Source organism: Salvelinus alpinus, chromosome 10, assembly GCF_045679555.1.
Source record: "Salvelinus alpinus chromosome 10, SLU_Salpinus.1, whole genome shotgun sequence".
In the NCBI taxonomy this organism is placed as follows: domain Eukaryota; kingdom Metazoa; phylum Chordata; class Actinopteri; order Salmoniformes; family Salmonidae; genus Salvelinus; species Salvelinus alpinus.
In genome coordinates this window covers 20,829,037-21,117,394 of record NC_092095.1, presented here as the reverse complement: position 1 = coordinate 21,117,394, position 288,358 = coordinate 20,829,037, and the positions used below count along the sequence as shown (strand labels likewise).

General features: G+C 43.7%; 10 protein-coding genes, 3 long non-coding RNA genes and 1 pseudogene across 30 annotated transcripts in view; 9 read left to right on the top strand and 5 right to left on the bottom strand.

The window, feature by feature from the left end:
• The first annotated feature begins 2,375 nt into the window (after positions 1 to 2,375).
• On the top strand, positions 2,376 to 24,546 carry LOC139531683 (protein phosphatase 1 regulatory subunit 16A-like). Of its 4 annotated transcripts, XM_071328360.1 has the most exons (13): positions 2,376 to 2,806; positions 13,497 to 13,564; positions 14,102 to 14,171; positions 14,369 to 15,453; positions 16,397 to 16,467; positions 17,195 to 17,340; positions 17,936 to 18,039; positions 18,248 to 18,372; positions 18,710 to 18,835; positions 19,149 to 19,224; positions 19,417 to 19,546; positions 19,680 to 19,842; positions 19,984 to 24,546. In XM_071328360.1, exons 4-13 carry the CDS (start codon positions 15,207 to 15,209, stop codon positions 20,467 to 20,469), a joined length of 1,674 nt encoding a protein of 557 aa, XP_071184461.1. In that variant the 5' UTR covers positions 2,376 to 2,806; positions 13,497 to 13,564; positions 14,102 to 14,171; positions 14,369 to 15,206; the 3' UTR covers positions 20,470 to 24,546. The 4 variants fall into 4 exon arrangements, with proteins under 4 accessions (XP_071184461.1, XP_071184460.1, XP_071184459.1 ...); XM_071328359.1 differs by lacking the exon at positions 13,497 to 13,564; XM_071328358.1 differs by having other exon boundaries at positions 13,497 to 14,171.
• A 621-nt stretch (positions 24,547 to 25,167) lies between these two features.
• LOC139531685 (interferon regulatory factor 8-like) lies at positions 25,168 to 62,884 on the bottom strand. Of its 7 annotated transcripts, none has more exons than XM_071328370.1 (10): positions 62,740 to 62,884; positions 61,856 to 61,914; positions 61,542 to 61,664; positions 61,216 to 61,396; positions 60,685 to 60,827; positions 60,478 to 60,562; positions 60,290 to 60,343; positions 59,785 to 60,174; positions 59,571 to 59,674; positions 25,168 to 25,635 (listed from the first exon to the last, which is right to left on the bottom strand). In XM_071328370.1, exons 2-10 carry the CDS (start codon positions 61,910 to 61,912, stop codon positions 25,615 to 25,617), a joined length of 1,158 nt encoding a protein of 385 aa, XP_071184471.1. In that variant the 5' UTR covers positions 61,913 to 61,914; positions 62,740 to 62,884; the 3' UTR covers positions 25,168 to 25,614. The 7 variants fall into 7 exon arrangements, with proteins under 7 accessions (XP_071184471.1, XP_071184473.1, XP_071184469.1 ...); XM_071328368.1 differs by lacking the exon at positions 25,168 to 25,635 and adding an exon at positions 46,167 to 46,454; XM_071328371.1 differs by lacking the exon at positions 25,168 to 25,635 and adding an exon at positions 55,389 to 55,409.
• LOC139531684 (alanine aminotransferase 2-like) lies at positions 35,984 to 53,981 on the top strand. 3 transcript variants are annotated; one of them, XM_071328364.1, is made up of 12 exons: positions 35,984 to 36,360; positions 37,106 to 37,295; positions 50,807 to 50,896; positions 51,005 to 51,113; positions 51,210 to 51,343; positions 51,470 to 51,713; positions 51,817 to 51,896; positions 52,013 to 52,149; positions 52,324 to 52,498; positions 52,645 to 52,800; positions 52,945 to 53,057; positions 53,143 to 53,981. In XM_071328364.1, the coding sequence occupies exons 2-12, from the start codon at positions 37,158 to 37,160 to the stop codon at positions 53,231 to 53,233; spliced, it is 1,467 nt and encodes a 488-aa protein (XP_071184465.1). In that variant the 5' UTR covers positions 35,984 to 36,360; positions 37,106 to 37,157; the 3' UTR covers positions 53,234 to 53,981. The 3 variants fall into 3 exon arrangements, with proteins under 3 accessions (XP_071184465.1, XP_071184464.1, XP_071184466.1); XM_071328363.1 differs by lacking the exon at positions 35,984 to 36,360 and adding an exon at positions 36,566 to 36,674; XM_071328365.1 differs by lacking the exon at positions 35,984 to 36,360 and adding an exon at positions 36,710 to 36,769.
• LOC139531687 (ER membrane protein complex subunit 9-like) lies at positions 54,254 to 57,444 on the top strand. The gene is made up of 6 exons (XM_071328374.1): positions 54,254 to 54,508; positions 54,923 to 55,119; positions 55,298 to 55,374; positions 55,643 to 55,712; positions 55,841 to 55,935; positions 56,866 to 57,444. Exons 2-6 carry the CDS (start codon positions 54,925 to 54,927, stop codon positions 57,044 to 57,046), a joined length of 618 nt encoding a protein of 205 aa, XP_071184475.1. The 5' UTR covers positions 54,254 to 54,508; positions 54,923 to 54,924; the 3' UTR covers positions 57,047 to 57,444.
• A 7,151-nt stretch (positions 62,885 to 70,035) lies between the features above and the next one.
• On the bottom strand, positions 70,036 to 87,138 carry LOC139531682 (E3 ubiquitin-protein ligase RNF31-like). The gene is made up of 24 exons (XM_071328357.1): positions 86,944 to 87,138; positions 83,162 to 83,369; positions 82,895 to 83,041; positions 82,351 to 82,506; positions 82,172 to 82,240; positions 81,919 to 82,063; positions 81,413 to 81,550; positions 81,122 to 81,281; positions 80,850 to 80,995; positions 80,393 to 80,625; positions 80,017 to 80,265; positions 79,579 to 79,926; positions 79,211 to 79,396; positions 78,889 to 79,095; positions 78,561 to 78,734; positions 74,465 to 74,563; positions 74,271 to 74,360; positions 73,977 to 74,091; positions 73,648 to 73,760; positions 73,203 to 73,316; positions 72,966 to 73,014; positions 71,049 to 71,145; positions 70,677 to 70,842; positions 70,036 to 70,541 (listed from the first exon to the last, which is right to left on the bottom strand). Exons 2-24 carry the CDS (start codon positions 83,360 to 83,362, stop codon positions 70,494 to 70,496), a joined length of 3,450 nt encoding a protein of 1,149 aa, XP_071184458.1. The 5' UTR covers positions 83,363 to 83,369; positions 86,944 to 87,138; the 3' UTR covers positions 70,036 to 70,493.
• Positions 87,139 to 101,362: 14,224 nt separating this feature from the next.
• LOC139531720 (uncharacterized) lies at positions 101,363 to 103,956 on the bottom strand. The gene is made up of 2 exons (XR_011666420.1): positions 103,844 to 103,956; positions 101,363 to 101,926 (listed from the first exon to the last, which is right to left on the bottom strand). It is a non-coding gene; the product is annotated as an uncharacterized lncRNA (long non-coding RNA).
• Positions 103,957 to 104,257: 301 nt separating this feature from the next.
• LOC139531713 (carboxypeptidase A6-like) lies at positions 104,258 to 156,413 on the top strand. Its single transcript, XM_071328420.1, has 11 exons — positions 104,258 to 104,386; positions 129,979 to 130,054; positions 142,165 to 142,289; positions 143,616 to 143,730; positions 144,661 to 144,762; positions 144,937 to 145,041; positions 150,385 to 150,495; positions 150,716 to 150,806; positions 153,517 to 153,719; positions 153,824 to 153,908; positions 154,094 to 156,413. Exons 1-11 carry the CDS (start codon positions 104,271 to 104,273, stop codon positions 154,321 to 154,323), a joined length of 1,359 nt encoding a protein of 452 aa, XP_071184521.1. The 5' UTR covers positions 104,258 to 104,270; the 3' UTR covers positions 154,324 to 156,413.
• A 2,254-nt stretch (positions 156,414 to 158,667) lies between these two features.
• LOC139531719 (uncharacterized) lies at positions 158,668 to 161,436 on the bottom strand. Its single transcript, XR_011666419.1, has 2 exons — positions 161,297 to 161,436; positions 158,668 to 159,800 (listed from the first exon to the last, which is right to left on the bottom strand). It is a non-coding gene; the product is annotated as an uncharacterized lncRNA (long non-coding RNA).
• An 82-nt stretch (positions 161,437 to 161,518) lies between these two features.
• On the top strand, positions 161,519 to 247,241 carry LOC139531709 (brefeldin A-inhibited guanine nucleotide-exchange protein 1-like). Of its 5 annotated transcripts, none has more exons than XM_071328414.1 (39): positions 161,519 to 161,651; positions 194,360 to 194,390; positions 198,449 to 198,602; positions 198,826 to 198,972; positions 199,935 to 200,114; positions 200,789 to 200,842; positions 202,988 to 203,393; positions 209,046 to 209,162; positions 209,540 to 209,775; positions 210,326 to 210,459; positions 217,583 to 217,817; positions 218,592 to 218,691; positions 218,793 to 218,932; positions 219,039 to 219,147; positions 221,588 to 221,789; positions 222,825 to 222,936; positions 223,781 to 223,986; positions 224,354 to 224,438; positions 224,635 to 224,800; positions 226,519 to 226,799; positions 226,985 to 227,143; positions 227,452 to 227,596; positions 227,760 to 227,850; positions 227,986 to 228,026; positions 228,156 to 228,325; positions 229,136 to 229,287; positions 230,224 to 230,396; positions 232,301 to 232,461; positions 233,063 to 233,193; positions 233,297 to 233,426; positions 233,630 to 233,765; positions 234,156 to 234,294; positions 234,596 to 234,668; positions 234,804 to 234,957; positions 235,166 to 235,305; positions 235,598 to 235,769; positions 239,068 to 239,206; positions 243,665 to 243,782; positions 243,924 to 247,241. In XM_071328414.1, the coding sequence occupies exons 1-39, from the start codon at positions 161,528 to 161,530 to the stop codon at positions 244,134 to 244,136; spliced, it is 5,856 nt and encodes a 1,951-aa protein (XP_071184515.1). In that variant the 5' UTR covers positions 161,519 to 161,527; the 3' UTR covers positions 244,137 to 247,241. The 5 variants fall into 5 exon arrangements, with proteins under 5 accessions (XP_071184515.1, XP_071184514.1, XP_071184513.1 ...); XM_071328413.1 differs by having other exon boundaries at positions 209,507 to 209,775; positions 227,763 to 227,850; XM_071328412.1 differs by having other exon boundaries at positions 209,507 to 209,775.
• Positions 247,242 to 257,227: 9,986 nt separating this feature from the next.
• On the top strand, positions 257,228 to 261,843 carry LOC139531714 (COP9 signalosome complex subunit 5-like). The gene is made up of 8 exons (XM_071328421.1): positions 257,228 to 257,566; positions 257,797 to 258,031; positions 258,204 to 258,332; positions 258,790 to 258,855; positions 259,239 to 259,324; positions 259,599 to 259,710; positions 260,631 to 260,779; positions 261,564 to 261,843. The coding sequence occupies exons 1-8, from the start codon at positions 257,430 to 257,432 to the stop codon at positions 261,652 to 261,654; spliced, it is 1,005 nt and encodes a 334-aa protein (XP_071184522.1). The 5' UTR covers positions 257,228 to 257,429; the 3' UTR covers positions 261,655 to 261,843.
• Positions 261,844 to 266,370: 4,527 nt separating this feature from the next.
• Positions 266,371 to 278,536, top strand: LOC139532907 (protein phosphatase 1 regulatory subunit 42-like; annotated as a pseudogene).
• A 3,598-nt stretch (positions 278,537 to 282,134) lies between these two features.
• On the top strand, positions 282,135 to 283,962 carry LOC139531716 (transcription factor 24). Its single transcript, XM_071328426.1, has 2 exons — positions 282,135 to 282,578; positions 283,033 to 283,962. The coding sequence occupies exons 1-2, from the start codon at positions 282,135 to 282,137 to the stop codon at positions 283,138 to 283,140; spliced, it is 552 nt and encodes a 183-aa protein (XP_071184527.1). The 3' UTR covers positions 283,141 to 283,962.
• mcmdc2 (minichromosome maintenance domain containing 2) overlaps positions 282,348 to 288,358 on the bottom strand; it is a 16,047-nt gene continuing 10,036 nt past the window's right edge. Inside the window, exon 14 of the mRNA XM_071328427.1 lies at positions 282,348 to 282,484. The gene's annotated coding sequence lies outside the window, so the exon portion shown is untranslated. The remainder of the gene's footprint in view (positions 282,485 to 288,358) is intronic.
• The window catches only part of LOC139531718 (uncharacterized), a 3,565-nt gene continuing 2,224 nt past the window's right edge, over positions 287,018 to 288,358 (top strand). The window contains exon 1 of one of the 3 annotated variants that reach the window (XR_011666416.1): positions 287,018 to 287,155. This is a non-coding gene — a long non-coding RNA (uncharacterized lncRNA). The remainder of the gene's footprint in view (positions 287,156 to 288,358) is intronic. The other 2 variants (XR_011666417.1, XR_011666418.1) reach the window with 2 other exon arrangements.

The window sequence follows — 288,358 nt, the reverse complement described above, 5'->3', positions numbered from 1 at the left end:
TGGATGCAACTCAGAATTCTTTGTCCTCCAAACACGACGAGTTGAGTTTTTACCAAAAAGTTATATTTTGGTTTCATCTGACCATATGACATTCTCCCAATCTTCTTCTGGATCATCCAAATGCTCTCTAGCAAACTTCAGACGGGCCTGGACATGTACTGGCTTAAGCAGGGGGACACGTCTGGCACTGCAGGATTTGAGTCCCTGGCAGCGTAGTGTGTTACTGATGGTAGGCTTTGTTACTTTGGTCCCAGCTCTCTGCAGGTCATTCACTAGGTCCCCCCGTGTGGTTCTGGGATTTTTGCTCACCGTTCTTGTGATCATTTTGACCCCACGGGGTGAGATCTTGCGTGGAGCCCCAGATCGAGGGAGATTATCAGTGGTCTTGTATGTCTTCCATTTCCTAATAATTGCTCCCACAGTTGATTTCTTCAAACCAAGCTGCTTACCTATTGCAGATTCAGTCTTCCCAGCCTGGTGCAGGTCTACAATTTTGTTTCTGGTGTCCTTTGACAGCTCTTTGGTCTTGGCCATAGTGGAGTTTGGAGTGTGACTGTTTGAGGTTGTGGACAGGTGTCTTTTATACTGATAACAAGTTCAAACAGATGCCATTAATACAGGTAACGAGTGGAGGACAGAGGATCCTCTTAAAGAAGAAGTTACAGGTTTGTGAGAGCCAGAAATCTTGCTTGTTTGTAGGTGACCAAATACTTATTTTCCACCATCATTTGCAAATAAATTCATAAAAAATCCTACAATGTGATTTTCTGGATTTTTTTTCTCTCATTTTGTCTGTCATAGTTGAAGTGTACCTATGATGAAAATTACAGGCCTCTCATCTTTTTAAGTGGGAGAACTTGCACAATTGGTGGCTGACTAAATCCTTTTTGCCCCACTGTAAGTATCAAAAGAAAGTAAAAGTATAAATCATTTCACATTACTTATATCAAGCAAACCAGATGGCTCAATTTTCTTGGTTTTAACATTTATGGATAGCCAGGGGCACACTCCAACACTCATACCTAATTTACAAACGAAGCATTTGTGTTTAGTGAGTCCACCAGAACAGAGGCAGTAGGGATGACCAGGGATGTTCTCTTGATAAGTGTGTGATTTGGACAATTTTCCAGTACTCTTAAGCATATAAAATGTAACGAGTACTTTTGGGTGTCAGGGAAAGTGTATGGATTAAAAGTACATTATTTTATTTAGAAATGTTAGTGAAGTAAAAGTTGTCAAATATAAATAGTAAAGTACAGATACCCAAAAAAACTACTTAAGTAGTACTTTAAAGTATTTTTACTTAAGTATTTTACACCTCTGCTGGTGACCATCTTTATGGCAGTAATTGAAACTTAAAAATCGAATTAAATGTCAATTTCAATAGTGTACCAGCTAAATTGCAGTAGTCTTAAGGGATAGGTCCATTCTATTCATTATTTTTCTGTTATTGAAATGACACCCACCCTGTATTTAAGAGAATACTGTGTCTCAACCAATGATTTATATATAATGGTTTATATACATCATTGTTCTCAACCGATGATGGGCACAACACAAACACTTCAGACATTGTAAAATAGGGTCTAAGCTACAACATCTGAAAATGACCAAAATCAGAGTTCACACTTTTTTTGATAATTGACGTTGAAGATTAAATTACAATGTTGTGTTTTTCAACACTATTTCTAAGATTTCAAATGTTATTAAACTCAACCGTTAATCTTCCTCAGTGATTAAGACATGGATGTGTCGTGGTTGCCTGACGACAAAAGGAATTATTCTGCTGCTCCACAGTGCATTCAGAAAGTCTTCAGACCCCTTGACTTTTTCCCCATTTTGTTTTGTTCCAGCCTTATTCTAAAATTGATTAAATAGTTTTTCCCCCTCATCAATCTACACACAAACCTGTTTTTGCTTTGTCATTACGTGGAATTGTGTGTAGATTGATGAGGAAAATGTTTTATTTAATCCATTTTAGAATAAGGCTGTAACATAACAAAATGTGGAGAAAGTCAAGGGGTCTGAATACTTTCCGAATGCACTGTATGTTCGCTACATACTTCATTGAGGAGTAGAAACGAACGTCCCTGGGCGTAGCGTTTGGCCGGCGCAAGGAGTTTGAGTAGTCAGGCAAGTCTCATGGTAGTGTGGGGTATGCAAAATGGGTCGACTTTGAGCACCTCTTTCTCCTGAATGTTTTGGCATTCAGTTCCAAAAAGTAACTTTCTGACCTCTACCATGACCAAACATGTTTGGAAGGTTTTGTTCAAATCTAAAGGGGTGCGGTCAGAAAGTGATTGAATTCATACGACCCTTCAACAATTTATTATTTTGGTAGGCTATATTTTTACAGTGTATGTCATTGGGGGAAATGTTCTGCCCTTGATGACGAGTCCATATTTTTTTGTAAACATACATTTAGATGTACATTATATGGAGCATACGCAGATGCTCCAGGTGGGCTGCAGTATTTTTTATTTTGAATGAATTTTAGCGGACAAGGTCAGAAAATGTGAGACTAAGTTTATGTAGGATTTTGTTGTCAAACTGTTTGGTGAGAGTCATTATACATTACAGTTATGCCCCATAGTAAACATTGCACTCGGTTTACAGCATTTACATTTCTAGAGTTTGCTCTGAGCAATGTTTCCCTCTAGTGGGCACCTTTCGATGACAGCGCAGCGGTTGTTATGGACAAGCATTTCCCGGGAGGGTTGGGGACAGAAAACAGCTGATCGGGTTCAGTCGGGCTGAGAACACGGATACGAGTTCGTGCTGCTGTCAGACTGAATTAACTTCACAGGTAAGCAACAAGTCTTGTTTTTAATCTCCAATACATTTGAAGGTTGACATTTGAGTTACCCAAAGCAAACTTTTACCGGGACTGAATGAGGACGGATAAGTGAGCTGTGTTAACTAACGTTAGCAGGCTAGCGTGGATGCTACCTGACTGGGTTGCTAATTAATTGGCATTACAAAATGTTAATGACTAACAGTTTGCTGTCACAGATAGAGCGGGCATGTTGGAGGTTAGAAGGTTATGATAAGCGATATTAGAAAAATAGTTGTTTATGGTCACAACTTATTCAGCAGCTAGCTACAGAGTTATGTGACCGGAATATAATATAGTCTATTTTTGACTGAATTACTCGCATTCAGTGAAACCAGGCAGCCAGCATCCTAGCTAGTTAGCCTGTGTTACCTGGCTGCAGAGTGCTAGTAATCTACTAACATCTACCCAGTGAAGCAGAATTTGCTTACTATTCAAGGCTTTTAATGTATTGGTCTGTCATCAGACATATCGGTTGAGAACAGGTGGGTGGGTGGCATTTCAATCATAGAAACTTAATTAATAGAATGGACCTATCCCTTAAGACCACTGCAATTTAGCATTTCCTGTTATTTTTGGTGGACAACTTTTTAGATGATTGTAGACCTGTTGTTAACATGTTCAATTCATTAAACAGTTTACTTGCAATTTTAATAGCTCATGATTCAGTGCCTACTCAGTGTTATGAATCAATATGGTGCAGAACTGTTGTTTTGCTCGCTAGGTACTAGGTAAAGAAGCCTAGATAGATGCATACATGTAATGCCTTACTTTCGAATAGAAATGTTCGTCTTTATTCTAAGTTTAGCCACTTATGAGCTGTGTGGTGGAATTTGTCCATGCATTCTTCTGCAAGTCTGACTTTATGAGTTGTATGTTAGTGTTTTTTTGTGTGTCCAGGACCAACAGGATAGCAACCATAGAGTTTATGTTATAAAAATGCCACTGCCTTAAGATGCAAAGTGCCTTTCTCATTCATATGGTGGCAGTCCCTTCACTAAGGTCCGTGTTCCATTTATTTGTTTACTTCCATTTTATTTGTTTTCATTAAGAATCTTTCTAGGAAAGAGAGGAAGCAAGCAGGTCACATTTCTTATTGTGCTTAGAGATATCTAAAAGTTACAACTACGGCTGGCACAATTAATCGTATAACAGACAATTATGGACAAGACAAAAAAATGGTCTTAATACATATTAATTTTAGGAGAAGGGGGGGTGGATCAACATTATATTCAAGTAGATATAATTTACCCAATAGCAGTTTTACATTTTTACATGAAGTTGGTCAAGTTCGTAGTCATTTTACGAGCAGAACAGCTTAATTTAAAAAAGTTCCAAGCAGTCAAAACCATTCGTTTTTAGACCGCGGTGTTGTATTAATTAGGTTTCTCGTAGCTATTTGTCAGAGATGCATTACAAGCAACAACAAAAAGATGTCAACAAAAATAACAATTATGACAATAACCTTGGCCATTTGCATGACAATTAATCATTACCCCAAATTCCACAATCGTCACAGCCCTAGTTACAACTAGTACATGTACTTGAGTAGCACGCACACAATGCTGCTGCACTCACAACTGTATGCTATCTCAGATTCTGGAGATCTGAGAACACAATATCCTAGGCCACATTGTGACATGGCACACACACTGGCCTATGTAAACTTCTGCTCTTGCTCAGTGGCTGACTCTTTTGAACGAGTCAGCCACTCTTTTGAAAGAAGGTAAGGTTCTTAAGGTATTTTATCTGAGCAGCACAGTTTTCATACAGAACGGAAAGAGACTCCTACTTAATCAAGTCTTATCCAACTATTGAATAAACAACACTAGCTCCTATTTTCTCTGCCTTAATCAATATAGGCCTAACCATTGGGAACAATGTCCATTCTTCAAAGGAGCCAGATAGTATAGCCTTTACTAACCTGGCTGTCATTGAACCATCTCTAACTATTATATAGCCTAATGATCTCTCTCTCTTCCTCAGCTTTGTCTTTTTAATTGCACATTAAACCAATTGCACATTGAAGCTGGGGATGGGAAAAAAAGCCTTTAGGAATATTGACAGGAGATTACACCACTGGGCAGTGGTTCAAGTGGCAGGATCATTCCATAACACCAACCATTGATTCAGCATTGTTAGCCTACATGAAAGCCACAAGACATAGACACAGTGTACATGGGGTTGGTTCTTGCCTGGCTACCCAAACTCTTTTCTCTGGCAAAACGCTACGCCCAAATGCTACGCCATGCCCAATGATTCTGGATGAACCTCCCTGATGATTTCTAGAATGGAAAATTGGTCCCAGAAACCGATGGGTTGGGTCAGAGCCAGAACACACGTGGGTATAGCAGGGTTTTGAGAATTCTTCATTGGCTTTGATACTCTGATTGGTTAAAGATGTTCCAATCGCTGATGGCTTTGTTTTGTACAACACCCCTCATTTTGACTTCACCACTAATGACTTCAATGATGTCAGTCTCAGTGAAGTATTTGAGAACGCTAGAGCAGCGGAATAATTCAGTTTGAGTTGTCAGGCAAGGTTGGTTCTTTCTGTCCTCTGATGGAACAGAAATACGATTTAGGCCTAAATCTAGCCTACAGGTATGGTCAACTAGGCCTATATCATTCTGACTGTAGCACTACCAACTTAGGCTATGTTTCTTTATTTAATCTTATCGCCTATAACGCTGCTTTAATCAGATCTCAAACATATTTTGACATTGACTTTGTCTCACCAAATACTTAGGCCTATTGGTTATTAAGTAATCCCTTTGTTTGACCTATAACAGTCCTTTTGAAAACCTTACTCTGTAGGCCTTAAACTGTAACTCATTTATGCACAAATGTGTTTTATGATTTGTAGGCAAATTAAGTCATTTGCTTTTTCACTTGGGGACTAAACCAGACCAAACACATATGAATGTGTGAGTATTCATAGTGAGGGCCAGTCACTGAGTGATTTGTTCCACAGAACCACCGGCCCTCCCTGCCCACGCTGAGTCAATGACTCATTGATGGTGGCTCTCCTGTAAACAGTTTCAAGCATTTACCGACCAAACTCAAAGTACACCGATGATACATGAAGAACGCAGGTGACCAAACTAGGCTGCCCAGAAGCCTATAACCTGGGTCGTTCCACCTCAAAAATCACAAGAAAGAGGATTTCGACACCCACCATCTCAGATTGTTATGAAATAGTTTCTGTTAGAGACCAATAAGATTAGCATTCCCGCAACATTATTTTGTTGAAATATAATTTGATATCTGAGAAATGCGTCATTGCATTTTGGTACATCAGAAGTACATTCATTTCCAATGGAGTGCTGCGTTTGCCTTGAAGCATTGCGTTGCAGAGGCAGTTGCAGTACGTTCTGTGTGGTGCATGCCCAACCTGATAAATAAAATTCCTATCCAGCTTTTAATATACCGAATAAAAATATAAACACAACATGCAACAATTTAAAAGATTTTACTGAGTTACACTTCATAGAAGGAAATAAGTCAATTGAAATAAATAAATTAGGCCCTAATCTATGGATTTCGCATGACTGGGCAGGGGCGCAGCTATGGATGGTCCTGGGAGGGCATAGGCCGGACCCACTGGGGAGCCAGGTCCAGACAGTCAGAATGAGTTTTTACCCACAAAAGGGCTTTATTACAGACACACACACACACACACACACACACCATGTGGTATGCGGTTGTGAGGCCAGTTTGATGTACTGCCAAATTCTCTAAAAGGACGTTGTAGGTGGCTTATGGTAGAGAAATTAACATTAAATTCTCTGACATCTGCTCTGTCGGACATTCTTGCAGTCAGCATGCCAATTGCACACTTCCTCAACTTGAGACATCTGTGGCATTGTGTTGTTTGACATGCACATTTTAGAGTGGCATTTTTGTTAGTGGCATTTTTTACATGTTGCATTTATATATTTTTCCCTGTATACTGGGTATGGCTAGGGTGACGTTGTGAAAAGTTCAGTAGGCTTACCCAGTGGTATGCCCATAAAAAAATTATGATAAACTGTAATCTGATTGCTGCCAGAGTACAGTTTGTTTTACTATCTATTGAAATATGCCCAGTTGCCTAAATGAACTGAGATCGAGGAGAGAGCGTCCCTCCCAGTCTACCAGTAAATGATCCCTGATTTAATCTTCCCTCCTCTATCGACTGTATTAATAGCCACTCAGCCATCACACACACTAAACTTTAAAACCAAGGTGCTTTTTTCTGCCAACTTCAGCATCCCGCCAACTTTTTGCAGACTTTTCTTTATATATGAAAGGTATTTATGGTTGACAAAGCCTCTACTTTTATTTCCACCAACCAACCTAGTCATGATTGTGGTAAAGTTCGGCTTAGTAGTAACTGTAACCGAGAGGCAGCATATATACACACGGCGAGCTAGGGTACTCCCGTTACTCCTATGTTAAATTGCCTACTTTACTCATAACCCGACGGCTGTATGTATATGTGTGTGTGTATATACACACACACACTACCGTTCAAAAGTTTGGGGTCACTTAGAAATGTCCTTGTTTTTGAAAGAAAAGCACATTTTTTGGTCCATTAAAACAACATCAAATTGATCAGAAATACAGTGTAGACATTGTTATTGTTGTAAATGGATATTGTAGCTGGAAATGGCAGATTTTTTTGTGTGGAATATCTACATAGGTGTACAGAAGCCCATTGTCAGCAACCATCACTCCTGTGTTCTAATGGCACGTTGTGTTAGCTAATCCAAGTTTATAATTTTAAAAGGCAAATTGATCATTAGAAAACCCTTTTGCAATTTATGTTAGCACAGGTGAAAACTGTTGTTCTGATTTTAAAGAAGCAATAAAACTTGCCTTTTAGACTAGTTGAGTATCTGGAGCATCAGCGTTTGTGGGTTCGATTACAGGCTCCAAATGGCCAGAAACAAAGAACTTTCTTCTGAAACTCGTCAGTCTATTCTTGTTCTGAGAAATTAAGGCTAATCCATGTGAGAAATTTCCAAGAAACGGAAGATCTTGTACAACGCTGTGTACTACTCCCTTCACAGAACAGAGCCAACTAGCTCTAACCAGAATAGAAAGAGTGGGAGGCCACGGTGCACAACTGAACAAGTGGACAAGTACATTAGAGTGTCTAGTTTGAGAAACAGACGCCTCACAAGTCCTCAAAAGGCAGCTTCATTAAATAGTACCTGCAAAACACCAGTCTCAACGTCAACAGTGAAGAGGCGACTCCGGGATCCTGGCCTTCTAGGCAGAGTTCCTCTGTCCAGCTTTTTTGGTTTCTGTTTCAAAATATCAATTTTTTATATTACAGCAGTTCCACATGTTCCTGTGACGCAAGTTGTGTGGGGGAAAATATCATTTGTATTTTAGACTCAGCTAGAAAATGGTATATCATACACTACAGTTGAGGAACAATGGGAAAGTAATTCTGTTTTGAATGTTGATAAACTTGTATCCCCACTTTTGAGAAAATGGTCCTTGAATATTTTTGGGACACCTACTGGAGAGCTCTTCTTTGTCTACACCCATTCAGAATCGTTCACATCCTCTTAAGCCTTAGCCCCACCCATCTCTTTAAGGGTTCATATGTGAGGCCATGTTGTAAACACACGCTATATCAAATAAAATCTAAGTTTATTTGTCACATGCACAGGATACAGAAGGTGTTAATGGTACAGTGAAGTGGTTACTTGCATAGTAGCAATGTCAAAAACGGAAAGTGTCCAGATAAAAATATTTTATACATATTTTATTTATTAGATGATGCTTAGCCGACGCACTTATCTAAATTGATGAGTCATGTGAAGGAAATGCTATAACCACCCCCAAACCACATCTAGCTAAGTGGATGGGGTCACTACATGTTCACGATATACAATAGATGGCCGTAATCACCGCCAGACACACCTGGCTAACTTGATGGGTCATGTAATCATCTGGCTAAGTAGAGTCTTTTGTTCAGACGTAGCTAGCTAGCTAAACAATGAACCGACATAATCCCACCTCATACTACTACCAATACAAACATTGTCATAGCTGTAGTATGAATCTGCAGGTAGCTAAAGCTAACAAACTAGGTTCAATGTTAGCTAGCTAGCATTAGGCTATAACTAGCAATGCAAATGGATTTCTGATTCAAATAATATTACTACACAGATCATACACAAAGGGTTAGCTAGCGAGCCAGTATACTTTAACTTGTAATAAAAATTACTTTCTGACTAAATTAGAAACTTATATCTGAAAATGTAGCTGGACTCTTACCCGTATACATGGATGAACGCTTCACGGCAGACTGGAACCATTTAACTCCGTTTTGTTTGTAGCTACATGTTGTTTGGCCAGCGTTGTGCCAAGTCACTCCAGTTCACAGTGACAGTGGCGTGTGCAGAAAGTAGACCATCACATTGTCCAACTGATCTGTCAATAGTGCCTGCTAAATTCATGGCAACAATGTTGTTGAGAAAAGTAGCAAAACTTTTGTAGTTCTCGGTGGCTAACGTTATATATATATTTTTTTAAATGGTGTGGTAGGCCTCCCGAGTGGCGCAGTGGTCTAAGCCGGCCGCGACCGGGAGGCCCAAGGGGCGGCGCACAATTGGCCCAGCGTTGTCAGGTTAGGGAGGGTTTGGCTGGCAGGGATATCCTTGTCTCATCGTGCACTAGCGACTCCTGTGGCGGGCCGGGCTCAGTGCACGCTGACACGGTCGCCAGGTGTACGGTGTTTCCTCCGACACATTGGTGCGGCTGGCTTCCGGGTTGGATGGGCATTGTGTCAAGAAGCAGCGCGGCTTGGTTGGGTTGTGTTTCGGAGGACGCATGGCTCTCGACCTTCACCTCTCCCCAGTCCGTACGGGAGTTGCAGTGATGAGACAAAACTGTAACAACTACCAATTGGATACCACAAAATTGGGGAGAAAAAGGGGTGAAAAATAAAAAAAAATGTTTTTTTAAATGGTGCGGTAGAAAGGACTGTCAACACATACTGAACAGCTCACGTTATAGACAGAAGTTCGCTACATGGCAGACCAATCCAAACTCATCTCCCGGCATGTCCAGCCCATACATTATCTCAGCCAATCATGGCTAGCGGGAAGATTCCTGCCTTTTTCCGTGGTTAAACCAACTAGGCTCGTAATGTATCTATTTTAATCTTATTTATGGATGGAGTAGAAGTTTGTTATTAAGGCACAAGAACGTTCACATGTTCCAGAAGGCATATCTATCCAATTGTGTTTCTTTACATTGTTTGTAACTTATTTTGTATATAATGTTGCTGTCTCTTATATCCGAAAATAACTTCTGGACATCAGGACTACAATTACTCACATAATAAATATTTACGTTCAAATGCCTCTCCTGTGAAGTAGTGGACGTGCAACATACACCTAGTTTCCTGGCACGAGTCACATGTAGACTGCACAGACCAGTAACTTAATTAAACTCAAAATATGCTATTCTTTTGAAAATACATTTAGTTAATCTTATGTTTCATCGGAGCTGCCTAAACAAATGCATAATGGATTTCTGTGATGGTGTATTTTCAATAGAGTTATTAAAGTAAGCGTCAACCCATATCTGCCTACGACCACTCCCACTCCTAAACTTACCGGCATGTGCACGGGAGATATAAAAGACTTCTCCCGGAAAGAATGTTGTAAAAATGGAACTTTATGAATTAGCTTCTTAAGATTTTTTTTTTTCTTCTAATATATATATATATATTTTAAAATGTACATGAAACAGCGTGAAGTCTCTGATTTGCAGGTAGTCATTTCTGTGGAAGACTGTTAGGGTAAGGTTGACTTGTGAATTATCTTTGGCAAGACCCAAGCTGTGAAGTGTCAGTCAAAATAAGATGACTCAAGAAATCTGACATTATTTTTGACGTTTTTACAAAAGAGATTTTACATCTAACAAAGATGTTTGGTGCAGTATTTGTCAATGAAAAAATGTGCATGAAAACGAGTCGTCTCTCGTTGAATAACAACAAAGAATCCCTACTGTCGACGAAGGGGCGTCGACTTCAGCTCCGAACTTCGGCTTGCCTCCAGAAACCCTCACCGAAGTCCAAAACAAAAACGTCACAAAATGTTGTCATAATATATGCATGAACTCTACCGAACTGTTTCGTCTGGGAAGCATGTGGATGCCTTTACAGGGTAGAGAGGTTCTCTGAGTTGAGGAGGTACAGTGGCTGTTATTGTGCTAAACCTCGCTGTGGGCCACTGTGCCAGTCTGTGCTGGGCTAAAGTACACATTCTGTTCCAGACTTACTCGCTGTTCGACTGACTGGCTGTGACTTGGTGTGCTTTATGTTTCGCATTTCAACTGCAACAGACAGGCAAGGATGTCCTTCCGGCCTAAAACTCACTCTGTAACTCGCTCTATAAAGGATATCTTCCATCCGGCTCAACCTCAGTGTGTGTACACAAAGGGTCATAAGTTGATCCATAGGCGCCTACATGTTTCCTGACCCCAGGCAGAGCCCTGAGTTCATATCAATGTTAGGTTATGTAATTCAGCTATCACTTTCAAAATGACCTTTGAGACACCAGGCACAGTATTTTCACAGAAATATGAGCATGATCTCTTTTTATTGTTATCATCAGTTGAGATCTAGGCCTATTCTCCTGGCTATTCAGGGTGAAAGGAGACCCTTTGTGTAGGTTTCATTGCCATTGTTCAAGTGTGACTTAAATAGCCTAGGTTTCATGGTCACTAACGGTCTTAAGATATAGTGGTGGTGTTTATCTCCTTGGTGATTGACAGCATTACTGGGAGGACTGTCAGCCAAAAACAATGAGATTAGGCAGGAAGCGGAAGTTAGAGGTTTTGTGATTAAGCCATCTTTACGTACAAAGATGTAGCCTACTGCTACGACATCACATATCACTTCTGTCACACTCACACAGACCAGGCTGAACACACTGCAACTGAACAGGCTCACGACTTTCAGCAGTACAGAGACGCAGAAAGATGAGTGATGACACACAAAGACATGCATAGAAAGCTATGTCCCTGAGTCCCATGGAGTTGTGTGTTCCAAGTGAGGTCGGCCAATGATCTGTGATTCAGAGAACAAACGCATACAGACCAGTAGTTCTCTGTGTGTCTTCATCACTTCATCCCTTTTGTTACATTCTGATGAAAGAAGTACATTAAAATACAGGCCTAGCTATTGGCTACAACTGGTGGTGTTGAATAAGACTGTTTTGTCACATGCTGATTTGTGCTCTTTTTTATTTTAAGCGTTATGATTTACCTGAAGTGTTTAGTTCTTCTGTGCTGATCCTAAAGGGATTGAGGGGATCTTCTTCCCAAATCTCCTTAAAGCTGGAATCCTTAATGCTGAAATTGTCACGTCCATTTGTGGTATTACAACAACAAAGAAGTTACTGAAAACAACACTTTTTTCATTGCACTCTTGATAGAAGAGCACCATTTTAAAAAATGTATTTAATTTTTTTTTTTTTTTTTTTTTTTACCATAATGCGTGACGCTCCTCAGATCGGCAGCAAAAACAAGTGGTGGGGCGGCGCCTACGGCAGATTCCATCTTTAAAGATGGAGTCTGGGATCTTAAGCACAACAAATTCGTAACATATTGTACAAATTGGATTCGTAACATATCATACAAAATGGATGACGTAGTACACAATTGGATGATGTGGTACACAAAAAACGAGTACCCATTTTGGCTCGTGAGCACCACTTTCAACACTACTGGCTAAAATTATACAAAGTTCTAGAGCATCACTTTAAGAGTCTGTAAATAATGATTCTCTTTCTGTGTTTACTGTAGTGGAAACTGGGCACCATCCCTCCGGTTTCTTATTGTGCACTGATTACAAGCTGTTCCGTGGAGTGTGGACACACTAGACAGCGACAGCCTGTGTCAGCAGCAGGTGTCTGTCTGTTTATGGCTGCTTGGTGTCTCTGTAGCTAGGTCTTGTTTAGGAACAAAGTTCAGTTCTCTGTGATTGGGGATCTAGCAAGGTGTGGCCCTGGCCTCTATATTGCAGTAGGGCCTCATATTTTAATAGGAATACCGGTATACTCTGTGCCACTTTGTTAGTGTGTGTAGGATAAACATTCTGATTTGAATCCAAGGAAATCCTTACATTGTGGTCTGGGCACTGACAAAGGAAAGGTCATCCTAAATATAGTTTGAAGCCATAGTGACATAAGTGTCCCTAAAGCAGGTCTATTCATTCAAGACTTGGGAATGACAATTATGGAAAGATTATGCTGTAGGCCAGTTGTTTTCCAACTTTTTCAGTGGGGACCACTTTTTTTTTTTTTACCAGAATTTCTGGGTACCCCCCCAGACATTTACATTGTACATTTAGATTTTTACATCAACAAATAAACTTAAATTCCAAATTAAAAGAAATCAATACATTTTTCAAATTATCTTTCTCAATAACGATTGTATATTGTCTCATTAATTTGTTTTAAATGTTGGCGACCCCACTGCAGTTCGTCGCGACCCCGACGTTGATTACCACTGCTGTAGGCTGCAGTAAGGTCACAACACAGTTGTCTCTGTAGTTTCACCATAGGTATACTTGAATGTAGCCAAAAATGCCATGTGTTTGTGATGCCATCTTTCCTGTCCATGTTACAAGATATTTTATGTCTTTTCCCAGTCCCAGACCTGGTCCCCTCTGTTAGGCCTCTGTGACTGGAGTGGTCTCTGTCTGCGCTGGGCCTGCCCGTAAGCAACTGCTCCCTCTATATCCCTGAGTGCGTCTAGTTGACCTTCCTCTCAGCGACTCACAGGCCAGGCTAAATAATGGATGAAGTGCCTGGAAAGAGCGGTTGGTGTGAGATGTTACTTACCTGGATAAATGGAAAGGGAGGGACAGAGGGCTTGGTGACAGCCATGAGGGCTACTGCTAGCCTAGCACTTAGCACCCAAACCATTGTCTAGTTACTAGTACTACAGCCTGACTAATTAACACCCTACAGCATCCCTTCCTGATCCATTCTCTTACACTAACCAACCACAGAGTGTGCTGTGCTGAAGTTGAGGGGGCATACGCAGGGCAGGCAGGGTGTCAATCATTAATGAAAGGCGTCCCATCTCCGGTTTCCCTGGGATAGAGGAGTGGGAGTGAAGAGTGGAGGATAGGGAGCGTACAGCTTCCAGAGAACAGGCTTAGGAGGGCAGATTGTGTACATTACTGTAACAGGGCTCTCTCTCTGTCTCTCTCTTAATATCACACTCACACACACTCTCTCCCTCTGTCAGGTAGCCTGGCGGGTAAGAGTTTTGGGCCACTAACCGAAAGGTTGCTGGATCGAATCCCCAAGCTGACAAGGTAAAAATCTGTCGTTCTGCCCCTGAGCAAGGCAGTTAACCCACTGTTCCACCCGATGACGTGGATGTTGATTATGGCAGCCCCCCCACACCTCTCTGATTCAGAGGGGTTGGGTTAAATGCGGAAGACAAATTTTCAGTTGAATGCATTCAGTTGTACAACTGACTAGGTATCCCCCTTTCTCTTTCTGTTTGCAGGTGTCAGGGGAGGGAGTAGAATGTTCTGTATTCTAAGAAGCACAATGGATTCTTGAGACGCTTTGATGCCTGACTCTTCCTGGTTCTTGAAGCACCACCTGCAGTGGCCTATTAAGGGACTAGAAGTGATCCAATCCCCATGCATCCCCCACCTCTGACCAACCCCTGCCCTTACATTCTCTCATACTACTGCACTCTAAAAACAAGCTCTATGCAGTATTAGTCCAAATCTCTGTTTATATTTTATTCTCACATTGAACAATGTGACCTGGTTCCTCTTAGCTGCTGAGTTTGTACTCTAAGTAACCACCTCACTTCAAGGTTTGCACCACAGCTCTCAGTATGGACTCCCACCTGGGGACTTCTGTGTTGGGTCCACTTCCCAGAGAGTGTAGGCCTAACCATCAATGGTTGCATTGCTGGCACTAACGGGGGCAGAGGCGAAGTAGTGTCACTGTTTTGGTCCCCCTCCCTCCAACCCAGAGGAATACAGGAAGGAACACAGGATTTAAGGACAGATCGTGGTTCAAAGTAATCTGGATGGATCTGTTCCAGCAGTAGATGTTCCATAAAGATCTAGAGTAAGAACCAGTTGGTTCTCAGGTCTTGAATTTCCATACATAGTCTTTAAAGCATATAGACCCATGGAAGAGAGATTGATTCTCTGTTACTCACACAAAGAATACCGACTTGGACCTTTACACCTTGGAGATGTCTGCCACCTGACCTTCCAGCAGCTTTGATTATTTTTGCGTTCACTTTCAACTGATAAACCCAGAACCAGATCAGAACAGTGAAACGGGAGGTGTAGGAAGTCTGAGGTGGGCGGTGGTGTGTCATGGCGGAGCACGGCGAGCTGCTCGGTGAGATGGCCACGGTTGGGCGTCTGAGTGCCACGGAGCGCCTGAAACACGCCCAGAAGCGGCGTGCCCAGCAGCTGAAGGGCTGGGCCCAAATGGACAAGGATACGGCCCGTAGCAAGGCTGGACAGAAAGTGGACAAGAACAAGGGGTGCACGCGCAGGGTGGTCTTCCCCAACAACATCACCCTGCTGGAGGCTGCAGCCCGCAATGACCTGGAGGAAGGTGAGTCAGTCAGCACACCACTATGGGCTGGTTTCCCAGACACAGATAAAGACTAGTCCTGGAATAAAAAACATGCTCAATGGAGAATCACTATTAAAAGAGGGTTTTAGACCTGGACTAAGCTTAGGCTAATCCATGTCTGGGAAACCAGCCATAGAAGTTGTCCCACTTTATAAACTGGGTGGGTCCAGCCCGGAATGCTGATTGGATGAAAGCCGTGGTATGTCAGACCGTATTCCACGGGTATGACAAAACATGTGTTTTTACTGCTCTAATTACATTGGTAACCAGTTTATAATAGCAATAAGGCACCTCGGGGGTTTGTGCTATATGGCCAATATACCACGGCTAAGGTCTGTGTCCAGGCACTCTGCGTTGCGTCGTGATTAAGAACAGCCTTTAGCTGTGGTATATTGGCCATAGAGCACACCTCCTAGGGCCTTAAATAACCCTCACTGTTGTTATGGTTGCTGTTCTTCCAAGTAGCCTAGCATTAATTACACAGTACAACTACTCTATAAACACAAGGGCAATTCCACAATAACAGTGATGCTGAGACTTTGATTTTTCACTTTAAAATGTATGTTAAACAAAAACCAATGATTGTTAACAGACTGTTTGTGCTGTCGTTCTGTTACCTAACTTTGGATCGGCACTGTTCCTCAAGTAAATGTGTTTTTGTAAAATGTTCAATGGAAATTGTTAAAAGTTGTACTTGTGTACATGCATATTTTTTGTGAGACGCGTCATACTTCTAAACTTATCAGACCAGGCATTTGGTTTCAATGGTGCTATTGTTTCCACACATGATTATGGCTAATTATAGTGGTCACTCGTAACTAACTTTTGCCTGCATTACAAGAGCAGAGGCTATCTGAAGTTAGGATTCGTAGCATATCTTAGTGAGTAACGGCCACGCTGTTGTGATTGTGTTTCTCTGCAGTGAGGGAGCTGCTGAACGGTGGAGTCAGTCCAGATCTGTACAACGAGGACGGACTCACTGCCCTGCACCAGGTGCAAACTCACACACACACTCAAATGTACTCTTAAACACAGACACACACACACACACACACACACACACACACACACACACACACACACACACACACACACACACACACACACACACACACACACACACCAGGTACAGACAGTTGTGACCACCCACACCAACAGGTCAGCCTGTGTGTGCATTGTTTTGTGTTGTCAGCTCTCAGAACTGTAAGTACTGTCTGTTGTGTCTATCTGTCTGTTTGGTCTAACTAACATCACAGTTTATGTAAACACTGTAGAGCGTTTTCACATTGCTTCTAGGGCTAGACATGTAACTGCTGCTCTGGACCAAGGCTCTTGCTTACATTCCTAGACCATTGGGGAGGATAAGTTTAGTTATGCTTCCCTTCGTAGCACTGCTGTGTTGTTTGGAAAGGTCTACGAACACCACCAAGAAACAACACTGCTCTCTTTATAAGTCAAAATGACACAGACCCTACATATACACGTTAACACACACTGTAAACACATGGGTGTCACTAGAGAGCACAATGTTCTCTTTATAAGTACTAGCTATAATTATTTCTTCCCTTTGAAAAAAGTGAATGTGTTTTACTTAGTAAACGACTGGAGGCCTGGGCCTATGCAAATTCAGTTGACACTGCAGTGAACACTGCACTGATGGTAGAACACTGTAGGTGAGCATGTATTCATTGGTTTGTCTGTCTGTCTGCTCCCCCTGCAGTGCTGCATTGATGACTTTGTGGAGCTGGTACAGTGTCTGTTGGACGCCGGGGCCAGTGTGAACGCCTGTGACAGTGAGCTGTGGACGCCGCTCCACGCTGCTGCCACCTGTGGACACACAGCCCTGGTGCAGCTCCTGGTGCAGTCGTGAGTCACATTTAGAAACACTTAAACGTGACACACTCTCTCGCTGTACTGCTGGTCACAGAAATGTACACACAGTTACAATGTACTACTTTACTTAGACTTGGAAAAATAAGTTTGAGTAACTAAGTATGAGTTTGGACACGGCCCTCTAGTTGAACTTCCCCAAAATCTATTCTTAGCCTTTCTTCATAGACACTATCGTATCATATAAACATATGGTTACAATTCCAGGACATCCTTATCATTTACTACAGTAAATGACCACTGTGTGTCAGTGAATATACTGTACTGCAGCTACATGTGATGGTGATGCATGTGCCACTGGTGTAATGAGTCCCTGTCTCCTGATGTAACGTTGTCCTTGTCTGGTGTAATGAGTCCCTGTCTCCTGATGTAACGTTGTCCTTGTCTGGTGTAATGAGTCCCTGTCTCCTGATGTAACGTTGTCCTTGTCTGGTGTAATGAGTCCCTGTCTCCTGATGTAACGTTGTCCTTGTCTGGTGTAATGAGTCCCTGTCTCCTGATGTAACGTTGTCCTTGTCTGGTGTAATGAGTCCCTGTCTCCTGATGTAACGTTCTCCTTGTCTGTGTCCAGTGGTGCAGAGCTGCTGGCGGTCAACGCTGATGGCAACATGCCCTATGACCTTTGTGAGGACGAGGCCACGCTGGAGCTGCTAGAGATGGTCATGGCAGAGCAGGGTCAGAACCCAACTCGACATCCTCCTTCTCCACAACCTTCTCCTCTATTTGCATTCCCAACTACTTCCAATCATTCTCATGCCATGACTACAGCCTTGAGCCTTCATCCTTAGCTACCTAGCCCTTCTCTTCCCAGTTGCGATCCCCACCATGACCCTTACTAAAAATCAGTCCTAGTCAAATGGTCTTGTGTTGACTTCCTGTGCAGGTATAACCCAGGACCGTATAAACCAGTGTCGTGGGGCTAAGGAGATGGAGATGCTGACGGACCTTCGAGCGCTGGTCCAGAGTGGTGCGGACCTGAACGCTCAGGATGACAACGGGGCCACACTGGTGAGACACTGTAATCTGTTTAAATTTATTAATTTTTTTCCCCCCTCTAATCAGGCGCTGATTTTAGACCTGGGACAACAGGTGGGTGCAATTAATTATCAGATAAAACCAGAAGTACTCTGGACCTTGTAGGGTAGGATTTTGAATACCCCCCCTGTAAACCTTAAAATACACCTGAAAACACACTTGGCTGGGAATAACTGTTCAAATACATTACTTACAAACAGCACTAAGGTTTGAACTTCTAGTCTCATATTATAATCCATAGATTCACCTCACCACTGGTATAAAAGGTTAACCATGTAACAATCTGTCCTCTGTCTCACTTCACATCCAGCTGCACTTAGCGGCGGCTAACGGCTACCTGTTGGTAGGGGAGCTGTTGTTGGAGCACCAGGCCAAAGTGGAGGAGAAGGACACAGACGGCTGGACACCACTCCATGCCGCCTCCTGCTGGGGACAGGTCGGTATTGCCGCACTCAGAACAGTTTAGAATGAAGCTACGTCCCCCTTTCTCAACTGTCATGCTATGGGTGGTAGGTAGCCTAGCGGTTAAGAGCATTGGGCCAGTAACCGAAAGGTCGCTGGTTTGAATCCCTGAGCTGACTAGGTGAAAAATCTGTTGATGTGCCCTTGAGCAAGGCACTTAACGTTAATTGCTCCTGTTCAGGATAAGAGCGTCCGCTAAATGACTAAAATGTAAAATATGCCATGCTATGCTAAATGGCTGTATTGCCTGAAAAACCTGAACATGCTGGTGTGTCTTGTTTCCCCAGGTCCAGATGGTGGAGCTGCTGGTGGCTCATGGGGCCAGTCTCAACACCAAGTCCGTCTTGGAAGAGACGCCGCTGGGTAAGAACACAACTATCAACCCCCTCAGAGACTGTGTAGACGTGAAGGGCAATGACAGAAAAGGATTGGACAGTATAGATTACCTTACTGTTGTCTTGGTAGATAATTGTTGTCCAGACACAGCATAAACGTGTTTCAGAGGGACTGAAATCCTGAATGGGATGACATGTCCTGACTCTGTTGTGTTGTCAGATGTGTGTGCGGACGAGGAGGTGAGAGCCAAGCTGATGGAGCTGAAGCACAAACACGACGCCATCATGAAGAGTCGGGACCGACACAAGGGCACCTTGCAGAGACGAGCCTCCAGCACTGGCAGCAGAGGGTGAGGGGGGGGACAAGAGAGAGGATTAGTTCAAGGCTTGAGGGGAGAGGATAATGGTTTTGTTTAGACACAGGTAAAACCCTCAGCTTGTAGCTGTATCTACAGTATCTCTCTCTGTCGTCCGTCTGAGCAGTAAGGTGGTGCGGCGTGTGAGCATCAATGAGCGTTCCAGCCTGTACCGGCGGGAGCACCACAAGGAGGCCATGGTGTGGCAGGAGAGAGGCCGACAAGCCGAGCCGCAGGACGACGACGAGGACAGACAGACCGACAACGAGCTCCACCAGCATGTTGCCATGGTGAGTGGTACTGTATTACTCCTGTCATAGCAACCACACCAGGACAAACTGCTACCATGTTCAGTTAACACTGAGAATAGATATGGTTCAGAGTTGATAGGTGAATGTGTCATATTAACTCTCTTGCGCTGGCTCTCTCAGGCTGCAGGTGCCATGTTGAGGGGGGAGGATGACGAGGGAGGGGAGAGGAAGTTCAATCTGGGGAACGGTGGGATGCCCCTGGCCCTGTCAGCGTCAGTCCCAGGGGAGCAGTGGAGCGGAGGCCGGATGGACCGCAGCTCCTCTTACCAGCTGAGCCCTGCATCGGGGATTGGGGAGGCAGGGGACAGCATGACCCGGGAGAAATCCCACCAGACACTAGCGGACCTGAAACGCCAGCGGGCCGCAGCCAAGCTCAACAAGTACCCAGCCCCACCCCCCCCAGAGGAGATGCCCCCTTCTCCCGCCCTTCTGCAGGAGGTGACCCCGTCCGGAGCCGCCCAGGAGACACCCAGCACAGAGGAGGTGCCCTCCCCCGGCACTGTGTACTTCACCCCAGCCAGCGGAGACCCGCCCCTGCTCAAACTACAAGCCCCAGAGGAGGACACCTCCAACAACACTAAGGAGCCCTGCTGTGGACTCATGTAGGGACAAACACTTCCAAGCACCCACTGCCTGACTGGAAATTAAAGTGGGCGATGTGTAGCAATCAAAAATGATTTCAAAACAAAACGCTACGGTGACGACCGGATATACTTTTAAGGATTCATTGCAGTTGGATTTATTCTAAGTTTATTATTTGGTTCCGTTAAGCGCCTACTTCCATCAATTACATGCCATTGAATGTTTGGTCTACTCTCCATTTTGGTCAATGTAGTTATACATTCCATCTTCTTGCACAGATTTATTTTTAGCCCTCCTTCCTGAAATGTCTAAAACAAGATTTATCTAATGGAGGGAATGTAAAACATTTTCCAATATATGAGCACTTAACGTTCCTCTGTTGATAAGGGTGTGGCCAGAGCCATAGATTTACATACATGGATATTGCTCTGCGTATGTCTATATGGACCGCGTATAGAGAGACCTTATGTGCCCACCTGGTGGCTTCTAAGAGAACTACAGATTCCAGTATTACTCCTTCAATAGCTCGGAGTACTTTCTTTTGTTTAATCCCTTTTTTCCATGATTGTTTGGGGCAGTTCAATCAAAAGAGAGAGTTTTCTCATATCAAGCATATTATATATGAACTGGCCATCTGACTTAAGTGAATAAGATTTGCTCATTTAAAGCAGAAAGGGGCTAGAGAAGCATGAATGAACCAAAGCTGATTATTTTACTTTACTTTTTCAAGCTGATAATCGGACCAATGAATGATCCTTTTCTACTCATGATTGACTGAGCATGATTTGAGATGTGCACTGTAAATGGATTTAAGAGAAGGATAGATTAGGATCGAGAGTGATTGTTACAAAAGGGTACATAACAATGGCATTTGTTGGTGTTATTTGTTTTTCATACACACTCACACCAGTCTGTCTGTTGACAGGGTACCGAAGTGGGAGTGTTTGTAGATGATGGTTTCTCTTTCTTGTTGGTTTGAATTTGCATCAAATTTACACACATGTAGACAAGTGCTATTTCCCTGCCTTTCTACTGATCAGCATTCAGCAGTATCTCAAAATTATTGTTTTTTGTTTGTAAATCAACCTACTGTTCCAGTGCACTAAGAATTACATTTTCTGCAGTGCAATTTGTAAAGAAGGGTTTCGTTTTCTAAATGATTGTAAGAGATTATCTAATATTCAAATTAATATAAGTTGTGTTTTTGTCATGGTGTTTGTCCCCCCTCAGGATAAAATGACTTCTTATAGGCATTCTATTTAAACTATTTCTATGCTGTGAATAGGGATGTACACAGTGTACAAAACATTAGGAACATGTGCTCTTTCCATGACATGGACTGACCAGGTGAATCCAGGTAAAGGCTATGATCCATTATTGATGTCACTTGTTAAATCCACTTCAGTCAGTGTATATGAAGGGGAGGAGACCGGTAAAATAAGGATTTTTAAGCCTTGAGACATGGCTTGTGTATGTGTGCTATTCAGAGGGTGAATGGGCAAGACAATATTTAAGTGCCTTTGAACGGGGTATGGTAGTAAGTGCCAGACGCACCGGTTAGAGTGTGTCAAGAACTGCAACGCTGCTGGGTTTCACGTTCAACAGTTTCCCTTGTGTATCAAGAATGGTCCACCACCCAAAGGACACAATTGTGGAACGCATTGGCGTCAACATGGACCAGCATTCCTGTGGAATGCTTTTGACACCCTGTAGAGTCCATGCCCTGACAAATTGAGGCTGTTCTGAGGGCAAAGGGGGGGTGCACCTCAATATTACAAAGGTGTTCCTAATGTCTTGTACACTCTGTGGATATGAATGACATTTCATTTTTGTGTCAACACAATTTGGCAACCCATCCCTTACAGGATTATTTCACACACAAACTACAATGATTGACAGTGATAGTTCTTCCGGTGTTCCGTACAGTGTGCACCTCATAAGGAATGAAAAATAAATCAAAACATAAATAGTAGATACGGTTATCCAATCAATAATAACCCTAGGGCAGTAAAAAATGAAATATAATACTGAAAAATGTATTCTATTTTTGTGTATGGAGTAGATAGACCTCAACCATTCCTTTACAACAAACCATTCCTGCCTAGAAACCAGGATCTTCTACATTGCTGCCTTAATGAAATGAAGGGGGCATCAGAACAACTGACAGACCATCTTGGTTAGCCTTGTCAATGTGATGGTTTGTCAACAGTAAGTGCCTTCTGTAGGGTTGATTGGCTAAGTGTAAATACTTTGCATTGCTTGCACAAAGTTCCACATAGACCGTGTGGAATTCTGATTGATGTGAAGTATGGGACTAAATGCCTTTGACTCTCCTAAATGTACTATTGAAATGTCTCCTTCCATAATGGAACTCAGTTCTCAATTACACATTTCCATTTGTTTGTTTTAATGTAGAACATGATTTGTACGGTTGTTGCCTGTTTAAAAAGTTTCATGTTTTCACAGATTTTTGTATAAACTTTTTTTTGGGGGGGGGGTGCGACATGGGCTTAGAGTACATATTTGGACATGTAATTTATTTGTATATATTGGGAGTAAGATGGACAGTCGTGCTTGCTCGCCTAATAGATACACTATATATACATAAGTATGTGAACACCTCTTCAAATTAGTGCATTCAACTATTTCAGCCACACCTGTTGCTGACAGGTGTATGAAGTTGAGCATACAGCCATGCAATCTCCATGGACAAACATTGGTAGTAGAATGGCCTTACTGAAGAGCTCAGTGACTTTCAACGTGGCACCGTCATAGGATGCCACCTTTCCAACTAGTCAGTTTGTCAAATTTCTGCCCTGCTAGAGCTGCCCCATTCAACTGTAAGTGCTGTTATTGTGAAGTGGAAACATCATTTAGAAACAACGGCTCAGCGGTACCAGAAGTGGTAGGCCACACAAGCTCACAGAATTGAACCACTGAAGTGCGTAGTGCAAACAAATCGTCTGTCCTTGGTTGCAATACTCACTACCGAGTTCCAACCTGCCTCTGGAAGCCATGTCAGCACAAGAACTGTTTGTCTGGTTCTTCAACAAATGGGTTTCCATGGCTGAGCAGCTGCATGATCACCATGTGCAATGCTAAGTGTCGGCTGGAGTGGTGTAAAGCATACCGGCATTGGACTCTGGAGCAGTGGTGAATCTCGCTTTACCATCTGGCAATCCTACGGACAAATCTGGGGTTTGGCAGATGCCAGGAGAACGCTACTTGCCCCAATGCATAGTGCCAACTGTAAAGTTTGATAGAGGAGGAATAATGGTCTGGGGCTGTTTTTCATGGTTCGGGGTAGGTCCCTTAGTTCTAGTGAAGGGAAATCTTAAAGATATATGCCGGCGTGCACAAAGCGAGGTCCATACAGAAATGGTTTGTCGAGATCGTTGTGGAAGAACTTGTCTGGCCTGCACAGAGCCCTGACCTCAACCCCATCGAACACCTTTGGGATGAATTGGAACGCCGACTGCGAGCCAGGCCAAATTGCCCAACCTCAGTGCCCGACCTCACAAAGGCTCTTGTGGCTGAATGGAAGAAAATCCCCGCAGCAATGTTCCATCTAGTGGGAAGCCTTTCCAGAAGAGTGGAGGCTGTTAGAGCAGCAAAGGGGGGACCAACTCCATAATAATGCCCATGATTTTGGAATGAGATGTTTGACGAGCAGGTGTCCACATACTTTTGGTGATGTAGTGTGTGTATATGTAGCGTCCTTCATCTGCTACATAACTACTTCAAGCCAGCAGGGGGACACTGAGGGAAGAAAACCATGCTGCTCAACATTCACACCAGTTTCCTTCTCTCTATTGTACATGAAAGTACCTGCACTGAGTATATGAATGGTTGAAATATTGAAGGTTCCTGGAGTTCATTGTCTTTCCTGTCCAGCTGATGAAGATGAACCATAAAAGGGGGACCCTCTTGTTTCTGTGGGATGGGGAATGTGGAAGGACTCCATGCTGTACACACTCAGACTGATCAAGGACCTACAGTAGCTTACCTGTCAATGTATTTCTGATACCTTCATTTTGATCACCTTACAACAAGTCTAGAGCCTTTGTAAATATTTTACAATAAATATATTGTCAAACTTGAGTGTGTGCTTTTCCTTGTATTTTATGTGCTTTCAGGTTTATAGTACATATGGATACAGTAAAAATTACCTTAAAATCATTACCCCTTAGTGGTGGAATTGTACAGTGACTTGGCACAGAAGATCTTCCATTCTTTACACCACCTAGGTGTAATTCTGACGTGAGCTCTCGTAGCTTTACACACCACACGCACACACACTGTACTGATTGTGTCAGTGTAAATAAGAATTTGTTCTTAACTGACTTGCCTAGTTAAATAAAGGTTAAACATTTAAAAAAAAATTTTTTTACAGCCCAGTCATTTGGCAATGGCATCCTAGTGCCCAGCACATGCCTCTCAGACATCCAGGCAATACCAGTTTCTCCCCTCACCTTTGTTTATGTATTGTCTCTGTGTTGTGAAGACATGGGTGGTGTGAGGCTGCGGGGCAAAATTCTACCATATGCTGAAGGACAGATGTACCCTGTAGTGCTGACCCCTAGTAATTGACACATTGCCTGCCCTTCAGTCTACCCCTGCCTCAACTACCCTCCCCCTCTCTCTTTCAGTTTATGTGCTGACTGTGGCTTTGACAACACTTGTCCTCAAGCTTGTGTGAGAGAAACCCAGTAATGCAAACAGTAAGGGTATATGACAACCAAGGCCTTTGAGCTTTATGCAAATCAGAATATTAGAGGTCTGCAGATGTGCTTTTTGGTATAAGAGGCCTTTATGGAGATTAGGATTTGTAGTACTGACATAGTTTGATGACAGACTGGATGTCGTATGACCAACTGTGCACTGTGTGGTACATGAACGTCGATGGGGCTGGGGGAATCACATGGTTGAGTGCCCACCATGTGAGGAGGGATCAAATGTCTTTTCCAAGCACCCACATATTCTGTCTCCTTGGGCTGTATGTAGTAGAGAACCTGTTGGACTGTATATTCTTAGCACTATATGTTCTCTCGCAGGTGCTTGTAAGGGCACAGATGACAGACCGGTAGGATTCCAGTTGAGGTAGTTTAATGACTCTGATTCACATAGAGCAGGAACGGCACAGCACAGTGTATGGCTTGACACTTGTGTTTACCAAGAGTGTGTGTGGTTCTGAAAAGGGGGAAATTAAATACAATAGTAAATGGCAGGTATAAGCTTAATACAACCCACAATTACATGAACTATAAATAATATGGCTACGATAGGTTATCTGCTGCACAGGGCAATACAACATGGCTGTGACTTCACTAATGAATGATCAGAGGAGTGCAACTACACAGCAGTACTGAGCAGCACCGTCATCCTCACACAACTGCATGAACTTGAATGTTTATAGCTACATCCACAAGGCTTATTGCTAACGAAATGCCCACATAATCTATGCAGTATACATCCATAAGGCTTATTGCTAACAAAATGCCCACATAATCTATGCAGTATACATCCATACAACCACAGGGCATATAAGACTAGACACTGGTGGACATTATACTATACAATGAAATGCCTGAAATTAGATGACAGAAACAGGGTTAGCAAGCTTACAGGTAAACACGCTAATTAGCACAACAAAGGAGTGCGTTCCACATGAATAATTAGAAATATTAACTCACAGGAGATGGCTGGAACTTATCACTTGGCTTGTGTACTTTCTCTAGTGTTACGAGAGGTCCCGGGTTCAAATCCCGGATGAGCCCCCATTATGTTACGCACGCCTCTATGAAGAGGAAACGCAACACCCTGCTACAACTCAACTCCCCGTGAAGTGAAAGAGGTATGGACTGTAGGTGCGAGAAAGGACAACAAAAGGCAGAATTGACCGTTTACTAGGACTTTATTCCTTTACACGGTAATATGGGGAAAGGGGGCTGGACGGAACCAAAGCAAAGAAAGTAAATATCAAAGCTTCCCCTCTCCCATCTAACTTAACACCAGCTGGTGCCCTAACCAAAATACAGGGGGTGGTCCACCCAGGTCTTACCTAGTGTGCCTAGACAGTGAATATACTATGGGTATACGTATGCCCACGGGCCTCTTGCCTAAGCACTCCCTAGCCTTCCCCCCCCTGGGAACAAATGAAACAGGAGAACAAACAATATCTCAACCAAACTAAGAAACAAAGGACATCAAATAAGCTCTATCTGAGCAACAATCTCACACGGAACATACCAACTGCTCCCAGCAACAACTAACACAGTACATACCAACGACCAACATGCTATAACCCTCAGCCATCAACCTCCTCTCTCAGCAAGGATCTATATAACATTCAATCTCTCCAGCAATGATCTCAGCCAGCAATGATCTCAGCCTACAATGATCTCAGCCTACAATGATCTCAGCCTACAATGATCGCTCTCTTCTGAACAGAACACTGGCTTTTATATAGTTTCAGAAGGCATTGGAAATTAGAGACAGCTGCGTCTTGACGAGGGGGCGGGGTCAGCTCTCCAATCATCAATTGGAGTCGACCAATCAGCTGCTTGGGCAGAATTCAGGAAGCCATCTCCTGAAACACATACTCAAATACACAAGCTACAACACAGAAACTGGGGAACGTAACATCTAGTTACTTCCTTCTCCTCAATTAGAGATCGCCCAGCATGCTCTGCTCCACATCACCGGTGGGCGGAGCTACAGCTCTCCTATGATGAACTAATATTTTCTCTCAATAGTCTTTCATATAGCCACCCCAAATTGCGACTTCAATTTGGTTCTGAGAAAGGCTAAGGGTTCTTGAGCGGGGTTACGGCAGGAGTACTGTTGTTGTCTTCTCTGTCCGGGAGAGCTGAGAGGACTACCAACCGGGCAACAGGACAAGTATATGTTCTGTCCTTGATCTTGACCTCGGCAGACCTCACATGACCATCTGCGCTTGAGTGAACTTTAAGGACATGTCCGATTGGCCAGAGGGCTCTCAGAAGCTGTGGTCTACCAACATTACCACCATATCCCTTTTGAGGTCGTCAGGGATGGCATGCCACTTCTGGCGGGCTTGCAGGCTGAGTAGGTAGTGCCTGATGTAGCTGGACCAGAAGTGATCCGTCAGGATCTGGCAGTGTCTCCATCGATGTCTGCTGAGGAGCTCAGTCTCTGGGTACACCACTTGTGGCAGGGATCCGTCTGGCCGCCCCATCAACAGGAGCTTAGGGGTCACGGGGTCCAGGTCTGCCATAATGGAGGACACATAGCCCAAGGGCTTCGATTTCAGGATACCCTACACTTCAATGAGGACAGTTTGTTCCCTGGTCAGAGAACAGCTCAGCCGGTGTCCCTCGGCAGGCGATGACTCTTCTAAGGGCCATCAGAAAGGAGTCGGCATCGATGTTGGTCAGGAGGTCCAAGTATACACCCATCATATACACCCCTCGTGGTGAGACCAGTTAAGGGCCCGAAGTAGTCCATGCCCGTGGAGTGGAAGGCTGGCTTAAAGAGGCGCAGGCGTGCAGCTGGCAGGTCAGCCATCTTGGGGACAGCAGGTCTGGATTTACATCTACGGCATTCTTTGCAGGTGTGCTGGAATCGACGGATGGCTTCCCACCCGCAGAAGACCCAACGGGTGTGGCGGATCTCTGCAAACACCCTCTCAGGGCCTGGATGGCACAGATGGCTGTCGTGATCTTGGATAAGGAGTCTAGTGGATGGATGACCAGGATTGAGGACGATGAGATGAACTGTAGAATGTTCTAGATCTTCGGCACAACCTAGTCTACCACTAGACTAGCTCGGATGAGCTCTCTGGACTTGTCAAGCTCAGGTGACAAACTAAGTAGGCGACTGCTGGACGGGACAGGCTTACCAGCTTTCAGGAGACGGAGCTCATCTGGTAAACTCTCTCGCTCTCTTGAAGATGACGGTGTCCGCTTTCTGGTAGTCTTCAGCAGTAGGGCCACCACCCTGTCTTGGCTGTTGAAGTTACCGAGTCAATGTGCAGGGGTACAGGTTAGTCGAGGTAATATGTGCAGTACCAGTCAAAAGTTTGGACACACCTACTTCTTTATTTTTACTATTTTCTACATTGTGAAATAATAGTGAAGACAGGAAATATGACTATGAAATAGCACGTGGAATCATATAGTAACCAAAAAAATTGTTAAAGAAATCAAAATAGATTTTAGATTTTAGATTCTTCAATGCAGCCACCGTTTGCCTTGATGACAACTTTGCACACTCTTGGCATTCTCTCAACCAGCTTCACCTGGATTGCTTTTCCAACAGTCTTGAAGGAGTTCCCACATATGCTGAGCACTTGTTGGCTGCTTTTCCTACACTCTGTGATCCAACTCATCCCAAAACATCTCAATTGGGTTGAGGTCGGGTGATTGTGGAGGCCAGGTCATCTGATGCAGCACTCTATCACTCTCCTTCTTGGTTAAATAGCCCTTACAAAGTCTGGCGGTGTGTTGGGTCATTGTCCTGTTGAAAAACAAATTATAGTCCCACTCAGCTTAAACCAGATGGGATGGCGTATCGCTGCAGAATGCTGTGGTAGCCATGTTGGTTTAGTGTGCCTTGAATTCCAAATACATCACGACAGTGTCACCAGCAAAGCCCCCCCAAACCATCACACCTCCTCCTCCATGCTTCACAGTGGGAACCACACATGTGGAGATCATCCGTTCACCTACTTTGCGTCTCACAAAGACACGGCGGTTAAAACCAAAAATCTCTAATTTGGACTCATCAGACCAAGGACAGATTTCCACCAGTCTAATGTCCATTGCTCGTGTTTCTTGGCCCAGGCAAGTCTCTTCTTCTTATTGGTGTCCTTTGGTAGTGGTTTCTTTGCAGCAATTTGACCATGAAGGCCAGATTCCAGATTCTCTCCTCTGAACAGTTGATGTTGAGATGTGTCTGTTACTTGAACTCTGTGAAGCATTTATTTGGGCTGCAATTTCTGAGGCTGGTAGCTCTAATGAACTTATCATCTGCAGCAGAGGTAACTCTGGGTCTTCCTTTTCTGTGGCGGTCCTCATGAGAGCCAGTTTCATCGTAGCGCCTGATGGTTTTTGCGACTGCACTTGAAGAAACTTTAAAAGTTCTTGAAATTTTCCGCATTGACTGACCTTCATGTCTTAAAGTAATGATGGACTGTTTTTTCTCTGTTCTTGCCATAATATGGACTTGGTCTTTTACCAAATAGGGCCATCTTCTGTATACCACCCATCGGAAGGACAAAATGTCAGCATCGGGTAAACTCAAGGGGGGTGGTGTGTGTCTTTGTTAACAACAGCTGGTGCACAATATCTAATATGAAGGAAGTCTCAAGGTTCTGCTCGCCTGAGTTAGAATACCTCATGATAAGCTGTAGATCATACTATTTATTTCTATTTACCACCACAAATTGATACTGGCACTAAAACCGCACTCAACAATCTGTATAGGGCCATAAGCAAACAAGAAAATGCACATCCAGAGGCAGTGCTCCTAGTGGCCGGTGATTTTAATGCAGGAAAACTGAAATCAGTTTGACCTAATTTCTACCGGCATGTCACCTGTGCAACTAGAGGTGAAAAAACTCTAGATCACCTCCACACACAGAGACGCATACAAAGCTCTCCTTTACCCTCCATTTGGGTAAGGATGCTAAGCTACAGGACTGTTTCACTAGCACAGACTGGAATATGCTCCAGGACTCATCCAATGGCATTGAGGAGTTTACCAAATCAGTCACCGGCTTCATTAACAAGTGCATCGACAACGTCATCCCCACAGTGACCGTGCGTACATATCCAAACCAGAAGCCATGGATTACAGGCAACATCCGCACTGAGCTAAAGGTTAGAGCTGCCACTTTCAAGGAGTGAGACGCTTATACGAAATCCCACTATGCCCACCGACGAACCATCAAACATGCAAAGTGTCAATACAGGACTAAGATCGAATCATACTGCACCAGCGCTGATGCTAGTCAAATGTGACAGGGCTTGCAAACTATAACGGATTACAAAGGGAAACCTAGCCGCGAGCTGCCCAGTGTTGCAAGCCTACCAGATGTGCTAAATGCCTTCTATGCTCGCTTCGAGGCAAGCAACATTGAACCATGCGTGAGAGCACCAGCTGTTCCGGACGACTGTGTGATCACGCTCTCCATATCCGATGTGAGTAAGACCTTTAAACAGTTTAACATTAACAAGGCCGCAGAGCCAGACAGATTACCAAGAAGCGTACTCAGAGCATGCGATGACCAGCTGGCAAGTGTCTTCACTGACATTTTCAACCTCTCCCTGACCCAGTCTGTTACACCTACATCTTTCAAGCAGACCACCATAGTCCCTGTGCCCATGAACACCAAGGGAACCGCTCTTAATGAAATCACCCCGTAGCACTCACATCTGTAGCCATGAAATGCTTTGAAAGGCTGGTCATGGCTCACATCAATACCATCATCCCAGACACCCTGGACCCACTGCAATTCACATACTGCCCAAACAGATCTACAGATGATGCAATCTCTATTGCACTCCACACTGACCTTTCCCACTTGGACAAAAGGAACACCTACAGTACATGAGAATGTTGTTCACTGACTACAGCTCAGAGTTCAACACCATAGTGCCCTCTAAATTCATCACTAAGCTAAGGATCCTGAGACTGAAAACCTCCCTCTGCAACTGGATCCTGGACTTCCTGACAGGACACCCCTAGATTGTGAGAGTAGGCAGCAGCACATCCGCCATGCTGATCCTCAACATGGGGGCCCCTCAGGGGTGTGTGCTTAGTCCCCTCCTGCACTCCATGTTCACCCATGACTGCTTGGCCAAGCACGACTCCAACACCATCATTAAATTTGCCGAGACACGATGGTGGTGGGCCTGATCACTGACGACGATGAGACAACCTATAAGGAGGAGGTCAGAGACCTGGCAGTGTGGTGCCAGGACAACAACCTCTCTCTCAATGTCAGCAAGACAAATGAGCTGATCATGGACTACAGGAAACGGAGGGCCCAGCCCGCCCCCATTCACATCGACAGAGCTGTAGTGGAGTGGGTCGAGAGCTTTAAGTTCTTCGGTTTCCACATCACTAAGGATCTATCATGGTCCAAACACACCAACACAGTCATGAAGAGGGCATGACAACGCCTCTTCCCCCTCAGGAGACAGAAAAGATTTTACATGGGCCCTCAGATACTCAAAAAGTTCTACAACTGCACCATTGAGAGCATATTGACTGGCTGCATCACCGCTTGCTATGGAAACTGCTTGGCATCCGACCGCAAGGTGCTACAGAGGGTAGTGCGGACGGCCCAGTACATCGTTGGAGCCGAGCTCCTTGCCATCCAGGACCTCTATACTAGTCGTGTCAGAGGAAGGCCCTAAAAATTGTCAAGGACTAGCCACCCAAGTCATAGACTGTTCTCTCTGCCACCGCACGGCAAGCAGTACCGATGCACCAAGTCTGGAACCAACAGGACCCTGAACAGCTTCTACCCCCAAGCAAGAAAACTGCTATATAGGTAGTTAACTAGCACACCAAATATCTACCCGGACCCTATGCATTAACCCTTTTGCACTAACTCTTTTTGACTCATCACATACGCTGCTACTGTCTACTCTCTGTCACTTTATTCCTAGTTATATGTACATATCTACCTCAATTACCTCGTACCCCTGCACATCGACTCGGTATTTGTACCACTTGTATATAGGCAAGTTATCGTTACTCATTGTGTATTTATTACTATGTGTTTTACTTTTCTATTATTTCTCTATTTTCTTTCTCTGCATTCTTGGGAAGGGCCCATAAGTAAGCGTTTCAATGTTAAATCAAATCAAATATATTTGTCACATACACATGGTTAGCAGATGTTAATGCGAGTGTAGCGAAATGCTTGTGCTTCTAGTTCTGACCATGCAGTAATATCTAACAAGTAATATAACCTAACAATTTCACAACAACTACCTTATTCACACAAGTGTAAAGGAATGAATACGAATATGTACATAAAAATATATGAATGAGTGATGCCCAAACGGCATAGGCGAGATGCAGTAGATGGTATAGAGTACAGTATGTACATATGAGATGAGTAATGTAGGGTATGAAAACATATAAAGTGGTATTGTTTAAAGTGGCTAGTGGTACATTACATCAAGATGCAGTAGATGGTATAGAGTACAGTATATACATATGAGATGAGTAATGTAGGGCATTATATAAAGTGGCTAGTGATAAATTGATTACATCAATTTTCCCATTATTAAAGTGGCTACAGTTGAGTCAGTATGTTGGCAGCAGCCACTCAATGTTAGTGATGTCTGTTTAACAGTCTGATGGCCTTGAGATAGAAGCTGTTTTTCAGTCTCTCGGTCCCCGCTTTGATGCACCTGTACTGATCTCGCCTTCTGGATGATAGCGGGGTGAACAGGCAGTGGCTCGGGTGGTTGTTGTCCTTGATGATCTTTTTGGCCTTCCTGTGACATCGGGTGGTGTAGGTGTACTGGAGAGCAGGTAGTTTGCACCCGGTGATGCGTTGTGCAGACCTCACTACCCTCTGGAGAGCCTTACGGTTATGGGCGGAGCAGTTGCCGTACCAGGCGATGATACAGCCCGACAGGATGCTCTCGATTGTGCATCTGTAAAAGTTTGTGAGTGTTTTTGGTGACAAGCCGAATTTCTTCAGCCTCCAGAGGTTGAAGAGGCGCTGCTGCGCCTTCTTCACTACGCTGTCTGTGTGGGTGGACCATTTCAGTTTGTCCGTGATGTGTATGCCGAGGAACTTAAAACTTTCCACCCTCTCCAATACTGTCCCGTCAATGTAGATAGGGGGCTGCTCCCTATCTTAGTTAGTGTCACACCCTGATCTGTTTCACCTGTCTTTGTGATTATCTCCACCCCACTCCAGGTGTCGCCCATCTTCCCCATTATCCTGTGTATTTATACCTGTGTTTTCTGTCTGTCTGTGCCAGTTCGTCTTGTTTGTTCAAGTCAACCAGTGTTCTGTGGCTCAGCTCCTGCTTGCCTGTCCTGACCACTCTGCCTGGCACTAAGCCTGCCTGCTGACCGGTACCTCTGCCCCCCTCTGGATTACCAATCTCTGCCTTACCCTGAGCCTGCCTGCCCTCCGGTACTGTTGCCCCACCTCGGGTTTTCTGACCCCTGCCTGCCTTGACCTGTCTATTGCCTGCCCCTGTTTGGAACATTAAACTATTGTTTATTCGACATGGTCTGCATCTGGGTCTTCCCTTCATACCTGATAGTTAGTCCACACCTTGATTTGATTTTCTCTCCTATGTCCTGGGTGTCAGGATAAAGCTAACCTAATGTAGCAGGTGTAAAAGAAATGCCTGACCGGGGTCGCCACATCCAGTTTACAGGGGAAAAGTAAGCTAGGTTGAAAATACTGTATCCCTGAGAACCGGATGTTTCTGGATTCTTCCAATGGGGTACACCAGAGACAAAACGGCCTCACAGACACACAGGGATATACAGAGAGAACCATTGTGCTTCCACTGACTAGTGCAGGGGGGGGCAAACTTTTTGGCTCGAGTGCTACATCGTGATTTTGACATACTTTCGATCTAGTTTTAGACGTTTAAGTGTGGCCTGAAGTGTTTTTTAACTCCCCTCCCGCAGGCTGGATTGAATGCATGCCTAAAAGTGCTGCATGCCTAAAAGTACCCGCGTGCTGGATCATACTTTGTGTAACCGATGTGAAATGGCTAGCTAGTTAATGGTGGTGCGCGCTAATAGCGTTTCAATCGGTGACTTCACTTGCTCTGAGACCTTGAAGTAGTTCTGCAAGGGCCACGGCTTTTGTGGCGCGATGGGTAACGATGCTTCGAGAGTGGCTGTTGTTGACGTGTGCAGAGGGTCCCTGGTTCGAGCCCAAGTAGGGGCGAGGAGAGGGACGGAAGCTATACAGTTACATTGATGCTGGTGACCCGGATCACTGGTTGCTGCGGAAAAGAGGTCAAAAGGGGGGTGAGTGTAACCGATGTGAAATGGCTAGCTAGTTAGCGGTGGTGCGCGCTAATACCATTTCAATCGGTGACGTCACTTGCTCTGAGACCTTGAAGTAGTTGTTCCCCTTGCTCTGCAAGGGCCGTGGCTTTTGTGGAGCGATGGGTAACGATGCTTCGAGGGTGGTTGTTGTTGATGTGTGCAGAGGGTCCCTGGTTCAAGCCCAGGTAGGGGTGAGGAGAGGGACGGAAGCAATACTGTTACATTTGCCCATCGCTGGATTAGTGGCTACATCCACAGAGAGGATACAGTTCTCTAGTGAGTACTGAGTCATTTCACTGTAGGAGTGACTGTGAGGGTCTCATACGGAAGACATGGACTAGACTGGACCGTCACAAAGGTTAAGCAAAATAGTGAGTTTATGTCCAGCTCTATATGAAGGGATGACCTCCAACCGCCTACAGTGTGCTGTCATTTCAGTAGGTCAGACCAGAGCACTTTTAGGCGTGCAGAGAATGTTGTCTGATTTCAACTAACAAACACATGTAACGCAGTGCAACAGGTCTGAGCCTGTATCAACTTGCTATAAAGGATATGTCTGATACCAGAGTACCAGTGAAATAATCTATGTAAAAATTCTGTAACATAGTTACCCTGGAATAGTACCTATGCAATGTAACATTTCACAGGGCATTCTTTTTTAGAAGGACTGTTTAAAACAAACTGGTTTGACGATCAGTCAAAAATGTCCAGGGGAACATTGTATTGCTGACATATGTGACATGGATAATTGCAAACATGTGCATTGGAGTAATTTAGGACATGGGAGGAGTTATTTAGGTTAGGATGTTGACATTCAAGGGAATGGTTTGATAATGACATGTGTGCAGGGGGGTGTGTGAGAGTGTTGTTGTGGTAGCAACCTCTGGAGTTGGGCCATGACCTCAGGGTAGGGGGTGCAGCATGTGCACATTTGGTCAGGCAGTAAGAGTAACACTACACCCCTCGGTGGGAAGAGGAGGGCTGGAGAGGCCCAGTTAAGAGCACACAGTGCTGTGCCAGTGCCACAGACTAATTTGTAGCCCATTCAGGTTCTGTGCAATTCCAGAAAGCAATGTAAAGAGCTCAGGCAAAAATGTCTTTCAACACTCCATGGCAATAATATTAATCCTTCAATGAAATGGTTATTGTTTTTAAACTTTGACCATTGAAAACCTAAATGGAGATAATTATAGATAATAATAAAACAACAAATATTTTGGGTCACAAGTGTTCTTTAAATCCACCCCAGCTATCTCTTCAATGTCTAGGCTGGCCTATTTAAGTACTTAAACTACACTCTTAGAAAAAAAGGGTTCCAAAGGGTTCTTCTGCTGTCCTCATTGGGTTCCATGTAGAGCACGGCCCATATTTTGTTTTGTTTTGTGCACGGCCCATATGTTATAGCTGTCTAGCGCCGCCTGCATATTCGATGACGAGGTAGGCAACCATTGGTTGATGCATCCAATTTAGCCACCGAGAAAAAATTATAACGCTGATAATAATTGTCATCATTCATTCGCTGTACTGCAGCCTCTTAGTGCCATTGAGAATACAGTGAGCGCAACCGTTACTGTCATGCTTGCATCATTACTACAGAGAAAACGGATTGTTTCTAGCCCAAACCCTTCAAAATCTATGACACATATTAACGGCGCAAAGTTTTTTTTCTTCTAATCTCACATAGGCAGGACAACATTTTACATTCACGAACCATGTCACAGGCCGTTCTAAAACTACTCGCAAGCCGCTAACCTTAACCTAGTTCAGTCGTGTTACAGCATTAGCTAGCTATCTAACAACCTGAAAGTTATCATATGTGTGGGAACTTTACAAGTAGTAGGCCAACATTTGGTGTCACCGAAATAAATGAAAAGTGAGCTTATTCAGGTGATGTGCTTTTAAAGTTGCTAGGATCAATATCTCAATATTTAAAAAAATATAATTTTCTGGTGCTACTAAACCTGCATAAATGTATTTGTGCTCCAAAATTGATCAAGTTAAGAGAACATGATGTACAAAAAAAATGACAATGACTGGCCTGGGGGGTTTAGATACCAGAAGTCTAAAGGAGGCGTGACAACCTTATAAAACCATCGACTGTTATTTGTAAGAGAGGTTGTCACTTTAGCCGAATAGAGAAAGAGCTGGAACTGACAGGCACTATCTAGTGACCGCTTAAACGCGCGTTTTGGGTGGTTCTGGTAAGCTCTGATAACAAAACAGTTTTATATTCAGCTTAAGTCATTGAACGAAAGAAAGCAAGACAAGTAGGGAAACAATTATTTCACGCTGGATGGTTGGTGGGCTTTTTGCCTTCGCATTGTGCACGTGTCTTCTGCAACAGTAGGCCTAATGTTGTCTTTGGCTAGTACCTACATTTACATTTACATTTACATTTAAGTCATTTAGCAGACGCTCTTATCCAGAGCGACTTACAAATTGGAAAGTTCATACATATTCATCCATATTCATCCTGGTCCCCCGTGGGGAATGAACCCACAACCCTGGCGTTGCAAGCGCCATGCTCTACCAACTGAGCCTACTGTACATCCTGGTGTGGTGCTGCTGTGCATTGGTTGTTTCACACTTCAAACTTATCAACCACTCTTCCTTGTTTCTCTAAATTCCACAGACCATTTCGTGGACTGTCAGCGGAACATTGTTGTGAGCTCCAGAAACCGAACATGACTGAAAATGGACTTGGGCACCGGGAGAGGGTGCTTAACGTGGACACTATGAACCCGAATGTAAAGCGGATTGAGTATGCTGTCCGTGGTCCAATTGTGCAACGTGCAGTGCAGATTGAAAAAGAGCTCAAAGAGGTACATTTTCATGTCTACTATTGGATAGAGGTTTGCAATAATCGGTCCTGCTGCTGCTTTCACAAACAAAGCTTTTGAGGAAGGGGCTGACTTTTTCCTTGAGAGAGAGTACCAGGTGACATGGAGCAAATTACCAGATGTGTTCGGTCAATGGGAAGTTGCCCATTAAACTAGTGTAGCAGGCGTAAAAACATACCAATTAGCCATAAGAAGGTGATGAAAAGTGGAATCCCTCCCACTAACTTACTGTAGGGTTAGCAAAGTGCCTCACTTCAACCTGGTCTCAGAGCATTACGTATTCTGTACTTAAACTGAAACACACACTTAGTATTATATGTAACGTTTCGTATGGTATGTATTCATTTGTGGATGTCCATCATTCATTTCGTATGATATTGTACGAATTGCAATTAGTAACATATGTTAGATTTGCAACTCATACATATGTTACGAATTTGCAAAATGTACTATATAGGGAAAGGGGGATACCTAGTCAGTTGTACAACTGAATGCCTTCAACTGAAATGTGTCTTCCGCATTTAGCCCAACCCATCTGAATCAGAGGTGCGGGGGGGCGACTTAATTGACATCCATGTCTTCGGCGCCCGTGGAACAGTGGTTTAACTGCTTTGCTCAAGGGCAGAATGACAGATTTTTACCTTATCAGCTTGGGGATTCGATCCAGCAACCTTTCGGTTACTGGCCCAACGCTCTAACCACTAGGCTGGTAGCCAGGTTACAGTGGCTAGCTGACTAACGTTAGCTAGCTAGCCAGAATTAACATATCATACGTTTTGCAAATTCATAACATACTGAATGTTTTGTAATAGGTGTGTGTGTGTCACGAATGGAATGTCTCCGATGTACGTAAAGAATAATACAACATGCTTTGAGCCCAGGTTGAACTAAGATGTTTATCTATTTGAATGGCTAAAATATTCAGTGTTCAGGCCAGGGAGATATTAGGCTATTCTAATTTTTTACTTTGTCAGAATTACATGGCCAGTATTTAATAGAGGACAATTCTAGCCAGTTTTGAGCGCTTGAGAGACTGTTTTAGAACCGGAGAATGCAGCATTGGTTTTGGTTTTATCTACTGCACACCTGTATCAACTGCATGTCGGCCATTTGCGGTTATAGCCTACACGTGGTCCAGGTGGAAAGTTATTTTTGGACATGACAATAATACCTGCTAATAGTTAACTCATGTTCCAAGATGGCGCAGCAGTAAGACGTGTTAGTTTTCCTCCCATGTAAATATTGTCTTTTTCGAGTTTTTTTTTTTGTATAAATTTCATACATACAATCTTTTTTTTCATTTTCAAATTAAATATACTTTCCTACAACCCGCCTCACCCAATGTGGTATGGAGCTGCTATTTCTTTAGACCTTATAACTGGAACCTCCATCAGAAGCTAACCCAGCTAATTAACTACTTACTTACTATTTAGTCATTGTTAGCCACTGCTAGTGGTCTTTACCTTTTTAGCTCGGACTTCAGCAGCTTTAGCCCGGATAATACCTGCCAGTCTGCACAGCGCGATATCAGCCCTGAGCTTATCGGACTGCTTTTTTCCCCCACTACATCACCGGATTCCTGCTGCAAGCTCTGGACCATTACACCAGATCTTCGCAGCTAGCTAGTTGCTACCGAGTGGCTATTGTGGCTAATGCCCTTGTCCAGAAGCATGCACCAGTTATCCTCGAGCTAGGCTTGAGCAAGGCCCATCTCCCGGCTAGCAAACGAAGTACACCAACTACAATACCTCTCTTGCTAATTGGCCTGGACCCTTTGTCGACACGGAGCCCCGCCGATCCATCACGACTGGTTTGCTGACGTAATTCGGCCGATGTGCTCTCAACCGGCCTCTGTGTTGTGGATATTGGTGATGGTCCAACTGCTATCCCCCGGCCCGCTAGCTTCCTGAACGCCGGGTCTCCCACTCGCCTAGCATAGTAATCGATTACCGAACGGCTCCCTGTTTCATCTATTGCTGCTCATTGGACCCTATGATCACTCAGTTACACAGCTGATGCCTGCTGGACCATTTACCCTTTGTTGTCTTAGCTCTCCCAATCAACACCTGTGATTGCTTTATACCTTTCTCTAATGTCAATATGCCTTGTATACTGTTGTTTAGGGCAGCTCTCATTGTTTTATTTTACTGCTGAGCCCCTAGTCCTGCTCAACATGCCTCAGATAGCCCCCTTGTCCCACCCCCCACACATGCGGAGACCGCACCTAACTTAACTGGCGCCTCCAGAGATGCAACCTCTCATCGTCACTCAATGCCTAGGTTTACCCCCACTGTACTCGCACCCTACCATACCCTTGTCTGTACACTATGCCCTGAATCTATCCTACCACGCCCAGAAATCTGCTCCTTTTATTCTCTGTTCCCAAAGCACTAGACGACCAGTTCTTATAGCTTTTAGCCGTACCCTCATCCTACTCCTCTGTTCCTCTGGTGATGTAGAGGTTAACTTCTTGACGCACGGATCCCTTTAGCGGGATCATTTTCATCAACAACCACTGAATTGTAGAGCGCCAAATTCAAAAAACATTGCTAAAAATATTTATATTCATGAAATCACAAGTGCAATATAGCAAAACACAGTTTAGCTTGTTGTTAATCCACCTGTCGTGTCAGATTTTGAAAATATGCTTTACAGCGAAAGCAATCCAAGCGTTTGTGTGAGTTTATCGATCACTAGACAAAACATTACAAACACCTAGCAGCAATGTAGATTGGTCACGAAAGTCGAAAAGCAATAAAATGAATCGCTTACCTTTGATCTTCGGATGTTTGCACTCACGAGACTCCCAGTTAAACAATAAATGTTCCTTTTGTTCGATAAAGATTATTTTTTTATCAAAAAACCTCCATTTGTTTGGCGCGTTATGTTCAGTATTCCACAGCCTTAGGCAGGTCATCAAGGGTTGACAAATTCCAAATAGTATCCGTGAAGTTCGTAGAAAATGTCAAATGTTTTTAATAACCAATCCTCAGGTTGTTTTTAACATAAATAATCGATAATATTTCAACCGGACGGTAAACTATTCAATAAAAGAGATAAAGAAAATGTAGAGCTACAACTTTCGCGCGCATGAACTAATGGAAGGACATTCTGCTATCCACTGACGCGATTTGATAAATCTCACTCATTTTTCAGAATAAAAGCCTGAGGAAGCCATAGGAAAAGGAATCTGGTTGATATCCCTTTTAAATGGACGAAAGGCAGGCAATGGAACAGTGATTTTTCAAAATAACAGTCAATTCCGGGTTTATTTATTTTCATGAAATCACAAGTGATATACAGTAATCCCTCGTTTATCGCGGGGGTTACGTTCCGAAAATGACCCGCGATAAGTGAAATCCGCGAAATAGAAAACTTTTTTTTTTTTTACAATTAGCAACTATTACATGTATACAAATACAGTGACTCACGTGTAGGCCGTTTCGTCAACATTATGGGTTTAGGAGATGTTCGAAATTACAAGATAATTTGGCCAACTTAATGTAAATTTGCCAAGCTGTTTTATGTACGTACACATAACTGCACGAGACGACAAAATGATAGCACAATTCGTAGCATGTTTTGATACAAGAAGCGGGAGTGAGTTTTTAGCGAATCAGAATGCAGAGCACAATGCACCAAAAAAAAAAAAAAAATGCATTATGAAAATCCGCGAAATAGCGAATCCGCGATAAGTGAACCGCGAAGTGGCGAGGGATCACTGTATACCAAAACACAGCTTAGCTTGTTGTTAATCCACCTATCGTGTCAGATTTTGAAAATATGTCATACTATCCATGTCTATGCCCAAACAGTTCGAGCTTCTACTTTTAAAGATCCATCTCTCCAGAAATAAGTCCCACACTGTTGCCGCTTGTTATAGACCCCCTCAGCTCCAAGCTGTGCCCTGGACACCATATGTGAATTGATTGCTCCCCATCTATCGTCAGAGTTCGTACTGCTAGGTGACCTAAATTGGGATATGCTTAACACCCCGGCCGTCCTAAATCTAAGATAGACACCCTCAATCTCACACAAATTATCAAGGAACCTACCAGGTACAACCCCAAATCCGTAAACATGGGCACCCTCATAGATATCATCCTGACCAACTTTCCCTCTAAATACAGCTCTGCTGTTTTCAACCAGGATCTCAGCGATTACTGCCTCATGGCCTGCGTCCGTTATGGTTCCGCGGTCAAACGACCACCCTTCATCACTGTCAAATGCTCCCTAAAACACTAATGCGAGCAGGCCTTTCTAATCGACCTGGCCCGGGTATCCTGGAAGGATGTTGACCTCATCCCATCAGTAGAGGATGCCTGGTTGTTCTTTAAAAGTGCTTTCCTCACCATCTTAAATAAGCATGCCCCTTTCAATTAAAAAAAAACTAAGAACAGATATAGCCCTTGGTTCACTCCAGACTTGACTGCCCTTGACCAGCACAAACACCCTGTGGCGTACTGCACTAGCTTCGAGTAGTCCCCACGATAGTCAACTTTTCAGGGAAGGGAAGTCAGGAACTAATACACACAGTCAGTTAGGAAAGCAAAGGCTAGCTTTTTCAAACAGAAATGTGCATCCTGCAGCACTAATTCCAAAAAGTTTCGGGACACTAAAGTCCATGGCGAATAAGAGTACCTCCTCCCAGCTGCCCACTGCACTGAGACTAGGAAACACTGTCACCACTGATAAATCCACGATAATCGAATTTAAATAAGCATTTCTCAACAGCCAACAGCTCTCCACCCCCCCCCCCCCCCCCCCCCCGCAGCAACTGGTCCAAGCCCCCTCCCGCTTCTCCTTCACCCAAATCCAGACAGCTTATGTTCAAAATCTGGATCCCTACAAATCAGCTGGGCTAGACAATCTGGATCCTCACTTCCTAAAATCATCCGCCGCCATTGTTGCAACCCCTATTACAAGTCTGTTCAACCTCTTTCGTATCGTCTCAGATTCCTAAAGATTTGAAAGCGGTTGCGGTCATCCCCCCTCTTCAAAGGGGGAGACACTCTAGACCCAAACTGTTACAGACCTATATCCATCCTGCCCTGCCTTTCTAAAGTCTTCGAAAGCCAAGTGAACAAACAGATCACCGACTATTTCGAATCCCACCGTACCTTCTCCGCTATGCAGTCTGGTTTCTGAGCTGGTCACAGGTGCACCTCAGCCACGCTCAAGGTCCTAAACGATATCATAACCGCCATCGATAAAATACAGTATTGTGTCGACCTGGCCAAGGCCTTCGACTCTGTCGATCACTGTATTCTTAGCGGCAGATTCAACAGCATTGGTTTCTCTGACTGCCTCGCCTTGTTCACTAACTACTTCTCAGAGTTCAGTGTGTCAAATCGGAGGGCCTGTTGTCCGGACCTCTGGCAGTCTCTATGGGGGTGCTACAGGGTTCAATTCTCAGGCCGACTCTTTTCTCTGTATATATCAATGATGTCGCTCTTGCTGAGGGTGATTCTTTGATCTACCTCTACGCAGACGACACCATTCTGTATACATCTGGCCCTTATTTGGAGACTGTGTTAATACCTTGGTGTCTACCTTGGTGACTGTAAACTCTCCTTCCAGACTCACATTAGCATCTCCAATCCCAAGTTAAATCTATAATCGCCTTCCTATTTCGCAACAAAGCCTCCTTCACTCATGCTGCCAAACATACCCTCGTAAAACTGACTTTCCTACTGATCCTTGACTTCAGCGACGTCATTTACAAAATAGCCTCCAACACTCTACTCAGAAAATTGGATGCAGTCTATCACAGTGCCATCTGTTGTCACCAAAGCCCCATATACTACTCACCATTGTGACCTGTGGGCTCTCATTGGCTGGTACTTGCTACATATTCGTCGCCAAACCCACTGGCTCCAGGTCATTTAAGTCTTTGCTAGGTAAAGCTCCACCTTCTCAGCTCACTGGTCACCATAGCAACACCCACCAGTAGCACGCGCTCCAGCAGGTATATTTCACTGGTCATCCCCAAAGCCAACACCTACTTTTGCCGCTTTTCCTTCCAGTTCTCTGCTGCCAATGACTGGAACAAATTGCAAAAATCACTGAAGTTGGAGACTTATATCTCCCTCACTAACTTTAAGTGTCAGCTGTCAGAGCAGCTTACCGATCGCTGCAGCTGTACACAGCCCATCTGTAAATAGCCCATCCAACCAACCAACTACCTACCTCATCTCCGTTTTTGTTTTTCTGCTCTTTTGCACACCAGTATTTCTACTTGCACATATATCACTCCATTGTAAATTGCAATTACTTTGCCACTATTGGCCTATTTATTGCCTTACCGCCTTAATTAATTTGCACACACTGTATACAGATTTTTCTATTGTGTTATTGACTGTACGTTTGTTTATCCCATGTGTAACTCTGTTTTTGTTGTACTGCTTTGCTTTATCTTGGCCAGGTCGCAGTTGTAAATGAGAACTTGTTTTCAACTTGCCTACCTGGTTAAATAAAGGTAAAATAAAAAAACTAGTGAGTTAACCATCCTAACTACAGAATATGTATTGAATTGGCTATCTAGTTACTCTGTTGTAGGCTATATTGTTATTTTAACTGCTGCGCAATGTCTCTCGCTCCTCTGGCAACGGCCCACTGGCAAAAACGCAGGTGACGCACACACCGTTACTTTTACAGGATGTTTATTGCTGACCAAAAATAAGCTATAACTGGGCAAATAACTCAGTGTAGTTCTGCGTAATTAACCTTCTCTAATATTATGTTTGGTTCCATATCATACTAATTTGAGTTGCACAGATTTACGTTTACAATGTTACGTCTAGTCTGAGACCAGGCTGCACACTTACACAACCCTGCATGCTAAATAAGTTGTGACACAGGCAATGTCAGACTCTCAGTCAACCTATTTACTATTTTTAAAAATTAAGCGTTGCGTGCACAGACACCGTCAAATAGTGTAGCGCTGCATAATGATGGTGAGCTCTGGGCGGCAGGTAGCCTAGCGGTTAAGAACGTTGGGCCAGTAACCAGAAGGTATTTCATTGCTGGTTTGAATCCCCGAGCTGAATAGGTGAAAAATGTCTGTGTCCTCCAGCAAGGCACTTAACCCTACTTGCTCCTCCTGTAAGTTGCTCTGGGTAAGTGTGTCTGCTAAATGACTCAAATGTAAAAATTTGAGATTGGTGACGCTGATCTATGATAAGTGCTATTCTTTCCTTAGGAGAAAATACAAACACGAGGCAAAGGATTAGTCTTTGCGAGGGGCTGTGATGTTCTCCTGGGCTGCACTGAAACTAATGCTCACTTGCTCTTTTGGAGACGCTGCATTGTTCTCTCGAGGCAGTAGTCTCCTAAAGGATTTCTACAACTAGTGGCGTCACATACGAATACAATGCAATCAACTGAAAGGAGTGGAGATGTCACTCCCTCTTATGGCTTGAGGTGGTGATAAGAACCAAATGTTTCAGAGTAGACATTGGATTGGTTTAGAGTAGATATTGGGTACGTTCGACATCCCTGCCTTTGAATTGGCTCTCTCCGTTGGGCTGGTCTGAATCTGTGTAGAGCAGAGTCATAGATCCTATTAAGTTACTTAGACTGAACAAAAATATAAACTTACCATGTGTTGGTTTCATGAGCTGAAATAAAATAACCCAGAATTTTTCCATACGCACAAAAAGCTTTTGAAAGTTGTTTACATCCGTTAGTGAACATTTTTCCTTTGCCAAGATACTCCATCCCACCTGACAGGTGTGGCATATCAATAAGATGATTAAACAGCATGATCATTACATTACCTTGTGCTGGGGACAATAAAAAGCCACTCTAAGTTGTCACACAATGCCATATATCTCAAGTTTTTCATATCTCAAGATCGGCTGAGACCACCCACCCGGGCAGCTGATGAAACTGAGGGGTATTTCTGTCTGTAATAAAGCTCATTTGTGGGGAAACACAAATTCTGATTGGCTGGGCCTGTCTCCCCAGTGGGTAGGCCCGGATCCCAAGTTGGTGGTCCTATGCCCTCCCAGGCATACCCATGGCTGCGCCCCTGCCAAGTCATGTGAAATCCATAGATTAGGGTGTAATTTCAATTGACCGATTTCCTTAATATGAACTAACTCAGTAAAATTGTTAATTGTTGCATGTTGTTTTTTAAATATATATTTTCAGTGTATTGTCACTCCTAATTCTATGAGCAAAGTTCACTGGGTTTTGTGCCACGTCTTAACAGCTGAATACTGTCGAGCAGGTTCCCCTTGTGACATCACCCCAGTGCTTCTTTCTAAGGAGTGTCATAGGGTGCTCAGGTTAGCCAGAAAGTACAGTAGGTCTGAAGTTGAACACAACTGCACCTGTTTTCTCTCCCTCCAGCCATAAAGTATGTGTAATGAGCTTGATAAGCTACAGTTGGCTCATGCCATTGGCTAGTCCGCTGAGATAACAATTGTCACTGGCCAGTGCCCTGACAGAAAGTAACTCAGCACAACAGATGGGACAAAGATCAGTATGGTTTGAAGTGGAATGGCACAATTAGACAATTTCAATTGAAGGCAAGTATGTATTATGTAATGTTTTGTGTGGACTCAATACTTCAGACTGGTCAGTCATTTACACCTAGGCTGCATACAAAGACCGGCATACAATAAATGGGTTGGTACTATAGCCTACTTTTCCAGAAGGGGAAAAAAGATAACTGAGCATAAAACAATTACATTGAACTCATTAGGTAAATAGTGTAAAGAACATGAGGAAAAACTGCTCTTTCTGTGACAGACTGACCAGGTGAAAACTATGATCCCTTATTGATATCACAAATCCACTTCAATCAGTGTAGATGAAGGAGAGGAGACAGTTTAAAGAAGGATGTTTAAGCCTTGAGACATGGATTGTGTATGTGCCATTCAGAGGGTGAATGGGCAAGACAGAAGATTTACATGCCTTTGAACGGGGTATGTTCGCAGGTGCCAGGTGCACCGGTTTGAGTGTAGCTGCTGGGTTTTTCAGTTTCCTGTGTGTGTCAAGAATGGTTCACCACTCAAAGGACATCCAGCCAACTTGACACAACCGTGGGAACCATTGGAGTCCACATGGGCCAGCATCAATGTGAAATGCTTCCGACACCTTGTTGAGTCCATGCCCCAATGAATTGAGGTTGTTCTGAGGACAAAAGGGGGTGCAACTCAATATTAGGATGTTGTTCCTAATGTTTATACACTCAGTGTATAATTTGGCCAGTTTAGTTTTGGGGCTAGCTCTGCCTGTGTGTTTGGTTGGCACCCTGAAGGGTCTTTTCATGATGATCAATGAGGGAGTGCAAAGTGATAGAGACACTGGGGTTTCTATGGCGACCTACCTCCATTGCCAGGCTTTTCTGCGAAGTACTGAAATTAACATTTTGTCAAATGCCCTTATCCAGAATGTCTTGCAGCAAGTAAAAATGTCTGAAAGGAGTGTCACTTTTTGATAAATTATCCTACAACTTGAAATGTAATGCATTTCACTGATGAAGCTACAGTGAATGGAGTTGCTCTGGTCTCACTTAGCCTGTCCAAAGCCCTGCTGGCAGTGCCTCGTGGTGATCTGAGCTGGCAGGGTGGTGGGTTTTAGGTGGGACAACGACTAGCAGTTCTCACACCGTGAACAGCAAACTCATTGTTGCACCCAAACGAATAATGAGAACAAGAAAGGAATAGTCGTGTGCCCCTTTCTGGACCTCACGAACTCACAGAGATGAGCGTAGGCCTGTCAGTAAAACACACTAAATGCAAATATTGACTTATGACAAACCTTATAGGGTACATGGACAGGCAGTTGCTTGCCCTGGTCTGAAACTAAATTAACAGGGCATGCTAACAAGATATGTCCAGGGCTAATTACATTTCTCGTTGCATAATCCAATGAAAACAACTTCACTATAATTTTTTGTTGTTGTCTATAGCAGGCAGACTGTGGAAGCAGAGAAGAGTAAATCACATCATGGACAGCACACTTGTTGAGTCATGAGGTTTACAGTATTTAAATACATGTTGCTCATTCTCAACTGCCCTGATTTTTAAAAACAGATCAGATGAATGAAAACATCAACGCTGGAGCTCAAACTGACTCAAATGAGTCTGGGCACCAGTCTTCAAAAAAAAAATGTAGTTAACGTCCCACTTCTGAGTGGAATGTGATGGCTGAACAGACGGCAATCAGGCTAGATTTAAACAGGCTTCTGTGTGAATAATAAGTGCCATTTGATTACCCTTATACAACACTTACAAAACTTGCCGTGTCCAAAATCACATTGGCTAGCGTAAATGACACTGGCTGAAGCAGCGACCACAAATGTAACTTATTCTGATTTAATTATGGGAATAACAGGAGTGTTACGACTCTAAGACGGCAGTGAAACTAGGGGCCGTATCCACAAAGCTTTTGAAAGTGATTTCACATGATAGGCCTTGCCTAAATACTTATAACTAGGCTAGTAAATAAGCACGTCTTTCTATCGATTGTTATTTCAAGTTATCCCTTTTGGAGGATAAATTCATCATGCCTAGAAGTTTGGCAATTGAAGGCATCAAAGGCTTATGTTAACTTAGAATACATTGTAATGAGACTTTTCAAATGTTGTATGCAATATTATCGGCAAGTGACTTGATGCCCACAGTGCCAAAGCAATTTAGTTGTGAAACGGGAGTGACGAGTGTGTTGACATAACGGTAATTGTCCATTACGCTTTTAATAACATCAGAATTTATAAAAAATGCATGCCTACATATTGGCCAATAATTAAGAGTAGGCAAAGTGATTTAATGTCAGGCAAATTATATCTCACGTTTACCATCTCAATATTTGATTGTACGGTCACATTCACTCCCACTGGGCACACAACGGTTGAATCAAGGATTCCACGTAATTTCAATAAAATGACTTTGACTTGACGTCGTGACTCGGTTGTCTGAAGCGTGCTATAACGTTCACCGGCGTTGTCCATGCCTTATCATGATTAGTTGTTCCCCGTAATTTGCAACCATGCAATGAGCGTCATTGTATTTCCTTTGCGATACCTGTTGTGTTTTACTAGCTGAGAAACTTTTGTGTTGATTTTACTCCTGGCTCAGTTTTTTTTCTGGGCAGTGTCTCTTTAACAGGATTCCTACACCTTTTCTGACATGCTTTGTGGATACGGGCCCAGACCTGTATGGTAATTACACTGAACAAAAATATAAACGCACAGGTAAAGTGTTGGTCTCAGGTTTCATGAGCTGAAATGTTCTATATTCACAAAAGGCATACATTTTGTTTACATCCCTGTTAGTGAGCATTTCTCCTTTGCCAAGATAATCCATCCACCTGACAGGCGTGGCATATCAAGAAGCTGATTAAACAGCATGATCATTACACAACTGTACCTTCTGATCGGGACAAAAGGCCACTTTAAAATGTGCGGTTTTGTCACAACACAATGCCACAGATGTCTCACATTTTGAGGGAGCATGTAATTGACATGTTGACTGCAGGAATGTCCACCAGAGCTGTTGCCAGAGATTTTAATGGTCATTTCCTTACCATAAGCCACCTCCGTCATTTTAGAGAATTTGTCAGAACGTCCAACCGGCCTCACAACCACAGACCACATGTAACCACGTCACCCGTGGCTGTACCCCTGCCCAGTCATTTGAAATCTGTAGATTAGGGCCTAATGAATTTATTTAAATTGACTGATGTCCTTATGAACTGTAACTCAGTAAAATCGTTAAGTGTTTTATATTTTTGTTCATTTATAGAATGAGGTGAATCAGTTGGTTAAGATAATGGAAATGACTCAAGTAAACCGATTCCATGCTGACTGTCAGCCAGGCCTAGTCTAAACGGAACCAGTAGTGGTCTTTTTCCTTCTTTGATTGGCAAAAGTCATGAGACGCCCCCTAATATTGACCAATAGGAGGACATCGGGGAGGTCTCTTGTAGTTTTAGATTTCAGTTAGGGGGACAGAGTGGCTATTTAGCTACAGCAAGTAGAGTAGTGTCATCTTTAGATCGCTGAACAGAAGACGCAGCACTCAGACATACAGTAAATGCAGGATAGACATCACATAGGCTGTCTTTAATATTCTGTCCTGTAGTGTGTAGCCTAGATGACACCTCAGGGACTACAAAAGTTAAATGAAAGTTAAACTCCACTAATCGAGTTGCTGCACAGTAAAAACATGGGTGGCTTATTCAGGGGCTTATCACATTATGCTGTTCAATGACTACTAGGTCTACTGCATCTACACAAAATAACATGTCAATGTCATGTTACACACTGTTTCCACAATCTGGGGCTTGTCCCTGTTTTCTTGGAAAATCAAGCTGTTGTATTGCAAATTTCCATCAGTATCACGAGTTTGAATTAAATTATGATTATGAGAACTGGAGGGAAATGGAGTGCCCTTGAGCAGGGACAGCATGAGAAGGAGAGAAAAGAGCGGGAAAGAAAGGCATTGGCACGGCAGCCTTATTGTTGACCCAGATCATTCCCCTCTTCCCCAGTCCTCCACACAGTGTGAGTATCACAGCTGTCCTGGCCCTCTTTGATAGCCTGTTGGCTTCTGGAATGATACAAAGTCCAATGGTTGAAATAAGCAGGGATTTTAAACCAAGTTTAGAGTTGTCATCTTAGTTGGCACAAGTTTTGCTGTTTGAGGTTGTTGTGCACTAAATCTGACTTTGTTGTACAGTGCATTCGGAAACTATTCAGACCCCTTGACACCCCCCCCAAAAAAATTACGTTACAGCCCTTAATCTATTTTAGGATAATTGTTCCCCCTGATTGGAGTGCTGCAGAGATTGTTGTCCTTCTGGAAGATTATCCCATCTCAGCAGAGGAACTCTGGAGCTCTGTCAGAGTGACCATTGGGTTCTTGGTCACCTCCCTGAACAAGGCCCTTCTCCCCCCGATTGCTCAGTATGGCCAGCTGTATGAATAGTCTTAGTGGTTCCAAAATTCTTCCATTTAAGAATGGAGGCCACTGGGTTCTTGGACCTTCAATGCTGCAAAAATGTTTTGGTATCCTTTCCCAGATCTGTGCCTCTACACAATCCTGTCTGAGCTCTATGGACAATTCCTTTGACCTCTTGGTTTTTGCACTGTCAACTGTGGGACCTTTATCTAGACAGGTGTCTGCCTTTCCAAATCAAGTCCAATCAATTGAATTTACCGCAGGTGGACTCTAATCAAGTTGTAGAAACATCTCAAGGATCATCAATGGAAACAGGATGCACCTGAGATACATTTCAAGTCTCATAGCAAAAGGGTCTGAATACTTATTTACATAAGGTATTTCTGTTTTATTTTTAATACTTTTGCAAAAAGTAAACCCGTTTTCCTTCTGTCGTGGGTAGATTGATGCAAAAAAACTAACAATTTAATCAATTTTAGAATAAGGCTGTAATGTGGAAAAAGTCAAGGGGTCTGAATACTTTTTGAATGCACTGTGGATAACCATATCTGTGTAATAACTGTAACTCTTTATCTGCAGGGAGTTAAGAAGCCCTTCACTGAGGTCATTAAAGCCAACATTGGTGATGCACATGCCATGGGCCAGAAACCAATCACATTTTTCAGACAGGTCTGTTAATTGTTGTTCTAAACCTGTGGTACATTTTTATATCCAAGTGTCCCATTATTACAGATGACTATTTACAAAATATGACTTGATCTGCTTTGTTCCTGTCAGGTTATAGCGCTGTGCGTGTACCCGGATCTCTTAGAAGATGAAAAGTTTCCAGAGGACGCTAAAAACCGAGCACGGCGCATCCTTCAGGCCTGTGGAGGGGGTAGTTTAGGTGAAACACCACTAGTTCTACTGTAGGCAGGCAGTGTGTACATGCTGAATGACAAACATTGTATAAATATCCATTGAACTTGTATTTTTACTCCAGGTGCATACAGTGCTAGTTCAGGCATTGAGGTCATACGACAAGATGTTGCTAAATACATTGAGAAGCGGGACGGTGGAATTCCCAGTAACCCTGACAACATCTACCTCTCTACTGGGGCCAGTGATGCCATAGCGGTAAGAATGATGATGACAAACTTACTTTATTTTAATTTCCGGTCAATGGCAATTGGATCTACAGTACATGACTCTCCCCTTTCAGTCCTTTCTACCTCCCTCACATCTCCTCCCTCTGTCTTGTAGACCATGCTGAAGTTGTTGACGTCAGGCGAGGGGAAGACCCGTACAGGGGTGATGATCTCCATCCCTCAGTACCCCCTCTACTCTGCTGCTCTTGCTGAGCTGGCGGCTGTCCAGATCAGCTACTACCTGGATGAGGACAAGTGCTGGAGCCTGGACGTCAATGAGCTGAGGAGGGCTGTGAAGGCAGCCAGGGAGCACTGTAACCCCCGCGCCCTCTGTATTATCAACCCTGGCAACCCCACAGGTATGTGGAAAAGTTTCCGTTCCAAAACATTAGTGATATGTGAGTCCTTTTTCATTTATACCCAATCTCTGTTCTGATTAGTGGACTCCCTTCACTGTGATAGGTCAAGTCCAGAGCAGGCAGTGCATTGAAGATGTGATCCGATTCGCTGCTGAGGAGCACCTTTTCCTGATGGCTGATGAGGTAATTGTATTATTATTAAATCTCTTGTTTCTGGTTTGACCTTTCTCCCCCTTCTCTAAGGTGTTTATTCTAGACTAGTTGCTCAATATGTATGACTCCCTCCCTCTTCCTGCTAGGTTTACCAGGATAATGTGTACATGGAGGGTTGCCAGTTCCACTCCTTTAAGAAGGTTCTGTTTGAGATGGGATCTGAGTACTCCAGTGTTGTGGAGCTGGCCTCCTTCCATTCCACCTCCAAATGCTACATGGGAGAGTAAGTCTTTAGCTACACACCCACACATTCTCAGATGGTGACTGACTGCACTACTTGGCTCTTTTAGAAAAAACTACCCTTTTGATACGTTGGCTGTGAATGAAGTGTTCTCCAATTTTCTGCAAGGAATAAGTTAATGTACCATGTTGATGTTTGTCACTGACTGTCCTGCAGGTGTGGTTTCAGGGGAGGGTACATGGAGGTGATTAACATGGACCCTGAGGTAAAGTTGCAGCTGACTAAGCTGGTGTCTGTGCGGCTGTGCCCCTCCATCCCTGGGCAGGCCCTGCTGGACCTGGTAGTCAACCACCCCCAGCCTGACGAACCTTCCTACGCCACCTTCATCAAGGTCAGCATACACATGATGTGGATGTTCAGTTAGGATTAATGTTGCATTAAGCTTATTACAGTGTAACAAGTGCTGTTCAGTTTTTAAAATTTATTTGTATGTACTTTGTGTCACAACTTGTTGGTATTAACCTGACCTGTTTACAGGAGCGTACTGCCAACCTGCATATCCTGTCTGAGAAGGCCAAGATGACAGAGCAGGTCCTCAACACGGTCCCAGGGATCCACTGTAACCCTGTCCAGGGAGCCATGTACACTTTCCCCCGCCTCACACTGCCAGAAAAAGCCATCAACGCGGCCAAGGTCTCTCTTCCTCGCTCTCTACCCCCCCTCTTTATTTTAATTTAAATTCTCTGCCTGTTTCTGATGCTCTTTTCAGTTGTTTTGATTCTTCCAATGTTGTTCAACCCATATGCTCACTACACCTCTGTGTCGCTGTGTGTGTAGGAAAAGGAACAGGCTCCAGACATGTTCTACTGTATGAAACTGCTGGAGGAGACGGGCATCTGTCTGGTCCCAGGGAGTGGCTTCGGACAGAGGGATGGAACCTACCACTTCAGGTTAGACCTGTTCACTGCAATGTCAACGCCAGTGTTTAGTGATGGTTTAAGTTACGATGATAACACTGAATTTTTCTTTCTGTAGGATGACTATCTTGCCTGCAACTGAAAAGCTGAAGATCGTTTTAGAAAAGATCAGGGAGTTTCATAAGCGGTTCACAGAGGAGTTCTCATAACCCCAAACTCCTCCCCCATCTAGACCAGTCTGTCACAGAAACCCACCCATCCTCCTCAGAAAATGGATTGAATAGCCAACAAAGGGTGCCAGTGAGTTACCAAGTGCCGTTGTGTGGCTGGAACAGTCACCACAACACACCTCGTGTTGGAATATCTCCCCTCTAATGCTCAAGAGTTGACATTGCAAGGGAAGCACTGTTGAAAAACAGAACTACTTAACATGGTGCCTGCGATTTCTGTTTTAGCTAATTGTTTTTAATTGTGTCAGACAGCATCTGCACAGCGGCTGGTGGCACCTTAATTGGAGAGAACAGGCTCATAGTAATGGCTGGAACAGAATGTATGGAATGGTATCAAACACATGGTTTCCATTATTATGAGCTGTTCTCCCCTCACCAGCCTCCTTTGCAATGTGTGTGTATTTATGTGATATCTGTTTTCAGTCATCAGCTCATGACTTAACTTTTTTTATTCTACACTTAAGTGTTTACTTGTCCTTCCAAGTATTTTACAGGTCATACAGCAACACTGGTCCAAACTAGTCCGAATATCAGTAAATGGTTGGTAGAGGTGTGCTTCTATTGCACCACAGGAGTGCAATGGATATTGCGTTGAAAAGTGTGCTGGGTTGAAAAGAGTACTGTGTCCAATGAACAGTCTGACTGTAGCTACAGTATTTTTTTTTTGTGACTAATGTTGATTGTATCTAGAATTGTATAAATAAAATAAATGTATTTGTGTACTCCATTAGTATTGGAAGTTGAAAGACAGATAGTCTCTCTTTGTAGAAGTAAACTCAGTTGACAATCTACCGCATTCTCTGGCAATATTTATGTTAATGTCACTGACTATAGGAGCTCAAAAGACGGCACAAACAGATCTGGCTATACTACATATCATATTTTGTAAATGTGTCAAAAAAAACATGAATGCATGATTGGGTTACAAGGTATGTCAAACTCTGTCCACCAGGAGGAGACACCGTCACTACTTGAAGAACGGATCTACTTCCAAATGATTGGCAAACTGAGACGCCAATAGAACTTTAGACAGTCGCTATTACCAACCCAAATGCAGATGTACTGTTGGTAGGCGGGCACGGAACAGGAAATGGTCTTAATGAATGATGCAGTTTTAGCTCCACAGTGCAAACGTTTGTAAATGATCAATATTCAGTTATATGTATTAATATGCACTATTAGATGAGTTTCAAACCGGACGTTTGTTTTACTGGACTTCTGAAATTTCATCCCAGCAAATAATATCCATTGACGGTAAGCCTAGCCTGCTACTAACTGTTAGCTAGCTAACGTAACGTTAACTCGTGATGAACGAATATATATCCTATCAAATAATTGTTTCTTCAATATCTACACTATATACTTTCCCAGTTCTATTTTAATAAAAGGATAGTAACTACTGTTGGCCATAACTAGCTACGTAGGCAGGCCCTTCGACCATAGATGTTTGCAAACCAGCTGGCTACCATTTCAGCTAGCTACTATAGCTAGAGCTGTTACACCTATTTATTACCATCTCAGCTTTCATTACTTCTGCCATCAAAATGCTCAAATCCAGCCAACAATAGTGTTTTATTGTAGCTATTCCATGTCACTGTAACAACGTATTCATCACTAAATGCAGTTCGCTGCATTTTCTCTGATCTGTGCACCCTTTTCTGTCCACAGCAATGGGGGAGGTTGAGCTGTCCTGTCTGGCCTATGTGAAGATGTACCTGCACGGCTGTTTGTTTCCACGGTGTAGTGTCAATGGGCTGCTGTTGTCGTCCAGTCCAGCAGGTGGTGCTGTGTGTGTGACAGACTGTGTGCCCCTGCTCCACTCTCACTTACCTTTGGCTCTCATCACCCAGCTGGGTCTCACACAGGTAACCATTTAATAACCTGAGTGGTCTTTACTGTCAAACGTGTCTAAAATGACCAATACAGTTAGCCTAACTACTCATTCTTACCTGGCACCCATCCTTACCTTGTGCATGTACATTGTGGTTGTCTTTTGACTTCATGTATTTGTTATGCTGTAATGTATCATACCTTTTGCTTCAGGTGGATGTATGGTGTGCACAGACACAGCAGAGGATTGTAGGATACTACCAAGCCAACGCCTGTGTGTCAGACAACAGGTGTGTCCCATAGTGGTCCAGCATCACCATCACCTCTGTAGATGTTAATTTCTCTATTAGGTAGTTTAAGTGGCTGATAGCCTGCTTATCACATGCATATGCTGTCATTGTGAAATAAGAATTTGTTCTTAACTGACTTGCTTAGTTAAATAAAGGTTAAATAAAAATATCACCTGTGTTAAACTAACCATTACCACCTGTGTTAAACTAACCATTACCACCTGTGTTAAACACTAACCATTCTTTCTCTCTCTCCTTCGCTGGGCAGCCCTACGCCATGTGCATTGAAGATTGCAGACAAGATTGCCGAGCAGTGTAACAATGCAGTTTTGTTAATGGTAAGCATCCACTGGAGTTTTGTCTAAATTCCTGTGTGTGTGTGTGTGTACATGGTCACAATGCAGATTTTTGGTAAGTCTTTATGCTGTGTGCCATCTACTTATCTCTGATCTATGTGGTGTTTCAGATTGATGGTGGAAAGATGTCTCCTGACTACAGGGTGCCTCCCATAGTGATGTATGAGCGGAAAGACACCCGCTGGACCCTCAAAGACAAACATACGTAAGAGCTGGACATCTCTGCTATCCTTCTTTCAAGATACTGTAGTTAACTACATTTAGCTTTTCTGTTGATAGCACACCTTTTATCAACTGCATTTGACTACATCCATGCTCACTCCGATACAATGTAACTAAATTCCAATAGTCAGTAGCTAGGTTTCCATCTAATTGGTGACAGATTTTCATGTGAATATTCTAAAATCTGCATAAAAACAATGTGCATTTTCCAACCAGAGATGTTTCCATCAAATTGACTCGTTGCAGATAAAAGGCTGTGTGATGACCTAGTGCACATAAAAACAACTTGTGGTTAAATTCCCATATACCGAAATAAAAAGTACAAGTTAAATGGATTTTCATCACATTTCCAACTCTTCTGATGGTTTTGTCACAAAATGTTGCGTTTATATAATGAATGTGCCCACTCTGTCTTGGCACGTGTGCTCTAGCCAACATGAGATTATTAAGGACAAAAGAGAGATTATCTTTGTCAAATGGCAGCCAAGCATGTCACCAGAATAAGACCCTCAATATTTATTGGAAAGGAGCATAAAGCTCATCACTGTGCACTTTCACCACCTTGTGAAGTATATTATAACTTATTTCATCTGTTGCCTAAAATTGCTTACTTTCCCAAGTCGTAGTGGGAGGACAACATAACATATCGCATGACTCCAAGTTTACTTCGATATGGTTATCAATGTGCATAAAAGCGTTTGTCATTTACACAATTTTAGACAAAAAGATCCCACCTTGTTTTGTCAACATTTGGAAAGTGTACTGCCAAATGTAATGTTTCCATCAAGCCTGTCGTGACATTTTTCATCTGTCATGTACTTTACGTGCATAAAAAGGTTGGATGGAAACATGGTTAGTGTTAGTACCTGAAGAGGGAAGTACGGGTTAATTTAAAGCTACCTTTTTCTTCCAGGATAATGCTGCGGCAGTGGGAGGAGACTCGGGAAATAGCCAATCAGCTGCTGGACTCTGGAGATCACTCATTATTAGTGGATTTTGACAGCCATTTGGACGACATAACTAGGGACTGGACAAATCAGAAACTCAATGCCAAAATAGCAGAGCTTGCCTCACCAGCCAATGGTAATGTCTGAAATAAGTTTGCGGATTAATTTGTTACTTTGAAAAAGTTAGAATTATTTATGTCTTAAACCTACTGATACTACAAATTTTAAGAATATTTTTATTAACATCTAACAGTCAAATAAGCGCACATCATCCACGATAATATGAAATACATTTAATGCGGTCAGACAGAACATTGAATAAAAGACGAGCATAAATAACTAATATTTACAGTTTGACAGATCTGTGCAGTCTTCCGGTCTCTCAGTCAGTGTGCCTTGTCAAACCCAGTAGCCATGTTGTTAACCCACTTACAACTGACAAAGCTGTGCTCATAGTTCACTGACTGCTAATGGCATCACATTATGTGCATCCTGTCCCACTGCTTTCAGTGTGTAACCTTTTATTAAACTACTTCTACAAACTATTTCAAGTGTTCATGTGCTATGTTCATATAAATATCAGTTCACATTCATTTCTACAATATTAACAGATTAAAAAGTCTGACAAGGCTGGCCATCACCTTGTGCACTTAAAGGCTTAAGTAGACCAGATATATATATATATATATATATATATAAAACATACTTGATTTGTGCAATAGAGCAAGATTGAACAACAGATTGCCAGTTCAAAGGTGCAGAAAACAACCTTTCAGACATGGTCCCTAGAACAGTCTCCACACACCATAACCCTAGAACAGTCTCCACACACCATAACCCTAGAACAGTCTCCACACACCATAACCCTAGAACAGTCTCCATAACCCTCGAACAGTCTCCACACCTGCTTTATATGGTGGCTTGTGTAATTTACTAATTGGGTAAACCTGTAAAGTGACCTGCCATGCAAAACTGAGCCGATCTCAATTAACTTCTTACGGTTGGGACTAGTAGTAAATGCTGGGTTATGGAGAGAAGATGAACAAATACAAAACAAACTCACTTGCTCTTGAATACATACTTGCAAACACATTTATGAGTCCAATGTCTCTAGTGAAGGAGCCTGCTTCAAAGTCTAGGAATATTAATGTTCTCTATAGAAATGTGCTTAACAAGCGTTACCACTTTCAGAAACAGAAATGGAAGACAAGTTCGTTTCCCGCCTCATAACGGTTGGCATGGTGATGATCAAATCACTGACCTTCAGCCTACTATGGCTTCAGAGCCTGTCAGTGTTTCTCTCATATGCTACATAAAACAACTTGGTCAACAGGTACACTATGTAAGCAACATGAGGACACGGAGAGGTGTCTGACGCAGTACCAGTCAGCATTCAAAGACGGCAACAAGGAGTAGAAGTATCTGACTCCATATACAAGTGAGTTTGGAACATCAGTATAACATCACAAGTTGGTAAAGAGCAATACTGAGGGCTAAATCAAAGTGATGTCTTCCACTCCATGTAGTGCTATTCAGACAAGTATTTAGTGCATCATGTGTATGCCTTAGTATCAGATCAGACAGTGCTTCATTTAAAAAAAGAATAGTCAATTATACAAAGCCAGCAGCATACCACCCTGCATACCACTGCTGGCTTGCTTCTGAAGCTAAGCAGGGTTGGTCCTGGTCAGTCCCTGGATGGGAGACCAGATGCTGCTGGAAGTGGTGTTGGAGGGCCAGTAGGAGGCACTCTTTCCTCTGGTCTAAAAAAATATCCCAATGCCCCAGGGCAGTGATTGGGGACACTGCCCTGTGTAGGGTGCTGTCTTTCGGATGGGACGTTAAACGGGTGTCCTGACTGATGTCATTAAAGATCCCATGGCACTTATTGTAAAAGTAGGGATGTTAACTCTGGTGTCCTGGCTAAATTCCCAATCTGGCCCTCAAACCATCATGGTCACCTAATAATCCCCAGTTTACGATTGGCTCATTCACCCCCCCTCTCCCCAGGTCGTTGCTGTAAATGAGAACGTGTTCTCAGTCAACTTACCTGGTAAAATAACGGATAAATAAAAAATTGTAAAACAAGATGTCCTGTGATTGGATGCTAAAGGCCACTGTTACATGCTATCCCGCCCCCATTTGAAGTTTATTTTTTTTAATGTTTAGGGTTTACGGTAGGGACGTCCCAAGGATCTCGGATAGCAATGAACCTGATACCAGGTTGATGGTGACCTCTCCTGATTCGCTGGTTATGGTCATTGACTCCCGGAAGTCTTCAGCTACCTTGACCTGCTGCTGAGCCCAGGGTAGGGTTATCTGGAGGAGAGGGGATGGCTGGTTCAATCCCTCTTTATTTCACAGTGAAAAATAAGGCGTAGCGATCCTGTACTTCCATAAACCTTAGGGATCTATTCAATCTGTAAAGCTGTTAACAGATTCTCCGATTTTATATATTTTAAAGGTAATTTCAGATTAGCGAAGACTGCATTCGTCGGCTCAAAGTGGGAATATTGCCTTTAAATTTCAATCACGCTGTAAAGCTGAACTTCTGCGATGCGGATTGAATAGACTCTAGTATTAACATTAATTTGCTACACCTTTTTGTTTACATTTGAACAGGTTTAACAGTTATTTTATGAGTAGGTGGGAACGGCTTGGTCAGCTGTACCTGTGTGATGATGAGTTTGCTGGATGGGTCCTCTTTGTCACTGAAACACAAGGTGAAGCCACACTGAGGAGGGTCTCCCCCGTAGCTGCAGAAGTGGTCCAGCTCTAAGGAAACAGAGTCAGTAAATACACTGACTGCTGAAATACTCAAATCCATTAAGGGGACAAAAAAGAAGTGGGGTGATCGAGAGAGTGAACAGCCCCATGTCACTCACCCATTCTGAAAGCCTCTCTATCGAAGAGCCGCACGGGCTCCACAGCATGGTTCATCTTGTGGGGGCCCGCCGTGGCTGAATGTGGCCCTGTCCAGAACACCTGGCCCTGGCAGTAGCGCTTAGCATAGACCCCTGTTCTTGTGGAGGTCAGGATCACCCCTTTCTCCATAAGGGGCAGCAGGGTGGAGAGGGCCTGGAACTGGGGCCCGATGCCGGAGGTCAAGGTGGAGGGGGGGTCGGGCAGAGGGATGCGGGGGAACCCAGCCACCATCAGGGTGGGGGGAACAGGCGAGGAGGGCAGATAGGCGATCCGGACATCGCTGCCCATGACCCCACGTTTAAGCACCTCCTCTCCCATGTACTTCACTAAGACATGGAAAGAGTCCTGGGCTGGGGGAGAGAATGAGATTGAATGAGAGACAGAGAGACATTTTCACAGTGTATGTGATGAAAAACAGATCTGATATACTCTGTCTAGCATTTACAGCAGCATCAGTAGCATTACCTCCAGGGGGAGGGACGGTCTCGATCGTGAAGTTCACCTGGATCTCATTGACTGCTAGAGGAATACAACAGAATGTCAAGAGCATGTCAATCAACCACATGCTATTGGAACTCCCCAGAATGAAGAGACTGTGGCTGAGAGATCCAACATCAACTAACAGAGATTCAGTGTCTGACAGACATACTTACTCCCAGCACTCTTCACCATGACCGAGGGCTGATCAACCTGGTCTAGCTGGATTGTAAGAACACTTTCCTCAATCTCCTGAACAGACTGATAAATAGAAACATCAAACATGTCGGTGAGAGAGACTGACATAACTAATAGAGATGCATCCAAAAGTTTTAACTTGTTTCCATTGGATTGTTATTTTCTCCTCAAAATGCCAGACCTACCATGGTGATTGGTAGGGAGGTGGTAACTTCTTTCATCTGTTTGACCTTCACCACCTCTTCCTCTGCCTCGATGTCTGAATCGCGGCTCCTTCTCTTCCTCCCCCCTGCTCTGGCTTGGAACTTCATGTCAACACTCCCCAATGCTGTGAAGAGAAAAGGGACCATAGGTCACGAATTTGTTTACTGCACTTAAACCTGCTTTGAAGTTGTCTCCATAGCTACAAACTATATGGAGTTATTGTTGTGCTAATTTGCACTGTTGACTCTGGTATGACTATGTCCCTTTGGACTGACTGAGGGAGTATTGAAGTTCGCAAATATTCAAAATACCAATCTTCTCAACCTTGATGAAACTTAAAGACTGTATGCGGCTACACCCAGTTTCTATTCCCAGATCGTAGGTATGATGATGTGGTTATAGATGTCTACACAAGACCAAAGGATCAAAAGGAAATTGCTGGAACATCTTAGCAGAGGGGTAGAAATAAACATAGTAGTATAACAAACTAACAGCGTGTGTGCTTGTCTCACCTTGTTCGTTGATGGGTACGAGGCGGTAGACTTTGTATGGTTCGGAGATTTCCAGCTGTGACCTCTCGGGTTCCTCTCTGAACTCCGGGCTCTTATTGAGAGCAACTCGCAGCCGCGTCTTCCAGGAGGCAGGGTCCGCATGACCCCCCTCAGACAACTTCCCCTTAAACACTGCCCACGCCTGTCGAGGAGTAGAAAGAGAAAGCATTTAGACGCAGGAAGTAATATCTACTACTGTGTTTTTAATAGATAATACATGACGAGCCTACTGTAAAATGAATAGTCAATGAACTAGTACTCGTAAAGTTGTTAGTGTCAGGACGGACCTTGAAGATGGCACCATCCACTTCGCTGCGGAAGTCTTGTTTCCCGGCGTGTTTCCATGGTATACGGAACATGGTCTTGTCGTCGTCGTCCCATATCAGGCCAGGGTACTTCCCACTGCTGACCTGCACCAATACATTCAACAGGGTGTGGTGAGTGTTGCTTGGGAAAGACTCGACCCATTTCCCAGACAGTACATTGACTCTACCTATCACTATGACATACCAGCTGAAACACTCACTGTAACACTCACTGCAATCAGCTGTTACAATGAACACACATTTGACTATTGAGCCCATCCTCCACAAACACTCACCTGTTCTACCATCCAAGCGCGTAGTTTGCGCGTGGAGCGAATTTTCCCAGATGCCATAGCTGTGAAGACGAGGTATAACTTTATTTGAATCTAGTTTGGCAATACACATTTTTGTGTCTGATTAAAAACGACACACTATACCAACTATACCACTATATCAACCAAACATAATACGTGAAGAGTGTGTTAGCTGGGATGAGTGTGGTAGTGCATAAATAACAAAAGTTATTTTCAGCTGTTTGAAGATGGTGTACAAAACCGAAAGTAAAAAGATGCAAAAGCTAGCCGTAAGCATAGAAGTAGCGCACAAATAACGGATATACAGCTTATCAGACTTGCTTTCAATGAAAATGACATATCCATAACTCACATTTCTATATGAATTTGGTCGGGTCGCTCACATTGTTACTTACTGGACTTTTAAATGATTTATTATTGGTGAATAAATATTCTGCCAAAGCTGGTTTGACTGTGATTATACTTGAAGACGATACTATATATTTCATTGTATATTCATGACAAACCATGAAATAACTACAGCAGACGCTCTTATCCAGAGCGACTTACAGTAGTGAGTGCATACATTTTTTTTTTCGTACGGGTGCCCCGTGGGAATCGAACCCACAACTCGGGCGTTGCAAGCGCTATGCTCGACCAACTGAGCCACAAACGACCTAATCATTTTGATCATGATCATGATCATAAAGTAATTACTTTTTTATTCTGCATCGGTTGGTATGAAATATATTAAACTATTAGTCTCCATCTAAAAATAGCGAACTAAATAAATCAAGAGATTGCACATGAAGTGAAACAACATCTTTTCCACAGATTTAGAATGATTGTCATGAATGTATTTTATTGGGTGATCTGGTTTCGCTTACCTTAGGTTGCGTTTTCTCCGTTTCCTAACTACAGCTGAGCGCACCCCCGCATAGCACTTTGACTGGAAATCCAGAAGTTGTTTACTAGCCTCGCACAGAGCAGAGGGAGACGTCCCCTTTCCCAGAAATCACGTGACTTTACAGAACTAATTTAGGTACTGTTGTGACGCCAGGAGGCAACATATCGCTTAAAATATGGCCTATGCCCAGGCAGAGCCTCCCACAATTAACACCAGACTGCATAAAAAAACACAAAAGACACACCCCTCAGCCCTCAAATTAAGTGGACACTTCAAATCAAATTTTATTGGTCTCATACACATGGTCAGCAGATGTTAATGTGAGTGTAGCAATGCTTGTGCTTCTAGTTCCGACAGTGCAGTAATCTAACAATTCCACAACTACCTAATACACACAAATCTAAAGGGATGGAATAAGAATATGTACATATAAATATGGATGTGCGATGACCGAGCGGCTTGGGCAAGATGCAATAGATGGTATAAAATACAGTAATATAAACTCAGCAAAAAAAGAAACGTCCTCTCACGCGTTTATTTTCAGCAAACTTAACATGTGTATAAACATACAAGATTCAGCAACTGAGACATAAACTGAACAGGTTCCACAGACATGTGATTAACAGAAATGGAATAATGTGTCCCTGAACAAGGGGGGGGTTCAAAATCAAAAGTAACAGTAACTCCTCCTCATGGACTGTACCAGATTTGCCAGTTCTTGCTGTGAGATGTCACCCCACTCTTCCACCAAGGCACCTGCAAGTTCCCGGACATTTCTGGGGGGGAATGGCCCTAGCCCTCACCCTCCGATCCAACAGGTCCCAGACGTGCTCAATGGGATTGAGATCCAGGCTCTTCGCTGGCCATGGCAGAACACTGACATTCCTGTCTTGCAGGAAATCACGCACAGAACGAGCAGTATGTCTGGTGGCATTGTCATGGTGGAGGGTCATGTCAGGATGAGCCTGCAGGAAGGGTACCACATGAGGGAGGAGGATGTTTTCCCTGTAACGCACAGCGTTAAGATTGCCTGCAATGACAACAAGCTCAGTCCGATGATGCTGTGACACAACACCCCAGACCATGACGGACCCTCCACCTTCAAATCAATCCCACTCCAGAGTACCTGCCTCGGTGTAACGCTCATTTCTTCGATGATAAACGCGAATCCGACCATCACCCCTGGTGAGACAAAACCGCGACTCATCAGTGAAGAGCACTTTTTGCCAGTCCTGTCTGGTCCAGCGACGGTGGGTTTGTGCCCATAGTCGACGTTGTTGCCGGTGACGTCTGGTGAGGACCTGCCTTACAACAGGCCTACAAGCCCTAAGTCCAGCCTCTCAGCCTATTGCGGACAGTCTGAGCACTGATGGAGGGATTGTGCGTTCCTGGGGTAACTCGGGCAGTTGTTGCCATTTTGTACCTGTCCCGCAGGTGTGATTTTCGGATGTACCGATCCTGTGCAGGTGTTACACGTGGTCTGCCACTGCGAGGACAATCAGCTGTCCGTCCTGTCTCCCTGCAGCGCTGTCTTAGGCGTCTCACAGTACGGACATTGCAATTTATTGCCCTGGCTACATCTGCAGTCCTCATGCCTCCTTGCAGAATGCCTAAGGCACGTTCACGCAGATGAGCAGAATGGGCTGCCATCAGTCAGGATGTGGCCCAGAGGTGCTCCATCATGCTGGAAAAGGCATTGTTCGTCACCAAACTGTTCCTGGATGGTTGGGAGAAGTTGCTCTCGGAGGATGTGTTGGTACAATTCTTTATTCATGGCTGTGTTCTTAGGCAAAATTGTGAGTGAGCCCACTCCCTTGGCTGAGAAGCAACCCCACACATGAATGGTCTCAGGATGCTTTACTGTTGGCATGACACAGGACTGATGGTAGCGCTCACCTTGTCTTCTCCGGACAAGCTTTTTTCCGGATGCCCCAAACAATCGGAAAGGGGATTCATCAGAGAAAATGAATTTACCCCAGTCCTCAGCAGTCCAATCCCTGTACCTTTTTCAGAATATTAGTCTCTCCCTGATGTTTTTCCTGGAGAGAAGTGGCTTCTTTGCTGCCCTTCTTGACACCAGGCTATCCTCCAAAAGTCTTCGCCTCACTGTGCGTGCAGATGCACGCAAGCTCTGTACTGGTGGTGCCACGATCCTGCAGCTGAATCAACTTTAGGAGACAGTCCTGGTGCTTGCTTGACTTTCTTGGGCGCCCTGAAGCTTTCTTCACAACAATTGATCCGCTCTCCTTGAAGTTCTTGATGATGCGATAAATGGTTGATTTAGGTGCAATCTTACTGGCAGCAATATCCTTGCCTGTGAAGCCCTTTTTGTGCAAAGCAATGATGACGGCACATGTTTCGTTCCAGGTAACCATGGTTGACAGCTCCTTTTTGAAGCTTCCAGTCTGTTATTCGAACTCAATCAGCATGACAGAGTGATCTCCAGCCTTGTCCTCGTCAACACTCACACCTGTGTTAACGAGAGAATCACTGACATGTCAGCTGGTCCTTTTGTGGCAGGGCTGAAATGCAGTGGAAATGTTTTTGGGGGATTCAGTTCATTTGCATGGCAAAGAGGGACTTTGCAATTAATTGTAATTCATTTGACCACTCTTCATAACATTCTGGAGTATATGCAAATTGCCATCATACAAACTGAGGCAGCAGACTTTGTGAAAATGTATATTTGTGTCATTCTCAACTTTAGGCCACGACTGTAGGCAGCAGCCTCTGTGTTAGTGATGGCGGTTTAACAGTCTGATGGCCTTGCGATAGAAGCTGTTTTTCAGTCTGGAGAGCCTTGCGGTTGTGGGCGGTGCAGTTGCTGTACCAGGCGGTGATACAGCCCGACAGGATGCTCTCAATTGTGCTTCTGTAAAAGTTTGAAGGTTTTAGGTGACAAGCCAAATTTATTCAGCTTCCTGAGGTTGAAGAGGCGCTGTTGCGCCTTCACCACACTGTCTGTGTGGGTGGACCATTTCAGTTTGTTCGTGATGTGTATACCGAGGAACTTAACCTCCACTGCTGTCCCGTCGATGTAGATAGGGGGGTGCTCACTCTGCTGTTTCCTGAAGTCCACGATCATCTCCTTTGTTTTGTTGATGTTGAGTGAGAGGTTGTTTTCCTGACGCCACACTCCGAGTGCACTCACCTCCTCCCTGTAGGCTGTCTCGTCATTGTTGGTAATCAAGCCCACTACTGTTGTGTCATCTGCAAACTTGATGATTGAGTTGGAGGCGTGCAAGGCCAAGCAGTCATGAGTGAACAGGGAGTACAGGAGGGGGCTGAGCACGCACCCTTGTGGGTCCCCAGTGTTAAGGATCAGCGAAGTGGAGATGTTGTTTCCTACCTTCATCACCTGGGGGCAGCCCGTCAAAGTCCAGGACACAATTGCACAGAGCGGGGTTGAGCTTGGAAGGTACTATGGTGTTGAATGCAGAGCTGTAGTCAATGAACAGCATTCTTACATAGGTATTCCTCTTGTCCAGATGGGTTAGGGCAGTGTGGTTGCCATTGCATCGTCTGTGGACCTATTGGGGAGGTAAGCAAATTGGAGTGGGTCTAGGGTGTCAGGTAGGGTGGAGGTGATATGGTCCTTGACTAGTCTCTCAAAGCACTTCATGATGACGGAAGTGAGTGCTACGGGGCGGTAGTCATTTAGCTCAGTTACCTTAGCTTTCTTGGGAACAGGAACAATGGTGGCCCTCTTGAAGCATGTGGGAACAGCAGACGGGGATAAGGATTGCTTGAATATGTCCGTAAACACACCAGCCAGCTGGTCTGCGCATGCTCTGAGGACGCGGCTGGGAATGCCATCTGGTCCTGCAGCCTTGCGAGGGTTAACACGTTTAAATGTTTTACTCACGTCGGCTGCAGTGAAGGAGAACCCGCAGGTTTTGTTAGCGGGCCGTGTCAGTGGCACTGTATTGGCCTCAAAGCGAGCAAAAAAGTTATTTAGTCTGTCTGGGAGCAAGACATCCTGGTCCGCCACGGGGCTGGTTTTCTTTTTGTAATCCGTGATTGACTGTAGACCCTGCCACATACCTCTTGTGTCTGAGCTGTTGAATTGCGACTCTACTTTGTCTCTATACTGGCACTTAGCTTGTTTGATTGCCTTGCGGAGGGAATAGCTACACTGTTTGTATTCGGTCATGTTTCCGGTCACCTTGCCCTGGTTAAAAGCAGTGGTTCGCACTTTCAGTTTCGCGCGAATGCTGCCATCAATCCATGGTTTCTGGTTTGGGAATGTTTTAATCGTTGCTGTGGGTATAACGTCGCAGATGCACTTTCTAATGAACTCGCTCACCGAATCAGCGTATTCGTCAATGTTGTTGTTGGACGCAATGCGGAACATATCCCAATGCACGTGATCGAAGCAGTCTTGAAGCGTGGAGTCCGATTGGTCGGACCAGCGTTGAACAGACCTGAGCGCGGGAGCTTCTTGTTTTAGTTTCTGTTTGTAGGCTGGAAGCAACAAAATGGAGTCGTGGTCAGCTTTTCCGAAAGGAGGGCGGGGGAGGGCCTTATTGTCAGCGATTGGGTGCAGAGATGTAGCGGAGTGAGGCGCAGGACACAGGATTTTGAGCAACACAACGGAGTTTACTCAAAAAAGTCAAGCAAAATTCCAAATAGGAACATACATACACACAAGCACATACAACAACCACTAAAGACACCAACAATCACGGACAGAACAGAAATGCATGCCAGAGAGTTAAATAAGGAACATGATGTGGGAATTGAAACCAGGTGTGTGTAATACAGACAAAACAAAACTGAAACATGGATCGGTGGTGACTAGAAAGCCGGTGACGTCGACCGCCGAACACCACCCGAACAAGGAGAAGGGCCGACTTCGGCGGAAGTCGTGACACTTATATGCGTCGCGGAAGTTAGAATAACAATGATCCAGGGTTTTACCAGCCCTGGTAGCACAATCGATATGCTGATAGAATTTAGGGAGTTTTGTTTTCAGATTAGCCTTGTTAAAATCCCCGGCTACAATGAATGCAGCCTCAGGATGTGTGGTTTCCAGTTTACATAGAGTCAGAAAGTTCGTTCAGGGCCATCGATGTGTCTGCTTGGGGGGGAATATATACGGCTGTGATTATAATCGAAGAGAATTCCCTTGGTAGATAATGCGGTCGACATTTGATTGAGGAATTCTAAATCTGGTGAACAGAATGACTTGAGTTCCTGTATGTTGTTATGATCACACCACGTCTCGTTAATCATAAGACATACTCCGGTATGTCTTCTTACCAGAAAGATGCTTGTTTCTGTCGGCGCGATGCGTGAAGAAACCAGCTGGCTGCACCGACTCCGTTAGCGTCTCTCGAGTGAGCCATGTTTCCGTGAAGCAAAGAACGTTAGTCTCTGATGTCTCTCTGGAATGATACCCTTGCTCGGATTCCATCAACCTTGTTAAGAGACTGGACATTGGCGAGTAGTATGCTAGGGAGTGGAGCGCGATGTGCCCGTCTCCGGAGCCTGACCAGAAGACCACTTCGTTTGCCCCTTTTACGGCGTCGTTGTTTAGAGTCGCCGGCTGGGATCCGATCCATTGTACTGGGTGGAAGGCAAAACACAGGATCCGCTTCGGGAGAGTCATATTTCTGGTCGTAATGATGGTAATGATGGTGAGTTGACGTTGCTCTTATATTCAGTAGTTCCTCCCGACTGTATGTAATGAAACCTAAGATTACCTGGGGTACCAATGTAAGAAATAACACGTAAAAAAACAAAATACTGCATAGTTTCCTAGGAACGCGAAGCGAGGCGGCCATCTTTGTCGGCGCCGGAAGTTATTAGACCTTAAATGGATAAGTAAGAATAAGACCGGAAGAATAAGACCTTAAATGTGATCGGAAAACATCCAACAGGAAAGTGTGATTATTGCCAGGAAACAGAGACCGTGGAGCATGTGTGGGCAGTATCAGAGGGAAAGAGAGAGGCTGAGATCTAGTATGAGGGAGAAGGGGATACAGGAAATTAGTTTAAGGAGTATATATTGAGTAGAAGTTCATTCGATAGTCTCATATTTCATTATTTTATAATTTTTTCCTTACTGCAACTCCCGTACGGACTCGGGAGAGGCGACGGTCGAGAGCCATGTGTCCTCCGAAACACGACCCTGACAAGCCGCTCTGCTTCTAGCCGAACCAATGTGTCGGAGGAAACACCTTACAACTGGCGACCGCAGTCAGCGTGTCCCAGCACCCGGCCCACCACAAGGAGTTGCTAGAGCGCGATGGGACAAGGACATCCCGGCCAGCCAAACCCTCACGACGCTGGATCAATTGTGCGCCGGCTGCAACACAGCCTGGGATTGAACCCGGGTCTGTAGTGACGCTTCTAGCACTGCGATGCAGTGCCTTAGACCGCTGCGTCACTCGTTATCTTTTTTAGAGCAACGGAGCCGGCAGGTAGGATTTAGTTTCTCCCTGTCGCTGGCCCACACTCCAGTACAGCAGGTGGCGGTAATGCACCATAACGTTGAATGCCAACTACCGATAAACCCCACCAAAGAAGATGACGTATCATGACACATGATGAGTTGACACTTGCAGGGCAAAGGGTGAGGGAAGAATGGATTCATTTTAAATGGACCGCCCTTGCCCGGAAATCCGCCACTCGTTCGTCCCACGGATTTCTGTCATCATGGAACCACCGGTAGCAGTTGTGTGTGCTGTATATGCGCTACAGTCCATTATGATTGCATTTCATATCTTGGCTATATCTTGGCTAGAAGACAACGCATCCGCAGACATCGAATACTAGCCATCCGACGATATCAGGTTAACTGAAAAGTATAATATATAAGTGTGATGTCAGGGTAAGTTAACGTTTCCAAAAGCTAACCAAACAAAAGCATCACAACTTTTACCAGACGTGTTAGTGCCGTCATGTGCATTAGTAGCACAATTTCTAACTTATTTACAATTTGTTTTTACTTACACTTATTTTGACTACTCTCATATTGATGTTAGTTTTAAGTTTTGGCTGACTTTTCTTAGCTGATGTTCAATCATCACACATTTAATTATGGGGTGTTTCAGGCCGCGAAGTGAACAGAATTGCACACTCGATCACAAACGAGGGCTGAGGGTCTTACATTGTCAACTTCCCTTGCTTGGCTAATTGTTTGGACTGACGGCAAACATGGCCGCGGGGCTTCCCCCAAGGGCAATAGGCGAAGGTAAGTGGACTGTACGTGTTTGGAACGCACACCCAGAGACAGCAATTGAGAATAGAAAAATGAGACCTGTCATAAAAGTAATTTTCAAATCAATAAAATACTTTATTGCATGAGTAGCCTATTTATTACATGGTATACCCTGCATTTACACAATATCTCACAATATAGACTGTCATGTTTAAGTTGACAAACACCTTCTGGTTATTTCTTAAGTTGTTTAGTGACATATTGAAAAAATATTTTAAAACTTTAATAAAAAATAAACAAGAAAGACAGTTGTTGATTAGCCTGTCTTGTCAATCTGTCTTTGCAACTGTATCCTTAGAGAGGAATTTTGATACTAGTAACTATAGATGTAACATGTAAAGAACAAAACATGTTAAACTTCAATGAGATGTAATATAACAGGTTGGTTGGTTGGTTGGTAATGCTATGTGGTGGGAGGTTTGAAACCTGACTCCTTCACGTGATCCTGTTTGCAAATAGGATACCTGTACTTGCCCTAGAATGATTTAAAATATTTTATTAACCAGTCTTCATCTCATCCGAGGAACATTTTCTCCAAGTGGAACTTCCATCAGTTTCTGTAAAGAAAGAGTTGTATACACTTTCACACACTCTGAACCACAACAAAAACACGACATCAAAATGAACATTGAAACTATTTAGTGCAAACTTCCAGCGAGGCCACAAGCCTAACTGAGTGATGGACGACTGACCTTCAGCAGTCGATCCTGGTACACCCGGTCGTCCTCCCCCTCCCCTTGTTGCTCTTCCACCTGGTACCTCCTGCAGGCAACTGTCACCTCTTGTTGGTCATAGATAAGAGCGGGGTCCAGGGTGTGTCCGTTAATGAGACTAACCAGGTACTCTCTGTAGTGTTTACTGCAATGGCCACACAGAGACATAGTGAGAACAATGGCCACAAACGGAGACAAAGCAAGAACAGCTTAACAGCCAACAAAGGTTGTTTAAAAGTGAATATCATGAACTTCTCATGGCATGTCTACAATACAATTAAACCCACAGGATATGTGTGTGGTAGTGCACAAATAACAAACAATTAGATAGTTTGTGTGTGTGTGACTCACTCGCAGAGTCCAGCTTCTTCTGGCTGAGTTTGGACTCCACAGGGTGAGTCAATCTGCTGACCTCCCTCATCCTTCTGCTCCATCACTCCACATGCGTCTGAGTCACACAGAAAGATAAAATGAAAGTATGGGCAGAAAGAGAAAAAAAAGACTAAAGTTCTCACATACAGCGCATTTTGAAAGTATTCAGAACCCTTGACTTTTTCCACATTTTGTTACGTTACAGCCTCATTCTAAAATTGATTTTATAAACAAATGTACTCATTAATCTGCACACAATACCCCATAATAAAGCGAAAACAACATTTTAAGAATTTTTGCACATTTATAAAAAATAAAAAAACAAACTGCCCAACACAACGGTGCCTCAGTGCTAACAGTGTACAGTGCCTTTGGAAAGTATTCAGACCCCTACACCTTTTCCAAATAAATGTATTCTACAAATGATTACATAAATAAAACCCCTCAGCAATCTACACATAATAAATACCCCATAATGACAAAGCAAAAACATTTTTGCAAAAACAGAAAAACCTTATTTAGATAAGTATTCAGACTCTTTGCTATGAGACTCAAAAATGAGCTCAGGTGAATCCTGTTTCCATCGATCATCCTTGAGATGTTTCTACAACTTGATTGGAGTCCAACTGTGGTAAATTCAATTGATTGGACATGACTTAGAAAAGCACACATCTGTCTATATAAGGTCCCACAGTTGACAGTGCACATCAGAGCAAAAACCAAGCCATGAGGTCGAAGGAATTGTACGTAAAGCTCCGAGAACAGGATTGTGTCAAGTCACAGATCTGGGGGGTACCAAAACATTTCTGCAGCATTGAAGGTCCCCAAGAATACAATGGCCTCCATCAATCTTAAATGGAAGAAGTTTTGAACCACCAAGACTCTTCCCAGAGCTGGCCGTCCGGCCAAACTGAGCAATCGGGGGAGAAGGGCCTTGGTCGGGGAGATGACCAAGAACCTGATGGTCACTCTGACAGAGCTCTAGAGTTCCTCTGTGGAGAGGGGAGAACCATCCAGAAGGACAACAATCTCTGCAGCACTCCACCAATCAGGCCTTTATGGTAGAGGGCCAGATGGAAGCCACTCCTCTGTAAAAGGCACATGACAGCCTGGTTGGAGTTTGCCAGAAGGTCTGATGAAACCAACATTGAACTGTTTGGCCTGAATGCCAAGCGTCAAATCTGGAAGAAACCCGGCACCATCCCTACGGTGAAGCATGGTGGTGGCAGTATCATGCTGTGGGGATGTTTTTCAGTGGCAGGGACTGGGAGACCAGTCAGGATCAAGAGAAAGATGTATGGAGTACAGATGTTTCCTTGATAAAAACCTGCTCCAGAGTGCTCAGGTCCTTAGACTGGGGCAAAGGTTTACCTTCCAACAGGACAACAACCCTAAGCACACAGCCAAGACAACGCAGGAGTGGCTTCGGGACAAGTCTTTGAATGTCCTTGAGTGGCCCAGCCAGAGGCCGGACTTGAACCAGATCTAACATCTCTGGAGAGGCCTGAAAATAGCTGTGCAGCGACGCTCCCCATCCAACCTGACAGAGCTTGAGAGGATCTGCAGAGAAGAATGGGAGAAACTCCCCAAATACAAGTGTGCCAAGCTTGTAGCATCATACTCAAGACTTGAGGCTGAAATCGCTGCCAAAGGTGCTTCAACAAAGTACTGAGTAAAGGTTCTGAATACTTATGTAAATGTGATATTTTTTTTATTTTTAATGAATTTGCAACAAAAAAAAGTGCTTTGTCATTATGGGGCATTGTGTGTAGATTGAGTGAAAAAAACTATAATACATTTTAGAATAAGGCTGTAATGTAACAAAATGTGGAAAAGGTCAAGGGGTCTGAATACTTTCTGAATGCACTGTGAGGATAAACAAGAGGTCACTCTCACCAGTCTGTGTACCATTAGGGGGGTCTGTGTTGAACACAACAGCATTCCTCTGTGGACAAAATACAAACACCACCTCAGAAACACAACATTGAAATGACAGCCCTGTAACGTTCCCAGAACATTTCCCATGTAACGTTCCCAGAACATTCAGTCTGTTACGTTACCCGAACATTCCCTTTGTAACGTTCCCCAAACATTTCCCCTGTAACGTTCCCAGAACATTCCTTGTCTCTGTACCTGCAGCAGGGCCTGTAGTCTGACAGGCTCCCAGTCCCTGAGGTAGAAGAGACAGTCTCGTGGGTGATGAGCATGGAGACCTGTGATTTTACACTGGATTGTCTTACACGCCGTCTGACGGGAAGGGAGGGAGAGGAAGGGAAAGGGGTGAAAAAGGGAAAGAGAGAAAGGAAACAGACATGAGGATAGATGATGAGAAAGCCCTGGCAGAAAGAGAGATCATTCCCTCTTACTGAATCCATTTAGTAAGACATTCTGTACTAGATCAGTGGTTCCTAACCAGGGGGTACTTGAGAATATTCATGAGACCATAGGCCTACTGGTAAAATGCACATGAGGGGGTACTTCAAGGGTACTCCGGGCAGAGCAAAATTCAGTTGGTGGTACAGTAACCAAAAAAGGATGGGAACCACTGTCCTAGATAATATCCCTGTGTGTGACTTACAGTGTGGAAGGGATTGTTGCAGCCGCTGCAGAACTGGTATCTGCATTGGGAGCAGCTGAAGTGCATGCAGCCCCCTTTGGTCAAGGCATACTGGAACCTGCAGTGAGGACAGGCTATGGAGAGATGAGAAGAAGGGCCACGTCCTGGTGTTATAATAATGATGATGGTGGTGAGATGGCATTGTGTGATCTAGGATCAGGTCCTGTCTGTCCATATAATCTTATTCATTGTGATCTAAAAGGGAAATCTGATCCTAGATCAGCACCTACTCTAAAACTCTTTGTGAATATGGGCCAATAACTGCAGGTTGTTTAGGCTGACTGACTCACTGATGCCGTTGTCCCGCAGGAACCCGGCCAGCCCCTGTCTCTGGTAGTCAGGGTCATTCTCTCTCTTCCACAACTGGAACTGCTCACAGGATACATCCTGGTGCTGAGCTTCCCACTGACAGAGAGGGGGAGGGGGGCGAGAGAGCGTGAGAGAGATGGGGAGAGAGTGAGGGAGAAGGATAAAGAAAGATGGAGAGAGAGACAGGCATCATTATTTAGGTCCCACATACATGTAGCTATGAAATGACACAATAGATGGCAGGCAAGGCAACAACATGTATCTTTTGTACTTACAGGCTTTTTGCATTGGTTGCAAAAGCTCTTCATACACGTGGGACAGGTGACTTTGAACTGGTTTCCATCATAGATAAACCCAAAGGTGCACTGAGGAAGAAAGAGGAGGGAGGAGAAGAGAAGAGAGGGGTGGGTGAAAAGTTCAGTAGAGAAGTAACTTTATAAGCAATGGAGCTGGTTAGAAACCCACTCACGTGACAACACCACAGGAACATGGGGTCCTTCATCAGAGCATGCTCCATCAGCTTCTTGTGGAAGAGCTCGTACACCTCACGATCCAGACAGTCTCGCAGCTAAACACACAACATCAATAACTATGTAATAACCATATAATAGCACAAGCTTCAGCAACACAAGATCTCCCCATTTTCATCTGCCTATATCCCTAATAGGGTTGCAAAATTCCAGAAATCTCAAACAGGGAATTTTTGAAAAGTTTTTGAATTTTTTGAAAATCATATTATTTTTGTCTTAAATTGATACTTTGGGATTTTGGCAATGAGGCCATTTATCTACTTCCCCAGAGTCAGATGAACTTGTGGATACCACTTTTATGTCTCTGTGTCCAGTATAAAGGAAGAAGAAGACGTTTCAAGAGCCAATGCCAACTAGCATTAGCACAATGGCTGGAAGTCTATAGATATATACAGTTGAAGTGGGAAGTTTACATACACTTAGGTTGGAGTCATTAAAACTAATTTTTCAACCACTCCACAAATGTCTTGTTAACAAACTATAGTTTTGGCAAGTTGGTTAGGACATCTACTTTGTCATTTTTCCAACAATTATTTACAGACAGATTATTTCACTTATAATTCACTGTATCACAATTCCAGTTGGTCACAAGTTTACATACAGCAAGTTGACTGTGCCTTTAAACAGCTTGGAAAATTCCAGAAAAGTATGCCATGGCTAGCTTCTGATAGGCTAATTGACAACATTTGAGTCAATTGGAGGTGTACCTGTGGATGTATTTCAAGGCCTACCTTCAAACTCAGTGCCTCTTTGCTTGACATCATTGGAAAATTAAAAGAAATCAGCGAAGACCTCACAAAGAAAATTGTAGACCCCCACAAGTCTGGTTCATCCTTGGGAGCAATTTCCAAACGCCTGAAGGTACCACGTTCATCTGTACAAACAATAGTACGCAAGTATAAACACCATGGGACCAGGCTGCCGTCATACGGCTCAGGAAGGAGACGCGTCTCCTAGAGATGAACGTACTTTGGTTTGAAATGTGCAAATCAATCCCAGAACAAAGGCAAAGGACCTTGTGAAGATGCTGGAGGAAATGGGTACAAAAGTATCTATATCCACAGTAAAACGAGTCCTATATCGACATAACCTGAAAGGCCGCTCAGCAAGGAAGACGCCACTGCTCCAAAACCACCATAAAAAAGCCAGACTATGGTTCGCAACTGCACATGGGGACAAAGATTGTACTTTTTGGAGAAATGTCCTCTGGTCTGATGAAACAAAAATAGAACTGTTTGGCCATAATGACCATTATGTTTGGAGGAAAAAGGGGGAGGCTTGCAAGCCGAAGAACACCATCCCAACCTTGAAGCACGGGAGTGGCAGCATCATGTTGTGAGGCTGCTTTGCTGCAGGAGGGACTGGTGCACTTCACAAAATAGATGGCATCATGAGGTAGGAAAATTGCGTGGATATATTGAAGCATCATCTCAAGACATCAGTCAGGAAGTTAAAGCTTGGTCGCAAATGGGTCTTCCAAATGGACAATGACCCCAAGCATACTTCCAAAGTTGTGGCAAAATGGCTTAAGGACAACAAGTCAAGGTATTGGAGTGGCCATCACAAAGCCCTGACCTCAGTTCCATAGAACATTTGTGGGCAGAACTGAAAAAGCGTGTGCGAGCAAGGAGGCCTACAAACCAGACTCAGTTACACCAGCTCTGTCAGGAGGAATGGCCAAACATTCACCCAACTTATTGTGGGAAGTTTGTGGAAGGCTACCTGAAACGTTTGACCCAAATTAAACAATTTAAAGTCAATGCTACCAAATACTAATTGAGTGTATGTAAACTTCTGACCCACTGGGAATGTGATGAAAGAAATAAAAGCTGAAATAAATCTTTCTCTCTACTATTATTCTGACATTTCACATTCTTAAAATAAAGTGGTGATCCTAACTCACCTAAAACAGGGATTCGTTACCAGGATTAAATGTCAGGAATTGTGAAAAACTGAGTTTAAATGTATTTGGCTAAGGTGTATGTAAACTTCAGACTTCAACTGTACTAGCATGCTTGCAGATTCCCATAGACTTCCAGTCACAGTGCTAACACTAGTTAGCATTGTCTCGCGAAACTGCCTCCAACTTCGTTCATACTGGACACTGAGACATACAAATGGTATCCACAAATTCATCTGACTATGTGGAAGTAGATAAAGGGCATCAAGTATCCCTTTAATATGTTGCTCTCTAGTACTGTTTTTTTGCTAGCTAGGGCCACCTACTTTAGGTGCTGCCTGTCTTCCCAAATGCCTACTTGGTGTGTGAACTGCTCACTGCTCATAACTTGCAGATGATTGTTGACACATCAACCAGGATGAAGGGGCAGGGCAATTTGTGACTGTTGTTTTGGTAATCAGTCAGCGGTTTGTAGTTTTGGCAATTATGTGTTTTCTATCCCAGTTTGCCCCTCTCCCTGTAGGCTTTACAGACTCTCCCCATCCCTTGGCTGCAACCATTCTAATTTAGTGTACCCTGCGCGCACAACCCATGTGGAATTCCTGGTTTCCGGCAGCGTTTGGAACTGCTGATCTGCGGTAAAGATCACCAAGTTAATCTCAGCCTATGCTGCCCTTCAGTCCCTAGACTTTTTGGCCCTGATGGAGACATCACCACAGAGAACACTGTTACTTCCGCTGCTCTCTCTTCATCTGACTACGTTTTCTCTCATAGCCTGACAGAATCTGGTCATTGCGGTGGTGGCACAGGGCTACGCATTCATCCTAAATGGAGATTTTCTCTTTTCTCCCTCTCTCACCTGTCCATCTCCTTATTTGAATTATATGCTGTCACTGTCACTTGTCCACTCAAGCTTAACATTATTGTCATCTACTGTATCACCCACCAGGTGCCCTTAGAGAGTTCCTCAATGAGCTTGACACCTTGATAAACTAATTTCCTGAAGATGGCTCACCGTTCTTGGTACTGGGTGACTTCAACCTCCCGACGTCTGCCTTCAATTAATTTCTTTCCCTTTCTTACCTTACCTTTTGACCTCACCCTTTCTCAATCCCCAACCCCTCATGAGGCAGGCAATACGCTTGACCTCACCTTTACTAGAGGCTGTTTGCCGACTAATCTCACGGCAGTCTTCCTCTCTGCATGCCTAGCAAATATCTCAGCTTCGATGTCGGCCCACTACCTCAATCTCAACCTCGACAAAATGGAGCTGCTCTTCCTCCCGGGGAAGGCCTGCCTGCTCCAAGGCCTCTCCATCACGGTTGACAACTCCACAGTGTCCCCCTTCCGGAGTGCAAAAAACCTTGGCTTGACCCTGGACAACACCCTGTCGTTCTCTGCAAACATCAAAGCAGTGACTCGCTCCTGCAGGTTCATGCTCTACAACATCTGTAGAGTACGACCCTACTCACACAGGAAGCAGTGCAGGTCCTAATCCAGGCACTTTCATCTCTCGTCTGGACTACTGCAACTCGGTGGCTGGTGCCATTAGGCCCCTGCAATTTATCCAGAATGATGCAGCCCGCTTTCTGTTCACCCCGCTCCTCCGCACACGCCACTGGCTTCCAATCAAAGCTCGAGTCCACTACAATACCATGGTGCTTACCTATGGAACAGCAAGAGGAACTGTCCCTCCCTACCTTCAGGCTCTGCTCAAACCCTACACCCCAACCCGAGTACTCCGCTCAGCCCAGTCCAAGCTCTTCTCTCTCCTGGCACCCCAATGGTAGAAACAGCTTCCCCATGAATCTAGGACAGCAGAGTACCTGCCCATCTTCATAAAACATCTGAAAACCTACCTCTCAAAGAGTATCTTAAATAATCCCACAGCACCACTCTCCCCCAACAAAAAACAAAACAACTCACACTCACACTTAACTTTTCCCCCTACTAGCTCTGACTTTGCTGATAGCTACTTTGAGGGAAAATGTGCTTACTATGCCTGTGCTGTGGTTGTCCCACCTAGCTATCTTAAGATGAATGCACTACTATAATTAGACTGTCTGCTAAAAGTCAAATGTAGAAAATAACCTTCCTCCCTTATATCTCTAAATCTTTCTTTCTCTAGTATGTACCTGGATATCCAGGGTAGAGAAGTAGCTGTCCAGGTGCTCGGGGTCGTTGATGTCTGGTCCTGCACACACGGGACACACCATGTCTCTGATGTGTTTGTCTCTTACGGCGATGGTGAAGTGCTGCGTGAAACACTCGTGGCACACCGAGCACTGACACGAGGTCAGGGACTGCATCTGTGAGAGGTACAGAGAATTCATACAGGATAAAAAGGAACAATTTAAAGTCCATAGGACTATTGACTGACAAGGCAATACAGATACAGGGAGGAGGTAATAAGAGCTCATCATCCACCCCAAGGCAAAGACAGACCGAGCCCTAGCAGGCCACCTTGCTGTGGGGGAAGATGCTGAGGCAGCAGGGGCACTCGTTGTTGAGGAGGCGGCGGAGGAACTCCCTGTCCTGGGACTCTCTGACGGCCTGGATGACGTCCTCCAGGGAGTACTGGGCATCAGGCTCCTGGAGTAGAGACAGGGCCAGCTCACAGCGCCCCCAGCTGGGCAGCTCGTACAACGCCAGCAGGCGCCTGCACATCCGCTGAGGTAACACAATGTAGGTTCATGGTGATTAACAATCAGGTTATTTGTTTTGTGTGTGTGGTCTTGAAAAATGTAGTTCATTGAGTTCTGCTGGCTCTCGTGTACACACACACCTGTTTGTCGGGGCTCTTGGCATCGATAGGGGCCTCTGGCTGGTCGCTCCAGATGCGCTGGTGGAAGGGCTCCAGGAGGGGCCGCTGCAGCACGGACAGAGCCCCCTGCACCTCTCCTCCACTCAGACGCAGAGCCTCCTCACACTGGGACGCCTCCCGGAAACCCAGAGAACGCAGCTCGCGCATCTACACACACCAGAGACAGACGCAGTCGGACTGGATACCGCAGTGGATGTACTTTGCATATAGGCTTAAACAGACTAACTCAGTCAACTCTAAGATCTTGGTTACTTGAGTTGATATCAAAAGTATTTAGTCATATCTGTCTAGAGTGACTATTTGGGTCAGGTGACATGTCTGGTTCTCACCTTGACCTGTCTGTCTCTGAGCAGCTGACGGACTGCTCTCTCAGTGTCGCCTCCTGCTGCCAGCCATGCCTGCTTGGCCTCAACCCTGGACAGCCGCACCCCCTCACCCAGCAGCACACTGGGACTCTGCTGCTCTGTCGAACCTCCATCCCGCTCGGTGGTATCCTGCGGCCCAGAAACCTCTGCTTTGTAGTTCTGCAAAGCAGCTGAAGCCGCCATGGCACAGATCTCATCCAGGAGGTGGGGCAGCTCTGATTTCAGCCAATCACAGGGGTTGACGTTGCTTCCCCCGGAAACGCAAAGGGCTGCGTAGACCTCCTCTGGGCCCACTCCATTTTTCTCTCCCTCCTGAGGAAGAACATTAGGTTAAAAGTTAGAAAACATAGTAGCAGTTAATCTGGTTTTAATTCACATTGTGTCCATTTGTACTCCACCTACTCGTAATTGATGGACAAGTTTCAGCCCTTCATCCCTCATCAGGTTCTGTCTCTTGATGTGGATGTTCACCCTGGGAGGGATCTGGGGACGGAGTTGGGGCGTAGAAGAAGGTGAGGCTAAGTCTTTGATTGGAGACTGCAGGGGGAGGGACTTGAGGCTGGTGACCGCAGGATCTTTACACGGCAAGTTGCACATTTCACAAACCACTACAGGCTGAGCGTTCACATAGGTGCAGAACTGACACATCCACTAAAGACCGAGAGAGACAGCATGGGAGGGGGGGAGTGAAAGATTAAAACAGAAAAGATACGCTGGAATGATTGTCTCACAGAGCATTCCAATTGTAGAGAGTATTTAAACCACTGGGGGGTCAAACCTCTGTTTCGTTATCTGACGTGGGTCCTGGCGTGGAGAGTACCGGAGTACTGAGGAGTACTGGAGTACTGAGGAGTACTGGAGTACTGGGGAGTACTGGAGTACTGAGGAGCACTGGAGTACTGGGGAGTACTGGCGTGATAGAGGGACGGGTGGCCAGACGGGGGCGCTCACACACCTCACACAGTATACTGCTGCCCTGGTTCACGACAGTACAGCTCTTACACTGCCACTCTACGAGAGAGGTCAGATAGACTAGATAAACAGATAACCTGGTATTGATCTAGCTCAGTTTCTAGCTATGTCTGTATAATTACATTACTGATGTATTATCAATGCTATAGAGGCACAGATGACGTGAACACCTCAAACAGGATAGGATAGGTGACTGACATGTTGTTTTAATGAACGTCACATGAAAACTATTCATCAGTCGACCCGTGTATATGGAATGTGACCTGCGCTGGATGGCGGTTGCCCCGGGTCCTCCTGAACTATAAGGGAAGCGAGGGCAAGTCGGGGTCGTTCACAGGTCACACAGAGCACGGCCTTCACCTCGTTGACTGTAGTGCACTGAGCACACTCCCACAAGGAAAGAGAGTGGCTGAAAAAGAGAAGAAATGCGAGTGAGAGGAAGAAGTGATTTGGTGTGAGTGAGTGAGTGAGTGAGTGAGTGAGTGAGTGAGTGTGCGCGTGTGGAGTAAAATATTGACCCTTCCTAATTTCTAACCTTAAAGCTCTTTTTGGTTTGGCATGGGAAACCACTGTCCTGTTGTGACCCCCGCGGTCAGGGTGAGAATGGTACAGTCTGTCACACTCCAGACACAGCCTCTGAGAACAGGTGGAGCAATGGGCAGAGACTTGGGACACACCACAGAGGATACAGGTCTCTACGGGGGGGGGTTTAAAAAGATGATCAGTGTTACTTTACATATTGATTGGATGGAATATTCAAAGAAATCGAGGTTAAAAAGTTACATTTGAGCTGAAATGATGGTCAAAGCTATGACCCATATCTTACCCTGTATTCTATCTCTCCTGTGATTGGCTCTGGACGGGTGGAGGTGGTAGAGGAGGTCACATGACTGACAGAAAGGAAGAGAACCACAGGCCGGGCAGAGGAGAGCGGGAGTGGCACCGCACAAATCACACATCCCATCTTTGAGAGAGAGAGAGAGAGAGAGAGAGGGGGAGAGAGAGAGAGGGGGGGGGGGGGAGGGAGAGAGAGAGAGAGAGAGAGAGAGAGAGAGAGAGAGAGAGAGAGAGAGAGAGAGAGAGAGAGAGAGAGAGAGAGAGAGAGAGAGAGAGAGAGAGAGAGAGAGAGAGAGAGAGAGAGAGAGAGAGAGAGAGAGAGAGAGAGAGAGAGAGAGAGAGAGAGAGAGAGAGAGAGAGAGAGAAAATATAAGGGGTTTGTCATCTGCTGACAGTACAACACATTGGCCAGATTACATAAATGCTGGCGGGCAGAAAGCAGGCAGGTGGCAAGGTGACAGGTAGACTGGTACAGGGAATGGCTGCTTGTCTCACCAGTAGGAGTGGTGGGGACATGACTTAGTCCAGGACTGGTAGCATGTTTGGGTGGAGGAGATAGCGGCTGAAGGTCTTTCCCCCTGTCCCCGCGCTCCTCTCCTGGTGGAATGACCACCGCATCAGACATCAGCTCTGGTTCATCCTGAGGAGAGTAAAATAGCCATTAGTCAGCATAACAACACTAAAACCAGAAAGAGGTAGAGGTAGAAACAGACGAACCGATGAACCACCAACTGTACGTTACACAGACCTGGGTTATCTTCTGTAGATTAGGGGATGGGATGATATTGCTGTACATTTCTGGGTGAGCATGTGTACCCTGACAGGCAAAAAACAACACATTACCTCATAACAGAGCAAACATGGAAACATGTCTTTGTGGTCATATTCAAATTGAGAATTACACAAATGTAAACATAGATTTCTCACCTTGATGAGCATGTCCATTTCCATGCGCAGGATCATGACCTCAATGGTCACCGCAGCAACCTTCTCAACGTCTGGATGTGTGACATCATCAGGGAAGCTGAGCCCGTCTGGCTGCTGATTGGTGTAACCGTAAAGAAATAGGACTGACTTGCCACCCTGTAGAAAAGAAAGCAGCCCATTGACTCAAATGAGTGAAAAAGTCAACTCAAATGCTTTAAATATCAGTAGGTCTATGACCTACTAAGGCACTCTAAACATCTCTTATTGATCCACTCCCTTTTTCAACCATCTGACAATTCATAGTGAAATCAATGGATGAGATGACCTTCAGACTCTGTGATCTGTACTACGCATAAGGAAGTCAATCATTATACTGTAAGAATAGGGCTTGAGGTTCCTGACAGGGTGCTTCTACACCTGCATGGCCTGTTTGGGGTTTTAGGCTGGGTTTCTGTACAGCACTTTGAGATAACAGCTGATGTAAGAAGGGCTATATAAATACATTTGATTTGATTTGTTTAGAGAGGCCTGTCTGTCTCTTCACCTTGATTTCGTCCACGGTAGTCCTGAAAACTGGGTTGTTGTGTTTGACGCTCCGCCAGTACCTGGGCCTGCTGGGGCTGGTCAGGTTACAGCCATACTTCTCCAGGATACTCAAGGCTTTAAACAGCCGACCCAAAGACTCTAGGACCTGGGAAGGGAGGGGAGCAGGAGGGCAGACAGGGAGAAAGAAAGCATAGCTATGTGAAGACGGTAAGGAGGCACATAATGTGAAACAAGGGATACAGTTGAATGTCAAAACATGCCTCACCTCTTGCCTTCTGTGCCCTGTGATGTTCTCTGTCACCATGGTCTGCGCTGTGATGTGGTGAAACTTGTCAGACAGGGACAGGGGGATGTTGGCCATGAACTGGACATCATCCTTTACCACCTGGGCAGAGCCTGAGGAGGATAGGAGGGACTCCGCTCTCCTCCGCACCTCCTCAAATGGGACAGACTGGGTACTCATCATTCAGACTCTGGGGGAGAGAGATGGAGATAAATAATGACAGTATGGTAAACTCTGGCTGATATACAGCACATTCGGAAAGTATTCAGACCCCTTGACTTTTTCTACATTTTGTTACATTACAGCCGTATTCTAAAATGGATTAAACAATAAATGTTCCTCATCAATCTACACACAATACCCCATAATGACAAAGCAAAAACTGTTTTTTATAAATGTTTGCAAATTTATACAAATTAAAAACAGAAATACCTTATTTACATAAGTATTCAGACTCGTTGTTATGAGACTCGAAATTGAGTTCAGGTGCATCCTTTTTCCATTGATCATCCTTGAGATGTTTCCACAACACGATTGGAGTCCACCTGTGATTCAATCGATTGGACATGATTTGAAAAAAGCACACACCTGTCTATATAAAGTTCCACAGTTGACAGCGCAGTCAGAGCAAAAACCAAGCCATGAGGTTGAAGGAATTGTCCATAGAGCTCCGAGACAGGATAGTGTTGAGGCACAGATCTGGGGAAGGGTACCAAAAAAATTCTGCAGCATTGAAGGTCCCCAAGAACACAGTGGCCTCCATCATTCTTAAATGGAAAAAGTTTGGAACCACCAAGACTCTTCCTAGAGCTGGCCGCCCAGCCAAACTGAGCAATCAGGGGAGAAGGGCCTTGGTCAGGGAAGTGACCAATAACCTGATGGTCACTCTGACAGAGCTCTACAGTTCCTCTGTGGAGCTGGGAGAACCTTCCGGAAGGACAACCATCTCTGCAGCACTCCACTAATCAGGCCTTTATGGTAGAGTGGCCAGACGGAAGCCACTCTTCAGTAAAAGGCACATGACAGCCCGCTTGGAGTTTGCCAAAAGGCACCCAAAGACTCTCAGACCATGAGAAACAAGATTCTCTGGTCTGATGAAACCAAGGTTGAACTCTTAGGCCAGAATGCCAAGGGTCACGTCTGGAGGAAACCTGGCACCATCCCTACGGTGAAGCATGGTGGTGGCAGCATCATGCTGTGGGGATGTTTTTCAGCGGCAGGGACTGGGAGACTCGTCAGGAACGAGGGAAAGATGAACGGAGCAAAGTACAGAGATATCCTTGATGAAAACCTGCTCCAGAGCGCTCAGGACCTCAGACAGGGGAATAGGTTCACCTTCCAACAGGACAACAACCCTAAGCACAAGGCCAAGACCACGTAGGAGTGGCTTCGGGACAAGTCTCTGAATGTCCTTGAGTGAACCCGATCTAACATCTCTGGAGAGACCTGAAAATAGCTGTGCAACGACTCCCCATACAACCTGACAGAGCTTGAGGGGATGAAACTCCCCAAATACAGGTTTGCCAGGCATGTAGCGTCATACCCAAGAAGACTCAAGGCTGAAATCGCTGCCAAATGTGCTTCGACAAAGTACTGAATAAAGGTTCTGAATACTTATATAAATCTCCGCAGCCGATGTGAGTAAGACCTTTAAACAGGTCAACATTCACAAGACCGTAGGGTCAGACGGATTACCAGGACGTGTACTCCGAGCATGCTCTGACCAACTGGCAAGTGTCTTCACTGACATTTTCAACCTCTCCCTGTCTGAGTCTGTAATACCAACATGTTTCAAGCAGACCACCATAGTCCCTGTGCCCAAGAACACTAAGGTAACCTGCCTAAATGACTACTGACCCGTAGCACTAACGTCTGTAGCCGTGAAGTACTTTGAAAGGCTAGTCATGGCTCACATCAACACCATTATCCAAGAAACCCTAGACCCACTCCAATGTACATACCGCCCCAACAGATCCACAGATGATGCAATCTCTATTGCATTCCACACTGCCCTTTCACACCTGGACAAAAGGAACACCTATGTGAGAATGCTATTCATTGACTACAGCTCAGCGTTCAATGCCATAGAGGCCTCAAAGCTCATCACTAAGCTAAGGACCCCTGGGACTAAACACCTCCCTATGCAACTGGATCTTGGACTTCCTGACGGATCGCCCCCAGATGGTAAGGGTAGGTAACAACACATCTGCCACGCTGATCCTCAACACGGGGGCTCCTCAGGGGTGCGTGCTCAGTCGCCTCCTGTACCCCCTGTTCACTCATGACTGCAGGACCAGGCACGACTCCAACACCATCAATAAGTTTACCGATGACACAACAGTGGTAGGCCTGATCACTGACAACGATGAGACAGTCTATAGGGAGGAGGTCAGAGACCTGACCGTGTGGTGCAAGAACAACAACCTCTCCCTCAACATGATCAAGATAAAGGAGATGATTGTGGACTACAGGAAAAGGAGGACCGAGCACACCCACATTCTCATCGACGGGGCTGTAGTGGAGCAGGTTGAGAGCTTCAAGTTCCTTGGCATCCACATCACCAACAAACTAAAATGGTCCGTGAACGACAAAACCTATTCCCCCTCAGGAGACTGAAAATATTTAGCATGGGTCCTCAGATCCTCAAAAGGTTCTACAGCTGCACCATCGAGAGCATCCTGACGGGTTGCATCACTGCCTGGTATGGCAACTGCTCGGCCTTCGAGCGCAAGGCACTACGGAGGGTAGTGCGTACCAGTGCATCACTGGGGTCAAGCTTTCTGCCATCCAGGACCTCTATACCAGGCGGTGTCAGAGGAAGGCCCTAAAAATTGTCAAAGACTCCAGCCACCATAGTCATAGGCTGTTCTCTCTGCTACCGCACGGCAAGCGGTACCGAAGTGCCAAGTCTAGATCCAAGAGGCTTCTAAACAGCTTCTACCCCCAAGCCATAAGATTTCTGAACATCTAATCAAATGGCTACCCAGACTATTTGCAATGCCCCCCCCTTTACACTGCTGCGAATCTCTGTTATTATCTATGCATAGTCACTTTAATAACTCTACCTACATGTACATATTACCTGAATTACCTCGACTAACCGGTGCCCCTGCACAATGACTCTGTACCGGTACCCCCTGTATATAGCCTCGCTATTGTTATTTTACAGCTGCTCTTTAATTATTTGTGACTTTTATTTCTTATTTTTTGTAGGTATTGTTCTTAACTGCATTGTTGGTAAGTATTTGGCGCATGTGACAAATACATTTGGATTTGATTATCAATTTATTTTTTTACATTTGCAAAAATGTCAAAACTTTTTTTTGCTTTCATTATGGGGTATTGTGTGTAGATTGATGAGGGGGGAAACTATTTAATCCATTTTAGGCTGTAGTGTAACAAAATGTGGAAAAAGTCAAAGGGTCTGAATACTTTCCGAATGCACTGTAGGTAGGCCTAGTTCTGTCTTCAATGTAGCTGGCTTGCTAGCTGAGTGTACTGTCTATGTAGCTAACGTTACTCTCTCTACTGTGAATATTGAAGTATATTGAAGTTAGCTATTGTTATCTCAAAATGACACAGTGACACCAGATAGCTGTAAACTTTACAGTTAGTAACGTTACATGTACTGAAATTGAAGTGGAAAATTTAGTTGGCTGGCAAGTGTTTTTCTGACTATGCGTCAGCTAACTTATTACTAGATGACTGGCTAGCAAGTTGAAATCGAAAGTATATAATGACAGCCAGATCAGTGCTGGCCTTACTTTTGTCTTCAAGGTTTCCAGATGTATTTTATGATCCAGGTCCTTATGAATCCAATAGACTTAAATATCAAGGCAAAATGTAGCTACATTTCCAGAGTCACGTCGGTCTTCTGAACCATTTCTTCAAAAGCATAAAGTCAAAACAACAGTAAATTAGAAATGTAGTTGACGCGGAAGTTATCGAGAGGGGCGGCACTGAAGGAGACAAAATCTTTGGGGGTGGTATGTAAGTTAAAACTCGAGGTACACTACCCTCTAGTGGTCATATATATAATATCAGTTACTGTAATACAATGACTTGAGTTCACAACATTGTTATTACATTGATTTATAACAATCACTCAATCAATCATGTTTTGGATACTTTTCTTGACGACAGTCAAATTTACAACTGAAGTCCACAAACTGCCGTTCAAGTATTCTTCTTGGAGCTGAACACAAAACACTATCTTCGTGTTTTGCTCTCCAGGCTGTATCACAACCTGCAGTGATTGGGAGTCCCATAGGGCGGCACACAATTGGCCCAGCGTCATCCAGGTTTGGCCGGTGTGGGCCGTCGTTGTAAATATGAATTTGTTCTTAACTGACTTCAAATCGTTCAAATCATTACATTACTTTTCATGGTTGTACTGCTTTCAATAATTATCTTAAAGACCAGTTCAACTCTTCTGTGTGTAAGCTTTTATTCATTAACATATATGCAGTGCTTGAGTACTGGAACCACATATTGTTCTACTGCTTGAGCTCCTGTTCCTCTTATAGAATATTAGCTCAAAAGTATTGTGGAGCTACTGCGCCTAAATGTAAACACTACCGGCACCCAAAATGAGTACTGGAACCAATTTCAGTCCAAGTCAAGCACGGTCTATATCAGGGCTCTCCAACCCTGTTCCTGGAGAGCGACCCTCCTGTAGGTTTTCACTCCAACCCCAGTTGTAAATAACCTAATTTATCTTATCAACCAACCCTGGTCTATATGCCCAATTTACAATGTCCAAAGATTATACTATCTTTGTTCTACCACCAAAGGAAGCAACTGCTATTTTAGTAAATGTAGTGCCTTCTCATCATGACATGGCAAGAATGGCAAGATAGGGTAGTGATCAGTATCAGGGCTTGAACAACAAAAGGACTCTACACCCTTTTCTTCAGGTGAGGGCCTGTATGTGAGAAGGCATATGATTCTCAATTTGACTATATTCACTGATATCTAACCCAGGCATGTACTAACATATTAGGGTCTGAAGAGCATCCACAGGGCACTGGTGACAGATTGAGATTATACGAATGCCAATGCAGGTCAATTGCAGAATCCAGGCAGTTCATTGCCCATGACTTTGCACTCTAGTTAGCATCTAGAGTATTAATCATGTATTGGTGCTGCTGGTGACTTGCTATTGCCAGAAAGTGCCATTAGTGGCACTGAAGATGTGATGCCCCTTATACCATTCACACTCAATACATTTTGGGCCAAGCACAACAGAACTCCATCACGCATCACTTAGATTGGCCTCGGATCTGTAACCTGATACCCATTTATCAGACTAATCACACCTTCAGATCAGGACAAACATGTGGGTTGTTAAAGGAATTACCCACAGTAACATACAGAAGTTCTCTGAGAGGACTCTAAAAGGTTGAGGATATGTAATACTTTAGAAACATCAAATTAATAAAGACTGACAGAAAAAGCAAAACTCAAGATTTCAATTATATCAAAGTACCTTTGAAAGGATAGCAACACCACATTTCCGTCTCAGAGGGTGCTACAGCTTTTTAACATACACTACCATTCAAATGTTTGGGGTCACTTAGAAATGTCCCTGTTTTTGAAAGAAAAGCAAATTTTTTGTCCATTAAAATAACATAAAATTGATCATAAATACAGTGTAGACATTGTTAATGTTGTAAATGACTATTGTAGCTGGAAACTGCAGATTTTTTATGGAATATCTACATAGGCTTACAAAGGCCCATTATCAGCAACCATCACTCCTGTGTTCCAATGGCACGTTGTGTTAGCTAATCTAGTTAGTTTTTCATTTAAAAAAAAGTAGATTAGCCTCAAGTCCTCAACAGGCAACTTCATTAAATAGTATCCACAAAACACCAGTCTCAACGTCAACAGTGAAGAGACGACTCCAGGATGCTGGCCTTCTAGGCAGAGTTACAAAGAAAAAGCCATTTCTCAGACTGGCCAATGTCTCAGACTGGCCAAAATAAAAGATTAAGATGGGTAAAAGAACACAGACACCGGACAGAGGAACTCTGCCTAGAAGGCCAGCATCCCGGAGTCGCCTCTACACTGTTGACGTTGAGACTGGTGTTTTGCGGGTACTATTTGATGAAGCTGCCAGTTGAGGACTTGTGAGGCGTCTGTTTCTCAAACTAGACAATCTAATGTACTTGTCCTCTTGCTCAGTTGTGCACCGGGCCTCCCACTCCTCTTTGTATTCTGGTTAGGGCCAGTTTGTGCTGTTCTGTGAAGCGAGTAGTACACAGTGTTGTACGATATCTTCAGTTTCTTGGCAATTTCTCACATGGAATAGCCTTAATTTCTCAGAACAAGAATAGACTGATGAGTTTCAGGAGAAAGTGCTTTGTTTCTGGCCATTTGGAGCCTGTAATCGAACCCACAAATGCTGAAGCTCCAGATACTCAACTAGTCTAAAGAAGGCCAGTTGTAATGCTTCTTTAATCAGCAAAACAGTTTTCAGCTGTGCTAACATAATTGCAAAAGGGTTTTCTAATGATCAATTAGCCTTTTAAAATGATAATCTTGAATTAGCTAACACAAAGTGCTATTGGAACACAGGAGTGATGGTTGCTGATAATGGGCCTCTGTATGCCTATGTATATATTCCATAAAAAAACTGCCGCTTCAAGCTACAATAGTAATTTACAACATTAACAATGTCTACACTGTATTTCTGATCAATTTGATGTTATTTTAATGGACAAAAAATGTGCTTTTCTTTAAAAAACAAAGACATTTCTAAGTGACCCCAAACTTTTCAGCGGTAGTGTACATTGGAAATACAAAATTGTTTTGTGACCCACCTACACCTGCAGTGTAATACAATATCTGTGGTAAGTTCCAATCCTGTTGTTGTGGAAAATTAGATCCAAAGATTAAGAGACTATTTAATGATATAATAGAAACATCTTTAATACAAGCAGCTGCATGGGAGATCCACCTCTGATTTCACAGGGAAGAACTCAGAGTAAATGTTACATGTCTCTTATATAGTGGGAGGTAATAATACAATCATATTGTTACACAACAGTTATTTTATACAAGCAACAGTTCCAGAACACAATGGCCTTGTGTTAGGGCACAGACATAACATGAGTCTATGCAAGGCATAACGTCACAGTCCAACACAGAACATATCACGTGAGAAGTTACATCAGCTCACCCCAAATTCTGTCACCACAATTCCCCCTTTGATGCCATGAAAACCATAGGCATCACCATACATTATATATCTGAGCTGTTGTCAGACTGAATTGAAAACATTCTGGTTTCTGGGAAATTTGCATTTTACCCAGAAAGGGGTGGTCTGAATGGAACTCCTAAAAGGTAATTTAATCATAACAATCTGGGGAAATAGGGATGGGGATGGGGACATTTCGATGGCAGAAGGCACTATCATCTCCAATAGGGCAAAATGGATCCCCAATAAAGGGCGAACCAGTGGCGAGATCTGTCAGGTCATAAAAGTGTACTTCTGATGGGGAGGAGATACTGCTGTTTCACACAATCTCCTCACCAAGGCCATCAGGCATGAGAACAGGCAGAATGAGAATGATAGCGCAAGGACTCCAACCACGGCTAGGAAACCTTGCAACACGAGAGATCCAATGTTTCCCAGGCTAGTTTTCACCCATGCAAATAGATCCCAACCCCACTTGTTATCTCGCTTGTTTACAGTAGCTACCACCTGTCTGATAGTGGTAACAGACTCAGCAACCCCAATGGTGGAATCTGAAATGTAAGTACAACATTTAGCAACCCCCCCCCCCCCCCTCCCTATTCGCTAGGAGAATATCCAAAGCCAATCTAGTTTGCAGTGGTGTAAAGTATATAGGTAAAAATACTTTAAAGTACTACTTAAATCGTTTTTGGGGGTATATGTACTTTAATTTACTATTCATATTTTTGACTACTTTTACCTTTACTTCACTACATTCTGAAAGAAAATTATGTACTTTTTACTCATTTTCCCTGACACCCAAAAGTACTTGTTACATTTTGAATGCTTAGCAGGACAGGAAAATGGTCTAATTCACACACATCAAGAGAACATCCCTGGTTGTCCCTACTGCCTCTGATCTGGCGGACTCAGTAAGCACATGCTTCATTTCTAAATTATGTCTGAGAGTTGGAGTGTGCCCCTGGCTATCCATAAATAACTAAAAACTAGAAAATGTGGTTGTGTGCTTTGCTTAATATAAGGAATTCAAAATGATTTATATTTTTCATTTTACTTTTGATACTTATTAAGTACATTTTAGCAATTACATGCTTTTAGACCTTTACTCAATTAGTATTTTACTGGGTGACTTTCCCTTTTACTTGAGTCATTTTCTATTAACATATCTTTACTTTTACTCAAGTATGACAATTGGGTACTTTTCCCACCACTGCTAGTTTGTAAGACCATGGTACGTGTAGCTACGAGTTCAGCAGTTAATGCTTCTAAAGCAGTGGCAGTAGCATTCCCCATTCTTTCTACTTCATTGGCTAGTTCTTGAATGGAATCAAGCACACTGTGTTTGGTGTTGTGTGGTATAGCTACCATTGCAGGATGAATCATTCTCAGAATGGTGGTAGGAGTTCGGAACATGTTGTTCTTGACAACATCACACCAACCCTGGGCGAGCTAACCTCAACCACATCTATTTTTGTATTCATCATCCCAATGTCAGCGTAGACAGACCTCTTCCCTCACACATCCCACTCACTAACCTCATATTAAGTTTCTAAATCACACACAATACGAGACCGTGGGACTGTGGTTGTGGGTAACAGCCATGAAAAGCAACCGTGAGGTACCTTTGAGTTCAGCATCTGACACTTTTTTAAACTATCTTCAGTCTTTTATGCTGCCCTTTCATATTTTTAGCACCAGTAACAGACACACTGGTTTCTATTAACAGATGTCTTCTTCACAGAGAGCTTTAATTGTGTGTGTGCAGATGGAAGGCTGTGGATGGCAGATGTTCATTTTCTGTCAAATGCAGCTCTGTCATCTTTCCCCATAGGCTGTGGTGTTATGTAGGCCTATCCCCTACATCTCTATATCCAGGATCAGGGTGGGACCTCTTCGCTAACCACAGAGTGAATCTCTGGATCTAGTCTAGTGTGTTTCCCATCAACGCTGATGTCCCTAATGTCTAGAGAATATTCAGCCGCTTAGCTAGGCCAACTGTGGTAGGACACCGCTCGGGCCTAGTGGATGTTTCCCGGCCCTGTCATCTTTCCCATTCAGAATGGCCAGTGCTACCTGGAACTTGCCTGCCAAGGAAGTCATCTCCATCTGCTTCTCCTCCTCCATCCTGTAGTGAAGTAGACGGAGAACAGCAAGAAGAGTGTTCCAATCAGCGCTGGTACCATGTCAGTAGTCGTGGAAACCGAAAGCAGCGGCATGCTGCTAAGCGGATGGGAGTGACTGCAAGAGGTTTGGAGCAGATTGACATAAGGAACAGCTTCGCTGCACTGGTGCCTGATCTACCTGCGCTTTCATTGCTGGGACTGCCTGTGTCTGTGATGGCGATGCTAACTCCAACTATGCTTCGTCGTCGAGTTTCGGCTCCTTTCCCTCTCTCTGGGCGTACGCTATCCTGCTTCTCGTGGACCTGTGGAAGGTTCAACAAATTGTGTGAGGGGTAAGAATGGGTAGATTTCTCTATTCCCTTCTCCGGCCATTGTATTGGACAGTTCAATGGTGAGAAATGTCTCAGTCCCTGGAGCAATTTTTTTTTGTGCTATCCAGGAGCATGAGTACAGGACATCAATAAGCTGCTCCCAAACATTTGAAACGTTTTAAACCAGCATCAGGAAATTGAGTTTATCATAGTTAATGTGGTATTCAATGACATTACGTGGGGCAGCTCAGAACAGCTGAAGATAGATTTTAAAGAACTGACTGGGTCACTACTCGACACCAACAAACGCCCTATAATATCTGGCCCTCTGCCCTCCCTACATCGTGGCATTGAATGGTTCAGCAGACTTTTAGCCCTCCATAACTGGCTACGAGACTATTGCAGCTCTTTGAGTGTAACATTTATTGACAATGTTGATACTTTCTGGAAATAAAGCTAGTATTATAAGGAGGATGGGATCCACAACATTATAAGTCTGTGTTTTTTCCCCACCTGGACAAAAGGAAAACCTATGTGAGAATGCTGTTCATTGACTACAGCTCAGCGTTCAACACCATAGTACCCACAAAGCTAAGGACCCTGGGACTAAACGGCTCCCTCTGCAACTGGATCCTGGACTTCTCGACGGGCCACCCCAGCTGGTAAGGGTAGGCAACAACACATCTGCCACGCTGATCCTCATCACTGGGGCCCCTCAGGGGTGCGTGCTCAGTCTCCTCCTGTACTCCTTGTTCACCCACGACTGTGTGGCCAAGCACGACTCCAACACCATGATTAAGTTTGCTGACGAAACAACAGTGGTAGGCCTGACCACCGACAACGATGAAACAGCCAATAGGGAGGAGGTCAGAGACCTGGCAGTGTGGTGCCAGGACAACAACCTCTCCCACAATGTGAGCAAGACAAAGGAGCTGATCGTGGACTATAGGAAAAGGAGGGCCGAACAGGACCCAATTAACATCAACGGGGCTGAAGTGGAGCGGGTCGAGAGTTTCAAGTTCCTTGGTGTCCTCATCACCAACGCACTATCATGGTCCAAACACACCAAGACAGTTGTGAAGAGGGCACGACAACACCTTTACCCCCCCAGGAGACTGAAAAGATTTGGCATGGGTCCCCAGATCCTCAAAAAGTCCTACAGCTGCACCATCGACAGCATCCTAACCGGTTGCAACACCGCCTGGTATGGCAACTGCTCGGCATCTGACCGTAAGGCGCTACAGAACGTAGTGCATACGGCACAGTACATCACTAGGGCCAAGCTTCCTGACATCCAGGACCTATATACTAGACGGTGTCAGAGGAAGGCCCCAAAATTTGTCAAAGACTCCACTCACCCAAGTCATAGACTGTTCTCTTTGCTACCACACAGCAAGCGGTACCGGAGGGCCAGGTCTAGGACCAAAAGGCTCCCCCCTTTGTTTTTACACTGCTGCTACTCGCTGTTCATTATCTATGCATAGTCACTTTACAAATTACCTTGATTAATCTGTACCCCTACACATTGACACGGTACCGGTACCCCCTGTATATACCCTGGTTATTGTTATGTCATTTTCTTGTGTCTGTTTTTTAAATTTGTATTTTTTTTTTTTACCTTAGTTTATTTAGTAAATGTTTTCTTAACTCTATTTCTTGAACTGCATTGTTGGTTAAAAGCTTGTAAGAATAACATTTGATTTGATTTGAGACAATGATTTGAGACAATGACTGACCCAAGCTCAGCTCATTTAATCCCTACCATTGTGTCGCTGAGTTGTCATAATGCTTCAGCAAATGTACATTATCCCAGGGGCGCTGGAAGACACAATGTAAGTAACCTACTTTCTGTCCCTCTTACTGCCCTGAATGCCTCTGCTGATCCTACAGCTATTGAATGCAGTAATCATGTGCCTATGAACCAGAGTTACAGTGCCTTCTGAGAGTATTCAGACCCCTTGACTTTTTCCACATTTTGTTAGGTTACAGCCTTATTCTAAAATAGTTTTTTTCCCTCATCAATCTACACAAAATACCCCATAATGACAAAGCAAAAACATTTTTTTTGAAAATGTTGCTAATTTATTACAAATAAAAAACAGAAACATCACATTTACATAAGTACTCAGACCCCTTACTCAGTACTTTGTTGAAGTACCTTTGGCAGCAATTACAGCCTTGAGTCTTTTTGGGTAGAACACTACAAGCTTGGCACACCTGTATTTGGGGAGTTTCTCCCATTCTTCTCTGCAGATCACCTCAAGCTATGTCAGGTTGGGTGGGGAGCATTGCTGCACATCTATTTTCAGGTCTCTCCAGAGATATTAGATTGGGTTCAAGTCTGGCCTCTGGCTGAGGCCACTCAAGGATATTCAGAGACTTGTCCCGAAGCCATTCCTGCGTTGTCTTGGCTGTGTGCTTAAGGTCGTTGTCCTGTTGGAAGGTAAACCTTCGCTCTGGAGCAGGTTTTCATCAAGGATCTCTCTGTATTTTGCGCCGTTCATCTTTGATCCTGACTAGTCTCCCAGTCCCTGCCACTGAAAGATACCCACACAGCATGATGCAGCCACCACCATGCTTCACCGTAGGGATGGTGCCAGGTTTCCTCCAGACGTGACGCTTGGCATTCAGGCCAAAGAGTTCAATCTTGGTTTCATCAGACCAGAGAATCTTGTTTCTCATGGTCTGAGAGTCTTTAGGTGCCTTTTGGCAAACCCCGAGTGGGCTGTCATGTGCCTTTTACTGAGGAGTGCCTTCCGTTTGGCCACTACCATAAAGGCCTGATTGGTGGAGTGCTGCAGAGATGGTTGTCCTTTTGGAAGGTTCTCCCATCTCCACAGAGGAACTCTGGAGCTCAGAGTGACCATCGAGTTCTCCCTGACCAAGGCCCTTCTCCCCCGATTGCTCTGTTTGGCCGGGCAGCCAAATCTAGGAAGAGTCTTGGTGGTTCCAAACTTCTTCCATTTAAGAGTGATGGAAGCCACTGTGTTCTTGGGGACCTTCAATGCTGCAGACCTTTTTTGTTACCCTTCCACAGATCTGTGCCTCGACACAATCATGTCTCAGAGCTCAGCGGACAATTCCTTCGAACTCATGGCTTAGTTTTTGCTCTGACATGCACTGTCAACTGTGGGACCTTATATAGACAGGTGTGTGCCTTTCCAAATCATGTCCAATCAATTGAATTTACCACAGGTGGACTCCAATCAACTTGTAGAAACATCTCAAGGATGATCGATGGAAACAGGATGAACCTGAGCTCCATCTCAAGTCAGTCAACCTACCAGGGTAGTTACAAACAGCACAGGAATGAAATCATCAACATGTATTGATCACAGCTTTACTAATGCTGCAGAAATGTCCTTGATAGCAGTATCCAAATCCATTGGATGTAGTGATCACAATATAGTAGCCATATCTAGGAAAACTAAAGTTCCAAATGCTGGGCCTAATATAGAGGTCATACAATAGGTTTTGTAGTGATTCCTATGTAAATAATATTTATTGGTCTGTGGTGTGTAATGAGAAACAACCAGACGCTGCACTTGACACATTTATGAAATTGCTTATCCCAGGTACTAATAAGCATGCACCCATTAAGAAAATGACTGTTAAAATGGTTAAATCCCCATGGATTGATGAGGGGTGGCAGGTAATCTAGTGGTTAGAGCATTGGATTTGTAACCGAAAGGTTGCAAGATCAAATCCCTGAGCTGACAAGGTAAAAATATGTTGTTCTGCCCCTGAGCAAGGTAGTTAACGCACTATTCCTAGGCCGTCATTGAAAATAATCATTTGTTCTTAACTGACTTGCCTAGTAAAATGAAAAATTGTATGGTTAAAAGGAATGAGGTAAAATAAATGACAGATAAGTCTGGCTGCACAAGCAATTGGCAAACATACTACAAATTGAGAAATCATGTGACTAAATTGAATAAAAAGAAGAAACAAATACAAATTATATAAAGAAGCATAGTAAAAAGTTTGGTCACCTTAAATGAAATCTTGACCAAAAGGCAAACTCTGCTCTATCATTCATTGAATCAAAAAAATTGTGTTTCACCAGATACAATGCTATTTTACAGTAAACAAATTGACAACAGACTATCAGCATGCTTATAGGAAAGGACATTCAACAAGCACAGCACTTACACAAATGACTGATAATTGGCTGAGAGAAATTGATGACAAAAATATTATGGGGGATGTTTTGTTAGACTTCAGTGTGGCTTTTGACATTATAGATCAAAGTCTGCTGCTGGAAAAACATATGTGTTATGGCTTTACACCCCCTGTTACATTGTGGATAAAGAGTTACCTGTCTAACAGAACACAGAGGGTGTTCTTTAATGGAAGCCTATCCAAAATAATTCAGGTAGAATCAGCAATTCCCCAGGGCAGCTGTCTAGGCCCCTTACTTTTTAAAATCTTTACGAACAACACGCCACTGGCGTTGAGTAAAGCCAGCGTGTCTAAGTATGCGGATGACTCAACACTTCACGTCAGCTACTACAGCAACTGAAATGAATGCAACACTTAACAAAGAGCTGCAGTTAGTTTCAGAATGGGTGGCAAGGAATAAGTTAGTCCTAAATATAAAATAAAACTAAAAGCATTGTATTTGGGACAAATCATTCACTAAACTCTAAACCTCAACTAAATCTTGTCATGAGTAATGTGGAAATTGAGCAAACTGAGATTACTAAACTGCTTGGAGTAACCCTGGATTGTAAACTGTCATGGTCAAAACATATTGATACAACAGTAGCCAAGATGGGGAGGAGTCTGTCCATAATAAAGCTCAGCTCTGCCTTCTTAACAGCACTATCAACAAGGCAGGTCCTACAGGCCCTAGTGTTATTGCACCTGGCGTGCTGTTCAGTCGTGTAGTTAGGTGCCAGAAAGAGGGATTTAGGAAAATTGCAATTGGCTCAGAACAGGGCAGCATGGCTGGCCCTCAGATGTACACAGAGAGCCAACATTAATAATATGCATGTCAATCTCTCCTGGCTCAAAGTGGAGGAAAGATTGACTTCATCACTACTTGTATGTGTGAGAGGTATGTTGAATGCCCCAAGCTGTCTGTTTGAACTACTGGCACACAGCTCAGACACCCATGCATACCCCACAAGACATGCCACCAGAGGTCTCTTCACAGTCCCCAAGTCCAGAACAGACTATGGGAGGCGCACAGTACTACATAGAGCCATGGCTACATGCAACTCTATTCCACATCAAGTACCTCATGCAAGCAGTAAAATTATATTTAAAACACAGATAAAAATACACCTTATGGAACAATGGGGACTGTGAAGCAACACAAACATAGGCACAGACACATGCATATAAACACACGATAACATACGCACTATACACACATACACATGAATTTTGTGTTGTACAGTTGATATGTGGTAGTGGAGTAGGGGCCTGAGGGCACACACTTAATGTGTTGTGAAATCTGTTGTGAATGTTTTGTAATGTTCTTAAAATTGTATAACCGCCTTAATTTTTCTAGACCCCAGGAAGAGTAGCTGCAGATTTCGCAGCAACTAGTGGGGATCCATAATAAATCCCTTTGAAACCCAGAGTAATGACATTGCTGAATTTATATTAGATTGCGTTGCATTTAGGAGTGACTTGCTTCTAGGGCTCCCGAGATGCACAGCGGTCAAAGGCACTGCATCTCAGTGCAAGAGGCATCACTACAGTCCCTGGTTTGAATCCAGGCTGTATCACATCTGGTTGTGATTGGGAGTCCCATAGGGTGGTGCACAATTGGCCAGCGTCGTCCGGGTTTGGCCGGGGTAGGCCGTAATTTTAAATAAGAATTTGTTCTTAACTGACTTGACTAGTTAAATAAAGGTTAAATAAAACAAAGAACTCCTCCTTCAATAATGACCGTGACAGATTTTTTTCTGGCCCCCCCTCTAGATCCACAATCCCTGCTCTCACACACACACACACACACACACACACACACACACACACACACACACACCAAACCCTCCCCCTAAAAGGTCAAAGGTTGTAGATGTGCACTCACAGTCCAGCTCAGATGTCATCTCTGACCTAGCAGAGCAACAGGGGGGTTGGACATAAAGAACTGCAGTCACCCCCAGAGCATGGCAGAGTCAGTTTGACCAGATGTTCCCTACAGAGCATAGCAGAGTCAGTCTGACCAGAGGCCCCCTACAGCGCATGCCCACAGCCCCAGGCCAACAGAGACTTATCAAAGAACTCATTCACACCCTCGCTTCCACTCACAACATACTGTTTGCCTGAGAGAGAAAACACAAATTTACTGGCCCCCAGTGCCAGCAGTGACATTTTTAACCATACCAGATAGTATAGACTCGGGCTCTGTGAGAGCCAGAGTGAATGGGTGAATGGGTCCTCCACCTATCCCACAAACCACAGGTAGAGCTAAACTGTATGCCGGAACACTATGTTCCTATGTTTCAAAAGTCACAGCTCAGTTTTATTGCCAGTCTGCTTAGTCCACCAAGCAATGCAGTCTTCATATACGCAACATATTTTAGTCCTCCCACAAACCCAGCACATGACATATACACACTAATATGTAACGCAGGAGTTTATTGAATATGCTACTGTACAGTATGTGTGGCTGTCAAGGTACTCAAAAAACCTTCGGTGGGGGTTTTATGTTATTTTAAAAATGGCTATGGGTATGTCAACGATCCTCTGCATTGACCATATTGGTCTAATAAATGGGCCTGTGAAATTCACCAATGGAGGACGATTTCACTTATGTGTTTTTGATGGACGTCAGTATAATAAACATCAATCTGCCTTTTATATCTGTCCAAACGAACCATTTGACATTTAGATTCAGTGCTTTTGGCAGGATAAAATTATAGCTGTTTCACATGAACGTGCTTTTTCTCTCTGAATGTGGCAGACAGATTTTGTTCAAATAGACCGCTGGCAGATTGACTATTAAATGCAGATGAAATGCAGAGAGCGCTTCACATTGGTGTCAGATGGACTGACTTTCCAATTATGAATGATTGTATGAAAAACAATTACATTTCACAACAAACACACCATTGATCATGTCACGATCGTCTTGATAAGAGAGAGTGGACCAAGGCGCAGCGTGATATGAATACATCTTCTTTTTATTAGACGAAGACGTAACACGAAACAAACACTATACAAACTAACAAAACAACAAACGACCGTGAAGCTACAAACGCAAGTGCACACACAAACTACTTACGTTCAACATAGACATAGACAATTACCCACAAACACATGATGCCCATGGCTGCCTTAAATATGGCTCCCAATCAGAGACAATAAACCACAGCTGTCTCTAATTGAGAACCAATCTAGGCAGCCATCGACATACAAACACCTAGACAAGACATTTCCCCATTAAACCTACAAACCCCTAGACAACCCAAAACACATACTTCCCCATGTCACACCCTGACCTAACTAAAATAATAATGAAAACAAAGATAACTAAGGCCAGGGTGTGACAGATCACATGATAATTGGTTCCAGTTTGGGACCCTGAATACTTGAAGATGGCAGGGGCATCATCTCCAAACGGTCTCTTGTGGGATCACTTTTTTTCCAGCTGTGTAGTGGAAATAGATTTCAGTTGTATCCAAATATAATTTAGAGATACCGTAGGAGAATTTACTAGTACACTAAAATGTATATATACAGACACCAACTTCTGCCACCCATGCACTCACAAAATAATTATTACAGTAGGAAAATGCCTCTGGTAGAGAGCCCATACAGATGTGGGATCTTAATTTGAGCCAGTTTGCTACACCAGGAAAATAATCCTGCAACAGAAAATGTGAATTATTATGTGGACTGTATTTTTTTTTTAAGGATTGATATATTTTTCGTAAGGGAGAATCGAAGTGTGACATTTCAAAATAGAAATTAAAAACTTCAGAAGCCTTCTTAAACCTCAAATACACAAGTTTTTAATTTCTTGAATTGCAGGAAAAATTATCCCGCAACAGAGAGATCAATTTAAGATTATACATCTGTACATGTTCTACTACATGCACAAAGGTTCTCTCCTGCTCTCTCATTCAGCTCACTGTCTGGGCGGGAACCATTCCTGTCTGTGTCTGTTTTGGAGGAATAATGTGTTGTACGGGTGTAAAACAGGTGGCGCAGTGTTTACATAGGAGGGAAGCATGTGAAATATGTGCTGCTGCCATGCAATCACAAAGGGAAAAGCCTGGCAGTTGATTTAGACGTTTAATCACAGCGCTGGGTGATAAGTAGAGGATCAAACGAAGGCACGCCAAGCCTGGAATAACTGGGAGAGCCACCTAGCCTACACAGCGATACACACAGTGATAGATTACTGGTGGAAACAGGCCAAAGGAGTAGCAGCAGGTTGGGATGGATGCCCCAGTCATCAGGTCAGACAGAACTTTATCAATATACTGTACCTTCACTGGGTTGTCTGGAGATTTGATGGGTAGCTGTGAATTTGTGGTAGAATTGAATGCACAAGTATCTAAACCCAGCAAAAAAAGAAATGTCCTCTCACTGTCAACTGCATTTATTTTCAGCAAACTTAACATGTGTAAATATTTGTATGAACATAACAAGATTCAACAACTGAGACATAAACTGAACAAGTTCCACAAACATGTGATTAACAGAAATTGAATAATGTGTCCCTGAACAAAGGGGGGGTCAAAATCAAAAGTAACAGTCAGTATCTGGTGTGGCCATCAGCTGCATTAAGTACGGCAGTGCATCTCCTCCTCATGGACTGCACCAGATTTGCCAGCTCTTGCTGAGATGTTACCCCACTCTTCCACCAAGGCACCTGCAAGTTCCCGGACATTTCTGGTGGGAATGGCCCTAGCCCTCACCCTCCGATCCAACAGGTCCCAGACGTGCTCAATGGGATTGAGATCCGAGCTCTTCGCTGGCCATGGCAGAACACTGACATTCCTGTCTTGCAGGAAATCACACACAGAACGAGCAGTGTGGCTGGGGGCATTGTCATGCTGGAGGGTCATGTCAGGATGAGCCTGCAGGAAGGGTACCACATGAGGGAGGAGGATGTCTTCCCTGTAACGCACAGCATTGAGATTGCCTGCAATGACAACAAATCAAATCAAATGTATTTATAAAGCCCTTCTTACATCAGCTGATGTCACAAAGTGCTGTACAGAAACCCAGCCTAAAACCCCAAACAGCAAGCAATGCAGGTGTAGAAGCACGGTGGCTAGGAAAAACTCCCTAGAAAGGCCAGAACCTAGGAAGAAACCTAGAGAGGAAGCAGGCTATGAGGGGTGGCCAGTCCTCTTCTGGCTGTGCCGGGTGGAGATTATAACAAAACATGGCCAAGATGTTCAAATGTTCATAGATGAACAGCAGGGTCAAATAATAATAATCACAGGGGTTGTCAAGGGTAACAACACCTGCACGGGATCGGTACATCCTAACATCACACCTGCGGGACAGGTACAGGATTGCAACAACAACTGCCCGAGTTACACCAGGAACGCACAATCCCTCCAACAAGCTCAGTCCGATGATGCTGTGACACACCACCCCAGACCATGACGGACCCTCCACCTCCAAATTTTACCCGCTCCAGAGTACAGACCTCGGTGTAACGCTCATTCCTTCGACGATAAACGCGAATCGACCATCACCCCTGGTGAGAAAAAATCGCGACTCGTCAGTGAAGAGCACTTTTTGCCCGTCCTGTCTGGTCCAGCGACGGTGGGTTTGTGCCCATAGGCGACGTTGTTGCCGGTGATGTCTGGTGAGGATCTGCCTTACAACAGGACTACAAGCCCTCAGTCCAGCCTCTCTCAGCCTATTGCGGACAGTCTGAGCACTGATGGACGGATTGTGCGATCCTGGTGTAACTCGGGCAGTTATTGTTGCCATCCTGTACCTGTCCCGCAGGTGTGATGTTCGGATGTACCGATCCTGTGCAGGTGTTGTTACATGTGGTCTGCCACTGCGAGGACGATCAGGTGTCCATCCTGTCTCCCTGTAGCGCTGTCTTAGGCGTCTCACAGTACGGACAGTGCAATTTATTGCCCTGGCCACATCTGCAGTCCTCATGCCTCCTTGCAGCATGCCTAAAGCATGTTCACGCAAATGAGCAGGGACCCTGGGCATCTTTCTTTTGGTGTTTTTCAGTAGAAAGGCCTCTTTAGTGTCCTAAGTTTTCATAACTGTGACCTTAATTGCCTACCGTGTGTAAGCTGTTAGTGTATTAACAACCGTTCCACAAGTGCATGTTCATTAATTGATTATGGTTCATTGAACAAGCATGGGAAACAGTGTTTAAACCCTTCACCACTGAAGATCTGTGAAGTTATATGGATTTGTACGAATTATCTTTGAAAGACAGGGTCCTGAAAAAGGGATGTTTCTTTTTTTGCTGAGTTTAGTATTTCTAGATCTATCAGAGAGTTTGGGGAGACTGCATCTGTTCTCGTCCCTGTTATCTCTACTGTCTGACTTCGATTACCCATAGTCTGTGGCACACTGACTGATTGATTGACTGATTAAATGACACACACCTCTATTGAACTCAGGGCTGGGGACAATTCCATTATTCCATTCCAGTCTGTAATTGAAACCCCACAGATCTGTATGTGGTTCATCTGATAAATCTTCTGGAGTCTAAATGAGGGTCTATTTCAGTGTGCAGCAGCTCAACAAACACTGAGCATACAGAGTGTATTCGTTTTTATTTTCCAAAAATGTTTGTTTTACAGAGTATAGAGAGGACAGATGGAGATTATCTCCTTGAGTGTGCGTTATAAACAAGCAAAAGGATATACGTGCTGTCAAAATAGTTGCATACTAAAACTGATGAACAATTTATATCTAAAATGTAGGCTACAGTCTGTTCTCTAAAGTTTATCCAAAGTCCTCAATAATATTTTTTTGTTAGAGTTAGTTATTCTATGCCAGTCACTCTATTATGCAAGAGGCATATGGTCCTGTTCACGGTGTAAGTAAACGATGCTATTGATTTAAATACCTCGCTTCGGTATTAATTCGCGGTAATCCGGTGCGAGCCCATCGTCTCCCCATATCCAAACGGGACAGGGATCCTGTTACCAACCTCTCTGACACACACCAGGTCACGTGACACAGATCCTGCACATTTAAAAAAGAACGGGATTTATAATTCCCACCAGGGCTTCAAAGAGGTGGATAAATTGCTCCCTGTTGCCAGTTAACCGACTTTCGCACCTCCGCGGCACTTCTGTGCAATTGACAGCGCGCAGAACGCACCAACGACCCATGAGACTCCATCAGCAAACCTGATGACGAGCGGCCCATCCTTATTTTTAACCCTCAGTTTCTATTCTTATACTGTACGAAGTTGATCGAAGCCTGCAGAGAAATCATCTTCGAGGGCGAGAAGTGGGGCTGTCCTCTGTCGTTATTAATATTCGCTCAGGATGGCAGTGGACTTCAGATGCGCAGTTCACGGCTCAGTCTTTTGGGGCTGTGTGATTATCCTCAGTAACGTGCTATGTCCCATTGATGCGTACCTCTATAACAACCGCTATGCAGGGTAAGTGAAGATTCTCATTCATTCCTTGTGACTGTGTTAGTAAATTGAGTCCTAAGAGCTCTCATTCATGTTGAAGACTTGAAGTTGAACCCCTATGAAGTAAAATAGAAGGATGAAAACATACAAGGAATGATCTGTATCTTAAGTACTGTAGGCCTCCTGGAACCAAACTATCTCACTATCAAAATGGTTTATCACTTCCTCTCATCTCCTGTTGAAAAGAGATGGATTGTTCAAAGCAACTGTATGACCAACATGTTTTTTCTCTCATATTGCCTGCTGGAGAACTATTCCCTGCTGGAGACATAACATATTGTGTCTACTTAGTTGTGTGTTCAAGACATATGGGACTAAAACAATTTCTGTGAAAAGATGCCCCAACTGAGAGTTGATAGCAGACAGATAAGGCGAACTGGGACATTGAGAAACAGTAATATTTTGGGACAGAGATCCTCAGCAGAGAACCTGGCTGTGTTGATGTCCTGTCAGGGGGCATGTGGCACACAAAGGGACACTTTGGGGCAGGTTTTGGGCACCCCTGGGGCACCTTGGGTCAGGGAAAAAAGGGACCGTTTTGGGGTACACTCAGTCGGTTTGAGTGCTCTGCTATAGGCATGATTTTGGGGAACTTTTAGTGTAATTTTTGGGGCACAGTGGGACCACATCCTGCACTCCCCTGTCTTCCGCACCCCCAACCCCCCTCTCTCCCCTGCACCCTGGACCTGTTCCAAAGCCCCTGTGCTTCACCCAATCCCCAGCTGCTGAGCACAGACGATCCCCACTTTAACAAGGTAGGAAAGCCAGGGCAAGAAAACAACAGTCCCAACATGGACAAGCTCTGTTCTGTTCAGAATACTTTATGGTGGGCATTGTCCCACTTAGTTCAGATTACACAATGAGCCTTTACGCTAAATGACTAAATGTTCTCTATTGTTGTTAAATCTTTGTGATTACTTGAGTTTAGTTTTGGTAATTATCATAGCTCTTTTGTTGGTGGAGCATGATCTAATACAATACACTTGTCAGATTTCCATATTGTGTGCAGAAGTACTATGTGGCACTATTCCATTCAACAATTGGACACAAAGAGTTGGGTGTATTGAATGTAGGCTTACAGAGTGGAGCGATAACAGAATTTCTCTCAGTATCCAAAAGACTACAGAGAAGTGCCCTCTCTCTGAGTGACCAGGGCTCAGTTAAAAACTTCCTGTGTTAGAGATAGCTGAGTGAACCGTGAGATTGACAGCTTAAAAGAACGCTTTAACTTAGAAAGACAAGTTGCCGGCACTCAACAGGCTTTGAAGACACACTGAGAAGGCAGTGCCAGCGTTTTGACAGAGAATCTATAATCCATGGGGATCGCTATGACAAAGAAAGGATGGGTCAATTTGTGTGATGGTAAAAAAAACTTTTCTGGAGAAGAACTAGACTGCAGCCTTGGTGGATTGTTTTGAATTCTATGGGGTGCACTTTGTCATATGATGCCATTGTAGCTCTAAGAAGTCTAAGAAGTCATTATTTAAAATGCAATTAATAATGTTTTAAAGGGAAACAAAAGAGGAAGTCACTATCTATTGTTTCAGAAACAGAATGCATGAGTTTAGAAAAACTGAAATTAAATAATGTATTTGAAGTTGCATGATTTACACAGTTTCCAAGTTCGGGATGGAAAGTAATTTGCCCTCGATAAAGGGCCTTTAAGTCCTTGCTCTAACATGAGAGGCATTGAGACTGCCTGTTGCCTTGGGGCCAGGCTGTTGGTGGCATTTATTGTGGTCGCTGGAGTGGGGTGTGATGCCCCTTTGTTCCCTCTCTCTCTCCCTCTCTCATATCCCTATAAGCGGCCCGGGGCCACCTTTGTTTAGGGGGGGGACACAACATCCCATGTCACAGTGTGAAAGACGGGGTTGAAAAGGGAAAACGTGATAGGGAAAGGGATAAATAGCGAGGGGGAGAGAGAGTGCTATCGGGAGTGAGATGAAGAAATAGAGAGATGGTGCCATGGAGTGAGAGAAAGGGAGTGATGGAGTACATAGAGAAAGGAAAATAAAATGTTAGAGAGCAATATAAAAAGAGACAGAGGTGGTGTTACTTTTTTATCGCTTTGGTGCAATTCTATGTGGTAGAACTGTTAGTACAAAGTTCAAAAACAGAAAATCAAAAAGGCAGTTGTTTCAAAACTAAGCACATTTTCAATTGACAAAGTACAACACACAAAATCATACAGTCACTTTTTCCACCAAACTTAATCAGTGTTTCATCTAGAAATACTTGTTTCACATTGCAATACATGTTCATAGAGTATAGCGTCATTGCCTTTCACAATGCAATGCTCACATTACCTTTGATATGATTCTCTTCTTTATGAATAGACATTTTACAATTACTTAATCCGACTGCTCTTAATTGATGATCATTTAAACATTTGGTAAACCTATAGATTTAACATGTAAACTGATTTGTCTACAACTGATTTTGAGAACTACATAATGAACATGTACGGTACAAGTCAAACGTTTTGACACACCTACTCTTTATTTTTACTATTTTCTACATTATAGAATAATAGTGAAGACATAAAACTATGAAATAACACATACGGAATCATGTAGTAACCAAAAAAGTGTTAAACAAATCAAAATCTATTTTATATTTGAGATTCTTCAAAGTAGCCACCCTTTGCCTTGATGACTGCTTTGCACATTCTTGGCATTCTCTCAATCAGCTTCATGAGGTAGTCACCTGGAATGCATTTCAATTAACCTCTCTTGGGTACGTGAGACGTTAGCGTCCCACCTCTTCAACAGCCAGTGAAACTGCTGGGCGCCAAATTCAAATACTCATTATAAAAATTCAGAAAACAAAACATATTTTACATAGGTTTAAAGATTAACTTCTTGTGAATCCAACCACTGTGTCAGATTTTAAAAATGCTTTACGGCGAAAGCATACCTTACGATTATTTGAGAACATAGCCCAGCAGACAAATCATTACAAACAGTAACCAGCCAAGTAGAACAGTTACACAAGTCAGAAACAGAGGTAAAATTAATCCCTTACCTTTGATGATCTTCATATGGTTACACAACTGAAAATCCATCGTGGAAGCCAGCCAGGGGCTAATTCAGAAGCTAGCCTGAAAGCTAACCAGTAGCTACTCCGATAGCTAGCCAGAAGCTAATCTGTAGCTGCCCCGAAATTAGCCGGTTTGCTGGCTAGCGTTGGTTTTCAGCTGCCCTCGTGTTGTGGTCATCAGCTATTCCTCTAGCTCGATAATCTACCGGCACTTTTGTGCAACGCGACTCGGACCGGAGCATTCCGGGACTTTTCTTCTCTCTCAGTTTCCCCGGATTCCAGCCGCAGGCTCTGGTCACTTGCACCTTGACTTCGCAGCTAGCTAGCTGCAAACCGTGTGACGATTGGCTTACGTCGACCCCGGAGCATACTCAAATCATCCTGGAGCTAGCCAGCTGAGGAGTTCCATCACCATCCGGACACGTTTCTTTTGTTGCTGCTGCAGATACGGAACCCCACCGGGCCTTCACGTCTGACTGCCGACGTTATCTGCCCGAGGGATTTATCCAACTGGCACCTCCGTCCCGACGTTACCTGAACGCTCACCTGAGGCCCGCTAATCGTTAGCTGTCTTATCGGCTGCTACCTGAATAAGCATACCGGACAACTATTATTTATTTTTATTTTTATTTTTTATTTATTTTTTTTCTCCTTGGGTCACTATATCTATTCTGCCAATTTGGATTGATCCCCTCTTCCACACGGAACCCCACTACACGGAACCCCACTAACTTACCGACGGAAACGCACGAGGTATCTACAAACAGACCTCCATCCCATGCTGCTACCGAGAGCCACATACCCGGCCAGCTGTCTGGATCGCCACGACCCCAACCAACCTCTACTCACTGGACCCTTACCCCAACCAACCTCTACTCACTGGACCCCCCGATTAAGCATGCCTCTCCTTAATGTAAATATGCCTTGTCCATTGCTGTTCTGGTTAATGTTTATTGGCTTATTTCACTGTAGAGATTCTAGCCCTGTTCACTATACCATATCCAACCTCTCAGTTCCACCACCCACATATGCGATGACATCACCTGGTTTCAATGATGTTTCTAGAGACAATATCTCTCTCATCATCACTCAATACCTAGGTCTACCTCCACTGTATTCACATCCTACCATACCTTTGTCTGTACATTATTCCTTTAAACTATTTTATCGCCCCCAGAAACCTCCTCTTACTCTCTGCTCCAGTAGCTCTAGGCGACCAATTCTCATAGCTTTTAGCCGTACCCTTATCCTACTCCTCCTCTGTTCCTCTGGTGATGTAGAGGTGAATCCAGGCCCTGCAGTACCTGGCTCCACTCCTATTCCCCAGGCGCTCTCTTTTGATGACTTCTGTAACCGTAATAGCCTTGGCTTCATGCATGTTAACATTAGAAGCCTCCTCCCTAAGTTTGTTTTGTTCACTGCTTTAGCACACTCTGCCAACCCGGATGTTTTAGCCGTGTCTGAATCCTGGCTTAGAAAGACCACCAAAAACTCAGATATTTTCATCCCCAATTACAAGATTTTCAGACAAGATAGAACGGCCAAAGGGGGCGGTGTTGCAATCTACTGCAAAGACTGCCTGCAGAGTTCTGTCTTACTATCCAGGTCTGTTCCCAAACAATTTGAACTTCTACTTTTAAAAATCCACCTCTCTAAAAACAAGTCTCTCACCGTTGCCGCCTGCTATAGACCACCCTCTGCCCCCAGCTGTGCTCTGGACACTATATGTGAACTGATTGCCCCCCATCTATCTTCAGAGTTCGTGCTGCTAGGCGACCTAAATTTGAACATGCTCAAAACCCCAGCCACCCTACAATCTAAGCTTGATGCCCTCAATCTCACACAAATTATCAATGAACCTACCAGGTACCACCCCAATTCCGTAAACTCGGGTACCCTCATAGATATCATCCTAACAAACTTGCCCTCCAAATACACCTCTGCTGTTTTCAACCAAGATCTCAGCGATCACTGCCTCATTGCCTGTATCCGTAATGGGTCAGCGGTCAAACGACCTCCACTCATCACTGTCAAACGCTCCCTGAAACACTTCAGCGAGCAGGCCTTTCTAATCGACCTGGCCGGGGTATCCTGGAAGGATATCGATCTCATCCCGTCAGTAGAGGATGCCTGGTCATTTTTTAAAAATGCCTTCCTCACCATCTTGAATAAGCATGCCCCATTCAAGAAATTTAGAACCAGGAACAGATATAGCCCTTGGTTCTCTCCTGACCTGACTGCCCTTAACCAACAGAAAAACATCCTATGGCGTTCTGCATTAGCATCGAACAGCCCCCGTGATATGCAACTTTTCAGGGAAGCCAGAAACCAATATACACAGGCAGTTAGAACAGCCAAGGCTAGCTTTTTCAAGCAGAAATTTGCTTCCTGCAACACAAATTCAAAAAAGTTCTGGGACACCGTAAAGTCCATGGAGAATAAGAACACCTCCTCCCAGCTTCCAACCGCTCTGAAGATAGGAAACACTGTCACCACCGACAAATCCACTATAATTGAGAATTTCAATAAGCATTTTTTCACGGCTGGCCATGCTTTCCATCTGGCTGCCCCTACCCCGGACAACAGCACTGCCCTCCCCTCTGCTACTCGCCCAAGCTTCCCCCATTTCTCTTTCTCCCAAATACAGTCAGCTGATGTCCTAAATGAGCTGCAAAATCTGGACCCTTACAAATCAGCCGGGCTAGATAATCTGGACCCTTTCTTTCTAAAACTATCTGCTGAAATTGTTGCCACCCCTATTACTAGCCTCTTCAACCTCTCTTTCGTGTCGTCCGAGATCCCCAAAGATTGGAAAGCAGCTGCGGTTATCCCCCTCTTCAAAGGGGGGGACACCCTTGACCCTAACTGCTACAGACCTATATCTATCCTACCCTGCCTTTCTAAGGTCTTCGAAAGCCAAGTCAACAAACAGATTACCGACCATTTCGAATCCCACCACACCTTCTCCGCTATGTAATCTGGTTTCAGAGCTGGTCATGGGTGCACCTCAGCCATGCTCAAGGTCATAAACGACATCGTAACCGCCATCGATAGGAAACAATACTGTGCAGCCGTATTCATTGACCTGGCCAAGGCTTTTGACTCTGTCAATCACCACATCCTCATTGGCAGACTCGACAGCCTTGGTTTCTCTAATGATTGCCTCGCCTGGTTCACCAACTACTTCTCTGATCGAGTTCAGTGTGTCAAATCGGAGGGTCTGTTGTCCGGGCCTCTGGCAGTCTCTATGGGGGTGCCACAGGGTTCAATTCTTGGACCGACTCTCTTCTCTGTATACATCAATGATGTCGCTCTTGCTGCTGGTGATTCTCTGATCCACCTCTACGCAGACGACACTATTCTGTATACTTCTGGCCCTTCTTTTGACACTGTGTTAACAACTCTCCAGGCGAGCTTCAATGCCATACAACTCTCCTTCCGTGGCCTCCAACTGCTCTTAAATACAAGTAAAACCAAATGCATGCTCTTCAACCGATCGCTGCCTGCCCCTGCCCGCCTGTCCAACATCACTACTTTGGACGGTTCTGACTTAGAATATGTGGACAACTACAAATACCTAGGTGTCTGGTTAGACTGTAAACTCTCCTTCCAGACTCACATCAAACATCTCCAATCCAAAGTCAAATCTAGAATTGGCTTCCTATTCCGCAACAAAGCATCCTTTACTCATGCTGCCAAACATACCCTTGTAAAACTGACCATCCTACCAATCCTCGACTTCGGTGATGTCATTTACAAAATAGCCTCCAAAACCCTACTCAATAAATTGGATGCAGTCTATCACAGTGCCATCCGTTTTGTCACCAAAGCCCCATATACTACCCACCACTGCGACCTGTACACTCTCGTTGGCTGGCCCTCGCTTCATACTCGTCGCCAAACCCACTGGTTCCAGGTCATCTACAAGACCCTGCTAGGTAAAGTCCCCCCTTATCTCTGCTCGCTGGTCACCATAGCAGCACCTATCTGTAGCACGCGCTCCAGCAGGTATATCTCTCTAGTCACCCCCAAAACCAATTCTTCCTTTGGACGCCTCTCCTTCCAGTTCTCTGCTGCCAATGACTGGAACGAACTACAAAAATCTCTGAAATTGGAAACACCTATCTCCCTCACTAGCTTTAAGCACCAGCTGTCAGAGCAGCTCATAGATTACTGCACCTGTACATAACCCATCTACAATTTAGCCCAAACAACTACCTCTTTACCTACTGTATTTATTTTATTAATTTATTTTGCTCCTTTGCACCCCATTATTTTCTGTCTCTACTTTGCACTTTCTTCCGCTGCAAACCAACCATTCCAGGGTTTTTTTTTAGTTTTATTTTACTTGCTGTGTTGTATTCGGTTCACCTCCATGGCCTTTTATATTTTTATTTATTTATTTTATTTATTTATACATATATTTGTTTGCCTTCACCTCCCTTATCTCACCTCACTTGCTCACATTGTATATAGACTTATTTTTTTTTTCACTGTATTATTGACTATATGTTTGTTTTACTCCATGTGTAACTATGTGTTGTTGTATGTGTCGAACTGCTTTGCTTTATCTTGGCCAGGTCGCAATTGTAAATGAGAACGTGTTCTCAATTTGCCTACCTGGTTAAATAAAGGTTAAATAAATAAATAAAATAAATAAATGGTTGCACTCAGCAGACATTCATTTACTCAATAAATGTTCCTTTTGTTCGATAAAGTCTCTTTATATCCAAAAACCTCCGTTTTGTTTGCGCGTTTTCTTCAGTAATCCACAGGCTCAAACGCAGTCAAAACAGGAAGACAAAAAAAATCCAAATTGTATCCGTAAAGTTCATAGAAACATGTCAAACGATGTTTATATTCAATCCTCAGTTTTTTTTTTGCCTAAATAATCCATAACATTTCAACCGAACAATAACGTTGTCAATTTAAAAGGTAAACAAGAAAGGCACTCTCTCGGTCTTGCGCATGAAAAAGCTCTGTGACACATTAGGGTCCACTCATTCAGACTGCTCTTACTTCCTAATTTTTCAGAATACAAGCCTGAAACAATTTCTAAAGACTGTTGACATCTAGTGGAAGGCATAGAAACTGCAATTTGAGTCCTAAGTCAATGGATACTGTAATGGCATTGAATAGAAAACTACAAAACCAAAAAAGAAACTACTTCCGGAATGGATTTTTCTCAGGTTTTCGCCTGCCAAATCAGTTCTGTTATACTCACAGACACTATTTTAACAGTTTTGGAAACTTTAGAGTGTTTTCTATCCAAATCTACCAGTTATATGCATATCATATCTTCTGGGCCCGAGAAGCAGGCAGTTTAATTTGGGCATGCATTTCATCCAAAATTCCGAATGCTGCCCCCTACCCTAGAGAAGTTAACAGGTGTGCCTTGTTAAAAGTTAATTTGGGGGATTTCTTTCCTTCTTAATGCGTTTGAGCCAATCAGTTGTGTTGTGTCAAGGTAGGGTTGGTATACAGAAGATAGCCCGATTTGGTAAAAGACCAAGTCCAGATTATGGCAAGAACAGCTCAAAAAAGCACAGAGAAACAACAGTCCGTCAATACTTTAAGACATGAAAGTCAGTCAATGCAGAAAAATGTAAGAACTTTGAAAGTTGATGAAACTGGCTCTCATGAGGACCGCCACAGGAAAGGAAGATCCAGAGTTACCTCTGCTGCAGAGGACAAGTTTATTAGAGTTACCAGCCTCAGAAATTGCAGCCCAAATAAATGCTTCACAGAGTTCAAGTAACAGACACATCTCAATGTCTCAGACACATCTCAACCCAACTACCTCATCCCCATATTATTACCTACCCTCTTGCTCTTTTGCACCCCAGTCTCTCTACTTGCACATCATCATCTGCACATCTATCACTCCATTATTAATGGTAAATTGTAATTATTTCGCCTCTATGGCCTATTTATTGCCTACCTCCCTACTCTTCTACATTTGCACACACTGTAAATAGATTTTTCAATTTTTATTTTCTATTGTGTTATTGACTGTACGTTTGTTTATGTGTAACTCTGTGTTGTTTTTGTCGCACTGCTTTGCTTTATCTTGGCCAGATCACAGTTGTAAATGAGAACTTGTTCTCAACTGGCCTACCTGGTTAAATAAAGGTGAAATAAAAAATACAAAAATAAAACAACTGTTCAGAGGAGACTGCGTGAATCAGGCCTTTATGGTTGAATTGCTGCAAAGAAACCACTACTAAAGGACACCAATAATAAGAAGAGACTTGCTTGGGCCAAGAAATACGAGCAATGGACATTAGACCGGTGGAAATCTGTCCTTTGATCTGATGAGTCCAAATTTGAGATTTTTGGTTCCAAACGCCCTGTCTTTGTGAGACACAGAGTAGGTGAACGGATGATCTCCGCATGTGTGGTTCCCATCGTGAAGCATGGAGGAGGAAGTGTGATGGTGTGGCGGTGCTTTGCTGGTGACACTGTCAATGATTTACTTAACCAGTATGGCTACCACAGCATTTTGCAGCGATACGTCATCACATCTGGTTTGCACTTAGTGGGACTATCATTTGTTTTTCAACAGGACAATGACCCAACACACCTCCAGGCTGTGTAAGGGCTATTTGACCAAGAATGAGAGTGATGGAGTGCTGCATGAGATGGCCTGGCCTCCCCAATCACCTGACCTCAACCCAATTGAGATGGTTTGGGATGAGTTAGACTGCGGGGTGAAGGAAAAGCAGCCAACAAGTGCTCATTTGTGGGAACTCCTTCAAGACTGTTGGAAAAGCATTCCAGGTGAAGCAGGTTGAGAGAATTCCAAGAGTGTGCAAAGCTGTTATCAAGGCAAAGGGTGACTACTTTGAATAATCTAAAATATAAAACATATTTTGATTTGTTTAACACTTTTTTGGTTACTACATGACTCCATATGAGTTTTTTGTTTTTTTCATAGTTTTGATGTCTTCACTATTATTCTACAATGTAGAAAATAGTACAAATAAAGAAAAACCCTTGAATGAGTAGGTGTGTCCAAACCTTTGACTGGTACCGTATGTCTGCAAAGTACAAAACATAAAATGCATGATATACACTGAGTATACAAAACATTAAGAACAGCTTTCCATGACATAGACTGACCAGGTGAATCCAGGTGATAGCTATGATCTCTAATTGATGTCACTTGTTAAATCCACTTCAATCAGTGTAGATGAAGGGGAGGAGACAGGTTAAAAAGGATTGGACCCTTATTTAAATTTTAGCCTAAAATGACATACCCAAATCTAACTACCTATAGCTCAGGACCTAAAGCAAGGATATGCATATTCATGATACCATTTGAAAGGAAACACTTTGACATTTGTGCAAATGTGAAATTAATGTTGGAGAATATAACACATTAGATCTGGTAAAAGATAATACAAAGAAAACGTTGTTTCAACATCATTTATCAATGTATTGTGACCGGGAATCTATGTGGAAAATACATTGGATTTGAAAAAAGTTGGCAACGTAAAGTGTTCTTTTGAGGGTGAAATTTCAACCACAGGATTATGTCATCGTGGTAACCAATTTACAACATAGGCGAACTTGTATAAAATATGTTGAATTTGTACATTTGAAACTGTACCTCCTACTGGAGAATTAATCTACTGGTATAAATTTGGTTGCCCATCCATAGTTTTTACCAAGCCCAGCTTAGATATTGTTACTGACTACTACCAATGTGCTATCGTAAGAATGGTTATTGAGAGAGCTATTTATAACTAAATATTTTCAAGGTTGCTATTGAAGTCACTCCAAAGGGCATGTTTAACAGAGCAAATGAAATGTAACGTCTGGCCTTCTAGGCAGAGTTGCAAAGAAAAAGCCATATATCAGACTGGTCAATAAAAATAAAAGATTAAGATTGGCAAAAGAACAGACACCGGACAGAGGAACTCTGCCTAGAAGGCCAGCATCCAGGAGTAGCCTCTTCACTGTTGACGTTGAGACTGGTGTTTTGCGGGTACTATTTAATGAAGCTGCCAGTTGAGGACCTGTGAGGCATCTGTTTTTCAAACTAGAAACTAATGTACTTGTCCTCTTGCTCAGTTGTGCACCGGGGCCTCCCACTCCTCATTGTATTCTGGTTAGAGCCAGTTTGCGCTGTTCTGTGAAGGGAGTAGTACACAGCGTTGTACGATATCTTCAGTTTCTTGGCAATTTCTCACATGGAATAGCCTTCATTTCTCAGAACAAGAATAGACTGACGAGTTTCAGGAGAAAGTTCTTTGTTTCTGGCCATTTTGAGCCTGTAATCTAACCCACAAATGCTGATGCTCCAGATACTCAACTAGTGTAAAGAAGGCCAGTTTTATTGCTTCTTTAAATCAGAAAAACAGTTTTCACCTGTCCTAACATAATTGCAAAAGGGTTTTCTAATGATCAATTAGCCTTTTAAAATGATAATCTTGAATTAGCTAACACAAAGTGCTATTGGAACACAGTAGTGATGGTTGCTGATAATGGGCCTCTGTAAGCCTATGTAGATATTCCATTAAAAAATCTGCCGTTTCCAACTACCATAGTAATTTACAACATTAACAATGTCTACACTGTATTTCTGATCAATTTGATGTTATATTATTTTAATGGACAAACTCTAAACCCCCAATTTTTGAACGGTAGTGTATATATTTTCATTCATATACATATATACACGCATATACATACATATACATGTCTTTAAAAAATATATATTTTCCATGATTAGTTTCTAACCCTACCACCTCTCCCCTAATTGGAGTAAGCTAGTGAACAACAACGCTTAGGCCTCTACTTTCAGCTTGTACATACTATATACATTTTATGGACACAGTTTATTGTACAATAATTCTATTTTGTTTGTTTTTTCTCCTGTCCTTCCTCTAACCTCGACCTCTCCCATCTATTTCTGATTTGATTTCTATTTTCCATATCTTTCAAACTGTGGTCTTTCACAAAAGTTCGTAACCCATATATGTTTTACGGATAAAGTATGTTTTACATTAGTTGTCTTGTTATTATTTGTTGTTATTAGTCCCAACCTTCAGCTCCATTCAACACCTCCCATCTACAGTTGAAGTCAGAAGTTTACATACACCTTACCCAAATACATTTAAACTCGGTTTTTCACAATTCCTGCCATTTGATCCTAGTTATAGGTCAGTTAGGAACACCACTTTATTTTAAGAATGTAAAATGTCAGAATAATAGTAGAGAGAATTATTTATTTCAGCTTTTATTTCTTTCATCATATTCCTAGTGGGTCAGAAGTTTACATACTCTCAATTAGTATTTGGTAGCATTGCCTTTAAATTGTTTAACTTGGGTCAAACGTTTCAGGTAGCCTTCCACAAGCTTCCCACAATAAATTGGGTGAATTTTGGCCCATTCCACCAGAGCTGGTGTAACTGAGTGTGGTTTGTAGGACTCCTTGCTCCCACACGCTTTTTCAGTTCTTCCCACAAATTTTCTATAGGATTGAGGTCAGGGCTTTGTGATGTCCACTCCAATACCTTGACTTTGTTGTCCTTAAGCCATTTTGCCACAATTTTGGAAGTATGCTTGGGATCATTGTCCATTTAGAAGACCCATTTGCGATCAAGCTTTAACTTTCTGACTGATGTCTTGAGATGTTGCTTCAATATATCCACATCATTTTACCTCCTTATGATGCCATCTATTTTGTGAAGTGCACCAGTCCCTCCTGCAGCAAAGCACCCCCACAACATGATGCTGCCACCCCCGTGCTTCACGTTTGGGATGGTGTTCTTCGGCTTGCAAGCCTCCCCCTTTTTCCTCCAAACATAATGATGGTCATTATGGCCAAACAGTTCTATTTTTGTTTCATCAGACCAGAGGACATTTCTCCAAAAAATATGATCTTTGTCCCCATGTGCAGTTGCAAACCGTAGTCTGGCTTTTTATGGCGGTTTTGGAGCAGTGGCTTCTTCCTTGCTGAGCGGCCTTTCAGGTTCTGTGGATATAGGACTCGTTTTACTGTGGATATAGATACTTTTGTACCTGTTTCCTCCAGCATCTTCACAAGGTCCTTTGCTGTTGTTCTGGGAGTGATTTGCACTTATTTGCGCCAAAGTATGTTCATCTCTAGGAGACGCGTTTCGTTCCTGATTGGTATGACGGCTGCATGGTCCCATGGTGTTTATACTTGCTGTCAAGGGGTGCGTAACTGGTGGCATGGAAGTCAAACGCAGTAGAGCAGAACTTGGTAAATGGCCGGAGCGGTTTAATGCACATAACTCCCGGCTTACAAAAAAACACATGGGCACAAAATCTGTCTCGCACCAGTCACAAAAGGCACTAGTACTTACAATGAACAATTCCCGACAAGGACATGGTGGAAACAGAGGGAACATATACAACATGTAATTAGGGAATTGAAACCAGGTGAGTGTGACAATCAGACAAAACAAATGGAACATGAAAAATGGATCGGCGATGGCTAGAAGACCGGTGATGTCGACCGCCGAACATCGCCCGATCAAGGAGAGGAACCGACTTCGGTAGAAGTCGTGACACTTGCGTACTATTGTCTGTACAGATGAACGTGGTACCTTAAACCTGAAATAAATCATTCTCTCTACTACTCTGATATTTCACATTCTTAAAATAAAGTGGTGATCCTAACTGACCTAAGACCGGGAATTTTTACTAGGATTAAATGTCTGGAATTGTGAAAAACGGAGTTTAAATGTATTTGGCTAAGGTGTATGTAAACGTCATACTTCAACTGTACATGACCTACAGCATGATCAATCAAGTTAATGTATACCAAACTTTTTTTGATATATTCAAAGGACCGTTATTAGCATGTTTAAACCACTCAACAAGAAGGTCTGATTTCATTATTACTGAAACAGGATACAAGTGGGAAATATAAATATCCAGTCCAATTTAAAAAAGAATGGAGGCCCCTTACACTTCAGTGTTGTGATGCAAAAATTCTAGCAAAATGTATAGCGCATAGAATTTAAAAGGTATTGTCGGACATTATTAATTCTAAACAGACAGGTTTTTTACATAGCTGACACTGAAAAGGGTTTTGATAAAGTACGACTGAAGTTTATATATAAATGCCTGGAACATTTAAGTTTTGGAGAATCTCTTATAAAATTGGTTAAAATCATGTATAGTAACCCTAGGTGTAAAATAGTAAATAATGGCTACTTCTCAGAAAGTTTAAACTGTCAAGAGGAGTAAAACAAGGTTGTCCACTATCACCATATCTATTTATTATGGCCATCGAAATGTTAGCTATTAAAATCATATTCAACAATAATATCAAGGGATTAGAAATCCAGGGCTTAAAAATAAAGGTGTCATTGTACGCTGATGATTCAACATGGATCCCTCCACAGTCTCATGGAGGATCTAGATAATTTTTCTAACCTCTCTTGATTACAACCAAATTATGATAAGTGTACTATATTACGTATTGGATCACAAAAAAATACAACTTTTACATTACTGTGTAGTTTACCAATAAAATGGTCTGATGGTGATGTGGATATACTCAGTGTACATATACATAAACGATCTCACTCCAGTACATTTTCATAGAAAGTTAGCAAAAATAGGTACGATTTTGCTACCATGGAAAGGTAAATACCTGTCTATTTGTGGAAAAATCACCCTGATTAACTCTTTAGTCATATCCCAGTTGACCTATTTGCTTATGGTCTTGCCATAAAATTATTTGAGAAAAAAATATTACATTTTATTTGGAACAGCAAGCCAGACAAAATTAAACGGGACTATTTATATTATGAATATGAATTCGGAAGGCAGAAATGATAAATTATTAAAGCATTAGACCTCTCACTAAAGGCTTGAGTCATACAAAAGTTATTGTTACGCCCTGATCTGTTTCACCTGTCCTTGTGATTGTCTCCACCCCCTCCAGGTGTCGCTGATTTTCCCCAGTGTATTTATCCCTGTGTTTCCTCTCTCTCTGTGCCAGTTCGTCTTGTATGTTCCAAGTCAACTAGCGTTTTTTCCCCGTACTCCTGCCTTTGCTATTCTCCTTTTTCTAGTCCTCCCGGTTTTTACCCTTGCCTGTTCTGGACTCTGTACCTGCCTGCCTGACCATTCTGCCTGCCTTGACCACGAGCCTTTCTGCCACTCTGTACCTCCTGGACTCTGATCTGGTTTTGACCATTTACCTGTCCATGACATTTCTCTTGCCTACTCCTTTTGGATTTATAAACATTGTTAGACTCCAACCATCTGCCTCCTGTGTCTGTGTCTGGGTCTTGCCTTGTGTCATGATAGTTACAGTATACTTAAATCCATACTGGTTCTCTAGTAAATTAGTAAGAATGTCTCACCCTATGTTCAAGAATGGCCTTTTTCCCTTTATTCAGATTACAACCTCTCATCACTTTCAGTTATTTGAAGGAAATCATCTCCCAAATATCGCTATTTTTTAAACAAGCCATAGAAAGTTTGTTGCAATTTCAATTTAATCCACCAGAAAAGACAAAACAAATAATACAACAAATATTGTGGTTAAACTCAAACATACTAATTTGAATTTAAAAAATAAATGTATAATCATCATAAATGATATCATGAATAGGACTGGTGGAATTGGCACACATGCAGCTAACAAAAACATATGGAAATGTCTGCTCTACCCAAAATTACAACTAATTGCAGCATTACCACAAAAATGGAAGAGGAAAGTGGAAGGGGGAAAAAGTAAGAAAGTTGTCTGTCGGCCCTGCATTAAGGACCATAATTGGTTAAAGAAAATTGTGCTAAATAAAAAAGTATACAAGTTTAATTTAAGGACCAAAAAATGTACAGCCTTGCCATATAGATTGCAAAAGAGTTGGGAAGAGATTTTTGACGGACCGATTCCATGGCACATGGTTTATGAACTGAAACAGTACGCATAATGACGCCAGATTCAAAATTGTTGAACAAAATTCTTGCAACCAATTGAATGTTATTTATATGGGGGATGCAACCTTCCAAGCTCTGCAGATTTTGCTGCGAAGAGACAATCATTAGATCATTTGTTTTGGTACTGTCTATATTTAGCTTGTTTTTGGTCACAGCTCCAGGAATGGCTGGAGAATTGCAATATTTAACTGGAGCTAACCTTGCAGATAGCACTACTGGGTGATCTGAAAAGTCATAGTCAATTGATAAATAACATAATACTTTTAGCAAAAAAAAAAAAATTAAATATGCAATCTGTAGAAACAATGAGAATAGAAAAGTTCAGAACTTTTGTGAAACAGCACAGTTGACTTTTTTTTTACAAATACAAATCCAATATGGATGGTGATAAGATATACTTTTGTACCTGTGTATGTAACTATTTGTTACATGTAATATGCTTTGTGGACTTCACCGGACAGATAGTGCCCTTGTGTTGTTCAGTTTATTCTGCCACTGTGTCTTCTTATTGTCTCGGCCTTAGGCCTGTATATCACAGTGTCAAAGCATATGAACTAACAGGTTACAGAGCAAACAAAGCAATTGATGACAACACATAGGTTGTAATATGTCCTTTTTTTTCTTCCCCAGTAATTTTACCCAGACACTGCTACTGGTCATAAACAGTGCTTGTACCCATAGAATTAGACCTGTCATGCGCGCACGCGGGTAGGGGGGGGGGGGGGGGGGGGGTGGTGGCGCCGGATGTTCCCCAATGCTGGAAGGGGGCCTGAAGGAAAAGTTTAGAAACCCCTGCTTTAGATCAAGTTTGATTTGATTTATTCCTATTTCTTAACTTTGGTTTTTGGTTGAGATGGAGACGTGAATCCAACATATTAATGATTTATTTGTAGACAAACTGGAATTAAAGCCAGACTAAGTCAATGGCATAAAATATACATCTCCTTGAAATGTTGATATTTGCTTGCGTTGACAATCAAACATAATAAATATCCGCCTATTAACTTGTCGACAAGTTAACAAATTCTATGTTAGATTCATGTCTCCAACGAAACCAACAATAAAAGTTAAAGAATAGGATTAAGCCAGTGGCTCAGATGAATCTATAGCATTAGATATGCTGTCTGGGCTCCCGAGTGGTGCAGTGGTCTAAGGTACTGCATCTCAGTGGTGCAGCGGTCTAAGGTACTGCATCTCAGTGGGGCAGCGGTCTAAGGTACTGCATCTCAGTGGGGCAGCGGTCTAAGGTACTGCATCTCAGTGGGGCAGCGGTCTAAGGTACTGCATCTCAGTGGTGCAGCGGTCTAAGGTACTGCATCTCAGTGGTGCAGCGGTCTAAGGTACTGCATCTCAGTGGTGCAGCGGTCTAAGGTACTGCATCTCAGTGGTGCAGCGGTCTAAGGTACTGCATCTCAGTGGTGCAGCGGTCTAAGGTACTGCCTCTCAGTGGTGCAGCGGTCTAAGGTACTGCATCTCAGTGGGGCAGCGGTCTAAGGTACTGCATCTCAGTGGTGCAGCGGTCTAAGGTACTGCATCTCAGTGGGGCAGCGGTCTAAGGTACTGCATCTCAGTGGGGCAGCGGTCTAAGGTACTGCATCTCAGTGGTGCAGCGGTCTAAGGTACTGCATCTCAGTGGTGCAGCGGTCTAAGGTGCTGCATCTCAGTGGTGCAGCGGTCTAAGGTACTGCATCTCAGTGGTGCAGCGGTCTAAGGTACTGCATCTCAGTGGGGCAGCGGTCTAAGGTACTGCATCTCAGTGGGGCAGCGGTCTAAGGTACTGCATCTCAGTGGGGCAGCGGTCTAAGGTACTGCATCTCAGTGGGGCAGCGGTCTAAGGTACTGCATCTCAGTGGTGCAGCGGTCTAAGGTACTGCATCTCAGTGGTGCAGCGGTCTAAGGTACTGCATCTCAGTGGTGCAGCGGTCTAAGGTGCTGCATCTCAGTGGTGCAGCGGTCTAAGGTACTGCATCTCAGTGGTGCAGCGGTCTAAGGTACTGCATCTCAGTGGGGCAGCGGTCTAAGGTACTGCATCTCAGTGGTGCAGCGGTCTAAGGTACTGCATCTCAGTGGTGCAGCGGTCTAAGGTACTGCATCTCAGTGGTGCAGCGGTCTAAGGTACTGCATCTCAGTGGGGCAGCGGTCTAAGGTGCTGCATCTCAGTGGTGCAGCGGTCTAAGGTGCTGCATCTCAGTGGTGCAGCGGTCTAAGGTACTGCATCTCAGTGGTGCAGCGGTCTAAGGTACTGCATCTCAGTGGTGCAGCGGTCTAAGGTACTGCATCTCAGTGGTGCAGCGGTCTAAGGTACTGCATCTCCGTGGTGCAGCGGTCTAAGGTACTGCATCTCAGTGGTGCAGCGGTCTAAGGTACTGCATCTCAGTGGTGCAGCGGTCTAAGGTACTGCATCTCAGTGGTGCAGCGGTCTAAGGTACTGCATCTCAGTGGTGCAGCGGTCTAAGGTACTGCATCTCAGTGGTGCAGCGGTCTAAGGTACTGCATCTCAGTGGTGCAAATAAAATAAATATCTGACAATGTATTCCCATTTGAACTTTGTTGTGCTTTTAAATGGTTGGAAACTCAGTGATAACACATTTAGATGACAACCCTCCTCTCTTCTCCAGACCATTTCCGGAGACCTTCTCCCTTACCTCACCTCGCTCATCAACTCATCCTTGACCGCTGGCTACGTCCCTTCCGTCTTCAAGAGAGCGAGAGTTGCACCCCTTCTGAAAAAACCTACACTCGATCCCTCCGATGTCAACAACTACAGACCAGTATCCCTTCTTTCTTTTCTCTCCAAAACTCTTGAACGTGCCGTCCTTGGCCAGCTCTCCTGCTATCTCTCTCAGAATGACCTTCTTGATCCAAATCAGTCAGGTTTCAAGACTAGTCATTCAACTGAGACTGCTCTTCTCTGTGTCACGGAGGCGCTCCGCACTGCTAAAGCTAACTCTCTCTCCTCTGCTCTCATCCTTCTAGACCTATCGGCTGCCTTTGATACTGTGAACCATCAGATCCTCCTCTCCACCCTCTCCGAGCTGGGCATCTCCGGCGCGGCCCACGCTTGGATTGCGTCCTACCTGACAGGTCGCTCCTACCAGGTGGCGTGGCGAGAATCTGTCTCCGCACCACGTGCTCTCACCACTGGTGTCCCCCAGGGCTCTGTTCTAGGCCCTCTCCTATTCTCGCTATACACCAAGTCACTTGGCTCTGTCATATCCTCACATGGTCTCTCCTATCATTGCTATGCAGACGACACACAATTAATCTTCTCCTTTCCCCCCTCTGATAACCAGGTGGTGAATCGCATCTCTGCATGTCTGGCAGACATATCAGTGTGGATGACGGATCACCACCTCAAGCTGAACCTCGGCAAGACGGAGCTGCTCTTCCTCCCGGGGAAGGACTGCCCGTTCCATGATCTCGCCATCACGGTTGACAACTCCATTGTGTCCTCCTCCCAGAGTGCTAAGAACCTTGGCGTGATCCTGGACAACACCCTGTCATTCTCAACTAACATCAAGGCGGTGACCCGTTCCTGTAGGTTCATGCTCTACAACATTCGCAGAGTACGACCCTGCCTCACGCAGGAAGCGGCGCAGGTCCTAATCCAGGCACTTGTCATCTCCCGTCTGGATTACTGCAACTCGCTGTTGGCTGGGCTCCCTGCCTGTGCCATTAAACCCCTACAACTCATCCAGAACGCCGCAGCCCGTCTGGTGTTCAACTTTCCCAAGTTCTCTCACGTCACCCCGCTCCTCCGCTCTCTCCACTGGCTTCCAGTTGAAGCTCGCATCCGCTACAAGACCATGGTGCTTGCCTACGGAGCTGTGAGGGGAACGGCACCTCCGTACCTTCAGGCTCTGATCAGGCCCTACACCCAAACAAGGGCACTGCGTTCATCCACCTCTGGCCTGCTCGCCTCCCTACCTCTGAGGAAGTACAGTTCCCGCTCAGCCCAGTCAAAACTGTTCGCTGCTCTGGCACCCCAATGGTGGAACAAACTCCCTCACGACGCCAGGTCAGCGGAGTCAATCCCCACCTTCCGGAGACACCTGAAACCCCACCTCTTTAAGGAATACCTAGGATAGGATAAAGTAATCCTTCTAACCCCCCCCCCCCCCCTTAAAAGAGTTAGATGCACTATTGTAAAGTGGTTGTTCCACTGGATATCATAAGGTGAATGCACCAATTTGTAAGTCGCTCTGGATAAGAGCGTCTGCTAAATGACTTAAATGTAAATGTAAACTAAACCAAAAATCATACATTGTTTTTCCACTGGAATTTGGTTGTGCTTTTAGATGGTTGAAAGCACAAACTTCTGGCTGTCCTATTTGAGAAGGTGAATAAAGGTTGACATCTCATTGATCAACGTCTCTACCAAATATTATCAAAATGTCCATGCTGAAATGACATGGTGTGGCCAGTGGGCTTGGATTCACCATGCCAAAAGGTTTTTCTCCAGGTACATGAACAATGAGGATATTTACTGAGATTTCGACCTACAACCTACATTATAGACAAATGCTCAAGACAGGCTTTATGCAAACTACTGCCTGCTAAACATTGTTTCTTTCATTTCTTCCATTTGATTGCATTGTGAAAGGTGTCTTCAATGATCACACCTTTGATCACACATGGGATAGAAATTATGGAAATGTTAGGTTCAGTCAATTTTAATGGGTAGTGCAAGTGTAGTATCTAATGTGAAAAAACTGTAATGTACTGCAAATACAGTACTGTAGCATACTGCATTCAAATGGCATTTTTTTAACATGTATCTTAACTTTTTTTGCTATTGGACTAACTGGTTTCTAAAATAACTACATTGAGAAGGTATCATTATGTTGTGTTTTGGTGATTGCACCAATTTACTCATTATATTTCACAGTGAACTTATATTTTTGATCAATGGTTGTGTGGTGAAAGATGTCTACAAACAAAATGAATGTACAATGAAATGTGTTGAATGTAATGCTGTGTTAAATAAACAATGAACAAGGATTACTTTTAACAATTTCCACAGAAAATTTTACAAAAACACAGTTAAGTTCTCGTGCAAAGCTTTGCAGCACAGTGTGAATCTGGCGGCTGAGTTGATTTTCTGTATGGAGAAATATGAAAGCCAGACCATTGAAACCAGATAGCGTAGGTGGTAGACATGGTTTTAGTTAACCAAACACAAGTGGAGTGGTTTTTCCTTCTTATGTTGTTGTCTTTATGATGGTATCGTTAGTGTAAATGTATTTTCAGTGTGCCTAGGGATTGCCTTCATAGCCTATGAATACAGGAGATTCAGAAGCAGTGTTAAACAGGTGAGAACAAGGAATGACTACTAGCCCCCATGGAACATCCCAGTCAAATGAAGTGTATTTCATTCATCTGTTTCCCATGTTTACACCTGAAAGGAATTGCCAGGGCTTCACACAGTCATTTCATTGATGTTGTTTGCAACTGTCTCTAATAATGTGGTATGGATTTTTAAAATTATTTTCACCAATATGTTTCATAGTCAAGGTCAGGGCTCAAAATTGTGATGCATGCTCTCCGACCTGAAATTTGGATTTAGCATCAGTTCGCCTAGAAAAATATTCACCCAGATAATACATTATGGCAAAAAAATTGTTGAGAGCAAACAAAGATGTATAAATGATTAATGTCCAGTGCTTTCTCTCGAGAACCCAAGGCTTTAACACCAAGGCATTAAAAAATACATTCTGCTTTATCCCAAGGGTTCTCAGCTTTAAGCACCGCGTACCGGTGGGACCATGTGAACTACAATCCCGATGCTCTGTTTTAATGTTTAGAAACGTCAATAATCATCACTTGCGATACGGTTTCCGAAACATATGGAACTTATCTTTCATATTAGCGAGAAAGAATCTTTCTAATAAAAAAGATGCACTTACTGTAGCAGGTTTGCACAGATCCTTCCAGATGACGAACTACACTTCTGCGACACTTCCTCCCCAGTTACGCTTACACATAGGTGTTTGGAGCACGCATTTCTCGCTATGAAAGATACGCTCCTATTGTTTCTAAAACCATACCGCAAATGATGCGTGTTAACATTCAGACCAAAAGTCCCCCGGCCAGAAGATACCTTCATGAATAGATGCTAAATGTAGTTAGCATCTCTGAATGGACTAGTCCAGTGTGCGCCGGCTGTTGTTATATATTTGAATGGGGCACATTGCTAGCAAAGTCGATACATTGTATAATTTCACCTCACCTGTGAGAGCGAAGAGAAATTTCAGCAACTCTTGGAGGACAGTGGAAGTTGATTAAAATGCTTCTTAATTGGTAAAAAAAACAAAAAAAAACATGTTTCTGCCTTCAGGTGTTACCGACGTGAAGATTTAAGGAGGCTTTTATATTTTTCAAAATGGTCTCCTATGGGTTCAGGGACAAATCACAATGGGAATACAAAACGAAAGATGATGTGATTGGTAAATGAGTAGCAAAAATCTGACCAATAGGAGGCCACTTTGAAATAGCACTTAATAGGAGGCCACCCCTTCCACATAGCACTTTGTAAATGCCTCTCTTCACTGAAGTGTTCACTTTCATTTGCACCTGTCCTCACCTGTGAGAACCATGAGCACAGGCAAGTCTGATTAGGCTTTGCTGTAGCCTACCACAGCCTGTGAGTAGGGCCTATTATAGAGCACATCTCCATGACCGTTATGGTTACACTTTACATTTCAGAAAACCGCTTGTCTCTAGCACAAACCGTTTGTCTCTAGCCCAAACCGCTTGTCTCTAGCCCAAACCGTTTGTCTCTAGCCCAAACCGCTTGTCTCTAGCCCAAACCGCTTGTCTCTAGCCCAAACCGCTTGTCTCTAGCCCAAACCGCTTGTCTCTAGCCCAAATGAGAGCCGGGTGGAGCTGAGACCCGTTACCTTTCGTTAGCCTATTTGATTTATCTAATGAAAGATTGTTGTCCACATTTGATTTCCCACAGCCAACAACACAAGTAGGCTAAGCAACAGAAAAATCAGACAACCCCATAGTAGAATAGTTTACCAATTGTTCAGCCTGTCGCATTCTATGCAAGAAAATAATATTCCTTTCAAGGAGCATTCAAATTGCCAGTGCCGCACAGGGAGAGAAATATGCATGCCCAGTACAGGAGGCTGCTGAGGGGAGGACGGCACATAATAATGGCCGGAACGGAGCAAATGGAATGGCATCAAACACATAAAAACAACGTGTGTGATGTATTTGAGACCATTCCACCTATTCCGCTCCAGCCATTACCATGAGCCTGTCCTCCCCAATTAAGGTGCCACCAACCTCCTGTGATGCCCAGTCACTGTAGCCATTCAACATTCTTAATGCAGTCGCGGGAAACACACCTTTGAAAGCAGTTTTGATGGCCACTGTTATAAGATGAGGATCACTGAGCTTTCTAGCTTTCTACTAAGCTACACTTATTTCTCAAATCCAAGAAATGTGTAAAATGCACCATTTTAGTTCTAGCAGCGGCATTGGTTTATGCGCGTTAGCGGGCTCCAATGGCGTTGAAATGTAACCTGAGTCATGTGTAACAGGTAGGCTTATATTATATTCACAGTAGCCTACATGATCCTTGGTTAGCTGAGTGCCAGTGGAATGTTTTTTTGGGGGGACATTCAAGTCATCATTATGCTGCTATACTGTAACTAGCAACAAGATAGCCTAATGTTTAGACTTTAGAGTTTGTGATCTAGCTAATGATTAGCCCAGTGAGGTAAATGCAGATGGGCTACCCTCGGCCTATTTATTCCTAGCCACTATGCTGCATCAGTTGGGCCACATCAGGTGATAATGAGTATTGCTAAATAGCACACTTGCCTGATATTATGGGCTCGTTTCTGGAGGGGGAAATTATATTTTAGATGTCAGCATCATTTTATTTTCAGTAGGATATCCTTTTAAAAAGTTACCAGAGATAACGTTCTCACAGTCATTCTCCCCCCAAAATATACGTCCCTCCGCGACCTGTAGTATGCTGTGATCTGTGATTTTGTCAGTGTATATTTAGGCTAGTATATTATGTTTTAATATAGGTTCATGTTATTTAAGACTCCTGATTCCCATCTGTCTCAATGTAATAATGTGTTGTAATAACAAACCTTTGTCCCATCCCATCACCTGTGTGTGTAACACAAAACGCTGTAGCACTGCACTATCTGTCAGCCACATTCCTCGGCCTCCAAACACAAGGCACTATAGAGGATGGTGCGTACGGCCCAGTACATCACTGGGGCCAAGCTTCCTGCCATCCAGGACCTCAGAAAAAGGCCCTAAAAATTGTGAAAGACTCCAGCCACCCTAGTCATAGACTGTTCTCTCTGCTGCCGCAAGGCAAGCGGTACCAGAGCTCCAAGTCTAGGTTCGAAAGGCTTCTTAACAGCTTCTACCCCCAAGCCATAAGACTCCTGAACATCTAATCAAACACCTAGACTATTTTCATTGCCCCCCCCCCCCCTTTATGCTGCTGCTACTCTCTGTTATTATCTACGCATAGTCACTTTAATAACTCTACCTACATGTACATATTACCTCAATTACCTCGACTAACCAGTGCCCCCGCACATTGTCTTTGTACCGGTACCCCCTGTATATAGCCTCGCTATTGTAATTTTACTGCTGCTGTTTAATTATTTGTTACTTGTATTTTCTATTTTTTACTTATTTATTATTTTTCTTAAAACTGCATTGTTGGTTAAGGGCTTGTAAGTACGCATTTCACTGTAAGGTCTACACCTGTTGTATTTGGCGCATGTAACAAATGCCTTTTGATTTGATTTGATTGTTCAACACTGGTTTAACCCTGTCATCCATCCCTTCCGTCACACTAAAACAGGACCCAGCCCTTCCCTTAACCCTGCTGAATCATCTCTCACAATTAAGTGTCATTCTCCAGTCATGTACAAAAGGGAGACTGCATTAACTCTGACTACTGTATGGCTGAGAAATGTCATAGAGTGATGTGCTTTTAGTCATTTTAAATCTTGCTCAACAGAATCCTGACTGTGCTTAGTATAGGGGACAGATTATGTCTACTTCCAGACATAGTATAGATAGATAGGTAGATCCTACAAGGTAGTTAGTAAAGGTATAGGATCTTCATTTGAGCCATATCCTACAACAGGAAATAAATCCTGCAGTAACAGGAAATGTGAATTATTATGTGGATTATAATTAATTGTCATTTTTTTGTAGCGGTGGATACATTTTTCGTAAGGGGATTGTTAGGTGGCTTGAACATAATTACAAATTATTTGTAGAGTGCAAATTGACCGCAAGAAGCCCAAACAGATATATTGTTTGGCTAAAACATAATAAAAAAAAATCTTGCTTACGTTTGTATACGATCACACATATCTCTGTATTATGCATGGGAATAGTTTGGAATAGATTTTCAAAATGCAAATAAATTGGAGCTGATTTGCAGGTGTTTTTAGTCTGTTATAAAAAATAAGAAACTCTGTTGTAGTTATACAGTATACTAGTAATAATGTACAATGGCCAGTACTCCCTTCAGCAAATAGAAAAGAAAAGCATAAATGTTACTTAACTCCTTCCCTCTGCTTCTTCAGTGATCAAATCTTCAGGATAACTCCCAGCAACGAGGGGGAGGTTCAGGAGCTCAAGAAACTCCTGGGAAACATCAAGGTAATGATGTCCTGTCTTTAATAGTCTCACCCTCTCTCTTTCTTCACACAAAAACACACATACACACACACACACAAAAACACACACACACACAGACAGACACACAGACAGACACACAACCACACACACACACACACACACACACACACACACACACACACACACACACACACACACACACACACACACACACACACACACACACACACACACACACACACACACACACACACACACACACACACACACACACACACACACACACACACACACACACACACACACACACACACACACACACAGAGTAATTAACCCACTCATCATCTCTGATGATTATGACACCGTGCTGATGATCATATTTCCCGTAGTCAACGTGTCAACTTGAGTTACGAGACGAGGGAGATTACTCTGTCAGAACAACAGTGTTATGCAGATTGAGCTGTTTCTCTCTCTCTATCTCTCTTGATAGAACATCTTTACTGAGACAGGGAGACTGGGAGAGGGAGATGTCCACCGTCAGACCATGTCTGTTTCTATGAGAGAAGAAGAGGCCCCTGTTCTACTTCAATGAGCTCTGCAGTCTGAGAGTGTGAGGGAGAGATGAAGTATCTTTATATTTACATAATGGGGAGGGATGTTATGTTGAGTCTCCATTTGACAGCTGAGAGAAATCAATACTGTAGCTTCACCAGGAAGGGACAATAGGCCATGATAAAACGTTCACTGTTTACCATCAATAGAGAACCACAGTAATCATACTGTAGTCAGTGTACTAGACATTCTTCTTCTGACACATTTTACAGAGAGGCAGATGATGCAGTTCATGCAAGTAAGAAAGATATCTGGTTCATGGACCGTTGCCGTTGGAAAAACCTGCAGGCTCCTCGGACAAAGCGAGAAGGAGTTTCCTGTGGCCTGTGACATTCCCAATCCCATTTGGGAACAATTACACAGCAATGCCAGGAAAAACGACAACCTTCCTGCACTTTCCTTCCCTTGAAGATAAACTCCCAGCAGAAGAACTGATGTTATTAGTGGAATATGAAAATGAGGTGGAACCTGCCTGGGTGGTCAAGGTTAATATATGAAAACTGTGTTGAATTGATGAATTCACATTAGATAGAGCTGTCCCACTTTTTGTGTAGCATGTTTTGAGCAGTGGTGGAATATGTTGAACAGTGTTTGCCAGTGTTGGGCTGTCTTTAGTTGTTTTGGCCTGTATTGGGTAGTATATCACTGATATGGCTATTTGGTCGTGTCTGAGATACTGTATGTCTGACTGTTTGGGTTCTGTTGGGAAGTGTTTGGGCTGTTATAGTTATCCTTGGCCAAGTCTATTAGGGTTCAGGGTTGGGCTGAACTGTTCTGACAACCAGAAAGACTAACTCAGAGAGGGAATGAGGGACAGAGAGGGGGGAAAGTAAATTGACCCAAAAAGTAGTGATTTATTGTACAGATGGCTAAATAACCGGACATCATTTGGTGGTTCCCACATGTTGGTCTTGGTCTGGCCTGAGTCTTTGTCTAAGGAGGGCCAGTGGACCAGGAGAGCCTGGAGATGGTGCCTACTGTTTGGACAGCTGCTGCTGAGATGTGTTTTCATTAGTTTAGCCGCGCTCCGCCCTGACGACCTCATGCCAAAGTCACACTTTTAACCTTCAGGTAGAGACTGGGGTCAAATAGAGAGAGGACTGTCACACACATTCAATTGTTGATTCACATCTACGGGTGCCAGTCCACAGAGAGACAGAATGGTTGGACTCCAAATATGTTTGTGCCATCATTCAGATACTAGTGGAAAGAGGTTTCCTTTAGTGATTTGCCCTTTGAATTGTTGATACTGAGACAACGGAGTGCTATGTCTTATGATAGATCTGTCTAGCTTCTCCTGAAGCACAAATTCTCCAATAGAATTTTACCTTAGTTGCCTTGTGTTGAGGCCGACATGTCTACAGTATGTCTCAGGACTGAACTAATCTCTACTGTAGGCCCAGTAGCTTCCTTAACTCCATGCCATCATTGCCATGAACCATAACACAACTCCCTCAATTTAAAGGTGTCCTATAACCACAAATAAAATTGTGTAAACAATCAAATCATAAAGGATCTAATCAACGGGAATTCTATTTCCTAATGAAGCCAAGGAATCCTTCTATAAGAGCCTTTTCTGTAAACAATTACAGGAAACCGTAACTTGGATCCTACAAGGGCCTCATTAAGAGTGAACCATGTTCTCTGATAGTGATACACGAGTGATACTTGGGCAAGTGCTGTTTGATTTGTGAGACCAACAAAGAGATGAAGATGTGGAAACATTTACTGTAACAATGGTGCTCTTAGCCACTTGGAAATGAGGCCTTTGACCCTACCCATTTTTGTTGGCTGGGAGTAGCAGAGAAAAGCTGCGGACAACATGCCATTCTATACCGTACTTCAAAGCGGGTGCATGGCTTTCTGTTAACCATTAAACTAATCGGTCTGTTAATAGGGGTTTGTACCAGTCTGTAGGATTCTACTCCCGTGCTGAAACCAGAGCCAGCTGGCACTATGAGACGCTCAGTTCCCGTCACAGCAAATAAATGAATCGCTGATTCATGCTCCCAAAAGAGTTTAATTTTAGAGCAAGGCTGGTATTGTCTTTACATAAAACCTTGGTTAAGGAGAGCATCAATGGCTGGTCCATGGTCGACATGTGTTTATTTGGCTGCTAATAGCTGGCTAAAGGATAGCTTATACCAGCTCCAGCCAGCAGTGCTATCTGTTGGCAGGAGCTGAAAGAAGGCTTTGCTGCTAACCTGGGGACAAACAGCAGGGTGTGGGATGTTGGAGGCAGAGGGAATGGCTTGACTGGGCTGTTACAGTTTTTTTACAATCACTTTGGCACTGATTTCAGAACCTTGTGGTCATTTTTCTAGACACAAAACTCACAATGGTCATCACTTGTAACACAGGCTGTCCAATGTTCAAAACATTGCATTGTGCATTCATATCTTTAAAGAAACCTTGCATTTGCAGAAACATTGGTTCAAATATTTAATTTATCATGAAATACCATAGGAACATTACTTTAGATCACCCACACACAAGATACCGATAGTTTCACTGTGTAGTTGTTCGTACAATCATTAAATATTGTAGTACAAAATATGTGATACATGTTTCATTATGGTACTACACGTAAATACATCACTGTAAAAGGACTAGTAGAGAGAATAATACAGACACAGTGGAATCATTGAACAAAATCTGAAATGTATTGATGACATACAGTAAAATCACAACATAGGTTTCTTTGAATCAAAGCAAAAAAGCAAAAAACTACAGTAAAACGTCTTCTGCAGTGTTCCTCACCTGGCTTACTGTAAAAAGCAAAACAAAGAATTGATTACTGTACTTGTATATTTCCATCAACACTGTCTTGTGGATTTGGCCACAGGTTCTCATCCACATCACAATGGATGTTTTCATTAGCCAAACGTATTGGGAAGAATCTTCGGGCATGGCGAATCCAGGCCTGACACTGGTCTGCCGTGATGTCATTGCATGCGTCATCCATGGCCTGGAGAAGGGTGGCTTGTTTGTGAGGGCGCCTATCATATACCTTTCACCTCCATGTGGAGAAAAATTCCTCAATCGGGTTAAGGAAAGAAGAGTATGGAGTAAGTACAGGGTGGTAAATTGTGGATGGGCCTGAAACCATGCGTGCAACATTTGAGCATGGTGGAACCTGACATTATCCCACACAATGACATAGGTCACGCCATCAGCTCTACAGACTTGATTTAGCTCATCAAGGAAGCTTACAAGGAGAGCAGCATTATATGATCCAATACGAGGTCTGTGTCCCACCACACCATCTTCTGATATAGCCGCACACATGGTGATATTGGCCCCACATTGTCCAGGTACTTGGATGGTTGCCCGCTGGCCAATGAAACTCCGACCTCTCCTCCTTTTCTTAGCCAGGTTGAAGCCTGACTCATCCAAAAAGAGGAAATTGTTGCTGGTTTTCGTCACCATCCAGCTCCATCACCCTCTAAAAATACATTTTGGATAGAGAATTACTGATTACAATGATGTAGAATTTTTGGGGATTTTTCACAACAGGTATCTTGAAACTGAACATACCTGAACATACTCAGTCCTCAGTTGCTTGACTCTGTCTGCATTTCTGTCAAAAGGCACATGGTATAGCTGTTTTAGAGACACCTGGTGCCTTTTCAGCATGCGTACAATAGTCGGCAAATCTATGGCTTCCACATTGTTGAACATGTCGTCATTGTCCAAGATGTGCAGCTGAATTTCTGTAAGGCGAATATCATTTCTGGCCCGAACCAAATTGACCACAGTCCACTCTTGTTGGTCAGTCAGAATTTTGCCTCTGCCTCCCCTTTTTGGCCTAGTCTCAACTCTGCAGGGAAAATTACAGTAAGAATACATTTAGTCACATCACCTGCTCTGTGGCACACATTGGCATGCAGTATACAGTCATTTGACAATTGAGAGTAGCCTAATGTTTAGTGCATGCTGAAGACTTACCGGTTCTCATTGAGGAAAGTTCTGATGATTGAGGCTGCGGTTGATCTTCTGAGGTTTGGTTGAATCATTGTAGCTGCCTCAGTCATTGTCATGCCATGATTTACGACATGGTCTACAGCTATTGCTTTCATTGGACACTCTTTGCTGTTGCTGCCGCTGTCTTGGTCCGTGGCCTTGTCCTCTACCACATTCCCTCTCAGAAGGGGTGCTTGTACCCTGCCATTCCTTTGACCACCACGTCTTCCTCCCACTGCTCTATTGTGACGTGGATCACCTGCCGGCTCCATGTTATCGCTATGTTGTTGTAGGTGGATACCATCACGAACGAGTTGGCAGTATTGGAAAAGCAATTACAAGGGCCAGCATACAAACTCACCTGCCACTTTATTAGGTACACCTGCATGTTAACGCAAATAGCCTGCTCCTTCGAACAGCGAATCATATGGCTGCCTGCAACTCCGTATGTAGAGTAGAGAGCTTTAGTTGTTGTTCGACCAAACATTAGAACGGGCAAGATGCGTAATCTAAGCAATTTTGATTGTGGTATGATTGTTGGTGCCACTCATGGTGGTTCCAGCATCTCAGAAACAGCTGCCCTCCTGGGATTTTTACACACTACAGTCTCTAGAGTTTACAGAGAATGGTGCGATAAACAAAACACATTCGGTGAGTGGCACTTCTGTGGGCAAAAACCCCTTGTTAATAAGAGAGGTCAGAGGAGAATGTCCAGACTCATTCAAGCTAACAGAAAGGCCATATATGCTCAAATAACAGCCGTTTAAAACAGTGGTGTGCAGAAGCGCATCTCTTAACGTACAGACCCGTGAATAATTCAGGTTGTTGTGGAGGCAAAAGGAGGTCCTAACCAGTACTAGATAGGTGTACCTAATAAAGTGGCCGGTGAGTGTACAGTAATGTCAAATCTTAAAACATGGGACAATAGAAAGTGTCTGAAAGAATGATGAAATATTACATCCATAGATAATGTAGTCCAATTGGTTCATGTTCCACGGTAATTGGTGTCAATGGATCTCGTTATCCTGAAACTTTCATGATCTAAACATGGAATATTGTTTGTCCGTTTCCATAAAACTATGCATAGTTTTTTTTTCAATTGCTAACACGCATCGGTCAATACTGAAGCCACTTTTTCAAAACTCTTCACAGTCTGCATTACCAACATGCATCTTGACCAAACAGTTAATCTCACCTCCAAAACTCACTCAAACCACCAAAACACTTCATACATGTCTCAAAATTAGCTTGTTCGATCATAACACTGGCAACAATTCTCACTCAGAAAGCAAGCATTGGCACTCATAACACACTGACCTAAAAACACTAACAGGGAGCATTACATAAATGAACTTCTCTTTGAAATTTGAATGATTTTTCACATAAATCAGTATTTCATTATAGACTAAGAATGACACCTTTTCACTTTATTGACTGTACTAAAGTATATGTAACAAGAATGAATCAAATGCAGCAATTTGCTTCAAAAGCCTTTATTTTTTTCTATATCTTTGCATATAGTAATTTACATGTGAAAAATTAAAAGTTGAAACAAAAAACAAATTCCTGAAATTTCAGGGCTGCAATAATAATTACAACAAAAAACTTGTATAGTATAATCACTTATACTGTACTGTGAGGGTTCTAGTTCTCCTGCAAGTTCTCATCAACATCACATCTTATGTCTTCTCTGGTGATGCATCTTGAAAAGTATCTTCTGGAATGTCTAATCCAACCCTGGCAGTCTTCAGGAGAAGTGTCTCCACACCCCACATTCATGGCATCCAGTACGGACATCTGGTCATGTGGATGGTGGTCATTAACCTTCCACCTCCACGCAGAGAAAAACTCCTCTATTGGGTTTAGGAAGGGGGAGTATGGAGGCAGGAATAGTACTGGCATCCTGGGATGTGCAGCAAACCAGTCTGTGACTGCAGCAGAGCAGTGGAATGCCACATTATCCCACACAACAATGAAGGTAGGGGAGTTTACTTGCCCCGCTCTCCTCTGCTGGCACAAGTTGATTACACAGGTCATCCAGAAAAGAGCTTCTGTATTGTAGGGGCCAATGAGTGGTTTGTGTAACAGCAAACCATCATTGGACAGTGCTGGACACGTGATGTTAGCTCCTCTCTGGCCTGGGACATCCACGGTTACTCTCTGTCCAATCACATTTCTTGCCCTGCGGTGTGTTTTTACCAGGTTGAATCCAGCTTCATCCACAAAGGTGAATGCATGTGCAGTTTGCCTGGCTTTTGTCTCCATTACTCTAAAATACAGTAAATCCACAGCACTTTACATTATGCATAGCTGTGTATGTGCCCTGTTTGGTTATTGGACAGACATCTTACCTGGACATATTGATACCGGTGTTCTTTCACACGTTCATCGTTTCTCTCAAAGGGTACAACTACTTCATCCGTATTTTATGATTCTCTAGGACTCTGGCAATTGTCATTGTGCTGACTGTATTCACATTCCCAAAAGTGATATTGTCTGCCATCACTCTGTCCTGAATTTCCCGCAGTTTTATTGCATTGTTGCTAATTACCATGTCAACAATGGCAATTTCCTGCGCATCTGTAACGATGTACGCTGAGTCGAGAAGCAGATTCAGGGAGTGAATACATTTAATAAATGAACAAACCAAGAAACACAAACAGCGCACCGACATGAAACAGCAACAATGTCGACTGGGGAAGTAACCAAAGGGAGTGACATATAAAGGGCAGGTAATCAAGGAGGTGATGGAGTCCAGGTGAGTGTCATTATGCACGTACCGCTGGTGACAGCTGTGCGCCCTAATGAGCAGCCTGGTGACCTAGAGGCCGGAGAGGGAGCACACGTAACAGCATCTGATCATATTCTGCCTCTCCCTCCCGTGGGAGGCAACCTTTGGATTCAACTGAAAAACACAAAACAATCAATATATTTCAAAATGTCAGTACATGTAAAAATGTGAACATACTGTATTGTACTGTAATATGTAGTTCAATTATTATTGAAGGATGCACATCTCACCTGTTGTTTTGCCGGAAAATTCATACTATTGATGCAACTGTTGAACGCTGCAGATTTGGTTGCACCCTTAAGAGAGACCATGGTTTACAACATGGTGAATAATTGTGGCCCTAATCTTGTCAGAGACCACCGCTCTTGGTCTTCCTCTCCTTTGTCCTCCACACATTCTCCCTGCCACTCTTCTTTCCCCACCAACCTATCTTCCTTGATCCATGTTTCCAAACTAAATCATTCCCGAAGCCGTCCTCTTTTGTCAGGTTGGTAACAAGACTAAAAACAGGACACTTGGGTAGGCTTTCAGCTGAAATTCAGCTGTTTTTGGAATTATTAAATATTTTGCTCAGATGAGAAATGCACAACATTTGCCATCGTTCTGTTTTGAATGTGTTTTTAACAGTTTGGAAACAGTGTGTTAGCATTTTAAAACATGTGCTGCAAATAAACTCAGCAAAAAAAGAAACGTCCTCTTTTCAGGACCCTGTCTTTCAAAGATAACTCGTAAAAATCCAAATAACTTCACAGATCTTCATGGGTGAAGGGTTTAAACACTGTTTCCCTTGCTTGTTCAATGAACCATAAACAATTAATGAACATGCACCTGTGGAATGGTTGTTAAGACACTAACAGCTTACAGACGGTAGGCAATTATGGTCACAGTTATGAAAACTTAGGACACTAAAGAGGCCTTTCCACTGACTCTGAAAAACACCAAAAGAAAGATGCCCAGGGTCCCTGCTCATCTGCGTGAACGTGCCTTAGTCATGCTGCAAGGAGGCATGAGGACTGCAGGTGTGGCCAGGGCAATAAATTGCAATGTCCGTACTGTGAGACGCCTAAGACAGCGCTACAGGGAGACAGGACGGACAGCTGATCATCCTCGCAGTGGCAGACTACATTTTTCAACACCTGCACAGGATCGGTACATCCGAATATCACACTTGCGGGACAGGTGCAGGATAGCAACAACAACTACCCGAGTTACACCAGGAACGCACAATCCCTCCATCAGTGCTCAGACTGTCCGCAATAGGCTGAGAGAGGCTGGACTGAGGGCTTGTAGGCCTGTTGTAAGGCAGGTCCTCACCAGACATCACCGGCAACAATGTCGCCTATGGGCACAAACCCCCCATCGCTGGACCAGACAGGACTGGCAAAAAGTGCTCTTCACTGACGAGTCACGCTTTTGTCTGACCAGGGGTGATGGTCGGATTTGTGTTTATCGTCGAAGGAATGAGCGTTACACCGAAGCCTGTACTCTGGAGTGGGATCAATTTGGAGGTGGAGGGTCCATCATGGTCTGGGGCGGTGTGTCACAGCATCATCGGATTGAGCTTGTTGTCATTGCAGGCAATCTCAACACTGTGCGTTACAGGGAAGACATCCTTCTCCCTCTTGTGGTACCCTTTCTGCAGGCTCATCCTGACATGACCCTCCAGCATGACAATGCCCCCAGCCATACTGCTCGTTCTGTGTGTGATTTCCTGCAAGACAGGAATGTCAGTGTTCTGCCATGGCCAGCGAAGAGCCCGGATCTCAATCCCATTGAGCACGTCTGGGACCTGTTGGATCGGAGGGTGAGGGCTAGGGCCATTCCCCCCAGAAATGTCTGGGAACTTGCAGGTGCCTTGGTGGAAGAGTGGGGTAACATCTCACAGCAATAACTGGCAAATCTGGTGCAGTCCATGAGGAGGAGATGCACTGCAGTACTTAATGCAGCTGGTGGCCACACCAGATACTGACTGTTATCCCCTTTGTTCAGGGACACATTATTCCATTTATGTTAGTCACATGTCTGTGGAACTTGTTCAGTTTATGTCTTGGTTGTTGGATCTTGTTATGTTCATACAAATATTTACACATTTTAAGTTTGCTGAAAATAAACACAGTTGACAGTGAGAGGACATTTCTTTTTTGCTGAGTATACAGTTGAAGTCGGAAGTTTACATACACTTAGGTTGGAGTCAACCACTCCTCAAATTTCTTGTTAACAAAATATAGTTTTGGCAAGTCGGTTAGGACATCTACTTTGTGCATGACGCAAGTCATTTTTCCAACAATTGTTTACAGACAGATTATTTCACTTACAATTCACTGTATCACAATTCCAGTGGGTCAGAAGTTTACATACACTAAGTTGACTCTGCCTTTAAACAGCTTGGAAAATTCCAGAAAATGATGTCATGGCTTTAGAAGCTACTCATAGGCTAACTGATATCATTGTAGTCAATTGGAGGTACCTGTGGATGTATTTCAAGGCCTACCTTCAAACTCAGTGCCTCTTTGTTTGACATCATGGGAAAATCCAAAGAAATCAGCCAAGACCTCAGCAAAATAATTGTAGACCTCCACATGTCTGGTTCATCCTTGGGAGCAATTTCCAAATGCCTGAAGGTACCACGTTCATCTGTACAAACAATAGTACGCAAGTATAAACATCATGGGACCACACAGCCGTCATACCGCTCAGGAAGGATACGCGTTCTGTCTCCTAGAGATGAACATACTTTGGTGCGAAAAGTGCAAATCAATCGCAGAACAACAGCAAAGGACCTTGTGAAGATGTTGGAGGAAACAGGTTAAAAAGTATCTGTATCCACGGTAAAATGAGTCCTATATCGATGTAACCTGAAAGGCTGCTCAGCAAGGAAGACGCAACTGTTCCAAAACCGCCATAAAAAAGCCAGAGTACGGTTTGCAAATGCACACGGGGACAAAGATCGTACTTTTTGGAAAATTGTCCTCTGATCTGATGAAACAAAAATAGAACTGTTTGGCCATAATTATCATCGTTATGTTTGGAGGAAAAAGGGGGAGGCTTACAAGCCGAAGAACACCATCCCAACCGTGAAGCACGGGAGTGGCAGCATCATGTTGTGGGGGTGCTTTGCTGCAGGAAGGATTGGTGCACTTCACAAAATAGATGGCATCATGAGAAAGGAAAATTATGTGGATATATTGAAGCAACATCTCAAGACATCAGTCAAGAAGTTAAAGCATGGTCGGAAATGGGTCTTCCAAATGGACAATGACCCCAAGGATACTTCCAAAGTTGTAGCAAAATGGCTTAAGGACAACAAAGTCAAGGTATTGGAGTGGCCATCACAAAGTCCTGACCTCAATCCTATAGAACATTTGTGGGCAGAACTGAAAAAGCATGTGTGAGAGGAGGCCTACAAACCTGACTCAGTTACACCAGCTCTATCAGGAGGAATGGGCCAAAATTCTCCCAACTTATTGTGGGATGCTTGTGGAAGGCTACCTGAAAAGTTTGACCCAAGTTAAACAATTTAAATGCAATGCTACCAAATACTAATTGAGTGTATGTAAACTTCTGACCCACTGGGAATGTGATGAAAGAAATAAAAGCTGAAATAAATCATTCTCTCTACTATTATTCTGACATTTCACATTCTTAAAATAACGTGGTGATCCTAACTGACCTAAGACAGGGAATTTTTACTAAGATAAAATTTTAGGAATTGTTAAAAACTGAATTTAAATGTATTTGGCTAAGGTGTATGTAAACTTCCGACTTCAACTGTATATAGTTTTGCAGGTGGTGGAGTATGAATGAGAAAAGAGTTCATGGATTTCGGAGAATGTGGTCATTGAAAGCATTTTGTGTGAAAGCACTGAAAAATTATTCACAGTTTGGTCCACATACACTTCTGTTTCGCTGACTGTGTGAAGAGTTTTGACAGTGTGACTTCAGTTTTGACCAATGCATGTTAGCAATTGACAAAAACTGTAAGAGTAATGCAACGGTTGCTCATCATTTTGCGCAGTTCTATCAGATCATTGAAATGAAGTGGATAGACAGTCATCTCAGATGTAATGTGTGAATTGCATTTTGAAATGGTAATTCTTTGATGTTAAGTTGTGCCATTTTGAACAGGTGATTTTAGTTCAATGAACAAATTATCTTAGCTTTATGTGTATTGTTTCAAAGCAATTGGAAAAAGTGTTCGAGTTTAGAAAAATGTGCATTTTGACCATCGGTTGTGAGTTTTGTGTCTAGAGTTTTGATAAATGACATCAAGGTTCTGAAATTAGTGCCAAAGTGATTGTAAAAAACTGTAATAGGGACTTGTGGTGTGTGTGTGTGTGGGTGGGTGTGCGCATGTGTGTGTGCGTGCGTGCGCATGTTCATGTGTGTGTGTGTGTGTGTGTGTCTGTGTGTGTAGTCATCAACATTCCCTCAAAATTTACTTGGAGAGCAATATTGACCTGCTGGACAGACCAATCAAGCCTTAAGCCATGAGATTGATCTAGACTCCAGGTCACAGTGTGTTGTGGAGAACAGCCTTGAATGTTAAAGCTGTGCTATTGTCCATCTTCCCAGAAGCCCTGGGTTTATTAGCAGGAGGAAGCTAAAGTCATTTGTTCAGGGGATGGGCCAATATAGTTCTGTTCAGAACTGTGGGTTCATCAAGGGAAGCAAGGTTGTTTGGGTGGTGAGTGTCTTGCCATGTCTGTGTTTATAGGCATGTGTCCATGTTCCTTCCACTATAACTAACTCTCTCTCTGTCTCACAGGTGGACCTGTGGCAGCCCAACAGTGCCTCTCTGATCCGATACAACGCCACCGTGGACGTGCATGTGAGACGGAACAACACGCGAGGGCTTCGTGCATGCCTCCAGAAGGAACACATAGATTTTAAGTAAGGGCTTAGAGACTCTACCCCCCCGACTCACCGCTCCCCATTTCATATTTTCTTCCCATCAATCATCACAATCAACATTCAAATTATAGAGTTTATCATTTTCATCCCTATCCTCAGGGAAGATTTTCTACTTTTTTCTACTGCTCTACCACTATATTATTTTATATTGTCTGGGCCGGGGAGGCTGGTGAGTTGATGGGTTTCCATATTTGCAGTCTGAGAAACAGTCTGTTTTAGAGGAGAAAAGCTATGGGTGATGGGTTCATATGAGAGGGGAATAAAATATCAAATCGTAGCTGGGGAAATACAATTGTGTGTAGTGATTCCTAAAATGTCCCGCTTTCAACCACTTCAATTTCTGTCCACAGTTTTCTCATTAATGTGAGCTAAGCTAGTGTATGACAATAATCTTCAAAACGTACTCATTTTTGAAGAGAAAGAAAGTTCTCTGAAAAAATGGCAAAGACAGATGTAACCTTCTCTGGTGCTATGAGAATAGTTTACCAAATAAGTGACAGAAGAATGTGACTCATCAAATAGAACACATTTTCTCTTCATGGACAGCAGTGGTTCATTTACTTCCAGAGGGTTGCTGAGCTCTTACGCTCACACACAATAGCACTGTCTACAAGCTGTCTCTCCACACAAGGCCAAAGTCTCTGCTCTCTCTGCATTTTTCTCTCATTTGAATAAGCAAACTGATGATAAAAGGAAACTCATCTATACTAAAATCACACCCCCAAAGCTTCTTGTACTTGCAGTTATCCAAAGCTGAAACACCAAGGTATTTTTATTTTTGTTTCAATCGTTTCTCTGTATTTTAGCTCATAGAAATACCAAGACAAGAAAGAAAGGACTTTTCAGGAAAAATGATGTTTCCCATAAAACAATGTACCCATCAGACTCACACTAGTCTCTCTCTGCCTCTCTGCCTCTCTGCCTCTCTCTCTCTCTCTCTGCCTCTCTGCCTCTCTGCCTCTCTCTCTCTCTCTCTGCCTCTCTCTCTCTCTCTCTCTCTCTCTCTCTCTCTCTCTCTCTCTCTCTCTCTCTCTCTCTCTCTCTCTCTCTCTCTCTCTCTCTCTCTCTCTCTCTCTGCCTCTCTCTCTCTCTCTCTCTCTCTCTCTCTCTCTCTCTCTCTCTCTCTCTGCCTCTCTCTCTCTCTCTCTCTCTCTCTCTCTCTGCCTCTCTCTCTCTCTCTCTCTCTCTCTCTCTCTCTCTCTCTCTCTCTCTCTCTCTGCCTCTCTCTCTCTCTCTCTCTCTCTCTCTCTCCTCTCTCTCTCTCTCTCTCCCTATCTCTCTCTATCTCTCACTCTCTCTCTACAGGGTGTTCATATCTAACCTTCAGAAGGAAATTGAAAAGCAGACTGGATATCGCTCTTCCCGCAAGAGGAGGTCTGAATCCCAATATGACTATGAGGTGTACCACTCTCTGGATGAGGTAGGTGGGACACACACACACACTCTCATTTACTCCATTGCTCACACGATAACACACTAACACAGTCACACACACACACACTTTTCAGTTCAGTACAGTGCAACTAGGAGTCTTTGAGATGTGTGCATTTGCCTCTGGCCCCCTGAATCTTGAATCTGTACGCCCCAGTGCCACAGTCTGCATGCATTCCAATGTGAGATAGGGGGAACCAGGGAGCCTGTCAGCAAGACTACAGCAACCTATCATTATCATTACACAGCTTTAAACCTATCCTCACACACAGGAGACACACAGGGCTAAGAGACACACACACAAACACAGGAAACATCCATTTACATTCACCATCTGTACAATCTCTGTGTAGCAGGGCTATAATGTACATACCATTCCAGAGAGTTGGAAATACATCTCCATCACCTCCGTCATCCAGGACTGTTAGATTAAGCGTCTGTATAGTGTGTTAGAGGGGGTTATTGAGTGGGTGTGAAGACACATGGAAGGAATTGAACTTTTGTATTAGCACACACACACACTGCGTGAAGCCAGATCTACTCCAGGATAAGTGTATGTGTGTGTGTGTGTGTGTGTGTGTGTGTGTGTGTGTGTGTGTGTGTGTGTGTGTGTGTGTGTGTGTGTGTGTGTGTGTGTGTGTGTGTGTGTGTGTGTGTGTGTGTGTGTGTGTGTGTGTGTGTGTGTGTGTGTGTGCGCGTGTGCGTGTGCGTGCGGGCTAATTCCCCCATGGAATCAGCTACAACTAAGATTCATTGCCGTGCTGCCTAGCATGAAATGAGTTGTTTCACAGAGTTAAAGTGTGATGTGTAGGTCTAGTGTTATAGAGCTGATAGGATGGCCTGGTGCCTTGTTATCTTCATTCTAATGGCTGAATGACCACATCATTCAATTCTTTGTTTTTTGTGTTTCTCTCCCCAGATCCAGAGTTGGATGTTTGAGATCAACAGGACCCATCCTCACCTGGTGGACATGTTCTCTATTGGGAGGTCATATGAAGACAGGCCCCTTTACGTGCTTCAGGTACTGTAGGACCCACACACACACACACACACACACACACACACACACACACACACACACACACACACACACACACACACACACACACACACACACACACACACACACACACACACACACACACACACACACACACACAATGTTGGTTAACTGACTGGTGTCCTGTCCTGTCAGCTAGGAAAGAGAACACGGTCCTATAAGAAGGCAGTGTGGATAGACTGTGGGGTCCATGCAAGGGAGTGGATTGGACCAGCCTTCTGCCAGTGGTTTGTCAAAGAGGTACGTTCCTTTGGCCTTCCTTCTGCTGTTTTTCTACCTTGCATTCTTATAAGAGGCTGATTTCGCCAGGTGTGTGTGGACTCTCCAGCCCAACATCAACATGCATTGATTAGTAAAGTGCCAAGAGGAGAAACCAGCAGGACTGTGGTCCTAGAGGCCTGGAGTTGTGCACCTCTCACTTTCTTACTGTAAATCACAGTGTTAACCTTTAATCATGTGTTGCACTGCAGTCAAATAAGTCCACATGTGAGCTGTTTCACAACCTAAAATAACCTAAGCAACACTTTGGTTGTTGAACGCCTCCAGTTGGTAAAGCATGAAGTTTGCAATGCCAGGATAGTGGGTTCGATTCCCGGGACCACCCATACGTAAAAATGTATTCACGGATGACTGTAAGTCACTTTGGATAAAATCGTCTGCTAATTGTCATATATTATTATTATTATATTAATAATAGCTGGGGAAGCTGCAGCCTGCTGCTGTCGGTCTCTGGTGCTGCCTGTCTCTGGTGCTGCCTGTCTCTGCTGCTGCCGGTCTCTGGTGCTGTCTGTCTCTGGTGCTGTCTGTCTCTGCTACTGCTGCCTGTCTCTGGTGCTGCCTGTCTCTGGTGCTGCCTGTCTCTGGTGCTGCCTGTCTCTGGTGCTGCCTGTCTCTGGTGCTGTCTGTCTCTGGTGCTGCCTGTCTCTGCTGCTGTCAGTCTCTGGTGCTGTCGGTCTCTGGTGCTGTCGGTCTCTGGTGCTGCCTGTCTCTGGTGCTGTCTGTCTCTGGTGCTGTCGGTTTCTGGTGCTGCCTGTCTCTGGTGCTGTCTGTCTCTGGTGCTGCCTGTCTCTGGTGCTGCCTGTCTCTGGTGCTGCCTCTCTGGTGCTGCCCGTCTCTGGTGCTGCCTCTCTGGTGCTGCCTGTCTCTGCTGCTGCCTGTCTCTGGTGCTGTCAGTCTCTGGTGCTGCCTGTCTCTGGTGCTGCCTGTCTCTGGTGCTGCCTGTCTCTGGTGCTGCCTGTCTCTGGTGCTGCCTCTCTGGTGCTGCCTCTCTGGTGCTGCCCGTCTCTGGTGCTGCCTGTCTCTGGTGCTGCCTCTCTGGTGCTGCCTCTCTGGTGCTGCCTGTCTCTGGTGCTGCCTGTCTCTGGTGCTGCCTCTCTGGTGCTGCCTCTCTGGTGCTGTCTGTCTCTGGTCCTTCCTCTCTGGTGCTTCCTCTCTGGTGCTGCCTGTCTCTGGTGCTGCCTGTCTCTGGTGCTGTCTGTCTCTGGTGCTGCCTCTCTGGTGCTGCCCGTCTCTGGTGCTGCCCGTCTCTGGTGCTGCCTCTCTGGTGCTGCCTCTCTGGTGCTGCCTGTCTCTGCTGCTGCCTGTCTCTGGTGCTGTCAGTCTCTGGTGCTGCCTGTCTCTGGTGCTGCCTGTCTCTGGTGCTGCCTGTCTCTGGTGCTGCCTGTCTCTGGTGCTGCCTCTCTGGTGCTGCCTTTCTGCTGCTGCCCGTCTCTGGTGCTGCCTGTCTCTGGTGCTGCCTCTCTGGTGCTGCCTCTCTGGTGCTGCCTGTCTCTGGTGCTGCCTGTCTCTGGTGCTGCCTCTCTGGTGCTGCCTCTCTGGTGCTGCCCGTCTCTGGTCCTTCCTCTCTGGTGCTTCCTCTCTGGTGCTGCCTGTCTCTGGTGCTGCCTGGCTCTGGTGCTGCCTGTCTCTGGTGCTGTCTGTCTCTGGTGCTGTCGGTCTCTGGTGCTGCCTCTCTGCTGCTGTATGTTTCTGGTGCTGTCTGTCTCTGGTGCTGTCTGTCTCTGCTGCCTGTTTCTTGTGCTGTCGGTCTCTGGTACTGCCTGTCTCTGGTGCTGCCTGTCTCTGGTGCTGCCTGTCTCGGGTGCTGTCTGTTTCGGGTGCTGTCTGTCTCGGGTGCTGTCTGTCTCGGGTGCTGCCTGTCTCTGGTGCTGTCGGTCTCTGGTGCTGCCTGTCTCTGGTGCTGTCGGTCTCTGCTGCTGCCTGCCTCTGGTGCTGCCTGTCTCTGGTGCTGCCTGTCTCTGGTGCTGCCTGTCTCTGCTGCTGTCTGTCTCTGGTGCTGCCTCTCTGGTGCTGCTTGTCTCTGGTGCTGCCTGTCTCTGGTGCTGCCTGTCTCTGGTGCTACCTGTCTCTGGTGCTACCTGTCTCTGGTGCTACCTGTCTCTGCTGTTGTCGGTCTCTGCTGCTGTCGGTCTCTGGTGCTGCCTCTCTGCTGCTGTCTGTTTCTGGTGCTGTCTGTTTCTGGTGCTGTCTGTCACTGGTTCTGTTGGTCTCTGGTGCTGCCTGTCTCTGGTGCTGTCTGTCTCTGGTGCTGTCTGTCTCTGCTGCTGCCTGTCTCTGGTGCTGTCTGTCTCTGGTGCTGCCTGTCTCTGGTGCTGCCTGTCTCTGGTGCTGTCTGTCTCTGGTGCTGTCTGTCTCTGGTGCTGTCTGTCTCTGGTTCTGTTGGTCTCTGGTGCTGCCTGTCTCTGGTGCTGTCTGTCTCTGGTGCTGTCTGTCTCTGCTGCTGCTGCCTGTCTCTGGTGCTGTCTGTCTCTGGTGCTGCCTGTCTCTGGTGCTGCCTGTCTCTGGTGCTGCCTGTCTCTGCTGCTGCTGCCTGTCTCTGGTGCTGTCTGTCTCTGGTTCTGTTGGTCTCTGGTGCTGCCTGTCTCTGGTGCTGCCTGTCTCTGGTGTTGCCTGTCTCTGGTGCTGTCTGTCTCTGCTGCTGTCTGTCTCTGCTGCTGTCTGTCTATGGTGCTGAATCACTACTAATTGCATCAGCTACAGTGCCAACCATCAGTCACACTCCCTTGTCAATATAGTGAACATCTGTCAAATGTTGCTGCACAATGTTGCAGACAGTTCAGAGGGCTTGTCTGTTCAAAATTAGAACAATGTGAAACATTGTGTAACGTTTTGCTCTCAAATGCAGACGTTTAGTCGCATCGAAGCACCACCAGCATGATTTATCAATAGCCTCTGCAGTTCAGATAATTACTGGAACTATCATAAACACACACAGCTATGTCTTACTGTATTTGTGTGGACTTTTTGTGGACAAACAATTGATCCCCATTCAAAATCTTATTTCCCCTAAGCCTTAACCCCAACCCTAATTCTAACCTTAAACCTAACTCCTAAGTAGCATCCACTTGGGTGATGCACAGAAACCATTGCTGTGCCAGAACACTCACCACACATCAGCTGGAGAGGTAAGGAGTGAAATATGCCAATTAGGGGGATATGTTGGTAATTTAGCCAGGACACCAGGGTTAACACCCCTACTCTTACAATAAGTGCCATGGGATTTTTAATGTCCACAGAGAGACAGGACACCCGTTTAACGTCCCATCCGAAAGAAGGCACCTTACACAGGGCAATGTCCCCTTCACTGCCCTGAGTTCTCCTTACACTAGAGAGAAGAGTGCCCCCTACTGACCCTCCGGTCTCCCATCCAGGACCCACCCTGCTTAGCTTCAGAGGCAAGCCAGCATTTGGATGCAAGGTGGCATGCTGCTGGCACACATACACACATCTCTCTACTTTTGCTCTGGACCCTCTCTCATTTTGGAACCATTACAACCATTTTGACAGAGAGCAGGGAGAGTAATGCGTCACACACATTTAAGTCCCCGCAAATCAACCCAAACCCCCCTGAAATGTCAGAGCTTTACTATAACATTGTTAGAACATAGCAAGCCGTGTGCATGTCTAGCAGGGGGGTTTATGCAACTCCAGATGAGTGTGTACTAGGACAGTATTGAGAAACTTCAAGAGTTTGTACAAGAACAGACTTTTATAATGGAGCAGATCACTGTGCTGTTTAGGTCAATAATAGTAATGTCTAATTTTGACCAGTGGGGGGCAGAGCTCCATCTCTCTACAAAGTCTCTACAAAGTCAGATTAACCGATTACTGGGCAGGTATTGCCCCACCAACAATCTGCTTTCTACAATCCTCCACTGGAACCTGCCTGGGGAAGAGGCATTAACACACTCCTGATCAAATCAAATCCAATTGTATTTGTCACATGCGCCAAATACAACAGGTGTAGACCTTGCCGTGAAATGCTTACTTACAAGCCCTTAACCAACGAAATAGAGTGAAGAAAATATTTGCTAAATAGACTAAAGTAAAAAAATTAATAAAAGTAACACAATGCAGCAGCATACCACCCTGCATCCCACTGCTGGCTTGCTTCTGAAGCTAAACAGGATTGGTCCTGGATGGGAGACCAGATGCTGCTGGAAGTGATGTTGGAGGACCAGTAGGAGGCACCTTTTCCTCTGGTCTAAAAAAAAATATCCCAATGCCCCAGGGCAGTGATTTGGGACATTGCCCTGTGTAGGGTGCTGTCTTTCGGATAGGACGTTAAACAGGTGTCCTGACTCTCTGTGGTCAGTAAAGATCCCATGGCACTTATTGTAAGAGTAGGGGTGTTAACCCTGGTGTCCTGGCTAAATTCCCAAGCTGTCCCTCATACCATCATGATCACCTAATCATCCCCAGCTTACAATTGGCTCATTCATCCCCCCTCGTCTCCCCTGTAACTATTCCCCAGGTTGTTGCTGTAAATGAGAATGTGTTCTCAGTCAAATTACCTGGTTAAATTATATATATTTTTTAAACAATAGGATTAAATAACAATAATGAGGCTATACACAGAGGCTACCGGTTAGTCGAGGTAATTTGTACATATAGGAAGGGGTAATGTGCCTATGCATAGATAACAAACAGCGAGTAGCAGCAGTGTAAAAACAAAGGGAGGAGGGGGTCAATGTAAATAGTCCATTTCATGAATTGTTCAGGAGTCTTATGGCTTGGGGGTAGAAGCTATTACGGAGTCTTTTGGACCTGGACTTGGCACTCAGGTATCGCTTGCCGTGCTTTAGCAGAGAGAACAGTCAATGACTTGGTTGACTGGAGTCTTTGACAATTTTTTGGGCCTTCCTCTGACACAGCCTAGTACATGTACATACTGTAGGTCCTGGATGGCAGGAAGCTTGGCCCCAGTGATGTACTGTGCCGTATGCACTACCTTCTGTAGCGCCTTACGGTCGGATGCCGAGCAGTTGCCATACCAGGCGGTGATGCAACTGGTCAGGATGCTCTCGATGGTGCAGCTGTAGAACGATGATGAGGATGATGATAAGGGTTTTCTAGTACCCCTCTATAGCAGTGGTACTGCTCAGTCACAGGTGTGTGATATCACTGGTGGATCCTCTGCCACCCTCAGACTTACAGACTCCTTAAGAGTATTAATCATGCTTTATTATTCACCAACTGGAAAGTATTCTAACTGGTGAAATAAAACAGTTGCAAGAAGAGATATAGCCTATGGTTCATTGTGAACTTACCTGTCATGTTCATATTAGCCTGTTGTTGTTGTAGGCTCTGCATTCCTACCAGTATGACTCTGTGATGAGACGACTGATGAACCAACTCAACTTCTACATCATGCCTGTCTTCAACGTGGATGGATACATCTTCAGCTGGACTACGGTAGCTACAACTCTCTCTCTTTCCCTCTCCCCCTCTCTCGCTCTCTCCCTCTCCCTCTCTCTTTCCCTCGCGCCCTCTCTGTCTTTGTCTGTCTCGCTTGCTCTCTCTCTTTCTCTCACCTAGCTAACATTTGACCCAACATGTGTATTTAAGGTGACATGTTATTAGTATATTCATAGCTACTTTGAGTCAGTGACCGTGTTCATTATTTTCCCCCCAGGATCGTTTCTGGAGGAAAACCCGGTCCAAAAATGGCAAGTATCACTGCAGAGGTGTTGACGCCAACAGGAACTGGAAAGTCAAGTGGTGTGGTGAGTTTTCAATATATCCTTGGAGTGTGTGTGTGTGTGTGTGTGTGTGTGTGTGTGTGTGTGTGTGTGTGTGTGTGTGTGTGTGTGTGTGTGTGTGTGTGTGTGTGTTTGTCCTCCCTTTCCCCTGATTTCCTTCCCCTGCTGTTGGGAGATGTGTCTCCTGGTGCTCTGTCTGCTTAATTAGTGTAAGCTGTGGATTAAATATTTGTGTGGTGACGGCACCCTGCCTGTTTGATATGGTTTTTGGGGTGCTGAGAGGGGTGTAGGGTCTTCTGGGGGGTGTCTGCTATTCATCACTCAGGGAGGGAGGCTGGTTTTATGTGTGATAATTGGAATCTTAAATAAGAAAGGATAGATAATTAAAGCAAGAAAAGAGCTGGGGGAAGAGAGGGGGAGATAGACAGAGCATGTGATACTGATAATCTCCAAGGTCTGTATGAGACACCGCCCACTGGGAAAAAAACTGGTTGCATCAACGTTGTTTCCACGTCATTTCAACAAAAAAAATATAATCTGATAACATTGAAACAACGTGGAAAACTGTTTGGAATTTCTAAAAGTAATCAGAAAGTCCCCAACGTAAGGGAATTTTGTAGTTTTTTCTCAACCAAATGCAAATCAAAAATTGAAGTTGAATTGATATCTGTACCCAGTGGGTGGTTGGTGTTTAAGATATTCTCACACGTGAGACTATAATGCAACTATAACGACACAAGGCGAGACCCAGATCCAGACACGGGAGGCAAATGGTTTGAATCTTTGATATGTATTATTCAATCCAAAAGGGTAGGCAAGAGAGTGGTCGTGGACAGGCAAAAGGTCAAAACCAGGAGGTACAGAGTGGCAGGCAGGCTCGAGGTCAGGGCAGGCAGAATGGTCAGGCAGGCTCGAGGTCAGGGCAGGCAGAATGGTCAGGCAGGCTCGAGGTCAGGGCAGGCAGAATGGTCAGGCAGGCTCGAGGTCAGGGCAGGCAGAATGGTCAGGCAGGCTCGAGGTCAGGGCAGGCAGAATGGTCAGGCAGGCGGGTACGGAGTCCAGAAAAACAGGCAAGGGTCAAAACCGGGAGAACTAGCAAAAAGAGAATAGAAGCAGGAGTACGGGAAAACACGCTGGTTGACTTGACTAACATACAAGACGAACTGGCACAGAGAGACAGGAAACACAGGGATAAATACACCAGGGAAAATAAGCGACACCTGGAGGGGGTGGAGACAATCACAAGGACAGGTGAAACAGATCAGGGTGTGACAGCAGCAGATATGGCTATAGGCCTGAGTTTTTCCTGACCACGAGACAGAAACAGGAAAACTCTAGGCCCTTAAATCAAACCTGCTACATTAGATTATCCAGTTACTGTAAAGGCAGGCTAGAATAGAGTACAAGATCCACTGCCTTGTCCTTTACCTTGTGCCACTTTCACATTTTCCTGGGTAACAAACCCTTCTTTGCTCTGTGTATAACTAATTGCCAGGCGTATGTAGATGCGTACTGGCTGGGGACCTGTGGGAACAAGTTGTTAAAACACGCTGTGTAAAACACGGCCTTGGTCTACACAGCGTATTCATTATGGGGGCCAAGACCTATGAAAACTACATGATAATGACAGGCCTCAGCTTGGTGTTGAGATGTATCATTATACTGTACCATAGAATGGGAGGGGAATGACAAGTAATCCAAACTACAGTATGTATTGGTGATTTAACCCTCAGAGCCATCTGTATTTTGAATAAGGCTCTGAGTTTTGAAAGCTGACCAGAAAAGAACTCTGGCTCTTCGCTAAAGCCTGGAACGAGGCCCTGATTATGAGAATAGGCAATAGGCACATGTTAATGCTTACTGAAGCCGCTATGTGTTTGTGCAGACCAATCATAGACTTTCAAGGTTGGATGATACCAGGGGTAATTTACCGTCTAATTTTAAACAGTTAATTAATTTAGGAAATTGTTCATTTACACTGTTTGTATTATACATAGACATGGCTCATTCCCTGTTGGATTTGCATATGCAAATATTAATTCGGCCCAGAGTTTTGAGGTGCTGCTTTTTGCTCATGGGCAAGTCTCTTAGATCATGCTCTTTCTTGTCTGTCTGCAGGTTATGCCAAGTTGTGCTTCTAACGTTTATTTTTGGAGTACTCATTTATATAATTACTGGGCATGCGTACTGTAGTTGGAGGGTTTAGTTCTGCTTCGAATACATGAATATGCAAAAAATAATCTGAGAGAGACAGAGAGATATGTAGCCAGCGTAGTCCATCTGAAGAGGTATCCGTCCACATTGAAAACAGGCATCAATGACACAAAGTAGCTATGAATATACAAATAACATGAACGAGGGAGAGGTGAAAGAAGACCGTTTTTTTGTGTCAAAATTCCCCCAAGAGAAATGTCTAAAACATATTGAATTGAGAACAAAATGTCAACAGGCTGTGTGGACTAAACATATGTCCCCGGTGTGTTTTATACCTCCCATTTACCATGAACAATTTTGTAATCTAGCAGACTTACTCAGAGCAATTTTCTGTGCATAAAATGTATTCAAAAAAGGTCACAGAAACATACACTAACACCATAGTAAAAGCCTGTTATAAAGTATTGGGTATAGTTCCAGTATAAACTAGTATAACCTCTCTGTATGTATATACAGCACTTAATACTGTATGATCATAGTAAGTAACAGTACCTGCCCTGTCGTTGTTTCTCCCTGCCAGAGGAGGGTGCATCCTCTCACCCCTGTGATGACACGTACTGCGGACCCTTCCCTGAGTCCGAGCCGGAGGTCAAGGCAGTGGCCAAGTTCCTGCGGAAGCACAAGAAGCGTGTCAAGGCCTACGTCTCCATCCACGCCTACGCCCAAATGTTGCTCTACCCCTACTCCTATAAATACGCCACCATCCCTAACTTCGACTGTGTGGTGAGAGACAGATCTGTGACCACAATCAACCAATGAATCAATGTTCTTGCAACTCACATTGGAATTGAATAAATTATTGTAATGTAATGTATTCCCTCCTTCAGGAGTCAGCTGCACACAATGCAGTGACTGCCTTGTACTCTGCCTATGGAGTGAGGTACAGATATGGACCTGCCTCCACCACGCTGTGTGAGTTATACACACTCTCTCCTTCCCGACGTTAACTTACTTCAGCAACACACTGCAAAACACTCAGAAAACATCCAGCTCATAATATTTAAGTTAAAAGATAAGAATTCCTGCCGCACACATGTTTGCCTATGAAAAACCCTCCCAATGAATCCAAACTGTTTTATTTGTTCTGACGCCAACAGATGTCAGCTCAGGCAGCTCCATGGACTGGGCCTATAGGAACGGGATCCCTTATGCCTTTGCCTTTGAACTGCGGGACACAGGCTACTTTGGCTTCCTGTTACCTGAAGCTCTGATTAACCCCACCTGTACTGAGACCATGAGAGCAGTGAAGACCATCTCATCAGGCCTACTAAAGAAGTGTGAGACAGGGATGTATCAGCTGGACAGGGAGAGATATCCATATCTCTGAGATATATAGACATTTACAGTATCTCTGCATCTGCTAGAGAATAACTACGGGTGGTGGGTTATTGTGCCAAAAAGGAAAATGCAACATTTATCATGCAAGCCTTGATGTTTACCCAAGAGTGGTCACCACTCCATTGTATGTCTGTATGTTAGAGGCTAGAGTGGTACTTGAAAATACCCTCAAACTGGTTTCAAATGTAAAATTATTTAGATGTCATATTACATAAACTCTTCACCTTGTACTATCAACAACTCGACTGTTTACAGTGTACGGTGAACTCAAGCACTTCAATGCCATTTTCAAGAAACTGATATTGCATTTCACAGAGTCTTTTTCTTGAACTTGCAGTTTTGACCCATTAAAGCTTCACTATCTGGAGCACCATCAGCTAACTCAGTGGTGTAGTCGTGCCTGGAGAAGTGGGTATATTCTATCTTTTGCCAAATATGTCCCAAACGGCCCGCTGGGTGAATTCTATGAGAAACAGTGACATACACTCTGAATGACCTAAAATGATAAATCCCATATTGGTCTTTCATAGTCAGGCCAACCCAAGCTGTACTGTGCAAGTAGGCTAATAGTATGCCTACTATTGAAATGGATACATGAGGCTGGCCAACGTCAGGTTTTGTATAGAAAAACAACAAAATGGAATGTTATAACTCCATAACAATGTTTAAACCACATCCGGAGACCACTTTTGAGGTCAGGGAACAATATAAGAAATTTAGATTTTTTTGTGTAGTTTGCAGGCATCTAGCACTGTTGTTTGATAAGCAGTGTTTCTGTAGGACATGAGATTGAGTTTGCAAAACAAATGGCCACTAGATTGATGCAAATAATGATGATATAATTCTGCCAGGTAGGCATAGGCTACTTTGTAGCTAGTTAGCGCTTAATTTAGAAGGTTTTTTGGGAAAGCCTTTCAATCTACCAGAAGACGATTAGGCCTATCATTAGCATTGCTATATTTTTCCTGCTCCTGCATTGTCTGAAACCAGGATGTTTTATCTCATATGTTTCAAAGTAGCTTAAAGACAAAATCCCAACATAGACCCATGATAATTGTTGCATCTTTAGATCTCCCCTCTTTCAAAATATCTAAAGGATATTTACATCTCTGTCCTCGAAACCGCTTGCATGTGCAGTGCACATTTTAGAACAGTGTTTTCCCACATAGGCCTACCGCCATGTGCACATTGCTGAGCCTAAAATATGAAATAATAGTTTTTTAACATTTTAAGCTAAACATTCTGATCTGTTCCATCAGCCTTGTTAATTGATATGGCGTATACCTCCACTACACTGCTTTGATACACATCATGGCGATTAAGAAGTGAGTATACGCAATGCTCACTGAAAAGATGTAAGCCGTATGTATACCTGCGTATTCCACCCACTAAACCACTGAGCTAACTGCTCTAGATGTCTTCTAAATACATTTTACATTCATTGTGGTAGAACAAGGTCATAAAAATGTGTTTATATGGTACAAACAACAAGGATGCCTAAAGTATCAATAAAGGGATAGTTCACACAAATTACACAATTACATATTGGTTTCCTTGCCCTGTAAGCAGACTATGGACAATGTATGACAGCAATCCATGCTTTACTTTGTTTAGCTGGCCACTGTTCCAATGCAAATTCAATGCAAGTCAACAGTACCTGTATTATAATTTTTGCACTTTATGTATCTAAAAATGTATTGTGTAACTCAATGAAGTTACTTATAGATAATTTGGACATTAACGTAAAATGCTTATATAGGTACCATTGGCTTGCATTGGATTTCTTCTACAAATGCAGAAAATGTATCATTTGAAACAGTATCCAGGTAAACAAAACCAAAGCATGGATTGCTGTCATATCTTGTCCATAGACTTCTTACAGGGTAAGTAAACCAATATGTAATTTTGTCTTTTGGTTGAACTATCCCTTTAACAAAGTGCCTTGAAATGGACTTTAAACCCTTTTTATAATTTTGTAAAGGATAAGTTAATCTTTTTTTTATCAAGGGGAAATGTTTACTTTTGATAGGAAGTGTAAAGAACATTTACTGAAATGTAATACATGTTATTTCTTTTTTATGAGGTTGTCACGTGGATGTTTGCTTTGACATTACTATCATTACAAACATTACAATAGCATCATTTTACAGTAACAGCCCACTGGACACAGACGTCAGTTCAACGTCTAGTTTTGATTTACATTTGGTTAAGTTGTCAACTAACGTGAATGCAACATGAAATCAACAAAAAATGTCACCATGTCATTCATTGGATTTATGTTAAAAGTTGGGTGAAAAAAGACAAAATGCCCTTATGTTGATGACTTTTTGCAAATCCAATAAGTTTTCCACGTGGATTCAATGCATCACATCGATTTTTGGGGTTGAAATTATGTGGAAACAACGTTAACGCTAGCGGGACAACTTCTGGTGAAACTGGAGGGCGCGCAATTCAAATAAATAATCGTAACAATTATGGATATTAAACATTTAGGTACATATAAGTGTCTTATATTGGCTGAAACCTTAAATTCTTGTTAATGTAACTGCATTGTCCGATTTACTTTTTTACAGATTTACTGTAGCTATTACAGCGAAAACCTGCCATGCGATTGTTTGAGGACGGCGCCCCACATCGAAATATTTTTCCACCGGCACAGGTTTCATACATTCACAAATAACGATTAAATATTCACTTACTTTTTGAAAATCTTCCTCTGATTTGTCATCCAAAGGGTCCCAGCCATAACATGTAGTGTCGTTTTGTTAGATAAAATCCTTCTTTATATCCCAAAAAGTCTGTTTAGTTGGCGCCGTCGATTTGAGTAATCCACTCGTTCAACATGTAGAGAAAGGAATCCGAAAATCTACCCCTAAACTTTGTTTCAACAAGTCAAAATAAATTTCTATTCACTCTTTAGATACCCTAAAATGTAATCAAACTATAATATTTCTTACGGAAAGAAGTATGTTCAATAGGAAGCCGATTTTAGCAGATGCGTCCTGTCTTCATGGCGCGTAAACACGAATTTCCAAGACTGTGTCACTGTACCTAAACTGATCTTTCTTATTCGTTTTTGAAGTTACAAGCCTGAAACCTTGAACATAGGCTGCTGACACCCTGTGGAAGCCATATGAATTGCATCCAGGGAGTTGCATCCATAAATGCATCCATTTTCTTTGGATTTTTTTCCTAACATATCTATTGTGTTATATTCTCCTACATTATTTGAACATTTATACAAACTTCAAAGTGTCTTCTTTCCAATGGTAACAATTATATGCATATCCTGGCTTCAGGGCTTGAGCAACAGGCAGTTTACTTTGGGCACGTCATTCAGGCGGAAATTGAGAAAAAAGGGGCCTAGCCCTAAGAAGTTTTTAATTCAACCAGTTTTTGCCCAGTGAGAGGAGTGTAATATCATGTGTGGTAGGTAGTGTAACAAACGCAGTGAAGCAGTCTGCTATTTCCTATCTCTGTTATTAATAATTCATTCTAACAAGACACAGCGTGCCGTGTTTCTGGGCCCTGCGACAACACACTCACACTGTATATCACCCTGTTTAGTCCAATCATCGCGTATTTATGCAAACAGTTATCATGATTGCTGCCCACTCTCCCAATTGACAAAGATCAATGTGGATCAATTACTGTTACAATTTGATGTGGATGACAATGATGACTTGGTACCAGATGGGTCAGCGTTAGGTTTTTTCTAATTTCTTCTCCCGCTGCCACCCTAAAACTCCCTTGATCACAACCCTAAATTGAAGAAAGATCCTTGTGCTGTCTGTCTCTTACTGTAGCTAGACATCAATCAATCCTGTGTGGGTGTAAGAGACTGCTTGTGTTTATTTTACCTTTATTTAACTAGGCAAGTCAGTTAAGAACAAATTCTTATTTTCAATGACGGCCTAAGAACAGTGGGTTAACTGCCTTGTTCAGGGGCAGAACGACAGATGTTTACCTTGTCAGCTCGGGGATTCAATCTTGCAACCTTCCGGATACTAGTCCAACGCTCTAACCACTAGGCTACCTGCCGTGTGAGACAGTGTGTGAGAGACTGGTAAGAATGTATCAGGATTCTCCCTCCCACTTGGGTGTAAAGTACTAATAATGGTTCTGGATAAGCACTTTAGTGGCTTTTAGCCTCAAGTGTTGATCAAGTACTCTCTTTCATAGATCGTCTTCCTTTGCTGACGCTGCAGTTTGGGTTACCTTTCGTTTTTTCTACAAGTAAACAACATCATGGCTCACTTTCAAGAGTGCAGTATCACCCTACCTTTGGTGAAAAACAGATTGATTGCAGGTACCAGACAAAGGAACAAAAAGGTGTAGTATTTTGTTCAATATCACATCCATTATGCTAGTTATACACAATATAATGAGTTATTTAACATCACATTCTTTACGCTAGTTATACACAATATCAATTTTATTTTATATAGCCCTTCGTACATCAGCTAATATCTCGAAGTGCTGTACAGACACCCAGCCTAAAACCCCAAACAGCTAGTAATGCAGGTGTAGAAGCACGGTGGCTAGGAAAAACTCCCTAGAAAGGCCAAAACCTAGGAAGAAACCTAGAGAGGAACCAGGCTATGAGGGGTGGCCAGTCCTCTTCTGGCTGTGCCGGGTGGAGATTATAACAGAACTATGCCAAGATGTTCAAAAATGTTCATAAGTGACAAGCATGGTCAAATAATAATCATGAATAATTTTCAGTTGGCTTTTCATAGCCGATCATCAAGAGTTGAAAAACAACAGGTCTGGGACAGGTGGCGGTTCCATAACCGCAGGCAGAACAGCTGAAACTGGAATAGCAGCAAGGCCAGGCGGACTGGGGACAGCAAGGAGTCACCACGGGCGGCAGTCCCGACGCATGGTCCTAGGGCCCAGGTCCTCCGAGAGAAAGAAAGAGAGAAGGAGAAAATTAGAGAGAGCCAAGATTTTCAAAATTTCCATAAATGACAAGCATGGTCAAATAATAATCAGGAATAAATCTCAGTTGGCTTTTCATAGCCGATCATTAAGAGTTGAAAACAGCAGGTCTGGGACAGGTAGGGGTTCCATAACCGCAGGCAGAACAGTTGAAACTGGAATAGCAGCAAGGCCAGGCGGACTGGGGACAGCAAGGAGTCACCACGGCCGGTAGTCCCGACGTATGGTCCTAGGGCTCAGGTCCTCCGAGAGAAAGAAAGAGAGAAGGAGAAAATTAGAGAGAGCCAAGATTTTCAAAATGTTCATAAATGACAAGCATGGTCAAATAATAATCAGGAATAAATCTCAGTTGGCTTTTCATAGCCGATCATTAAGAGTTGAAAACAGCAGGTCTGGGACAGGTAGGGGTTCCGTAACCACAGGCAGAACAGTTGAAACTGGAATAGCAGCAAGGCCAGGCGGACTGGGGACAGCAAGGTGTCATCATGCCCGGTAGTCCTGACGTATGGTCCTAGGGCTCAGGTTCTCAGAGAGAAAGAGAGAACGAGAGAATTAGAGAGAGCATACTTAAATTCACACAGGACACTGGATAAGACAGGAGAAGTACTCCAGGTAACCAACTGACCCTAGCCCCCCGACACAAACTACTGCAGCATAAATACTGGAGGCTGAGACAGGAGCGGTCAGGAGACACTGTGGCCCCATCCAAAGAAACCCCCGGACAGGGCCAAATAGGAAGGATATAACCCCACCCACTTTGCCAAAGCACAGCCCCCGCACCACTAGAGGGAAATCCTCAATATAATAATATAATGAGTTATTTAACATCACATTCTTTACGCTAGTTATACACAATATAATGAGTTATTTAACATCACATTCTTTACGCTAGTTATACTCAGTATAATGAGTTATTTAACAACACATTCTTTATGCTAGTTATACTCAGTATAATGAATTACTTAACAACACATCCATTATGCTAGTTATACTCAGTATAATGAATTACTTAACAACACATCCATTATGCTAGTTATACTCAGTATAATGAGTTGTTTAATATCACATCCATTATGCTAGTTATACTCAGTATAATGAGTTATTTAACATCACATCCATTATGCTAGTTATACTCAGTATAATGAGTTGCTTAATATCACATCAATTACACGAGTTATACTCAGTGTAATTAATTAGAAACACAGGAGAATTTGTTAGATTCAACATTTTGTTGATCCTGACTCTGATCATTTAAAGGCTTCTGATGTGGTTCTTTGACCAAGAAGAAGAGTGATGGAGTGCTGCATCAAATGACCTGGCCTCCACAATCACCTGACCTCAACCCAATTGAGATGGTTTGGGATGAGTTGGACCCCAGAGTGACCACAACAAGTGCTCATTATATGTGGGAGCTCCTTCAAGACTGTTGGAAAAGCATTACAGGTGAAGCTAGTTGAGAGAATGCCAAGAGTGTGCAAAGCTGTCATCAAGGCAAAGGGTGGCTACTTTGAAGAATCTCAAATATAAAATATATGTTTATTTTTTTAACACTCTTTTGGTTACTAAATGATTCCATGTGTTATTTTATAGTTTTGATGACTTCACTATTATTCTACAATGTAGAAAATAGTAAAAATAAAGAAAACCCTTGAATGAGTAGGTGTGTCCAAACTTTTGACTGGTACTGTATTTGGCAGATGTTATTGCGGGTGTAGCGAAATGCTTGTGTTCCTAGCTTCAAGTGCCATAGTATCTAACAATTCACAACAATACACACACATCTAAAAGTAAAATAAAGCAATTAAGAAATATATAAATATTACGACGAGCAATGTCGGACTGGCATTGACTATGTAAACATTATTAAAGTGACCAGTTTTATGCGTCATCTCATTATTTTACAGGTGCATTAGTTTGAAAAGGCAGGAGGGGGATTGCTTTGCTCCCACAATAAATTAATGTAATATCATCATGATCAGGTAGATTATTTCTATAGTACACGCGCACACACACATACACACCCTGCTGCCTCACTGCGGCCGTTTTTTAACGTGCGTGACGTCGCTTCCTTCCAACATGGCGCAGCTAGGCAGGTTGCTAATGGCAATCTGAGGGATTTACCCCACCTTCTGTCTTTATTTATGTCTGTATGTTAGGGCCACTGCCGCTGTCCTCTCGAATAGAACACATCGGTCTGGAACGGCTGCTGCCCTTGGGACAGGTACTACTCCTCGCCCCAATTTCGGTGCGCCATGTATGAGGGCAAAAAGACGAAAAACATGTTTTTAACCAGAGCTTTGGAGAAGATCCTGGCCGACAAAGAGGTTAAAAAGGCTCACCATTCACAATTGCGAAAAGCCTGCGAGGTGGCACTAGGTAAGTTTTATTTCTGACATTATCACAGTCTTAGTTTGTAATTGATTTACCAACGTCATGCATCTCTGGTTTATACTGCCTACTATGTTTTCGGCTGCTACGTTGTCGCCAGCCCCAGGTTCGCGAAAGTATACGACTCCTTGGGCTGCATTGTCGCAACAAAGTCGTTCTAGAATCTATTGGCAACATTGCAGCTACAGTTGATATGGATTTTCGCGCAATATTTTAGGTTTTATTCTGGTAAAGGACGGTAGATAGTTGTTGAATATACAACTATCGAGGTGGCATTATAGGCTCTCGGATAATCATCGCTTAGTTATACTCTGTGTGGATACGGAAATGGTGCAAATGACAGGGGTGGGTACCTCCTTTGACAGTTGCAAACTGCTACACTAGTTTATTACGCATGCAACTGACAATACCGTGCTGTATAAATAATTAGCTATTAACTGAAAGCAAACTGTCACTGTTATTATTTCCAATTATAAAACATTATGGAATTGCTGCTGCATTTGTCTGCAAGTCATAGACTGCAGGCTACACCAATTCGTAGCCTATACAATTATTCCCGCAAGAAGAAGAAGAAGCGATTTTAAATTGTTAGACTGATATGTGCAAATCATTTTACCACATTACTTTAACTTTTTTTCTGATGGGATCGTCTGTGTGGGTTATACGAAGCAGTCTGTCTACTCTGCTCTAGAAATCCAGACTGTCCTGCGTGCCCGGAGAGGGGGGTCATGGCTGAATAGGATACAGTTTATGTCAAATTGACGTTTAAAGTTGATTTTTTTTTGCATTTTACCCAACCCTGACCCTTTTCCTAACCGTAACCCAATTATCTTAACCTGCTACGTAAATTCTCCTAACCTGCTACCAAGTCAATTATTGTCAATTCTGACATAAACTGTATCCCTTCTAGTCAAAACCGTAGAGGGAGTGGTGTTGAAAGAAAAACAAGTAGCCTAGCTTGGCAGTGAATGTTGGCTACTGTGATGTCTTTGGAGACCCGGACCGGCGTTTATGTCTTGGGTTGTCCCCAAAAACACATGCGCATCGGGAAAGTGGCAGATGTATCATTCGCACCAGGTGCATTTAGCTGTATTTAGCTGAAACGCGTCTTCACACTATAGCCTATTTCCAGTGGTCCTACGCCTTGTTGCATTGTGTTGAATTTAGAAAGAGGAAGGGCCCATCTGAACTTCACATGAATCATTTTCATCTGTCATGAAAAAGGTCAGGACAGGTTTTGTTTTTCCCTGCATAGTCATTTCTGGTCAATTTATGTGTTTTTTGGTCAATTTGGCAAAGGGCTTGGAACAAGTTACTCTCTGTTCTGCTACTCCAGTAATCTGACACAGCTGGTGAAACAATGACCCCACAGCCCACCTTTGTTGTTGAGCAGCCAGTGAGTCTAGCTTATCTTCATTTTACTGTACCTGTCTCTCCACTGTTTTGGGGGATAGCAAATGCACATTACTACATTACATTGACATTTTAGTCATTCAGCAGATGCTCTTATTAAGAGCTTGTAAGCATTTCACTGTAAGGTCTGTTCTATTCGGCACATGCGGCAAATATCATTTGATTTGATTTTTGATTTGACTTACAGTTAGTGCATTCATCTTAAGGTGGCTAGGTGGGACAACCACATATCACAGTCATAGTAAGTAGATGGGGGTGTGCTGTGGGATTATTTAAAATACTCTTTGAAGAGGTAGGGTTTCAGAAGATGGGCAGGTACTCTGCTGTCCTAGCTGCAGTGGCAAGCTGGTTCCTCCACTGGGGTGCCAGGACAGAGAAGAGCTTTGACTGGGATGAGTGGGAGCTGCCCTCCCTTAGGAGTGGGAGGGCAAAGAGACCAGTGGTGTACTCGGGTTGGGGTGTAGGGTTAGAGCAGAGCCTGAAGGTAGGGAGGGGCAGTTCCTCTTGCTGTTCTGTAGGTAAGCACCATGGTATTGTAGTGGATGCGAGCTCCAACTGGAAGTCTGTGGAGTCTGTGGAAGAGCAGGGTGACATCTGAGAACTTGGGAAGGTTGAAAACCAGGTGTGCTGCAGCATTCTGGATAAGTTGCAGGGGTTTGATGGCACAAACGTGAAACCCAGCCAACAGAGAGTTGCAGTAGTCCAGACGAGAGATGACAAGTGCCTGGATTAGGACCTGCGCCAACTCCTGTGTGAGGTAGGGTCGTACTCTACAGATTAGAGGTCGACCAATTATGATTTTTCAACGCCGATACCGATTATTGGAGGACCAAAAAAGCCGATACCAATTAATCGGCCAATTTATTTGAAATTTATTTGTAATAATGACAATTATAACAATACTGAATGAACACTTATTTTAACTTAATATAATACATCAATAAAATCAATTTAGCCTCAAATAAATTATGAAACATGTTCAATTTGGTTTAAATAATGCAAAAACAAAGTGTTGGAGAAGAAAGTAAAAGTGCAATATGTGCCATGTAAGTACGCTAACGTTTAAGTTCCTTGCTCAGAACATGAGAACATATGAAAGCTGGTGGTTCCTTTTAACATGAGTCTTCAATATTCCCAGGTAAGAAGTTTAGGTTGTAGTTATTATAGGAATTATAGGACTATTTCTCTCTATACCATTTGTATTTCATTAACCTTTGACTATTGTATGTTCTTATAGGCACTTTTGTATTGCCAGTGTAACAGTATAGCTTCCGTCCCTCTCCACGCTCCTCCCTGGGCTCGAACCAGGAACACAACGACAACAGCCACCCTCGAAGCAGCGTTACCCATGCAGAGCAAGGGGAATAACCACTCCAAGTCTCATAGCGAGTAACGTTTGAAACGCTATTAGCGCGCACCCCGCTAACTAGCTAGCCATTTCACATCGGTTACACGAGCATGATCTCGGGAGTTGATAGGCTTGAAGTCATAAACAGCGCTGTGCTTGCGAAGAGCTGCTGGCAAAACGCACGAAAGTGCTGTTTGAATGAATGCTTACGAGCTTGCTGCTGCCTACCACCACTCAGTCAGACTGCTCTATCAAATCATAGACTTAGTTATAACATAATAACACACAGAAATACGAGCCTTAGGTCATTAATATGGTCGAATCCGGAAACTATCATCTCGAAAACAAGACGTTTATTCTTTCAGTGAAATACGGAACCGTTCCGTATTTTATCTAACGGGTGGCATCCATAAGTCTAAATATTCCTGTTACATTGCACAACCTTCAATGTTATGTCATAATTATGTGAAATTCTGGCAAATTAAGTGGCCCAAACTGTTGCATATACACTGACTCTGCGTGCAATGAACGCAAGAGAAGTGACACAATTTCACCTGGTTAATATTGCCTGCTAACCTGGATTTGTTTTAGCTAAATATGCAGGTTTAAAAATATATACTTCTGTGTATTGATTTTAAGAAAGGCATTGATGTTCATGGTTAGGTACACATTGGAGCAACGATACGCACCGCATCGATTATATGCAACGCAGGACACGCTAGATAAACTAGTAATATCATCAACCATGTGTAGTTAACTACTGATTATGATTGATTGATTGATTGTTTTTTATAAGATAAGTTTAATGCTCGCTAGCAACTTACCTTGGCTTACTGCATTCGCGTAACAGGCAGTCTCCTCGTGGAGTGCAATGAGAGACAGGTGGTTAGAGCGTTGGACTAGTTAACTGTAAGGTTGCAAGATTGAATCCCCCGAGCTGACAAGGTGAAAATCTGTCGTTCTGCCCCTGAACGAGGCAGTTAACCCACCGTTCCTAGGCCGTCATTGAAAATAAGAATGTGTTCTTAACTGACTTGCCTAGTGAAATAAAGATTAAATAAAGGTGTAAAAAAAAAAATAATAATAATCGGCCAAATCGGTGTCCAAAAATACAGATTTCCGATTGTTATGAAAACTTGAAATCGGCCCTAATTAATCGGCCATTCCGATTAATCGGTCGACCTCTACTACAGATGTTGTAGTGCATGAACCTGCAGGAGCGAGTCACTGCTTTGATGTTTGCAGAGATTGAGAGGGTCTTGTCCAGGGTCACGGCAAGGTTCTTTGCACTCCGGAAGGGGGGCACTGTGGAGTTGTCAACCGTGATGGAGAGGCCTTGGAGCAGGCATGCCTTCCCCAGGAGGAAGAGCAGCTCCGTCTTGTTGAGGTGGAGCTTGAAGTGGTGGGCCGACATCCAAGCTGAGATATCTGCCAGGCACACGGAGATGTGTGTCGCCACCTGGGTTGTGGGAAGGAGATAAGTAGTTGAGTGTCATCCGCATAGCAATGATAGGAGAGACCATGTGAGGATATGACGTAGCCGAGTAACTCGAGAGGAGAGGGTCTAGAACCGAGCCCTGGGGGACACCAGTAGTGAGAGTACGTGGTGCAGATACAGATCCTCTCCATGTCACCTGGTAGGAGGGGCCTGAGACGCCCAGCCCTGAGAGGGTGGAGAGGAGGATCTGATGGTTCACGGTGTCGAAGGCAGATCTAGGAGGATGAGAACAGGGGAGAGAGAGTCAGCTTTGGCAGTACTGAGAGCCTCCATCACACACAGGAGAGCAGTCTCGGTTGTGTGACCCGTCTTGAAGCCTGACTGGTTAGGGTCAAGAAGATCAATCTGAGAGAGGGAGCGAGAGTGTTGGTCAGAGGCAGCACGCTCAGTGGACTCAATAGGCTGAGTGAATGAGGAGTGGATGTCATCAACCTTCTTTTCAAAGGATACAGAGGAAGAGAAAGTAGAGAGGAGTGGAAGAATAATAGGTCCTACGGAAGTTTAGAGTAGTTTTCCTGCATTTTCGCTCAGCTACCCGCAGACCCTTTCTGTTAGCTTGCAATGAGCCACTCAGTCACTGCTCAGGAGGGGTGGGCCGAGCCAATACGCAATGCTATTATGTTATTACACTGTTAGTAACACAACTGAGTGGTTACATGTTAGCATGTTCAGTAAAACTTACTCTTTTGATGTAGAAATATTTGATTACACATTTCTGTAGTTTTTCCCCATTGTGTTACATAGGCTACTGGGTTTATGTTAGCATTAGGCTATGTACTTCCTGGGTTTATGTTGTGAGATTATCCTAGATAGGCAGAGAGTCTGTAGTAGGAATGAAGCTCCCTCTGCATTCATAAACTGAATAGCCCAGATTAGTCAGAGCATCACAGTGTGGGTGTTTTAAGAGCAGTGAGTTTAACATAATGCTTCCTCATACCTATTATCAATAAGAAAAACACCCGTACTATGTCGTGGCAGAAACTACAGGATGCCATCCTTATTAGGCACGATTCTAAAGGTGATTTTCTTTTTTCTTGTGCCTGAATTAGTATTTTTCATGATAACCAGCTGTGATTTTATTCAAAAGCTTGGATCTTGTATCTATTGGAGGTGTGGATGGAGAGTGTGAATGCCATTCATCCAAAGACACTGAGAAACTCAGTAACCACTGCCTGGCTAAACAACTGGGTCACCAAGTATACTCAGAGACTTACGCAATCTTCCCTCTTACCTTGAGGCACAGAGACATCTCTGAGAGAATGCCACTACTCACTGACCTCCTCTTTGGGACATCTTGTAATCCTTCCAAGACAACCCCTAGTCCCCTACCCACTACCCCATGTCCCCTACCCACTACCCCTCACTCCCTACCCACTACACCTAGTCCCCTACCCCTAGTCCCCTACCCACTACCCCTAGTCCCCTACCCACTACCCCTAGTCCCCTACCCACTACCCCTAGTCCCCTACCCACTACTCCTAGTCCCCTACCCCCAAGCCCCTACCCACTACCCCATGTCCCCTACCCACTACACCTAGTCCACTACCCACTACCCCTAGTCCCCTACCCACTACCCCTCACTCCCTACCCACTACACCTAGTCCCCTACCCACTACCCCTAGTCCCCTACCCACTACCCCATGTCACCTACCCATTACCCCTAGTCCCCTACCCACTACCCCTAGTCCCCTACCCACTACCCCTAGTCCCCTACCCACTACTCCTAGTCCCCTACCCCCGAGCCCCTACCCACTACCCCTAAAAGGGTCCCAAAAGGGTTCTACCTGGAACCAAAAAGGGTTCTTCAAAGGGTTCTACTATGAGGGACAGCCGAAGAACCATTTCAGGTTCTAGATGGCACCTTTTTTTCTAAGAGTGTAGATACGTCATCAATCTAATAATACGGTCGTTATTTTTGTCACTTTGACCGGGGATGTTGTATCATCTCTAGTGTTGTTCAAGGGTGTTGCATGTGTTGTTGATATTCAGCCCTCTTCTTGTAGGTTTGTGATCTTCCTTGTAACACTATCCAATACATGACATTTGTTCTATTGAAAAACTAAGTTGTCAGATCGAGTATGTTCTCACTTTCACTGTGGACTTGACTTTTGCTCTTGTTCAGGAAAACATCCTGTAACAGCTTGGGTTCTCACATTGTCACAAAGAGGCAGAACAGTGACGGAAGCAGGAGCACATTCATCTTGGATCACAGAGTAGCGGGCGTGCACCTGGCGCTGCCCACCTATTCTCTAGAATGAGGTTTATGATTCATTTCATTCATGATGATTAAATAGTTTACTAACGCCGGGCTGACTTCCAAGTGGGCTCCCGAGTGGTGCAGCGGTCTAAGGCACTGCATCTCAGTGCTAGAGGCGTCACTACAGACCCTGGTTCGATTCTAGGCTGTATCACAACCGGGTGTGATTGGGAGTCCCATAGGGCGGTGCACAATTGGCCCAGCGTTGTCCAGGTTTGGCCAGGGTAGGCCGTCATTGTAAATAAGAATTTGTTCTTAACTGACTTGCCTAGTTAAATAAAGGTTAAATACATTTTTTAAAGGTAACCAATGTGTGTCACAAGTTATCAGGATAGAGGGAGGGAGTGGCCAGCTGCAACGAGGTCAGGGCTTTTCCAAAGGTCACAGAGTCCAGTAGGGTCGAAACACATTTCTCTTATTCCACAGTCCTCTGCTCTCACAGCAGCCTGTGAATACATTCAGTTCTCACACACACACACACACACACACACACACACACACACACACACACACACACACACACACACACACACACACACACACACACACACACACACACACACACACACACACACACACACACACACACACACACACACACACACACGAGCCTGCTGTGGGAATGTAGCAGTCGGTCCACAGTATATATTATACCACGGGGTCTAGATTTCATGTAATTGGTCATATCTAGGATAAGTCACTGCCAGTCACCTGATGTGTCAGGCACTACAATCAAAACGTTTGTTGTTTGCTAGTTCAATTATTGTAGCTTGGTCAGTTTGGAGGACAGTACTGTTTGGTACTTCGCTGTTTGCCCTTTGAGAGTATGCCATGTATGCACTAGAGACAGAGCTCCCATTGTTTCCCCCATGTACACTGGCTGGATATTCTGTACTGTACAGGTAAAAGCCTAGAATGCCGTTTTAATGTTACTGAATCAAGACTGTATCTAATGTAGCTAGCACAGTAACTACAAATGCCGTTTTTAAATTAAGCAATGTGGACTGACCCATAGTAGACCTCATTCCTTTCATTTGATACAGAAAAAAGGCGTGAAATTAAATTCTAATAAGCTGTAATATGCTGTTTATAAACCTTCCCCAAAAGTAAGGTTGACATGAACAAAGTCATGGAGCAACTACTATGGCAAACTGTTTTCCTCCTGATTGTGGATGGAGATAACTATGCTTCTTCCTCTTGGAGAAAAACATTTGCTGGGCAAGTATGACCAGAATATATTGTGTACTTTTCAGGAACATGCGGGTTCTGATAACCCTGAGGAAGGCACAGTGATGCCGAAATGTTGGTAAATACCCATTTAATTGCTGGGAGTTTATACATGGAGTGTGTGACTTTCTTTATTTTAATAGTTTATAGGTTCTGATAACAGAACAGAACTCCTTAAGAGGCCTTTTGAGATCTTTTTTTAATGTTCCTGTTAAGGCCCATTATTGTCCCACTTACTGTAGTCATTAGTTTTGCCAAACCCAACCACACATGGTGGGTACAGCTGTATGTGGTCCTCAGTCAGTCAAAGGAATCTCACGAATGATATCTGCATCCTTAGTGGGATTCTAAAGCTTTTTATTTTGAAGATAACATTATGCTTAGACTGTGGCAAACTCATTCCATTTATCAATTCCGGCTTTCCAGGTGGCTCTGAGAGAGCTAACAAAATCATCATTCGTCCAATGACTTGGTATTTCCGAAATAGCAAAATAACAGTGTGTTTCCATTACTTTTACTCAAAAGGTTGTTCTAAACAATTGTGGGGTATTGCGATGCATTATTCATGCACTGAGTCTAAGAGCTTACAAAGATCTGTGTGTATGGAATGTGGTAAAGTAGGCTTTCAGGACAGAGCTCTTTTAACGGTACCATCTGCCAATGTGGGGATACATCTTCATCAAATCGGGATGTTTTTGCCAGACTGTAAAAATTCAAGTTTAAACCAAATATGAAGTGGGCTGATTGTCTCAGGTTGCATTCAAGAAATATCTGGACATGACTCATTATGACATAAGGCACTTTACCAAGGCCACAAGTCTTAGATAGCAAAGAACACCACTGAAAAGACATCTAACCTATTGTACATTGACAGGAAGTATAGGTCTATGGGCCTACGTTTAAAACTGTGTAGTATAGAAGTCGTACAGTGTTGACATAAATATGGGCACTGCATCGGCCACGTCGTCATTAGGGGTACCATCCGCTGGGAAAAGTACACTTCTGCTCATTAGGCTCACTGAACACATGCTCTCCCAATAACGGGTGCAATTTGTTAAGCTTTTCAATGTGACTCCCTAATGACCAGTAAACACTCCAGTCTCTCTCTCTCTCTCTCTCTCTCTTTTCTCTCTTTTCTCTCTCGCTCTCGCTCTCTCTCTTTTCTCTCTTTTCTCTCTCTCACTCTCGCTCTCTCTCAAAACAAAGGGGCAGAGAGTTGCTCCATAGTGCACAAATGATACATATGCCTACAACTGGTTATACCAACTATACCAGATCCTCATTGGGATACTTTCTGTTAGCTTCATTATGTCATGAAGGAGTCATTAAGTGGATAAAAGCTATGGGGTTTAGAGTAACTAGTATTTAGTGATCAAATTATTCCTATTAGCTTTCAGCAATCTATTATTGTGATTTCTACTTAGTTAGCACCATCAAATAGTGCATGATGGTTCATAGGCTAAGGGTATGTATTCAATTAGTAACTAGGATATTTTTCATCATATTCCCAACATTAGGAACAGAAATTCAATAACCAAGTGGTTTACGCCTAGCCAGACATATTTAGAAAAGCTAGCTGTGTGAAGCTGAGACACCAGGGAGGCGGTGCTAGAGCTGCCTGTGCTAGAGCTGCCAGTGCTAGAGCTGCCTGTGCTAGAGCTGCCTGTGCTAGAGCTGCCTGTGCTAGAGCTGCCTGTGCTAGAGCTGCCGGTGCTAGAGCTGCCTGTGCTAGAGCTGCCAGAGCATCATTGTGGATGAAAGAGAGCAAATGAGTGAGGAGACAGCAGCCTTCAGCCATCTCTTATGTTCCCTTTACTTTGAGACTTCTGGAAATATTCACAGCAATAGATTTGCTCTCCTCAGGCTGTTTCTCAGGAAATGGACAGATCGGTGTGTGTGTGTGTGTGCGCCGTTATTTTTTTGTTGCAATTTAAAATAAGGATAGAGTAAATTGTTCAAAACTTGGAACACACGGACATAAGTGTGGGCCTGTGTGTGTGTGTTGGGTAATGGAGTCTGGCCAAGCCTGGCCTGCCGCAGGGTATTATTGTTTAGTGTGAATGTGGTGAGTTTAATTTGGTTTGCTCGCTGGCTCTCCATCAGTGAGGAGCATAAGCTGGGTCCTGGGCTAGAGGAGAATGAGGAGAGGAGAGGGGAGAGGAGAAGAGAGGGGAGGGGAGACTAAGGAGAAGAGCAGGGGAGGAGAGAGGAGAAGAGAGGAGAATGAGGAGAAGAGCTCTCTTTTTCTATTGGTTAACTGTTGATATAGGCAGATAATAGATGAATATTCCTTGAATTGTGCCACAGACAGACAGACTAGTAGTTTGAGAGCAGACCCCATTGTGCACTCCTGTCTCGGCTCCACCAGGCTGTGTGCAAACAGGCAGCTTAGCTCAGCTCACCTCTAAACCAGCAGATTCACTACCACACACATCGTCAGCAGGGAGAAATTCACTCTCATACAGCCCAAACCGGACCTGAAAATTACATGAACTAACACTTTTCTCTAGAAAGAAACAAGTTAGGAGCAAAATAAGCTAATACTCTACTGTACCTCTGTGGGGGTTTTCTCTGTCGCACAAGCCGATATATATTGTTACACTGATACCCCAAACATCCATAATACATGAGTGATCCATGCTAACGGCTCATTCAATCTAAGGACAGGTGATGAATACATTTTATTTTACCAGCAAACAAACAGCTGAGAGGAACAGAGGTAATATTCTCCTCCTCTTCCTCCTCCTTCTCATAGGGTGTAGGAAGAGTTACGACGCTCATATTTAGCAGATCCTGCCATCTGTGTGCATCTGAGGCGGGCTAATACAAAGCTAGCGAGTTACCATACATCACCCTGACTGAAGAGATGGACAGAGAGGAGCATCAGGGAGGGAGGGACTGATTGATGGAGACAGAGAGGGAGATAGAGCGAGAGGGATGCCATGCCAGCCTGAGCCCCATAGTCAGCAGGTTGAAGGAGTGCAGGGTTGATGAGAGAGGGCACTTTGGCAGAATGAGTCTTCATGGGAGTGTGTGCTGTGTTGCTGTGGTGCTGTGTACAGGGAGGAGGGAGGGCCCCACACACATTTACATTACATTTAAGTCATTTAGCAGACGCTCTTATCCAGAGCGACTTACAAATTGGTGCATTCACCTTATGATATCCAGTGGAACAACCACTTTACAATAGTGCATCTAACTCATTTAAGGGGGAGGGGGGGGGTAGGAGGATTACTTTATCCTATCCTAGGTATTCCTTAAAGAGGTGGGGTTTCAGGTGTCTCCGGAAGGTGGTGATTGACTCCGCTGACCTGGCGTCGTGAGGGAGTTTGTTCCACCATTGGGGTGCCAGAGCAGCGAACAGTTTTGACTGGGCTGAGCGGGAACTGTACTTCCTCAGAGGTAGGGAGGCGAGCAGGCCAGAGGTGGATGAACGCAGTGCCCTTGTTTGGGTGTAGGGCCTGATCAGAGCCTGAAGGTACGGAGGTGCCGTTCCCCTCACAGCTCCGTAGGCAAGCACCATTGCCTAGCTATTCATCTCCACAGTCCATGCCTCAGAATGGGGGGGATAGAATTTTACTGTGGCTGGTGTTATTGAATGGTGGATTACTTAATAGCATTGCATCTGCATGATGTCAGGGCTATGCTACAAGAGCTACTCTTTCTCTCAGTCAACATGTTTGATGTTGTTTCTAGCATCAAACTGTTTCTAGCTGATCTACTACTCTGTGTGTGTGTGTCTGTTTGTGTGTATGTATATATCATATGTGTAGTGTGTGTGTATATATATATATATATATATATATATATATATATATATATATATATATATATATACTTGAATATCATATGTGTAGTGTACAGTTGAAGTCGGAAGTTTACATACACCTTAGCCAAATACATTTACACTCAGTTTTTCATAATTCCTAACATTTAATCCCTTAAAAATTCCTTGTTTTAGGTCAGTTAGGATCACCACTTTATTTTAAGAATGTGAAATGTCAGAATAGTAGTAGAGAGAATTATTTATTTGAGCTTTTATTTCTTTCATCATGTTCCCAGTGGGTCAGAAGTTGCAGGTGTAACTGAGTCAGGTTTGTAAGCCTCCTTGCTCGCACATGCTATTTCAGTTCTGCCCACAAATGTTCTATAGGATTGAGGTCAAGGCTTTGTGATGGCCACTCCAATACCTTGACTTTGTTGTCCTTAAGCTATTTTGCCACAACTTTGGAAGTATGCTTGGGGTCATTGTCCATTTGGAAGACCCATTTGCGACCAAGCTTTAACTTCCTGACTGATGTCTTGAGATGTTGCTTCAATATATCCATGTAATTTTCCTACCTCATGATGCCATCTATTTTGTGAAGTGCACCAATCCCTCCTGCAGCAAAGCACCCCCACAACATGATGCTGCCACCCCCGTGCTTCACGGTTGGGATGGTATTCTTTGGCTTGCAAGCCTCCCCCTTTTTCCTCCAAACATAACGATGGTCATTATGGCCAAACAGTTCTATTTTTGTTTCATCAGACCAGAGGACATTTCTCCAAAAAGTACGATCTTTGTCCCATGTGCAGTTGCAAACCATAGTGTCGTGTCTTTGCTATCATTAAATTGAAGACTTATAGTTTTTATCAAAGATTCCTGTAATTAGGGATTACGTGATCAACTGAGTAATAACGTAACTAATTAACTATGAATTCGAGGGCACCAGGGAAAGTAGTCAGATTACAAAGTTATAATTTCCCAATATAACCTTTCAGATATTTTCATATCTCATCAATAGTCTTCTGATTAATGATTTATTTATTTTTACCTCACGTTAGTCTCATTCCAAACGTCGTAAATTGTTGGTTATCTGCACGAACCCAGTCTTCACTATGAGTCATCCATACATCAATTGTCTTAAATCATTTATTTATTACTAACTAATTAATTCACAGAAATGCATAAACAAACAAACAAACTTAAAAATAGTTACATGAAATGATGGGAGAAATATGCCCTAGTGGGCTGAACCGGCATGGCGGCTTGTTAGACAAAGGAAAAATTGGCGTTCGACCAAGACGTCACTACCGAGTTCATAATTATAACAATTGACATGCTAATCCTTTACACATGAACGCTCACTCATTTGGGAACAATTGCAATCAATATATATATATTTACGCTCATTGTGTGTCGTCTTGATCGTTGGAGAGAAGTTAGTTTTGGTTGGAGTTCCTTCTGTCTCGGTTATTGTGGATAGTTCAGAGTAACATTCGTTATAGAATGGATGGACTAGTAGTCAATATCAACGACTTGTTCTTATTCGTCTAAGAGTTTAACCACGTGGTATGGTTAAAGATTCAGCAATGGTACTTAACCTTCATTCTCCCCATGGAGAGAAACATGGTCTAATGGTAATTTCTCAGAGTTGGCTTTTATTCAGATAGCAGGAAGGGGCTGTCCTTGGATGTCTGACCCAACTGGCTCAGGGGCGGGTCCTCGGGTTTAGTTCAAATCAAAAAGGGATTTGTATTTTTCTTCATTAAACAGTCCAAAATCATATTACACAATTATACAAACAGTATCATACTCACTCATTCATTTTATACAACCATCAGATGTAAACCTCATATCTGAGGTTATTATATAAACAGCGGTATGGTAATGTAGTCCCACAGTCTCTCATGAGTTTCATACATGGGGACAAACGGACATGTTAATAGCTGGGATCTTCACCGATCTTTAATACTTTTGCAGGAATATGAAATATGTTCGTACCTCAAGTTCTGTGAGGTGGAAGAGAATTACTTTGTCCTGAAAGTTTACCCTCTCTTAATACTGTTTGGCCATGAGGAGATTCTCAGGAATTTACGACGTCTCTCTGTGATCACAGCATGGGTTGAAGGACGAAAGGGAGAGGCAGGGAGAGGGGGATGGGGATGGCTACCCAAGCAGGCAACGTCATGACAATAGTCTGGCTTTTTTATGGTGGTTTTGGAGCAGTGGCTTCTTCCTTGCTGAGAAGCCTTTCAGGTTATGTAGATATAGGACTTGTTTTACTGTGGATATAGATACTTTTGTACCTGTTTCCTCCAGTATCTTCACAAGGTCCTTTGCTGTTGTTCTGGGATTGATTTACACTTTTTGCAGCAAAGTACGTTCATCTCTAGGAGACAGAACGCGTCTCCTTCCTGATCGGTATGACGGCTGCATGGTCTTATGGTGTTTATACTTGCGTACTATTGTTTGTACAGATGAACGTGGTACATTCAGGCGTTTGGAAATTGCCCCCAAGGATGAACCAGACTTGTGGAGGTCTAAAAAAATAAATCTGGGGTCTTTGCTGATTTCTTTTCATTCCCCATGATGTCAAGCAAAGAGGCACTGAGTTTGAAGGTAGGCCTTGAAATACATCCACAGGTACACCTCCAATTGACTCAAATGATGTCAATTAGCCTATCAGAAGCTTCTAAAGCCATGACATCATTTTCTGGAATTTTCCAAGCTGTTTAAAGGCACAGTCAACTTAATGTATGTAAACTTCTGACCCACTGGAATTGTGATACAGTGAATTATAAGTGAAATAATCTGTCTGTGAACAATTGTTGGAAAAATTACTTGTGTCATGCACAAAGTAGATGTCCTAACCAACTTGCCAAAACTATAGTTTGTTAACAAGAAATTTGTGGAGTGGTTGAAAAACAAGTTTTAATGACTCCAACCTAAGTGTATGTAAACTTCCGACTTCAACTGTATACGTGTATATCATATATAGTCCAGTACAATAAATCGACACCACTAGAGGAAATTGCAATGCATTGAATTTGGGGGAAATATTGCAGAATCACCCATTTGTGTTTACACTGCATAAATATTCAACATGGATTCTTGTAAAAGAAAGACCTCAATAACTGTGTAATTAATAATCATGCCCTGGTGGAGCAGAAATCAAGCTTCAGGCAGTGTAGTGATTCCCAGCATGATTAGACAGGGGCTTTAGCAGGTCTGAGTAAGTAGGCAGGCTGGAGTCCGCGGTCCAATGGGCCCACACACACACCAGGTCGTCCAGACAACCTCTGGCAGCCAGTGTTTCCTTCTTCCTCTCCACTCCTCTCCGCTCCAAATGTAATTACTGCAGTGCAACCTTTCCTTCCACCCAGCATAGTGGAAATCCCAAATGGGCAGATTTTCCTCTGGCTCGCTATGGCAGCAACAGCTGCCCCCTGTTTACCAATGCTCAGGGGAGAGATTGAATTGGAGGTTGCCACCTACACACAGACCTTGGATCAGATTAATCAACCCTGGTCCTAATGTTAATCTTCATGGTGTGAGATAATATCTGACCCTGGAATAGGGGTTAAGGAGCAACTGAGAGAGACTGGTCTGCATGTTGATAACCTCACCACTGCCTTTCTGATTTCCTTAAGAAAGTAGGCCACATAGAAAGAGATGCACACAGGCAGTCCAGGATCACTGAAGGGACTCTCATCTTGAAAAGCGGTGGCATTTGAAATATAATATTTTCCCTTGATAACAAAGCGTGTGGCTGACTGTGTCTCAGCAGCCCAAGGCTGTTGTGCTACATTGTGGCTGAGATGTCGTGTCTACAAAGAAAGGAACATTTCAACTCTCACACACTTCCCCCGAGACAGAACCACACACACACACACAGGGGTGCCGTGTCTAAGGCGTTTCAATCGGTATTGGATCCATGCTGGATTCAGATGGGTGGAATGCCTTTGATGTGGAAATGCCACTGACTGCAGGAGACGGGATGCTCACCCACACAGCTCAGGTGACCGAACCTGAGAATGAGATTGACCCGTGACCCCCTGCTGCGTGTGCGTGTGTGTGTGTGTGACACGAAGAGCATGAGAAAACAGTCTGCAGTCTTTCTGTGTCCTGATCTGTCTATGGTGTCTGACCATTGAACAATTTCCTTCCTTCCCCCTCTCCTCCTCTCATCTTCCCCTTCCCTTCCTGCCGTCTTCCCCTCCCCTCCTGCCGTCTTCCCCTCCTGCCGTCTTCCCCTTCCCCTCCTGCCGTCTTCCCCTTCTCCTCCTGCCGTCTTCCCCCTCTCCTCCTGACGTCTAACCCCTTCCCCTCCTGCCGTCTTCCCCTTCTCCTCCTGCCCTCTTCCCCCTCTCCTCCTGCCCTCTTCCCCCTCTCCTCCTGCCCTCTTCCCCCTCTCCTCCTGCCCTCTTCCCCCTCTCTTCCCTCTGATCTGACACAAGGCCTTTCTGCAGAGCAGCTCCTCACAGAGAAGGTAAAACATGTCCTACTGAAAACTCCCCTCACCTCTCAGTCCCACTCCCCTAGTGACTTCTTATCATGTACGCTCACCGTGAGGAAGCTATGAGCACAGCGGTGGCTGCTGAATGAGGTTGTTATTGTTATTGTACTCTTAGTCGCTCACCGTGAGGAAGCTATGAGCACCGCAGTGGCTGCTGAATGAGGTTGTTATTGTTATTGTACTCTTAGTCGCTCACCGTGAGGAAGCTATGAGCACGGCGGTGGCTGCTGAATGAGGCAAGGTTGTTGTTGTACTCTTAGTTGCTCACTGTGAGGAAGCTATAGCACAGCAGTGGCTGCTGACTGAGGTTGTTATTGTTATTGTACTCTTAGTCTTTCCTCTCTTTCTAACGCGATGCTCTGCAGTGTGTGTGCATCTCTCTGCCAGAGCAGGGGGTGCTTATTGAATTAGTAGTATTGATCAAACAGCTTGAGTCAGCCGGAGTCTTTGTCCAGGTGAAGTAGTCAGCCTTCCAGCCGTGGCATCACTGTTTACCATCCTGTACGCATCATCAAACTGTGCCGCTCATCTGTACAAAAAGTGTGTGTGTTAGTGATGCACCGATATGACATTTTTGTCCGAGACCGATATTTTCCTTGCCAAAATAAAATCCGTAGCTAGCTCATAGCTAGAAGTGAGCAGATTTCAGTTTGGAGCAGGTTTTTTTTCTTAGTCTGTCTCATTGGCCACTGGCCAGCCCCCTATTGTCACGGCAATTGTTGTATCAAACATCCAATCCAGTATTATCAAGAAGCCATGCCATAGTTCTGAGTCTCAGTGAAGTGACGAGCCTGTCATCTGAGGAAGGCTTGTTGTGATTCTCTGGGCATACATCTCTCACTCTCTCTCTCAATCTCTCTCTCACTCTCTCTATCTCTCTCTCGCTCTCTCGCTCTCTCGCTCTCTTGCTCTCTCGCTCTCTCTCAATTCAATTCAAGGGCTTTATTGGCATGGGAAACATGTTTACATTGCCAAAGCAAGTGAAATAGATAATACACCAATGTGAAATAAACAATACAAAATTAACAGTAAACATTACACTCACATAAGTTCCAAAAGAATTAAGACATTTCAAATGTCTTATTATGTCTATATACAGTGTTGTAACGATGTGCAAGTAGTTTAAAGTACAAAAGGGAAAATAAATAAACATAAATATGGGTTGTATTTACAATGGTGTTTGTTCTTCACTAGTTGCCCTTTTCTTGTGGCAACAGGTCACAAATATTGCTGCTGTGATGGCACACTGCGGTATTTCACCCAGTAGATATGGGAGTTTATCAACATTGGGTTTGTTTTCGAATTCTTTGTTTGATCTGTGTACTCTGAGGGTAAATATGTGTCTCTAATATGGTCATACATTTGGAAGGAGGTTAGGAAGTGCAGCTCAGTTTCCACCTCATTTTGTGGGCAGTGTGCACATAGCCTGTCTTCTCTTGAGAGCCAGGTCTGCCTACGGCGGCCTTTCTCAGTAGTAAGGCTATGCTCACTGAGTCTGTACATAGTCAAAGCTTTCCTTAAGTTTGGGTCAGTCATAGTGGTAAGGTATTCTGCCCCTGTGTGCTCTCTGTTTAGGGCCAAATAGCATTCTAGTTTGCTCTGTTTTTCTGTTAATTCTTTCCAATGTGTCAAGTAATTATCTTTTAGTTTTCTCATGATTTGGTTAGGTCTAATTGTGTTGCTGTCCTGGGGCTCTGTGGAGTCTGTTTGTGTTTGTGAACAGAGCCCCAGGACCAGCTTGCTTAGGGTACTCTTCTCTAGGTTAATCTCTCTGTAGGTGATGGCTTTGTTATGGAAGGTTTGGGAATCACTTCCTTTTAGGTGGTTGTAGAATTGAATGGCTTTTTTCTGGATTTGGATAATTAGCGGGTATCGGCATAGTTCTGCTCTGCATGCATTATTTGGTTTTCTACATTGTACACAGAGGATATTTTTGCAGAATTCTGCATGCAGAGTCTCAATTTGGTGTTTGTCCCATTTTGTGAATTCTTGGTTGATGAGCGGACCCCAGACCTCAACCATAAAGGGCAGTGGGTTCTATAACTGATTTCAAGTATTTTTCTCGCTCGCTCTCTGTGTGTCTGTCTCTGTCGTACGCACAGTCATGTTTGTCTCACAGCTGTCTGACAGCGTTTCTGTGTTCTTGATGTGTGCTGACTGTACTCCAATTGCTGTGGATTGCATCATAGTGGTCTGTTCTGAGGTGCTTCTGTCATGGGCTCAGATCCACCGTGTCTTTCAACAGAAGGACAGAAGGTACAGTATGAACATAGCGTCTGGAACAGTTTGTTTATGAAGTGGTTGTCAGGGGAAGTAGGGTTACTTTACTGAGCAGAGCAACCTCTCTGTCACCCTCTCATCCATGTTTCTGTGTTTGTGTTGTTGTGTATCAGAGAGAGAAATAGAGGGTTTGCTGGTTGGCCCACTCTTAATTCAATGTAAACAAATCCACTATCCTTAGCAGAATGAGGAACTGGCCGGTAGCACAGTAGCTGTTAGCTGGGCTCTGGCCAGGGCATTACCATTACCTCAAAAATATTAAGTGTCAGTGGAGACTGATGGGTTGGATGTTGTTTATGAATTTCAGGAAGTGTTCTGTTTCTCCATTGGTGTTGTGTAGGTGAGTAGTATCAGTTTTCAGATGGGAAGTACATGACTTGTGTGTGAATGCGTGTCTGTTAGCCGTGTATTTGTGTGTCTGTCTATCTGTGTCTGATTTTGTCATTGTGAGTGTATGTTCCTGTGTTTTTGGTATGAATAAATCTCCTATTGCCCTCTCTCATCCAATCGCCTTCCTTCTAGTGCAGCTCGGCAGTGAGACTGGAGTCCAGGGGGGTCAGGGAGTTATAAACCCCCTTCACACTGGCATTCTGTATATGAGGATGGCTGTTCTAGGATACGGGGGACAAAGCGACTACACAGCCAAACCTCACACATACTTAGATAGCATGGAAAGAGTAGAGATGACTGCAGGGCTGGGGCCTGGGCTGACATTTTAAAGTTTACTAAAGGGATTGGTTTACACTAGTGCAAAGTTTTTAACGTTTATATTTTATTCCCATCTGGAAATAACAGGATAAAAAAAAAAAAGTGACCTAGTCTCTTTTGAATTTGTATAGCAGACCCTCATGCCAAATTGAGTCAAAACACTTTTTTGAAATTAACAAAGCATGAGAATACTTTGTCTTTGTTTTGGTTTGTTTGTTTGTTAATTAGGGTGTGCAGGGTGAGTACGTGGTCTGTCATATGCGGTAATTTGGTAAAAAGCCAATTTGACATTTGCTCAGTACATTGTTTTCAATGAGGAAATGTACGAGTCTGCTGTTAATGATAATGCAGAGGATTTTCCCAAGGTTGCTGTTGACGCATATCCCACAGTAGTTATTGGGGTCAAATTTGGCTCTACTTTTGTGGATTGGGGTGATCAGTCCTTGGTTCCAAATATTGGGGCATATGCCAGAGCTGAGGATGATGTTAAAGAGTTTAAGTATAGCCAATTGGAATTTGTGGTCTGTATATTTTATCATTTCATTTAGGATACCATCAACACCACAGGCCTTTTTCTTCAATTTCATTGGAGAATTCAGTGGGTTCTGCTAGTCTTTAATAGTTGATTGTAAGATTTGTATTTGATCCTGAATATGTTTTTGCTGTTTGTTCTTTGTTATAGAACCAAACAGATTAGAGAAGTGGTTTATCCATACATCTCCATTTTGGATAGATAACTCTTCGTGTTGTGGTTTGTTTAGTGGGTTCCAATTTTCCCAGAAGTGGTTAGAGTCTATGGATTCTTCAATTACATTGAGCACTGACTCACTCAGATGGGCATCAGCATTGTCATGTGTGATTGAGAGGCTACTGGTGGGGAGCGTGCTAGTCAGTGTTGTTTATGTCCTTTGATTAGACTCAAACCCAGAACACCCAGAACACCCAATCACACTTAACACAAGGCCTGTCAAGACCAGCTCTCAGCAGAACTACTACAGCAGACCAGAACACAGACAGTACAGGATGAATATTATAAATATGACATCTAATGTGTTGTTTATAGTGCTGTTTGGTGAATGTTGGGACTCGGTGACTTGTGGAAGAGATGGTAAATTATAGGGCAGAGAGACGGGCAACAAGAGGTGAAGTTAGTCACATAACATTGACTGTATTCATAACAGCAGTGGGAGACAAAAGTGCTATCATGGTTCACTTGGTGAAAATGAGATTTTAATGAATAATAGATCACCCTATGTATGTGTCTCTGAGTGTGTGTGCCTAAGTCATTGACATTCGTGTGTGTGTGTGTGTGTGTCTCTCAGTTGAATGGGGTTATTTGGGAGGGATAGGCACCAAATTGGGGATCTGGTTTCACATCCATAAAAACTTCCTGGGGTATCCAGGATATTACTCTGTCTATCTGTCTCACTAAGGGCGCTGGTTAACTCTTACCGTTGCCATGGTTTCAGCACTCAACACCACTGGTGACAATTATTCATAAACACTACCTACACATTCAACTAATTACCTGATGTAGCTCACAGTGTCGATAACATACCGCAACGTTCCAATCCAACACTTTCTGTGTGCCTTGGTTTTAACAACTCAATATATGCCTAAAAGATTAGCCAATACAGGGCCGATGTATGCCCAAGAGATTAGCCAATACAGGGCCGATGTATGCCCAAGAGATTAGCCAATACAGGGCCAATGTATGCCCAAGAGATTAGCCAATACAGGGCCGAAGTATGCCTAAGAGATTAGCCAATACAGGGCCAATGTATGCCCAAGCGATTAGCCAATACAGGGCCGAAGTATGCCTAAGAGATTAGCCAATACAGGGCCAATGTATGCCCAAGCGATTAGCCAATACAGGGCCGAAGTATGCCTAAGAGATTAGCCAATACAGGGCCAATGTATGCCCAAGCGATTAGCCAATACAGGGCCGAAGTATGCCTAAGAGATTAGCCAATACAGGGCCGATGTATGCCTAAGAGATTAGCCAATACAGGGCCGAAGTATGCCTAAGAGATTAGCCAATACAGGGCCGAAGTATGCCTAAGAGATTAGCCAATACAGGGCCGAAGTTTGCCTAAGAGATTAGCCAATACAGGGCCAATGTATGCCCAAGCGATTAGCCAATACAGGGCCGAAGTATGCCTAAGAGATTAGCCAATACAGGGCCAATGTATGCCCAAGCGATTAGCCAATACAGGGCCGAAGTATGCCTAAGAGATTAGCCAATACAGGGCCGATGTATGCCTAAGAGATTAGCCAATACAGGGCCGAAGTATGCCTAAGAGATTAGCCAATACAGGGCCGAAGTATGCCTAAGAGATTAGCCAATACAGGGCCGAAGTATGCCTAAGAGATTAGCCAATACAGGGCCGAATGTATGCCCAAGCGATTAGCCAATACAGGGCCGAAGTATGCCTAAGAGATTAGCCAATACAGGGCCGAAGTATGCCTAAGAGATTAGCCAATACAGGGCCGAAGTATGCCTAAGAGATTAGCCAATACAGGGCCGAAGTATGCCTAAGAGATTAGCCAATACAGGGCCGAAGTATGCCTAAGAGATTAGCCAATACAGGGCCGAAGTATGCCTAAGAGATTAGCCAATACAGGGCCGAAGTATGCCTAAGAGATTAGCCAATACAGGGCCGAAGTATGCCTAAGAGATTAGCCAATACAGGGCCGAAGTATGCCTAAGAGATTAGCCAATACAGGGCCGAAGTATGCCTAAGAGATTAGCCAATACAGGGCCGAAGTATGCCTAAGAGTTTAGCCAATACAGGGCCGAATGTATGCCTAAGAGATTAGCCAATACAGAGCCAATGTATGCCTAAGAGATTAGCCAATACAGGGCCGATGTATGCCTAAGAGATTAGCCAATACAGGGCCGATGTATGCCTAAGAGATTAGCCAATACAGGGCCGATGTATGCCCAAGAGATTAGCCAATACAGGGCCGATGTATGTCCAAGCGATTAGCCAATACAGGGCCGATGTATGCCCAAGCGATTAGCCAATACAGGGCCGATGTATGCCCAAGCGATTAGCCAATACAGGGCCGAAGTATGCCTAAGAGATTAGCCAATACAGGGCCGAAGTATGCCTGTTGAATTAATATCACTACGTTCTTATGGCTCCTTACACTCTCTTGTATTTGAATCAGACTTTATGAAACAGTAAAAAGCAATGCAGTGGACATGTTGTCTGAACAGTCACAGTATCACAGAGCCTCGGTTTCATCTTCACAACTCTCCCAGCCAGGACTGAGTTAACACTGCTATATTACAAAGGTCTTTCAGCAGACACATGTGTTCTGATGTTGCTATGAGTGGTGACTGCACAATCCATTCCTGGGGGTGTAAGTGCTGGGCTGGAACCAAAATGTGCACACTTGAATGAGAAACACTGGTTTGAAATAATACTACCCTGCTCTCTGTTTGTGTTTGGGATCTAGCCAAGGAAAGAATGCATCTAGGTTTGTGGGATTGGATGGCTGCGTGTAATATGTTTTGAGGCAGAATAAATCTATAGGCTTGTCCATATGAAATATGTATGTGTCAGGCTCTAGCAGGTTATGGGCTATTCAGTGAGGTGCAGAGGTCAGATATATGGACGTCAGCTTGTCTTGATCCACACAAGAATGTGTTACGAGTTCAGCTGCTCTTGAACAGAATGTTATGGAACTCTTTCTTTGTCTCTCGCTCTCCTTCACCCCTTCTCCCCGCTCACACTCTCTCTCTCTCTCTTTCTCTCTTGCTCTCCTCTCTCTCTCTCTCTCTCGCTCTCTCCTCCCTCTCTGCCTCTCTCTGTCTTATCTCTCTCTGCCTTTCTCTCTCTTGCTCTCCTCTCCTCCCTCTCTGCCTCTCTCTCTCTTGCTCTCCTCTCTCTCTCTCTCGCTCTCTCCTCCCTCTCTGCCTCTCTCTCTCTCCTCTCTCTGCCTCTCTCTCTCTCTCTTGCTCTCCTCTCCTCCCTCTCTGCCTCTCTCCCTCTCTCTTTCTCTCTCTCCTCTCTCTTTCTCTCTCTCTCTCTTCTTAATTCAATTTCAATTTAAGGGGCTTCATTGGCATGGGAAACATGTTAACATTGCCAAAGCAAGTGAAATAGATAATAAACCAAAGTGAAATAAACAATACAAAATTGACAGTAAACATTACACTCACAAAAGTTCCAAAAGAATAAAGACATTTCAAATGTCATGTTATGTCTATATACAGTGTTGTAACATGCAATATAGTTAAAGTACAAAATGGAAAATAAATAAACATACAGTTGAAGTTGGAAGTTTACAAACACTTAGGTTGGAGTCATTAAAACTTGTTTTTCAACCACCAATTTCAACCAACCAATTTCTTATTAACAAACTATAGTTTTGGCAAGTCGTTTAGAACATCTACTTTGTGCATGACACAAGTAATTTTTCCAACAATTGTTTACAGACAGATTATTTCACTTATGATTCACTATCACAATTCCAGTGGGTCAGAAGTTTACATACACTAAGTTGACTGTGCCTTTAAACAGCTTGGAAAATTCCAGAAAATGATGTCATGGCTTTACAAGCTTTTGATAGGCCAATTGACATAATTTGAGTCAATTGGAGGTGTACCTGTGGATGTATTTCAAGGCCTACCTTCAAACACAGTGACTCTTTGCTTGACATCATGGGAAATGAAAAGACATCAGCCAAGACCTCAGAAAAAAAATTGTAGACCTCCACAAGTCTGGTTCATCCTTGGGAGCAATTTCCAAACGCCTGAAGGTACCATGTTCATCTGTACAAAAAATTGTACGCAAGTATAAACACCATGGGACCACGCAGCCGTCATACCGCTCAGGAAGGAGACGTGTTCTGTCTTCTAGAGATGGACGTACTTTGGTGCGAAAAGTGCAAATCAATCCCAGAACAACAGCAAAGGACCTTGTGAAGATCCCGGAGGAAACAGGTACAAATGATTTATATCCACAGTAAAACGAGTCTTATATCGACATAACCTGAAAGACCGCTCAGCACGGAAGAAGCCACTGCTCCAAAACCGCCATAAAAAAGCCAGACTACGGTTTGCAACTGCACATGGGACAAAGATCGTACTTTTTGGAGAAATGTCCTCTGGTCTTATGAAACAAAAAAATAACTGTTTGGCCATAATGACCATCGTTATGTTTGGAGGAAAAAGGGGGAGGCTTGCAAGCCGAAGAACACCATCCCAACCGTGAAGCACGGGGGTGGCAGCATCATGTTATGGGGGTGCTTTGCTGCAGGAGGGACTGGTGCACTTCACAAAATAGATGGCATCATGAGATAGGAAAAGTATGTGGATATATTGAAGCAACATCTCAAGACATCAGTCATGTAGTTAAAGCTTGGTCGCAAATGGTTCTTCCAAATGGACAATGACCCCAAACATACTTCCAAAGTTGTGGCAAAATGGCTTAAGGACGACAAAGTCAAGGTATTGGAGTGGCCATCACAAAGCCCTGACCTCAATCCTATAGAAAATTTGTGGGCAGAACTGAAAAAGCTTGTGCGAGCAAGGAGGCCTACAAACCTGACTCCGTTACACCAGCTCTGTCAGGAGGAATGAGCCAAAATCCACCCAACTTATTGTGGTAAGCTTGTGGAAGGCTACCCAAAACGTTTGACCCAAGTTAAACAATTTAAAGGCAATGCTACCAAATACTAATTGAGTGTATGTAAACTTCTGACCCACTGGGAATGTGATGAAAGAAATAAAAGCTGAAATAAATAATTCTCTCTACTATTATTCTGACATTTCACATTCATTGTAACGGGCTTCCTCCTTCTCCTCATCCGAAGAGGAGTAGCAGGGATTTGACCAAAATGCAGCGGGTTGTGAATACATAATGAATTTATTGACAAGACGAAAAAACGAACACGAACTACACTTGAAATGATACAAAATAACAAACGACGTAGACTGACCTAAACATGAGAACTTACATAGACACGAAGAACGCACGAACAGGAACAGACTACATACAAACCGAAACAGTCCCGTGTGGTACGAAATAACATACAGACACGGAAGACAACCACCCACAACGAACACTGTGAAACAACCTACCTAAATATGACTCTCAATTAGAGGAACGCCAAACACCTGCCTCTAATTGAGAGCCATACCAGGCAACCCTTAAACCAACATAGAAACAGACAACATAGAATGCCCACCCAAACTCACGTCCTGACCAACTAACACATACAACAAACTAACATAAATAGGTCAGGAACGTGACATTCATAAAATAAATTGGTGACCCTAACTGACCTAAGACAGGGAATGTTTACTCTGATTAAATTTCAGGAATTGTTAAAAACTGAGTTTAAATGTATTTGGCTAAGGTGTATGTAAACTTCCGACTTCAATTGTACATCAATAAATTAAATTTAGTCTCAAATAAATAATGAAACATGTTCAATTTGGTTTAAATAATGCAAAAACACAGTGTTGGAGAAGAAAGTAGAAGTGCAATATGTGCCATGTAAGAAAGCTAACGTTTAAGTTCCTTGCTCATAACATGAGAACATATGAAAGCTGGTTGTTCCTTTTAACATGAATCTTCAATATTCCCAGTTAAGAAGTTTTAGGTTGTAGTTATTATAGGAGTTATAGGACTATTTATCTCTATACCATTTTTATTTCATATACCTTTGACTATTGGATGTTCTTATAGGCACTATAGTATTGCCAGCCTAATCTCGGGAGTTGATAGGCTTGAAGTCATAAACAGCGCAATGCTTGAAGCACAGCGAAAAGCTGCTGGCAAACGTAGGAAAGTGCTGTTTGATTGAATGCTTACGGGCCTGCTGCTGCCTACAACCGCTCAATCAGACTGCTATCAAATCATAGACTTAATTATAATATAATAAACACACAGAAATACGAGCTTTAGGTCATTAATATGGTCAAATCCGGAAACTACCATTTTGAAAACAAAACATTTATTCTTTCAGTGAAATACAGAACCGTTCTGTATTTTATCTAATGGGTGGCATCCCTAAGTCTAAATATTGCTGTTACATTGCACAACCTTCAATGTTATGTCATAATTATGTAAAATTCTGGCAAATTAATTACGGTCTTTGTTAGGAAGAAATTGTAATGCGTCTGTGTGAAGCTGGTGAGATGAGTCAGGCGCAGGACAGCAGATGAAATGAAAGTAATGAAAGCAATTTTACTCAAATAATATAACAATACACGTTGTATAAATACAAGGCCACAAATACGGACCGCAATACAATAAACAATTACTCACAAACAAACATGGGGGAACAGAGGGTTAAATAATAAACAAGTTATTTGGGAATTGAAACCAGGTGTGTAAGACAAAGACAAAACAAATGGAAAATGAAAAGTGGATCGGCGATGGCTAGACGGCCGGTGACGTCGACCGCCGAACGCCGCCCGAACAATGAGAGGGACCGACTTCGGCGGAAGTCGTGACAGAAATGTTCTTCACACAATTCGTAATGAGCCAGGTGGCCCAAACTGCTGCATATACCCTGACTCTGCTTGCACAGAACGCAAGAGAAGTAACACAATTTTTCTAGTTTAAAGAAATTCATGTTAGCAGGCAATATTAACTAAATATGCAGGTTTACAAAAATATACGTGTGTATTGATTTTAAGAAAGGCATTGATGTTTATGGTTAGGTACACATTGTTGCAACGACAGTGCTTTTTTCGCGAATGCGCTTGTTAAATCATCACCCGTTTGGCGAAGTAGGCTGTGATTCGATGATAAATTAATAGGCACCGCATTGATTATATGCAACGCAGGACAAGCTAGATAACTACACATGGTTGATGATATTAGTAGTTTAACTAGTAATTATGTTAAGATTGATTGTTTTTTATAAGATAAGTTTAGTGCTAGCTAGCTAGCAACTTACCGTGGCTCCTTACTGCACTCGCGTAACAGGTGGTCAGCCTGCCATGCAGTCACCTCGTGGAGTGCAATGTAATTGTCTATAATCGGCATCCAAAAATGCGGATTACAGATTGTTATGAAAACTTGAAATCGGTGCTAATTAATCTGCAATGGCGATTAATCGGTCAACCTCTAATTGTTTTTGTGATTCACCATAGTGAAGACGTAAGCTCAGGTTTTCTGGGTCTCTATATTTTTGGTTGGATAAGTTTCTCAATTTCTTTTAGGTTTTTGCATTCTTCAACAAACTATTTGTCATTGTTGTTCATTTTCTTAGGTTGTCTGCTTGAAATGTTTCGATTTGATAGGAAAGCTGAGAGGTCAAATATACTGTTTAGGTTGTCTACTGCCAAGTTTACCCCTTCACTATTACAGTGAAACATTTGTACAGGAAGTTGTCTAAAAGGGATTGACTTGGTTGTTGCCTAATGGTCTTTTTGGTAGGTTCCCACACTACTTTCCTTCCATCTATAGCATTTCTTAATATTATTCAGTTCCTTTGGCTTTGATGCCTCATGATTGAGTATTGCTCTGTTCAGTTAGACTGTAATTTTGCTGTGATCTAATAGGGGTGTCAGTGGGCTGACTGTGAACGCTCTGAGAGACTCTGGGTTGAGGTCAGTGATAAAGTAGTCTACAGTACTACTGCCAAGAGATGAGCAATAGGTGTACCTACCGTAGGAGTCCCCTCGAAGCCTACCATTGACTATGTACATACCCAGCATGCGACAGAGCTGCAGGAGTTGTGACCCGTTTTTGTTGGTTATGTTGCCGTAGTTGTGCCTAGGTGGGCATATGGGGGAGAGAATGCTGTCACCTCCAGGTAGGTGTTTGTCCCCCTGTGTGCTGAGTGTGTCAGGTTCTTGTCCAGTTCTGGCATTTAGGTCGCCACAGACTAGTACATGTTTGTGGGCCTAGGAAATGTTAGCTTCTCCATCCTGGAGGGGGAAATCAATCTTCATTAAAGTATGGGGATTCTAGTGGGGGGATATAGGTAGCACACATGATAACATTTGAGTTTTTTTCTGTTGAGATCATTTCCTTTTGAATTTCTAGCCAAATATAAAATGTTCCTGTTTTTGATTAATTTAAAAGATTGCGTTAGGTCTTCTCTATACCAAATTAGAATTCTCCCTGAGGCCCTTCCCTGTTTTACACCTGGTAGTTTGGTGGATGGGACTACCAGCTCTCTGTAACCTAGAGGGCAACCAGTGGGTCCATCTCCTCTATACCATGTTTCTTGTAGGATGACAATGTCTGTATTTCTGATTTCTTTGGTGAAGTCACGGTTCCTGCTCTTTAGGCCAAAGGCAGATGACCTCAGGCCTTGGATATTCCAGGATGAGATAGTAAAGTCTTTGTGTGCAAAGCTGTCATCAAGGCAAAGGGTGGCTACTTTGAAGAATCTCAAATATAAAATATATTTTGATTTGTTTAACACTTTTTTGGTTACTACATGATTCCATATGTATTATTTCATAGTTTTGATGTCTTCACTATTATTCTACAATGTAGAAAATAGTAAAAATAAAGAAAAACCCTTGAATGAGTAGGTGTGTCCAAACTTTTGACTGGTACTGTACGTCACTGGATGTTTACAGCCCCTGTAGACTAAAACTGCCTCACTGGAGCTTTACAGCCCTGTAGACTAAAACTGACTCACTGGAGATTTACAGCCCCTGTAGACTAAAACTGCCTCACTGGAGCTTTACAGCCCCTGTAGACTAAAACTGCCTCACTGGAGATTTACAGCCCCTGTAGACTAAAACTGCCTCACTGGAGCTTTACAGCCCCCGTAGACTAAAACTGCCTCACTGGAGATTTACAGCCCCGTAGACTAAAACACACACGTGCACGTACACACGTAGGCACAAACACATAGGCAGACACACACACACGCTCATACACATGCGTGAGTACACACACACACACAGAATAGCCAGTCATAGAGACAGATAGAAGTGGGAGAGAAAGAACAACACAGAGAGCAGACCAATGAAGCAGATCAAGGCAGCAGCCCTCTATACAGACAGACTGGTGTAGCCTGACATGTCTTCAGATCAGTGCAGATCAAGGCAGCAGCCCTCTATACAGACAGACTGGTGTAGCCTGACATGTCTTCAGATCAGTGCAGATCAAGGCAGCAGCCCTCTATACAGACAGACTGGTGTAGCCTGACATGTCTTCAGATCAGTGCAGATCAAGGCAGCAGCCCTCTATACAGACAGACTGGTGTAGCCTGACATGTCTTCAGATCAGTGCAGATCAAGGCAGCAGCCCTCTATACAGACAGACTGGTGTTGTCAGAACTGTTCTACAGCGACACAAAGAAGATTCATAGAGCCATGCTTTAGCCTATATGCTTGTTCATATACAGTGCCTTTGGATAGTATTCAGACCCCTTGACTTTTTCTACGTTATGTTACAGCCTAATTCTAAAATTGATTTAAATAAAATGTTACTCGTTAATCTACATGCAATATCCCATAATGACAAAACAGCTTTTTAGACATTTTAGCAAAAAATTAAAAAAATTAATAATGAAATATCACATTTACATAAGTATTCAGACCCTTTACTCAGTACTTCGTTGAACACTTTTGGCAGTGATTACAGCCTTGAGTCTTCTTGGGTATGACGCTACAAGCTTGGCACACCTGTATTTGGGATCCTCTCAAGCTCTGTCAGGTTGGATGGGGAGCATTGCTGCACAGATATTTTCAGATCTCTCAATAGATATTCGATCGGGTTCAATACCGGGCTCTGGCTGGACCATTCAAGGACATTCAGATACTTGTCCCGAAGCCACTCCTGCCTTGTCTTGGCTGTGGGCTTAGGGTCGTTGTCCTGTTGGAAGGTGAAACATCACCCCAGTCTGAGGCCCTGAGCACTTTAGAGCAGGTTTTCTTCAAGGATCTCTCTTTACTTTGCTCCGTTCATCTTTGGCTCGATCCTGACTAGTCTCCCAGTCCCTGCTGCTGAAAAACAGCCCCACAGCATGATGCTGCCTCCACCATGCTTCACCATAGGGATGGTGTCAGGTTTCTTCCAGATGTGACGCTTGGCATTCAGGCCAAAGAGTTCAATCTTGGTTTCATCAGACCAGAGAATCTTGTTTCCCATGGTCTGAGTCTTTAGGTGCCTTTTGGCAAACTCCAAGCAGGCTGTCATGTGCCTTTTACTGAGGAGGGGCATCCGTCTGGCCACTCTACCATAAAGGCCTGATTGGTAGAGTGCTGCAGAGAGGGTTGTCCTTCTGGAAGGTTCTCCCATCTCCACAGAGGAACTCTGGAGTTCTGTCAGAGTGACCATTGGGTTCTTGGTCACCTCCCCGACCAAGCCAATTCTCCCCTGTTTGCTCCGTTTGGCCGGTGGCCAGCTCTAGGAAGAGTCTTGGTGGTTCCAAACTTCTTCCATTTAAGAATGATGGAGGCCACTGTGTTCTTGGGGACCTTCAATGCTGCAGACATTTTTTGGTACCCTTCCCCAGATCTGTGCCTCGACACAAGCCTGTCTCTGAGCTCTAAGGACAATTCCTTTAACCTCATGGCTTGGTTTTTGCTCTGACATGCACTGCCAACTGTGTGATCTTATATAGACAGGTGTGTGCCTTTCCAAATCATGTCCAATCAATTGAATCACAGGTGGACTCCATTCAAGTTGTAGAGACATCTGAAGGATGATCAATGGAAACAAGATGCACCTGAGCTCAATTTCGAGTCTCATAGCAAAGGGTCTGAATACTTATGTAAATGAAGTATTTTTTTATTTATTTTTGCAAATATTTTTTAAAATCTGTTTTCACTTTGTCATGATGGGATATGGTGTGTAGATTGCCGAGGTAACAGTGTTTATTAATATATTTTAGAATATGGCTGTAACTTAACAATAGTTAGAGAAAATCAAGGGGTCTGAATACTTTCCGGTATGCAAATGGGGTAGAAGAGTTGTTCTAAAAGGAAATATAAATAATGATTTCATGTGATTAAAAAGCCCTTGTTATCGGCTTGTGTTTTATTCTGCTCGTACTAGACTGTAAAGTGGCCCTGAAACCACACCTGATTAAATGACATGTACTGTAGCACACTAACTTGACCCTCAAGTAGATTTTGAAGCAAAAATGAGCCTCGTAGCAATATCAATAATTGAGCTGTCACTATTTTAGTGGCCTTTGTTAATAATAAGAGGGTAGTATTCTTTGGAGGGCTCTGGTGAGTGTTGCTATACTGTATGTTTTAAGCACTTCCTAGACTCCCCCTGAGTCAGTGTTGAGAGAGCTAAAAATCCACATTCACTCAGTGCATAGCAGAGTGAATTGTGCCACAGCATGGTGGCACAACACCCAGACTCCTCTCGGCGAGGGCATGTCTAGAACTGTCACAATGACTGGGTGTGTTGGAGTGTGGAATGTCTACCCAACACCAAACACAAGAGGGTGTATTGTAAAACACACTCACATACTCATTGCAGGACAACTTCTTAATGAGTTTGTTTGCATGCATACGCAAGTGTGTGTATCCCAACGCTCTTAACCGCTAAGCTACCTGCTGTCTTAAGAGGTTCTTATCCACATCCTGGTGTGTCCCACGTACAGAATTAATCAACACTTCACTGTGACTCCCCAGACATTTACAAGGAGCTGTGGACGAGAGAGAAGCTAGATAATCAGCTAAATGCACTAATCATTAATAAGCAGGCTCCCTACCTCACTATTCATTAATAAGCAGGCTCCCTACCTCACTATTCATTAATAAGCAGGCTCCCTACCTCACTATTCATTAATAAGCAGGCTCCCTACCTCACTATTCATTAATAAGCAGGCTCCCTACCTCACTATTCATTAATAAGCAGGCTCCCTACCTCACTATTCATTAATAAGCAGGCTCCCTACCTCACTATTCATTAATAAGCAGGCTCCCTACCTCACTAATCATTAATAAGCAGGCTCCCTACCTCACTATTCATTAATAAGCAGGCTCCCTACCTCACTAATCATTAATAAGCAGGCTCCCTACCTCACTATTCATTAATAATCAGGCTCCCTACCTCACTAATCATTAATAAGCAGGCTCCCTACCTCACTATTCATTAATAAGCAGGCTCCCTACCTCACTATTCATTAATAAGCAGGCTCCCTACCTCACTATTCATTAATAAGGAGGCTCCCTACCTCACTATTCATTAATAAGCAGGCTCCCTACCTCACTATTCATTAATAAGCAGGCTCCCTACCTCACTATTCATTAATAAGCAGGCTCCCTACCTCACTATTCATTAATAAGCAGGCTCCCTACCTCACTATTCATTAATAAGCAGGCTCCCTCACTATTCATTAATAAGGAGGCTCCATACCTCACTATTCATTAATAAGGAGGCTCCCTACCTCACCATTCATTAATATGCAGGCTCCCTACCTCACCATTCATTAATAAGCAGGCTCCCTACTTCACTATTCATTAATAAGGAGGCTCCCGACCTCACTATTCATTAATAAGCAGGCTCCCTACCTCACTATTCATTGATACTGTAAGCAGGCTCCCTACCTCACTATTCATTAATAAGCAGGCTCCCTACCTCACTATTCATTACTGCTGCCAGTGCCTGCTATCTGCTATTCCCAATAATGTCATTAGTTTAGTAAAATACAGCAGAATTTACTCTCTCCTTTGACTGTTACCTCAATGTTTCTAATGGTTTCTCCCTCCCTCTCTTTCTCTCGTTTCAGAGGAAATAAAGGAAGAGTCTGAAAAATTAAGGTACGTTTGTTTTAATTCTGTTCAGGAAAACATCCGGGTTAATATACGTGATTTCCTTTTACCCTACTGAATGTCTCTGCCTGTACAGTTCTTGTACATTTGAACGCTTGTTTTGAAAGCAAACCTCGACTTAGCGTGCCCTTGAGTATAAAGTGTGTGTGTGTGTGTGTGTCCTCCAGTGTGTTTATTTGTCTCTCCAGCTGGTCTACTTCTAAAAGCCCTTCTCCCTGTCATTAATGGCTTTTTTCATGGACCCCTGCCTAGTGCCCGGCTTTAGTGTGTGTGTGTGTGTGTGTGTGTGTGTGTGTGTGTGTGTGTGTGTGTGTGTGTGTGTGTGTGTGTGTGTGTGTGTGTGTGTGTGTGTGTGTGTGTGTGTGTGTGTGTGTGTGTGTGTGTGTGTGTGTGTGTGTGTGTGTGTGTGTGTTAGAGAGGGAGAGAGACAGAAATGGAAAGAAAGAGAAAAGCCGGCTTTCACCTGGGAGAGGGAGCGTTTGTGTGTTTGTGGAGCTTTTCTGCCCGGTAACTGGGTCTGAGTAATGAAATGTACCATGAGTACCAGTCCTTTCCTCCTCCTCTTTCTCTCCTTCCATTTCCCTTCCTATCTCTGTATCTCTCCCCCTCGAGAGACCCACAGCAGAACTGGATGATCAGGGCTGGATCAGAATGTTCCAGCTAGGCTAGCTCTGCCAAAATGAGACCCCTGGGGTCGGGCTGGGGGAGCTAGGCTGGGGGTGGGTAAGGAGAGGTGGGCTGAGGGGGTGGCTAGAGGAGCTGGGGTGGGCTGAGGGGGTGGCTAGGGGAGCTAGGCTGAGTGGGTGGGTAGGGAGATGGGCTGAGGGGGTGGGAAGAGGGAGGTGGGCTAGGTGGGAGGGCCGATTCACTGGATCGTACAGACACTGTATCTAAGCTTCCTCCCACAGATGACCTGCCCAAATGGGCTCATTTTTGGTGGGGGAGGAGGGAGGGATGTAGGGAGTTCATATACAGACTAGAGGTCGACCGATTATGATTTTTCAATGCCGATACCGATACCGATTATTGGAGGACAAAAAAAGCCGATACCGATTAATCGGCCGATTTATAAAAAAAAAAATGTTTTTTAAATATATATATATATATATATATATATATATATATCTCATACACACACACACATTTTTGTAATAATGACAATTGCAACAATACTGAATGAACAATGAACACTTTTATTTTAACTTAATATAATACATAAATACACACACACGCACACAGCTCTGAAGTGACAATGATACTGAAGAGTCTGCTTAGGAGACAAATACTCTCAACTGTTTGAATAAAACTAGAGTTTAAGTTACCTGTGATGAATGTTGAAAACAAAAACTTTAATTTCTATATGCAGGAAATCCTATTTTAATAATGGGCATGGTAAGAATTGACAACCAAAGTGCGAGTCATAATTCCCATGACACATTCTAGCAAAATCTGAAAAGCGGTTTATTTTTAGATTCACTTAAAATAATGTCTGTGTTTCGTGTAGGCTTACATCACCGTGCCAATTTTATAACTGTGTAGATATCCATAGGACAAGGTAACTCTGATCAATATTGGCTAAATATAAGCGAAGATAAAAAAAATTGTAGAGTGGATTTATGAAAATATGTTGACAAACGTTACCTTATCCTAGTGAGATTTGCACGGGTATCAAAACGTTGAGGCGGTTTAAGCCTGCACGAAACACAGACCTTATTTGAAGTAGATCATGACGTTCATGTCTTCTATGGAAGACATGAACGGTAAAATAACGAAGGAACCCCTTTCAAATTCAGCCGCAAGTTATTACAGGAATTATAACGCGTCAACTATTTCTCTCTAAACCATATACCTTTGACTAATCCGGAAACTATCACCTCGAAAACAAAACGTTTATTCCGTTCCGTATTTTATCTAACGGGTGGCATCCATGAGTCTAAATATTCCTGTTACATTGCACAACCTTCAATGTTGTCATAATTACGTAAAATTCTGGCAAATTAGTTCGCAAAGAGCCAGGCGGCCCAAACTGTTGCATATACCCTGACTCTGCGTGCAATGAACGCAAGAGAAATGACACAATTTCACCTGGTTAATATTGCCTGCTAACCTGGATTTCTTTTAGCTAAATATGCAGGTTTAAAAATATATACTTGTGTATTGATTTTAAGAAAGGCATTGATGTTTATGGTTAAGTACACATTGGAGCAATGACAGTCATTGATTGATTGTTTTTTATAAGATAAGTTTAATGCTAGCTAGCAACTTAACTTAGCTTACTGCATTCGCTAACAGGCAGGCTCCTCGTGGAGTGCAATGTAATCAGGTGTTAGAGCATTGGACTAGTTAACTGTAAGGTTGTAAGATTGGATCCCCCAAGCTGACAAGGTTAAAAATCTGTCGTTCTGCCTCGTTGTTCCTAGGCCGTCATTGAAAATAAGAATGTGTTCTTAACTGACTTGCCTAGTTAAATAAAGATTAAATAAAGATGTAAAAAAATAATAATAATAAAATCGGAAAATCGGCGCTCAAAAATACCGATTTCCGATTGTTATGAAAACTTGAAATCGGCCCCGATTAATCGGCCATTCCGATTAATCGGTCGACCTCTAATACAGACACCTTACCTAACCTTTCACAAAGTTGCCCTGCCCTCCAGGTTTCAGAAAAGTAATAAGAAACACCCATAACATCACTAATCCCCAAGGATCTTTTGTACGCAAAAAAAATTCAAAAATGTTAAGCCCAAAAGCAACGGTAGCTAAATATATTGTTAGCATTCTCTCGTCTGGCTAAACCTACATTTATGTAAATTATGAACATGATCAGGTAAATCCTGTATGTTGCTTATTAGAGGGGAGAACGCATGTTGAACAGGGAGGATCTCAGTGACTCATGAATCAGACCCAAGCGTAGAATTAGCATAAGTAGAATGGACATTACCATTCAAAACAACGTCTGGAGGCCTTATTGGTTGTTATGATAAGCATGATTGAGCATTTCAAATATCATCTTTCAGAATTCTGTATGCTTTCTCTTCTCTTCCTTATCCACCTCTTTCTCTCTCTCCCACACTCTCGCTCTCACTTTCTCTCTCTCTCTCTCCCGCTCTCTTTCTCTCACTCTTTCTCTCTCACTCGTTCTCTCCTCTCCTCTCTCTCGTGTACAACTGCACTCTGCGAGGTTATCCCTCTAAAGAAGCTGAAGTCATCCCTTTCTCTCTGCCAAGACAAACACAGCCCTTCCCTTCTCTCTCTCCCCCTCTCTCTTCTTCTCTCATGTCCTCCATCCTAGGATCAGAGCTCAGTGCAGTCTGGGTGTGGTTGTTCTGCTGAATAATATTTTAGCCATCAGCCTCCCAAATGACGCAGGGGTCTGAGGAACTGCATCTCAATGCTAGAGGCGTGACCCTGGTTCGATCCCGGGCTGTATCACAACTGGCCGTGATCGGGAGTCCCATAGGGCGGCGCACAATTGGCCCAGCGGCGTCCGGGTTAGGAGAGGGTTTGGCCAGGTTAGGCCGTCATTGTAAAATAAGAATATGTTCTTAACTGACTTGCCTAGTTTAAAAAATAAATAAACAGCCAAGGACCCCTGGTTTAGATGTATAATATTTTAGCCCACAGCCAAGGACCCCTGGTCTAGATCTGGGATCCATAAAGACAGACAACACTTACAAATATGGCTTTTTCCTTGGTTTTATTCCTTAGCAACAGTCACAAGGATGCAATTTTGGCCACAAAGGCTTTTGACAGCATAAATACAATCAACGGAGTCGGAGCTGAGAGCATTATTATCAAGTGTATGACACCATGGATCTCTCATACTTTGCAGTTGTGTTTCTTTGTAAAAGTTAGCTGCTTACAGTGTATTAAATTGAGCTGCATACAGCACATGTATAAATACGTAAACAGTACACTGTTAGTAGTCTGTGCATGCTAGAATACATGCTGGTTTAAATCTAGGTTAAGTTTTTACCATGCTTTGAGTAGAGGACAGACTAGGTTATATGATCTTGGTTTGCTTTTCTCTTGGTCTCTTCTCTCCAGTCCTCCTCCAGACAGCAAATCAGATTCTAGCACTCTTCCGCCAATCAAATCAAAGACCAGCTTCATCGAGGCCGACAAGTACTTCCTGCCGTTTGAGTTGGCATGTCAGTCCAAATGTCCCCGCATCGTCATCACATCACTAGACTGTTTACAGGTCAGTGGCAGAGGAGGTCAGGACGTGACCCCTGTTTGTCTACTACTGTCTGTCTATGCTACAGGTTTCTATTCATCGGAGGTTCTCCTACATTAATGATATGTCTTTATTGCTTCGTTCATACATAGTACAGTTCATGTGTATATGGGGTGTTTCTGAATAGGATTCAGGAGATGTGTTTTTCTGACTGTCTTCCTCTGTGTGTTTTGGGTGTGTCTTGTAGAAGCTGATAGCGTACGGCCACCTGACAGGCAGCGGTCCAGACAGCGCGGCCCCAGGCAAGAAGCTCATCGACAGGATCATCGAGACCATCTGTGGCTGCTTCCAGGGACCACAGACAGATGAGGGGGTGCAGCTACAGATCATTAAGGTTGGCTACTGCTGTTCTATGGTCTCTCTGCTGGGAACTGGGTGTGTTTTGGATACTGTGTCCTGCTATTGTTGGTTTCTGTGCTTTCCCGCATGGTGATTATTTAGAATACAGAATAGTGTTATATCTGTATAGTGAGTCTGTCTGTGTGTTACGTGCACCTGTAGACAGAAGGGTAGTGGTTAAGGGAAGTGCACTAAGCAGTGGATGAGAGAAGTACACTGAGGTTAATGCACTAAGTAGTGATGGATGACGAGAAGTGCACTTAGTAGATCTGTACACCTCCCTCAACCACTGCTATCTTAATTTGATCACTATGTTGTCACAGAGAATTTCCTGTGTAGCAGGAAATGAAAATTGTAGTGTATTCAAGGTTTAAAAAGTATTCTAAAGTTTGTAATTTCCAATTTAAAGTTTCAGAATTTATTTGCCTTAACAAAAAATTTATCAAATGTCCATTAATTTTAGTCTACATAATAATTCACATTTCCTGTTGCTGCAGGATTACTTTCCTGCTGTGAGAAGGGTCATATTAAGACTACTAAGAAGTGATGACTGACAGTAAGTGCTGTGAGTCAGAGGGCCTGATCGTCTTGCAGGGGCAGTGTTCTTTCCTAGTACAGTACTCCTTGCTGTGAAACACCAGCCCAAATCTCAGCCTCTAACCCTAATCTGCTGTCAGCTCAGTTTGGCTCAGCTCAGCGCAGCTTGGCTCAGCTCAGCTCAGCCCAGTATAGCTGTGTTTGTGTAGTTCCTGCTGGGAGGAGGGGGGTCAAAGGGTCAGAGATGTGAGATGCAGAGGACTGTAGCTCTGTTTGTAATCTATTCATCGTGTCTTTCACACAAATCATTTCTGCTATGAGTAGCCATGAAAGACCTTGATAAACTATGAATGAATGAATCTTTCTCCCTCTCCCCTTCTCTCCCTCTTTCCCTCCCTCCCGCCCCCCACCCCCCACCAGGCCCTGTTGACGGCGGTGACCTCCCAGCACATAGAGATTCACGAGGGCACGGTGCTGCAGGCGGTCAGGACCTGCTACAACATCTACCTAGCCAGCAAGAACCTCATCAACCAGACCACGGCCAAGGCCACACTCACTCAGATGCTCAATGTCATCTTCGCCCGCATGGAGAACCAGGCAGTAAGTCCCGCTCTGAGACGCATGCTAAGGTACCAGTGTCCACACTAACAAAAGCACTTAGACTGCACTTTGAATGCCACTTAGAATGCATGATGTCAAATAGATGGCTTCATTTGAAGTGGTGTGTTAGTGTGGATATTGAAACAGAGCTATAGACTGATAGAGATACTGTACTGAGGGGAAAAGGGAAGAGACACACACACACAGAGGGAAAGAGAGGGTAACTCTTTATTTGAGCACTTTAAATCAAAATATGTTTTGTCACATGCTTGGTGAGCACTTCAAATCAAAATATGTTTTGTCACATGCTTGGTAAACACTAACAGTGAAATGCTTAATTACGGGCCCTTCCCAACAATGCAGAGAGAAAAATATATACCGTAAATAATTCCGTCCTAAAGCATGGGTTACGCGGTCATAATCATGACATAGCAGATGAATAAGGAGGCGTAAGGGTTTATGTGTCAGGCTACAGCTAGGCTAAACATGGCTAGCTTGACAGCTGCATAACCAATCTAAGTTGATATAACCTGACTGACTTTTTCTAACTTCCATCATGCTGATGACAGTATAACATCCACTTTCTGACCAGAGATCCAAGTAAGGTGTTAAGCTTGCTCTAATATCATCTTTTTATTTTCCAATTGACACTTCTCCCCCCTACGGACACATAGCTTACAAATCACAAGATATCTTGGTCTCTGGCTTCCAGAAAACGTGACCGCCAGGTAAAGCCTACAGGACTGCCTTGACTTGCATGATCTGAACTCTGAACTGTGCTCATTCGGCTCCTTCCGTCCATCTATCTATCCATCTATCTATCTCTCTTTCTCTCTTTCTCCTCCTCTGTTTCAGCTATGGGGCAGATGTGCATTGTGGTTGCGCTGTGCTTGCTGTGGCTTCAGTTCTGTTGCCTGCAAATCATTATCTTTTCTTCAGCACCGATTTCCATTATAGTTTGTATTCACTCGCCTGTGTAGTAGTGTGTGTGTGTGTGTGTGTGTGTGTGTGTGTGTGTGTGTGTGTGTGTGTGTGTGTGTGTGTGTGTGTGTGTGTGTGTGTGTGTGTGTGTGTGTGTGTGTGTGTGTGTCTGTGTGTGTGTGTGTGTGTGTGTGAGTGTGCTCATACCAGTCGACAGAGCCTTTCAACTGGTTTTCTGTTTGCATTGTGTGTGTTTGGGCTTAACCCTCTTGATTAAGAAATAGAGACACACACATGTCCCATCCTCAGAAGTGATATGGAGTGTATTGTGTGGTGTTTTCATTACAGGGCTCAGTGGGTTAATATAGCTGGCAGAATCTGAGGTGACATTTCTGTAATCAGCTTCATGTGCTCTACCTCTCCCCTGTTTCTGCATCTCGCTGCGTTTGTCTAGGGTTTTTACCATCCGAGTAATTCGATGTTGATAGTTTCATTCATCCCTTTTAAATAGAGCGTCGTATCATTGAATTTGAGAGTTGATAGAATTGAATGGTAAATGTAATGTCATCATTACAGTAGAGAGAGCACTAGTGTTGACACAATGGCTTTTAGAGCAAGACAGTTTGAGGGCAGCCTTTCAGGTAAACAAATGGAGAAGCACCTCCATTTCTCTCTCGCTCTGTGTGTGTGTGTGTGTGTGTGTGTGTGTGTGTGTGTGTGTGTGTGTGTGTGTGTGTGTGTGTGTGTGTGTGTGTGTGTGTGTGTGTGTGTGTGTGTGTGTGTGTGTGTGTGTGTGTGTGTGTGTGTGATATGTCTAGCTGCCACAGAGATAATGGTGCTACATGACTCTGCCATGTCTGATAGGAGGAGTCTCACTCCCACCTGGAGTTGGTCTGTGAGCTGCATACTAAACAAGGCTGGCTGGATTTGTCAATGCCAGCACAACCTCTACTAATTTCCTTTCTTTATTTAACCTTTCTTTATTTAACCTTTCTTTAGCCAGGAAAGTGGTTGAGAGCAAATTCTCTTACGTTAATAACCTAAAAATGCCCCATGTTGGGTGGATAGGAATTGGGGAAATGTCTATAGCCCGGTGTTAGAGAAGGTGTATCATTCACATTCATATTGGTATTTGCTTTCCATTCCTAACCGGTGTCTTTCCTCTGAATCGTGCACCCCTACTACACATGCAGCACCCCTACTACACATGCAGCACCCCTACTACACATGCAGCACCCCTACTACACATGCAGACTGATTGATACTGTGTAGTGGGCTGCTATAGCTTGGCTGAAAGAATTAAGATTTTTCTGTGAAATATTTTCTTTTCTTAGAATTGTGTATTCTCGTGCCACTGTATACTATAACAGAAATGTTTATGATGTGTATATTTATAGGTTCAAATGAGCGTACACATACACATCAACATCAAGTGATACATCAACCAGGAGAACATGCAGTATGAATGCATTTTAGACCAAAAATACTTTGCCTCCTTCTCTGCACTGAAATGGCCCAGTTTATATAAGCATGAAGGGATGCTTTGGCTCATACTTGTTTTGACAGCATGTCCTACCGTATGACTGCTCATTCATTAACACATTTTAGACAGTCCTGATGTTAAAATAGCCTTGCAGAATCTGTGTTCTGCTTTCTCCGCCTGGAAAACTGTGATTCCGAAGCTGTCATTTGTTGCTTCCTGATCTGACAATGGCTTTGGGGTCGTAAAAACCTTAGGGAGCATTTGAGCACTTGTTCAGGCTTGTATTTGATATAATGAGTTTGTGTACATTATGTTAACACGTTTCTCTGTGTGTGCGACTGTGTGTGTGTGAATTTGGCTTTGTCTGTGTGTGTTTGGTTGTATGTGGCTACGCTGAGTTATACTCTGTCTTGGTCTTTGGATGTGTGTCTGTGTCCCATCCCCTTCCCCTTCCCCTTCCCCTCCGTAGCTCCAGGAGGCCAAGCAGATGGAGAGGGAGAAGCACCGGCAGCACTCCCCAGTCACCCAGCAACAGGAACAGGAACAAGACTCGCCCCAGCTCCAGCAGCACACCTATCCCACAGCCAAGGGCCTTCCTCGGGAGGCCAACGGGCCCACCACCCCCTCTACACCCACGCCCACCTCCACACCCTCCACTCCCTCCACACCTACACCTGCCCCGGCCCCTAAGGGCAGCACGGCTGGGGCAGGGGACCCCCAGGGGGCCACGGAGTACGGCCAGGGGGCTACAGAGGAGGAGCAGGCATTGCAGGGGGAACCAGGGGTGGTTTATGAGAGCACGAACCCAGAGAATGGCTCTGAGTTCAGCACAGCAGAGAACCACCAGACAGAGGCAGACCAGCCCACAGGGTTGGGTAGGTTACTTTCTAATTGTAATCCATTACAGTTACTAGTTACCTGTCCAAAATAGTAATCAGTAAATTCATTTTTGGATTACCAAAACTCAGTAATGTAATCTGATTATATTCAGTAACATTTTTGTCTTCTTCTAATACCTCTTAAGGGGAAGTAATCTGAAATTATGTTACCAATTGAACGACATCTATTGCAGGATAAATCAATGTTAAAGTTTACATAGCTGGCCATATATAGATGTTAAATTGTACTTTATGGGTTGGTTATGTAGGCTTCTTCTAACCCATCACTTTCTATTACATATAATAATATGCTTAAATTATATCTTTACATTAATATATATAATTTATAAAATGGACGCAGCAACCCCTTTAAGTCTATCAAAAGTGTGTGAGTTTGAGCATGTGTCCATTAGGTCTATGGATGTATTTTTTTATCAGCATGAATTAGATTGAGTAATAAAAACCCTACTTTTATTCCATAGGCTGGGATCCGCACTATGCAGTTGTTGCAAGAGTGCATGTTTCACTGGCTGTCCACTGGTTTCAAAAACAATGATTGATAGGCAGCTTAAACTTCTTGAATTCAACCATTTTTGGGTTCAAATACACATTTAGATTTGTGAACTGCCATCCACAACAACCACAATCCGTAAAGCACAAATGGCTAAATGTATTTATTTATTTATTATTTAACCTTTATTTAACTAGGCAAGTCAGTTAAGAACAAATTCTTATTTACAATGACGGCCTACGAAAAGGCAAAATGTAAAAATATATATATATAACATATAAATATAGGATAAACCACACATCATGACAAGAGAGACAACACAACACTACATAAAGAGAGACCTAAGACAACAACATAGCAAGGCAGCAACACATGATAAAACAGCATGGTAGCAACACAACATGACAACAACATGGTAGCAAAACATCATGGTAGCAGCACAAAACATGGTATAAACATTATTGGGCACAGACAACAGCACAAAGGGCAAGAAGGTAGAGACAACAATGCATCCATAAAAAAAGCAGCCACAACTGTCAGTAACAGTGTCCATGATTGAGTCTTTGAATGAAGAGATTGATATAAAACTGTCCAGTTTAAGTGTTTATTGCAGCTCGTTCCAGTCGCTAACTGCAGCGAACTGAAAAGACGATCGACCCAGGGATGTGTGTGCTTTAGGGACCTTTAACATATTGTGACTGGCAGAACGGGTGTTGTATGTGGAGGATGAGGGCTGCAGTAGATATCTCAGATAGGGGGAAGTGAGGCCTAAGATGGTTTTATAAATAAGCATCAACCAGTGGGTCTTGCGACGGGTATACAGAGATGACCAGTTTACAGAGGAGTATAGAGTGCAGTGATGTGTCCTATAAGGAGCATTGGTGGCAAATCTGATGACCGAATGGTAAAGAACATCTAGCTGCTCGAGAGCACACTTACCTGCTGATCTATAAATTATGTCTCCGTAATCTAGCATGGGTAGGATGGTCATCTGAATCAGGGTTAGTTTGGCAGCTGGGGTGAAAGAGGAGCGATTATGATAGAGGAAACCAAGTCTAGATTTAACTTTAGCCTGCAGCTTTGATAAGAGAAGGACAGTGTACCGTCTAGTCATACTCCCAAGTACTTGTATGAGGTGACTTCCTCAAGCTCTAAACCCTCAGAAGTAGTAATTACACCAGTGATTACCAAACCACATAACCTTTGTTTTGGAGGTGTTCAGAACAAGGTTAAGGGTAGAGAAAGCTTGTTGGACACTAAGAAAGCTTTGTTGTAGAGCATTTAACACAAAATCCGGGGAGGGGCAAGCTGAGTATAAGACTGTATCATCTGCATATAAATGGATGAGAGAGCTTCCTACTGCCTGAGCTATGTTGTTGATGTAATTTGAGAAGAGCGTGGGGCCTAGGATTGAGCCTTGGGGTGCTCCCTTGGTGACAGGCAGTGGCTGAGACAGCAGATGTTCTGACTTTATACACTGCACTCTTTGAGAGAGGTAGTTAGCAAACCAGGCCAAAGACCTCTGAGACACCATTACTCCTTAGCCGGCCCACAAGAATGGGATGGTCTACCGTATCAAAAGCTTTGGCCAAGTCAATAAAAATAGCAGCACAACATTGCTTAGAATCAAGGGCAATGGTGACATCATTGAGGACCTTTTAAGGTTGCAGTGACACATCCATAACTTGAGCGGAAACCAGATTGCATACCCGAGAGAATACTATAGACATCAAGAAAGCCAGTCAGTTGATTATTGACAAGTTTTTCCAACACTTGTGATAAACAGGGCAAAATAGAAATAGGCCTATAACAGTTAGGATCAGCTTGATCTTCCCCTTTAAATAAAGTACGAACCGTGGCTGCATTCCAAGCAATGGGAACCTCCCCAGAAAGGAGAGAGCAGCAGTGTGATTCACATCAATGCGCTATATAGATATCAATAATAAGTGATATCAGGGCCTCCCGGGTGGCGCAGTGGTCTAGGGCAGCATCGCAGTGCTCTGCACCACCAGAGTCTCTGGGTTCGCGCCCAGGCTCTGTCGCAGCCGGCCGTGACCGGGAGGTCCGTGGGGCGACGCACAATTGGCATAGCGTCGTCCGGGTTAGGGAGGGTTTGGCCGGTAGGGATATCCTTGTCTCATCGCACTCCAGCGACTCCTGTGGCGGGCCGGGCGCAGTGCGCGCTAACCAAGGGGGCCAGGTACACGGTGTTTCCTCCGACACATTGGTGCGGCTGGCTTCCGGGTTGGAGGCGCGCTGTGTTAAGAAGCAGTGCGGCTTGGTTGGGTTGTGCTTCGGAGGACGCATGGCATTCGACCTTCGTCTCTCCCGAGCCCGTACGGGAGTTGTAGCAATGAGACAAGATAGTAATTACTAGCGATTGGATACCACAAAAATTGGGGAGAAAATGGGATAAAATAAATTTAAAAAAATAAAAATAAAATAATAAGTGATATCCGTATCGCCGTAGACTACACCACTGCTGTCATCCTTACCTCCAAGCGTTTATTCAAGTTAGATAATCTTTGGATGCCGACAGCAGTCGCACCATTGGAAGACATAGCTTGGACTGTACACTACAAAAGCCAATTCTTGCTCTTTTCCCGCGATCCATCAAACACATTTGGTGTATCATCATAGTGGTCTCTGACTTGTGTTCAGACTCGTTCAGGTGGAACAAACTTAAACTATGCCTTTTTTCAATGCTGATTTGAATGTCATTCAGTAAATAGAGAAGTGCCAAATATGATTGTTTTGCAAACATCCTTTGAGAATTTAAAAGTAATCCTCGAAGTAATCATCTAGTTTTTCAAAAGTATCTAGTTTTTCAAAAGTATCTGTAATCTGATTTACAATATTTTAGCTGGTAATGTAACGATTACAATTACCGGTTTTTGTAATCCCTTACTTGTAACGGATTACATGTAATCCGTTACTCCCCAACCCTGCCAGGCCAGAGCAGCATCACAGAGTGAGCTTCATCTTAGAGCAGACATTTTTTATTTTTTTATTTTATTTCACCTTTATTTAACCAGGTAGGCCAGTTGAGAACAAGTTCTCATTTACAACTGCGACCTGGCCAAGATAAAGCAAAGCACTGCGACACAAACAACAACACAGAGTTACACATGGAATAAACAAACGTACAGTCAATAACACAATAGATGGGAAAAAATCTATATACAGTGTGTGCAAATGACGTGAGGAGGTAAGGCAATAAATAGGCCATAATAGCGAGTAATTACAATTTAGCAAAGAACACTGGAGTGATAGATGTGCAGATGATGATGTGCAAGTAGAAATAATGGTGTGCAAAAGATCAAAAAAGTCAATATAAACAATATGGGGATGAGGTAGGTAGATTGGGTGGGCTAATTACAGATGGGCTGTGTACAGCTGCAGTGATTGGTAAGCCGCTTAGATAACTGATGCTTAAAGTTAGTGAGGGAGATATAAGTCTCCAACTTCAGTGATTTTTGCAATTCGTTCCAGTCATTGGCAGAAGAGAACTGTAAGGAAAGGCGGCCAAATGAGGTGTTTGCTTTGGGGAGGACCTGTGAAATATACCTGCTGAAGCGCGTGCTATGGGTGGGTGTTGTTATCGTGACCAGTGAGCTGAGATAAGGCGGAGCTTTACCTAGCAAAGACTTATAGATGACCTGGAGCCAGTGGGTCTGGCGACGAATATGTAGCGAGGGCCAGCCGACGAGAGCATACAGGTCGCAGTGGTGGGTGGTATATGGGGCTTTGGTGACAAAACGGATGGCACTGTGATAGACTGCATCCAGTTTGCTGAGTAGAGTGTTGGAGGCTATTTTGTAAATGACATCGCCGAAGTCGAGGATCGGTAGGATAGTCAGTTTTACGAGGGTAAATTTGGCAGCGTGAGTGAAGGAGGCTTTGTTGCGAAAAAGGCCATAATAAGCCGATTCTAGATTTAATTTTGGATTGGAAATGTTTAATATGAGTCTGGAAGGAGAGTTTACAGTCTAACCAGACACCTAGGTATTTGTAGTTGTCCACATATTCTAAGTCAGAACCGTCCAGAGTAGTGATGCTAGTCGGGCGGGTGGGTGCGGGCGGGCAGCGATCGGTTGAAAAGCATGCATTTAGTTTTACTAGCGTTTAAGAGCAGTTGGAGGCCACGGAAGGAGAGTTGTATGGCATTGAAGCTCGTCTGGAGGTTTGTTAACAGTATCCAAAGAAGGGCCAGATGTATACAGAAGGGTGTCGTCTGCGTAGAGGTGGATCAGGGAATCACCCGCAGCAAGAGCGACATCATTGATATATACAGAGATAAGAGTCGGCCCGAGAATTGAACCCAGTGGTACCCCCATAGAGACTGCCAGAGGTCCGGACAACAGGCCCTCCGATTTGACACACTGAACTCTATCTGAGAAGTAGTTAGTGAACCACATACAGATAGACAAGAACACAGTGTGTCACACACAGTCATATCATATCATACTCATATCGGCAGTCAGGTTAAAGTTCACACGGACTCTCATTCTCACGCAGTACTTTGTACCGTAGTGGATGGAAGTCTATTGATCATAGACACATCCAGGGTATTGCTCTAGACTGGTATCTTGTCTGCTTTAGACAGTAACAAAGCCTTAAACTTGAGATTTTCATGTACTCAATATTGGTAGAATATTTAGTCTGTGTTAAATAAGCATTTGATGAGACATCTTTCTCTTTAGACATTAATGAAGTAGTTTAAAGAAAATAACCTGCATAAAACCTTTCATTAGTGATTGAATGGGAGAGAGGATAGAAGAGTTTGGCACCCAGTGAGTGGAGATGCAGCCAAAGATTCGATAATCATTTTGTTAAAAATTTCTCAGTGCTTTCAACACACACACACACACACACACACACACACACACACACACACACACACACACACACACACACACACACACCCATGTTCAATTTGTTCAGTGTAGATGTGATAGCTGATGCCAGTGACGACTGTTTATCTTGTCAACTTTGAAGTCAAAGGGTAATGCCTCTCAGACAAAACGCGTTCGTTACTCATTCTGCCAGTTTACTGTTTCCCATCTTACATTTTTAAAGTGTATTGAGGTCCTTTTTTAATGTACTTTGACTAAAGTTTTACTTGTCCTGTGTTCAAGGTGCCGCTCAGCGTGATCAGGAAGCAGTAGAGGAGGGGGAGGAGCCTAACTATGAGGAGAAAACCCAGGAGATCATCCAGAGCATCCTACAGGAGGTCGTCAACACCGTTGTTGGAGGTAAGAGTCATTCTATGGATCTGAAATCAGATTTCTGTCTGTGGTCAGTTAAGTCAGGGTTTCCCAAACTCGGTCCTGAACCCAGCAGTACACAGCTGATTCAAATCATCAAAACTTGATGAGAAGTTTGTTATTTGAATCAGCTGTGTATTTCTACGGCAAAAACCAAAACATGCACCCAGGGGTGGGGGAGTTTTTCTGATACAAATCATTTTCAAATGAAAATTTGTTGAAGTCCAGAGTTTAGAAGTTACTATGTGTTAGCTTTTTTGTCCTTCCTAGAGAGAGCGAGAGTTGTGTGTCTCAGTGCTATTTTGACCCCTGCATACTAAACCACTCCAAAGGGCAATGCCTGAAACCTGCTCGTATGTGTTCAGATGCCATGGAGTCCGCTGGTGAGACCGAGCTGCCCACAGAGGTCACGGAACCTGCTAAGGTCATCAATGAGGTTATCACCAAGGCAACAGCGATCACAGAGGTCACAGAGATGGTAGAAGACGAGGGGGACAGCGAGAACGTCCACGCCAACGGAATCCCCGGCACGCCCATCTCTGCCAGCTTCCCTCCGTCGCTGCCCGATGACAGGCTGTCTGTCTCCTCTAGTGATACACAGGTGAGCGGGACTGACCTGACTGTCACCTTAGTTACACACTCCGCTCAACAAAGTAGTTTTGTGCTAGCCTGGGTGTCTGTCAGTCTGTCTGTTTTAGCAGAAGAATATAACTGTTATTGCCATTTGTTTTGCGTTTTTAAAGTGTTAATCAATTTGTAAAAAGAAAATTGGAAAGTCATTGGTAACATGAGGAATTAAAGCGAGTCCATGAGGGGAGGAGCTATTCAATCAATCTCTGTGCTACTGCAGATCAACGTGTCTGTCTGCCAGTCTGCTGGGGTTGATTCCAACATGATTAATAGATACTCTAACATCTCCTCTCTTTTCAGCTTCTCAGGTTATTATAAGTAAGTCTGAGCACTGGATGTAATTATCTATGATTACAGTCTTACATGATCAAGGTTGAACAGATCTGCAATAAGAACTATTTTATTTCAAAGTCTTTGTGTCAAGTGGAAAATACATTTTTGATCACAAGTAATGATAATTTACTCTTGAGCCTTGATTAAAAGTTTTTGATGTTGATCATCTGTTTGTGTTTCTGCATTAGGAGTCGGGAGCGACCACAGGCCCAGTACCAGGTGCTAAGTTCTCCCATATTCTCCAGAAGGATGCCTTCCTAGTGTTTAGATCGCTCTGCAAGCTGTCCATGAAGCCTCTGTCAGATGGTCCCCCAGACCCAAAGTAAGATGAGTTCTTGTATCGGAACGCTTATGATGGTTTTGTTTAAGATAATTGAATAGAGGAACAGTAGCTATAGTGCCTTAGTAAGTAGCATATTACAGGTTTATTTCTGGAGTGTGTTCCTTAGTTGAGTCATGCCTCGTGGAGTGTAGCCTAGTTATTATTAGTGGGGAGTGTTGTGACGGTTTGTGTGTGTGTTTGTATGAAGCATCACTCAGCTGATTATTGGTTCTGGATCACTTCTTGTGCTCCTGCAGTTAAACAGCCTTCCTCTTCCTGTTTCCTCTCCCTCTTTTGAACATAATATATATATATATACAGTTGAAGTCGGAAGTTTACAAACACTGAGGTTGGAATCATTAAAACTTGTTTTTCAACCACTCCACAAATTTCTTGTTAACAAACTATAGTTTTGGCAAGTCAGTTAGGACATCTACTTTGTGCATGACACAAGTAATTTTTCCAACAATTGTTTACAGACAGATTATTTCACTTATAATTCATTGTATCACAATTCCAGTGGGTCAAAAGTTTACATACGCTAAGTTGACAGTGCTTTTAATGAGTTTAGAAAATTCCAGAAAATGATGTCATGACTTTAGAAGCTTCGGATAGGCTAATTGACATCATTTGAGTCAATTGGAGGTACCTGTGGATGTATTTCAAGGCCGTCCTTCAAACTCAATGCCTCTTTGCTTGACATCATGGGGAAATCAAAAGAAATCAGCCAAGACCTCAGAAAAAAAATTGTAGACCTCCACAAGTCTGGTTCATCCTTGGGAGCAATTTCCAAATGCCTGAAGGTACCACATTCAAAATAACGAGTCCTATATCGACATAACCTGAAAGGCCGCTCGGCAAGGAAGAAGCCACTGCTCCAAAACCGCCATAAAAAAGCCAGACTACAGTTTGCAACTGCACATGGGGACAAAGATTGTACTTTTTGGAGAAATGTCCTCTGGTCTGATGAAACAAAAATAGAACTGTTTGGCCATAATGACCATCGTTATGTTTGGAGGGAAAAGGGGGAGGCTTGCAAGCCAAAGAACACCATCCCAACCGTGAAGCATGTGTGTGGGAGCATCATGTTGTGGGGTTGCTTTGCTGCAGGAGGGACTGGTGCACTTCACAAAATAGATGGCATCATGAGGCAGGAAAATTATGTCGATATATTGAAGCAATATCTCAAGACATCAGTCAGGAAGTTAAAGCTTGGTCGCAAATGGGTCTTCCAAATGGACAATGACCCCAAGCATTCTTCCAAAGTTGTGGCAAACTAGCTTAAGGACAACAAAGTCAAGGTATTGGAGTGGCCATCACAAAGCCTTGACCTCAATCCTATAGAAAATTTGTGGGCAGAACTGAAAAAGCGTGTGCGAGCAAGGAGACCTACAAACCTGACTCAGTTACACCAGCTCTGTCAGGAGGAATTGGCCAAAATTCATCCAAATTATTGTGGGAAGCTTGTGGAAGGCTACCCGAAATGTTTGACCCAAGTTAAACAATTTAAAGGCAATGCTACCAAATACTAATTGAGTGTATGTAAACTTCTGACCCACTGGAATTGTGATACAGTGAATTATAAGTGAAATAATCTGTCTGTAAACAATTGTTGGGAAAATGCCTTGTGTCATTCACAAAGTAGATGTCCTAACCGACTTACCAAAACTATATTTTGTTAACAAGAAATTTGCGGAGTGGTTGTAAAACGAGTTTTAATGACTCCAACCTGTATGTAAACTTCCGACTTCAACTGTATGTATATGTGTGTGTGTGTAATCTGATTTTGCCTCCCTACAAGTGAGATCACATTTGGGTTTTCTACAGTATGTTTTGCTGAGCCTGTTACAGGCGAAGAGGCATTTGATTTGCTTAATCTGATAGCTGTGTTTACATAACAGGATTTCCTGATTCTGGTTTCTATATGGTAACTCAATTCTGACTGTTTCAGTCTCCCATCTCTATCATTCTTCCCATGAGCTTTGTGGACTAACACTCTGCTCTGTTCTGATGGTGTTGTCGGGATTCTGTCTCAGAACACAAGAGAGACGTTCCATCCAGACAATGGTGGCATGGAACCCTGTTGATCACGGGCTGTTGTCAGACGGGACTGAGAGGAAGGCGGTGTCATCACAGGCAGGGCTGTGCTAAGTGTCTGTCAGACAGAAAGCCTTTTCATCCACAGAGATTTAGTCCATGACTGGCCCAGGTGATAACCCTGATAAAGACAGCTTGCTGTCTAAACGTTGGTAAATGAATTATTGCATTGGAGCTACTAGTGTGCAGATTTAGCCTTTCTTTGAAAGATACCCGGATGACACACAGGAGACCTGCTTTATCTGGAGATCAGCTGTAAATCTCACAACAGATGCTTTGAACTCAGTCTTTTTATGGATTAGAAAGACTAAATCAGTATTGAATCCTGCTGTTGTAATTAGTTAATAAAGGATTCAAGTTTTGTGTATTTGCCTTGCTATTTTTGTTACCTTAAATTCACTTTAAGGAAGCAGACAAAAGTCACGAAGTCACACTGCACCGTAGCCCCCTCTTTAGCCCTGGGCTAAGGGAGATTTTAGCCCTGGGTTAAGGGAGATTTTAGCCCTGGGCTAAGGGAGATTTTAGCACGGGGCTAAGCGATTGTTCACATATTCTAAAGTGGGCAAGCACCATCCTTATCCCAGGGTTAGCTGGTCCTGCGAGCAGGGTTAGCACTGACTTTTCAGGGCTAGCCTCAGAAACATTGTGCCAAAATAGCAATTGTGAAATGGGGTCCAGAACAATCCATAGAATTTTCTCTGTTCAATCACAAAAGCTGCACTTTCACTAAATTTGCATTTGCTTTTGATGCCTCTGATGAGTTCTGCACGGTATTTTAATAAGTACATTTATACTATTTCACCCTCCCATCTGAGGGCCAAAACCTGACAAAAAACTAAATACTTTCATCTGTGCAAGAACATTGGTTGCTATGGCGTGGAAGATGTGTTCCACGGTAGATGCGCTAGTGGAGTAGAACTCCTCTAGCGGGTCGTGGAACACACCTTCCACGTCGTTCATTGGTTATCCCTTAAATTTACCACGGCTAAGGGCTGTTCTTATGCTTGACGCAACGCGGAGTGCCTGGATACAGCCCTCAGCCATGGTATATTGGCCATATACCACACACCCCAGAGGTCTTGTTGCTATTATAAACTGGTTACCAACATAATCGACCAGTAAAAAAAATGTTTTTGTCATATCCATGGTATACGGTCTGATATACCACGGCTTTCAGCCAGTCAGCTTTCAGGGCTCGACCACCCGGTTTATAATTGGATATAGCTATCCATGATAATAATATTGTTGCATGATTTCGCTTTGGATCTGAAAGGTTGATGTCTCTTCAGTGCACAGCATTCGCTGCACAGGGGCGATATCACATGTCAAAAGTTTCTGTACTTACTTTACTATTTATATTTTTGACTACTTTTACTTTTACTTCACTACATTCCTTAAGAAAATAATGTACTTTTTACTCCATACATTTTCCATGACACCCAAAAGTGCTCGTTACATTTTAATACTTAGCAGGACAGGAAAATGGTCCAATTCACACACTTATCAAGAGAACATCCCTGTTAATTCCTACTGCCTGATCTGGTGGACTCGCTGAACACGTGCTTCATTTGTATTATGTCTGGGTGTTGGAGTGTGCCCCTAGCTATCTGTAAACAAATAACAAACTGAAGATTGTGCCGTCTGTTTTGCTTAATATAAGGAATTTGAAATGATTTATACTTTGATACTTAAGTATATATTAGCAATTACATTTACTTTAGATTTTTAGGTATATTTAAAACCACATACTTTTACTCAAGTAGTATTTTACTGGGTGACTTTCACTTTTACTTGAGTCATTTTCTATTACGGTATCTCAAGTATGACAGTTGAGTACTTTTTCCACCACTGGTAGCATGTGTGTTTGTCCGTAAGCCCAAGGCTTTGGAATACAAGTGTGAAACCTCAGCCCAGGGCTAAAGCTTAGCCCAGGGTTAACACATGCTTGCGTGAATGCAGGATAAGCTAGCCTGGGGCCAGTCTTTGTCCGGGGCCAGTCTTTGTCAGGGCCAGTCTTTGTCCAGGGCCAGTCTTTGTCAGGGCCAGTCTTTGTCCAGGGCCAGTCTTTGTCCAGGGCCAGTCTTTGTCCAGGGACAGTCTTTGTCCAGGGACAGTCTTTGTCCAGGGCCAGTCTTTGTCCAGGGCCAGTCTTAGCCCGGGGCTAAGAACAATGCAGTGGGATAAGGCCTAAAGTGAGTTAACAGTGAAATGGTTTCATACCCCAAGGCTGCATGGCATGCTCAGTTCAACCCACTGACTATGAACAACACACACACACACACACAAATGATTTATGGTTAGCATATAAAAATACATTTCAAACATTCAAAACCCTAGGTCATCGGTCTTGTTGTTCATGGCTCAGTTATTAGATGTTTTGTTCAAATTGTTGATTTGTTATTGTACTGAGAATTTGCATTTTGGTTGCACACACTTCCCCTTTCCAGGCCAAGCTGAAATGATAAAGTTGTGTCAGGTTTCCTCTGCGCTCCATGCGCCTGGGGAGAATCAGGCCATATTTCTGTGAGTCAGAGAAGCAGTTCCATATTTCTGTATACTACATTTAATATCAGTCTGTCTGTGGAGGAGGGCTAGGGAGCATTACAGAGAAGAGAGGAAGCCAGTCAGAGCAAATAAGATTACAAAAAAATCTGTTGGGTTCCTACTTCTCCATCATATAGCTGTTCAGAAATATGGGTCGGACTAGATTGAGACAGTATGGACACTATACTATAATGATCTATTGTGCAGATGCCCTAACTACAGTGTAACAGATAGTTTCTGTATGAATTGTGTTGATCTATTTTTGGAAGTATTATTGGAACTGGTAAAACAGCACCAGCACCCACACATCTACAATAGCTAGCTCAGGCTCTTAGTATAAAGGAGGACATTAGGTGGACATACTCTGAGCCCCTCACTGCCATCAGACCATTAGGATCCTCAGTCAGTTGTGGGTCAATCAGGAAGTGCTGCTAATAACTGATGAGTCAGATGGTGATTCACAGTACACACACAGCACTCTTCTTGCTAATGTGCAATCATGACCATAATGAATAAATTAAGGTTATGGGGGTCCAGGGGCATGTCCCCCCCCCACCCCCCCTCCCGTTGTTTTATTTTTGTGGAACAACTGGGAGAAGTTCACCTCTGGTGACTTTTTAAAATAGCATTCTACTCAAATGCATGAAAATGTAATTATGTTGACACCATCTGAAATATAACTGATGCGCGCCACTGCACTGTAGGAAGATGTGGAGCAAGCGGCTGTGCGCTCTTGGCATGCTAGCTGTTCCCAAAGACTTCCAGTCATTGCGCTAGCGCTAGTTACCAACTTCCTTTAAACTGTACAGTTGTGGCCAAAAGTTTTGAGAATGACACAAATATTAATTTCCACAAAGTGGAAGTGTCAAAGGCTTTTATTGACAATTACATGAAGTTGATGCAAAGAGTCAATATTTGCAGTGTTGGCCCTTCTTTTTCAAGACCTCTGCAATCCGCCCTGGTATGCTGTCAATTAACTTATGGGCCACATCCTGACTGATGGCAGCCCATTCTTGCATAATCAATGCTTGGAGTTTGTCAGAATTTGTGGGGTTTTGTTTGTCCACCCGCCTCTTGAGGATTGACCACAAGTTTTCAATGGAATTAAGGTCTGGGGAGTTTCCTGGCCATGGACCCAAAATATCGATGTTTTGTTCCGTGAGCCACTTAGTTATCACTTTTGCCTTATGGCAAGGTGCTCCATCATGCTGGAAAGGGCATTGTTCGTCACCAAACTGTTCCTGGATGGTTGGGAGAAGTTGCTCTCGGAGGATGTGTTGGTACCATTCTTTATTCATGGCTGTGTTCTTAGGCAGAATTGTGAGTGATCCCACTCCCTTGGCTGAGAAGCAACCCCACACATGAATGGTCTCAGGATGCTTTACTGTTGGCATGACACAGGACTGATGGTAGCGCTCACCTTGTCTTCTCCGAACAAGCTATTTTCCGGATGCCCCAAACAATCGGAAAGGGGATTCATCAGAGAAAATGACTTTACCCCAGTCCTCAGCAGTCCAATCCCTGTACCTTTTGCAGAATATCAATCTGTCCCTGATGTTTTTCCTGGAGAGAAGTGGCTTCTTTGCTGCACTTCTTGACACCAGGCCACCCTCCAAAAGTCTTCGCCTCACTGTGCTTGCAGATGCACTCACACCTGCCTGCTGCTATTCCTGAGCTAGCTCTGTACTGGTGGTGCCCAGATCCCGCAGCTGAATCACCTTTAGGAGACGGTCCTGGCGCTTACTGGACTTTCTTGGGCGCCCTGAAGCCTTCTTCACAACAATTGAACCGCTCTCCTTGAAGTTCTTGATGATCCGATAAATGGTTGATTTAGGTGCAATCTTACTGGCAGCAATATCCTTGCCTGTGAAGCCCTTTTTGTGCAAAGCAATGATGACGGCACGTGTTTCCTTGCGGGTAACCATGATTGACAGAGGAAGAACAATGATTCCAAGCACCACCCTCCTTTTTGAAGCTTCCAGTCTGTTATTCGAACTCAATCAGCATGACAGAGTGATCTCCAGCCTTGTCCTCATCAACACTCACACCTGTGTTAACGAGAGAATCACTGACATGTCAGCTGGTCCATTTGTGGCAGGGCTGGAATGCAGTGGAAATGTTTTTGGGCGATTCAGTTCATTTGCATGGCAACTTTGCAATTATTTGCAATTCATCTGATCACTCTTCATAACATTCTGGAGTATATGCAAATTGCCCTCATACAAACTGAGGTAGCAGACTTCTCAAAACTTTTGGCCATGACTGTACTCAGACATAAAAATGGTATCCATGAGTTCTTCTGGGTAAGTAGAAAAAAGTGCTTAATTGCCAAAATCTCACACTATCCCTTTAAAAGTGTGTCTCCAAAAAATAATAAGAGGCCAGCAAAGATGTATGAATATAGGGGAAACACTGAAATCCAACACCTGTTACACTTGAATGTTATAAGTTTGACTCAACGCCCCTGTCTCTTTCCTCCCAGGTCCCACGAGCTGCGCTCCAAGGTGCTGTCCCTCCAGCTGCTCCTGTCCATACTGCAGAACGCTGGGCCCATCTTCAAGACCAACGAGATGTTCATCAACGCCATCAAGCAGTACCTGTGTGTGGCGCTGTCTAAGAACGGTGTCTCCTCTGTCCCTGAAGTCTTTGAGCTCTCGCTCTCCATCTTCCTCACCCTCCTTTCCCACTTCAAGACCCACCTCAAGATGCAGATCGAGGTACCTGACTTTTGGTTGTTCCTCTGTCGGAAAAGGGTTAGCTGCTGATTTAGTTGTTTTGTTCCAGAAAGTGTCTGTGCAAACCAAGCTACCTGACAAGCTATTATCTTTAAATAGGATTTCCCTTCCTGTCTCAAAGTCACATAACCCCTATATTCCTCCATATTCCTCCACACTTGCTCTCCATCTAGTCCCCCTCACCTTCTGTTGTCCTACTTGAAAACCTATAAATATGCAGGTCAAGACACTGTTCTGTTCCTGAATAGCTGTCTTATCCCTCTATTTGCCAATCTCTCCTGTTCCCACTTCCAATGTTGTAAATCTGTCATGCCTCTCAAATATTGACATACTGACATTTCTCAATACAGCAGGCTGACAAAGGTGATTCGTGGGAGATGAAGTTTATTACATGGCACAGTAATGTAGTTCTGCCTCAGTGTGTTTCAGTATTACCTGTTAGCTGTTGCTTCTGATTAATAGTCCACTTCCACAGTTGTCTGGCTGTAATATTTCCTCATCCTGAAGTTGATGACTTAATCTGCTTGCCACTGTTTGTGGCCAACAGTCTTTTCTGGAGACGGATGTTGTTCGTTGAGATGTTATGATTTCATAGTTGAGCTTTCGGTTTGCAGTGAGATGTATGTGTTTATGGATTTGTTACATTGGATAGTTCTGTTAATGAAGATACAAAATGCTTTTTTCATCTTGACCTCTTCTTGCTACCCTTATTTGTTACCCTGAGCTTTAACTGTCATGGTTTGTTTCACTGTGCAGGTGTTCTTCAAGGAGATTTTCCTGTATATTCTGGAGACGTCAACAAGCTCCTACGACCATAAATGGATGGTTATACAGACCCTAACCAGAATATGTGCAGGTGAGTGTGTGGTGTGAATTTTAAATGCTATCTGTGGTACAGCGCATCAATCCCTATTACAAGTCAAGTACCAACTGTCCCTCATCTCTCTCCTCCCTCAGATGCCCAGGGTGTGGTGGATATCTATGTGAATTATGATTGTGACTTGAATGCTGCTAATATCTTTGAGAGGCTGGTGAATGACCTGTCGAAGATCGCACAGGGCCGGGCAGGCCACGAGCTCGGTACAACACCAATCCAGGTAAGACTGACCAATGGCCACTGTCTTTCTCTGTATTGGATAAATGTACAGTATATTGCTTTAAAGTTGTCATAACATTGCGGTAACATTTCTCTATTCCCGCCAGGAGTTGACCCTGAGGAAGAAAGGCCTGGAGTGTCTGGTGTCCATCTTGAAGTGTATGGTGGAGTGGAGTAAGGACCAGTATGTCAACCCCAACTCCCAGACCAGCCTTGGTAAGAGACTGACCAAACTACAGTGACTTTAGCCACATAGTTACACTGAGGCTGATGGGGACTGATGCACCACTGGGTGTTTGATTTAGGTCCTGAGGAAAACTGTTTAGCAATTCTTCAAGTGCACCGTTGTGCCTGCTCCTTTGTGGTTACCAGAAAGAGGAAAGTGTTTGGATGTGTAGAGTCCAGTACCCAAGTACCTGGAGTATAGTTGAGATATCTACATTGCTCTGGCATCGTATGCTCCACATCAGAAATGGTGACGCGCTTGTCTGTGTGTTTAACATATGTATAGTGGATTCTTTCAGACTACGGGCAAAAGGGAAATGGCCAAGCTATGCCAGGGCTTTATTCTCAGTCAAACCAGCCTCGTGTTAACTGGAGTTAGAGGGAAGAGTGGTGTTCATCAGTACAGCTATAGCATAGTCCCTGAGATTAGCGATTAGCATTCATCAGTAGCCTACAGCTTATACAGACCCTGAAAGGAAAGGCTAATTCAATAATGTACCCAGGCTAATACACCAGAGCAGGGAAGGCTAACTCGATACCCTGAGCCTGCTGATGATGAAAAGCCCTGGTGCGACAGACGGAGCCCCTGTCAGTGCTCCTGGATTAGACCCTTTTCTTCAGAGTGAGGTGAGGGGAATCATTCCTGTTAAAGGAGAATAGAGGGCTCTAACCAAGGGGGAAAGGGGGGCTTTAATGGAAGCTGGGAAAGAGGACTTTAACGAAGGCAGGGAAGTTGAGGCTCTGAGAGCGTTGCCAGATATCTCCACATATCCCCTCAGAGAGGATACACAGCGCTAGCCTCAGGCTACCTTCTGGCACTCAGAGAGCTAACTCTACCAAGGCACGGAAGGCAGCTGAATTCACAAACAACCACTGCTAGAGGGGACGTCACCATGCCAAAGTACAGCTAGTGCCAACTCATTTAGTGACAATGCTGAAGACAAGTAGACAAATTTGAGTCTAAAACGTATGACGTATTGGCTGCTAAAAGCGTATTGTTACGCTTTTAGGTTACTTCAAACAAAATATGTTTTTCTGAGTCGGTGAAAGTGTATCCTTATTATGCTATTTTCCATGTAGATAGCTCAGCTAATGCATATCATTTGTTGTTCTAAAAATATGTTTTACATCCTTACATAGATAATACTGCTCTACTCTCCACTTTCTCTTAATTCTGGTCTATCTCTTTGTTCTCTGGTTGTACTGATCTGACATCACAGGAAGAGCAGGTAACGGTACAAAGTTGTGGAGTGTTTGATAGACTGGTTGCTGTAGCAACAGTAGGAGTCATTGGGCCTAGATTAGAGGGTGGAGGGGGCTACGCTGACTGTGTAGTACTGTGGGTGTTAGACACCTTGTCTTCCTTTCATTTGCAAAGTCTTCTGTTATTTGCCTTAGAACACTGTAGATTCTGGATAGATTTGGAGCACAGCTCTATGTACATTTGAAATACATCTGACTAGAATAAGTTGTTATTCTAACCAGTTTTTCCCACACATGTTTCTATGAGAGCTTTGCTACCTACCCTGGCTGTGCCACCCTCCTCCCCCTACCCTGGCTGTGCCACCCTCCTCCCCCCACCCTGGCTGTGCCACCCTCCTCCCCCCACCCTGGCTGTGCCACCCTCCTCCCCCTACCCTGGCTGTGCCACCCTCCTCCCCCCACCCTGGCTGTGCCACCCTCCTCCCCCCACCCTGGCTGTGCCACCCTCCTCCCCCCACCCTGGCTGTGCCACCCTCCTCCCCCTACCCTGGCTGTGCCACCCTCCTCCCCCCACCCTGGCTGTGCCACCCTCCTCCCCCTACCCTGGCTGTCCCCCCCCACCCTGTGTCTGCTCTCTGAAGCTGTTGATTAAATGAAGCACACTGCCAGCTCACATTACCCTGATGGTGTCCTGAATGTTTTACAGAGTTTCCGATGGGTAATAAGATCCTTTACAATGTCTGTTACAGCCAGGTATGCAACCACCATGGACCTGATTCACCCACAGAACAGTAGCATCAGACCTGTTAGGCTGCTCTGCTCTGTCCTGTCCCCTCAGGCCGTACACAACACCCTGCGCTACCTCCATGTTACAGTTACTGCACACTGCTTCAACTGCTGCCTGGTTTATTAAATAACAAACCTTTTTAATGTGTGTGTATGATACTGTCAGGCTCTCCACAGCAGATAATATACCACCAGACAAGGCCTCAGGTTCATCACGTTGTCTTTCTCTCAGCAGTGCAGAGTCCCTCCCACTATTAGTGAAGTCCCCAGAGACCCGGATCTATAAACTATAGGCTGAACCCCCATAATGACTAAAAAGGTTGCCTTGCCTGACTGACTGTGCTGGATTGCTGATTGCGTTGGGATCCTAACACCAACTACAGTGTTTGCTAATCTCTCTCAGACCATTGATTGTTCAATGTTCTTCTCCCTCCGTCCCCAGGTCAGGAGAAGCCCTCGGAGCAGGAGACCAATGAGACGAAGGCCCCGGAGACCATCAACCGATACGGAAGCATCAACTCGCTGGACTCCACAGCCTCGTCGGGCATCGGGAGCTATAGTACACAGATGTCAGGGACAGACAACCCCGAGCAGTTTGAGGTTCTCAAACAACAGAAGGAGATCATCGAGCAGGGCATTGACCTGTAAGCCAGACTAGTGCTGCTTATACTGTATACCTGAATGTATATTCATCTTGCACTGTATAGACAGCTGAATATATTCACCATGTACTGTATACCTGAATATATTCACCATGTACTGTATACCTGAATATATTCACCTTGTACTGTATACCTGAATATATTCACCATGTACTGTATACCTGAATATATTCACCATGTACTGTATACCTGAATATATTCACCTTGTACTGAATACCTGAATATATTCACCATGTACTGTATACCTGAATATATTCACCTTGTACTGTATACCTGAATATTGTACTGAATACCTGAATATATTCACCATGTACTGTAACCTGAATATATTCACCTTGTACTGTATACCTGAATATATTCACCTTGTACTGAATACCTGAATATATTCACCTTGTATTGTATACCTGAATATACCTGAATATAGTCACCTTGTACTGAGAACCTGAATATATTCACCTTGTACTGTATACCTGAATATATTCACCTTGTACTGTATACCTGAATATATTCACCTTGTACTGTATACCTGAATATATTCACCTTGTACTGTATACCTGAATATATTCACCTTGTACTGAATACCTGAATATATTCACCTTGTACTGTATAGACAGCTGAATATATTCACCTTATACTGTTTAGACAGCTGAATATATTCACAACCAGGGTTGCACAATGCCAGTCATTTTAGTGAGGGATGTTGTCCTGCTAGTTTTCATTTCTCCCTGGCACATAATTGATCAATTAATGCCATTGATTAATTAGCCAATTACTAATTAATTCATTACTGTAATTAGGACAAAATATACATATATACTGGCTCTGGAGGGACACTTCCTCCTCCACCTTACTAAACATATTTAGGAGACCTTACGTAGCAGGTTAGGAGAATTAGCTAAAGGTTATGAAAAGGGTTCGGGTTTGGGTTAGCGAAAATGAAAGAAAATGTAACTTTTGATGTCAATTTGACAAAATGTGTATCCCTAGACATAACCCTGTTCTCTGTTCTGTGGTCAGGTTCAACAAGAAACCAAAGAGGGGCATCCAGTACCTCCAGGAGCAAGGTATGCTGGGAACCACCCCGGAGGACCTCGCTCAGTTCCTGCACCAGGAGGAGAGGCTGGACTCGGTAAAGAACCGTCTTAAATCTGTTTACCCAATCTACTTCAGTGAACTGCATTTCATTGAACTTGTGCAGGTCCAAATAAACAAATACCCACTCTAGCTCATTCAGCTCTTCCCTCTGTCAACCTTTTACCTGCTTACCTGTCGATTGTGGAGTAGAGTGGTTGATCGGAGCAGCTAATAGAGATCCGAATAGCAAATACACAAATACCCACTCTAGCTCATTAAACTCTCGGTTCACACATTTGGCTCTCTCACCCGGCCTCCTCACAGCTGCAGGCCCAAAGGAGAACATATCCATCCCATAGAAACATGAAGGCACTTATCTCCTAATGTTGAACCGCCAACATTACCCTCCCACTCCAAGACAATTCCCGCATCCCGAGCGCACTTCAATGTTTATTTTAACGAGTGAAGCACTCTCCCGGTTGATTGGCTGGCCTCGAGGGGGGCTCGGTGCGGTGGTAATCTGCATTAAAGAGCGTTCATAACATCTGCTTTGGAACAAGAGGCCCTCAAACAGACAGCCAGAGAGTCTGACAGAGCGGGGAGAATAGAGCACAGAGGAGTGACTGACTGAAACATGTATTTAACACATCAACACTCCTGTTTACTGAAAACAGAGTCCTTTCCTCTCCGTGTGCTGTGTCTCTGAAGTTAATTGTCAGGACAATATGTGTTAATTGACTTCCAATGAGAAGCACATGCATTCGGAAAAAATCATTATCTATTGATTGAATTCAACATCAATGCCTCTCTCGGCCTATCTCTATCCCCTTCTGTCCCTCTCTTTTCATCCCTCTCTCTCACTCTCCCTCTGTCTTCCTCTCTCTCTTCCTTCCTCTCAGACTCAGGTGGGTGAGTTCCTGGGGGACAATGATCGCTTCAATAAAGAGGTCATGTATGCCTATGTGGACCAGATGGACTTCCAGGGCAAAGACTTTGTCTACGCTCTCAGAACATTCCTCGAGGGCTTCCGTCTCCCGGGAGAGGCTCAGAAGATCGACAGGCTCATGGAGAAATTTGCTGCTAGATATCTGGAATGCAATCAGGGGTGAGTGTGGAGTGGTGTGGACTGCCCTGGGCATTGTGGAATCTTAGACTTAGAAGAAGACTTCATTTGTGATGTCAAGTACATTGAATGGCAACAATCAGATTGCTCTCTATTTTGAATCTTTATTAAATCATAATCAAATCAAAGTTTATTGGTTGGATAGAGTTGCAGGTGTCTCGCAAATAAAATAGAAATAGGCAAATAAACTAAACAAGAAATCAAGAAAAGACAGAACGGGTTAAAATGAACAATTCAGAGTAGAAATACTAGTTTAATTCTACTAGTCTAGCACAACCAGTCATACACTATTGTTTAATCTCTGTTATGTTTATCTTCTCTCTCCACTCCTCTCTATCTCTCTCGTCAGGCAAACTGAGTTTGCAAGTGCAGACACTGCGTACGTCCTTGCCTACTCAATCATTATGTTGACAACAGACCTTCATAGTCCGCAGGTAAGACAACAGCCTGTTTTTGGAAAGATGAACTGAGAGAAACAATCACCTGAGCTGCACTTAGCTTCAACAGAAGACCTTCAGCAGTGGCACATGGGGAATGTCAATGCTAGCTATTTCAGACAGACAACAGTGGACAGACAGAGTAGGCAGGCAGACAGACAGTGTAACAAATCTCATCTTTTACTTTTCAAAGGTTAAGAACAAGATGACTAAAGAACAATACATCAAGATGAACAGAGGGATCAACGACAGCAAGGATCTACCGGAGGAGTATCTGTCGGCCATCTACGACGAGATCGCAGGGAAGAAGATCGCTATGAAGGGGACCAAGGAAATGACTCTGAAATCCAACAAGCACAGTGAGTATCTCTGTTCCTCTATGTTTGCTAGCACAACAATGTCATTACAGACTGAAATTGAGCGTGTCAGATATGACTTTGTTTATGACATGAAACGCCTATTTTGAGGCGTAATGGATCTTTGCAAATGATCAGCTTTATATTTAACTGACGAGTCATTTCATCTGATATCTTTGTGGGGATCATAGAATTATCATCACAATCAAAGAGATATAAATGGGATTGAGATGTAGTTTGATTAGATTGGGTTACTGATCAGTGGAAAAGTTTGAGATAGTGTCTGTTGTTCAACGGGGAAAGTTTCCTCTTCAGTTGGAGATAGTGTCTGTTGTTCAGTGGGGAAAGTTTCCTCTTCAGTTGGAGATAGTGTCTGTTGTTCAGTGGGGAAAGTTTCCTCTTCAGTTGGAGATAGTGTCTGTTGTTCAGTGGGGAAAGTTTCCTCTTCAGTTGGAGATAGTGTCTGTTGTTCAGTGGGGAAAGTTCCCTCTTCAGTTGGAGATAGTGTCTGTTGTTCAGTGGGGAAAGTTTCCTCTTCAGTTGGAGATAGTGTCTGTTGTTCAGTGGGGAAAGTTTCCTCTTCAGTTGGAGATAGTGTCTGTTGTTCAGTGGGGAAAGTGTCTTCTTCAGTTGGAGATAGTGTCTGTTCAGTGGGGAAAGTTTCCTCTTCAGTTGGAGATAGTGTCTGTTGTTCAGTGGGGAAAGTTTCCTCTTCAGTTGGAGATAGTGTCTGTTGTTCAGTGGGGAAAGTTCCCTCTTCAGTTGGAGATAGTGTCTGTTGTTCAGTGGGGAAAGTTACCTCTTCAGTTGGAGATAGTGTCTGTTGTTCAGTGGGGAAAGTGTCTTCTTCAGTTGGAGATAGTGTCTGTTGTTCAGTGGGGAAAGTGTCCTCTTCAGTTGGAGATAGTGTCTGTTGTTCAGTGGGGAAAGTTTCCTCTTCAGTTGGAGATAGTGTCTGTTGTTCAGTGGGGAAAGTTTCCACTTCAGTTGGAGATAGTGTCTGTTGTTCAGTGGGGAAAGTTTCCTCTTCAGTTGGAGATAGTGTCTGTTGTTCCGTGGGGAAAGTTTCCTCTTCAGTTGGAGATAGTGTCTGTTGTTCAGTGGGGAAAGTGTCTTCTTCAGTTGGAGATAGTGTCTGTTGTTCAGTGGGGAAAGTGTCTTCTTCAGTTGGAGATAGTGTCTGTTGTTCAGTGGGGAAAGTTTCCTCTTCAGTTGGAGATAGTGTCTGTTGTTCAGTGGGGAAAGTTTCCTCTTCAGTTGGAGATAGTGTCTGTTGTTCAGTGGGGAATGTTTCCTCTTCAGTTGGAGATAGTGTCTGTTGTTCAGTGGGGAAAGTTTCCTCTTCAGTTGGAGATGTATATTTGTTGTGTTTGTGCAGGTGGCTTCCTCTCGTCTACTTTATAATCTGCACTCGTCTGAAAACACAACATGTAGGAAGCCTTGTATCGGATCCTGGATCAGGTGTGGCCAGTGAGAAGCAGAGTGGGTTTGTTCATGCTATGACTTTACTTCTGTTTCTGGATCAGGTGTGGCCAGTGAGAAGCAGAGTGGGTTTGTTCATGCTATGACTTTACTTCTGTTTCTGGATCAGGTGTGGCCAGTGAGAAGCAGAGTGGGTTTGTTCATACTATGACTTTACTTCTGTTTCTGGATCAGGTGTGGCCAGTGAGAAGCAGAATGGGTTTGTTCATGCTATGACTTTACTTCTGTTTCTGGACCAGGTGTGGCCAGTGAGAAGCAGAGGCGGCTACTGTATAATGTAGAGATGGAGCAGATGGCTAAGACAGCCAAGGCCCTGATGGAGGCAGTCAGTCACGTCCAGGCTCCCTTCACCAGCGCCACACACCTGGAGCACGTCAGACCCATGTTCAAGCTGGCCTGGACCCCGTTCCTAGCAGCCTTCAGTGTGGGCCTCCAGGACTGTGACGATACTGAGGTGGCTTTTCTCTGTCTGGAGGGAATACGCTTTGCCATCCGGATAGCCTGCATCTTCACCATACAGGTAGTTTATCTAGCACGCTATCACTGTATGTGTTCACTGAGGATTAATATGAGTTAAATGAAAGGGATGAGGGGCTATGAATCAAAAGGTGAAATGGTGTGTTTTCCAAAGATAGCATGCTCCGAAACTTAATGGAGATAGTACTGCAGTACTGAATATGGTCTCTCTCTCTCACACACACACAGCTTGAGCGGGATGCGTATGTGCAGGCCCTGGCACGGTTCACCCTGCTCACAGCCAGCTCTGGCATCACTGAGATGAAGCAGAAGAACATCGACACCATCAAGACTCTCATCACCGTCGCCCACACAGACGGAAACTACCTGGGCAACTCCTGGCACGAGGTCTGGACATACTGCCAACGTCTAGTAATCAGTATTAGCCACTATAGTATCGCTGTCAGTATTGCTGTCGTAAGCTATATTGCTTCATTTTGTCTCCATTTTTCTTTATTTTCGATATAAAAATATGTTTCTCTCTCAACTAATTAAGACTAGTGAATAGATATGTGCAAAAACAATCCTAACTAAGGCTGGCTTTACACAATCAGTCTTTTGACCAATCACATCAGCTCTTTTGACGCGTGTGTAAATGCAGCCTTATTGAATGTATGGGTGACTGTATGCCCCCACATCCCTCCCCCGTCCTACAGATAATGAAGTGTATCAGTCAGTTGGAGCTGGCCCAGCTGATCGGGACGGGGGTGAAGGCCAGGTACATCTCAGGGACGGTTCGGGGGAAAGAGGGCTTCATCACCAGCACCAAGGAGCAGAGCAACGATGAATACCTGGGCCTGGGTCAGCGCTTATCACTTTAATACATGTTCTGGTTCTAAACTGGTTAAATAAACTGTAGTTAGCAAGCCGGTGATGTGCTTGACTATACAACATGTTTGACTCTGGAGATGCTTGGTATGATGCTTGATGCTGGAGATGTGACTGACTGTCCTGTGGTCCACAGCAGGTGGGACAGTAGACCGGAAGCAGATCCTCAGTATCCAGGAGTCCATAGGAGAGACCAGCTCCCAGAGTGTGGTGGTGGCTGTGGACAGGTAGTTACTGTAGTAGTCTCTTATAGATCCTGCTCTATTACCTCGGACTGGGGTCTTAGCTCTGCCATTGTTCTATCATGTGAATGAATGTACTGTATATGTCATGTAGATGTGACCATGGTCTTGTTCTTGCAGAATATTCACAGGTTCTACCAGACTGGATGGTAATGCAATTGGTGAGTGTTCTAAATCCAAACTGAATTCAATTACAGTATTTGATCACGTCCTTATCTGATGTGGATGTATTGGCATTGTACCATGGCTGTCCTGATGGTTGACTAACACGGGTTTCTCTGTGTTCTCAGTGGACTTTGTGCGCTGGTTGTGTGCTGTGTCTATGGATGAGCTGGCCTCGCCCACACACCCCCGCATGTTCAGCCTGCAGAAGATAGTGGAGATCTCCTACTACAACATGGGACGAATCAGACTGCAGTGGTCCAGGATCTGGGAGGTCATTGGAGACCACTTCAACAAGGTGGACATCTTGGGATTTATTTCACTTTAACAGGGGTTGTGGAAACTCTGGTTGTCAGGGACCTCTGTTTTAATTATTTTTTTGTTGTTGCATTAATTGATTGATTAACGTTGTTGTTGGCTAGAGAGTCCACACACCTGATTACCTAGGTGTTAATTAGTCTTTGTAACACTGCCCTCAGGAACACCTGGCTTAAAGGTCCAATGCAGCCATTTTATCTCAATATGAAATAATTTCTGGGTGATAATTAAGTACCTTACTGTGATTGTTTTCAATTAAAATGGTCAAAAAAAACAAAAATAGCTTCTTAGCAAACAGCAACTTATCAACCCAAAATGTTGCTAGGACTGTCTGGGAGTGGTCTGAGTAGGGAGGGGAAACCTGAAAACGAGCTGTTATTGGCTGAGAGGTTTGGAACTTGACTGGGGATGTCACCAGGCAGGCCAAAACTCCATCCCACCAAAACCGGCTGACATTTCAGGCTGTCTTTTCAAACAGCTCTTACACTAAAAAGACATTGTCATAATTTTCACAATTTCACAGTATTATTCCAACCTCAGTGTGAAAAGATATATAAAACAGGAATATCACATTTTTGACAGCACGGGGCATAAGAATCATATCTACGGGCTTTATTTTGCCTTAGTCTTCCCGAGTGCTGCGGGGGGGTGTAAGTGTTAAAATGCTACAGAGGTAGAGATTGGCTACTAAATATTACAAATGAACAGAGATTATAAATGTCACAGGGGATGTTAAATGTTAGAGAGTGTGGTAGAGATGTTAAGATACTGTGTCTGACTCCCTGTTCAGGTTGGATGTAACCCCAATGAGGATGTAGCTATCTTTGCCGTGGATTCTCTCCGGCAGCTGTCCATGAAGTTTCTAGAGAAGGGAGAGCTGGCGAACTTCAGGTTCCAGAAGGACTTTCTGAGGCCTTTCGAGCACATCATGAAAAAGAACAGGTAAAGAGAATGTTGCTGTAAACGTTATTCCTGATTGTATCGTGTGACTGTTTGTTTGTGTGTGCTGCCTACTTGCGTTGAATGAGCTTGCGGTTGTGCTTGCTTGCTTAGGCATGTGTCTGCTGGTATATGTGCACACTCCCTAGTTGCGTAGGCACTTGGCTATAGTAGTCTGGCCTTACAAGGTCTGTGTTGTGCCTCTGTGGTTCACATTCCAGTGCCTGTCTCTCTTAGCGCTGCAGCCAGCCAGTCTCCTTGTACTGAGTCACTGCACTGTGTCAAACTCCCACAGTCACCCAAGCTCTCTGGGGAGGAGAAAACTGGCACACTCAGAACTAACCCAGAGAGCAAGATAGGGATTTTATAGAATATTTCTCCTTGGTTTTGGCTTGAGCACCAGGAAAGCACTCTGGCAACTGACTCTACAACAACTGAGTAGAAGCTGTGAATCTTTTCTCAGATTCTGTAGTGACACAGATACAGTTGCTTAAAATTGGAGGGCTCCGAATCTCACAGTTGAAAGCTGTTTTCATTGATGTGAAGGAGAACTACCAGGCCCAAATCCACCCACTGTTACAGCTCAGAGGAAATGGCAGGGAGCCACGTAAAGCCATGGACGCCCCACGGTGCTGTATGTTCATTAGACTCAGCCTGTGTGTGTGTAGTATGTTTGTGAGAGTACTTTTGTGCAGAGGCTGGTCCTTTCTCCTTAATCAAAGCACAGAAAAAATTATTTGCTATGACAACAGTCGCCGTTGGAACCCATCAAGTCACAACATCTGAAAGGGAATAATCAGACTGCCTAAATAAAGGCTGTAGCAGGGGTACTTGTACTTTCACTTCTACTGCCTTATTGATCATCCTCATCATAGTCCAATAAGCAACTTTCACATACAGTAGGTGAATAACCCATATGTCCTCCTCCTGCTCCTCCAGATCTCCAACGATCAGGGACATGGTGGTGCGCTGTATAGCCCAGATGGTCAACTCACAGGCGGGGAACATCCGGTCGGGCTGGAAGAACATCTTCTCAGTGTTCCACCTGGCTGCCTCAGACCAGGATGAGAGCATCGTAGAGCTAGCCTTCCAGACCACGGGCCACATCAGCAGTGAGTTACTGAGACACACGCCTCAGAGACAACCATCTTTCGGGCTAAGAACTGATCTTCATTATCTGATCTCTATTATTGTCTATCTTTTAAGATGTTATTTTTATACCTATATTTAATATACAGTGAAGTCGAAAAGTATTCAGACCTCTTGACTTTTTCCACATTTTGTTACGTTACAGCAATACCCCATAATGACAAAGCAAAACGTTTTTTTGTTGTTGAATCTTTCTATTTTATTACAAATAAAAAAACTTAAATGACATTTACATAAGTATTCAGACCCTTTACTCAGTACTTTGTTGAAGCACCTTTGGCAGCGATTACAGCCTTGAGTCTTCTTGGGTATGACGCTACAAGCTTGGCACACCTGTATTTGTGGAGTTTCCCCCATTCATTGCTGTATATCCTCTCAAGCTCTGTCAGGTTGGATGGGAAGCGTTGCTGCACAGCTATTTTCAGGTCTCTCCAGAAATGTTAGATCGGGTTCAAGTCCGGGCTCTGGCTGGGCCACTCAAGGACATTCAGAGACTTGTCCTGAAGCCACTTCTGTGCTGTCTTGGCTGTGTGCTTAGGGTCGTTGTCCCGTTGGAAAGTGAACCTTTGCTGCAGTCTGAGGTCCTGAGCGTTCTGGAGCAGGTTTTAATCAAGGATATCTCTGTACTTTGCTCCGTTCATCTTTGCCTCGATCCTAACTAATCTCCCAGCCCTTGCCGCTGAAAAACATCCCCTCAGCATGATGCTGCCACCACCATTCTTCACCGTAGGGATGGTGCCAGGTTTCCTCCAGATGTGACGCTTGGCATTCATGCCAAAGAGTTCAATCTTGGTTTCGTCAGACCAGAGAATCCTGTTTCTCATGATCTGAGACTCTTTAGGTGCCTTTTGGCAAACTCCTAGCGAGCTGTCATGTGCCTTTTACTGAGGAGTGGCTTCCGTCTGGCCACTCTACCATAAAGGCCTGATTGGTGGAGTGCTGCAGAGATGATTGTCTTGGAAGGTTCTCCCATCTCCACAGAGGAACTCTGGAGCTCTGACAGAGTGACCATCGGGTTCTTGGTCACCTACCTGACAAAGGTCCTTCTCCCCCGATTGCTCAGTTCAGCCGGGCAACCAGCTCTAGGAAGAGTCTTGGTGGTTCCAAACTTCCATTTAAGAATGATGGAGGCCACTGTGTTCTTGGGGACCTTCAATGCTGCAGAAATGTTTTGGTACCCTTCCCCAGATCTGTGCATTCAACACAATTATCTCTTGGAGCTCTACGGACAATTCCTTCGACCTCATGGGTTGTTTTTTTTACTCTAATAGGCACTGTCAACTGTGGGACCTTATATAGACAGGTGTGTGCCTTTCCAAATCATGTCCAATCAATTGAATTTACCACAGGTGGACTCCAATCAAGTTGTAGAAACATCTCAAGGATGATCAATGGAAACAGGATGCACCTGAGATCAATTTCGATTCTCATAGCAAAGGGTCTGAATACTTACGTAAATAAGGTATTTCAGTTTTTTATTTCTAATACATGTAAATTGTAGATTGTGTAGATTGCTGAGGAAAAAAATACTTTAATCAGTTTTAGAATATATCTGTAACGTAACAAAATGTGAAAAAGTCAAGGGGTCTGAATATTTTCCGAAGGCACTGTATATATTTACTGCTTAGATTTCAATATGATTGTTTCAGTAATCCTCAATTTGAGGTTTATTTTAGTGTTTTTGATGACAGGGCCATGTAATATCATTCTGCTAAACAGATAAGTTAACTCCTGTCATCCTTTTTCACTGATCTCCTTCTCTTCTCTCCTTATCTCCTTCTCTTCTTCTTCGCTTCTTCTCTCCTTATCCACCTCTTCTCTTTTTCTCTCCTCTGCTTCTTCTCTTCTTCTTCTCTTCTTCTCTCAGTGAATGTATTTGAGAAGCACTTCCCAGCCACCATAGACTCCTTCCAGGATGCAGTCAAGTGTCTGTCTGAGTTCGCATGCAACGCCTCCTTCCCCGACACCAGCATGGAGGCCATCCGTCTCATCCGCCACTGCGCCAAATACGTCTCTGACAGGCCCCAGGTCAGTTACTGAGTTTATTATCAGGTCTCATAGATAAGAGCTGAACCCATATCAGTCATTTCTGAACATCAAATGGTATTGCCCATAGTTGTTTGTGGTAGACCATGACTGGTCCCCAAAACATTTAGTACTGTGACCCACCTAAAGCTTTCATCGTTTTCTTGTTAATCATCAGATAAACAATGTGAGTCGCTCTGGATAACAGCATCTCCCAAATTATTTATTTATATATAATGAAAATGTCCCATGTTAGAAAACATCACTGGTGCTTACTGCCAGTGCTTTTCTCCAAGGTCTCTTCTCTATGCAGACACTCTCCAGCCACACTGCCTGATTTATGTTTGTTTGTGTGGGGGTGGACAAGAGGAGAGGAGGGGATTAGTTCTGTGTGTGTGTGCATGTGTGCACGGAAACCTCCGTTGAGTGGGCGGTGGGGCAAATTCAGGAAAAGCCTACAGTGAACAGTAAATACGGCTTAGAGACCTTTTAGAGTTAGTGTGTGTCCACATGTGCGTGTCTGTATGTGTGTGTGTGTGTGCCTGCGTGTGCGTGTATTAACTCTCAGGAAATGTTGTAAACTATGCTGTTTTCTCTCTGGCAGGCATTCAAAGACTACACCAGCGATGACATGAATGTAGTGCCAGAGGACCGGGTGTGGGTGAGGGGGTGGTTCCCCATCCTCTTTGAGCTGTCCTGCATCATCAACAGGTGCAAACTGGACGTCAGGACCAGGTGAGAAGAGTTTTAGTCCTGTGTCATCATAGATGGGAATATTCTAGAGGCTGACTGATGGTAAGGGTGTATTATAAGAAGTGTGTGTGTGTGTGTGTGTCAGGGGTCTGACGGTGATGTTTGAGGTGATGAAGACCTATGGACACACCTTTGAGAAGCACTGGTGGCAGGATCTGTTCAGGATCGTCTTCAGGATATTTGACAACATGAAGCTGCCTGAGCAGCAAACTGAGGCAAGTCTCCACATCCCAAATACCCATTCACCAAAGACCGAGCTTTATCTCCAGTGTAACCAACACCTATTTCCATAGTTACAGTACATCATTGGTTCCACAACTAGTATCCAGTACCAACTGGACGATTGTCCTCTTGGATGCTACAATGACTTGAACTGGTGTAACCCTGGTAACCCTTCTGTGTTGTTTTTGTCTTCCAGAAAGCAGAGTGGATGACGACGACCTGTAACCACGCACTTTACGCCATCTCTGACGTGTTCACGCAGTACTTTGAGACTCTCAGTGACGTCCTGCTGGATGACATCCTGTCCCAACTGTACTGGTGTGTTCAGCAAGGTGAGGACAGACGGCGGCGCTACAAACACCTTCAGTCCTACACTTCTACTGAGTACACCGTCTTCAATCACTCTCATCCCCTCTTTCTTATGCATATTTCCTCTTCTTTTCAATCCACATTCCACTCTTCTCTCTCTTCTCCTGCTCTCCACATTATTGGGGCGGCAGGGTAGCCTAGTGGTTAGAGCGTTGGACTAGTAACCGCAAGGTTGCAAGTTCGAATCCCCGAGCTGACAAGGTACAAATCTGTCGTTCTGCCCCTGAACAAGGGCCGTCATTGAAAATAAGAATTTGTTCTTAACTAACTTGCCTAGTTAAATAAAGGTAAAATTTTTTTTTTATTGTCTTTCTCTTTCCCTCACTTCTTCTCTCCTCTCTCTCTCACCCTAGATAATGAGCAGTTGGCTCGGTCAGGCACTAACTGTCTAGAGAACGTGGTCATCCTGAATGGAGAGAAGTTTACTCCGGAGACCTGGGACAAGACCTGTAACTGCATGCTGGACATCTTCAAGACCACCATCCCACACGCGTAAGCTACTGATGCAGACGTTATTCATATCGCTGAGATTCAGCTGGGAATATTGTCTGTGATGATTGTTATTGCTGAACTTAGTGATGTAAACATGGAGCACACTGAGACAGTCATATGAAGTCATCTAGGAATGGAGGCGAGGTATTAAATGGACATGATCTTTTACTGGCTTTTGCCGTTGTTTACTTGGTAGAGTGGGATACCTGACTGTCCTTGTGTGTATGGTACTGTAGTATGACACTGTATAAGTAGAGTAACACTGTCCTGTCCCATATTGTTCCTCTCTGCCCTCTCTCAGACTGTTGACATGGAGACTAGCAGGAGCAGAGGGGGATCCCATGACACCACAGGATGTATCAGACAAACAGCTGGTATGTTTCAAACCCTGACTGAGCTGTAGGTTTCATTAAGTCTGTAGCTGGTCTATCTCTTATGCCAGATTAAACTGTACAACAACATGACCCAGTACAATCCAGACAAAATAACTTCTCCCCATGTGCCCTCAGGATTCAATTTCCCAGAAGTCAGTGGACATCCAGTCCCGTTCCGAGGACCAGCATTCCATCAACAGTGCGGAGAGGATTGCCATGGAGACCCGGCGGCAGAGTCAGTACAGCGCAGGCATGTGTGAGGACAGCCCCAGAACCCGGACTCCAACAAGTTAGTGTCTCTTTTACACCTTGTACCACTGGAGTGTTTTTCAACCCTATGCTCACCGTGTGTGTGTGTGTGTGTGTGTGTGTGTGTGTGTGTGTGTGTGTGTGTGTGTGTGTGTGTGTGTGTGTGTGTGTGTGTGTGTGTGTGTGTGTGTGTGTGTGTGTGTGTGTGTGTGTGTGTGTGTGTGTGTGTGTGTGTGTTCGTTCCACAGAGATCCAGGAGCAGAGGTTATTCTCAGGCTTGCTCATTAAGTGTGTAGTGCAGTTGGAGCTGATCCAGACCATAGACAACATGGTCTTCTTCCCTGCAACCAGCAGGAAGGAGGACGCTGAGAACCTGGCTGCTGCGCAGGTAACGTCTCACTTCCACCCCTACATGGAGGATGAGAGGTATCACTGGTTCAGGACTTGGTGGAAGGACACATTTCTTGCAAAGATTTGTGTTAAATAGTTTGGCTGTATGGACTGTCCTGATCCTTGAAAATGTGAAATGTCTATAATGTATGTTCTTCTAGTAAATGTCAGGGAAGGAGGGAAGTATTTGTCATACATAGCAGTGATATGTGAAGGCTCTGTTTGTGTTTGGTTGTGTGAATGCTCTGGGAAAGTTCTCTGAAGCTTGTGTATGTGTTTGTCCTCTCCAGAGAGATGCTCTGGACGCGGCAGATGTCCGTGTCGAGACTCAGGACCAAGGAATGTACCGCTACCTGACCTCAGAACAGCTGTTTAAGCTGCTGGACTGCCTGTTGGAGTCCCACCGCTTCGCCAAGGCCTTCAACTCTAGCAACGAGCAGAGGACCACTCTATGGAAGGCAGGTGGGTCACTGCCCTGCACCAGAGCCGAGGCAGATATACAGTGCATTCGGAAGTATTCAAACCCCTTTACTTTTCCACATTTTGTTATGTTTCAGCCTTATTCTAAAATTGATTAAATCATTTTTTTCTTCATCAATATGCACACAATACCCCATAATGACAAAGCAAAAACAGGTTATTAGACATTTTTGCAAATGTATAAAAAATTTAATAAACTGAAATATCCCATTTACATAAGTATTCAGACTCTTTACTCAGTACTTTGTTGAAGCATCTTTGGCAGCGATTACAGCCTTGAGTCTTCTTGGGTATGACGCTACAAGCTTGGCTCACCTGTATTTGGGGAGTTTCTCCCATTCTTCTCTGCAGATCCTCTCAAGCTCTGTCAGGTTGGATGGGGAGCGTCGCTGAACAGCTATTTTCAGGTCTCTCCAGAGATCTTCGATCGGGCTCAAGTCCGGGCTCATTCAGAGACTTGTCCTGAAGCAACTCATGTGTTGTCTTGGCTTTGTGCTTAGGGTCGTTGTCTTGTTGGAAGGTGAACATTCACCCTAGTCTCAGGTCCTGAACGCTCTGGAGCAGGTTTTCATCAAGAATCTTTCTGTACTTCGCTCCATTCATCTTTCCCTAGATCCTGACTAATCACCCAGTCCCTGCTGCTGGAAAACATCCCCACAACATGATACTGCCACCACCATTCTTCACCGTAAGGATGGTGCGAGGTTTCCTCCAGACGTGACGCTTGGCATTCAGGCCAAAGAGTTCAATCTTGGTTTCATCAAACCAGAGAATCTTGTTTCTCATGGTCTGAGTTCTTTAAGATTAAGAAAATCAGTCTCCTACTTCATGTAATTCTTGGAGTTTCCTCGAGTGGTGCACTGCAGGGACATGTAAAGAATATTACCAGTTACACTGTACAGTGCATTCAGAAAGAATTCAAACCCCTTTACTTTTTCCACATGGTGACGTTACAGCCTTATTCTAAAACCAATTAAATATTTTTTCCCCCTCATCAATCTACACACAATACCCCATAATGACAAAGTGAAAACAGGTTTTTAGAAATCTTGGCACATTTATTACAAATAAAAAAACAGAAATACCGTATTCACATAAATATTCAGGCCCTTTGCTATGAGACTCGAAATTGAGCTCAGGTGCATCCTGTTTCCATTAATCATCCATAAGATGTTTCTACAACTTGATTGGAGTCCACCTGTGGTATCTTTTAATTGATTGGACATGATTTGGAAAGGCATACACCTGTCTATATAAGGTCCCACACTTGACAGTGCACGTCAGAGCAAAAACCAAGCCATCGAAAAAAATTGTCCGTAGAGCTCAGAGGCAGGATTTTGTCGAGGCACAGATCTGGGGAAGGGTACCAAAACATTTCTGCAGCATTGAAGGTCCCCAAGAACACAGTGGCCTCTATCATTCTTAAATGGAAGAAGTTTGTAACCACCAAGACTCTTCCTAGATCTTGCCGCACAGCAAAACTGAGCAATCGGGGGAGAAGGGTCTTGGTCATAGTGGTGACCAAGAACCCGATGGTCACTCTGACAGAGCTCCAGAGTTCCTCTGTGGAGATGGGAGAACCTTCCAAGACAACCATCTCTGCAGCACTCCACCAATCAGGCCTTCATGGTAGAGTGGCCAGACGGAAGTCACGCCTCAGTAAAAGGCACATGACAGCCCGCTTGGAGTTTAGCAAAAGGCCCTTAACCTGTCTAGGACTGGTGTTCCCCTCGCCAACTTTCAATGAAATTGCATGGTGCCAAATTCACTCAACAGAAACCTCATAATTACATTTTCTCAAACATACAAGTATTAGGCACCATTTTAAAGATAAAATTCTCGTTAATCCAACCACAGTGTCCGATTTCAAAAAAGCTTTTCGGCGAAAGCAGAACATATCATTATGTTAGGTCAGCAACTAGTCACAGAAAGCATACAGCTATTTTCCAAGCAAAGAGAGGAGTCACAAAAAGAAGAAATATTGATAAAATGAATCACTAACCTTTGATATTCTTCATCAGATGACACTCCCGGGACAACATGTTACACAATACATGTATGTTTTGTTTGATCAAGTTCATATTTATATCTAAAAACCTCAGTTTACATTTGGCTTTGCCTCCAAAACATCCCGTGAATTTGCACAGAGCCACATCAAATCACAGAAATACTCATAATAAACATTAATAAAAGATACAAGTGTTATTCACAGATTTAAAGATATACTTCTCCTTAATGCAACCGCTGTGTCAGATTTCAAAAAAGCTTTACGAAAAAAGCTCACCATGCAATAATCTGAGTACGGCGCTCAGACACAAAAACAAGCCATACAGATACCCGCCATGTTGTGGAGTCAACAAAGTCAGAAATAGCATTATAAATATTCACTTACCTTTGATGATCTTCATCAGAATGCACTCCCAGGAATCCCAGTTCCACAATAAATGTTTGTTTTGTTCGATAAAGTCCATAATTTATGTCCAAATTCCTCCTTTTTGTTTGCACGTTTAGTTCACAAATCCAAAATAAATGAGGCGCGAGCACTAGGTTCAGACGAAAAGTCAAAAAGTTCCGTTACAGTTCGTAGAAACATGTCAAACGATGTATAGAATCAATCTTTAGGATGTTTTTAACATAAATCTTCAATAATGTTTCAACTGGAGAATTCCTTTGTCTTTCAAAGGAATTTTCAAATTTTCTTTCAACTTTCTCATGACTGCGCATCACGAGACCGAGGCTGCTGGCAGATCTCTGACTCATTCCCCTCTCATTCAGCCCACCTTCACAGTAGAAGCCTGAAATAACGTTCTAAAGACTGTTGACATCTAGTGGAAGCCTTAGGAAGTGCAAGATGACCCATATCCCACTGTATATTCAATAGGGGCTGAGTTGAAAAACTACAAACCTCAGATTTCCCACTTCCTGGTTTTTCTCAGGTTTTTTCCTGCCATATGAGTTCTGTTATACTCACAGACATCATTTAAACAGTTTAGAAACTTCAGAGTGTTTTCTATCCAAATCTACTAATAATATGCATATCTTAGCTTCTGGGCCTGAGTAGCAGGCAGTTTACTCCGGGCACCTTATTCATCCAAGCTACTCAATACTGCCCCCAGCCATAACAAGTTAAGATTCCTCAGGAAGCACGGTATATCTGTCCTGGAGCCTAATGCAACTCTCTGAACAATTGGAACAATGCCCTGTTTGTCGTCCCTAGTTTTGACGGGCCTCAATGGCTGTAACGGACAGCAACCGCTCTCTCTCTGTCTGTCTGTTCCAGGTTTTAAAGGGAAGTCGAAGCCCAATCTGCTGAAGCAGGAGACCAGCAGTCTGGCGTGTGGCCTAAGGATCCTGTTCCGGATGTACACTGATGACAGCCGTCAGACCGCCTGGGAGGAGGTCCAGAGACGGCTGCTTAAGTAAGGAAGGACCGCCACGCCCCCACCACTATATCACTGTATGGAGGCTGTCAAACAATTGGCCATATACCAGACTTAATGAAGGCTAAACTCAGGGAATTGCTTGACTGCTGCTTTGAATAGCTAGTTTGACTACTGCCAGTGTAAACCTCAATAACTCCTAACTCACACCAAACACTGTCCTTATCTCCAGCTAATCTCCATCTGGCTTTGTGTCCCTTTGTCTCAACCTGGGAATAGAAAGTCATTTGAGTTTCAGATTATGCTTAATTTCACTGAAAACAACATTCTTTAAGTGAGCAGAGTAACATGATCTCCTTAATGATCATGTGCAGCTCTGTTATTTACATTTTTTTACTTTTACCCCTTTTTCTCCCTAATTTCGTGGTATCCAATTGGTAGTTTGTTATGAGAATTTCGTTATCAATGTTCATAAACTTCAATTAATCTACTCAGTCTGCAACCCAGAGTTTGTAAGGTTTAAATGAAACAGACAGATTTCCCCGCTTACAATAGTCAAAACGTTTATTCACGAGAGCACTCGGAAGTCCATTATACAAAGACATCCATTTTATACCTTGCTCCTTACTTACGCACATACTTCCACACAAACAGTAGATATCCTACGCACATACATACACACGAACAGTAGGTGAGTTGTATCCTTCTCCAGAGTTCTTACCACTGTGTATCACTACCCAGCCGACAGTTCCATTCCCCCGAAATTAGGGAAACCTTCAGAAGTACTCCCTGTCCTATCATAAGTTTCTCAGAGTTCTAGCCAGGTCGGGTCAAACACAGTTTAATTGTTCTCGGTATTTTCTTAGGCACACACATACAAGTTCAAATCTTAAGCTACGCCTTGCTCAGACAGTCTGTGTTTTTCCACTACACAGATACATTGTTTAATCTGCAACATGTTTCATAATTTTCTGCAAGCCTAACAGTTTATCTCCTCCACGGCTGGAGACAGAATGTCCTGTAAGGAACACAGTAGTACAACTTGTCTGTCGATAGCTCCTCTTATCATTTGGTTCGTACTTGCACCCTGCTTACATACTAAAAAGGAACAAAAGTTCCTTGTTCTAATTCTGACTAAAACAACACACATCAGATTATAGTTTTATGATTCTAATAAATTTCATACAATTATATGGTTTCAGGGTGGAATATTTCTAGTCATTATCTTACCATTACCGTAAACATATAAATCATATTAATTTCTATTACATCATAGTTACAGTCTTGTCTCATCGCTGCAAGCTCGAGAGCCATGCGTCCTCCGAAAAGACAACCCAGCCAAGCCGCACTGCTTCTTAACACAATGCCCGCTTAACCCGGAAGCCAGCCGCACCAATGTGTCGGAGGAAACACCGCACACCTGGCAACCGTGTCAGCGTGCATTGCACCCGGCCCGCCATAGGAGTCGCTAGAGCGTGATGGGACAAGAACATCCCTGCCGGCCAAACCCTCCCCTAACCCGGACGACTCTGGGCCAATTGTGTGCCGCCCCCATGGGTGTCCCGGTCGTGGCCGGCTGTGACAGAGCCTGGACTCGAACCAGGATCTCTAGTGGCACTGCTAGCACTGCAATGCAGTGCCTTAGATCACTGCGCCACTCAGGAGGCCGTGCAGCTCTGTTCTACTGCTTCCTGTTGTTGTTCTGCTCCTTTTCCTCTAACGAGCCTTTCACCATGACTCCACCATCCTTAATCATCCTCTCACTAACGTGCCTTTCACCGTTCCTCGACCATCGCTAATCATCCTCTCAGTAACGAGCCTTTCACCGTTCCTCCATCATCTCTAATCATCCTCTCAGTAACGAGCCTTTCACCGTTCCTCGACCATCCCTAATCATCCTCTCACTAACGTGCCTTTCACCGTTCCTCGACCATCCCTAATCATCCTCTCAGTAACGAGCCTTTCACCGTTCCTCCATCATCTCTAATCATCCTCTCATTAACGAGCCTTTCACCGTTCCTCCACCATCCCTAATCATCCTCTCAGTAACGAGCCTTTCACCGTTCCTCCATCATCTCTAATCATCCTCTCATTAACGAGCCTTTCACCGTTCCTCCACCATCCCTGATCATCCTCTCACTAACGAGCCTTTCACCATTCCTCCATCATCTCTAATCATCCTCTCACTAACGAGCCTTTCACCGTTCCTCCACCATCCCTAATCATCCTCTCACTAACGAGCCTTTCACCGTTCCTCCACCATCCCTGATCATCCTCTCACTAACGAGCCTTTCACCGTTCCTCCACCATCCCTAATCGTCCTCTCACTAACGAGCCTTTCACCGTTCCTCCACCATCCCTAATCGTCCTCTCACTAACGAGCCTTTCACCGTTCCTCCACCATCCCTGATCCTCTCACAGCATTCGTAAACCTCCTTCATTCGGCTGTGTGTAATGGCAGTCATATGGAGGGCATTATTTTCACATGTCTGAAGTATGCCCAGAATGTGCTTTAATTTACACAAATATTTAATAACTAATTTGCTACTTTGTCGTGGGTGGAACTCCGGCAAACATGATGACTTTTATTTAAATCCTACAAATTGAATGTCTGGAGTATTACTAAGAACCAGGCAGGCAGCTATCTACACCATCTAACAGCATTAACAACTTTCATTATTTTTCATGAAGAGGGGGAATCAAGGCCATGTCAGACGCCTGCTATTTATGAAGGGCTGCTGGGAGAGGGAGGGCATTGATCAGTCCATGTAATCACAGGGGAAACAGGATTGACTGGGAGGAGGGGGAGACATCTCGACAGCTGTGATCTGTCCTGACCCTGACCGCAGCTGTCTGAGAGACTGAGACATTCACGCTTCTGTTTACACCATCTAGGGAATAGAGAAGTCACAGTCGCCGAGGCAAAACATCAATATCCGCCACAGCAGGAGGGGAATCAAAAGAAATTGGTCCTGAGAGAGAATGATTGAGTCAGATTGTGTTGATGTCGTTGTATCTTCCGTCGATGACTCTCACTCTCTCCAGTCATTCAGAGCACTCGTCTAAATGTGACAGATATCTGAAATGACTGGACTGGATAGTGGGTATAGTAGGCCTATACATCCACAGACTCTGTGTTGCTGTTATTACTCAGTCAGTTGTCATCGCTTTGTCTTTCTATTGCAGTATCACATAGTAGCTATCGTCTCGTCTTTGTATTGAAGACAGTCTCTGTATTAGCAGGAAACTCCTAGGTTGTCAGTCTGATATGTCCGCTCATGTGTAAGAGAGAGAGGGACAGAGAGGGAGAGTGAGAGCTCACGGACTGGACTATCACAAACATGCATGCGCACACACCACACTAGTATAGCATGGCACGGTAGAGGAGAGAGGACAGCACACACACCACACTAGTATAGCATGGTAGAGGAGACAGGACAGCACACACACCACACTAGTATAGCATGGTAGAGGAGACAGGACAGCACACACACCACACTAGTATAGCATGGCACGGTAGAGGAGAGAGGACAGCACACACACCACACTAGTATAGCATGGTAGAGGAGAGAGGACAGCACACACACCACACTAGTATAGCATGGTAGAGGAGACAGGACAGCACACACACCACACTAGTATAGCACGGTAGAGGAGACAGGACAGCACACACACCACACTAGTATAGCACGGTAGAGGAGAGAGGACAGCACACACACCACACTAGTATAGCATGGTAGAGGAGAGAGGACAGCACACACACCACACTAGTATAGCATGGTAGAGGAGAGAGGACAGCACACACACCACACTAGTATAGCATGGCACGGTAGAGGAGAGAGTACAGCACACACACCACACTAGTATAGCACGGTAGAGGAGAGAGGACAGCACACACACCACACTAGTATAGCATGGCACGGTAGAGGAGAGAGGACAGCACACACACCACACTAGTATAGCATGGCACGGTAGAGGAGAGAGGACAGCACACACACCACACTAGTATAGCATGGTAGAGGAGAGAGGACAGCACACACCACACTAGTATAGCATAGCATGGTAGAGGAGAGAGGACAGCACACACACCACACTAGTATAGCATGGTAGAGGAGAGAGGACAGCACACACACCACACTAGTATAGCATGGCACGGTAGATGAGAGAGGACAGCCGACATGCAGAGTTGATTCCCAGCAAGGTGCTTACGAGGGCTAAGCAGATTTCGGAGGTGATTAGCTCATGGATTGTAAGGGGGCTGTGAAGAAGGGAGGAGATGAGGGGACGGGAGGGAGAGATGGAGGTTCTGTTTGAGGTGAGGGTTAGAGGTCAGAGGTCACAGCTGCTCCTCTCCTTGTGGCTGGTGTGGAGTCAAATAATTTCATGTTGGCTGTGAATTTAGTCTTGCTGCTAAATAATTTGTGAATCGCATCTTAATTCTGTGTCGCTGAACAGTTTTCATAAGGTCAATGAGTCTATCAAGATCTTTCCCTCTAGTGTGTGCAGTGAGGCAGTAGCCTACTTCCTGACTCTAACATCAGAGAGCCACAGAGAAGCCTGGACCAACCTTTTGCTCCTCTTCCTCACCAAGGTCCTGAAGATCAGTGATGACAGGGTAAGGATGTCAACCATTAACAACATTCAGACAGGCCACTGATTTGGTCAAGTCATTGTCAGCGACAAGAAGACCTAACCCTGTCTTTGAATGGAGATGAATCTGTAGGTAGATGTTTTATGTCTCTCTCTCTTTCCACAGTTCAAGGCCCATGCGTCCAGGTACTATCCTCTGCTGTGTGAGATCATGCAGGTTGATCTAATCCCAGAACTGCGGGCTGTGCTGCGGAAGTTCTACCTACGCATCGGCATCGTGTTCCAGATCGCCCAGCTGCCTGAACTACCTGCAGAACCAGAACCAGAGCTGGAAGTTGAGGTGGAGAGGGGGGAGGTGGCTGGAGAGGAAGCCCAGTGATGGTGCACTTGTAGCGGGCTGGCTGCGAGACCTCTGACTAGGGAAGCCTGGAGTTCTGGAAGTCCTCCTCCCCGCTTGCCTTGGGTTTGTCTACCAACCCTTTAGGACTATGGTCTCCCATCCCCCAGGGTACTATGAAGGGTGCATCTGACCAGACTTCACCCTTCTGGATTTGGCAGTGACCCAGAATCCCCAACTAACGGTACAGGAAACTCCAAGGTGTCTCTACTGTGAACCTGACTGGTCATGTGACAGAAAATGGCAACTCCCATATACACTACATGGCTAAAAGTATGTGGACAAGTGCTTGTCGAACGTGTCATTCCAAAATCATGGGCATTTATATGGAGTTGGTCCCCCCTTTGCTGCTATAACAGCCTCCACTCTTCTGGAAAGACTTTCCACTAGATGTTGGAACATTGTTGTGGAGACTTGCTTCCATTCAGCCACAAGAGCATTGGTGAGGTTGGGCACTGATGTTGGGCGATTAGGCCTGGCTCGCGGTCAGAGTTCCAATTCATCCTTAAGGTGTTTGATGGGGTTGAGGTCAGGGCTCTGTGCAGGCCAGTCAAGTTATTCCACAACGATCTCGACAAACCATTTCTGTATGGACCTCACTTTGTGCACAGGGGCATTGTCATGCTTTAACAGGAAAGGGCCTTCCCCAAACTGTTGCCACAGAATCGTCTAGAATGTCATTGTACACTGAAACGTTAAACGTTTCCCTTCACTGGAACTAAGGGGCCTAGCCCGAACCATGAAAAAGCCCCAGACCATTATTCCTCCTCCACCAAACTTTTCAGTTGGCACTGCTTTGGGACAGGTAGCGTTCTCCTGGCATCCGCCAAACCCAGATTCGTCCAAGATGATGAAGGGTAATTCATCACTCCAGAGAACATGTTTCCACTCCTCCAGTCCAATGGAGGTGAGCTTTACACCATTCCAGCTGATACTTGGCATTGCTCATGGTGATCTTAGACTTGTGTATGGCTGCTCAGCCATGGAAACCCATTTCATGAAGCTCCCGATGAACAGTTCTTGTGCTGACGTTGCTTCCAGAGGCAGTTTGGAACTTGGTATTGTTGCAACCGAGGACAGACGATTTTATGCTCTACGCGCTTCAGCACTCGGCGGTCCCGTTCTGTGAGCTTGTGTAGCCTACCACTTCGCGGCTGATACGTTGTTGCTCCTAGACGTTTCCACTTCATAATAACAGCACTTACAGTTGACCAGGGCAGCTCTAGCAGGGCAGAAATTTGACGAACTGACTTGTTGGAAAGGTGGCATCCTATGACGGTGCCACGTTGAAAGTCACTGAGCTCTTCAGTAAGGCAATTCTACTACCAATGTTTGTCTATGGAGATTGCATGGCTGTGTGCTTGATTTTATACACCTGTCAGCAACAGCTGTGGCTGAAATAGTCGAATCCACATACTTTTGGCCATGTAGTGTATCAGAGTAGGTTGAAGTTGCCCCTAGACACTGATCTAAGGCCAGTTTTTGCATTCCCCCCTATAGTTAAGGTTATAATATTGGGAGGTCAAACTGATCCTAGATCCTATGGGCTACTTATACCCGAAGCCTCTCATATCATGGAAGAATGGCTTGGCCTTGTACATGAAGATCTGATTCTCTAACGACTGCAGAATAACTATCCCTCAGAGTCAAAATATATTTAAAACGGGTTTGCTTCTTGACATTACTGTATCCTTAAAAGCGATTCTAGAGAATGAAATGGCTACACGTACATCATGCAATGCAATTGACGAATATTCAGTGATATGAAATGTGACATTTGTTACTCGAAGATAATTCTGATCTTTTCCTGGCTGCACTGCTGATGGCTAACGTTAGCGGCAATCACCTCGTGGATGAAAAAACGAAGTACAGAAAAGCCGCTTTGTAATATAATCTGATAACACTAGATTTTATTTCTGTGTTTTGTTTAGTTTTTTCACAGGATTTTGCTGCATTTAGGGCTCGAGTCGATCAGATCCGTTTTAGCTGACATCCGCATAGCGGTTGTTTTGACGGAGTCGGAGGTGCAACTGCATTAGAGCTGTCAAATCCACAAGTGACTCCTGGCATTATATCTAAAGCGGACATTGCCAATGGCTGCACGGAGTCGCATTAACACAAATCCCATGCAGCCTTGTTTACAAGTTGGAACACTGGAATGTGAGATGTAATCTACACCTCGATTAGGCTGATAGAAATCCTCATTATTTAGTTTGATTATTTCTATATAGCGTACACTTTCTCGTTGTTAACTAACGCGAGTGGGGCGGGTGTGGCAATGATCGTTAGAGCAGCTGCTCACCGATTTGAGGGCTCCAATGCAGTTCCACCTCAGACACCGCCAAAACATCTGCTATACGGCTGTCTATCGCCGGTTAATGCTGATCTGATTGAATCTAGGCCCTGATCTCATCATTGAATACACTGGAGATTTTTACTTTTGTGATAATTGATTTACTGGACCACCTCTCCTGCAGATTGTCCTATATGAGATTTGTAATTGAATGACGACACGACAGAACGTGAAGGGTTAAAATATTCAATTGATATGTTCTGAGGCTTTTTAACTGATAGTCGATAACTGGGCTCTTCCTAAAACTGGAAGGAAAAATAGCAACTATGGGCCTGTTCAGGAGGTTGCAACGTTACACAACGCTCAGCTAGAAATGTATTGTGTAGATATGATTTTCTTTCATGTAATGAAAGTAATTATCTGCTCTATATACAATATTTATATCTGCAATGCTTCTGAATAGGCCCCTGATATGAGCTGCTTCTGAGTCACAGGTATGTTTATGTTTGAAGTTAGTTTTCAGTGTGTACAAATTAAAATAAATTAATAATATATTTAATTTTCTTTGGTTTGGGGACAGGCTGTATGTATAGAGTAAATGAAGAATGTTAGCTGTGCTTTAAAAGAAGACTTCTGGATGGTGTGTGGATTGGATGTAGAAAACAAAATGTATATGGTACAGAAATGTAAAGTTTTCTATGTTGAAAAATGACTTCTGTACAACTTCCTGTACAAAACTGGTCATCATCCGACATTCTAATCAGGTTATAGGTCAATAAAGTTTTTGAACTTGATTTGTTTGACCATTTGATTGGACTATATGAGTCTGTCTTAAGAGGAAAGGATTGAGCACCAAGGACCAGTCTGGACAAAGACAAGATTATATACTTTTTTTACCCCAAATCTTTCTATACTGTATATTAACACACATTTTCTTGCTACATACAAACATTTCAACACCAGATACACATTTCACATGTTTTAAAAACATTAATTCTGCAAAAGTACATTCAAAAAGTTACCATAGTTGCTTACATCAGCAGACCAAACCAGTCAAAAGGTTACCATAGTTACTTACATCAGCAGACCAGAGGCTATACTTCTTCCATACTGTAGTCCTACTCCTGCAGCTGTAGCCATATCACACAGCAGACGCTGCCCTGCTCCTACCCACTACATGGAGCTGTTGTATACAGAGACTGAAATATCTCTGCTACTACCTCATCTCCATTTGGACGTCTGCCCTGGTGGCTGATTAAACAATTCACACATGCATAAGCTACATTCAGATGTTTTTCTGCATAAAAACACAAACATGGATGTTTTTTGCTCTCTTCTGATGCAGACACAGAAATAGACCATGTTAATTTTGTGAAATTTGTATTGGGGATCGACTGCATATAAAATATAGACCTCAAACTCTAGTCAAAAGTAGTAAGCTATGAAGGGAATGGGATACTATGTGTAGATGAAAGGGGCCATCCATGTTAGGTGGAGGGCCCATCCCACTCCCCATCCAGGATGTGGGTAACCGGTCTCTGTCCGGTTCTGACCAGCCCCAAACAATTTTAGCGTGTCTGACGTGCCGGGCCGTAGCCAGCGCTCTGTGGCAACAGTCTCCATGGACACATGCCTGACCGGGTAGTACGGGGTGGACCGCAGTAAGAGGTCATCCCCTTCATCGGCTGACAGCCCCCCTGGAGACCAGAGAGACGTCATTCAAACAGACAGACACTTCATGGCCCAATCCTAACTTAGATACCTACATTTGCATTTCTCATGACATTCTATCAAAAAGCCTATATTGAGTTGCAGCATTGAATAAGTTGCAGTTTGTGGTGCTTTGAGACCTTACATCCAACCTCGTCATTCTATCACAAGCCTGTACATGCGGTCCCCTCCACGTACAGGCTTGTCACAGAGAACAGAGACTGGGCATCCGGTTGGCCCTTGTCATCGCTCTGACAACCAGCAGTCACCATGTTCTGGACCACAGCATGGAAACATCTGTCAGTACAGCAGAACGGGTTAGTACAGACTACAGAGAAAATGTGTATTGGCCATTGTCTTACAGGATTTATGAAAAGCATTCTAATGCCTAAAAAAAGAGGGACTGTTGTGTATTATCAGAAACGTTTCCCCAAGGCCCTTCTCAGATTGAGGACATTAATGGACTGTTGAAGTGGCACTGTAATTATGTGATGATGACTCAACTGAAGCAACATGCCCTTCTCTTCTCTGGAATAGCCTCTTACATCCTCAAAGTCTCTCCTTACGGCAGGCCTTCTCCTCTCCCTCTCCTGGGCTGAGGGCTGTCTGGACCTCAGGTCAACCTGGGCTGCCCTGGCCCTTGGGATGGGGACCCTGCTTCCAGTTAGCATCGTCTGAGGACGTAGCACTGTAACACATTTACATTACATCACCTAACAGGCAAGGTGGGATGATGTCTCTCCCAACCTTAACTAGTAAAAATGCTACGCCGTCTAAAATACTAAGGCATAGCAATATTGGAGGTATATTATGTTTATATTTTATCCAATCTTCTCATGTTATTCTTCAGTAATATCAGAAAAAAATAGGTTTTTTCTGCATTGTGCAGTAGACTCTCAGAAACACATTCCCTGCCTGCTCTCCTCTCTCCCCCTTCAGCCGGACCAAGGCCATGTTACTACCACCCTGCAGCTGGCACAGGCTTTCTGCTCTGTCAGGACTGCTACCAGCTGTGTGGGCGCCATGGCTTGGCCTATGCCGTGTTGGCACTGGCAGGCACCAGTGTGTGTGTGTGTGTGTGTGTGTGTGTGTGTGTGTGTGTGTGTGTGTGTGTGTGTGTGTGTGTGTGTGTGTGTTCCTCCCATATCCACCTCAGTGTAATAATGTATTACTATTCATTCCTTCCAGTAAGCATATCCTCAGGAGGACAGTTTGTCTGTCACTGACTCAAGTCATGTGTCCTCTACAAAAACAGGTTGTTTGACCAGCAGGCTCACCAATAACAGCACTCTCTGACTCCAATAAAGAGACTCTTTGGTGGTCTCGGACTGTTTTCTCACTCTGAGAGGATCAACACAGACTGTCAGACACCTATAAAAACCAAGTTAGACAGATGAGTTAGACAGTGTGTCTGACCTGACTCTCCTCATGATCCTGATCTTGCATTGTTGCTCCCTGAGCAGAGCCTGCTGCTGGATGTCCAGACTGTGTTTGTCACTGGGGGGGTTGGGGCACACGTGATGCACCTCCTGATGAGATGCGCTGTCTGTAACACACACAACTCAGTCCCTGCATCCAGGATTACCACATCCTCACCATGACACAGATGTCAGGCAGTGAGTGCAGCGGTAGTCATGTGTACTGATACAGCACTAATGTTGCCATTAGAGGTACAGATGGGCCCAGATTAGCCTATCATAGTGGATTTCCTCCCACACCAGCCAATCAGAGGGACTCTCTGGCCAGCGCTCATTATGATGAGAGGCTAAACCAGCAGGGAGTGCTGTGCACTTACAGGACTAGTTCAGCTGTGGCCAAGATGAAACTGATAGTCGACACTGACCTTATATGGGGGTGAAGAGCATCTAGACCTAATCCTATTGTCAACCCCTCCCCTCTTCCATCAGTCTATACTGACTGAGCCAAGGCCATGGTGACTCAGCTACTCTGCAGTCTAAACACTGAGCTACAGATGGACTAGGAGGAACGTAGACAAGCAGAGAGGAGCAAGACTTCTCATGCCTTGTCCCATTCTCCGCAAGGGAGAGGAAGAGGTAGGCCTCTGGTGAGCTATAGTAATGGAAGCAAGAGACGATCTGCTCACAGGCAAAAGCAATGTGTGTCCACTCACTGTAGTGTACTCAACACACAGGCATACAGTGTTGTCATCACCCTGCAGCGTACACACACACCCAACTGTTGTTGTACACAGGGCTTCTATATCTCCCACTTTTCTAACCCCGGTTTTGTATGTTTGCGTGTCTAAAGTGTTCTCTGGACCCCCATATAAACTCAGTACTGGGAATCCATTCAAAGTCAATTTCCTTAGTTTCAGCCCTGTGTTTACGCTGCCAAACTGTCCGTTGCTGATGGATGGCTTTAATGATGAGTCGCCCCATGACCTCATCAGAGTAATGCCATGGCAAAGAGGAGAGGAGACAGAGGGGCTTGATGAGGGCTGCACATCCAGCCAAGCTGAACAGGAATGGATCATAGTTATTCTTCTAGAAAAATATGAAAAGAGGGACTCATAAATTGGGTATAGGCCTTTAAATGCATGGGATGGTGGTGTCAATTCATCTCTATATTTGATCTGGGCGAGGGCATTAATAAGGGAATGAGAAGAATGGAGGGAAAAGATTCATGTCCAGTTATTATTGTCCGGGGTCTGGACCTCAAAGCTGTGTGCTGTAAAACCTTGGTGGAGCATAGGTGTAGTAGGCATTATGATGCTCATGTGAATTTCCTTTCTTTTTGGGCTTCAGGCTGATGCCTACTTCTCACTTAAAATGTAGTTTCTTGTTTTTAATAGCATAAAGACTGTCATTGTCATACCTCTGTATTTGAGCTGGTTGAACTCCCTGGTGTTCTTCGTGTTGACGTGAGCAGCTGCAGCAGCTACTCCAGAGTTGGGTGGCGTGCCATCTCAAACATGTCCCCATGGGGGTGCCCTCTACGCCTGGGCACAGCACAACAGGATGGAACATGATCCAACACCTCAAAACACACCACAGTCGCCACTATAAAATACGCATGTTAAGTTCACAACCGTACACCGACAGTGAGTGTATTGTTCCAGGGATGAAAGCGGAGTCAGAATGGGCCTGTGGATGTTCGACACATTCAAGTGCCTGGGCCTAGAGGAGAGCTGGCTGACAGCAGAGAGAGGTCTGGGAGTGAGTAGCTGCTTGCTGGGTTAGGAGGGGAAGGATCCTTCTGGCTCTGCATAAAGGAGAGAGTCCAACTCACATTCAGATGGCTCAATACAACACCAAGTCATATTTTACAGTATCCAGTGTATAGTGAACATGTTACACCTCTGCCTGAACGTGTCCTGCTCCTGGAGCTGCTGTGGAGTGTCCTGATCACTGAACACGTTGCCTCGGGCAAACTGGGACAGAGCCCTGTGGCCGTCACCTGTCCCTGGACTCTGGGTTCACGTACTCCTCCTCGTTGGTCCTGTGCATTCTGTTCAGATCACCTGGAGGCATCGTCATCAGCTACAGAGACACTTTCAACGCAGTGGTGACTCACAGATTCAGCTACAATGCCTCTTCATACCAGGGCCAGAGATGTTGACAGAGAAATAACCCAGAGGCTTAGACTTAACAAAGTGACTGAAACCAAAGGTGTCATAGTCAAATTCAGAGAAGTTATCATTTTGGTTTTACAGTCACTATAAAGTGAACAGAGAGAGAGTAACTAAAGAGGATTATGGAGTAAATCAAAAATGACGTACTGATGAGGTTTCCCCTGTCATCTCTGAGAAGGGCCCCTCCTTCCCCAGGGGGTCATAGGCCTTCATTTCTGCCTCGATCTTGGCATCGTAAATCCCTCTTCCTCCTCTCCTGTCTCTATCGCTCCTTTCTTTCCTGGATCTGCACCCAGGGATGGAAAGGTGCCATTAACTACTGATCATTAAAGCTCATTTTATTTGAAAGATAAGAACATTCAATTTTCCAAAGCTCCGCCTACCTCTCTATTTCACATCTCGAACAACGGATGGTTGAAAACTTGAATCTATTGCAAAATATTCAAACTGAGCTCTACAGTATGTATGACATGAAAGGCCTTTTTATGTTGCCCTTGTGGTATTCCTGCAGTTATTCCTTTTACCTTGGAAAAGTGCTGACTTTGCTCTCGCCTGATCTCTTCCCGTCAAAATATTGCAGTCTATCACTAATCTGAGTCATTGGTTTCCTGTTCCTCTAGAATCAGCAGAGAGAAACACAGCTAGATAGCAACGTTAGCATCTCAATGTGCCTCTTTACACTTAACTTATCCTTCTTCAGAAAACAGCCTGGGAGCCAGGGGTGTGTTCAGTGGTGCACAACAAAGCAAAGCAGTTTGAAACAGGGGAAAAAACAGATGCATTCTTTCCCAAATATGCAGTTATTGGTACACATAATACTGTGATGACTAACAAACTGGAGATGGAATTCAATCAATATTTCATGGTTTATCCTTCACTCTCTTGAGAGAGAGGAGTGGAAGGGGGAGAGAGAAGTGGGGAGAGATAGTGAGAAAGTCAGTGAGCTGAGGTAAGGACAAGAGAAGGGCAGACTTTTATCACGCTAATGAGAGTACGGCTATCACATCTCTCCATCACACTTACCTCACCTCCATTCCACAGCTGGAGACAAAATGAGTCCCTCTCCCTGCCAACAGGTGTGAGTGATTTATGGTGTATAAAAGGTGTGGTTGGCTGGAGACCACCTGAGTATTTCACACATACACGTCTCATTGTATTGTAATGTCCTGAAAGCATTTACTGTCCTGTGAGATTGTTTATGTCAATGGGGTTTTCCTAGTTTAAACAAAAATGTAATACATGTTTCAATGTCTAGCCTACCTGTTGTCTCAGGGCTTCCTGGTAGTTCAACACACTCTCCTTGGACTGCTTTGGCCTCTATCGCTCCAACACCCAGCTCAGCCCCAGGGAGAGCTACAACATGCTGATCGGCTCCTCTGAAGAAAGACATGAAACATTATGGGTAACCCTATCAACACAATATCACTAGTTGTGAGAGACATACACAGAGTCTAAAACATTAAGAACACCTGCTCTTTCCATGACATAGACTGACCAGGTGAATCCAGGTGAAGGCTATGATCCCTTATTGATGTCACTTGTTAAATACAAAGGATTTTTAAGCCTTGAGACAATTGAGACCTGGATTGTGTGTGTGCCATTCAGAGGGCGAATGGGCAAGGCAAAAGTGCCTTTGAGATGCAGGCTGTTCTGAAAGGAAAAAGGGGGTTGCAACTCAATATTAGGAAGGTGTTCTTAATGTTTGGTATACTCAGTGTATAGCCTACACACAGCTTTCAATGCTTGCTTAGGGTGCCCTCTTCTGGTTCTTTAAACAACTTAAAACTAAAAAATCTGTGCTACTTAGCAATGAGTTGTGTGATTAATTGGTGTGAGTGGATAACTTGTGTGCAGGTCTCTAGACAAAGTGGAAGACATGCAAGTCCTGTGCTAAGGACACCCACCGGGCCCCTTGATGCCCATTTATGAGGATGAGTCCGGGTACAAACTCGGCCTTGTCCTTCCTTGTTGGCTGAATCAGATCTGGATCTCCCGGCGGTCTTCATGGCCGCAGGCATCACACAACTGGAGAACAGTTACACTGTTACACAGATAGACAGTACCTAGGTAAACGTCTGCAGTTCAGTTCACCTAATCAATGAACCACCTCATAAAATACACAGCTTAACCAATCCTCCTTGCAGCCACATCCAAGTTAGCCTGCACCATCACCAGCACCTCACATCACACACTACCACAACATATCCCAGTGTCTGACTGCAGTCTTCTCTCTACCCAGTGACCCAGAAACTAAAGAGTAAAGATCCATCACATTGCCAGTCAGATAAATGCAGCTCCAATGATGGAATTGAAGTGAGTGTCTGTCTTTTAGATTCTTCAAAGTAGCCACCCTTTTCCTTGATGACAGCTTTGCACACTTGGAATTCTCTCAACCACCTTCATGAGATAGTCACATGGAATGCATTTCAATTAACAGGTGTGCCTTGTTAAAAGTTAATTTGTGGAATTTCTTAATGCGTTTGAGCCAATCAGTTGTGTTATTTAACCTGTATTTAACTAGGCAAGTCAATTAAGAATAAATTCTTATTTACAATGATGGCCTAACCCAGCCAAACCTGGACAACGCCGGGCCAATTGTGCGCCGCCCTATGGGACTCCTAATCTCAGCCGGATGTGATACAGCCTGGATTAGAACGAGGGACTGTAGTGGCACCTCATGCATTGAGATGCAGTGCTTTAGACCACTGTGCCACTCGGTAGGTGTGGTATACAGACAAGGTAGGGGGATATACAGAAATCCACATTATGGCAAGAACAGCTCAAATAAGCAAAGAGAAACGAGAGTCCATCATTACTTTAAGACATGAAGGACAGTCAATGCGGAAAATTTGAAGAACTTTGAAAGTTTCTTCAAGTGCAGTCACAAAAACCATCAAGCGCTATGATGAAACTGGCTCTCATGAGGACCACCACAAGAAAGGAAGACCCAGCGTTACCTCTGCTGCAGATGGTAAATTTATTAGAGTTACCAGCCTCAGAAATTGCAGCCAAAGTAACAGACACATCTCAACATCAACTGTTCACAGGAGACGCGTGAATCAGGCCTTCATGGTCGAATTTCCGCAAAGAAACCACTACCAAAGGACACCAATAAAAAGAAGAGACTTACTTGGGCCAAGAAATACGAGCAATGGACATTAAATCGGTGGAAATCTGTCCTTTGGCCTGATGAGTCCAAATTTGAGATGTGTGGTTCCAACCACTGTGTCTTTGTGAGACGCAGAGTAGGTTAATTAATGGATGATCTCCGCATGTGTGGTTCTCACCGTGAAGCGTGGAGGAGGTGTGATGGTGCTTTGCTGGTGACACTGTCAGTGATTTATTTAGAATTCAAGGCACACTTAACCAGCATTGCTAGCACAGCATTCTGCAGCAATACGCCATCCCATCTGGTTTGCGCTTATTGGTACAATCATTTGTTTTTCAACAGAACAATGACACACCACACCTCCAGGCTGTGTAAGGGCTATTTGATCAAGGAGAGTGATTGAGTGCTGCATCAGATGACCTGGCCTCCACAATCACCAACCTGAGTTGTAACTGTAACTGAGTTGGACCGCAGAGTGAAGGAAAAACAGCCAACAAGTGCTCAGCATATGGGAACTCCTTCAAGACTGTTGGAAAAGCATTCCAGGTGAAGCTGGTTGAGAGAATGCCAAGAGTGTGGAATGCTGTCATCAAGGCAAAGGGTGGCTGCTTTGAAGAATCTAAAATCTAAAATATATTTAAATTTGTTTAACACTTTTTTGGTTACTACATGATTCCATATGTGTTATTTCATAGTTTTGATGCCTTCACTATTATTCTACAATGTAGAAAATAGTAAAAAATAAAGAAAAACCCTTGAATGAGTAGGTGTGTCCAAACTTTTGACTGGTACTGTACATGGTATGACAATAAAATGCAACAATGAAATGCAATAAATAAACAAGCCGGCGAGACGGGGACTGAACACAAATATTGTGCATTACAGTTTTCCATTGTAGTCTCCCTCCACAATCAATACAGAGAGGTTTTATACATGTGGTGGCCAACTGTGCTAAAGTGCCAACTGTACATCTACCCTCAATATCAGTTAAGCAATAAAGCCCTGACTGATCTAATATGTTTAATTGCAGTGGCTCAGTTTTGGGTTTTGGTGTTGCCTACTTGGACTTTCTGATCTGTTCTCTGATGTGCTCTTCATGGACAACATGGTTTTCCACCTCCCTCCTCTCCTGCACAACTCTGCCATAGAAATGAATTACAATGTTAAACAGGAAGATTACAATGAGCATAATCCATCCCTTTTTTTAAAAATGCAGTTTTCACAGCAGCAGGTAGTTTGCTGATAGAAAATCTCTCATGAGAAGTACCTGTCAGGGCTGTGATAGATTATCATCCTCTGTGTTCTCCCAGTGAACTCTGGCTCTCGGCCTCTTCTGGGTCTCCTCCTCTCCAATAACTCAAATTCCTCTTCCTCCTTCTCTTCCTCTGTGGAAAGGTCCTCCTCAGAGTTGTACTACTGTACTCTACACCTGCTTCTCCTTCTGGGCCTTCTCTTCCAGCCTTCCAAAGACTCTGGTCTGTGGAGCTCCCAGCGCCTCCGCCCTCGTGGGGCCTGACCCTCTGTCCCTGTCCCTCTGTTGGTTAGGGTGGCAGCATCCCTCCTGGATGGGAGTCGCTGGAGGCTGGCCTCCATGGTTAAACTGGATGTTATGCTGGGCCTTTGGGATGGCTGGGGGGAATAAAGTGCAGCAGGACTCACAGTCTCTGGGTCCTGCACCTGTAGTTTAGGAAAGAGAGGTGTTAAATTATCAAAATGTGGCAACATGCTGTAGGATCTTAGTCAAATGTAGCCAATGAACAGGACAATCATCTTCAACTCATTAAACACACATTGAATAGGTCGAGATATTTTCACAAACATCATTTCCAAGGTATGCATAATCTATTGTTACATGAGAACCATTTGAAGGTGGTCTCCTTAGTTGTCCTGACTGTTCTTTAAGAAAGAGGTTGTATTCTTTGTTTCCCTCATCTCTTAATTTGTCCTGGAGGAAAACAACAGAAACGTGGCTGCTTTAAATCACAAGCCATTTAGCAGTTTTCAAAAATCCATTGAATAGTATTTTATTTACCATTATTTTACCAGGTAACAGAGCGCTAAGTTAGCTACAGCAAGCCAATGACATTATTTGCCTTCCTAACCTAATTGAAATGTAAGAATGACTTCGTTTCAAAATAATAAATAAGTGAAAAGCATTCACATATTCCCCCAGAAGATGTCAGTATTACCATTTCTATCAGATCGTCTGTGTTATTTGGACTAAACCATCACGTTAATGGGTTTTCGTGGCTGTTGATGAATACAAGCATAAGTTTATTTGTTAGGGACATGCATTTTTGAATTAATTCGATGATTTTATGTGTATACTCATTAACTGAACAAAAACCCCACGGTCACTTTTTATTTTTTTTAAATGTGTATGTTCCCCTTCCTCATAACATGGTACAGTCCAGTGTCATGGCTCCCCGAACGAATGGATGAGCAAGGGCTACTGCTTTGAGATTATGTTATTATTACAGGTTTTTGAAATATTCCACGTTTGATAGCGCACTAGTTTTCTTTCTAGTATTACTTTATATTTTAGAGAGGTAGTGAGAATAGGTTGTCAACATGGCAGGGAGTAGCATGGCACAGAAAACATGGGAGCTACAAAACAGTATGCAGGAAGTTCAGAGCATAGATGAAATATATAAATATGACAAAAAACAACAACAAGAAATCCTTGCTGCGAAGCCATGGACAAAGGAGTAAGTATATATTTGATAAATGATAGATTGTCATTTGTTTTATTTGCAACTGCTTGCTAGTTCCTTGTTTGGCTGAGTTAGCTTGACCAGCTAGCTAACGTTACTAGCTGAAGTTAGCCTGCTAGTTAGCATGTCAACAATGGGAATTATCCCTGCATTGCAAGCTAGTTAGTGTATGCCATATTAATTCCCTGAACATAATTCACACCAATATTATTTTTGTCCTATAGTCATCATTACTTCAAATACTGCCAGATATCTGCTCTGGCGCTGCTGAAGATGGTGATGCACGCCAGGTCCGGGGGCAACCTCGAGGTGATGGGGCTGATGCTTGGGAAAGTGGACGGGGAGACCATGAACATCATGGACAGCTTTGCCTTACCCGTGGAGGGCACAGAGACGCGGGTCAACGCCCAGGCTGCGGCTTATGAATACATGGCTGCCTACATTGAGAATGCCAAACAGGTAATATGACTGACTCCTGGAATGAGATTTTAGTCCTTAATGTTGCATAAAAGGATGGATCAAAACACATGACATTTTAGTGAGAACTGTGCTTGTCATTGTTTATCACAATGGTTGGACACTATCTCTTCATTGTATTGATACTGATTCCTTGCCGTTTGTGAACTGTCAGGTTGGTCGGCTGGAGAACGCTATTGGCTGGTACCACAGTCACCCAGGTTACGGCTGCTGGTTGTCAGGTATCGATGTCAGCACTCAGATGCTCAACCAGCAGTTTCAGGAGCCCTTCGTGGCGGTGGTGGTGAGTACAGTGAAAGATCTGCCCCAACTTCAGCTCATAACGCAATACCCCCAAAATACACATGTTAAAATGTCCATTTGTCTTTTATTAGGCTGCTTCCTAAATACAGTACTTTAGTTTTCCTTTTGAATTTGTGGGTGCAAGGTTATACATGTGTAACTGAGAGGGGTGCAATCAGGTTTAGGCATCCCTTTAGTGGTTGATGATGTATGGTAGTAGTCCACCATGTGCACGGCAAATATTTGGCTTTTGTAACTGTAGATGCTATTTACACTTGATTGGTTTTGCAGGGCTGCAGTGCCAAGGGCATAGGATAATTAAGTGTGTACTTTGACTACACTGGCAGCAGTAGTTGAGAAAAAAACATCACTGCTGGTGGCCGGCTTGGAGTGGTCTCTAGAGACTGTCTGACCTCGGAATACATTTTCCTGTTCTACTGTATATCTCTCCCTCCCAGATCGACCCCACTCGCACCATATCTGCAGGGAAAGTCAATCTTGGCGCCTTCAGAACATACCCCAAGGTAAGGAGTAAAATGCGTTTCTTGCATTAATCTAGTGTTTAGCCTTATTACATGTGGTATTAGACAAGTTAGGCACACAATTACTGCAAATTCAGCATTTTGGTCTCATTTATCGCTCATAAATATATTTGGTCTATTCAGCATGCCAAATAGAATATTTATTTTAAAGATTTTGTTGTATCTATAAGTAATACTATTATGATTCATTGTCAACATTTAGTTAGTTATTCCTTTTGCAAAATGTGTTTATTAGTGGTTAATTAGTAGTTGGCTGTCTCTCACTATCGAACTGTGCAAATATTTTAAGACTACGTTTCCTCTCAGTAAATATACATTTTCAGATATCATGAGTCTAATACTGGTGTGTTTGTGTTGTTTTTCAGGGTTACAAACCTCCTGATGAGGGACCCTCTGAATATCAGACCATTCCCCTGAACAAGATCGAAGACTTCGGCGTGCACTGCAAACAGTGAGTTTTCATCTTGGACATTTATACTTGAGGCAAACGTATAATATTTAGCATCATCTTGCAAATTGTCTAAGTAAACTTGACACACTTCATATATATATATATATTATTAATTTATTTATTTTAGAGTTGATGTAGCCTATAACACATTCAAGTCATTATGATGTAATAATCCCTTAGTAATGCTGTGGTAAATAAAAAGGTAGTATTTTCTTAAATTAATTTACATTGTTTATTTATTCACTAAGTGCCGTGGCCTTGTTTGTTTGTTTAGGTATTATGCCTTGGAGGTGACTTATTTCAAGTCTTCCCTTGATCGAAAATTACTGGAGCTCCTCTGGAATAAATACTGGGTCAACACTCTGAGCTCTTCAAGTCTTCTGACGGTAAGTGTTTGGAATTTAACTCTAAATCAAGCAATGCTACATTTGTGGAACCCTTTTGTTTACAAATAGATATGTAACCATACTATGCTGAGTCAAGGAGCAGCCAAAATATACGATGTGTGTTTCTTACATATTAATGACAATCCCTTTCTTTATTTAGACCATTATAATAATTTTATATGGCCCGGGGGGGTCTTCTATTTTCCAAAAAGTCACTTGTACAGATTTACAAACATAGGTTAATTAATATAACTGAGGCCACCATGTTAATCTTTAAACAAAATATCTATGTGTTGGAGATGTGGTGATACAGATGCCGCTGTGGTTCACCGTGGATCATCTCCCTTGTTGCCAATACTTTCTAGAGATTGAAAGCCCCCAGTGAATTCCCATTGTGGATGCTAAACAGTCTCTAAAGGCAGCAGACTATCCAAACAGTGGACTCTGGTCATTCTGGATGAAGATGGATTGACTAGTTGTCAGGAGTTGACTGGTCCATTGGTGAAGGGCTTTGTCAGTCACTACACTGTCACCACAGTCTGGCTCCCTATCATTGTCTCCTAATTACCTGCTCCATGGAACACAAGGCCTCACCTTAGGCAAACCTTTTCACCGAACCCCTTTCACGGCGACTTGACAAGCCATTTAATCCATTAACAAGTTCGACATATTGTAACTGTTTAATAGAATGTCTCAGTAGTGGTGAAGAAAATAGGGTGGTGGTGAAATTATGCATGAACATTGTGTGTGTGTGTGTAAAGAAAGAATGAAAGAAAGCCCACACATGGGTATATAGGCTACTGCTTCCACATACTTTGATTAAGTTAATCACAATACGCAGATATGCTTTCATCTGATCATGGTACATGACAATATAACATATTGGTACATAATCCAATGTGTGTGTGTGTCCTCCCCAGAATTCAGAGTACACCACGGGCCAGGTGTTTGACCTGTCTGAGAAACTGGAGCAGTCGGAGGCTCAGCTTGGAAGAGGAAGCTTCATGCTTGGCCTGGACACACACGACAGGAAGTCCGAGGATAAACTGGCCAAAGCAACACGAGACAGGTACAGCAGCGCTCCTCCACTCCTGTTATCTATCTAATTTAGATCTTGTTTATTCTGCATTTACATTTACTTGTAATTATTTATTTGGCTTCCAGGCCTAGAGATTATTTAGTGAATGATTTAATGCATTGATCTCTAAAATTGGCATGGCACCATATATCACACTGTATGTTTGTTCATGTTTTGCAGTATTGACAGACTGGATTGGATTGTTGATAATGCCCTATGTACTGTTACGATAAAGATTTCTACTGATATTATTGACAACTGTAAACCAATTTGAGTTGCTGTTAAACACACCATTTAAATATACAACTGACACAGAGAAACCAATTATTCCTACCCCATAATAGAATCATTGGTCCGTATTCACAAAGCTTCTCAGAGTAGGAATTCTGATCTGGGAACATTTTTGCCTTTCTGATGAACACGATCAATGGAAAATGTAAATCTCTGGTCTGCTTAGGCCTACGCTATGTACTACTCTAAGTTATAGAATCTCTGTATTATTACTATGTTTTGTAACCATTTTGATCACATATTATTTGTGTGTAGATGCAATGGGAATACTTAGTTACTTAGCAGGTAGAGTTGTCCTTCCTACCTATTCAAGGTCTGCTTATTATTTATACAATGGTTGTGGTTTATTGAGTTTTTCTCCCGTGATTGCAACACCTATCTGTTTGTTTATCTGACCTGTCTGTTGATGGATAGGACGTCTGTGTCACCGCTTCATGTCCAGAGAGAAACGGAACTTTCCTCTTTTTTTTTCTGGCTATTCTAGCTGCAAGACGACAATTGAGGCGATCCATGGTCTGATGTCTCAAGTCATCAAGCATAAGCTCTTCAATCAAATCAACACGTCTGCCATCTAAGCCCGAAAGTCAAAGTGGAGTCACCCCTCATGTGTGTATTACTATTTAGATTCTGGTTAGCAGGATGATCTTTCAATTATTATCTGAGGAAGGTGTATTGGTTTTATCTTCAGCTATTCTTTAGTGTGAGTGATTGATCTCAACTTATGTCCACATAAGTGTATGAATAAATAGTGTTGTTAAAATGTATCTACGTTAGTTTTCCTTCCTTGACTTGAAGTATCACCATTTTCATTGAACAATTCCTGAGTTTGGTGAACCATATTGTTTTGACTGAATTGCTTCCAACTTTAGTTAATGTATTTTCTTATTTTTGAATGCTTGCAGACTTTTGAAAGGTATTCTCCTTTGGGTTCAACATGACATAGCACTGTGACATGTTCATGTCCCATGGCTGTTAGGTATTGGCTAGAGTAGACTACACACACACACCCTCGCAGCACGACTTAACACTTTAACAAAGACCATGGTATATTACTCCATAACAAAACCTACAACCAGTCAGCCAGTCATTTCAACTCTGGCCAGTCATATCATTACATAATGGAACAACAAACTCAAGCCGCTGTATCGGCTCAAACGTAAACACTGGCTGGCATGGTCGAGAAGTCTCTGCGGAGCGGCTTTCGGTGCAAGTTGTCTCTCTGTAGTACACAATCCTTCAGGATTGTCAAGTCGTCAAGTCGAGCCGTGGCAATGATGCAGCCCAGAAACAGGAGCCGTGCACACTGGAGTCTATTCACCCAACCCGTCTGCTCTACATCGAAGCAGACAGTCTGCTTTTCCTTACACACTCCAGCTCTGGCACCGTTTAATGTCATAATTCTTTTTCTTGTAGTATTATAATGGTGGAATGTATATTTTTGATGCAACATTGCCGAGGCGGGGAACCATATTTGGTGTACTTTGAATGGGTCTGCATTTCCTCATGTACATGAGCTTTGGCATCAATTCTTGTAATGATTTTCTTTTTACATTCTTTTGATGTTATTATAATGGGTGAAGTGTGTATCCTAAAGTGTTTTAGAAAGAGGAAACTTATTGAATTATGTTAAATGTAATTTGAGTTTTTGGAATTAACAACAGGAAACAATTTACCCTCACATTGAATGCTCTTTAGCTAGTGGTTTTAAGTGCATTACAGTACTGTTACTGTTATAGCTAAATACTGTTATGGCTAGATGGTCAACAAGTATATGAAACGTGCTGTCTTAGAAGGGGTTTTACCTAATGCAAGGTTTGTAAATTATCATTTAAATATAAGACCAGTGTTCCGTGTCATTCTTATGGTCGTCACCAGATGAACATTCAGATGCTTCGCTAACAGTGGAAACAAGTAAATGTGAATTCCAATGAAGGCCGACCGACAACCAAGCATTCAATACTATTGCTAAGATGTTACTGAATTAACATTTATTTTAATTAAGCGTACACTTAATATGTTTTCTATTATCTATGAAACAGTGGAATTGCACCTCATTTGGTGAATTCATCGAAAATACTTTACAATAATAAACAGGGGTGATGTAATAGTGATTTTAAAAAACTAGGCCTAACTGAAGTTCTGAGAACAGAGGATTGATAAGGCTATGATGAATAGCTATTTATTACTGGGCACCTATAGGCCCTGAGGAACAAATTACCCTGCAGAAGTCCAAGGATATTGTTTACTTTGGATCTCAGAATATGCTCAACAAGCATGGTGTAGGCTATAATGAAGGGGGTTGGAACTCACTCATTGCCCTAGAGTGGAGCTATGTGGGGGAAAGAAGGGCCTATAGCGCTACATTTCCTCCCTGCCAAGTGCTCTGCATGCATAAGTGGAGGCAAGTCACTCAGTCGCAGGAAGCCGGGGCCTTGACATTATATAACAATGCATGGGTCACTGCTGAGACTCGCTGAGCCAATCGCACTGCGACCCCAGCCTGCCTGGCGCGTTATACGCATTATTACTGGGAGCAATGTGATCTTGGCTGGAGAGAAGAGGAGAAACTAATAAACATGGTGTCGGGTTACGTCATGTACGTCATGTACATGTCTGCAGGCACTATAGTCTACAGGCCTCAGGGATAGCTGCAGGATCTGTTTACTGTTTGCGTGTGTGTGTGCCTGTCTGAGATGTTCCACACTATTTGATCTTTATTTAACCTTTGACCTCATTGAAAATAATCATGGCCATAAAATATTTAACATTCCACCACTGGAAAGGCAAAATTGTTTTTATTTCAGAGGTCTACAATACCACACAAGTAGCTGATCATTAGAAAGGTACATAAAAGACCACATGATTCATGGTGTTGGAATGGAATAGTTTTAGACTATTTCTGAAGAAAGGAAAAGTGCTGAAAGGAAATTAGCTTGTTTCATTCTGGCTTTCTTTATATTTATCCAATATTTTTCAATTTACTCAGCCAGAAAAGTCTGGCCCAAAATATGTTTTTCATGAGGATGTGAAAAGCGATCCAATTCACAAATATTTTGGATGCAAATATACACATTTATTTAAATCTAGATACCAATGGCAAAAACAGTGATATACTCAAACTGTGATTCATTCTGAGGGGATTTTACATAAATTAACAAAATAACATTTGATTGTGATCATTTAAATAATTGATTAAACCTATTGATACAATCATTACATTGAATTATGTTTCACAGAAAATTGAACAATCTAAAGGAAATGTTTTGTTTTACCTGCATGCTGACTGCAGCAATAATGCACTGCATAGCCAATTATTTTCTACCACTTCCTTTGTGAATTCCTATGTTTGTTCTAGATCATTTTACTTTTGGGTCCACATTTAACTGAAATGTACTATAAGAATAATAATATATATTTTTTACATTGATAACAGCCTGTATTTAAAATATTTGACTGAGTTACAGCTCATATAAGGATATCAGTCAATTTAACTAAATTCATTAGGCCCTAATCTATGGATTTCACATGACTGGGAATACAGATATGAATCTGTCATAGTCGAAAATATTTGTTTTTGTAGTTAAATACAACAGAGCGTTGACAAGAATGAAATGCATGAATACAGGCAACCATTGTAAGTAATTAGTAATGAGCAGAATATCAATTTATCTTTCTGACTTCAACTGCACGCGGTACACAATTTGATTGACACTTGTGTAAACCATAGGCATACGGTGTAAACAGCTCGTGCTCGAAAACTCAACTAAATCCATGGTTGTTAATTAGCCTACTCAAGATAATAGAAGCAAAGTAACATTTCCGTTTCATATTTTTATTGCATAGGAAAGGATATATTTGATCACTGGGCGGCAAATTAGTTGTGGTATGCCATAAAAACATAAAGAAGAAGTACTTTACGCAGCTTTGGCGAGTTGTCCCCATGGCAATCATTCCAACAAGGATATCCACAGACCACACGAGTGTGAATTTATTCATCTCACCCCGCGTCTTTAGTCTCTTTATCATAACATTACAAGGAGGACACGTACATATTCTACAGAGGTAGCTAGATTTGTATTTACTTTGCAAGTTTCTTTTTTGATGGCTAAGTTAGCGCTGACAGCTTTGTTGACAGCCTAACGTTTAGCTAGCCTGCATTGCTAGGTTGCTAGCTAACGTTAGTAGTTTCTACAGAAAATATGTGAATGAATGTGGCCTTGAATTTATCCTGTAAGTTAACTGCTGCTAGTGTTAGTGTCCGTTTTGCACATGATTAACTGCTGTCCGTCGAGTCCCGAAAGCTACACTGATCTTGTTGCTGCCCACGGGAGATCTCATCTCAATCGATCGAAGGCCCTCCATTCATGTCAACTCTGCCTCGGCTCGTGGCCTGAGATCAAGTTTAGAAAATACTTGTTGTCACACTCTGATCCCTGTGTGTGTGTGCGCGCGCGTGTTTTTATCTCAACAGAAGTGTGTGCATACTGGAACTGAGGCAGAAGTGCAAAAGGCATAAAACCTTGCTCATGAGGGATTGTGACTGGTGAGCAGAGAAGGACATCTATACTTCTCGATGTCGTCATTGAGAGAGAGAAAATCACATGCACGTTTAGATCTGGTCTCAGGGTCTAGCTAATAAACAACCCCCTGGGGTGTCAGCAGGCCTGCTTGGGGAACTAGATGGCCTGCTCTGGGAATGGATGGCCTGATTGGGGCATAGATGGCCTGCTCGGGGAATAGATGGCCTGCTTGGGGAATAGATGGCCTGCTTGGGGAATAGATGGCCTGCTTGGGGAATAGATGGCCTGCTTGGGGAATAGATGGCTTGCTTGGGGAATATATTGCCTGCTTGGGGAATAGACGCAATGCTTGGGGAATAGATGGCCTGCTTGGGGAGTAGGCAGCCTGCTTTGGGGATATATGGCCTTTTTGGGGAATATATGGCCTGTTTGGTGAATATATGGCCTGCCTGTGGAGTAGACGGCCTGCTTTAATAATATATGGCCTGCTTGGGAAACAGATGGCATGCTTGGGGAATAGATGGCATGCTTGGGGAAAAGGTTTCAATTAGGGCTATTTATATCCCTCTTTACTTTAATGAGCTCTTAAAGTCTAAAATATTTAATTGAGGTAATATATTTTTGAATCTATCATATACTTACTTTTTTGTGGAAAGACTCCAATGACATTTATTTTCCTTTGACTTTACTCTTTACAGCTAGCTTATTCACTTCCCTTTTTCAGACGTTTCTGGTGGTTGTTCTGTGAACGCTTGGCTGAAGCTGAAAAGCATCCACTCTGAGGCAGGGTCTGTGACGAGCAATCATGGTCCGCCTCACCATGGATCTGATTGCCAAATCCAGCTACCATTTGAAAAACAAGAGAAGCTACTCCCTCCCAATGTACCTCAAGAAACTCACTCACCTGAACTTCTCTAACAAGAACACAGTGGACATTGTAAGTACGATACTACAGTTACCAAAATTAATATAGGCCAGCTATGTTTTGTTTCTGTGCTTCTCTCTTTTAGCTTCTAATGCGCAGGACGTTGGTGGCACCTTCATTGGGGAGGACGAGCTTGTGGTCATGGCTGGAGTGGAATAGATGGAATGGTATGAAATACATCAAACACATGGTTTCCTTGTTGTTTGATGCCATTCCATTTGCTCCGTCCTCCCCTCAGCAGCCTCCAATGTTCTAATGGTAGGGAAATCTTCTTTGTTTGTGAACGTATGTGTTGCAGGAAGATCTCTCCATGTGCAGAAACCTTATAGTCCTCTACCTGTACGACAATAAGATCACCCAGATCTGCAACTTGGGCTTTGCCTCAAACCTCACACACCTATACATGCAGAGCAACAACATCTCTCACGTAGATAACCTCTCCGACCTGCAGGAGCTCTCCAAGCTGTGAGTAGGAGCTTGTCCTGTCTATCCAGTTGAAATGTTTTTCACTGTCTGTGTTAAAGCTTTGGCGTTACATTCATCTGTTTTTCACTGTCTGTGTTCAAATGTCCATGTTTCTCCATTCCTGGGTGTTTGTCTTTCCGTGCATGTGTGTACATCTCAATCTTATGTTTGTGTGTGTGTCTCTCTCTGTGCCATATCAGCTACCTGGAGGGAAACAGCATCACGGTGGGGGGGGGTTAGAGGAGCTGAAGGAGTTCTACCTGGAGGGAAACAGCATCACGGTGGTGGGGGGGTTAGAGGAGCTGAAGGAGTTCTACCTGGAGGGAAACAGCATCACGGTGGTGGGGGGGGGGGGGGGTTAGAGGAGCTGAAGGAGTTCTACCTGGAGGGAAACAGCATCACGGTGGTGGGGGGGTTAGAGGAGCTGAAGGAGTTCTACCTGGAGGGAAACAGCATCACGGTGGTGGGGGGGTTAGAGGAGCTGAAGGAGTTCTACCTGGAGGGAAACAGCATCACGGTGGTGGGGGGGTTAGAGGAGCTGAAGGAGTTCTACCTGGAGGGAAACAGCATCACGGTGGTGGGGGGGTTAGAGGAGCTGAAGGAGTTCTACCTGGAGGGAAACAGCATCACGGTGGTGGGGGGGTTAGAGGAGCTGAAGGAGTTCTACCTGGAGGGAAACAACATCACGGTGGTGGGGGGGTTAGAGGAGCTGAAGGAGTTCTACCTGGAGGGAAACAGCATCACGGTGGTGGGGGGGGTTAGAGGAGCTGAAGGAGTTCTACCTGGAGGGAAACAGCATCACGGTGGTGGGGGGGTTAGAGGAGCTGAAGGAGTTCTACCTGGAGGGAAACAGCATCACGGTGGTGGGGGGGGGGGGGGTTAGAGGAGCTGAAGGAGTTCTACCTGGAGGGAAACAGCATCACGGTGGTGGGGGGGTTAGAGGAGCTGAAGGAGTTCTACCTGGAGGGAAACAGCATCACGGTGGTGGGGGGGGGGTTAGAGGAGCTGAAGGAGTTCTACCTGGAGGGAAACAGCATCACGGTGGTGGGGGGGTTAGAGGAGCTGAAGGAGTTCTACCTGGAGGGAAACAGCATCACGGTGGTGGGGGGGTTAGAGGAGCTGAAGGAGTTCTACCTGGAGGGAAACAGCATCACGGTGGGATGGGAGGGTTAGAGGAGCTGAAGGAGTTCTACCTGGAGGGAAACAGCATCACGGTGGTGGGGGGGTTAGAGGAGCTGAAGGAGTTCTACCTGGAGGGAAACAGCATCACGGTGGTGGGGGGGTTAGAGGAGCTGAAGGAGTTCTACCTGGAGGGAAACAACATCACGGTGGTGGGGGGGGGTTAGAGGAGCTGAAGGAGTTCTACCTGGAGGGAAACAGCATCACGGTGGTGGTGGTGGGGGGGAAGGGGGTTAGAGGAGCTGAAGGAGTTCTACCTGGAGGGAAACAGCATCACGGTGGTGGGGGGGTTAGAGGAGCTGAAGGAGTTCTACCTGGAGGGAAACAGCATCACGGTGGTGGTGGTGGGGGGGGGGGTTAGAGGAGCTGAAGGAGTTCTACCTGGAGGGAAACAGCATCACGGTGGTGGGGGGGTTAGAGGAGCTGAAGGAGTTCTACCTGGAGGGAAACAGCATCACGGTGGTGGGGGGGTTAGAGGAGCTGAAGGAGTTCTACCTGGAGGGAAACAGCATCACGGTGGTGGGGGGGTTAGAGGAGCTGAAGGAGTTCTACCTGGAGGGAAACAGCATCACGGTGGTGGGGGGGGTTAGAGGAGCTGAAGGAGTTCTACCTGGAGGGAAACAGCATCACGGTGGGTGGGGGGGTTAGAGGAGCTGAAGGAGTTCTACCTGGAGGGAAACAGCATCACGGTGGTGGGGGGGGGGAAGGGGGTTAGAGGAGCTGAAGGAGTTCTACCTGGAGGGAAACAGCATCACGGTGGTGGGGGGGTTAGAGGAGCTGAAGGAGTTCTACCTGGAGGGAAACAGCATCACGGTGGTGGGGGGGGGGGGGGTTAGAGGAGCTGAAGGAGTTCTACCTGGAGGGAAACAGCATCACGGTGGTGGGGGGGTTAGAGGAGCTGAAGGAGTTCTACCTGGAGGGAAACAGCATCACGGTGGTGGGGGGGGGGGTTAGAGGAGCTGAAGGAGTTCTACCTGGAGGGAAACAACATCACGGTGGTGGGGGGGTTAGAGGAGCTGAAGGAGTTCTACCTGGAGGGAAACAGCATCACGGTGGTGGGGGGGTTAGAGGAGCTGAAGGAGTTCTACCTGGAGGGAAACAGCATCACGGTGGTGGTGGGGGGGTTAGAGGAGCTGAAGGAGTTCTACCTGGAGGGAAACAGCATCACGGTGGTGGGGGGGTTAGAGGAGCTGAAGGAGTTCTACCTGGAGGGAAACAGCATCACGGTGGTGGGGGGGGTTAGAGGAGCTGAAGGAGTTCTACCTGGAGGGAAACAGCATCACGGTGGTGGGGGGGGTTAGAGGAGCTGAAGGAGTTCTACCTGGAGGGAAACAGCATCACGGTGGTGGGGGGGTTAGAGGAGCTGAAGGAGTTCTACCTGGAGGGAAACAGCATCACGGTGGTGGGGGGGGGTTAGAGGAGCTGAAGGAGTTCTACCTGGAGGGAAACAGCATCACGGTGGTGGGGGGGTTAGAGGAGCTGAAGGAGTTCTACCTGGAGGGAAACAGCATCACGGTGGTGGGGGGGTTAGAGGAGCTGAAGGAGTTCTACCTGGAGGGAAACAGCATCACGGTGGTGGGGGGGGGGGGGTTAGAGGAGCTGAAGGAGTTCTACCTGGAGGGAAACAGCATCACGGTGGTGGGGGGGTTAGAGGAGCTGAAGGAGTTCTACCTGGAGGGAAACAGCATCACGGTGGTGGGGGGGTTAGAGGAGCTGAAGGAGTTCTACCTGGAGGGAAACAGCATCACGGTGGTGGGGGGGTTAGAGGAGCTGAAGGAGTTCTACCTGGAGGGAAACAGCATCACGGTGGTGGGGGGGTTAGAGGAGCTGAAGGAGTTCTACCTGGAGGGAAACAGCATCACGGTGGTGGGGGGGGGGGGGGGTTAGAGGAGCTGAAGGAGTTCTACCTGGAGGGAAACAGCATCACGGTGGTGGGGGGGTTAGAGGAGCTGAAGGAGTTCTACCTGGAGGGAAACAGCATCACGGTGGTGGTGGGGGGGGGGGAGGGGGTTAGAGGAGCTGAAGGAGTTCTACCTGGAGGGAAACAGCATCACGGTGGTGGGGGGGTTAGAGGAGCTGAAGGAGTTCTACCTGGAGGGAAACAGCATCACGGTGGTGGGGGGGGGGGTTAGAGGAGCTGAAGGAGTTCTACCTGGAGGGAAACAGCATCACGGTGGTGGTGGTGGGGGGAAGGGGGTTAGAGGAGCTGAAGGAGTTCTACCTGGAGGGAAACAGCATCACGGTGGTGGGGGGGTTAGAGGAGCTGAAGGAGTTCTACCTGGAGGAGAAACAGACATCACGGTGGTGGGGGGGGGGGGGGGGGGGTTAGAGGAGCTGAAGGAGTTCTACCTGGAGGGAAACAACATCACGGTGGTGGGGAGGTTAGAGGAGCTGAAGGAGTTCTACCTGGAGGGAAACAGCATCACGGTGGTGGTGGGGGGGGGGGGGGTTAGAGGAGCTGAAGGAGTTCTACCTGGAGGGAAACAGCATCACGGTGGTGGGGGGGTTAGAGGAGCTGAAGGAGTTCTACCTGGAGGGAAACAGCATCACGGTGGTGGGGGGGTTAGAGGAGCTGAAGGAGTTCTACCTGGAGGGAAACAGCATCACGGTGGTGGTGGTGGGGGGGAAGGGGGTTAGAGGAGCTGAAGGAGTTCTACCTGGAGGGAAACAGCATCACGGTGGTGGGGGGGTTAGAGGAGCTGAAGGAGTTCTACCTGGAGGGAAACACCATCACGGTGGTGGGGGGGTTAGAGGAGCTGAAGGAGTTCTACCTGGAGGGAAACAGCATCACGGTGGTGGGAGGTTAGAGGAGCTGAAGGAGTTCTACCTGGAGGGAAACAGCATCACGGTGGTGGGGGGGTTAGAGGAGCTGAAGGAGTTCTACCTGGAGGGAAACAGCATCACGGTGGTGGGGGGGGGGGGGGGTTAGAGGAGCTGAAGGAGTTCTACCTGGAGGGAAACAACATCACGGTGGTGGGGGGGTTAGAGGAGCTGAAGGAGTTCTACCTGGAGGGAAACAGCATCACGGTGGTGGTGGTGGGGGGAAGGGGGTTAGAGGAGCTGAAGGAGTTCTACCTGGAGGGAAACAGCATCACGGTGGTGGGGGGGTTAGAGGAGCTGAAGGAGTTCTACCTGGAGGGAAACAGCATCACGGTGGTGGTGGTGGGGGGGAAGGGGGTTAGAGGAGCTGAAGGAGTTCTACCTGGAGGGAAACAGCATCACGGTGGTGGGGGTTTTAGAGGAGCTGAAGGAGTTCTACCTGGAGGGAAACAGCATCACGGTGGTGGGGGGGGGTTAGAGGAGCTGAAGGAGTTCTACCTGGAGGGAAACAACATCACGGTGGTGGGGAGGTTAGAGGAGCTGAAGAAGTTCTACCTGGAGGGAAACAGCATCACGGTGGTGGGGGGGTGGAAGGGGGTTAGAGGAGCTGAAGGAGTTCTACCTGGAGGGAAACAGCATCACGGTGGTGGGGAGGTTAGAGGAGCTGAAGAAGTTCTACCTGGAGGGAAACAGCATCACGGTGGTGGTGGTGGGGGGGAAGGGGGTTAGAGGAGCTGAAGGAGTTCTACCTGGAGGGAAACAGCATCACGGTGGTGGGGGGGTTAGAGGAGCTGAAGGAGTTCTACCTGAGGGGAAACAGCATCACGGTGGTGGTGGTGGGGGGGAAGGGGGTTAGAGGAGCTGAAGGAGTTCTACCTGGAGGGAAACAGCATCACGGTGGTGGGGGGGTTAGAGGAGCTGAAGGAGTTCTACCTGGAGGGAAACAGCATCACGGTGGTGGGGGGGGGGGGGTTAGAGGAGCTGAAGGAGTTCTACCTGGAGGGAAACAACATCACGGTGGTGGGGAGGTTAGAGGAGCTGAAGAAGTTCTACCTGGAGGGAAACAGCATCACGGTGGTGGGGGGGGGGAAGGGGGTTAGAGGAGCTGAAGGAGTTCTACCTGGAGGGAAACAGCATCACGGTGGTGGGGGGGTTAGAGGAGCTGAAGGAGTTCTACCTGGAGGGAAACAGCATCACGGTGGTGGGGGGGGTTAGAGGAGCTGAAGGAGTTCTACCTGGAGGGAAACAGCATCACAGTGGTGGGGGGGTTAGAGGAGCTGAAGGAGTTCTACCTGGAGGGAAACAGCATCACGGCGGTGGGGGGGTGAGAGGAGCTGAAGGAGTTCTACCTGGAGGGAAACAGCATCACGGTGGTGGTGGGGGGGGGGGGGGTTAGAGGAGCTGAAGGAGTTCTACCTGGAGGGAAACAGCATCACGGTGGTGGGGGGGTTAGAGGAGCTGAAGGAGTTCTACCTGGAGGGAAACAGCATCACGGTGGGAGGGGGGGTTAGAGGAGCTGAAGGAGTTCTACCTGGAGGGAAACAGCATCACGGTGGTGGGGGGGGGGGGGGGGGTTAGAGGAGCTGAAGGAGTTCTACCTGGAGGGAAACAGCATCACGGTGGTGGGGGGGTTAGAGGAGCTGAAGGAGTTCTACCTGGAGGGAAACAGCATCACGGTGGTGGGGGGGGATTAGAGGAGCTGAAGGAGTTCTACCTGGAGGGAAACAACATCACGGTGGTGGGGGGGTTAGAGGAGCTGAAGGAGTTCTACCTGGAGGGAAACAGCATCACGGTGGTGGGGGGGGGGGAGGAGCTGAAGGAGTTCTACCTGGAGGGAAACAGCATCACGGTGGTGGGTGGTTAGGGGAGCTGAAGGAGTTCTACCTGGAGGGAAACAGCATCACGGTGGTGGGGGGGTTAGAGGAGCTGAAGGAGTTCTACCTGGAGGGAAACAGCATCACGGTGGTGGGGGGGTTAGAGGAGCTGAAGGAGTTCTACCTGGAGGGCCAGAGACTGCCCAGTGGGGAGAAGCCACTCTTTGACCCCAGGACTCTCTTCTCCCTCGCTGTAAGACCCAATAACAAACCAATCACCAACCACATCCTACAGTAAATGAAATTGTTTCAGCTCATTTCACACCACAATTGGCAACTTAAATGCAGGTTGTGCGTGTGCACCAGGATTCCACCATTGATCTCATGTTGCTCTTAATCGGTAATGTCATCATTTCCATCTCTGAGTAATCAGACCGTATGTATATGTTCACAATCTGCATTATGTCCTTGTCTGGAAAAGGTCTCTCAGATTTCCGTAAGGAAACTGGTCCCTGTAAAAGCGGAGTTTGATGATGTTAAAGAGCTCTGTGGCACTTTCTGGTTTCACAGATCAACCAGGGCTGTTTACTCCTTAGACTCTGGTTAAACAAACTGCAAATCTCACATTCTTGTTTATTTTGATAATTAAAGAAATTGCAGCGCAAATGTAAGAGCTCCAGCTTTTTATCAATGGAACTGAAACTAAGATGAATACCAAATTTGAACAGGCGTATTTAATACAACAGCATTTAATAGAACCAAAGCAATCTATTGAACCATTTTACAGTGTTAATCAAGGATCAATAATATATACTGGTTCTAAATATTATTTAAGTAGTTGTTCAAATGTTTTGCCATTGTATTTACAAAGTAGATTATCTTTGCAGGAGTCTTTAGGTGTCTTGAATATCAACAGGAACAACATAGATGATGTCAGAGATCTTGCCGTTCTAAAGAAACATACATTTCTTTGCTGCAGACAACCAGCTACAGGACATGCAGGTACATTTCCTCATGAAAGCACTACTACTGATGGAACTAATACCAGTCGCCACTTACTCTACTCTTTACCAACGTGACAAAAGTGTCAACTGTGAGAATGTTGTGCGATCAAAATAATTACCCACATCACAGCAACTATGCGTGGCGTTGTGTATCAAAATCAATATGCTCGCTATAAGAGGATCAGGGTAACATGAACGTAGCAGCCCTGCCCTCTGTAAGTGATGTGTGAAATGATATGGAGAGCAGAGTGCTAAAGAACCAAATCTTGCAAATCTCGCCAGAGGTTCCCAGTCTCTGCGACTCGCACAGGGTCAGAATTATTCAACAAATCAGCGGCCTGGTCCCCCAGGACTGCCCTCGCTGACAGCTTTAAAACAAGCGCAAGTTTCTCTCCTTTCTTAGGAGGCTGATTTTTCCTCTTTCTCTGTGAGTCCAGCATTTGATACCTCCTCCCCAGCAGTACCACTGAACTTGATGGGAGATTCATTAAAAGCAAAGATATGGTTTCTGCTCGCTGTGTTGACCTTGAAAAACGACCTGCTGTGCGTTCCTGAGGCTCCACTTCTGAGGGATTAAAAAAAATCTCTATGGATCTGAAAGGCTTAATGGCTGAATTATTTTAAAAAAACATTTCGTGATCCACACTATAATGTCACTTTGGGACATGGCATTGAAAGCACACTGTTAGCGTGGGTAACATTGGCACTCAACATAAATGATATTCCACTGAGAAGAGCAGCCCTCTGCAGGTAATTGCTGTACATGTGTCAGAGGGAGCTTTCATGTTCTCATATTTAGTGGATATCTCCTTTAATTTATACAACCCCTCTGCCACTATTGATCCTGCAAAGACAGCACCATGAAGGATCAATCCCTCCTTCAGCCCAGTGTGGTCAGAATCCCCAGGAAGCATTATGGATTTTTAAAATAGATTATGACAGGCAGTCAGCCAGGGTGACAAATGGCCTGGTATCTACCGAGGCTGTTAGCACTGCACGAGGACCAGGGAGGACGGGGGAATCGAAGTGCTGGTCAAATACAGGTTCATAACTGGCCAATCATTAAGTCCAGTGAGGAACCAGGGCCCAGCAGCCCAGCACAGTGCTCATCCAGCCTAGGCCGCTCTAGTCTTCGCGCCCCCGCGTGGGGGGCAATTTGGCGCTGGGCCGCTCCTCGCCAGGGCCCTTGTGAGTGACGGCCCTGACACGATCATTTATCAAAGCCTGGGAGCGCGCCGCGCCGAGGGGTCCCCTCTGAACTGATTGCAGCGCGGGCTGGAAAAGTGGAAGCGCTTTGGCCGAGACAGGAAGGCAATGAACAATCAGAGCGTGTCCAGAGAGTATTCATATTTCCAGGCTTGGATTAATGTGCCTTTAGATAAACATACACTGCGGGGCAGGCAACACGCTTATTAGTCACATGACACCAGTGACTGTTTATTAAAACAAGCTGATGTGTTGTTTGCACCTTTTCTCTTGGACTTTGCTCTTGGCAGTACAACCTTTGAATCGTGTTGTTGTTTTTGCTGATAGTATGACTTTCCCACTGGAGAGTGGTTTGTTGATTACATTCATTGTATGACTTCTTATACATTGTTGAATGTACAGTCTGTAGATGCATTATAAATGGATACTTTCGAGTCCTCCATATTCACTTCCTCAAAGGTTGAAGTGCCACTTTGTTTCCACACTTTGTCACGTAAAGACTGTACAGAGACTCTACAATGGTATATAGTGTCCAACCTCTATACATTCGTAAGTACAGTATGTTCAACATAAGTATTTATCTTGTGTGCTTTCAGGATTTAGAGGGGGTGTTGAGTCAGTGGCCTCTGCTGCATCGAATGGATTTGAGTGGAAATCATGTCTGCCACAAACCAAAATACGGAGACAGGCTGATAACTGTGTGCAAAAGACTGGGTGAGTAAATGGCCGCTGGCCGCACACCGCCACCAAAATGACCGTAGGAATTGTATTATGCATTTTACATGAGGATGTTTCAAATAACTGATGCCTTTGACCTAATTCGCTACAATTGCAGAAAATATATCCGCTCTAAAACACATATGGTACGTAAATTAATTGTAGACGATAGTAATATTGTTTTTGTAGAGGAGTTCCATATTAACTGGAAAGCGTTGAAAGACGGCAAGAAAAAATGGAAAGATGAAAGAATGATGACCAGCCAGATCACCTATTCCTTTACTGGTAAGATAATGTACTGTTATATCCAGATCACCTATCCCTTTACAGGTAAGATAATGTACTGTTATATCCAGATCACCTATCCCTTTACTGGTAAGATAATGTACTGTTATATCCAAATCACCTATCCCTTTACTGGTAAGATAATGTACTGTTATATCTTTATGACCGGCCAGATCACCTATGCCTTTACTGGTAAGATAACGTACTGTTATATCCAGATCACCTATCCCTTTACGGGTAAGATAATGTACTGTTATATCCAGATCACCTATTCTTTACTGGTAAGATAATGTACTGTTTTATCCTGATCACCTATCCCTTTACTGGTAAGATAATATACTGTTATATCTTTATGACCGGCCAGATCACCTATGCCTTTACTGGTAAGATAACGTACTGTTTTATCCAGATCACCTATCCCTTTACTGGTAAGATAATGTACTGTTATATCCTGATCACCTATCCCTTTACAGGTAAGATAATGTACTGTTATATCCAGATCACCTATCCCTTTACTGGTAAGATAATGTACTGTTATATCCAGATCACCTATCCCTTTACTGGTAAGATAATGTACTGTTATATCCAGATCACCTATCCCTTTACTGGTAAGATAATGTACTGTTATATCCAGATCACCTATCCCTTTACAGGTAAGATAACGTACTGTTATATCCAGATCACCTATTCCTTCACTGGTAAGATAATGTACTGTTATATCCAGATCACCTATCCCTTTACGGGTAAGATAATGTACTGTTATATCCAGATCACCTATCCCTTTACAGGTAAGATAATGTACTGTTATATCTTTATGACCGGCCAGATCACCTATTCCTTTACTGGTAAGATAATGTACTGTTATATCCAGATCACCTATCCCTTTACGGGTAAGATAATGTACTGTTATATCCAAATCACCTATCCCTTTACTGGTAAGATAATGTACTGTTATATCTTTATGACCGGCCAGATCACCTATTCCTTTACTGGTAAGATAATGTACTGTTATATCCAGATCACCTATCCCTTCACTGGTAAGATAATGTACTGTTATATCCAGATCACCTATCCCTTTACTGGTAAGATAATGTACTGTTATATATTTTTGCATCCTTCTGATAATAGAGACATACAGAACAAATTTTTCAACCTCCATATTATTGACAGCAGTAATGAAGAACCTCTTATTACAAATATTTAAGAGACACTCAATTTGTCAGAACTTTAAAAAGTTAATATCCCATGTTACCGCCATACACTTTTCTCTAAGGTCCACCGCACCGCAGTCCCTACTTTGGTCCTGTTGTGTGTGTGTCCGAAGTATTGTCAGAACTGTGACAAGGTGTGTGTGTGTGTGTGTGTGTGTGTGTGTGTGTGTGTGTGTGTGTGTGTGTGTGTGTGTGTGTGTGTGTGTGTGTGTGTGTGTGTGTGTGTGTGTGTGTGTGTGTGTGTGTGTGTGTGTGTGTGTGTGTGTGTGTGTGTGTGTGTGACTTTGTTTGTGTTGCATCAGACTTCCACATGGGCCCCCATTCTTCATACAACTATAACTACGGCAACACCCTGGGCAAGAAGAATCCTCTGGAGGGGGCGACCCAGCAGGTAGGTCCACTCGGAACACTCACAACTGAACAGCGCAGCAATGAGGTACCGTAACAATCTATATTTCTATCATCCATATGAAACATTAATGAAAAAGAGATTGAACGAGTCAAAAACTTGCTGGATGTTGCATATTTATTAAAGGTCCAATGCAGTTGTTTTTTTTAAATCTCAAAATCATTTCTGGGTAACAGTTAAGTACCTTAATGTGTTTGTTTGTAAATGTAAAAGTAAAATGGTCAAAAAGAAACAAAAATGGCCTTTAAAAGGGGAAACAGTACAGTAATGGAAAAGTAGGAAGATAAAGTGGCAGCAGCAGCAAAGGTTTCAGATCAAGTATCATCATTGCCTGTCACCAATACAATCAATTAAATGGTCTCTTTGGTCATTTATTAGTACAGTTTTGTAATACATCCATATGGGACACAACATTGTGGAAACATTCAGTGTTTTTAGACTGTTCAATATGACAGATTTAGAATACAGTGGCTCTTCCCACCCATGTTTGATAATTGATTAATTTCTTCATTCATTCATTCATACAAAAGTTAGAGCCAAATATATATCTCAGTTTGAAAAAGAACGTGTATTTAGTTGGTATAAGTGATTTAAACATCAACATGTTTCACTTAACTGTTTGTTTCCTTTTGTATACATGCTTGACGAATGGCCTGCTATTTGTCAAATGCTTATTCTTTGGGGGCAAATAAACACTTTTCTTTCCTGCTGTCGGCCTGGGGTTGACCATCAGTACAATATAAAAAGTTCATACAGTGGCTTTCTCTTTAATAGCCAATATACATTGCTTTATACTTTTTCATACCATATCCCACTTAAACATGATTTAAAGAGGTTGATGGTCACTTACTGGTCAGCTTTCTCTCTGTTCTCCCAGGCCACGGAACCTGAAGAAAGTCTGAGGCCTGTGAGACAGACATGCCAGCTCTGCTAACACACACACACACTCTGATGACCCACTCACGTCTGACTCTTACCTTGCACACAACACATAGCCTACCACTGCTGTCGTCACACATTAGGAGAAGACCTGACCCCTGAAAAGATCACTAGTAATTTCGTTTTTTTAATATTTTATATTTTGTACATCAATGATAGTTGGTTTTGCCTGTTTGTTGTGTGTACTTAAGTGTACTTGATAAGAATGTTTAAAATACCTGGATTTTGGAGTGTAAGATTTTAGAGTGCGATGTGTTTATTTATGAATTCCCCTGAATGCCAAAGAAGGGTGTTTTCCTATGGTGTGTCCATGCTGGGAAGTCTCAATTACACTTTATAAAAGTTATTTATAGGATTTTTCAAATTACATCACCAATTTGGGAAGTTATATCCCATAACTCTATATCGAATAAATCCACATTATAAATCCAATCTGAATTTGTTTTATTCCAAATAAATCACTTGCAATAGCTTCAATTTGAGTTGTTACTATCTGGTGTCTTTGGCAGTCTATTTTGTCTGTTCCCGTTGTGTAAAGGACATGTTTTGTTGGACACCGACGGTATGTAATGATGTCAGATATATATTTATTTTTATTTAACTAGGCAAGTCAGTTAAGAACAAATTATGATTTACAATGACGGCCTATAACGGCCAAACCTGGATGACGCTGGGCCAATTGTGCGCTGCCCTATGGGACTCCCAATCACGGCCTGTTGTGATACAGCCTGGATTCGAACCAGGGTGTCTGTAGTGACGCCTCTAGCACAGTACCTTAGACCGCTGCGCCACTCGGGAGATATGCACTTGGTTGCGCACCATTGTCATTTTATAAGATTCTTGTAGAATAAATTGTGAATATTTTCATTTCAACAAAAGCCTTGGTTAATTGATCAACATTTATTAAAAACAAAAAAACTAATTTTAGATCATCAAATTTTATTCGTCACATGCTTCGTGAACAACAGTGAAATGCTTACTAACGGGCCCTTCCCAACAATGCAGAGAGAGAGAAAATAGAGAAATAATAGAAAAGTAATAACACGCAATAATAAAAGTTATAATAAATACACAATGAGTAAAGATAACGTGGCTATATACATGGGGTACCAGTACCGAGTAGAGGCGCAGGGGTACGAGGTAATTGAGGTAGATATGTACTGTACATATAATAAAGTGAGAGCTAGTAAACAGTATTGCAGCAACGGTTGTGATGAGTAAAAAAAAATGCAAACGGGGTCAATGAAGGTAGTCTGGGAAGCTATTTGGTTAAATGATTTAACTAACTATTTAGCAGCCTTGTGGCTTTGGGTAGAAGCTGTTCAGGGTCCTGTTGGTTCCAGTCGTGCATCGGTACCGCATGCTGTGCGGTAGCAAAGGACATATTAATTGCGTGATAGCCTAATGCATATTGCCTGCAGTCCCTCTCTCGTAATGTGTAAATAATTATTCAACACATCACAACCAACACAACAACTCCTCGCCGAGTGAGGAGTAATATTGGGCTGGTTATTGTATGCTGTAAATCTTGTATGCTCTAAGTCCCTGTCTAAATTCCCTGCGCACGGGCTTTTTAAAGTATGTCGAAGTATAACCCCTGAAAGATGTGGGGTAATTAGGGAATGAAGCTTACTTAACCCTTTTTGCTCTGCCTCATAATTAGTGGTCCTCCCCGAAGCAATTCTGTTACTCCATCCTAACAAAAACAATGTTTATTAAGAACCGTCTAATGATATAGCCTATATTATGAATACTTGCAATCATTCATTTGCCGACATCTCCGTTTGCGGACCCTGGAAATCAGTGATTAATTTATGAGTCGCAAGTATTTCCTCATGTAGGCCTGTGTTGATTGCATTGTTCAAAGTTTGTTTATTAGCCCTAGCTGTTTCATGGAAATCAGACTATTTTTCTACCTGCAACTCAAGGCACCCTGGCAATTAGTCAATTTTGCATATCACCTTACCCTCTAGTCATCTTGTCATCATGGTCTGCTGCAACCATTGGCGTCTGCAACATTAGCACCAAAATATTAGGGACTGTTTATTTGGGCATGTACCTGATATAGCCCCCTTGAAGCCTTTAGAAAGCAAAGCAGTGACCGAGCACTTGGGTAGGAAGGCAGGTATACCAGTTGACGACCCATATCAACGTAATAATACAGATGTCCCCTCTTTATTGACGTGACCATAATATGACAAAAATACATGGTTTGCTCACTAATGGTTTTGAGAGAAGTACCGTCCCCAAAATGGTGTTCGCTAGAAAAAATGCTGCCTCTGGTGTTGAAAAGGGGTCCATCCTCTCTCCCCTCTGACAGAAACAAGTTGTGAAAGGGAAAGAGCAGAGTCTCTCCCACTGCCAGGCAGTCTTAAGGGCTTATGATTAATTACTCCGGAGTCTAAGAGTTGTCAGCTCTTTGGGTATCCAATAAATTAGAAGCTCCTGAGAGTTTTACGCACACACTCAGGTGAGCACGCATGGACACGGACCACTGCGCACCTTTTTCCGCGGCCGCGCCTCTTTATAAAGATGATCTGTATTTGGAGCGGCAGGGCTACTCTTCTCCACCTCGTATTGTAGCAGCAGTGGAGTCTGTGTGGTGCACGATACCTCTCTGCATTGCCTTAATGTCGTTACTCAAGACGGCGTTTTGGGGGAAATTTGAAGGTAAGTTCTCCTTATTTTCATAGACGACATGGCTTGGAATACATTCAAAGTAATATTATTTTCAGAGGGTTATGAGGTGTTTTGATTTCTTGATAACAGCATCACCATCAAGCACAGTCAATTATGTAAACATATTTAATGATGGTGATGGAACGTGCACGATAATTGGTATTATTTACATGAGTCTGCACCACATCAAATAATGATGCAACTGCCATAGAACTACTTATTATATGTTTCACATTCTTATGTCAAATTGAACTTGGGAAAGCAGCCTTCTTAGGTCAAGGTTAACACACGTGGGTCTCAGTATGATTCTTTTTCAAATGCTTTATTGCAATAATGAAGGAACAATAACATGCGATTATATTTGATTGACATTCTTCACAACAATTTAGTAATGTTTTTATGGCATGTTGATTAAGTACATGTTGCCTATATGCGCAATGAATGCTGTATATGCGTATTGCAAATGTAAGTTTACTCAATAGGCCTAATTGGATACAGAATTTGTTGCGATACTATTTTAGCATTAATATTTTTAAATATTCAATATATTAAATATTCAACGGCGTGGTTATACACAAGTTCAAAATGCGCACAGTTCAAGACAGGGGTGAGGATTTGATATGCCTGCCTTCATTTATGTTCAGCAACTAATTTGACCTGTTGCAGATCATTTCAATGCATTTGCGCACACTGGTCAATATACCTACATAAACTTGTACTATTTCTGTAGGCTAATGTAGGCTTATTATAAAATATAGAACAGTTTTTGTTTCAATTACAGTCTTGGCATTTTCAGTTTGTTTATGTAATTAATAGGCAAGTGAAAATGTACATTCATCAACAATACATATGTTACCCGTCAGGTTTATAAGTGCTCCCTATATGGTTGGAAGACAGACGATCCGCATGGATAGTGGAAATGGCCCAGTGACAGTTATGGATGAGAGTCCCACATCTAGCCCCAGCTCCAGCCCCAGTCCTGACATGCTGACCACCGACAGTCGACGTCCGGAGGCCCTGCAGCACTCCAGGGTGGTCCAGGCCGGTGGGCTCGGTGGCAGAGGGCGACCGGCAGCGGCCAACGCAGCACGGGAGAGGAGTCGAGTGCAGACCCTGAGAAGCGCATTCCTGGAGCTACAGAGGACTCTTCCGTCGGTGCCACCGGACACAAAACTGTCCAAGCTCGACGTGTTGATTTTGGCCACCACGTATATTGCCCATCTGACTCGGACCTTGCAAGAGGAGGGGATGGAGGAGGGAGAGAGCAATAGACAAACAGAGGCCTTACACTCGCTGAAAGGTGAAGGTTACCTGCACCCTGTGAAAGTAAGTAGGCTCAATACATTTTGACGTTGAATTGATATCGAAATTCCATTTGAAACTGACCTGACAAAGTCTGTGATAATCGTGTCTCAGCTCTATTCGATAAACCACATGATAGAAAAAAAACATGATAATAATAAAAATAGTTGGCTAACAATTATCAATAATGCATGCATAAAATGCATTTAGCCATCATTGCACAACTTTTTATATTACACAGATCTTTAAAATGATTAGGCTTCCTATTATGTTTAATACAATTATACAGAGAGGAATGGCTATTATTGGTAATTTGCACCATAAATGTAAAATTAAACATTTAAATTAATATCTTGCTTAATGTATGTGTGTTCAACTGAAGAATGACTTAAAATAAACGTATTAATTATATTTTCAGGTGCATTGAAATCAGTTAATTGCACTCCCTAAGTAATTTGTTATCTTTTTATCTTAACAGAAGTGGCCAATGCGATCCAGGTTATACGTCGGCGCCAGCGGTCAGTTTCTGAACAATTCAAAACAGACAGAAAATCAAGGCGCATCATCGTCGACCTCGCAGACATAAATGTATCCACTGCATAAGGGACTTCTAATTCAGACGACCATTAATTAGTAAGACTCTTTCAGCTAAATCCACCCATGAGGACTTATGAAATGGACAGCAGATTCGTCGTCTGACAGTGCTTATTATTTTTATTTATCAAACAACTGAAGTCTGCTTTTGACTTCAGTATTTTCATGTAAAGGAGACAGTCACGACTCTTTCAATAGTAGGAACACATTGTAAATTAATATATTATGTGATTATGTATATAAAATCTGAGAAAGCCTGAATATTGTTGCTCTTATTTTGGCCATGCTGTGTTTCTGCTCTGCTTTCTGCTGTTCTGTGCCTGTTGGAGATATTAACGTGTGTATACTTTTTAGAAATTCCGTGTCTGGTGTAATGAACATTTGCACTAAATGCATGTGTGAATAACTTAACATCTGTCATGTGAAGTGATCTGTCAGAATCTCAACAATGGTAGGAGCCTCTTCATCTTTTTTTATTACGTAAATGTTTGTAAATGTGTATTTTGATAATGACTTGAGAAATAGAAATAAGACATGTCTCCCACTCCATCGGTTGTAAATAAGTTTACTGAGATGTATTTGTTCTAAGTGGCCTAAATAATCATGTTCTGTAATTTAAGACAAGCTTTATCTCTTAAAACAATCAAGAGGGATTCCATTTTATTATTTGCCTAAAAAGGGAATTATGAGTTGACATTCTTTGGAAATATGCCATTTTTTTCATGTATGTGCAGTCAGATATATATTTTACACAAATGCACAATTTTGCAACCACAACAAACTCCTCATTACAATAAATGTTAATGCATTTCAAGGCACATATTGTGGAATGTATTATAGGCCCTAGCCTATTCAAAATGGTAGTGACTCTTTCAGTGTGGTGTATAGTGTGTCTAGATGCCGCGTTCAAAACAATGGGAACTGGGAACTCGGAAATCTCTGAATTCCGACTATCAGTGTGTTCAAAACAACTGGGAACTCGGAAAAACAACTAGCTCTGACTGGGAAATCGATTTGAACGTCATCCAACTCTCAATTCCAACTCGGGAAGTCGGGCCTCTTTTACAGCTCGGACTTCCCGACCTGAAGATCACTGAAGTCATGATTTGACCTCCCAGTTGTTTTGAACTCGGCAAGAGGCCACTTCTATTAAAGGGATTAAAGGGAAAGTTCGGATTTGTGCAATTAATTCAAAAAAATATATCTACTTCCCGAGAGTCAGATGAACTGGATATCATTTTTATGTCTCTGTGTTCAGTTTTAAGTAAGCTGCCAACTACCGTTAGCGCAATTGCTAACTACTGAAAGTCTATGGGAACAGCTAGTGGGGGAAATCGATAAAGGGCCTCATTGCCAAAATCCCAAACTATCCCGTTAAACTATAGCATAACTTTTGAGATAATTCTAGCTTTATGAAGTTTAAATCGAATGGTCAGAGATCAATTTAAAAAGTGCACTTTTATGTAGGCTACTCAGACACTGTTACACTGCTGAAATGTGCAAATTGGAGACTTAGCATAATATTCAAAGAAAAACTGATAGTTATGGTTTTAAAGGCCCAGTGCAGTAAAACAATTGATTTTCCTGTGTTTTAAATACATTCAGTGGCCAGTTTATTAGGTACACCCATCTATACTGAACAAAAATATAAACACAACATGTAAAGTGTTGGCCCCATGTTTCATGAGCTGAAATAAAAGATCCCAGAAAATGTTCATACGCACAAAAAGTATATTCCTCTTAAATTTTGTGCACCAATTTGTTTACATCCCTGTTAGTGAGCATTTCTCTTTTGCCAAGATAATCTATCCACTTGACAGGTGTGGCATATCAAGAAGCTGATTAAACAGCATGCACATTACACAGGTGCACCTTGTGCTTGGACTTTTATTTTATGCAGTTGTCACAACACAATGCCACAGATGTCTCAAGTTTTGAGGGAGTGTGCAATTGGCATGTAGACTGCAGGAATGTCCACCAGAACTGTTGCCAGAGAATTTAATGTTCATTTCTCTACCATAAACCGCCTCCAATGTCATTTTAGAGAGTTTGGCAGTATGTACAACCACAGACCACGTGTAACCACGCCAGCCCAGGACCTCCACATTCAGTTTCTTCACCTGCAGGATTGTCTGAGAACAGCCACCCGGACAGCTGATGAAACTGAGGAGTATTTCTGTCTGTAATAAAGCCCTTTAGTGGGGAAAAAGTCATTCTGATTGGCCTATGCCCTCCCATGGCTGCGTCCCTGCCAAATCATGTGAAATCCATAGATTTATTTCAATTGACTGATTTGAAGTTAATGTCACATGCACAAGTACAGTGAAATGCCTTTCTTGCAAACTCAAAACCCAACAATGCAATAATCAGTAACAATGTAATACTAGAATAAAAAAAACAGGAGAAGAACTGTAACTCAGTAAAATCATTGGAATTGTTGCATGTTACATTTATATAGGTTGGACCCCCTTTGCCTCCAGAACACCCTGAATTCTTCAGGGGAATGGATTCTACAAGGTGTCAGAAACGTTCTGACGTTTGGTATCAAGGTACAATTTGCTACAATTGGGGTCATGGGACCTAACTTGTGCCAGGAAAACATCCCCCACACCACTACACCACTGCCACCAGCCTGTACCGATGACACTAGGCAGGATGGGGCCATGGTTTCATGCTGTTTACACCAAATCCTGACTGCCTTCAGCATGACGCAACAGGAACCGGGATTAATCGGACTAGCCAATGTTTTTCCACTCATCAATTGTCCAGTGTTGGTGATCGCGTTCCCACTGGAGCCGCTTCTTCTTGTTTTTAGCTGATAGGAGTGGAACCCGGGGTGGTTGTCTGCTGCAATAGTCCATCCGTGAAAAGGACCGACGAGTTGTGTGCACCGAGATGCCATTCTGCACACCACTGTCGTACTGCGCCGTTATTTGCCTGTTTGTGGCCCGCCTGTGAGCTTGCACGATTCTTGCCATTCTCATTCGACCTCTCTCATCAACGAGCTGTTTCCGCCCACAGGACTGCCGCTGACTGGAAGTTTTTTTGTTTGTCGCACCATTATCGGTAAACCCTAGACACTGCCGTGTATGACAAGCCCAGGGGGCCGCCCGTTTCTTAGATACTGGAACCAGCGTGCCTGGCACCGACGATCATACCACACTTGGAGTCGCTTAGGTCACTCGTTTTGCCCATTCTAACATTTAATCGAAGCAGTAACCACATGCCTGTCTGCCTGCTTTATAAAGCAAGCCACGGCCATGTGACTCACTGGCTGTAGGAGCGAACCGTTTTCATGAACGGGGTGGTGTGTCTAATAAACTGGCCACTGAGTGTGTATTTCCAGACTACGATGTGAGTGTGTATTTCCAGACTACGATGATAATGCCCTTTTAGTGTAAGAGCTGTTTGAAAAGACTGACTGACATTTCTGCCTGTTTTGGTGGGATGGAGTTTTGGCCTGCCTGTTGACAGTTAATAGACCAATAAGAAAGAGAGTTCCAAACCTCTCTGCCAATAACAGCTTTTTTTTCACCTTTCCCCTCCCTACTCAGACCACTCCCAGACAGTCCTAGAAAAACAATTTGTTTGAGAAATTGATCTTTGCTAAGCCATCTTTTTGAAAATGTTAATTGAAACCCACATTAAGGTACTTAACGTGAATTGTTACCCAGAAATGATTTGATAATGAGATCAAAACGGCTGCATTGGACCTTTAATTCAAATGCAAAATTGCCAAAACACAAATACAATTAAAACACCGTTTTCAAAAGTTATAAGATAGACCTATTAGCTGCCTCATAATAATAGGTAAAACCTTGTAGTGTGTTTTTGGTAGTTGCCTTCGTGATGTGAGCTCAGACTGCGCATGCCAATAACGATGAAGCAGGAAGTCTAATCTTTCTTTCTGGAAGAACAACGAAGGAGGACGCATGGAGTTTGTATGCGCTCGCACCAATATTATTTTTATGAGCAATAACTTGTTGAATTCCCCGTTCAGTCAACAGGTAGGTGGCTAATAACATTAGGCAGTCGGTTGTATTCAATAATAATGCAAATTGGTGTTTTATCTGGCTATATAAAATACCAGAGCACTAGCATGTTAGCTAACCTGAATGTAACGTTTCCGCCATCAAAATAAGGATTATATCCTTCCCTCTAAAAATGGATTCGAAATAATTTACGTCGTTTTATGTAATATAATCTTCCCGTTTCAATGATGCAATTGTATTGACTAGGTTATTAAGAAAAGTTTCCTTGGAGGGCCACGAATCAATGCCACTGACCACGTGAGTTGGCAGACTGGCGTGGCCATAATGTGATTAGCGCTAGGATTAGCGAGAGACTGGTATGTATGGCTATTGTCTGGCAAAGGGTGCAGCTCATTATTTAATAATCATTCATTTTGTTTGCTAATTAACCACTCACCCCATGTTTATGCTCAAATTGGTGCATACCGCAGACGTTTGAGGCACTTTTGTCGGTGCATGTGGGCTGTTGGCAATCATACTATGGACCATTTTACCAAAATAAATTGACGTTTTACTTTTGGATCTTAGTATCATGTGTGAATGGAATGGGCCCATAGTCAAAAATAAACCATGACTCATCGAACGGGGTATTTGGTCCTAAATGTCCCAGCAGTATTGTAATAAATCATACTGTCAGCTGCTTGTCCCAGATCCGATGATAAATTGCCCCTTTGTCATTTCGGTCCCTATTGTTAGTTAGGTTACTGCACACCTGCTCTGGTCACCGATCATCGGATACCCCGGTGGTCTGTTAATTGTCTTCGCAATGACTTCCTTGAGGAATCTCGACTTTGGACGTCTCAAAGGAGTAACGTCTTGGTTAAGGTCGTGATCTGCTGTTGAACCTTCCTTGGAAAGGCTGCAGTGTGGGCTTTCATTGTGCAGTACTCCCAAGCTGTGTTAAATGTGCCCCCTGACCCTAAGTTCATTACTCATTTTAGCTGTCTAGTTGTGTTCTGAGTGCATTGGCTATTCCTTCAGTACAGCTTATCCACGCAAGATAAAAACCAATAGTGCCACACCAGTTACATGGCAATTACTTGGGAGTACTATTTTTGGATGTCACTCAGACTTTTTCAACGTTCAGAATGCTTCCCATAGATCTGAATGTGGCTCTTTTAATATCTTAATATCTGAGCAGTAGAGTTGTATGCTATCTGAATCCCAGAATTAGCGGAA

What these genes read in the sequence shown, in the direction of transcription:
- LOC139531683 (XM_071328361.1), top strand. Translation starts at nt 15,207, where the DNA reads ATGGCGGAGCACGGCGAGCTGCTCGGTGAGATGGCCACGGTTGGGCGT. An exon ending in GTGCAGCTCCTGGTGCAGTC is followed by an intron (nt 17,341 to 17,935) that starts GTGAGTCACATT and finishes GTCTGTGTCCAG; the next exon opens with TGGTGCAGAGCTGCTGGCGG. An exon ending in GATGGTCATGGCAGAGCAGG is followed by an intron (nt 18,040 to 18,247) that starts GTCAGAACCCAA and finishes CTTCCTGTGCAG; the next exon opens with GTATAACCCAGGACCGTATA.
- LOC139531684 (XM_071328364.1), top strand. Translation starts at nt 37,158, where the DNA reads ATGACTGAAAATGGACTTGGGCACCGGGAGAGGGTGCTTAACGTGGAC. An exon ending in GGGCCAGTGATGCCATAGCG is followed by an intron (nt 51,344 to 51,469) that starts GTAAGAATGATG and finishes TCTGTCTTGTAG; the next exon opens with ACCATGCTGAAGTTGTTGAC. An exon ending in CCTACGCCACCTTCATCAAG is followed by an intron (nt 52,499 to 52,644) that starts GTCAGCATACAC and finishes ACCTGTTTACAG; the next exon opens with GAGCGTACTGCCAACCTGCA.
- LOC139531687 (XM_071328374.1), top strand. Translation starts at nt 54,925, where the DNA reads ATGGGGGAGGTTGAGCTGTCCTGTCTGGCCTATGTGAAGATGTACCTG. An exon ending in CCCAGCTGGGTCTCACACAG is followed by an intron (nt 55,120 to 55,297) that starts GTAACCATTTAA and finishes CTTTTGCTTCAG; the next exon opens with GTGGATGTATGGTGTGCACA. An exon ending in ACCCTCAAAGACAAACATAC is followed by an intron (nt 55,936 to 56,865) that starts GTAAGAGCTGGA and finishes TTTTTCTTCCAG; the next exon opens with GATAATGCTGCGGCAGTGGG.
- LOC139531685 (XM_071328366.1), bottom strand. Translation starts at nt 61,912, where the DNA reads ATGGCATCTGGGAAAATTCGCTCCACGCGCAAACTACGCGCTTGGATG. An exon ending in TGGATGGTGCCATCTTCAAG is followed by an intron (nt 61,397 to 61,541) that starts GTCCGTCCTGAC and finishes ACTCCTCGACAG; the next exon opens with GCGTGGGCAGTGTTTAAGGG. An exon ending in CCTCCCTACCAATCACCATG is followed by an intron (nt 60,563 to 60,684) that starts GTAGGTCTGGCA and finishes TCTATTTATCAG; the next exon opens with TCTGTTCAGGAGATTGAGGA.
- LOC139531682 (XM_071328357.1), bottom strand. Translation starts at nt 83,362, where the DNA reads ATGATGAGTACCCAGTCTGTCCCATTTGAGGAGGTGCGGAGGAGAGCG. An exon ending in AAATGGACATGCTCATCAAG is followed by an intron (nt 82,241 to 82,350) that starts GTGAGAAATCTA and finishes TTTGCCTGTCAG; the next exon opens with GGTACACATGCTCACCCAGA. An exon ending in AAACCAAAAAGAGCTTTAAG is followed by an intron (nt 80,996 to 81,121) that starts GTTAGAAATTAG and finishes TCTCTTTTTCAG; the next exon opens with CCACTCTCTTTCCTTGTGGG.
- LOC139531713 (XM_071328420.1), top strand. Translation starts at nt 104,271, where the DNA reads ATGGCAGTGGACTTCAGATGCGCAGTTCACGGCTCAGTCTTTTGGGGC. An exon ending in GGCCCCTTTACGTGCTTCAG is followed by an intron (nt 144,763 to 144,936) that starts GTACTGTAGGAC and finishes CTGTCCTGTCAG; the next exon opens with CTAGGAAAGAGAACACGGTC. An exon ending in ACATCTTCAGCTGGACTACG is followed by an intron (nt 150,496 to 150,715) that starts GTAGCTACAACT and finishes TTTTCCCCCCAG; the next exon opens with GATCGTTTCTGGAGGAAAAC.
- LOC139531709 (XM_071328412.1), top strand. Translation starts at nt 161,528, where the DNA reads ATGTATGAGGGCAAAAAGACGAAAAACATGTTTTTAACCAGAGCTTTG. An exon ending in TCTCCTCTAGTGATACACAG is followed by an intron (nt 209,776 to 210,325) that starts GTGAGCGGGACT and finishes TTTCTGCATTAG; the next exon opens with GAGTCGGGAGCGACCACAGG. An exon ending in TCTGAAATCCAACAAGCACA is followed by an intron (nt 224,801 to 226,518) that starts GTGAGTATCTCT and finishes TTTCTGGACCAG; the next exon opens with GTGTGGCCAGTGAGAAGCAG.
- LOC139531714 (XM_071328421.1), top strand. Translation starts at nt 257,430, where the DNA reads ATGGCAGGGAGTAGCATGGCACAGAAAACATGGGAGCTACAAAACAGT. An exon ending in GCGAAGCCATGGACAAAGGA is followed by an intron (nt 257,567 to 257,796) that starts GTAAGTATATAT and finishes TTTGTCCTATAG; the next exon opens with TCATCATTACTTCAAATACT. An exon ending in ACATTGAGAATGCCAAACAG is followed by an intron (nt 258,032 to 258,203) that starts GTAATATGACTG and finishes GTGAACTGTCAG; the next exon opens with GTTGGTCGGCTGGAGAACGC.
- LOC139531716 (XM_071328426.1), top strand. Translation starts at nt 282,135, where the DNA reads ATGGTTGGAAGACAGACGATCCGCATGGATAGTGGAAATGGCCCAGTG. An exon ending in GTTACCTGCACCCTGTGAAA is followed by an intron (nt 282,579 to 283,032) that starts GTAAGTAGGCTC and finishes TTATCTTAACAG; the next exon opens with AAGTGGCCAATGCGATCCAG.